At 47.8% G+C, this 288123-nt stretch overlaps 1 protein-coding gene and 1 pseudogene across 1 annotated transcript; both read left to right on the forward strand.

Moving 5' to 3' along the window:
* Window positions 1-62394: 62394 nt before the first annotated feature.
* Window positions 62395-243388, forward strand: RBM42 (RNA binding motif protein 42). Its single transcript, XM_078655417.1, has 10 exons — window positions 62395-62592; window positions 84888-85251; window positions 85636-85717; window positions 126801-126926; window positions 127455-127918; window positions 128528-128671; window positions 128782-128889; window positions 198887-199007; window positions 241938-242132; window positions 242304-243388. Exons 1-10 carry the CDS (start codon window positions 62537-62539, stop codon window positions 242414-242416), a joined length of 1773 nt encoding a protein of 590 aa, XP_078511543.1. The 5' UTR covers window positions 62395-62536; the 3' UTR covers window positions 242417-243388.
* LOC144767425 (nucleolar complex protein 2 homolog pseudogene) lies at window positions 115026-116233 on the forward strand (annotated as a pseudogene).
* Window positions 243389-288123: the final 44735 nt, after the last annotated feature.

Here is a 288123-nt window from a genome sequence, read left to right on the forward strand (position 1 = left end):
CAAGTAACACCAATTCAAGTAAGTTCTGATTAAGGGGTAACGGCACCCATTACATTTTAGTGGTTCTGTTGTCCATCTAGAATTATTAGGCAACTGCATATATCACTCGCCGTTCCAAGATGGCGGGCGTTTCTATATGCATTGAGATTATGCCGTATAGTCCTTCGTTGCTGTCGGCACGCTAGTAAACAGTGACGTTCGCGTGCGGTTCGTCTCAGACGAACCTGCTCGCGTTGTGGCTTGGGACACGTTACCGCGTTTTGGATCAAGTTTACGGAGGTAAGCTTCCTCCCGGGGTTTCTTCATTATTCCTCAGGAATGGACGTAGACGGTAACTAATGCGACCTTTACGTTCCCCCCCTTTTCACACAGTGACTTTGTGGATACAGAAGTGCACGGAAAGGCAATTAATCACACTCGTTTCTACATATGTTTTCCCTTGAGGAAACTAGGTAAGCGATACAACTGAATCACAATACTGAATCTTGGATTTGGTCATGGGTTGAGTCTAGCTGTTTAACTAATTACAGGCACCCCCTCCTCCCCCCTTTTTTCAGCTACATTTATTTCGGCTTCAGCTCAAGGGGACTTTAGCCCTATTTTTTTATTGGAACTTCGCCCATCATTGAAGAAAGACAGGTAATGTCTATTCAGTATTAGATGTAATTGAGGTGAATAGGTTACCTTATATGAAACTTACGGGGTTCTATCTTAATACCACAGAACCCGGACGGATCCTCCAATTGGTCACAGAATTGAAAAAGAGGTCGTTTTATTGACTGATTATATAAGGATAATACATCAGTATTTCCTGCGCCACAAGGGTAAGCGATTGATCTTGTCGGTCTTTCATTTAATTATTTTTCACAACAGCGTTTTTCAAGATGGAAATTTCTTTTGTCTTTTAGGGTCATCCATTGATGTAGGGTTTCTTACAGTCCTGATGAAGACTAGCAAGGCCCAGGTTTAAATTGCCGGGAGGCCATAAGACGAGTCGAAACGTCGACGCCTATTTTATATTGACCTGGACCTATACACTTCTTTGTGCATTCAAATCTACCAATATTGGTTTTTGATTACTTCAAAATGATGCTTTATTTTTGGAAGGCCAGGCTTTAGTTTAGGGATGACGATTGTACCCTTGCACTCAATTATAATAATTGTTTTTATGTCACTAATCTTTGCAATTCCTTTTCTTCTTGCATCACTGAACTTCATCACCCTTTCTATTTTTGCACGCTCCACTTGGGGCAACCTACATGACCTAGATGTAAATATTTGGTAATTATGTACATCGTTGAAGAGTGGTTAAAATAAATATATCACCACTCAATGTTTGTTTTCTTGCTGTTGTGTTTTCTCAGAGATTATCCAATAATATTGGACTAGAGTATAGTATTATACTCAAACAAAAAAGTGAATATTGCTGACTGATTGCAGCATTGCGAATAACAGTCTTTGGACCATTGTTTGTTAATATCGTCATTCACCCAGGTCCTAGACCCATTGGGTTACCCCATTTCCTTAATGGACAACGCGTCAAGCAGAACACAAGCAGAAGGGCCCCACGCAGGACTCGTGGAGTGTGGAGGGCTGATCTTCGGTGCAGGTGGAGCTCGGATTCGGGGCTTCTCAATCCCCAGTGCACAGCTTCGAGGATACCTCAGGAGCTGCGCAGTTAGCAAGTTGCAGGCTTTCCAAGATGTCCGGTCCCACGTGTCTCGTCGCCTCCACGGATCTCAGCTATGCTGCAGTCGTGAAGAGAGGGTCAGAGAGGTCTGGAAGACTGGGTCTTGTCAGGCTCTGTGCTCGGGTTCCGGCGGGAACGTCGACAAAGCAAGCCGTTGATTTGCTGGCTGGTGCCGGGTTGCCCAGGGTGGTCACTCCTTGGCCACAAGGGAGATTCTTCAGTCTTCAGCTTCAGCAGAACGTCGAAGGTCCAGAGTTTCATTTCAAGTTTCAGTTCAGGATCAAATCTAAAGTTTCAGGACTCAGCTCCTACCTTTATACAACTAAAAGGGGCTGAATTACTTTCTAGGTCCCTCCTATGGGTGGGACCAGGAATGGGGGTGGTTACACCCCCTTTCCTTTGTCCAGTTTCGCGCCAGAGCTGGGGCTGGAGTGCCCCAGCAACCGGTTTGAACTGGGGTATGCATGAAGCACCTAGTGTGCCTCAGGCAGTGTCTCAATCTATACAGCCCTCCCTGTCCCAATACACAAAGTCCTGTCTGGGGTGGTGCTCGCACCTCTCCAGGCAGGAAACCCATTGTCCAAACCTCCGTGACTGGAAGGACTCCCAGCAGCAGGAGGTCAGACTTGTGTCTGTGGCAGCAGCGTCCATTTTGTGACGCTGGGGCTCTGGTTAACTTTAACAGGGATAGTCAGCAACAACACGTCTTCTCCCTCTAGAAGGGTGGAATGCTACTCCCGTCGCCAGAATTGGCGAGGGGGTAGTATTCCAAAGCGTATGACACCTTAAACGACATGTTTTGATAAAGCCAAACCAGAGTTAGCATTTAACCGCGAGGAATATAATGCATTTAAGAGTATATGGTATGGTGATATCATAGAACAGCTATAAGGACATGGTTCAGAAAGCTGCAGACAGGCTCAGCTCATGCTAGAGCACCATCTCACATAAAACCAAGCACTCTGCCTTCAGGATTGTTAAGGCCTGCCATAGGAGTGACTTATAGGTGCATAAGGTTAGATATAGGAATACTATACCTAAACAAGGGGTGATTACACGACCTTGCACCAGCTGAGTGATCAGCCAGTTGTATCAGTTTGGTGATTGTTGAAGGTATTCTTCCTGTATATTTAATTTTCAATTGAGTAAATAATTGAAGACCTCTGTCCGGCTGGACATGTCGCTCCAAATATAGAATCGATTTAGTCTATATTTATTTTTTCTCATATATTCTGTATGCATGGGACCGTTGTTGTTTTGTAAAGTATGCTCCCCGAGGTCCTATGCTGACTCACTTGGGGCCCCTTGTTGACCTTAACTCAGCCAGGGGTGGCATAATACATGCTGCAGCCCCTGGTAGGCCTTGGGTGCACCTATGCCCTGGGTACCTATGGTACACTTATACAGGGACTCACAAGGGTTACCCAATATCCAATTTACAGAGAGAGCAGATAGCCTGGGGTCCTGAATAGCAGGATCCCAGGCCAACTAAGTCGAAAACCAGCTAAACACTAGGCAAAAAGTTGGGGGTAACCATAGTCAGGTATCCACCTTCCTACACAACCCCCCCCCCCAAACGAAAGGAGATAAGGCTATCCTTGACCTGGTTAGCCTATATTGCCTAAGTGGCCATATAAGGAAGTACCTGCACTGGCATGGTTACCCCCTGTCTCATGGTCCACTAAGCAATCCCTCACCCTAAGGGTATCAGAGGGTCTCCACCATAAGGAATCTCTACCAGTGGTGTGTTTTGGCAAAGTAAAAGGCTGGTGTGGGAATGGAGTACTGAAGTGAGGCCCCACTAATGTTGGGCTCAGCTTCCTCCAATCACTATCCACCATGTATGCCTTTCTTTCCATGACTGAGTTGCACTGTGCTCTCAGGGTCAACCTCTGGCTACCTACAGCTGGAGGCGGGGTCCCTTCTGTTGGCTTACTGGAGGGACAGGTCAGGTTTGTGGCGCTTAGGTCCCAGGTTTGGATGTGCCCAACAGAGTCCATCTGGGGGAGGTTCCTAACTAGGTGTAAGGGAGATCCCTCAGGAGTTCTTGGAATTTTCACCTGGGTAGGGTTTCTAGCTTTGGTGCCCCAAATCTGCTGATGGGGGAGTTCCTGTGGACAGGGAGCCCTTTGAGGTCCACTGGCCTCCCTGACCTCTACAGCCCTGGGCTGACTGAGGCAGGGTAGAGAGGGGCAGGTTACCTGCTCCAGACTGGGTCCCACCTTGGAAGGGTCCACTGACATCAGGGGCTCTGCCAGGCTAGGCCTGACTACCTCTGGGGCAGTTCCTTCACAAGGGGTAGGGTCAGTTCCCTGAGGAGGCTGACTCTTACCTAATGTCTGGTGGGAGGGAGACTTTTCTTCCTCCCCAATACTCTCTGTCTGAGTGGAGTGATCCATTGTTTCAGGCTTCACAACACTAAAATCTGTTTGAGTTTGGGCTGTGACCATCACTGCCCTACCAACCTTTTCAGGAAGGAACTCTGTTTGGGTGTGGGCTGTGACCATCACAGCCCTGCCAACCTGTTCAGGGAAGTCTGCTTGAGCAGGGGCTGCGACTATCACAGCCCCACTAACCTTTTGGGGAAGGCCTACCATTTTGCAATGGGTTTCCTGTTCTACCTCAGCCCAGGCTGAGATCTCTAGATCATTTCCCAGAGACAATCTACAGGCAAGTTTGTAGACACTGCCACTCTCCTGGGGCCAGTGCCACCTCCCCAGCTGAGATTTACTACTGCCATGGGATGATCTGTCTGCACTCCATCAATGTTGGTCACCTGATAGGTGAACCCAGGTAAAAGTTGTCCTGAGGGGACTAGACTGTTAGTCACCATAGTGATGCTAGCCCCTGTGTCTCTATAGGTTTTAACTTTCTGGCCATTGATGAGGGTCTCTTGTCTGTACTTTCCCAAAGTGTTGGGACAAGCAGTGAAGTTGGCAAACCCCATGCCATTCTCACAGAAAAGAGAATGACAGTAGCTGTGGTAGGGGACCTGGTTAGGCCAGAGTCCACCTGAGTTCCCACAGTAAACCCAGCCAGATTCTTGGGTGCACTCCCACCAAGAGTAACAGGAGGTCTGGGAGTATTACTTGGGGGAATGTTTTCCTTATTCTTGGCCCTTGGCGAACTGCTGTCAGTCTTCCAGTGGCCAGGCTGTTTACAGACATGGCAATAAGGTTTCTTTTGGTTAGAGGTAGTGTTTTGGGACCCACCCCCACCATTGGAGTTTTGGGGCCCTGTGGAGGACTTGTCTTTTGATTTATCCCCACCTTTCTCTTGAGGCTTGGTAGAATCTTTCTTCAGGTCACCACCCTGATTTTCTAGGCCTAATCCTGGTTCTGACCCATTTGTCTGCCCTCTTACCCAATTCTTGTAGAGAGGTCAGATCTGAGTCCACCAGGTGCTGGTGTAGAAGCTGGTTTTGACAATTACTGAGGATCTGCTCCCTCGTAATCAAATTATACAATCCTGTAAAGTCCTGTACTTTGCTGCCCAATAACCAGCCCTCCAGAGCCTTAGGAGCACAATCTACAAAATCAGTCCAGTCCTGAGTCTGTGTCTTCTGGGTATCCCTGAAGATCAACCTGTACTGTTCAGTGGTTAAGCCAAACCCATCAATCAGAGCACTCTTCAGGACAGAGTAGTTGTTAGCATCCCCATCACTAACTGTGAGGAGCTTATCTCTAACTTTTTCTGAAAAGGAGAGCCGTAAGATTGCTGCCCACTGATTTTGGGGTACCTGCTGTACTTTGCAGGCCCTCTCCAAAGCAGTTATCCATTTGTGGATGTCACCCCCCCCCCCCCTTCTTAGTAGGGGGGCACAATCTTGCTTAGGTGTCTATTCTCATAGGACCTATCTTTATCCTTAGGGATATTGCTGCCACCAGTGGGTTCTAACCCACTCTCTCTATGCTCTCTAGCACGAGCAAGCTTCTCTTTGGCCAAGGCAACTTCAAGTTCTTGCCTCTTAATCCTTAGAGCAGCCTCTCTCATTTTTGCCTCATGTTCCCTTCTCTGAGGGGAGGTCATCCCTCTCTGAGCAGGGCCATGAGAGCTATTTGAAGCATGAGATTGGAGAGATTCCCTAGAGTGGGATCTTCCTCTCCTCTGCCTCTGGATAAGCCCACTTGGGGGTCTGTATGGGGGCTGCCCATACTGACACCCATGCATGCTTAGGTTAGCCTGGCTAAGTCTTCTGACTGGGACCTGGCTGTTTACCTCAAGATCAGAATCATCCTCTTCCACCCACTCTTCTTCCTCATCTGGTACTGCAGTATCAGCATTATCATCTGAGGAGGGAAGGACTTCATCTGCACTATCTGTATCACCTGTCTTAGGGGCTGTTGAGCATCATACTCTTCTAAGAGCTCAACCAGGAATTTGAGGGTAGGGTTTGAACCCTGTTTTAGCCTTCTAGAAGTACACAATTGTCTCAATTCTTGGAAGGCTAAGGCTTCATATCTCGAAGCAGTCCTCAAGGGATCTACCTCTGCAGGCAGAGAACCACTGGGGTTCACTGTCTGAGACATGGTTTCTAGTGAGGTGTGGTGTTGCACCTACCTACACTATTTGTTTTCCTACAGAACCTTTCTAGGAGTTGTAGTCAGGGTGTGCTAGGCCCAGGCTCTACAACAGCTAAGTTCAGTAGAACTTAAGTATACTAAGACTTGTTTTTATATGTACCTATAGGTACCTATGTGATCTTTCAAATGATATCTCAAGATTACAAGTGGTAAAACAACAGCAAGCTCTAATCCCAACCGCTGCACACCAATGTGAGAAGTTGGCCTGGTATATGATGTTCACTATTCTAGTGAACACCTTGCACCAGTCCAAACAACCCTTATGGTGATGGCTGTAAGTCAACCTTATAGACCAGCTATCCTAGTGGTAGCGTGGACAGAACAGTCTTAGGCTAAAAGACTCTTGAGGGCGTGTAAAGCCTGCTGTTTTACCATATGTAACCCCTTGAATATCAAATGAAAGGACACCACACCGGATATATATAAAATATATATGTATTTATTTACTAACACACTCCTCTGAACTCTTTATGAGATCAGAGGCAACAGCAAATAACAAGTTACTTAGTCAGAATACGTTAAGTTGCACAATTTACAGTTAGGCCCTAGGGGCGAAGCAAACCATATATTACTGTTGAAATTGGCAATGTATATACACATAAGCGGCGTTCATTTGTGTTCACTGTACCTCTTGTCGTAAGCAGAATGGACATTGCAAAACACTGACTGTGTTATCCCGCCAGCATAGACCCATGCACACATATATACAACAGCCATTTTAGGTACTATGGTCTCTCTGTTTGCGATCGATCACCAGCGCCCTTCCCTGACCCTGCAAGCTTCCCCCATGCACCCTGACCGCCCCCGCTCTCACATGCACAAGTCATGAGCCCTCCCCTCCCGCATGACTCTGTCTCTGAGAATCGCACCCCGCGCCTGACCAACACCTCCTTTCCCTCCATGAATACCCCTCCTTTGATGACCTCTTCCTCTGAACCTAATTGTCTACATGGACCGCTGGTCATCCCTTAGCCTGAGCATACAGTTTATTGCCCACTACTGTATGCACTCGCCTCTCTTGAAAGGAGCCACTATTGATCATGACCTCCCCACCCCCTGAGATTCGATCAGGCGCACACATTCTAAAGGAATCAGCAGAACACTCAGCTGCGTGACAGCCCCCTCCTATTGTATGGAGGATAAGGGCCCCTACTGTAGCCACGTGTTGGAATATCTTCATACTTCACAATGTCTTGATTGTAATGAAGGATGTATGTGTGCCATAAACCTGTGTATAAAAGACGAAGCCTCAGAGAAACTTGTTAGAGCACCTCCTGAAGACACTATGCGAGTGTCCGAAATGACAGGCTCTCCTCATGAGAAATAAAACTCTATTCTTGTCTTCCTGCTTCCAGTGCCCGTCTCTTTATTTGGTAATTATTTACGATGGGAACTAAGAGGCGCCTTGCGCCAGCAGCCTGAGCATCCGGTGCGTTATGGGCTGACTTTTCCACAATTGGCGTCCCAACGCGGGGTCCATCAGCGACATGAGGTCCGGTAAGAGAGGTCCAGACGATGGGGTGAATATCTAAATGATTGGAGTATACCTGCCTTGAGAGGGCCCTCGTCCGGCTGCCGATTGAATGAACTTCACCGATTCCGAACGGACCTCTCTCAAGTGACCTAATGTCCTGACTGGAATCCCACAGGAATGCTGCGGTAAAAACATGGAGAAAGAGAACGATCGGGCGCTGGAAAAAAGGAAGGCGAAGAACTATCCACACGGTCCGGTCCGGGTAAGGTTAAGTAGGACGTCTTTACGTCTAATTGGTAGGATGGCTTTATCCATCTGATTGATTGATTGATTATTGATATTGGAAACGGTATTTAGATACTGGTATTGTTCATTGATTGGTTCATTTAGCCTTGGGTGCTACTTGAAGTATTGGTTCTCTTGGAGACATTCTCTATTTGCAAACAGCGACAGATGGGAACGTCTCTCTCTCTTTGCAAATAGTGAAGGATAGGTAATGCGGACTTTTGTCCCCCATTGTAATCCGTCATACCTATTTTTCTCCCCACTGATTGATTGGTTGCTCTGTTGCTCTTTGAGACATTCGCTGTCTACAAACGGGGAAGAATAGGAATATTCTGTCTCCCTTTGCAGATAGTGAAGGATAGGTAATGCAGACTTTTGTCCCCCATTGTAATCCGTCATACCTATTTTTCTCCCCATTGATTGATTGTTTGATCGAGCATTGAATTGTTCGAAGTTGGTTCTCTTAAGGATCTTCTCTGCCTACAAACGGGGAAGAATAGGAATATTCTCTCTCCCTTTGCAGATAGTGAAGGGTAGTTAACGCAGGCTTTTGCCCCCATTGTAACCCGTCGTGCCTATTTCGTTCCTCATTGATTGATTGATTGTCCGAACATTGACTGTTTGGAATTGTTCTTTTTGGAGGTATTCTCTGTTTGCAAATAACATAGAAAAGAAATACTCTGTCTAGTCTTTGCAAGTAGTGAAGGGTAGGTAATGCGGACCTTTGTCCCCCGTTGTAATCTGTCATGCCTATCTACTCCCCACTGATTGATAAACCAGTTCCACCCGGACCATTTACTAGAGGTAGGTCATCTGGCCCGACCAGAGAGCACCCCTAGTGAAAAGGACATATGCAATAATAACGAAGTGATCACTGTATCCTGTTAACAGAAACTTTAGCATGAAACAAACTAGAAAGAAAGAAATAGGAAAACGAAATCAGTAGGCCACTGATGAAATTTTTATTAAATAACGAATAAGGAAACGATAACAATACTTAACGATAAAACATATGATTGTCCTAGAAACAAGAAACGTTAGAAATAAGCCCGTAATAAGAAACATGGAAATGATAAGAGAAGCCAAGCTTGACATTGCGACGGCCACGAGGCAACGAGGCTTCATCGCCCCTCACTGCTCCAAACATGTCTGTCCCACCGCCTGCCACTCCCCAATAACGGCAACCTGGGAAAGATACAAGTCAGCAGACATCCGCCCCCATTCTGGAAACTCCCAAAGTGCACCAGGTTTGCGGCTTCGCCCAGCCGGAAGACGAGATCTTCAACACATGTAGGGCGGGTCCTGCTGCCAGCCGTCGGCCGGAGGTCATCGCATGAGGTGAGCCTGAGGAGAGGCTGGGGCCGACGGGATCCGGCCGCGGTGGCGGCTACGACAACCCTGGAGAGTTGTAGGGGGGGAATGTCCACGCCCCGACCCCCCCCCTCTCTCAGACAGTCTGGACCAGCGTCCATAAGAGGCCTGGGGGTGGAGAGGCCACTGCACAAATAGCCCGAAGGCGGCACCACGCGCCAAGGTCTGCCCCACCGGATGAACCAAGGGACCCGTTCCTGGGGCCAGGGCGAAGAGCGTCCGGCCGCCATCAACCGGAGGCCCGGCCCGAAACGTGCCAGGCGTCGCCACTTCTTCTATAATGGCTGCGACAACACTGGGGGGGGGATGTCTTGCACATGCCTCCGACCCCCCCCCTCGTCCTCATCGCCTGGTCCGGCCATAACAAATGTCAAGCGAGACGCCGTGGGGTGCACCGGGAGGGAGAGGCGGCGCGAACGAGCCTCTCCCACCTCCCCAGGTGGAGGTTCCCCAGCTGCACCCCCAACGCTCCTCGCACCCAGCAAAGGGCTCGTCCACTGTGGCGATGCTGCGACGCCTCGCCCGGCAGGTTGGAGTCCGTCTGCTCATTTGACCCCGCGATCGCCGGTAGCTGCCGAACTCTCAAAATGGCGGTCGACCTTGCAAGAGCGGGCCCAGCATGAAGAATGGCCCGGTTGCTTGCTGATTCCACCATCATAAAAGTTCTCCTCGACCTTGAAGATTCTAGAGGAGCCGCGGGAGTCCCCGACTCCCGCAGATACCCCCGATGGGGAATGACTGCCATGATTGCCCACGGAACGATGGAAATGTAGCCGCAGGACGTCGGCGCTCCCATGCTGTCGCCAGCCTCAGTTTGAATGACTAGAATCCTGCAGACTACAGTTCGGATCAGTTCCGGTGAAAACCCAGTATGACCCGGTAGGAAAATTGTTGCCTCCCTCCCCCCTTTGACTGATGGTTCAGACCACCGATCCTTTCTTTTGCCCTTTAACAGAACTTTTTGGACTGCCAAAAGAAGCTCTGGGCCAACCACGAGTTAGTGGAGATTTAGACTATGCCTGGATCTGCCTGGTTGCACCCAAAATGGCGCCGATGCAAATGAAACTTTCAACTCCTTATTGTACCCCGATTGCTCAGCCTTGGTGTCATGGGATATGTATGTAATTTTTAAACATATGGATTGATATAGGATGTGTACTTATTATATGTTCGGACAATGGATTGATATAGGATGTATACTGTCAGCTCGGACAATGAATTGATATGAGATGGGTACTGATTATGTGTTCGGACAATGAAGGACAATGAATTGACATGAGATGGGTACCGATTGAACATTCGGTCAATGAATTGTTGTTAAGTTTTGGCGCATCATGATTATTGAAAGTTCGAATTTCAATGCTTATGATACTCGCTCACACTAAAAGATTCGATATGATTTTTATTGCACTTGGCGCACTTTTTATGAAATTAACGACCACCGACTCCATTAAGTTTTCCACTAATAAAGTATCCCCACATCTACAGTTCCAGCCTGCTCCGTGGCCGGCCCACGGGGTTGTAGGCCCGTATTTGTGCACCGACATTCTTATTAAAGATTTTTTGGAAAAAGCAAACGTAGTTGTCACGCGTAAGTTGATAAGTTTCAAATAAATGATCACTATTTCCTATATAACTAAAATGCAGGTGAAATGACTCAGCTCGATTAGTTAAGGGTTAAAAGGTATAATATATAGCAATATTGTAGATATGAAGGGTCCAAGTTTTAGTTGTGTATTTTCCCCCTTTTTATACAGCCAAAAGCAACTGCTAAAGATCCTGGTATTTAGCCTATGCTTTATATACTACCTGTATAAGAAAAGTCACACTAACGGTCCACCTGGGCTTGAATGCCCAGTTGGCAGGGACTGCATCCCGTGGAGATAGGCCGAGTATGCAGTAAGTAAAAGCCTTTCTGGGTTTATGCGCGCTAATGTGTCTATCAATGTAGCCCCTGCCCCCTTCTTTTTCCCTCTCTCTGCAGGTCACATCGGAATGTCGATTAATGTACGAAAATGGTGATCTAGCGGACGAAGAGACGGGAAAGAGGGTTTGATTATGGTACCTAACCGCGACAAACCCCGAATAATGCAACCAAAAATTACGTACAATAATGAATACATTCCTACGTTTAACTAAATAGGGAAAGTTTAAGGGATATTCCGAGGTAAGGTTTACACAAGTATCCTCCGCCGGGAGGACTAGGAATATTGCCAATATTTAAAAACCTACTACCTCCTTTTTCGCATCCTCATAGACATGTAACTCCAAGCTGCCCCATTGTTCTCCAACTGACACCAACTGTTGTCTCAGCCTGGAAACACATTTGCTAAAATGACTCGAAAATACCACCGTGAGCATTAGCCCGACCAGGTTAGTTCATGACCAATTGGCAGAGGCGTAAGTGTGTGCAACCACAACCTCCAGTGAAGGCAGCCGACAATAAAAAAAAAAAAAAAGTAAAGAGAGCTTAGGATGCTGAGAATGCGCAGCGTACAGGAAGAGATCATTTTGGCCAATAACTGTTCTATGTTTTGTCTTGGATTTTTGTATATAATACATGTACTGTTTCCCCCGTCTGAGTTTGTGTACGTGATGTATAGATCTACGTCATCCCTCTGCCTGTGTTTCCGTATTGCTTAACCCCCGCTGTTCTGTGTTATGTGCGCACTGAATGGACCATTATTGTACACGTCTCACTCTCCCTCTCTCTCTCTCTCTCTCTCCACGTCATACGTGTACCAAATGGTTCGTTTAGAGTGCGGGCGACTCTCTCTCTCTCTCTCTCTGAGGGTCCCCCTGTCCCCCCCTTTGTGCAAGAACGTTGTGCCCCACCGGCACGAACCTAATTGGGTCTCTTCGAACACAAAGGTGTTTGGCAAAATTGACAGGAACTAAAACGATTGTAACTTGCCATATTACTACCTCTCCTTTCTGCAAAACGATAGAACCCGAGTTGGTAATGAAAGAAAGGACAGGTCAGACGACTGACGTCCCCTAATCTGGCCTTTTTATAGGGGGACTATAACGTCAATGGTCTTCTGTTTCTCAGTTCGTTAGAAATGCGATCCCCAATGCCCCGATTGCCCCACCCCTCTGCACCTAAGTGTGGATGTCCGGAGTACCCCACTTCTCCCGATCGACCCCAGCTCCCTGTCCAAAGCGCCCACGCTTCCCCCGATTAACCCCAGCCTCATGTCAGCTACCCTCGAAACGTAATTGATGACCTTGATTAACGGTCATTCCCCAGGAAAACCATGTTTAACATCTGCCCCCTTCCCCCTTCTTCATGACGATAACGCCCCTGCTTGCAAGAGTTAGCCGACCCCGAAGGGAAGTGTAAGACTGTCAGTACTTGGGTTAAAATGAAAAAGGGCGAGTCTCTACATAAGGGCTCGATTTTGAGTGATGATATAATACACCATGTATAAAAGTCCAATTTCTCTCACCATACGTCGCGCATGAACGCCACATAGGTTTACGAATTCAGTAGAAATGCCCTCCTACATACTCCATAAGTGATGACTTCTGACTGTGATCGATGAACATATCCCCCACCTACGCAGGATTGGGGACGGAATTGAGATGTATAAATGTCTTCTCCTGCCAGTTTTTCTAAAACTTGTTTTCTGCCCATTCAAAGATACAATCACCGGAGGAGAGGAGCTGGACGTGACGCACAGCCTGGCCACAGATCATGAAGCACGTGTGACCGCAACCAAAGGTGGAGCCGCAGAGCAACGAGACGCGGGACGAGGCACAACTCTCAAACTCGGCAGATAAAGGAATGAAGGGCTGCCTTGAAGCCCTCGACTTGCTGACCCACTCGTGCCTGAAGTCCCCGTCCCCTTTTGATTCCGACTGATGGGCCTGCCTGCTCGTTGTCCTTTGCTCCCTTGGTCCCTTGGTGTGTTCAAAGATCTGGCCCCACTCCGCCCTCTCTTCCCTCGATTATTCAACAAACTCACCCTTTTTCGCATAAACTTTTGACTATAGAATGAGGTTTTGCCACGGAAGAAGAAAGACACGCAGGTGCCCAGCATAAGGCACCCCTAAGAAGATCAGTTAGGAAACAGGACTGTGATCTAACAGCAGAGGACTGATCGCACCCTGCAACGCGTAAGGATGATTCCGAGCTGGACTTATAGCTCCACCGCCGGTGCTCAAAAGCGCCAACGAAAAGAAAACGGACTACCAGAGTCTACCAGTGGTGGCTCGTCGTTGAAAAGACATTTTCACTAAGACCCCCCCCTTCCTGAACTTTCTACCCACCCCTTGACTAGTTGCTTACATCGAACTGAATTCCTCCCTCAACTATTTTTATTGCTTTAAAAAATGTTTCATCGGTCACTCAAGTCCAAAAGTCTCATATAGCACTTTTTACTGTATGTTGATGTCATCGGAGAAAAAGTCAGAACCTGATTCCTTGGTTGACCCCGACTAAGTGTTATGCCGATCTCTAGATTTGTATGAATAACGCAACGAATGTAAATTCATATGTACCGCATTCCGCCAATTGTATCGACTGCATATGGTTACGCGCAATTTACTAGCATTTGACGAACGTTATTTCATTGGCCACACATGACTATACGTACACCCCATCAGTTGGGGTAAACACAAATGTACTAGCATATGTTAAAAAGCGGCGACTGTTGAAATTGGCAATGTATATACACATAAGCGGCGTTCATTTGTGTTCACTGTACCTCTTGTCGTAAGCAGAATGGACATTGCAAAACACTGACTGTGTTATCCCGCCAGCATAGGCCCATGCACACATATATACAACAGCCATTTTAGGTACTATGGTCTCTCTGTTTGCGATCGATCACCAGCGCCCTTCCCTGACCCTGCAAGCTTCCCCCATGCACCCTGACCGCCCCCGCTCTCACATGCACAAGTCATGAGCCCTCCCCTCCCGCATGACTCTGTCTCTGAGAATCGCACCCCGCGCCTGACCAACACCTCCTTTCCCTCCATGAATACCCCTCCTTTGATGACCTCTTCCTCTGAACCTAATTGTCTACATGGACCGCTGGTCATCCCTTAGCCTGAGCATACAATTTATTGCCCACTACTGTATGCACTCGCCTCTCTTGAAAGGAGCAACTATTGATCATGACCTCCCCACCCCCTGAGATTCGATCAGGCGCACACATTCTAAAGGAATCAGCAGAACACTCAGCTGCGTGACAGCCCCCTCCTATTGTATGGAGGATAAGGGCCCCTACTGTAGCCACGTGTTGGAATATCTTCATACTTCACAATGTCTTGATTGTAATGAAGGATGTCTGTGTGCCATAAACCTGTGTATAAAAGACGAAGCCTCAGAGAAACTTGTTAGAGCACCTCCTGAAGACACTATGCGAGTGTCCGAAATGACAGGCTCTCCTCATGAGAAATAAAACTCTATTCTTGTCTTCCTGCTTCCAGTGCCCGTCTCTTTATTTGGTAATTATTTACGATGGGAACTAAGAGGCGCCTTGCGCCCAATATAGGAGGCATAGGAACTACCAGTTCCTAAAACGTATGGGTGCCGCGTCCCTGGCCAATAACATCCTGATAAAGAAAAGGAGAAGAAAGAAAAAATAAAAGTAGAGCGAAAAAGAAGGGGATGGAGTAGAATAGGAGAAAAAATAAAACTTAGCAGACCTGCTTACGTAAAAGAAAGATACGTTAAAGCGTCAACAAAATTGCTAAGCAAATAGTCCTTATAATCCTGTAAAAAAAGACTTATATTCTTACAGTCTTAACACCTTATTGTATTATCAGATAGAGTCAGATAGAATCAGATAGAATCCAGATATTCCTTCGCTTTAGATTCGGAAATGAAGTATTTTACTGCGCCCTTGAATACAGTCTTTAGCTTTGCTGGGCCCTGGAGAAAGACTGCCACCCCTTTTTTTTGAAAGTCAGGGATCAGTTGTCTCAATCGCCACCGTTGGGCCACGGTGGCTTGACAATAGTCCGGTCGTACAAAGAACTGACAGCCCAGCCCATCTGCTTTCTTATCTGGTCTCGCAGTTACATAAATAGCTTCACGGGCAAGAAAGTTATTAAATGAGACCAGAATAGCCCTTGGATAGTTTTCTTGGCCTTGTCGTGGATTCCTCACGGTGAAGGGAAACCTGTGAGCGCGTTGTATTTCCCGAGCCCAATCCCAGTCAGTCATCTCAGGAAAGGCGTCCTTTAATAAATTGATAATAAACCGCCGTGGATCGGACCCTTCTTTATTTTCGGGGATTCCCAAAAAGCGAAGGTTACTTCTGCGGGCCTGATTCTCCAAGTTGGCTATCTTGTCAGACAAATCCTCTTTCAGGGCTTTGAAGTCGCCAACCTCCTGTCTCTGTGTCATGCTTTCTTCTTCTAAAACAGAGATTCTAGCCTCCGCCTCAGCAACTCTATCAGTAGTTTCAGAGCACATCTTAATTGCACGACGGACTGCGTTTTTAACTTTAGCACAAGTCATCTGTGTGCGTTGATTTTCGGCCTTGCTTTCAGCCCTGTGGCTCATCATTGTATCAAAGATCGTTTTCAAAGTGATCTCTTCGCTGTTTTCGTTATTCTCCTGAGATAGAATCGGATCTGATGTGGGATTATGATTAGATCCCACGGTGTCGGTGGTGTCAGCAGTGACAGCGGGCGCTAATTTAGGAGATAGAATGTTTACTCCTCTAGATAAAATAGGAGCGTCCTCTTTACTCAGAACCCGTAATGACCTCTTTTTCAGTAACTTTTTTTTAATGATGGTCGACATATTAGTGTTATCAGGGCTCATGCTCACTTCACCATCTGAAGATAGACTCTCACAGCTAAACTCTGCCCAGTCTTTATTCAAACCAGTTGCTTTGTCGGATGAAAGTTCAGACAGAGAGAAAAAATTTTCAGAGGCCTCCAGATTAATTTGCTGTAAAGGAGTTTCATTTTCGTACTGTAAATCGATTTCAGAAGATGCAGATGCAGATAGCGTGGGCATAGAACAAGCTCGACTAATGACAGCATTACCAGGGACTACATCTCCCATAATGCCCTTCTTTGAAGGTTTAGTCAGCAGAAATTTTGAAGGATTAACGTGAGTTTCAGCAGTGATAAAACATTGTTTAGGCGGTTGGGCTAAAGTCAGATCAACACTTTGTAAATTCCCATCAGTCATCATCTTTTTTTTAGCGACTTGTTTCTCGAACAGGTCGGGCAAGGTATGTGATACAGGGTTCTTGGTGCACGGGACTTCATTAGATTTCGCAACAGGTTTATTACTGTTCTTACCCTGTTTAGTAGCAATTTTCGCGGGGGTTAAGGGTGCAGCCTCTGCCATCACAGGATCCTCGCTGCCCGGTTCCTCTCTGCTCAGGTCTCGAGCTGCGCCGTCTCTCCTGTTGCTGCGGGTGCTGACAGACGACGGTAGAGGCGCCTTCTTTTTTCCCTTCCGTGAACCACCGCCGCCGCCTCCTCTGCCAGGAAAAACGCTGCTCTGTGTCAAACACAAACAGAGTGTAGCGCGCCACAGCGGGGACCGCCGACTGAACTCAAGAAAGTTCAGCAACATTCGTGAGGGATAGATTGTATCAGTATTCAGCACGGCGGGATGTCGTTACACTGATACTATTCCCCGCTGAAGGTGCTTGACCTACGCCGTGTGCACACTGGAGTCCGGGTCCGGAAACGGTCAACGCCTCAAGCTGCTCCGTCCAGCAGCACGGTAGGTACAAACAGGTAAGTGCCCAAGAATGACCGTACGGCGTTATTCAGCCATAATAAGATGAAAGAAAATGTCCAAGCAGCGTGAATCACACACACGGTGAAGCTATCGTAGCAGCTTTCGAAAAGGAACGAGTTGCTTCTCTCCCTCTCTCCCGGATGCCTCGGACCAGGGAGCTAGCTGCTCACACAGCCTTCCTCGCGGCAGCCATCTTGCCTCTATTGGGGAGGGTGGGGGGAGGGGTTCTGGGGTTTCGGGTGGGGGTGGGTAGGGGCAAGGGTCGGTGGTGGGGGTGTAATGCAGAGGTAATTAATGCAAGGATGTGTATAAGGCATTTAAGTTGTAGTTGCTATGAATATGTGATATTTGTTAATATTTTCTTTTCTCCAATTATTTCCTCAATTATTATCTCAATATGGATAAAAAAGTGAAAATATGTTCAATTAATATTAATGGTCTTAATGATCTCAAAAAGATTGGGATGTTCCGTTTAATGCTCCAGAATCTATCTATTGATTTATTATGTGTCCAGGAAACTCATATTGCATGGGATAAGCGCTCTCTTTTGGATAAGTTGGGATTGGATGTTTTGCTCACATCTAAGCAAATGGGTATAAAAAGAGGTATTGCAATATGTATGCGAAAAGGAGTTGGGAAGTGTTTGAAAACCTTAGCTGATAAATGGGGCAGATGGGGGCTTGCTGAACTAATAATTGGGGGTTGTAAATTTACTATATGTTGTATGTATGGTCCAAATCTAGATGACGCGGAAGTTTTTAATATTATAAATACAGAATTAGCTACCTGGACACAACCAATTATAGTATGTGGAGACCTAAATATTCACTTGCCGGCTGATTGGAATATAAAAACAGGAAGGAGATACATGGGGCGTAAATCTAGAACCTATTGTGCCCTCAGAGAGCTGGTCTTGAATAACGGGCTGACGGACGTATGGCACAAATTGAACTATAAAGATCCTGGATATACTTTCTATTCTATTCCCCATCGGAAATTTGCCCGATTAGACTACTTCTTTGTATCTTCTCTGTTTTTGGAGACAATTAGTATCGAATTATTACCTCAAGTTCTATCTGACCACAACCCTATAATTGCTGAGATTCAGGTCCCTTTAGAACGCCTAAACTCAACCAGAACCTGGTCATTCCAGCGAAATTTGCTTTTAGACGAAGATTATCTCCAATTTATGGCGACCATCATTAAAGACTATTTCCTAACAAATAATGATTCAGCCTCCCCACAAGTGGTTTGGGATGCGTTCAAATCAATCGTACGTGGAGAGACATTTAGCTTCGCAAATTATAAGAGGAAAAAAATCCAAACAGATTTTAGGGAAAGGCTAAATAAGATTAGGCTAACTGAGATGGATTTATCAACTGCATGTAAAAATAATATAGGTATAGAAGACGTTCAACTACGTCTATTAATCGAACGCTCTGGTCTACGGACTCATATTTCCGACGAAGTAGCATTAAAATTTAAGTTATATAAAACTGAGCGTTATGAATATAGTGAGCGCACCGGTAAAATCCTAGCACAACGCCTCCGTCAAAAATCCTCTATCAATGAAATTCAAGGTGTCAAAGATATGAACGGTGTTTACCATGAACGTAAGGAAGGAATCTTAGCATCATTTTTTGATTTCTATAAGGCATTGTATAATGATTTTAATAATGATGTCGACAAGACTCTTGATCCTGTAAATTATCTCCGTAGTACAAATCAATCATCATTGGGGTCTGAAGAGACCGATTCATTTACCTGTCCAATAAGTTGGGATGAGATCGAAAATGCCATTTTGAGTCTTGCGGCAGGTAAAGCCATGGGAGCGGATCAGATACCCCTTGAATTCTATCGGTCATTTAGACACATGCTGAAACCAGAATTGTTAAAGATCTTTAACTCGGCATTTCATGGGAAACCACCTGACTCCTGGTCCACCGCTATCATTGCTGTTTTTTTAAAGAAGAATAAGGATTCAAAAGAATTAGGCTCATATCGACCCATTTCTCTTATCACCGCTGACAGTAAGATTTACTCCAAAATTCTTGCAAATAGACTAAATCATGTAATGTCCAGCCTAGTCTCACATATCCAACATGGCTTTATTAGACATAGAGATACTACCGACCATGTTAAACGCGTCATTACACTATTAGACTGGGCCCAAGCAAAGGAATCCCCAGTCGGGGTGATCTTACTCGACGCGGAAAAGGCGTTTGATAGAGTAGACTGGGGATTCCTTTGGACTGTATTAGCATGGAAAGGGTTTCCACCACAATTTATCCAAGCTGTACGCTCACTCTACATCAATTCTAGAGGTGTAATTAGATTAGGTACTGATAATTCGAGACCTTTTTCAATTACTAGGGGGACTAGACAAGGTTGCCCTTGTTCCCCGCTCCTATTTGCCCTATACTTAGAACCTTACCTGAACAGACTCATTTCGGAATCTAATATCCCATCAATCCGACTTTTCGAAGTTGACCATAAAGTTCTAGCATACGCAGACGATGTGGCTATCGTAACCTCTGATGTTTCTTCTGCGCTACCAATAATTATTGATCTGGCTAGAGAATTTGGGAATGTGTCTGGGTATAAGCTCAATATCACAAAAACCCAGATCATACATTCTGAAACTGGCAAACCTACTGATATCCCAATAAATACTACTGGTACATATCTTGGTGTAACTTTATCTTCCAAAGTTGATGATATTGTCGCTTTAAATATGGACCCTCTACTTACAGCCACTAATAGAACGCTAGAAAGATTTAATAATTTACATTTGTCTTTATACGGACGAACTAATGTCATCAAGATGATGATTTTTCCAAAATTTCTGTACTTTTTTCGCACTATTCCTTTATTTTTCTCAATGTCTCTTTTTAATAGAATAGATAGGATGCTGTCCAGGTTTCTGTGGGGGTATCGCCGCTCCAGAAGATCTTTAAAGTGGTGTACTCTTCCGATAGACTGTGCTGGGCTGGGACTCCCGAACCTTAGGATGTATTACTGGGCTATTACTCTGAAGTCAATCCGGGTTCTACTATTTTATGACCATATAACACAACCGGCTATGGCACCCTCTATTTTTGAAATGCTCCTAGGTGCTCAAGCGCGGCAGTGTTTATTGAAAGTTATAGAACCCAGCTATTATAAAAAAACAAAATTTAAGGTGGTTCACGCTGCTTTTCTAGTCTGGAGGCAAATGAATAAAACCCTACGGGTAATGTCAAAACTGAACTTCTATACTCCTTTGTTTGATAATAATTCTCTATCTGAAATCTTCCAAGATACTGCAATCTACCGGTGGCACACGCGACAGATCTATGTATTGGGGCAACTGTATCAAAGTGGGATTCTCATGTCCTTTTCTGAACTTCAAAACACATTTGGTCTATCTAGGAACGAATTTTTTAAATACCTACAGATTCGTAGCTTCCTAGAAAAAAAAAACCTATTATCTACTGATACTATGGAGACCATTGATATTTTAGAGAGCTGCAGGAAGAATAATCGTATTGGTACAATCTATCGATTAATGACCAATAGGCTGCAGAATGATCTCGCTCACCAAACTTTGAAATGGCAGAGAAAGCTTTCTATTGTAGACATTGATTTGGTAAAAGCTCTTGAGATGAGTAAGAAAATACTTATTAATAGCTCTCTTAAAAGCCAACACTACATGTCTATTTTAGATCTTTACTATACACCTGCCAAGCTGGCAAAATGGAAAGCTTTAAGAGGTATTAACTGTAGCCGTTGTGGTTTTTTTTCAGCCGATTCAATACATATGTTTTATAGCTGTCCCAAATTGGGGGTATATATAGATAAGATTGAAAAGTTTCTGACTAATGTGCTGCATGTTCAAATAACGCTTCTTCCTGCTGTTATCATTTTCGGTGTTTACTTTCCCTCTCGAAATCTATCCATAGACCAAGAACACTTTATGTTTATCGGAATGTCTATTTACCGACTCTGTATTACTTCCAGATGGTTAGATATAGATCCACCAACTTTCGAGTTATGGTTGGGAAAGTTGTTAAATGTTTATACAATGGAAATTGCAGTCTACAAACTGAAGGGGTTCAAAAAGAAGACTCTTGGCCGGAAGTTATGGTCCCCTATTGAAAGTTGGATTTAATTGTATAACTGCTGTTCTCTGTAATGATTCTTGTTGGATTTTTTTTTGGATTTGTCTTGTCCTTGCATGTTGTTACCTCTGCAACAAAAAAACCCAATAAAAATATTTTTAAAAAAAAAGAGGCGCCTTGCGCCAGCAGCCTGGGCATCCAGTGCGTTATGGGCTGACTTTTCCACACTAAGAAAGTGGTATAAGTACCACGTCACGAGAAAAGGAAAGGCCTAGGGCCTAGAGAATCGCTGGGGCTACACTATCTGAACCTTAGGTTAGGAGTACGAGGCCCACAGGCGGCGCGTGCAGTGTCTTTACACACACGCGTGAGTCAATACAAAGTCAATGGGAACTTAGAAGTTAGAAAAAGAAGGATTTTGGACACTTCCGGTTTAGCTAGGAGGAGAGCACCGAAGTACTCGCGTTACCTCACCCACGGACGGCGGGTGCATAGGTGTGAAGATGTGTCGGGTTTTGCCGTTGAAGCCTATGGAGACCTGGAGAAAGATGCTGTAGGTGACCAGGAGGAAGGTGTCCGGGTGGATCCAAGGGTGGATCGAAGATGAAGAGGACCTGAAAGCAGAGGGGACAGAGTCTGGGTCACTAGCCAGTGACCGGGTGGAACCAGGAAGGAACCAGACGACGTCGAGGAGCAATCAGGTGCTGTCGTGAAGCTTGTCTCTTCAGCCACGCAGACCAGGAGGCGTCGAGGACGACCAGGTGCTGGAGGCGAACTGTCCCACGAAGGTCCTCGCAGATGGAGGGCTCGACTGCCGGATTGGAGTCAACAAGCCTTGGCAAAGGCAACCCACGCAGGATTCAAAGAAGGCTTCTGGTGCAGACCTGCAAGGTGTGAGGTGCCTCACCTTTGCAGGGAGGCAAGGGCCATTCTGGAGCAACCAGACCAGCGAGTTGGTTCAAAAGGATTGTCGTCACAGAGGCTACTAGCCAACGGGCCAGCAACCGGACAACGCGTCGAGCAGAACACAAGCAGAAGGGCCCCACGCAGGACTCGTGGAGTGTGGAGGGCTGATCTTCGGTGCAGGTGGAGCTCGGATTCGGGGCTTCTCAATCCCCAGTGCACAGCTTCGAGGATACCTCAGGAGCTGCACAGTTAGCAAGTTGCAGGCTTTCCAAGATGTCCGCTCCCACGTGTCTCGTCGCCTCCGCGGATCTCGGCTATGCTGCAGTCGTGAATAGAGGGTCAGAGAGGTCTGGAAGTCTGGATCTTGTCCGGCTCTGTGCTCGGGTTCCGGCGGGAACGTCGACAAAGCAAGCCGTTGATTTGCTGGATGGTACCTGGTTGCCCAGGGTGGTCACTCCTTGGCCACAAGGGAGATTCTTCAGTCTTCAGCTTCAGCTTCAGCAGAACGTCGAAAGTCCAGAGTTTCGTTTCAAGTTTCAGTTCAGGATCAAACCTAAAGTTTCAGGACTCAGCTCCTACCTTTATACAACTAAAAGGGGCTGGATTACTTTCTAGGTCCCTCCTATGGGTGGGACCAGGAAGGGGGGTGGTTACACCCCCTTCGCTTTGTCCAGTTTCGCGCCAGAGCTGGGGCTGGAGTGCCCCAGCAACCGGTTTGAACTGGGGTATGCATGAAGCACCTAGTGTGCCTCAGGCAGTGTCTCAATCTATTCAGCCCTCCCTCTCCCAATACACAAAGTCCTGTCTGGGGTGGTGCTCGCACCTCTGCAGGCAGGAAACCTATTGTCCAAACCTTCGTGACTGGAAGGACTCCCAGCAGCAGGAGGTCAGACTTGTGTCTGTGGCAGCAGCGTCCATTTTGTGACGCTGGGGCTCTGGTTAACTTTAACCGGGATAGTCAGCAACAACATGTCTTCTCCCTCTAGAAGGGTGGAATGCTACTCCCGTTGCCAGAATTGGCGAGGGGGTAGTATTCCAAAGCGTATGACACCTTAAACGACATGTTTTGATAAAGCGAAACCAGAGTTAGCATTTAACCGCGAGGATTATAATGCACTTAAGAGTATATGGTATGGCGATATCATAGAACAGCTATAAGGACATGGTTCCGAAAGCTGCAGACAGGCTCAGCTCATGCTAGAGCACCATCTCACATAAAACCAAGCACTCTGCCTTCAGGATTGTTAAGGCCTGCCATAGGAGTGACTTATAGGTGCATATGTGTCTATATATAAGGTTAAATATAGGAATACTATACCTAAGCAAGGGGTGATTACACGACCTTGCCCCAGCTGAGTGATCAGCCAATTGTGTCAGTTTGGATGGCCAGCCCGGGGTGGCATAATACATGCTGCAGCCCCTGGTAGGCCTTGGGTGCACCTATGTCCTGGGTACCTATGGTACACTTATACAGGGACTCACAAGGGTGACCCAATATCCAATTTGGTATGTACCTACAGTACATGGAGTCCATTTTACAGAGAGAGCAGATAGCCTGGGGTCCTGAATAGCAGGATCCCAGGCCAACTAAGTTGAAAACCAGCTAAACACTAGGCAAAAAGTTGGGGGTAACCATAGTCAGGTATCCACCTTCCTACACAGACGACCAATCAGCGGCCTTCATAATGTCAAGCAAACTCACTCCCATAGAAAAAGCTTTGGAAGCCATAGCCCCACGTGCAGAATGCGCACCAAATTTGGAAACATCAATACCTGCTTCATGCATAAGCCATAGTACCCAACTCGCTAACGTAGCTGGGGTCACAGGACAAAAAGGCTTCTGCAGAGCAATTAATAATTGACCATGTTGATTCTGTCGAAAAGGAGCAGTACTCACCTCATAATCCTTAATACATTGAACCACACAAAGCTTTGGATTATTTGGAAAAGAAGGATACGTAACAGAAGACATATTACATTTAGTGCGTCTGGAGAAAGTAAAAGTAACACCTTCAGGCGAGAAACTACGACCTGCAAGATCCAGAGCACGAACATCGGAAACGCGTTTGCACGAAACTAAACACGGTAACATAGTCAGTTTAGCTGAGAGTTGCTTGCGGGATAATGAAGAATTGGAAGGCCAAGCCTCCAAAAAACGCAAAACAATGGAAACATCCCATAAAGCCACATATTTTGGACAGGGCGGTTTTACCAGCCGTATACCCTTGAGTAATTTAGAAATCAAAGGATGCTCACCAACTGGTTTGCCATCAATAGTAATATGTCCCGCAGAAATGGCAAAACAAAAATTATTTACTGTCCTACCTGACGCAGCAATAGAGGCCAGAAAATTCACAATTAAAGAGATATCCGCTGAAGCAGGATCCACCTCCCGTTGAGTACACCAACCACACCATCGTTTCCAAGTTGACACATAACGTTTGTGTGTGTTGGGAGACCAAGCCTTGCTGATAAATCTGGTAGCATCTCTATAAAGGCGTGGGATTTGCCAGTGTTCCCCGAAACCCGCCATGCCACTAGGAAGAGCTGACCCGATTTTATGAAGGGATGCGGGTTGTGAAGAGGGTCCAGCAACAGGTTCCATCTCTGGGGAAGAAGGAGCAGCACCGCACAACTCAATTCCAGAAGAACCGGGAACCAAGCCTGAGCCCTGCACAGAGGAGTGATTAGAATCAGCTCCGACTGACAATGCTTCGTGCGAGCCAAGACCCTGGGAATCATCACAAACGGGGGAAAGGCATAACACAGAGAGGAGGCCAGACCTGGAGAAAGGCATCCGTGGCTAAGGCTTCCGGATCTGGACGCCAACTGAAAAACAGGGGAATCTGAGTGTTGAGGCGAGAGGCAAACAGATCTATCTGACATTGACCCCAAACCCGGGACAGAGACCGGAATATGCGAGGATGAAGCCTCCAATCGCTGAAATCCCTTAGATGACGAGAGTTCCAATCGGCAATCAGATTGTCGTGACCCGGGAGATATTCTGCAATAACTGTGATCTGCCTCTGAAGACAAAAGTACCAAAAATCCTTGGCGATCTCTGCCAGAATTCTGGACCTCGTCCCCCCTAACTTGTTGACATGCCGAACCGCTGAAACATTGTCCATGCAGAGGAGTATGCAACAGTACGTCATGCGCGGAGCCAGACAACGAATCGCAAAAGACCCTGCCAGAAGCTCCAGGCAATTTATATGGAGAGACAATTCCTTCTGAGACCACCGGCCCCCTGTCGACATCTGTCCGCAACGGGCTCCCCATCCCCACAGACTGGCATCGGATTCCATCACCACATCTGGGGATGTTCCGAACAGGGCTCGCCCGTTCCAAGACTCCAGGTGCTCCAACCACCTTAACATCTCCCACCTCAGGTCCTCCGACAGAGGAACCTGATCCGAATAGCGGAGGGCTTTCTGGAGATGCCGGATTTTGAGACGCTGAAGAGCCCGGTAATGCAAAGGACGCGGGAAGAACGCCCGAATCGAAGAAGCCAGCAGACCGACAATCCGAGCTACCGATCTCAATGATACACGCTGTTTGGACAAAACCAACCTCAACTCCTCTTGATGGATCTGATCTTCTGATTGGGCAAGAGGAGTTGGTAAGAGATCGAATTGACCAGAAAACCTAGGAATTCTATTGACCGAGAGGGACTGAAAACAGACTTCTGAGGATTCACTAGAAACCCTAGTGACTGTAAAAGATGAGTCATCAACAGGAGAGGGCAATGTGCCAAAATGAGAATGTCATCTAGATATATGATCAGACGAACACCCCGGGCTGGCAGAGATTCCGCAACGGACCTCAGAAGCTTTGTGAAGCACCAAGGTGTGGGCGAAAGGGCGAAAGGGCGAAAGGGAGAACTTTGTACTCAAACCAAGTCCCTAGCCACTGGAATTGGAGGAATCGTCGATGAGGACCGTAAATTGGAATCGACAAGTAAGCATCCTTCAGGTCGAGGTGGACCATCCAGTCCCCTTCCCGAAGAAGATCCCTCAGAAGATGGATGCCCTCCATCTTGAAGTGGCGGTAAACTACCCCTCCGTTGAACTCCTTGAGATTGAGAACCAACCTGGAACCGCCCCCTTTTTTCTGGACCAGAAAGACACTGCTGCCGAAACCCTGAGGATGACGGAAAGTCTGAACAATGGCCCCTTTGGCTAGAAGAGACTCGATTTCCGCGGAAATGACCTCTTGATCATGAAGGGAAAAAACTAGGGGTGAAGGAGGACGGGACTGATGAGGACAACTGTAGAACTCTATTTTGCAGTCTTCAACACCCAAGCATCGCTCGAGATCAGACGCCAATTTGGAAGAAAAAATTGAATCCTGCCCCCCAATACGACCTCTGAGGATGGGATCAAACTCACCTGAATTCGAGGAATCGTGATGTCCTCCTTGATTACCACCGTAGCGTCCTTTTTTGAATTGCCCTCTCCCTTTGCGGGAGGGATAGAAGGAGGACTTACTACTGGTGTAAGAGGAATCTTGACCACCTCCTCTCTGCGACTGATAGCCACGCTGGTTATGTTGGTTAGACCCACGGCCGAACGATTGTCCCGTGTATCGTCCGGCCCGTCCAAAAACCGGGCGGTACGCCCGCTGAAGAGAAGCTTGAGCCTTGTCGAGCCCACTAAAGGTAGCGACAAATTTGGTTAATTCCTTAAGCAATGGCTGGCCAAACAATAAGCCCTGAGCTAGAGGGCCAGACTCAGACGCTGACAATTCAGCCAATTTGGGATCCAGTTTCAACAAAATAGAGCAACGGCGCTCACAGGATATTGCACAATTGACATTCCCTAACTGGCAGATGGCCCTCTGTGACCAACCAAATAACTTGTCAGGGTCAATGACAGTTGCAGACTCCTTGGCCCGAAAACCTAAGTCCAGAATCTTCGTAAGAGGACCCAGAAGATCCAACAATTTATCTTGACATGAGCGCCATGCTCTGTCAATATCTGCAGGGTCGAATGTAAGCAGTTGAGGATCCACAGAATGCTCTTTCCGAGCTTTCTTAGACGGAGGAGGAACATCCTGATCAGAGGACGAAGAAGAAGATGTATCACCATCATCGGTCTGGAGATTTGAATATGCCCGAGCATCCTTGGACGATGTACCAGAAGCATGCTCAGAAGAAAGGGCCTTGGCCAGTTTATCAAAATCCGACTGGTGTGGATTTTTGGGAGATTTTGAAGAACGCCCTGAAGAAGAAGGCAACCAGCCTTGTTGCAATGCATCATTTGGAAAATAACGCTTCAAGGGCTCAATTGCACGGACCAGCGCCCTATTAACAGAATGCTGGACACCTTGGTCCAGGGCCTCCACCAAATCCTGTTCCATGGAACCAGAGGCCTCCTCATCGTAAGAATAGCCATCTTCCTCATAATAATCTCCCATAATTACACAAAGTGTAACAATTCACGCCCACTAGAGGAAGGAAAATAGAAATGAAAATGCCGAAGGCAAATATAAGGGGGAGTGGTAACCCCAAAGCAAGCCAATGGAAGGCAGGCAGCCACCTGACTGAAACAATTAATAAAGAGTGGAGGGAGGGCTTGCTGAAAAACAGGCCACTCTAGGCAATGCCTATGAATATTATACAGCCCAAAATCGATAAATATGCAATTTAGGCATAAATGGGGACCAGACACGCAGGCTGATGAAAACGTTGCTCCTGCGTTCAATCCTCAGTGTTAGGACGGTTATAAACAAAGAAAGCGGCCGCCGCACATGCGCGTAACGGCCGCCTGCAGAACGACACAGAGAGGACCGCGCGAGCAGCGCGCACAGCCTCTCAGTTCCCGAGTCTTCCACTCCACTGAAAACTGGCGTGGGCGCAAAGCGCCCGAACCGGGGAGGCGAACACACGCTCCCCGCAACGTCGGCAAATGCAAATGAAGGAGCAAAGAAGCGCGGAGTATACAGACACTGCCACAAAGCCGGGAAACAACGCAGCGGCAATGCGCGAACACAGCCCAATCACAGGCAGCATGCAAGTAAGCAGAAAGTAATACTTCAATCAAATTCAACCGTAAAAACACAATATATGAAACTAGTAAGGAGACGATGCACTTAACTGGCTGTGGAGCAGCAAAGAAAGAGGATGTGATATTCTCTATGGGACTTTATATAGTGGTTACTCTATGGTTTACCAGGTGATACCCAGAGTGTTCATGGGTATTGTAGTTGTGTTTTTCTTTATTATTTCGGATTGGCTGCTGAGCATTTCTAGTAAAGAAATGAGAAAAGCATTATCGGATCCTCCGGTCCTGACATAGAATCTAGGTATCCAGCACTGAGTTAGAAAAGTACCGTAAAAAGTAACTTACCTGTAATTTACTGAAAAGGCCTATTCATTTCAATGTACTGAATTTGCTTAGTGTTGCAACCTACTGCATCCCCTGTAAAACAAACAAAGTACAATTTCTATTGCATTTTCAAACTGTTCTATATCTAGTAACTCATTACTGAAAAGTATTTAATGCTTACCTGTGCCAGGCTTGCTTGGTTCTAAAAATAAAACAACAGTATATATTTTTATACAAACACAATTGGCCTGTAGTTCAGTTATTGAGTATGTGAATGTAAATTGTTGACTGAGTGTGTACATCAAATGCTTAACACTGTCCTCTGATACTGCCTTACTGCTCGACCACAATTTTGTGTTCACAAGCCAGTGGGGCCAGCCCCCCTGCCTCCCCCCCCCCCAGCAACAGGGATTTTCTACATCAGAGGGTGCTTCTGTGAGCGGTTTAAACTGTATTTACTGGGGCCTGTGCACTTCGTTTTTTGGCCAGCAGGGGGAGTAAAGCTTTATTCAAACAGTATTGTTAGATTTCGAGTTAGTGAAGCCTTTCAATCAATCAATCATAACAATTGTATAGCGCGCTACTCACCCGGGAGGGTCTCAAGGCGCTTGGGGGAAAGGATCCGCTACTGCTCGAACAGCCAGGTCTTGAGTTGTCTCCTGAAGGCGAGATGGTCCTGGGTCAGTCGCAGGTGGATGGGGAGGGAGTTCCATGTTTTGGCCGCCAGGTAGGAGAAGGATCTTCCTCCGGCGGTGGCTCTTCGTATGCGTGGAACGGCAGCGAGGGCGTGGCTGGTCGATCGTAGCTGGCGGGTGGGAGTGTAGAAGGTCAGGCGGTCGTTGAGGTACTTGGGGCCCAGGTCGTGGAGAGACTTGTGTGCGTGGGTGAGGAGCCTGAACGTGATCCTCTTGTTGACGGGGAGCCAGTGCCGGTCCCTCAGGTGGCCGGAGATGTGGCAGCATCGGGAGATGTCCAGGATGAGTCGGGCGGAGGCGTTCTGGATGCGTTGGAGTCTTCTCTGTAGCTTGGCTGTGGTTCCGGCGTAGAGGGTGTTTCCGTAGTCCAGTCGGCTGGTGACGAGTGCCTGGGTGACCGTCTTCCTGGTTTCGGTCGGGATCCATCGGAAGATCTTGCGGAGCATGCGTAGGGTGTGAAAGCAAGATGAGGAGACGGCGTTGACTTGTCTGGTCATCGAGAGGGAGGAGTCCAGGATGAAGCCCAGGTTGCGTGCGTGGTCTGTTGGCTTGGGAGCGGTGCCCAGGGCGGGGGGCCACCAGGAGTCGTCCCAGGCGGAGGGCGATGGTCCCAGGATGAGGACTTCCGTCTTGTCTGAGTTCAGTTTCAGGCGGCTGGTCTTCATCCACTCGGCGACGTCTTTCATCCCTTCGTGTAGGCTGGTTCTGGCGGTGTCGGGGTCCCTGGTGAGGGAGAGGATCAGCTGGGTGTCGTTGGCGTAGGAGATGATGTTGAGGTTGTGTTGGCTATAAGAGGTCTCATGTAGACGTTGAAGAGGGTGGGGCTGAGTGATGATCCTTGTGGTACGCCGCAGATGACTTCGTTGGCCTCAGATCGAAACGGGGGGAGGCGAACTCTCTGTGTTCTTCCGGCGAGGAACGAGATGATCCACTCCAGTGCCTTCTCTTGGATGCCGATGTTGCTGAGGCGTTGGACTAGGGTGCGGTGGCAGACAGTGTCGAACGCTGCAGAGAGGTCCAGGAGGATGAGTGCCGCTGTTTCCCCGTTGTCGAGCAGGGCTCGGATGTCGTCGGTGGCTGCGATCAGGGCGCTCTCGGTGCTGTGGTTGGCTCTGAAACCGGACTGCGAGGGGTCGAGGGATCCGTTCGTCTCGACGAAGGCGGCCAGCTGTCTGTTGACGATCTTCTCTATGACTTTAGCAGGAAAAGGGAGGAGCGAGATGGGGCGGAAGTTCTTGAGGTCGGTGGGGTCCGCTGTTGGTTTCTTCAGTATGGCGCTGAGCTCGGCATGCTTCCAGCTCTTCGGGATGGTGGCGGTGTTGAAGGAGGAGTTGATGACGTCCCGGAGTTGGGGTGCGATGATGGAGTCGGCCTTGCTGAAGACGTGGTGGGGGCAGGGGTTGGTCGGAGATCCGGAGTGGATGGTGTTCATCGTGCGGGCTGTGTCTTCGGTGGTCACCGTGGTCCAGGTGCGGAGGGTGGCGGTGGGGGGCGTTGGTTCGACGGTTGGGTGCGTGGGTGGTGCGCCGAAGCTGTTGTGGATGTCGGCGATCTTGCGGTGGAAGAACGAGGCGAGAGAGTCGCAGAGGTCTTGTGAAGGAGTGATGTCGCTGTTGCCGGTGCTGGGGTTGGAGAACTCATTGACGATGCCGAAGAGTTCCTTGCTGTCGTGGGCGTTGTTGTCCAGTCGATCCTTTAGTGATTTCTTCTTGGTGGTGCGGATAAGCTGGTGGTGTTTGCGGGTGGCTTGTTTGAGGGCGGTCATGTTGTCTGTGGTCTGGTCGAGGAGCCAGGCTTTCTCGAGGGTGCGGCAGTTCTTTTTGGAGTCCTTGAGTTCGTCTGTGAACCAGGAGGCCTTCTTGCTTCTGGGTCTGCTGGGAGGGTTCTTCAGTGGTGCGAGGTCGTCGGCGCAGGCGGTCAGCCACTGTGTGAAGTTGCGGGCTGCTTAGTTGGGGTCCGTTGTGCTGGCGGGTGGGCTCTGGCTGAGGGAGGTGGTGAGCTGGTCGGCGGTGATCTTGCTCCAACTCCTGTGAGGTACCTGTAGCGGGTGGTGGTGGGTCGTGGTTCTTTTGAAGCTGAAGTGGACGCAGCTGTGGTCGGTCCAGTGGAGTCCGGTGGCGTGGCTGAAGGTGATGTACTTGCTGGAAGAGAAGACGGGATCAAGCGTGTGGCCGGCGTAGTGAGTGGGGGTGTTGACCAGTTGCTTGAGTCCGAGGTTGGCGAGGTTTTCCATCAGGGCGACGGTGTTGCGGTCCTTGTTGTTCTCCAGGTGGAAGTTGAGGTCCCCTAGGAGGATGTAGTCGGCGGAGGGGAGGGCGTGCGGGCTGATGAAGTCGGCGGTGTCTTCGCTGAATTGTGTGCGTGGTCCCGGGGGTCTGTAGACGAGGGTGCCTCTGAGGGTCGTCTTAGGGTCGGTGTGTATCTGGAAGTGGAGGTGTTCCGCAGTGGCGAAGGTATCGTTGGAGTCGGTCGTGATGCGGATGGTGTTCTTGTGGACGATGGCAATGCCTCCTCCGGTCTGGTTGATGCGGTCCCTCCTGATGATCTTGTACCGGCGATGGCGATGTCGGGGGCTGAGGAGACGTTCATCCAGGTTTCCGTGAGGAAGGCGATGTCGGGTGACGTTGTGTCGAGGAGGTTCCAGAGTTCCACGGCGTGTCTGTGGACAAAGCGGGTGTTGAGCAGGATGCACTTCAGGTGGTTGCTGCTGGTGTTTGGCTTCGCGGGTGCGGTGCAGGTTCGGAGGCAGGTGAACTTGCAGCTTCTGCAGGTGAAGGGTCCGTGGGTGCGTTTCGGGGTGGCTCGGCAGCAGGCGGGGTTCAGGCCGGCATTGAGTGCGTTGAGGGCGGCGGTATCGTAGGTCAGTCGGGTCGTCTTGCATCGGCGGGGGACAGGGGTCCTGGTGCTGGGCGCGGGCCAGGCGCAGACGGGCTTGCCTTCGGCGCGCCCGCTGCGCGTCAACGCTGCGCGTCCGTGGGGGCGACATAAGAAGGAGCCGGGAGGGAGGAGCAGATGGGTGGCGGGAGCGGGGCGGCGAATGGGCAGGAGGGGGGCGGGGCGCAGGGAGGCAGCGGCGGGAAATGAGGGCAGGGGGCGGCTCAGCGGCGGCTGGGTCGTCCTGTGAAAAAAAAGGTTAGGAGAGGGAGAAAAAACTAAATAAAAAACCAAGGCAGCAGCAAGGCAGCAAAGGGCACAGCTGATGGGGGAAAAAACGAAGAAAAAAACGAGGGCAGCAGCGAGGCAGCAAAGGGCACAGCAAAGGGCACAGCTGATGGTGCAAAAACTAAAAAAAAAAACGAAGGCAGCAGCGAGGCAGCAAAGGGCACAGCAAAGGGCACAGCTGATGGGGGCAAAAACGAAGAAAAAAACGAAGGCAGCAGCGAGGCAGCAAAGGACACAGCAAAGGGCACAGCTGATGGAGGCAGTAGCAGGGGTGTGTGGGGGCGACCTCGCCTGGTTACCTGCAGAAGTCCAAAGTTGTGGATTGAGCCTGTCTGTCTCCTAGGAGATTCTGAACAGGAGCAAGCAGCTGCCCAGACCCCACCCCCAGGCCAGCAGACCATTGGCTATTCAGCTACCAGGCAAGTCTGAGCCCTCCTCTCACACCTGCCCAGGCCCCTTTAGGCCTTGCTGGGTGCACACCAAATATTTTTCCTCCATCTTGTGAGTTGCAACCTACATGTGCCCCAGATTGCAGTGAGCAGAGTCCAAGAAGTGGTAAGGAGACAGACTAGTGCTGTCTCTTCCCAAGACAAAAAGTTGTTTAAAAAACGATTTTCACTTTCTGTGTTTACTGTCTATGCCTGTGGTTGTTACAGTTAAAAATTGTAGTTTTAGCCTGCCTGTAATTGCATATTTTATCACCTGTGTTGTGTTTTAAATTTGTGGTTTTCCCTGCCCATGAGTGCCTTCATTTAATGTGTTGAATTGTGGGATTTGCAGTCCAACCTCTGTAGTTTGTCCCTCTCATTCCTTGGTCACAAATCTGTTTTCCCTCCAAATTTTTCCTTTGCTCTCTGCTTAGGCCTGTGTGCTCAAACAGTGCACCCCCAGCCACCATTTTGTGTTCACAAGCCAGTGGGGCCAGCCCCCCTGCCGCCCCCCCCCCCACAGCAACAGGGATTTTCGACATCCGAGGGTGCTTCTGTGAGCTGTTTAAACTGTATTTACTGGGGCCTGTGCACTTCGTTTTTTTGGCCAGCAGGGGGAGTAAAGCTTTATTCAAACAGTATTGTTAGATTTCGAGTTAGTGAAGCCTTTACCTGCAGAATTCCAAAGTTGTGGATTGAGCCTGTCTGTCTCCTAGGAGATTCTGAACAGGAGCAAGCAGCTTCCAACTCCCTGGCCAGCAAACCTTGTCTGAGGTTGCTGGGACCTTAGATGGTGTGCTAGTGGTTGGCACATGTGTACACTGATTGGTGGTTGTATCTGGTGTTTCTATTGGGTTAGGGTTAATGTCCTCATTGGTTGGGTATTTGAGGGTTCTGATTGGTTTCTCGGTCTGTGATTCAATCATTGCAGGGTTGGGACTATGGCTAGGGTTAGGATTTCTATTGGTAGTAGGGACTAGGGCTTCCTATGTTATTGGTTGTTGGGAGTAGGGTAGGACTAGGGTTAGGGTTAGACCTTTAATTGGAAGTAGCTATTTAGGGATTCTGGTGTGATTGGTTGTTAGACCAGTTGTGGGACTAAGAGTAGGGTTAGGCTTTCTATTGGAAGTAGGGACTAGGGCTACCTGTACCATTGGCTTCTTGGACTTGGGTTGGGACTAGTGGTAGGGCTAAGGCCTTTATTGGACGTAGAGATCAGGGTTTTTTAACTGATTGGGTGCTTGGACTAGGGTTAAGATTGGCTGCAAGGTCCTGGTCCCCTATTGGTTCTAGATGTTAGGGCTAGTGTTGTGATTGGATAGTGTTAGGGCTAGGGTTCCCATTGGCTGAAGGGGTCACCTGATTACTAGGGCTACAAAAAAGGCCAGGCTTAGGGCGTCTCAGCCCAGGCTTTGAGGCGAAGGGCGGAGAGGACAAGGGTAGTTGCCTGTTTGAGCCTGTTAAGGGCGGAGAGGACAAAGGTAGTTGCCTGTTTAAGCCTGTTAAGGGCGGAGAGGACAAGGGTAGTTGCCTGTTTGAGCCTGTTAAGGGTGGAGAGGACAAGGGTAGTTGCCTGTTTAAGCCTGTTAAGGGCGGAGAGGACAAGGGTAGTTGCCTGTTGGAGCCTGTTCGAGACTGGTCAGTACTAGGGCCAGAAATGCTGCAGATTAATGTACCAGCATGCCCCACCAACCCAACCAAACCACATCTACACACCCTACTATCCCAACTACCACACATATTCACCATCACCCACAAACAGTACACAACTCTATACTATACCACTAACAATACACTCATTACTAACACAACGCCAATCAACCCCATACATAACTACATCCTACTCAGACACACTCTCCCTGCTGTAATTACACCTAACAGTCCACCTTTTATCACTAACAAATATATAATGATCCTTCCATCAGTTGTCCAACAAACACCCTTCTCTCCCTTCTACCATAATAACACTAACACACAACACACACACTGCACACCACCACACTTTGTAACTCTTGAAACAAACCAGTCTAAGATAAACACTCTCACCTCTACTTCATTCCCTCCTACACACAACATACACTTTACACATAAACACATCACCACCCCCTCTACGTCACAACCTCCTCTCACAAACAATACTACACAACCAAATCAGGTGCATGAAACATATACATCAGCACCCCTTTTCACCACACCTCAAAAGCAAAACATATCACACACACCAGCACAACAAGATTTTCAGAGCGCAACACCTCATAATACTTACCATCACAAAATACATACATATACCCAACTTTCAATGCACACAAAGGAACAAACTCCAATGCCAAGCTTTCACTCTTCCCCACACCTAACACAGATACAGCAATACAGCACCTCTCTTCTAACCGCTTCTCATCCATTGGACAAGTTAGAACATTACGACATGACCCACATGCTGCACCACCTCCTCTGACTCATACACCTTCCGCCTTTAACACACGCAAATAATATAAGCAACATGTCACACCTCACAACTTTGCTTGCCCAAGTCTACCGCTCAACAATGTTACACCACAAAAGCAACACAGCACTCCAACTCATTCTCAAACACCATCTCCAACACATACACATGCAGACCCATCAAAATGTCTTCTTAGCATGTATCTATATACTTTCAATGTACTTTTGGATCTATATATTTATCACTTTCTTCAAATTTAGCATTTCCAATGCACTAGCCTATTTCTCAGCCTATACTTCGCTCAATATATCTTCTAGCCCAACCTTCTGACTCATCTCAAACTTCTTTCTACTACTCCTACTAATGCACTACCCTATCTCTCATCCTATAGATCTATCAATATATCCTCTACATCCACTCTCTCATTTATCCCAAACCCCATACCACTACTATGATCGCCAAAATAACCTGTTCTAGACTCTCTCCTGCTCTACCCCTCCTTGCTTCAACTGACACCTCTTTTTACTACACCGATCCCCTAAAACAAACATTTCTGAACTCTCCCCTCTGACTCCTTCCCTCCAAAACTCCTTTTTACTCATCCAAAAGCCTCTTCCTACTGTTCAGACTTAAAAAAAATCCTTCACTCTTGTATCCCTCCACTATCCTTTTTCAATCAAAATTAACAGACTAACATGTTCACTTCTCAAATTCCATATTGAATGATTGGTGACCGTCCTGAGTTCCTCAGAAGCGGTCGCTCCCCACGCTGCTCCCTGCTCACTCATCTGGTATCGTAGCGCTTACTGCCAGACTGCTCATTGCCATCTATTGCGCATTGCTCGCACTGCTTGAATATTCTGTTTATTGCCGATTATTCTGTCATCGTAGCGCTATACTGCTAGACCGTTCTTTGATATTTACTGTTCCATTGTGTATTGCTCGTTTTGCCTGCTCAGATTATTGTCGCCTGATTGTGCTGCCCAGTTCATAGCGTTTAATAAGGTCGTGCCCCAATCTCGTCCTGTTTCGCTTTTGGCTTGCTGCCATTTTGTTGTTTGTTGTTGTGCCTACCAGCCCGGCTCTCCACCCCGCTCCCGCCTCCCAGCTGCTCCTCCCTCCCACAGAAAGTTTAGGCTCTACCCTCCAGAGCAAGCGCTGTGACCGTCCTGAGTTGCTCAGAAGCGGTCGCTCCCCACGCTGCTCCCTGCTCACTCATCTGGTATCGTAGCGCTTACTGCCAGACTGCTCATTGCCATCTATTGCGCATTGCTCGCACCGCTTGAATATTCTGTTTATTGCCGATTATTCTGTCATCGTAGCGCTATACTGCTAGACCGTTCTTTGATATTTACTGTTCCATTGTGTATTGCTCGTTTTGCCTGCTCAGATTATTGTCGCCTGATTGTGCTGCCCAGTTCATAGCGTTTAATAAGGTCGTGCCCCAATCTCGTCCTGTTTCGCTTTTGGCTTGCTGCCATTTTGTTGTTTGTTGTTGTGCCTCCCAGCCCGGCTCTCCACCCCGCTCCCGCCTCCCAGCTGCTCCTCCCTCCCACAGAAAGTTTAGGCTCTACCCTCCAGAGCAAGCGCTGTGACCGTCCTGAGTTCCTCAGAAGCGGTCGCTCCCCACGCTGCTCCCTGCTCACTCATCTGGTATCGTAGAGGTTACTGCCAGACTGCTCATTGCCATCTATTGCGCATTGCTCGCACTGCTTGAATATTCTGTTTATTGCCGATTATTCTGTCATCGTAGCGCTATACTGCTAGACCGTTCTTTGATATTTACTGTTCCATTGTGTATTGCTCGTTTTGCCTGCTCAGATTATTGTCGCCTGTTAGACCTGACATCGCAGATTGCGCCACCCACATGAGTAGCTCAAAAAGGGGGTCTCAGGCCTGCCAGCGCAGGGCCTGTGTGCAGTCAGTGGACTGCCATGTCTGCCTGGCCAGTGTCCCCACTGGCTGGGCTTAACCCTCCCCTGTCTGTGCACATCAGCCACCCCTATGGAAGGCTCCAGGTACCCCCCTGGGTAGGGTGCAGTGAATGGATAGGGTAGAGCGTGTACTAGTGCAGGTAACATGCTCTGGTAGAGAGCAGCAGCCACTTTGTGTGCTCACTGCTGTAGGGCTGTAGGGCTCCCTAGGGTAGCCTGGGGAGGCTGGTCCCATTGGATCCCAGCCTATCTCCCTATAGGAACAAGATGGAACATCCATGAAAGATATCCCTGAACTCAGAATTAAATGACACATCTTGTGGTGAAGGTTGTTTTTGGATCCTGGGGTTGAGAATAGCATTTTTAGAAAGTGGCTGTTCTTTTGTATAAACCTTTCTGTGTGCCTGGGCCTGTGTGTGGAATGCCTGCGTGACAGGAGCTGCAGGGCCCCGGAGGGGGTTGGAGTCAGCCCAGGGGTGAAAGGCGACATCTGTTGCCCGGGGAAGGGGAGAGAGAAGGGCCTGATAGTGCTGGGCTGTGCCTGCCTGACCACCGTGCTGGCTAACTCCCCTGCCGACCCACTGTCACCTCTGGCCCTGAAGCTGTCAGGAAGAAGAACACCAGAAACATTCCAGAGCCAAGGATCCCCGTGCACAAAGGACTTCAAAGGCGTTCAGGGGTATAAGGAAAGGACCCCTTACTACAGAAGATTAGATTCTGAAATTCTACAATCAAGACGGACCCTCTGCTGGAAGGAGGACGGCGAGAGAACTAAAGGAAGATTGCCTTGCTGTGTGCTCTAAGGGCTGACCTGTTCTGCTGTATCACTGGAAGCTGAGGAGGAGAAAGGGACTTTGCTGTGGGCTGTGTCCCTGCCTGCTTGAAACTGCTGAGACTTTGCTGTGTGCTGTGCCTACAGCTTGAATCTCCAAGGGCCTGAGAAGAGCTGGCTCCCTGTCTGCAACCCAGGAACATAAAGGTTGCCCAAGGCTACAAGAATCTGCTGTGCCCCCCCCCTGAAGCTGCTGTGTGGCGAGGCGATCGTGCAACCGTGTGGTTTGCCTGTTTAGCGCATTGGCTGCTCTCTACTGCTTGAGAGCGCCGCGCTGACCCAGCCTACCGCAGGGCCAAAGTCGACGTGTTCATCGACACGTGTGTGTGGGGCAGACCGGAGACCTGTGAGCCTCTGCAGCGCAAGGGGCGCTGAAAAACAATTGCTGGCCGTATCACCGCCGCTGCCCGGGGCCAGAGAACCTCCGAGGGAAGCACCATCCTGATCGGCGCTAAACCGGCGAAGAACGAAGCCGCCGCGCTCCCATTGGTGGAGGGAGCCGAGCCCCCTCACTAACGCCGCGACGGGATTGGCCCGTGCGGCGCAGCGTCATCAGCAGTGCTGGGCCGTGATTGGCCTAGGGAGCGGAGCGTCATCGTTGCCTGTCCCGGGAGCCGCACTGCCCTTGGCTGACTCCCGGGTGCTGTGGAGGCTCGCCTGAGGAGCCGCGAGGGGATTGGCTGCCTTCGCTGAGGCAGCCGAAGAAGCCGAGGAATCAGCGCGATCACCGCCGGGCCCGGGAAGAAGTGACCTGACCTCGCCGAGGGATCTCCGCATGTGCTCCAGCCCCTGGCCTGCCGTCTCTGCTCCCCGCTGCTCTTTGAAGGATCCAGAGCGGGCGGAGAGCGTCCGGAGACCGGCCGGGCGGGAGCCACACTGAGCCTTCCCCCGCGAGGTGCCCCTGGGGGACCCGCGTCACCGCGAGCACGGGGAAAGAAGTCCCCCCTCCCTCAGGATACCGGGTGAGACGCGCTAGGAGCGCTTGTGGTCCCTGAAGCCAGGGGACCATTGGGGCATAGTTTAATAACGCTGGCATTGTTTGGACTGCTCGTTTTTAGAGCATAGCCATTATAAATCGGTGGCATTAGGTTTAATACTGATTTGAAGAGACTTGAGACATTTGTTTTTATATGACAACTTCCTGAAACTACGTACCCCCATTAAGATTAAGTGCCTCATTTTAATAATGAAGTGATTGTCGTGCAACTACTTGATTTACCTTGCTGAAACTAGATAAAGTTATATTTTATATATACTTACCTGTGTGGTCTCAGTTTGTGGTGGATTGGGAATTGCTGTTGTGTTAAGTGCAAATGTTATCCACATTGTCTCCGAGTTTAGCCTAGACTGCTCGCGCCATGCTACCTAGAGGGTGAGCAGGGGTTATCTCAGAGGGTTATTCCGTCGCCCTGACCGGAGCTAGGGGTCCCTACTTGGGCCAAGGTACTTACCTTTGCCAACCAGAGACTCCCGGTTCTAACATTGGTGGCAGCGGTGGGATTTTGAACTAATGATTGCACTTGACCTGCAGTGATTTCTTGTACATCACTAGTCTAGTTTAGCAGCACAGGTTGCGCAAGACTTTTTTTTTTCTTTTTGGTGAAACCTTTTGTTGAAAAGGGAAGGAAGCATCATGTCTCGGAAAGCGCCAAGCGTGACTGTAGAAGTGGTAGGGGAATTTGAAATCCAGGAGTTGTTCATCTATAACAAGGATCAACTGAAAGCATTCTGCAAACAGCTTGGATGCCCAGCGAAGGGCAGCGCAAACAAGGAAGAGCTACAGAAAGCTCTGAGGGCCTGGTGGGAGGCCAAACATGGTGATCTAGCGGAAGCTACTGAAGTGGACGGCACACAAGAGAATGTTGTTTTGCTCAGTGATCTGCCAGTGCGGTCAGCATCTAAGGCTGGCAGCAACCACTCCAGTAGGAATATTTCTCCAGAGGAAGTGGAGGAGAATCAGAGAGCTAGGGCCCATGAGATTGAGCTTTTGAAACTCAGAGCGGACGCCGATGAGAAGAAACTGCGCCTGGAAATTGAGAGAGAGGCGCAGGAGAGAGCGGCGCAGGAGAGAAGGGATGCTCTCGCTTTGGAGGAGAAGAAGCTCGAATTGGCTCATGAGAGGGGCATGAAGGAATTGGCCATCAAATATAAAGAGAGGGTGTCCAGTTCTAATGGTGGCAGCGCACAACCAGTACAGGCGGGTAAGGTATACATACCAAAGGATCTGGTACAGAATTATCAGAGGGGTGATGATATTTATGCGTGGTTTAGAGCGTATGAACTAGCCCTAAAGATGAATGAAGTGCCTGAGAGGAATTGGGGAGCAGGATTGTGGAAGCATTTTGAGGCCTCTGGGAGGGATGTTTTGGCACCCTTAGAAGCAAAGGATGCTTTGTCCTACTCCGCCATGAAGGAGGCTTTGTGCCTCAGGTATGGGCTCACTGCTGAACAGTACCGCCAGAAGTTTAGGAACTTCAAGAAGCTTGATTCAAGTACTTGGGTGGAGTGTGTGAGTATGTACACGCGTGCACTGGAAGGTTGGATGAAGGGCAGCAAAGTTACTGATTATGTGGGGTTGTGTCACTTGATTAGTAGGGAGCACTTAAGTAGTTTGTGTGTCCCAGAGCTGCGCCAGCATCTTTTGGATAGCAAGTTAACTGATCCCAGTGAGCTTGCTAAAGAGGCGGACCGGTGGACTAGCACCAGGGTCCACAAGGGGGTGGTAAGTACCCCAGCCAAGGGTGGACAGGGTCCCCAGCAGAAGAGTGGGGGGGACACGGGTAATCAAAAGGAGTCTTCTAAAGGGCCCCAAACTGGTTCCCAGGAGAAGGTGTCTCAACCCCCCAAGTCTAAGAAGTCCTGGCCCCGTAAGGGCAAGCAGGACAACAGGCCCCCGCCTACCTGCTTTACATGTGGGGAGGTGGGGCACATTGCCCCCAAATGTCCAAAGAAACCTCCAGCACCCTCTGGTGCTCCAGCACCGGCATTGGCCAGTGTAGCTTTGGGAGGGGATTTGATTTCTAGTGGGGAGGAAGGGTTAGCAGTGATGACCCTTGTCTCTTTAGGAGACCAAGAGATGGCCCAGGAAGCCTTGCTGCCCTTAAACACTAAGAAATATGGGCAGAAGGTGACCATCAATGGAAAGGAGATAGACGCTCTGAGAGACACCGGGGCCAGTGTGACATCTGTCAGGTGTCAATGGGTGTCTGAAGAGCAGATCATTCCCAATGTACTCCGTCCTGTGGTGGCAGCTGACAGTTCAGTGCGCCTCTGCAAGTTGGCACGGGTTCCATTCGAATGGGGAGGAGTCTCCGGTACATTGGAAGTTGTTGTAAGTGATGCCTTGCCTGTAGATTGTCTATTAGGTAATGACCTGGAGAGCTCCCCATGGAAGGAGGTGGAGCACAGGACTCACTTGGAGATGTTGGGTTTGCCTGCGTGGATCTGTGTGTCCACCCGTGCAATGACAGCAAGAGAGGGCGGTCTAACAGAGCTGGAGCCTGGAACAATGGCCCAGGGACCTGCCAAGAGAGGACGGGGTAGAGGGCGCGGGAAACCGGCCCCCACTGTTCCCACGGTCCAGGAGGAGGCAGACCCGGAAGGGGATGCCCTGGAACCTACAGGGGAGCAGGTGGCCGAACTAGGGGAATTGCCTGAGCTGTCCCAGTGGCAGCAAGAGGGTGGTCCCTCCAGGGAGGAATTCTGCCAGGCTCAGAAGGAGTGCCCTTCTCTCGTTGGTGTGCGGCAGCAGGCTGCCGACCAGGCCGCAGGCCTGGGGTCCAAGGAGCATTTGATCTACTGGGAGGATGACTTACTTTATAGTGAGCCTAAGTTCGCTGAGCCCGGCGCAGCCCGAGTGCTGGTAGTGCCCGAGCGCTTCAGGAACTTCCTACTGGGTCTGGCTCATGACGTGCCTCTCGCAGGACATCTGGGGCAAGACAAGACCTATCACAGGCTTGTCACCCATTTCTACTGGCCCCAGATGAAGAAGCACGTCGCTGCCTTTTGTAAGTCTTGTCAGACTTGTCAGGCCAGTGGCAAGAGCGGAGGGAAGTGCGTGGCACCCCTCCAACCCTTTCCCGTGGTGAGCACCCCTTTCGAGCGGGTGGGCATTGACATCGTGGGGCCCCTGGATCCCAAGACAGCCCTAGGCAACAGGTTTATCCTGGTCTTGGTGGACCATGCCACTCGGTACCCGGAAGCCATCCCGCTCAGGACAGTCACAGCCCCCGTGGTGGGCCGTGCCCTGATGGGGATCTTTTCCCGGGTGGGATTTCCGAAGGAGGTCGTTTCGGACCGCGGGACAAACTTCATTTCTAAATATATGAAGTCCCTGTGGAGTGAGTGTGGGGTGACATACAAATTCACCACTCCTTACCACCCTCAAGGAAATGGTTTGGTTGAGAGATTCAACCGCACCTTGAAGGGCATGATCATGGGCCTGGAAGAGCCCATGAGGCGGAAATGGGATGTCTTGTTGCCATGACTGTTGTTTGCCTACAGGGAGGTGCCTCAGAAATCCTTAGGGTTCAGTCCCTTTGAGTTGCTGTATGGCCACCCTGTCAGAGGGCCTCTTACTCTGGTGAAGGAGGGGTGGGAGAAATCCCGTGGGAAAACCCCTCAGGATGTGTTCAGTTATGTGCTGGCCATTCGCAACCAGACCAAGCGCTTCAGGAAGCTCGCGCAAGAGAACCTGGAGGCTAGCCAGGAGGAAATGAAGAGGTGGTATGACCAGAACACCTCTCTAGTGGAGTTCCAACCTGGACAGAAAGTGTGGGTGATGGCGCCTGTGGAGCTTTGTGCGCTCCGTGACAAGTGGTCTGGGCCATATGAGGTGGTGGAGCGCAAGAGCGAGGTTACCTATTTGGTTAACCTGAAGACTCCCAGGCAGCCCCTGAGAGTGCTACATGTGAACCGCCTCAAACCCCACTTTGAAAGAACTGAAGTGACTATGCTCATGGCTACAGATGTTGGAGGGGAGGAGGATAGTGATCCTCTCCCTGACCTCCTGGCAGTCAAGGAGCAAGATGGGTCAGTGGATGGTGTGGTCCTCTCCCCCACCCTGACCCCAAAACAGCGGGAGGACTGTCGCCAAGTCTTGGGTCAGTTCGCCCCACTGTTCTCCCTGACCCCAGGTGTCACCAAATGGTGCGTCCACGACGTGGACACTGGAGACAGCATGCCTGTGAAACAGAAGTTTTACAGGGTGGCTGACAAGGTCAGAGCTAGCATCAAGGAAGAAGTTTCCAAGATGTTGGCGCTTGGGGTTATTGAGCCCTCCAGCAGCCCCTGGGCTAGCCCAGTGGTCTTAGTGCCTAAGAAAGCTGCTACCCCCGGTGGCCCCCCAGAACTTCGGTTCTGCGTGGACTACCGTGGGCTCAATGCGGTCACGAAGACTGACGCGCACCCCATCCCCAGAGCTGATGAGCTGGTGGATCGGTTGGGAGCTGCCCGGTACCTGAGCACTTTTGATTTGACTTCAGGTTACTGGCAGATTGCCTTAACTGAGGGGGCCAAGGAAAGATCAGCATTTTCCACCCCCGAGGGGCACTTCCAGTTTCGTGTCATGCCCTTTGGGTTGAAAAATGCCCCGGCCACATTCCAGAGACTGGTCAACTGGGTATTAGCAGGGCTGGAGGAATTCAGCGCAGCATACCTGGATGACATTGCTGTGTTCAGCTCCACATGGGAGGAACACTTGCAACACCTCTGCGCAGTGTTGAAGGCCCTGCAGAAGGCAGGCCTCACTATCAAGGCCAGTAAGTGCCAGATAGGGCAGGGATCTGTGGTGTACTTGGGACACCAGGTGGGGAGCGGCCAGGTGGCGCCCCTACAGGCGAAGATTGATACCATTCTGGCTTGGGAACCCCCCAAGACCCAGACTGAGGTGAGAGCCTTTTTAGGTTTCACCGGGTATTACAGACGGTTTGTCAAAGGTTATGGCACCATTGTAGCCCCTTTGACAGAGCTGACATCTAGAAATCAGCCCAGGAAAGTGAATTGGACTGAGGCCTGTCAAACTGCTTTTGACACCCTCAAGACTGCCATGTGCACAGCACCAGTGCTTAAGGCACCTGACTTTTCAAGTGAGTTCGTTGTGCAAACTGACGCTTCAGAGCAAGGCGTGGGAGCAGTACTCTCACAGGTCAATGGGGAGGGTGGAGACCAACCAGTGGCTTTCATTAGTAGGAGGCTACTCCCCAGGGAACAGAGATGGAGTGCAATCGAAAGGGAAGCTTTCGCTGTGGTCTGGGCTCTGAAGAAGCTGAGGCCCTACCTGTTTGGGACTCACTTCCGTGTTCAGACCGACCACAGGCCCCTCAGATGGTTAATGCATATGAGGGGCGAGAATCCAAAACTGTTGAGGTGGTCCATTTCCCTACAGGGGATGGACTTCACGGTGGAGCACCGCCCTGGTACAGAACACGCCAATGCTGACGGTCTGTCCAGATTCTTCCGCCTTAGTGATGAGGGCTCCCAAGAGGTTGGGTAGTTCTCCCCACTTTCAGCTGGAGGGGACACGTGTTAGACCTGACATCCTTGGCATGGTTTTCCCCCATCTTTTTGCCTCTGACTCATGTATTTTTGATGCTGTGCTGGATTTCGTTTTTGCTGGTTTAGATGCTTTGGACCCTCTGCCACTGCTGATCAGTGTCAGAGGGTAAGTGCTCCCTCTGTAAATTGTCATATTGATTGGGTATACCTGATTGGCATATCTGTATCACCAGGAGGTCCCTAGTAAAGTGCACTGTGTGTGCCAGGGCTGGGGATGACAGATGCTACTAGTGGGCCTGCAGCGCAGATTGCGCCACCCACATGAGTAGCTCAAAAAGGGGGTCTCAGGCCTGCCAGCGCAGGGCCTGTGTGCAGTCAGTGGACTGCCATGTCTGCCTGGCCAGTGTCCCCACTGGCTGGGCTTAACCCTCCCCTGTCTGTGCACATCAGCCACCCCTATGGAAGGCTCCAGGTACCCCCCTGGGTAGGGTGCAGTGAATGGATAGGGTAGAGCGTGTACTAGTGCAGGTAACATGCTCTGGTAGAGAGCAGCAGCCACTTTGTGTGCTCACTGCTGTAGGGCTGTAGGGCTCCCTAGGGTAGCCTGGGGAGGCTGGTCCCATTGGATCCCAGCCTATCTCCCTATAGGAACAAGATGGAACATCCATGAAAGATATCCCTGAACTCAGAATTAAATGACACATCTTGTGGTGAAGGTTGTTTTTGGATCCTGGGGTTGAGAATAGCATTTTTAGAAAGTGGCTGTTCTTTTGTATAAACCTTTCTGTGTGCCTGGGCCTGTGTGTGGAATGCCTGCGTGACAGGAGCTGCAGGGCCCCGGAGGGGGTTGGAGTCAGCCCAGGGGTGAAAGGCGACATCTGTTGCCCGGGGAAGGGGAGAGAGAAGAGCCTGATAGTGCTGGGCTGTGCCTGCCTGACCACCGTGCTGGCTAACTCCCCTGCCGACCCACTGTCACCTCTGGCCCTGAAGCTGTCAGGAAGAAGAACACCAGAAACATTCCAGAGCCAAGGATCCCCGTGCACAAAGGACTTCAAAGGCGTTCAGGGGTATAAGGAAAGGACCCCTTACTACAGAAGATTAGATTCTGAAATTCTACAATCAAGACGGACCCTCTGCTGGAAGGAGGACGGCGAGAGAACTAAAGGAAGATTGCCTTGCTGTGTGCTCTAAGGGCTGACCTGTTCTGCTGTATCACTGGAAGCTGAGGAGGAGAAAGGGACTTTGCTGTGGGCTGTGTCCCTGCCTGCTTGAAACTGCTGAGACTTTGCTGTGTGCTGTGCCTACAGCTTGAATCTCCAAGGGCCTGAGAAGAGCTGGCTCCCTGTCTGCAACCCAGGAACATAAAGGTTGCCCAAGGCTACAAGAATCTGCTGTGCCCCCCCCCTGAAGCTGCTGTGTGGCGAGGCGATCGTGCAACCGTGTGGTTTGCCTGTTTAGCGCATTGGCTGCTCTCTACTGTGTTAGGAATTAACATTGGCAAGTGTGCTTCATTCCGGTTTGTGCATTTGTATTTGACCCCTTAGCACCAAAACCCGTACTTTCCTGACGCTCCCTAAGGGGGATAAGGAGGAGCTGGGCCCTCCCATCATTGCTTGGCTTACTTGCTGTGACCACGCCCCCTTCCCACTTCCTGGTTCCTGTTCGAGTTGTTTTGCTGCCGTCTAGAGCTCTGCTGGGCTCTGTCTTCTAGTCGCCTGATACCTGACTCTCCTGACCCTCTACTACTCGCTTTTCTGCCCTGTGAGTGTGCGTGTGGTGTCTGGTTGTGAAAGCGGTATTCTTTTCCGCTTCGTTTTCAGTGAACGCGACGCCCTGCTATTCCTCACGCATTTTGCGGGCGTTATCGGTTCACTCTTTGCTATATACTGGTTTTGCTACCACTGTTACCTCTTTGGTTTGCCCCTTTACTTAAGTGGTTTTTTCCTCTTGAGAGTGAGCGCTCCGCCCTATCCTCCTAGGGGCCGGGTGTCTCACCTCCTGAGTGGGTGCTGCTCCGCTGTATTCGCCCCCTGTGCAGCCGGTCGGTGCCCCTCACTCCTTTTCTGTTTTGTGTTTGTTTTGTATGGTGTTTTGGTGTTACTGCTCCGCTGGCCTGATCCTCTTTAGTCAGCCGGCCAGTTCACCTCGCCTGCCCTTACCATTTACGTTGCGTCAGAGGTGTGTTGAATCCTTCGTGAGTCCTGTTGGACCCCTCCCTGATTGCCTGGACTCATCGTTGACGCTGGCCCGATCTACATTTGGGGTAAGAACCAAGAGTGATCACACTTGTCAATGTTTTAGGGTGTTTCATGTAAGCATAGGGATTGTGTTTATTCCTAACTTGATCTTTGTTTCCTAGCCTGGACCACCCCTCCCGGAGACGCCTTATCTACTATTCTGTTACCCCACGTATGAGGAGAGTGGTGGACACTCCTTGGGTAAATTCCCTCATACTTTTAGGATACAGCAGATAGGAGTGTGGTCTACCTTGTTAGCGCATTCCTGCTGCTGTGTCTTGGAGGTGTGGGGATTTGTCTTCGCTCCCGTGGAAGTTGGCCCTTCCCCTAACAGAAAGCCAAGCCCACGAATTTTCCTTCCCCTGAGCGAGGATGAATCCCGACACATCTATGGAGGCGTCAGGCTCTGTCCCACAGACCCTTTCCATGGAAGACTTGATGGCAGCTTTTGTGGCCCTACAGACAGAAGTAGGAAGATTAGGTACAGAAAATCAGAGGCTAGTTGCGGAAGTCCATCAACTGAGAACAGGCACCATCCCTAAAGTCCGCAAAAGTTATATCCAGCCTGCCAAATTTACACTTTCCCCAACAGAACAAGACCCACGAGCTAGCACTGATCCTCAGGCCTCCCCTGTGCAAGTCACGGTAAACACCCCTAACCCTGTGCCCCTAGCCATGCCCGAAAGATTTACAGGGGATAGCTCTAAATACGAAGTTTTCATGAACCAGTGCCAACTCCAGTTCTTGTGCAAAGCCGCGTCCTTTCCGGACGATTCTGCCAAGGTAGCGTTTATCATATCCTATCTAGTCGGGAATGCGGCAGAATGGGCGGTGCCACTGGTACGGAACAACGATCCCCTGTTATATGACCTTGACCTATTCAAAGAAAAAATGAGAAGCCTTTTTGCTAAGCACGCCTACATGCAAGCCAGTGACACTGAGTTACTAAACCTTCGACAAGGGTCGAAGGATTTGCTCTCGTACATAACACAATTTAATCGCCTAGTAGCCGAAACCCACTGGCCTGAAGACAAGCGAACTTCTTTGTTTTACAGGGGGTTGGGTGAAGAACTTAAAGACCTACTCTCCCAGATAGTAGATCCACCAGAGGATTGTGCTTCCTTTATTGACCTGGTTGTTAAATTAGACCATAGATTGCATGAGCAAAAAGGAGAAAGGCCTCGCCCTGTTGGGCCCAAAATGGTTTTCCACAGAACTGAGAAACCCATAACCAGAGACACCCCTGAGCCCATGCAAATTGGGGGAATACGCGGGCCTCTATCCTCGGAGGAGAAAGAGAAAAGAAGGAAGCTCAATCTGTGTCTATACTGTGGCAAGGGAGGGCACTTTGCTCGAGAATGCCCTGTGCGTCCAAAAAACCCAAGACAATCAGTAAGCAGTCTTACTAGTTCGGAAAACTCGAAAGCTTGAGGAACAGAGAGATTGATTCCTTAAGCTCCAAACCTCCACAGATCTCCTCTAACCCCGTCCTAATGGTTAAACATTTCATTGTACCTATTACTCTCACTTATTTAGAAAACAAACCATACACCATGTCAGTTCTCTTAGATTCCGGTGCTACCGGTAATTTTTTTGACATCCACCTAGCCAAACAATTGGGGCTTGCCTTTGTGGCTAAACCTCAGCCTGAAGCCATCTGGGCCGTAGACGGTTCGGAATTATCCTCTGGAATGATTAGTTACCAAACATCTCCACTGACCATTGTGTTCAATAACGGACATTCTGAATCCCTTGTATTTGACCTGATCGATGCTCCCAATTTTGGTGTTATCTTGGGTGTCCCTTGGTTGCAGATCCACAACCCTGCGATTGATTGGGAAAAACGAACGGTTACATTGGGTTCTTCTTTCTGTAGGAAACACTGCTACCAAGAAGCCCAGGAACCAGATTTGCCACTATGTTGTGCAGTACAAGCAGGGGTGGATGCATGCTTACCTGACCAGTATGCCGAATACTCAAACGTATTCAGTGAGCAGGAAGCCACCAAATTGCCTCCACACAGGAGTTATGATTGCAGGATTGACCTGATACCCGGTGCTGACTTACCCTGCAGTCGTATTTATGCCTTGACTCCCTCAGAAAACGACTATCTAAAAAATTATCTGGAGGAAATGCTTGCTAAAGGCTTCATCCGTCCTTCCTCGTCGCCTGTTTCTTCCCCTTTGTTTTTTATTGATAAGAAGGAAGGAGGGCTCAGGGCATGCCTGGATTATAGAGCCCTGAACAAAATCACCATAAAGAACAAGTATCCCCTTCCTCTTATACCTGTCCTTCTAGACCAGATAAAAGGGGCGAAAATCTTCACTAAAATCGATCTCAGGGGTGCCTACCATTTGATCAGGATAAAAACGGGAGACGAGTGGAAAACTGCCTTTCGAACAAAATATGGTCTCTATGAATATTGTGTAATGCCGTTCGGGTTATGCAATGCCCCGGCGGCATTCCAATATTTTATTAACGACATTCTGAGGGAGTACATCGATGTTTTCGTTATAGTTTATATCGATGATATACTTATATTCTCTCAAAACGAAGCAGAACACATAGAGCATGTCCGGAAAATCTTACAGAAGTTGCAGGAGAACCAGTTATATGCCAAACTGGACAAAAGCACCTTTCATACCTCAGAAGTTGATTTCTTGGGTTTCACCATCAAACCTGGTGGCCTTCAGATGGACCCTAAAAAGGTAGAGGCATTGACACTGTGGAAAAGCCCCACTTCAGTTCGAGAAATACAATCCTTTCTAGGATTCGCCAATTTTTATCGGCGCTTTATCGATCGGTTTTCTGACACAGTTTCCCCCATCACAAGACTGTTGAAAAAAGGTGTACCGTTTGTTTGGACATTGGAGGCAGAACAAGCATTTTGTGCCTTAAAAGAGAAGTTCACTTCTGCTCCTATTCTCCGTCACGCAGACAACTCTCAACCTTTTTATGTGGAGGCTGACGCATCACAATATGCTGTAGGAGGGATTCTATCCCAGCGAGACACAAATACAGGTCAAATGCACCCCATAGCTTATTTTTCCAAGACCTTGCTGCCTGCTGAAAGAAACTACACCATAGGGGAGCGTGAACTGTTGGCCATCAAATTGTCCTTCCAAGAATGGCGACATCATTTGTTAGGGTCTCCTCATGTGGTCACCATTTATTCGGATCATAAAAATCTGCAATTTTTCAAATCCGCCAGAGCACTCACGCCCAGACAGATGAGGTGGTTATTGTTTTTTAGTGAATATGATTTTGTAATCACTTACAGGCCCGGCACACAACAAGGGAAAGCAGATGCGTTATCCCGGCTAGGACTAGCTGACCATTCCCACAGAGAACAACCGCTTCCCATCATCCCAGAAAATAAGATCCTTGGGGTGGGAGAGAAAGATCACACACTTCTAGAAGACCTCAAAAGCCTACTACCCACCATCCCATCGGATGAATGGTTACAAAATCCTCTTCACACCATCAAGGAAGGGATTTATTACCATGATAACAAGATGTTTGTTCCTGCTTCACCTTTGAGACAAAAGATCATTGTATGGTGTCATAGTAGCCCTTTGGCCGGCCATACAGGTGGGCGGAAGACTCTTGAGTTATGTCGCCGATGGTTTTGGTGGGAGTCATTGTCTCAAGACGTCTGGGAATATGTACACGCTTGCGCCATATGCGCCCGCCAAAAGGCTTCTCATTGTGCTCCTACAGGGCTGCTAAAGCATATAGCCATACCCCCTGCACCCTGGCATACTATCAGTATGGACTTTATGACTGATTTACCACCATGTCAGGGCTATACCACCATTTACGTAGTAGTAGATCTCTTGTCCAAAATGAGTCATTTCATCCCTCTAAAGAAAGTGCCTTCCTCTAAAGAACTGGTGGCTGTTTTCTTGGACTCTGTGGTGAAACTGCATGGGCTGCCCACAGTTATCATTTCCGACCGTGGTCCCCAATTTGTCTCTAAGTTCTGGAGAGGAATGTGTGAGGTGTTGGGAATTGATCACAGGCTTTCTACCGCTTATCACCCTCAAACAGATGGGCAAACCGAAAGAACCAATCAAACTTTAGAACAGTTTCTGAGGTGTTTGTTAACTACTATTCCTTCTACCTGGGTTCAAGCACTCCCTTTAGCTGAATTTGCTTATAATAATTCCAGTCATGCAGCCACCAAGGTCTCTCCCTTTTACTTTGTTCAAGCCCAACACCCTAGAATGCTCCCCATTGTGTTACCCCCTGACGACACAGTACCCGCTTTAGAGGAACAACATGCCCTCATACAGAGCACATGGGAAGCAGCCAAGACAGAGCTAGAAAAGGCAAAAGAAGCAATGAAAAGACAAGCAGATAAACATCGTAGAACGGAACCAGACTACGTGATAGGAGAAAAGGTGTGGCTGTCCACAAAAAACCTTAGAATGGAAGGGTCAAAAAAGTTCCAACCCCGCTTCATAGGACCCTACCCAATAGAGAAAATCCTTTCTCCTGTTACACTTAAACTCCAGCTTCCCCCCTGTATGAAGATCCATCCTGTGTTCCACAGTTCTTTGATCAAAAAATACATACCTTCCCTTGTCCCTGAAATTCCTCCCCCTCCAGTACAGATAGACGGAGAAACAGAATATGAAGTCAGCAAAATATTGAATTCCAGACGAATCTGAGGCAAACTCCAGTACTTCATTGATTGGGTGGGATATCCCCCGGAAGAAAGGTCTTGGGAACCTGCTGAAAACATACATGCAGTGCGGTTGATCCGACAGTTTCACAGACTGCACCCCACAAAGCCAGGTCCTGTGAATAGATCTTTAAGGAGGGGTACTGTTAGGAATTAACATTGGCAAGTGTGCTTCATTCCGGTTTGTGCATTTGTATTTGACCCCTTAGCACCAAAACCCGTACTTTCCTGACGCTCCCTAAGGGGGATAAGGAGGAGCTGGGCCCTCCCATCATTGCTTGGCTTACTTGCTGTGACCACGCCCCCTTCCCACTTCCTGGTTCCTGTTCGAGTTGTTTTGCTGCCGTCTAGAGCTCTGCTGGGCTCTGTCTTCTAGTCGCCTGATACCTGACTCTCCTGACCCTCTGCTACTCGCTTTTCTGCCCTGTGAGTGTGCGTGTGGTGTCTGGTTGTGAAAGCGGTATTCTTTTCCGCTTCGTTTTCAGTGAACGCGACGCCCTGCTATTCCTCACGCATTTTGCGGGCGTTATCGGTTCACTCTTTGCTATATACTGGTTTTGCTACCACTGTTACCTCTTTGGTTTGCCCCTTTACTTAAGTGGTTTTTTCCTCTTGAGAGTGAGCGCTCCGCCCTATCCTCCTAGGGGCCGGGTGTCTCACCTCCTGAGTGGGTGCTGCTCCGCTGTATTCGCCCCCTGTGCAGCCGGTCGGTGCCCCTCACTCCTTTTCTGTTTTGTGTTTGTTTTGTATGGTGTTTTGGTGTTACTGCTCCGCTGGCCTGATCCTCTTTAGTCAGCCGGCCAGTTCACCTCGCCTGCCCTTACCATTTACGTTGCGTCAGAGGTGTGTTGAATCCTTCGTGAGTCCTGTTGGACCCCTCCCTGATTGCCTGGACTCATCGTTGACGCTGGCCCGATCTACATTTGGGGTAAGAACCAAGAGTGATCACACTTGTCAATGTTTTAGGGTGTTTCATGTAAGCATAGGGATTGTGTTTATTCCTAACTTGATCTTTGTTTCCTAGCCTGGACCACCCCTCCCGGAGACGCCTTATCTACTATTCTGTTACCCCACGTATGAGGAGAGTGGTGGACACTCCTTGGGTAAATTCCCTCATACTTTTAGGATACAGCAGATAGGAGTGTGGTCTACCTTGTTAGCGCATTCCTGCTGCTGTGTCTTGGAGGTGTGGGGATTTGTCTTCGCTCCCGTGGAAGTTGGCCCTTCCCCTAACATACTGCTTGAGAGCGCCGCGCTGACCCAGCCTACCGCAGGGCCAAAGTCGACGTGTTCATCGACACGTGTGTGTGGGGCAGACCGGAGACCTGTGAGCCTCTGCAGCGCAAGGGGCGCTGAAAAACAATTGCTGGCCGTATCACCGCCGCTGCCCGGGGCCAGAGAACCTCCGAGGGAAGCACCATCCTGATCGGCGCTAAACCGGCGAAGAACGAAGCCGCCGCGCTCCCATTGGTGGAGGGAGCCGAGCCCCCTCACTAACGCCGCGACGGGATTGGCCCGTGCGGCGAAGCGTCATCAGCAGTGCTGGGCCGTGATTGGCCTAGGGAGCGGAGCGTCATCGTTGCCTGTCCCGGGAGCCGCACTGCCCTTGGCTGACTCCCGGGTGCTGTGGAGGCTCGCCTGAGGAGCCGCGAGGGGATTGGCTGCCTTCGCTGAGGCAGCCGAAGAAGCCGAGGAATCAGCGCGATCACCGCCGGGCCCGGGAAGAAGTGACCTGACCTCGCCGAGGGATCTCCGCATGTGCTCCAGCCCCTGGCCTGCCGTCTCTGCTCCCCGCTGCTCTTTGAAGGATCCAGAGCGGGCGGAGAGCGTCCGGAGACCGGCCGGGCGGGAGCCACACTGAGCCTTCCCCCGCGAGGTGCCCCTGGGGGACCCGCGTCACCGCGAGCACGGGGAAAGAAGTCCCCCCTCCCTCAGGATACCGGGTGAGACGCGCTAGGAGCGCTTGTGGTCCCTGAAGCCAGGGGACCATTGGGGCATAGTTTAATAACGCTGGCATTGTTTGGACTGCTCGTTTTTAGAGCATAGCCATTATAAATCGGTGGCATTAGGTTTAATACTGATTTGAAGAGACTTGAGACATTTGTTTTTATATGACAACTTCCTGAAACTCGTTACCCCCATTAAGATTAAGTGCCTCATTTTAATAATGAAGTGATTGTCGTGCAACTACTTGATTTACCTTGCTGAAACTAGATAAAGTTATATTTTATATATACTTACCTGTGTGGTCTCAGTTTGTGGTGGATTGGGAATTGCTGTTGTGTTAAGTGCAAATGTTATCCACATTGTCTCCGAGTTTAGCCTAGACTGCTCGCGCCATGCTACCTAGAGGGTGAGCAGGGGTTATCTCAGAGGGTTATTCCGTCGCCCTGACCGGAGCTAGGGGTCCCTACTTGGGCCAAGGTACTTACCTTTGCCAACCAGAGACTCCCGGTTCTAACATCGCCTGATTGTGCTGCCCAGTTCATAGCGTTTAATAAGGTCGTGCCCCAATCTCGTCCTGTTTCGATTTTGGCTTGCTGCCATTTTGTTGTTTGTTGTTGTGCCTCCCAGCCCGGCTCTCCACCCCGCTCCCGCCTCCCAGCTGCTCCTCCCTCCCACAGAAAGTTTAGGCTCTACCCTCCAGAGCAAGCGCTGTGACCGTCCTGAGTTCCTCAGAAGCGGTCGCTCCCCACGCTGCTCCCTGCTCACTCATCTGGTATCGTAGAGCTTACTGCCAGACTGCTCATTGCCATCTATGGCGCATTGCTCACACTGCTTGAATATTCTGTTTATTGCTGATTATTCTGTCATCATAGCGCTATACTGCTAGACCGTTCTTTGATATTTACTGTTCCATTGTGTATTGCTCGTTTTGCCTGCTCAGATTATTGTCGCCTGATTGTGCTGCCCAGTTCATAGCGTTTAATAAGGTCGTGACCCAATCTCGTCCTGTTTCGCTTTTGGCTTGCTGCCATTTTGTTGTTTGTGGTTGTGCCTCCCAGCCAGGCTCTCCACCCCGCTCCCGCCTCCCAGCTGCTCCGCCCTCGCTCCACCCCCCTCCACTATCCTTATATGACAGACCCATTTGCGCGCAGCGTTCACGCGCAGCGGATGCGCGCTGAAGGTGCGCCAAAGGTAAGCCCGTCTAGGCCGGCGGCGCCTGGACCGCGCCCAGTGCCAAACCCCCTGGCCCCCGCAAAATCCACACCACCCGCACAACGTACAACGCCACAACCCTCTCAGCACTTAACCCCGGCCGACTCCCAAACTGCTACCAAGCCGCCCCAGGACACACACATGGACCCTTCAGCTGCCACTCCTGCAAGTTCGACTGCATCAGGACCCACACCAAATCCACAAACTCCAAACAGAGCTCCGACACTAACCACCTAAAGTGCATCCTGCTCAACACCCGCTCGGTCCACAGACACGCCATTGAACTCTGGAACCTACTCGACACCACATCACTGGACGTCGCCTTCCTTACAGAAACCTGGATGAACGCCTCATCAACGCCCGACATCGCCATAGCCATCCCGGACGGCTACAAGATCATCCGAAAGGACCGCATCAACCTAACAGGAGGAGGCATCGCCATCGTCCATAAGAACACCATCCGCATCACGACCAGTTCCGACGATAACCTCGCAGCCGCCGAACATCTTCACTTCCAGATCCACACCGACCCCAAGACCACACTCAGAGGAACCCTCATCTACAGGCAATCAGGACCCCGCACACAATTCAGCGAAGACATCACGGACTTCATCAGCCCACACGCCCTCCCCTCCGAGGACTACATTCTACTGGGAGACCTCAACTTCCACCTGGAAAAGAACAACGACAGCAACACCACCACCCTTCTGGACAACCTCGCCAACCTCGGACTCAAACAACTTGTTGACACCCCCACCCACTATGCCGGGCACACGCTCAACCCAATCTTCACCTCCAGCAAGCACATCTCCTTCAATCACACCACAGCTCTCCATTAGACGGACCACGGCTGCGTTCACTTCATCTACAAAAAGACTACGACCCACAACCACCCACAACCAATTCCCTGCAGAAACTGGAACAAAATTACCACCGACCAGCTCATCACATCGCTTCACCAAAACCCCCCTGTCAAATCATCGGACCCAAACCAAGAAGCCACCAACCTCACACAATGGATCACCCACAGCGCTGACGAATTAGCACCCTTGAAAAACCATCAAATCAAGCAAAGTAGCAAAAAAGCCCCCTGGTTCAATGATGACATTAAGAAATCCAAGAAGATCTGTCGCACCCTCGAGAAAGCCTGGCGAAAAAACCCAACCACTGACAACCTGGCCACCTTCAAGAACGCCACCCGCAAACACCACCAACTGATCCGATCCACCAAGAAATCAGCTTTCTAGGATCGATTCGACAACAACACCCACAACAGCAAGGAACTATTCAACATCGTCAAAGAGTTTACCAACCCCACTGCCGGCACCAACGACATCACTCCCTCCCAAGACCTCTGCGACTCTCTAGCCTCGTTCTTCCACAACAAAATCGCTGACATCCATAACAGCTTTGGAGACCAGCCCACCCCACCCACCTCTGAACTAAAACCCCCCTCCTACAACCTCTGTGCCTGGAACCCAATCACCACTGAAGACACCATCCGCCTGATGAACTCCATCCACTCAGGATCGCCAACCGACCCATGTCCCCACCACATTTTCAACAAAGCAGACTCCATTTTCGCACCCCATCTCCGAGACGTCATCAACTGCTCCCTCAACTCTGCTACCTTCCCGGAAAGCTGGAAACATGCCGAACTCAGCGCCCTCCTGAAGAAACCCACAGCAGACCCCACTGGACTTAAGAAGTACCGCCCCATCTCGCTCCTCCCATTCCCTGCCAAAGTCATTGAGAAAGCAGTCAACAGTCAGCTCGCCGCCTTCCTCGAGTCCAACAAATCCCTCGACCCTTCACAGTCCGGCATCCGAGCCAAACACAGCACCGAGACCGCCCTCATCGCAGCAACAGACGACATTCGAACTCTACTGGACAACGGAGAAACAGCTGCCCTCATCCTACTGGACCTCTCCGCAGCCTTCGACACAGTCTGTCATAACACCCTTATACAACGCCTCAGCAACGTCGGAATACAAGGAAAAGCACTAGACTGGATCATCTCGTTCCTCGCCGGAAGAACCCAGAGAGTCCGCCTCCCCCCTTTTAGATCAGAGGCCACCGAAGTCATCTGCGGCGTACCACAAGGATCATCACTCAGTCCCACCCTCTTCAACGTATACATGAGTCCCCTCGAATCCATCGAGCGCCAACACAACCTCAACATCATCTCCTACGCAGACGACACCCAGCTAATCCTCTCCCTCACCAAATACCCAGACCTCGCCAAAACCAACCTACACGAAGGGATGAAAGAAGTAGCCGAGTGGATGAAGAACAGCCGTTTAAAACTGAACTCGGACAAAACGGAAGTCCTCATCTTAGGATCATCCCCCTCCGCCTGGGACGACTCATGGTGGCCACCGGCCCTGGGAAACGCACTCATACCAACGGACCACGCACGTAACCTGGGCTTCATCCTGGACTCCTCCCTCTCGATGACCAGACAAGTCAACGCCGTCTCATCATCATGCTTCAACATCCTACGAATGCTCAAAAAAATCTTCCGCTGGATCCCCACCGAAACAAGAAAGACGGTCACCCATGCACTGGTCACAAGCAGACTGGACTACGGAAACACCCTTTACGCCGGAACCACAGCCAAACTACAAAGAAAACTCCAACGCATCCAAAACGCCTCAGCCAGACTCATCCTAGACATCCCCCGCCAAGCTCACATTTCAGATCACCTAAAAGACCCCCACTGGCTCCCCGTCAACAAGAGAATAACGTTCCGTCTCCTCACCCACGCACACAAAGCCCTCTACGACCTAGGACCCGAATACCTCAACATGCGCCTGTCCTTTTACACCCCCACCCGCCAACTACGATCGTCCAATAAGGCCCTCGCCGCGATTCCACGCATCCAAAGATCCACCATGGGGGGAAGATCCTTCTCCTATTTAGCTGCCAAGACTTGGAACTTGCTCCCCACCCACCTCCGCCTCACACAGAACCACCTCTCATTCAGAAAACAACTAAAAACTTGGATATTCGATAAGTAAAGTACCCCCCCTCCCTCAAGCGCCTTGAGACCCTCTGGGTGAGTAGTGCGCTATACAAATTTTTAAACTTGAAACTTATATTCAACTATACTAATATACTGTCCAAATAACTGAATAACAAATCTACTACTCAAATTACTTCATATTTATACTATACTAATTTTCAACACTAATCCTTTATGGGTTCCGGAGTGGCGTGCTACTCGCCAGAAAAGCGCTTCAACACCCATCAGGGGTAACAAGTGCTACATGAATGCAAATCTTTCTTCCCCTTTTATCCATCCGCTATCTTTCTCACTCCAAGTAACAGACTAATATACACCACTGAAATTACCTCATATTTCACCATATTAATTCACCCCTAATCCTTTATAGGCTCCCTGAATAGAATGGGTCAACAAGCGAGCGATAAATAAATACAAACCTTTGTCCTACTCAATCCTTCTGCTATCCAAATCCAAATAACTGACTAACCTATCCACCACTTAAAATGTACTTGCACGTTTCACTATACTAATTCAACACTAATCCTCTATGGGTCCCGGAGTAGCGTGGGTCCCGGAGTAGCGTGCTACCCGCCGAAAAAGCGCTTTGACGCCTCGTCAGGGGTAGAAAGCGCTATATAAATTCAATTACAATACAATACAATACTTAATCTCCCTGTGCCTTCCCAAAAAAATAAAATAAATGAATGTGTCCTAGTGTAATGTAACCCCGTGCTTATGTAAAGAGCTCCAATATTTTCGACTTCGCCTTATATAAATCTGCAAAACATAAACTTGCCAATGTTTTCTTTCTTATATCCCAGGTTTCTAGGCTTTGTTATTGTTCTCCTTCTGTGCCCTGCTTCTATAACGTCGAGCTACTTTAAATATGTCATACGTGCTCCGGTTTTGTACAACTTATCAACCTCAACAATGCTCCAAGTTAACGTAAATATCACATATATGAGCTTCAACGCCTCGTCGGGAGTAGTAAGCGCTAAATACATGCAATTGATATACAATTGATATACAAAGGCACTAAGTTATCAGTTTTACTTGGGTGTGCAGGGGTCTAATCTGATACAAACTGTAATAAAACTGCCCCTAGTGGGTAACAAAAACTCATCATTGTCACCTCAAGATTGCCTCCACTCATGATCTCTCCCTCCTAAGCTCTACTCTGGATTCCATCCAAAACTGGATGTCAACTCATCAACTGATTCTGAATCCCTCCAAAACTGAATTCCTCCTCTTCTCCTCCTCACTCTCTCCCCCCCCCGGTTCAATCATGGATGGATCAGATGAATCTACTAAACAATAAACCCATCATTGTCGACAGGGCAAAATCCCTTGGAGTTATTCTAGACAAAAAACTCAGTCTAATTCCCCACATCAATTCTATTGCAAAATCTGCTCGTTACCAACTGCGCCTTCTTTGGGGAATCAAGACGCTTCTTCCCGGAACAGGACCTTATAACCTTGGTGCAATCACTGGTCCTCTCCAGACTAGACTACTGCAATTCTCTTCTCACTGGCCTCCCCAAATCCCACCTGTCCCCCACTTAAGTCTGTTTTCCATTCAGCAGCTCGCTTCATTTATGGGGCCAAAAGAAGCGATCACATCACACCGATGTTATCCACCCTTCGCTGGCTTCCCTTCGAGGCTAGAGCTATCTACAAGACCGCTTGTATCACCCACAAAGCCTTGCAATCCTCCTCTCCTCGCTACCTGGCGAATAAACTGAAACTCTCTGGAGGCTCTAGACCCTCACGCAATGCGGAGAATCTTCTACTTGAACCTCCCACTTTCAAGAAGGAGAGAACAATGGCCCAATCCTTTTCAGGCAACGCAGTGAGAATCTGGAACTCCCTTCCGCCTCAGCTCCGGACCACTGCCTCCTCCCAGGCTTTCAAAAGGGACCTCAAAGTTATCCTCCTCCAGAGACACCTCCAAAAGTAATTCAAGTCCTCTTGTTATTTGGAGGAAGACTTTCCACTACTGATATTTTCCACGACCATGGAAGTGCCTTCCCAGGGTATTCCTGGGGTTGGAGTGTCTGCCTCTTTGGAGTATTTTCCATGTACTTGTGTTTGGTGCCCTTGTGTAACATGCACACACCACTTTGCCCTTGTAACACACGGTTTGCTACCTCTCACATGTTTTTATCTTTGTTACTGGCTCAAGTGCCACCTTTGCCTACATAACGCTTGTTCGTGTGCCTGAGTGTCTAGCACCTTTTGCAGTATTATACCTCAAATGATACTTTGTTTTCTCTTGTAACTGCACACTTGTCACTTTTTCCTCCTGTGCACTTTTTACTACCTCATTTATTTTTGGCTGCTCACAATTTTTACTACCTCATGTATTCTGTTTGCTCACAATTGTCACTATTACCTTTACTACCTCATGTATCTTTGGTTGCTCACAATTTCTACTACCTCATGTATTCTGTTTGCTCACAATTGTCATTATTACCTTTACTACCTCATGTATTTTTGGTTGCTCACAGTTTTTACTACCTCATTTATATTGTTTGATCACAAATGTCACTATTACCTTATGTAACGTAACGTATGCTTCAGACCTGCCAAGTGTCACGCATCAGGCGTGACACCAGCGCATTTCCGTGTGGTAATCCGCATTACCGCACTGAAATGCATTGTCACGCATATGCTGGGTGTCTCAGCACTCTGATTGTGAAGTGCTACCACGGTAGTAGAAGCTGTGCTCCATTAGGAGAAGCAGCATGAGCCTAGTGCGCTGCTGGCAGCATGCAGTGGACAAAGTGTGAACTACCTGACCTCCGCCTGCTGCACACCTGGTGAAGTATTGCAAACTAATTCATATTTTGAGAGTCCGAGTTGGAAGGCACCCACCGCGCTGCGACCTCAGGGCTGGCTGCATTCATCAACCGAGTGAGTCTCACTCTCTCATCCCGGCCGTGGTGCAGCCTTACATGACTTGGCTGTCACAACAAACGGGTCGCCGAACTGACAGGGTCCAGGTACGTATACATTCCGGGCAAAGCTGGGTGCTGATAAATAAAAGCGAAGACAGGGCAGCTGTTATAGTGTGAGGCTGTTTATCGACCGCGCATGTGATTCGACAGCTCTTGTGTACAGGACACGGGCGGAATTTATTGGGTTTGGAGGCGGCAGTTCTCTGCTTGTTTCTTGTGCCCTGCACTCCACGTCCAGACCAAGCGACAACGCGTTGGGGCCTTTTATGTAACTGGTGTTCGTTGGCAGCCGTGCCCGTGGGCAGCATCGCCCCCTGCCTAATGCCTCCTTAGCCAGTGTGATGCCGGGTATCTTGGTGTTATGCATGTAGTGAGGCGAGCTGCTGGATTTATTTCAGTATGTTAATTAGTCTCCCCACTTCAGCTGGCGTGGAGAGGCACCCTGAAACTCAGGCGGCCTCTTGGCACAAGTGGAGCTTGCCCGGTGAGTGAGGCAACAAAAAAAACAGGGAGAGCAGAGCCGAGCCGAGGCCGGCCCTGACTCTGACTCTAAAAGCCTGTGCACAAGCCTAGCCTTTCAAATATTGCCACATAAATCATGCAGCAGAGAGCTATTCACAAACCGTGGGACTCGTTGCACCGGACTGCTTTTCAACAAATGCGCATAACTGTGACACTAATAAACATTTGCATATCATTGTAAAAAAACGTGTAAATATTGAAAATGAGGAAAAATGTGAAGAAGGGAAGTGACAGAAGGGCATTAGGGACCGTAAGGGAGAAGTGGAGGGATGAAAGATATACGGAAGGACATAGAAATGAATTGCTCAAATACAGAAGGAAAAAAGGTAATGTTAAAGCAGCGCTTTGTTTTTGAAAGTTTCTCAGTGTCATGTGCGAGTTTTCAGTATTGAAATGAAAGTCAACAGATGCTGTTTTGGTCGCACATGGCACTATCACGGACAGTTCAGAGTTTGGTGAAGAGACCCTGGAGGAGTTGTGCACTACCGAAGAGTTTACAGATCTCAATAACGGCACCAGCTGCAGCACAGTACATACATAAATGGGGGAAAGCTTTCAGCTCACCACTCAGTACAGTTGTGTTTGTTAGAGTAATTATGTGTGTCAAGACAAGTGTTTGGCGGAATGAGATAGTGAGTGTTGGTTGTAGTTGCCAAGTGTGGTGGTAATAAATCTCTGACCTTCTTCACTAATCCTCTCTTTAAACTCAGGAGCTAAAGATGTGATGCTACGCCTCCCCAGCACGGGTGACACGTTTATCAGTGGTACTTACTTTCCTTTCTTCTATAGGTTCATGTCAGATGACATATACTTAAGAATTGGAGTGCGAAGCAATAGAACTTAGCCATCAGTTCCAGTACACTATGTCAGCATTATATCTCCTCAGACACCCCCAGCCAACGCTTAATTTGAGCCTGTGGTTGCAGACGGGGCCCACCAACACTAATTTTTGGAGGCCAGCACTTATTTCTCTTCATCATGACTTTGACCCAGAGTCAGAGAGAGAAAAACACGCAAGGAGAAAGAAGGAGGATAGTATTTAATATGCTTCCCTCATCTTCATTGCTTGATTTTTCTTGCGAGAAAGTGTCACTCATAGTCGCTGAATGTCACTCAAAATTACACAGAAATTATGAAAATGTCACACATGAGCAATCTGAAACCTTGGCAGCTATGATGCTTTTGTAATGTGTCTCATTATGTTCCATTTCTGTTCCTTTTGTGAAGCGCTCTGACACCTTCGGGTAAAGTCCGCGCTATATAAAAATGCATAAATAAACGAAGACAAGACTCGCGACACTAAAGCGCCTCACGGGTTACGACGCTCATGTTTAGTCCCTCTTCTGTGTCGTAGTGCTCTCTATAGCTTCCGGTTTGATCGTTGTCTGAACGCACGGCTCGGTGGACGTCATCAGTGTGCGGCTGCGGGCGGTGACGTGCGGCTCTGCGCCTGTTGTCGGTACCCGTCTGTGGCTGGTGGTTTCTTGAAGGGCTCGGCTGCGGCCCCCGATCCAGTAGTAGCCATGGCGACTAAAAGCGGCGAGGAGAAGCTCAAGGAGATGGAGGCCGAGATGGCGCTGTGAGTATGGAAGTAGCGAGGGACCAAAGTAGCACTGTAATTACAACTTCCAGACTGAAACCATGGCATGCAAGGAAGAGTTCCTACACACATACTACCCAGCCACCAGGGTGGCCACCTTTCTAAAATAAAAATATCGCTGTTTGTTTCTGCTTTAAGAGTCTGCAAAGGCACGGACGTGCTACTTAAAGAGAACTTCAAATAAAGTTATCTGCTATAATTTAAAACATGACTTTTCCGTTGTTGCTCACAGTACTTATCAGTCAGGGATCATTACGACACATCTAGAAGACGTTTCTAAGTGCGTTCTTCTTTTATTTGCTGTTTGAAGTATGTACTGGTTAGGGGAACCCTACAGGCTTTCTGTGCATTTCCAAAGATTGTAGATCTGGTCTTGCCGGTACACCCAAGCCCATCTCATAGCTGTCAGTCCTACCGGACACCCTTCAATTACCGACCGCTCGATATGCACAGAAAGGAAGTTACAGTCACTGTGAGCTTCCAAGAAACATGATGCCCAATTTTTCACTATTAATACTAATCTCCTCACGAATTAACCCGTTTGTGCTTGTTATGTCCCTATGAGGAGGATGTTCCTGCCATACTCCCCTGATATGATATACTATTGGCTTCATACCTGTGCACTGGAGTTCACATTTATCATGGCCGATGCAGCTAGACAGGAGGGGCGGACCAAATTATGTGGCAAGGTTGACTGTGCAGCAAGAAAAGACAAATTATGCAGTCCATTTAGTGTTATCTGATTATTTTGGACTGTTTACATGTTAGCCCCATTTGGTAAATGTTCTACTTCATTAATACCACTTTGACACCTAATTACAGAAATAAGCGAGTGAAAGATGACCATTAATTTTTCCAAGGGCCTTCCACTGTGCAGTAATAAGTGTCTCGGACCATTTAATAACTTTTGATCCTGGTCAGCTAGAAATATTTTATTGTTGAAATCTGCAGACCTTGCAGTAGACGATGCATTATGACAGATGCAGCAAATCCAGATGTATACGGAACATGTAGCAGCTGCAAAATCGCATAATTCCAGTATCCCTGCCTTTTATTGACCTCTTGCTCATTACTACTGTCTTCAGGTCTCAGATGGCTTAGCCACTTAAAACATAGCACTCCTTCTTCTCTTTTATACATTAACATATAACTTAAGGTGGGCTGAGGATAGTTGACTGTACTTATCTGCACATTAGTATGGCTTCAGTTGATTGTGAAGGTTTTCTGGCTGCTGGAGTGTGTAGGGTTCTTCCTTAGCATGACATCATGTTACTAGATTGCCCTTGAGGCATGTGTTGTGAAGCTCCAGTTGGCCGCTTTTGAGTGGGTGGTCAGTTTCTAGTACAGGTGTTTTTGGCTATGGCGGAGATGTGCCTCTGGAAGTTTAGCTGGATATCGATGATAAAACCCAGAGATGTGTACAACTCCACAATAGCTAGTTTACAATCCAGGAGAGGAAAGGCTTTCATACAATTGTGGAGTGGTAGATTACAGTTCCGCAGTGAGATGGGCAAGAATTTTTTTTTTTTTTTTAGCTGGGTTAAGTTTTTTGATGGCGGATTGACGTCCTATTTTGAACTTTGGCGAAAGCATTGCAGAATATGAGATGTCGTTGTAGTGATTCTGGTATTATGTGCATACTCATAGCACTGAATCTCAGAGTTACTAAACATCTTTCAAACTGGTTCAAGGTAGAGGTTAAATAAAGTTGAGTATAAGACCGAACCCTGGGGCATCCGTTGGCATAGGTGGACTTTTCTGGAGTTAGAGTTCCCAGTTTTAACTATTTAAGAGCGATTTAACTGGTAGGAGTAGAACCCGTTAAGGACCACCCCCTCAATGTCTATTAATTCTTTCAAGATGTTAATCAAGGGACGGTGCTGTACTCTACTAGAGGGAGCTGGAGGTGTACAAATAGGCATGAGTTCCAAGCATCAAGGAAGCCAAGTTATTTATCAATAATTTGCAGCAGTGCCGTTTTTGTACAATGGTCCGGTCTAAATCACAAGTGTTAAGGAAGTTGTTTGGATGTGACGAGAATGTTAAGCAGCTACAAAGCTTTCTGTTACCTTCCCTAAGAAGGGCAGGATAAAGGCTGCAAAAGTTATTAAAACCACATGCATCAGCTGAAGTTTTTTGTTTCTCCAAGATTGGAGCTCCTTGGCTGATTTCTAAACTGTTGGTGAAAACACCTTGTTTAAGTGAGTAGCTCACCAGATTAGTCCATTGGAGTAGACATGGTTAGGCATGTATGCTAATGAATCTAGAGATTGTGTCAGGCAGTTGATTGGAGGATCTAACGTTGGTTATGGCATCTTGGAGCACTTAACCAGCAATTGTGTCATAGTGCATTGAGAACCCCTGCGCTTTGCGGATCAGCTTGATCGTCTTATTTTTAAGATTTGAGTGGTGTCAACTAGCTACACAGAAATTATATTAAGCCAGGAATCATTTTGGGTGGCAAAATTAAATTGCAGCTTCACAGCTAAGTAAAGTTACAAGACTGCTCATCCATTTTGACATAACTCTCAAGTTGAGTAGCTGCCATAAGCAACTCTGCAGGTAGGTAACCCCAAATCGAAGTATCCTAATTGCTAGTGGTGCTAGGTCATGTAAGCAGCATTCGTGCTAGTCTTTTATTATCGCAACAATGTTTGTGCATGAATTACACAAGAGAACTTAGCTCATGGAATAATCACACTTTGCCTGATGCACAAACTGATTCAGAGGATATTTTCCACCTGCTTGCCCATGCACCCAAATATGTTATGTGGAAGTGGCTCTGTGTTAAGTCTGTCCCTATTGGATTGTGTTGCGTGACCTAGAAGTGTTGGTGGTGGAGGAACCCAAGAATAGACAACAAAGGTCCAAGATTAGATCAATCTGTTCTACCAGTTTCAGAGACTAAAAACGTTTAGAAAGATCCAAGTGAAGACATTCTTTGAGGGAAAACATCAGCAAGAAAAAGACACAGGTTACACACCTTTACGGCATAAATCTGCATTCTGTCCACCTCCATCTATAATGCCACCAGAGGTTATTGCGTTTGAGGAAGCAGTCACTAAGGAGGTAGAATTACTACAACCCAGAAGAAACACCTACAACAACCTCAGCAGAAAGGAACAGGAGGCATTAAAGTCATTAAGTAACAGGAACAATCTTGTTATTAAACTGGCCAATAATGGCGGAGCAATCGTGATACAGGACGTAGACATGTACAGGAACGCATGTCTCAATGAGAGACATTACAAGATGTTACAGAGGTATCCTACAGCACGCCTACAGAAGACTATCTCCACAATAACAGCAGAAGCGTTGGAGAGGAATTGGATAACTAAGAATGAAAGGGATTTCCTTAATACAGAGGAACCCAGAACACCACTGTTGTATACAATACATAAGGATAGAACCCCCTCCTCCAGTTAGGCCTATCGTGTCTGGAATTGGATCAATCTTGGAACCCCTCTCCAAATATACTGACTGGTTTCTATGACCGCTCGTTACTCACATCAGGTTGTATGTAGGAGACACTAAACACCTACTTAAAATCCTAGCGGATTTTGAATATGATCCTATACAAGAAACAATATGTCTGGATGTGGAGGCCCAATACACCAGTATTCCACAAGAGGAAAGTTTGTGTGTAATAGAAAATATACTGCGCTCGCAAGACTGGCCCTGGGAAGCACCTGTTGAGTGGATCATGACGCTGATGCACATGGCTCTCACAGAGAACTTTTTCAGGTATGAAGACTAGCTCTTCCTACAGATTTGTGGGACTTCCATGGAGGGTACTTTTGCCCCTGGTATTGCTTGTCTCTATTTGAGCCAACTAGAAGAGGAACACATCTGGACGAATAATCCATACTCTGGCATGATCCGCAGCTGGTTAAGATACATAGATGACATCCTGCTCATTTGGCACGGTGATGAAACAGCAGAAAATCATTTGAAGACTGGATAAACCAACTTAATCCATTCCTCCGCTTCCCGATGTCTACTCACAATATGAAGGTCTCTTTCTTGGCTGTTAACATCATAGCAAAGAATGGGAAGTTGTAAAGCACGCTCTATACAAACCCGACAGACTGCAATAGTCTGCTCCACTTCAATAGTGCCCACCCACGATCACTGAGGGAAATCCTCCCCGTCGGACAATACCTGAGAATCTGAAGGAATTGCTCTGATCTTGAAAACTACAACAAGGAGGCAGATAAACTAACAAAGAAACTACAGGAGAAGGACTACCCTAAAAATGTTATAGAACAGGCATGGAAAAGGTCCCGCAATACACCCTGCTCTGCCCTACCTGAGACCAATACGAAAAGAGGAACGGTCATTGATATGTGTCCCCACCTACAATTCATCATTAATGCTAGCAAAAAAATAATTACCAAGTGGCACATACTTACCTCCAACCAACTATAGATTGAAAAACCCATCTTCTCGTTCAGACGCAACAAAAGCTTCAGGAACACACTAGTCCTTACTGATAGTTGGAAACCAAAGCAGAGCACACAAATGATCTTATGGAACCAACCACAGGTGAAGGCCCACTGTCCGTGTGGTTCATGTATTGCCTGTCAGTTCACTTCCCACACCACCCATGTTGACCTGGGTCTTGCATACTCTTGGGAACAGAGAGTTCACACGAATTGTAATCCTGAAAACGTCGTCTATGTGGTCACTTGCCCCTGCAAAGACTGAAACATTGGAATGACTACTAGGAAGATCAAAACACGGATAAGTGAGCATAGGAGCACGATCAGGAGGACAATCACAGCTACCAGACTCACTTCTCACTACCATGAGAAGGGACATTCAGATAACAATCTGAGGTAGACCATAATCGAGAAGATTAAGGGTGGCACGTGCATACCTTAGAGACTGCTAGAGAAAGTACATCGGTGGTTTTACAGGTTACAGACCCATATACAGGGACTTAACAACTCCATTTCATGGAATCACTTGAACCAGAAATTAAATAAATGCTTCGGTTCCATTGATTCTGAACATGTCTCTCCGTTATCCAAACCCATGACCTTATAATGGGATCCCCCAACGAATGGCAACACAGGGATAGTTGTGGAACCATGACTTATTAACGTTTCAAACAGACCGGATTGAAGTAACACTAAGGGCTAAGTTAACTCAGTGATTACATCTCAAATCACTCTGGAGATATGCACTTACAAGCATAGAGGTGCATGGACATCCAAACACGTCTTCTTCGCTCTATTTTCATAGCAAGAAAAAGATGTTAGGATACTACATTTTTCTTCTCAACTACATTTTACATGTGCACCATCACTTGTGATTATGTGGTGCCTCATTCCTTAGTATGCGGTGATAAAAAGTCTGCATATATGCATGCAAACTATCCTTTACACATCCTAATAGATAGAAAGGGAATTGCATTAAATAGATTATACATCTGGTAACTAATCGATGCGCAATGATTAAATTGCCATCATACAACTGGAATATAGATAGTTTACATACTACCAGTTGATATTCAGTGAGTTATGCCCTATGCCCTGCTACTACATATCCTCTTATTGTGTCACTGCATATCATAACTACCATCCATTATGCCAAACATGGGTGTTTGGTATGTGTCCATGATCACTTAAAGAAATGGACTTCATTTCCCAAGATGCCAGCTTTTTCCCTAGTCCTGTCTTGGGACTTACGGAATTACGTCGTCGGAAAACTCCAGGGGTGGGGCTCCACCCCTGGACAATCAAGAAATGCTCAGTTTCAAACACACTATAAGACGCAGTCCTGGCAAATAATGTCGGAAATACTGGGAGACGCGGACCCAAGTAGGTGAGACAATGGGGCAGGACTTTTTGATGAAGTAAGTAAGACGGGAGGACGTGCTTAAAAGCAACAGAGAGGTGCTTGTGTGAGACTGTCGCCGCATTTCATTAACAAGCTGGTGTCCGTTTTGTTTTCTTCCCTCACCCTACTCCCGGCGTTACCCGTACAGAGTGACTACACGGCTACCCCCTTTATCCGCAGTCCCTTGAGAGATTCTAGAACCTCCGCAAAAGGGTAAGAAATTATGATGCAGGGAGTTAAACCGTCTGCAAGGTGACAAAATACGGGTAATAACTTCACCCGGAAGTTTGAGTACGAGTGTAAAGGTACAGCATGATTATTAAGTGTGGGAAGTTTTACCTGGTTTCCACGGTATGGGTTTTGAGAAGTGAATGTCATTACCACTCGAAACTAGTAACTACCTGGGACAGCGTTATACCCAGAATGCTCGTTGGAGTCACGACTACACAAAGCATGTTGGATGAAAACACGCTATATGCACCCATTCTGAATGGGTGGCTTGTGTGATAACCCAAATTAATGTTTCTTTTACAGACTGATATGATACCCTACAGTACCGGATGAGAGCAACTATTCTACTTGCCGGTCCTAATAAGTACAGCTATCTGCACTTTATATTGAAATATAGGAAATAACCCACTCAAAAAACAGGGTTGGAGATCCATTTGCCCTGAAGAAAGCCCAGGACCCTTTTGGGCTTTTTTAAAGGGCTGAAACGTGTTGGCAAGGTTACACTTTAGATGTTACCTAACATTTTGCAGCAGGTAGTGGAGGTGTTGTGTAGGAAAGTCAAGTTATAATCTTGTTCCGCTTTCTTATTTTTGCAGCAAGGCATTTTTCCAACCAAAGCCTTAATAAGTACAATCCATCAGCACCAATGAAGCAAATCATCTCTGCCATCACTCTTCACTGTGATGCCAGTGTACCTAACACTATATTAAAATTCTTTATTCTACAGTAAAAATAATATTCATTTGATTCCTTATCCCGCAAAGAAATTAACTGTCACTACATTTTGTCGTTAGTCTTGTTCACTTAATAAACATTTCCTTGATTACTCGTGAAATTCTGAACGAATGGAACAAAAGCCATTGTCCATGACAATATAGGCAATATCTGTTTTATTCTGAAGCAGCGGACACAATAAGAGATACTAAAAAGGCTGAAAAAAGGGTTGGCTCAATGGATGTGTGACAATGTTTTAATTTGATCTTCATTGGAACAACTTGTTTACAGAAGGTCACTCTAGGTTATTGCAGGACAGTTTGTATGTGTAGCATATCTATAATAGTGGCAACAAGCGTTTGCCAGACGGTTATGTGATTTTCTGTAATGTGAGTGCTATAGAGTACAGATGAGCTTCTTTAAATGCAGTAGTTGCGCTATGTTCGTCCAAAGTCTGAGACACTTATTGAGTTCCCTGCTACCGGGTGATCATCTAGTAGATACTCTGAATAGAATTTGGAAATGGTGTCTTAACCTATCAGGTGGCACTCCGACTATTGAATTTTTATGGTGCGTCAAGTGTGTATTTTGCCTGCCACAGCTTCTGAAGTAACACTTGCATTCTAGATAGACTGTTGGAGTTTGCGGTAGTAAGCCAGACCAGTCCACTTCCTGTTGATCCATTGGGGAGTTTACGATAGTACCATAGCTCAATCTATGATCAGATATTCCCTTTGCAGAGCTTGGAGGGCTCCTATTTTCACGCCTAAAGTGCAGCTGCTCGTTGACACTTGTGGCACTGGGAGAGCAGCAGTTGGGGAAACGGTATAATGAGAGGACGCAACAGTATTGTGACATACAACTGAAATTATGGAAGTATTGTTCATCTCTCAACTCCTAGTCTTAGCTATGAGCAGAGTGTGGATATCATGTCTTCTTTCATCCTGTATTTACACTTGCAGTGACTGATGGAGAAAAAAAAACTAACCCCCTGCAAATGAGATAGGATAAAGACTTTCTCCTCATAAGTCTGAAATAAGTAGCAGTGAAATGAAAGGGTGTTGCTGTTTTCAATTAAAACTTCATTAGGTTCTTGTACAAAACATGGGCTATCTCGAAATGGCTGCGAAAAAGCAAGTGCTAGAAGTCCAACATATAGTCATAAAAGTTGAGTTCAATTGTCAGGTTTATAATTAGAGAAATGATTCCAGTGATTGGTATTGATACTCTATTGGATAACACACATTAGAATGGTCATCTTCTTGATACAAGTAACTTAACTGGGCTCAAAACTTACTTGGAAATGTTCTGACTATAGAAGAAATTCTGGCAACCAACAGGTAAATATATTCATCCTCCCAAAGTGACTAGGCGGCCCTCTTATTTATTGATCTTACTTTTTTGAGGCAGTCTTGGTGCTGGCTGTTCTGTGGGTAGCCTCGGTTTATGCGGCACTGGTATGAGTTTGGAGCACTGTAGGACTTTCAGATGTTGCCTCCTGGCAATCTTTGAATTGAATGAGTTAATTTTTATGCAGTGCTTTGACACCCAAAGGTTTCCTGACAATAAGTCAAGTTTTACAGAGACACCTGAAAGTATAACTGACAGAATAAGTTGGTTTTCAAGATCTTCAGGATTGCCAAAAGGACCTGTTTGAAGTGAAAGGCAGCTGGTTCCAAAATGTTGCCCCTGGGTACATAAGAAACGATCTTTCTACCTGCTCTTCTTTATCGTAGCCATTTCAAACCAGCATTTGCAATGCAATAGGTCTCGCATTTGCGAGATTTTGAGCTATTGGCATTGTAAATGACAATGCCTTTTATTTATGTTTAAAAAAACTACAATACGGTATTGTCATTTACAATACCAATAGGTCAAAGTTTAGAGAATGTGAGACCTATTGCATTGTAAATGCTTGTTTTTTAAAGCGCCTAGGTTTGGGCATTGTCTGCCAGGAATTCTACACTGGAGTGCTTTTCCTTTCTTTGAGGCGTCATCAGAGTCCGAAAATAAATGGCAGATGAGGTCAAGTGTGATGCCTAAAATGCATCCTGATGTGACCATCAGTGGGGCTGGCAGGGGGCCTCCTCCCTAAATTAGGTGTAAATCACACTCTATTGGCCACCAAAGGTTGCAGTTTTCGAGTGCTGGTTAATTATTCCTACAGTGTTGCTTTTCAGATCTCTGCCCCAGATACAGAGGAGGAGAGGGAGGAGGTAGTGGCCTCTGCAGACGCCTCCCTTAACAAAACACAGGGCCGGACGATCGCACAGTATTGTTTAAATTCGGTCCATTCCTGCCGTCCTGGGACGCATTTTTAAAATACTGAAGTAGGGGAACGGACTGTGTCAAATTTAAAAAGTAGGGGCACGCCGTGCCCTTCCGATCCCGCCCACTTCTACCACTGTATGCCCCTAATAAAACACCCCCTCCCCAATGCACGTATTCCAATCCAATTTACCACATTACTCAAGCATAGCATCCCCTCCAACCTCCAGGAACCCGACCATGGACAGCTACCCCCTTGAACAGAATCCCCACCCCCCTAGGCACGATCCCGCTCCCCACGTATGTATGCACGGCACGTGCAGGTGCAACTTCCCGCCATACAGCGGCATGCCCTCCCCCTACACTGAACCTCGATGGGGAGTTCCCTGATCAGCGTCCCCACACCTATTACCCCCACAAACACCCATTAGTGTTTGCACAGTAGTACGTCACACACTGCTATCTACCACGGACAGCAACCTTCTTCTCTTGTGCTCCACATACATACAAAAACCCACAAGCCCTCCCCATAGGCAGGATGTAACGCTCCATACATATTGCCCACCCTCAAAATCACTCCTGCAAAGCAGCAAACCCCTTACAAGACCCACCAATGCACCTTTCCCAGAACCCACACACAGAGAAACCCCCGTGCACCGCATTCCTCGCCCCATATACAGTGTCTGTAATGCCCAGCACTTCTCGAATACATTGTCACATATTCACAGCATCCTTCTGTGCAGAATAACGCTTCAGGCGCCCCCTCCTCCTCATGCACAGCATTATCCACTGATCGCCCCATAAAAACACACCCTCTTATATACCCAGAGCCCAATGTACATCCTGCACAGTATCTGCAGCACGACCGTAGTATTCTGGATGCACAGTACCATATTTTTTTCTTTCTATGCAGCTTCCTGTGCACGACACCCTGCCCTCCTGTCCAAGCCCACCATGCAGCACCTCCACCTTTCCCCCCCAATAAATCATCCCCCCTTACCCAAGAGGTGACCCTGAGGATGGTCTGCGGCTCCCGCAGGAACTCCATGGGCTGAAAGGCACTGCCTGCCCGGCCGGCACCGATGGAGACTGTCCATGTCTGCTGCCGCCGCTGCCTCCCGCCCGGTGCTGCGCCCGCCGCTGCTTCTGTCTGCGCTAACTTAGCCTCCCAGGATATAGCGGCATGGATTCGCAAATTTAGCGGCAAAAATATGGAAATTTAGAGGCACAAATATGGAAATTTAGCGGCATTTTAGTGGCACTTTATTTTACTCATAATCATTCATTTTCAGCCTTAAATCAATGGTAACTGTTTTAGCAGAGTATTCAACTTTGAATAGGCAACCTGGAATATGGAATAGAGGAAGCAGCCACAGGTGAAGGCTGTTATCCCTTGGAATTGCAATTCTTCATCTGCCAGTTGGGCTATGCCGGCGAGACCCAGTTACCAGCATCATATCATAGCACCGGCCATACCATTACCCCCCCCCCACACTGGTGTCTGAGTCATCTGATTGCCCCCGCACCTGAAGCTACACGGAGAGCTTCAACATGACTCGGTTCTACGCTTTTTGTAGTACAACTCTTCTGTTTAACATGTTATGCGCTGCTGATCAGAATATGAAAGACATTTCGCCCTGGTGACGTAATGTGGTAGCGAAAGCAAAGTCGGCTGCACTCTCCAGTGCTGCGCCAGAGTTCATCCTCTGTCATGTTCCTCACAATGCACTTGCGTTTTTAAACACCGAAATGCAGCCCAGTGACACCCACCTACAAAAGTAGCTATAAATGAATTTCATTCAGGCTTCTATCAAGAGGACGCTGGCTGTAGATTACAACGCACAAAACTAATGTGTGCAGCCTGTCACCAGGGAGGCGCTTCCTGGGTCGCTGACAAGTCCTCTGTGGCGGTCACCAGCCTTGAGGGCTCCATAGCTTCCACTCCGCCCCCGCGCGGTTAGCTGGCGGAGTAGGGTCCTAACGACGCCACTGTCTGAGTCCTATCTAGAACGGTGGGTAGCAACAGTCTTGACAGGCCTGCCTGACCCGTGGCAGGTAAGTCACTCACCTCAGCTGGACATCCAGCCAAGCTCCCTCAACTTCAAACTGGGAGACAACCGCCGAATGTAAAACGCCGTGGACTCAGGCGCATGCGAACTCCACAGCCAATCAGCACTTCGGAATGTTGGTAGCCGCACTCGATTGGAGGTAAAGCAGCAATCCGAGGTCACCCTACACATTATCAGTAACTCCCACTCCCGGATATAGCATACTAATGATATGCGGTGAAAGTTCTGTATCAGACGACTGCTCAGACCCCCCAGGATATAGCGGCTTTTGTAAAAATGCCGCGATTTCTACAAAAGTGCCGATTTCACGGGCACTTTTGTAAAAATCTCGGTATTTTTACAAAAGTGCGGATTTCGCGGCAAACTGCGAAATCCTGGAGGGTCTGGCTAAGAGGGTTCAGAGGCACCAGAGGAGGAGAGGGGAGCAGACTGCGGGCAGCTCGGCACGCGCACCGGTCCTGAAAGCAGCAGCGCGCGCTCCCCCGTCACAGACAGCGTGCGCAGCTGCCCAGCAACACACGCCACCGCCTGCTTGGTATGCACGCGCTCCCCTTCACACCTTCATAAACAAGTAATTGCAAAAAAAAGTCCTAAAACATGCTGCCCTAATTATCGCGTGCCGTGCAGCTTTTATGCCTAATGAACGCGTGGCGCCAGTAAGACGCCTGCTCCCGATCACAACAAAGTAAGTAATTAACAAGCAACACGTCTTCCGGACAGGAGCACTCAACTATAATTAACGCGCAGCAGGTCTTCCGGAGAGAAGCACTCCAATCGATTTAACGCGCAAAAGCTGTTCATGGGAAGTGTGTTCACAGACCAGAATCGGCTCGTGGGAAGCACGTTCACAGAGCAGATTCTGCTCGTGCACTGGTCTGTCTCACTTGGCAGGCATCACAACCACAATAGGTGTCGCTGGCGACAGCGCTTCGCGCTGCAACGCCAGGCGAGACCTAAAAATGGGGTATTCCCAAGGTTAGTCCTTGACCTGGGCACTACGTGATACAAAAGACAATGGTCCTAGAACCTTATTCACAACAGCAATTAGTCAGAACACATAGTAAAGGTAAGTCTAGGCCTATCCAAGGGCGTCCTTGGATAGCCCTAGACTTACCTTTCTGTGTCCTTTATCGTGCAAAAGTTGAATTTATTTCTGCAGTCATACATGTAATTTAAACTGTATATATACTTTTGTATAGCTAGGCTGCATATGACGGTGAATGATAACCGCTCATATTGCTTTTCAAATAATACGCAGTTGTTCTCCTCTATGCCATTGAATCTTTTCCTTTCTTTTACACTGAGCACCTCTCATCCTACTAGCACGTTCCCTCTTAGAGCAACCTCTATTTAACCTGGTACCCTTTAAATATGTAATGAGTCTCCACCTGAAAACAAGTACATTAAATTACTTGGTGGACACAATATTTTTTGGTCTGTTTATCCTTAGAAAAACTGACGTTTAAACAATCGATTTAAGTCTTCTTTAGTAGCTAGCCCCGAATTTTGGCTCTAGGCTCTTCATTGAACGTAATAATTAACTTTACTAAGTGTTCTGACTAATTGCTGTTGTGAATAAGGTTCTAGCACCATTGTCTTCTTTATCGTAGGCACTTGGAGTAGAAGGTGTTCTTCTGATCGTAGTGTCTGGACTGATCTGTATAGTTTAAATAAGGTTTCTAAGGAACAGTTTGTTAGTGGTTAAATTGCTTTGTGCAGCAAGAAAATGCATGGATTGGATTTTCTGCTCAGTACAAAGCCAGTGCAGACTTCTATGTGCCTCTGTAACTTTATCAAACTTCCTTATTAGGCAAATCTGCTGAAGAGCCATGATTTTTACTTTTTGTAATTTTAACTTTTAGGGTTACTGACAGCCCCAGTAGGAGGGTATTACCATAGACTATTGTATTTTGTTTACAGTTCTACCAGTGTTAATGTAGAATATCTTCTCGGAACGGTATGCATTGCTTTCAGATCTCATACTGGGGGAATGGACGGGAAAATGTTGCTCTTATCAAGACAACTGTCCATTGAAAGTGCAGGACTAGGGCACTCCAATTAAGAGAGCTGTTATCTGAAAGCCAAATACATTGGCCCATGATCTGGTTCGGAAGAAGTAGTAATTCTGAAAAGCTGGATATAGAAGCCAAATTAACAGCAACAACACTATATGAGATGGTAATAGCAGGCCCAACTCAGACAGTTAAGGCCCCAAAATTAGTGAAAGTAGCCAGACATTGCTGTCATTTATGTGCCACTTTTATGGGAAGCACTAGGCTCTATGCATTTGAGACCCAAATATGGTTCCTACTACACTTCAGGGAGATTTTAAAAATAAGATATAAGCCCCAATGGACTCTGGCGTGATGCGAGACAGTGGAACACATACAGTTGAAGAGTGCTATGCCCATTTGGGGATGCAGTGGACCCATCTAAAATAATTCTTAGTCAATTCTAGACATAGTGCCCTTGTGAGAGGGGCACACCTGACGTGGGGAAACGTATCCCGGGGCAAGCAATGCCTGTCTGAGATGCAAAACAGCATACTTTGACCATATGGTTTGGGGATGCATACAAATACAAATATTTTGGAAGACAAAAGTAACGATAACTAAAGAAACAACAGAAACACATCTTGTAAATAAACCAGAGATCTACCTGCTCGGGTTAACACCCAGCTTGAGGAAACACAGGACCACAAATACATTTAAAGACCTTCCTTAATTGATGGTTGATCGAAGAATTGCCATGGGGTGGAAAGCAGTAGGAGTACTACCCATCAGGAAGTGACTGTGACCTCCAAACTCCAACTTCAGAAAATGAAACACTAACCAGATTCCAAAGACCCAATGGGTTGATGAGTCGAGATAGGCCCATGCTACATAATTTTGATGGCAAAAACTTACCTCTGTAAAAACATTTCAAATGCACTTGGGTAACCAACAACAGTGAACAGTGATTAGGAACCACTATTGCTGTGCTGAACTACTAAGGAGTAAAGAGGTAATGCAGACCACATTCGACAGGCAGGATCTGGAAACGAATGCTATAAAAAAAATATATGGCCCCAGCAGAAACAGATGAAGGCCTTGCACCACAAACATCTAATAGACTACATAGAATGTAGCAAGAGAAGATGCTTAATAATATATTTTTATAGATATCACAATTTTATTTTACAGAAGCATAAATCGAGCACCTCCTTTCTCATCACATCTCATCACATTCCTGTTTATCCCACGTTACTCGACAATAATCAGTTTTGTCGTGTATGCCATTTTAACTTTCATAAACCCCCCCACACCCCCTTCCCTCTGTGTCTTGGTGTCGATTTCAGTCTAATTATATTTCATCTAGGGGTTGTCTTATTCCTTCGGCGTTCCAGCCATACTATCGACCATCACTCTGTGCTATATTAATTCTGAAGGAACACCGGTCCTCCCCCCACCACCGTGTTCCGGGCATTTCAGGAGTCCGACGAGGGACCCCTCAGGTCTGATATCATCATACTCGTCCATGCCCTGATGTCATTGTCTAGTATTTTTCCCCCTAAGTTATATATAGCGCCCACTTGACCCGAAGGTGTCTGGTATCAGGGGGCTTTACATGAGCACCAGTTGCGTTACACAAGGACTCATTCATTTTGGTTATGCACAGGGAGATTAAGTGATTTGCCCAGAATCACAGATGTTGAGCTTCGTTGCCGAGACTCGAACCCGGTTCCCGAGATTTGAGGTCGACCGCCCTAGCAGCTAGACCACAACCTATCCCCTAATTTCTCATCTTTTCAAAGCTGTTTCATGTGGACCTTTTTTGCTGTTGCCCATTCACATACGTCTTTCATCCATATCGCAATTCTGGGGGGCGTGGGGCAAAGCCAAGCTATAGCAAGTCAGCGCTTTGCCAAGACCAGTCTCAACATTACACATTTCCTACCTAATTTCTTCCTTTTGGGATCGGGCAACAAGCCTAGTAACACTGTACGGATCTCTCTGGTCACCTTCCATCTCGTGGCATCATTTATTTTTGTTATTAGGGCCTTTCACTATTCTGGTATATTGGAGCCCTTCCAAGAAATCTGCCTCTGGTTCTTTACATCGTTCACTGGAACGTTCTGCATATATTTTTCCAAGAGTTTTAGGTGTGAGGTAAATTTTGATGTACTAATTTAACTGTAGTCTCCCAGATTCCTGCCACATGCTGTATTATGTATGGGTAGGAGGATGGGAACCTTGTACCTGGCATCAATAGTTCCGACAATGATTTCCCCTCATGTGTGCCTGCCAGTAGCTGTTTTTCCCAGTTGTCCTGATCATCCAGCCAATGAATTGCATTACTGGAGCTCAGCTGCCATATAATAGTACTACAGCCATGGCACCTCTAGGCCCCCGTATTTCCACTCTCTGTGCATCGTTGCTAGACGTTTAGTGACCCAGAGGAGATCAATCGGCAAACCATTCAGGATTAGAAAGTAGTTGCTGGGATTTTTATACAGCGAGTGCTGTAGCATGTAAAGGCAATGTGAAAGGATAATTATTGTTGTAATAGCAATCCTGCGCATAAGAGACAGAGGCAGTTCTCTCCAGAATCACACTCATCCCCTCCACCACCCTCTCTATGTTGAGTTCTGCATATAAGGCAGGTTTATTTGCCAGTTTAATCCCCAAATATCGAAGGCCCGTTGTCACTCATGGGAGTCCCAGCACCGGACGCCTTTTGGATGCTTGGCTAATCTTCCCACCGGAACTAGTTTGGATTTCCCGGGATTCAATTGTCTGGATACCTCTCCAAACTGTTGTAATATCTTGAGCAAAATGGGTATGGACTGTTCTGGCTGTTTGGCATAGACTAATGCGTCGTCAGCAGAGTTCAAATGCCAGGAGCGCTATAGAAATGCAGTCATGATAATGATGGCATGCAAAAAGTATACTTAGAAAAAGCTTTTAGCACATCTTTGAATATGAATTTTCTGAAACAATGTCCCACTTTATCGTCCTCTCCTTTTATGCAGAAGCTAAAATTGGGTTAATATTTACCCAAAGTTAGTGTCATACATGTTTTATGATATGCTATTCACACATCTCATAGTTTTACTGCTAATTAATCATTCTTAAAATAACTGACGTTTTAGATTATTTCATTTAATCTTTCATAGTGTCCTTATCGTTTGCAGGAAATATATTATGTTTGTATGTGTGGATATATGTGTATGCATGTGTGTGTGTATAACAGCACGCGTGTGCTTAATTCTTTAGTGGAAAAGAAGGCAAGAATAGACCCAATTCGTTCTAGTGATTTATTTGACAATCACCATGACGCATTTCGGCCAGAAGAAAATGGCCTTGATCACATGACCACAGATAGTAACGTTTTAGCACTCACCCAATGTGTGCAAACAATGTCTCTGAATATTATTACATGAACTATTAACAGAGGCTGTGTCAAACATTATTCCTTCTGTTGCTTAACAATGAGTTGGAGAACCAGACCATTTGTTTTTCCAAAGACACCAGTGCCAGAGGTCATGTCTTAACCATGGGCTCACATGGGGCACATCTGTTTGCCCATTTTATACAACAATTTTAATTTGGAATTTCTTCAAGCCAATTTGTGATGTAGACGGCACCTCTCAGAAAATGAGATGAAACCACTGCTTAGTGTTTCAATACTGTCTGCGGCGCAAGCACTAAAAGGCAGAACAGCTAAACTTTGGATGACCAGCTGGGGGAGGGATTCGAATGATCTCTTAAGTTATGGGTTCTGAAAACAATGTTTTTCTGTTTACAAAGAGCCTTAAAAAGCTGAGACCTAATCTTTCAACGTTACAAAATTATTTTAAAAAGTGTTCTAACATAGTACAAAACAGAAAATTATTTTAATGAGACACCATTGCTCTGAATTAAACATGCAAACAAAAACTCACTGTTTCAGATTAAAGACTAACCCCTATGCCATAGCTGCTGCCCTCGATAGAAACGTCATAGCATATATATGAAGTCGGGTAACGCCTTTAGAGAGAAACAAATCTTACGCGAGCAGCCAGTAGCGGCTTTAGAAAAGCTACAGGGTTTCACACCAAAGACATACATTTTTAGCCTGCCACCTTGCAGACAATGAAGCTGTCTGGTTTGCTAAGAGTTGAAGAAGCAAGAACAGAAGACCAGCAGCTGCCTTGGCACTGAACTTGCTGGCCTGTCTGCTGACTTCCACAGTTGCACAAAAGACACCTTGTCTGGCTGCTGATGTTTCTCCAAAGCCTGGTAGATCTGCCATCAACTCACCCAAGAACCAGGAACTCCCGCGGAGCAGGTGAGCTGCATCCTGCAGGAATTTGAAAAAACACCTAAGAGTACCCCAGACACTGGAAAGCACCACTGTACCCGTGCGGCCTAGCCCGCGCTGAAGTGGGCCAATGGTGCCAGTGTCCTCTTTCCTCCCCCCCCCCCCCAGCCCTCCAGAAACAAAGCCCACCTTTGATTTACCCACTGTGGACTCACCAATGCCACCTGCAGCCTCTGTTTGCAGGCCCCCTTGACCTTAAGTGCTCCTGGTAACAAAAACCCGATGCCTATAGACACTTCTGCACCCGTCACCCGTGGAGAAGAGGACCAATGGTGTCCCCGAGTTTAGCAAGACTTGAGCCCACCTGTTGGTTCAGGCTGATTAGTCTCCAAGTCCAAAACTACAGCCCCTTTTCACGAAGACCGATCCCGATAGACCAATACTGGGCACCCACCGTTTTATTGCGCCTCTGTACTTTGTCGCCCAGTATGACCTCTTGGTGCTGCCTTGGGCCTTGCCCCTACTCACTGTAAGGCCAAGAGACTGGTCTTGTAAGTCGCTGTACTCTACCTGTTTGGCGTATTTGTTTTTCCTGTCAGGATAACATTGCAGCCTCTGAAAATTGCAGTGAGTGTCGATGTTTGAAAACATAAAGTATTTCTATCTCGAACTGTACCTGCTTGATCGTATTTATTCTGGTGGCTAAAAAATATATATATATATATATGTATATATATATATATATATATATATATATATATATTCATATGCAAAGTAGCCGAAAATTGGAAAACCTCTCGCAGTGTGTCTTTATTCAAGATCTGCCAGGCAGCACAGCGCACCAACTTGTGAATGTCGCTCGTTGACAGCCATAACGTCCCAACATGTTTCTGGCGCTCACGCGCCCTTGATCACGGGTCTGGCATTTTGAGGGAGACGCAGCGGACGTGTTGTTTTAAAGGTATAGTAACCCCGCCCATTGTTGGTTGGCGCTTTCCCCTCTTTTTCTTCTGTATCTTCATGCTTTCTTGGGACAAATAAGAATATGTCCATTCTAGCGAGAGAAGAAACAAGTGTGCCATATGGCTCAAACACCAAGCGTAGAGTATGTGATGCTTGGTATGTGGCACAGTTGTCAGATTGCTTCAGACCAATTGTTTCTTTGCCAACAAAAAAGATTGCTGCCAGTATATTATTGAGCACATTCATCAAAACACCTAAGAGAAGTGATTTTTTTTGGCAGAAAAACCTGGGTAATCACCTCTGTTAACTCCACTGTATTTTCGCGAGGTTTGTGCTGTAGAAATACATACATAAATTCCTACTCCTTAGTGTCTGGTGCTGGTATACCACTAACACCATGAAAGTTTGCTGAGATTTTACATTTCAACGTATCAAATCTGTCTGAGTCCCGTTGAGGTAGATGTGTTACCTGAAGAGTTTCGTGCTTCATAATTGCTCTTCCGCCCTCTTTCTTGTCGATCAGCTCATGACCCTGTCATCTAAAACTAGAATTGCTCGTAGGCTGGTAATATTTTTCCAAAAGAAACTATCCTAAATTCTTTTTGAATAAAAGTGAACCATTTTTTTTTTTTAAAAGGTCCAATCGATTAAGTATAGATCATAGGCAAGGACATGCTGAGTGCTTGGAACTGCTCTGCAGTACGAGCAGTAATCTGATTCCACATATTTGCCAAATGAATAAGAAGGCATCACTGAACATGGTTAGACCATGCCACTTCTTTAATAAATTTGCAAAAAATGGATGTATTCTTTTCGTGCAAATGATTTTTGCAGAACGAAGTGATGGAAGTAAAATGTAGCGAGGTGTGGAGGTGGAGTGGGGGGGGGGGATGTTCCAGGCTTTGGCGGCGAGAAGAAGGGTCCTCCGGTGTGGCATATATGTAGGAGCTCTGCGAGATCGAGGTGGTTGGAGTGGAGGTTGCTGGGAGGATGGTGCAAGTGGAGATGGTGGGGCCTAGGTCATGGAAGGCTTTGTAGGCGCGAGTCAGGAGCTTGAAAGGGCATTTCTTCTGGGGCGAGAACCAGTCGAGGTCTTTCAGGTGCTGGCTGATGTGGGTTCCCTTGTGCAGGTTGAGGATCAGTCTGGAGGCTGCGTTCTGGATTGTCTGGAGTCTTTGCATAAGTTCGATGGTGGTGCCTGCATAGAGCGCGTTGCCTTAGTCCAGTGGGCTGGTGATGGGGGCATGCGTTACTGTCGTCCTGATGGTGATGGGTCGACGTGGGTGTGGGTCTGAGTTCCAGTGGCTACCAGAAGGTGTTCCAGAAGGCAAGTGTTTTTGCCAAAGATCAAAACTTCAGTCATGTCCTTGTTTCGCATTAGGCAGTTGTCCTTTATCCATGCTGAAACGTTCTTGATGCAGTTGTGGAAGTTAGACTTCTTTGAGGTGGGGTTGGCAGACAGTGATAGGATGAGCTGTTTGTCATTGGTGTATGAAATGATTTTGTGTTGTCTGACGATGTCTGCGAGTGGTCTTATGTAGACATTGAAGAGTGTTTGGCTGAGGGATGAGATTTGGGGAATGCCGCAGATGTGCTTGCCTTGTGATGTGAACATGCGCTAGTACTTTAACATGGATCTTTTTAGTTTCCCCAGGTTCTCTTAAAGGGTTTAGAGTTTATTCTATGATTAACTTCTGTGGAAGACCTCCTTTGGAGATTTAGATAATAAAAATGCCATGCAGTGGAGAAATCTCCTAAAAAGTATTATTTCTACTACTACTAAGTACAACTACTCCCTGCTGCTAATAAGACTTTTTTCAAGCAAGCCTCCCCTCTCCCACAATGGGCCATCATTTTGTGAATCCATAATCTGTAGACCACTTAACTGTAAAGTTTGTTGCAATGTTGTGCTGCTGACACTCTATTAACTTCAAATACTAACGTACATTTTGCAGCAAGTATTGCTTTAAGCTAGGCTGTGACTTGGTACCCTGTTTGACACAATACAAAACCTCAAATAAACGAATCCCACTGTTGCCTGATTTCATCTCTGAGAAAAAGTTTAGGACTACAGGGTCCTTGGGTTTGTATCATCCCACAAGTATGGTTAGTTTGTTGTGCATGAACTAGTGAATTTTGGCACTGTGCGGTTAGTGGAGCAACCAGAAAGCATTGTTACTTTACAATCCGAAATAGTAGCTCCTAGTAGATTATGCCTGCTTTTATGTTGTAAGTGTATGTTAAAATGTGAGTATTTTGGTTTAGTCCTAAAGCGGCACTTGTAGGATGACTGTTATCACTGAGGGAAGGGGTTTAGACCGTCCTTTTATAAAATTAGACACTATTGGTGCCAAATATAGACTGTATAATGTGAAAAGGAAACAAATAGGTCTTATAATTGACAATGTGATTGTTAAAGCACCTCAGTTTGTCAGTTGAGGTGCCCTTAAGGATTCCGTACAAGATGTTTCTTTCCTTTTTACATTATACAGACTAAATTAAGCCCTTCCTACACAGAAATGTAAACCTTGGTCCCGAAGAAAGCTCACACCACCTCAGAGAAGGGCAAGCTAGGAGCTGTAAGATTTCCCTTTAAAAGGGTTGAATTATTCCCATTTGTTTTTATTCTATCACACAGGGACGAGAATAAATATTTTTGTCCTAAGTAAGGTGTTTTTACCATGTTAGTATCTCTGTATTAGAGGTGGTAGGGATAATCACTCCTCAGTCACCCATTCAGGTCACCCCCACTGCATCTAGACTTCATATGCCCTCTGCTGTAAAAACATCCATTAACAGAGTTTAAGAGAGGTAGCCACTGCTCATGACTGCAATTACCCGTGTGAGGATGAAGCCTATGATGAAGCATGCCATGCAGATGGGGGATATGGGCTACCGACATAAAAAGAAAGTATTTTCTTTTTTAAAATCTAGGACTGCAATATCAGTACTGTACTAGTTTATCCGTCCACTGGACACCTATGGTTTTAGTCTGTGACTTCTGGATGTACATTACTGTTTTTTCTGTTTCCTCATTTCCAGACCTGTCAAAAATGTTCTGTGTGAGTAGTAGTGGGGGCTTTGCAGGCGGAGGAAGTGGGACTTGGTGCCGAACCCAGTCCGAGGCACTGTAAATTCTCTGCCTCCCTCCTCCAACAGCAAAAAACCAACATGACACTGCCACTGATATCCTTGAGGGGGTTTCACACCCCGTAATGGACATCTACTGCACTGAACATCCAAACAGTTTGCTAGATACCTGCCCTCTATGATATCAGCTCCTCTGAGTGACTGAGGGATGGGAGCCGATATCCTGTGGTAGTGTGAGTTGAACGGTCTGAATTTTCCAGCTTGTATTATATATAAATAAACATAGTGAAGCTCAGTGATACTCCAAAGGACCTTGCCTCACAAATTGGGAAATGGTGTTGAAGACCATTGATCGTTTCATCTATGCAGCTAGAACCTAGTAGCAATTCCCATCTTACAGAAGAGTAACCTTCTGCACATGCTTCTTTGTTGGCTCTATTTGTTCCTCAAATGTTCCTTAACATGGGCCTTGGTAAACTAGATGCCCATTTTTTTCCCAAAATTTCTCTTTACTGAGTCAAGTGAGATTGATATAATTTTTAAAACGTGCCTCTTTTTATCTTAATAAAGTGGTTTCTATGCTTTTGTGACTTGGGTGGTCATCTCCGTGGTCTGTTGGGATGCCATGTCCATTGTTGTTTGGCCACTTTTATTAATGTGGTGATGCTAAGCATTCTATTCCCAGAGACCTTTTTGAATTATGTTTTTTTTTCTCCTGGCACATATTTCCTCCTTGCTTTCTGTGACCTCTATGACATGTTGGTCTTCATTTCTATTGCGGATTTTGATTGCTCTCATTTGCCTTTTCTCCAGATTTGAGCAGGAGGTGTTGGGTGCTCCAGTTTCTGCTCCTCCGGCAGCACCAGCAGTACCAACTCCAGCAACACCCCCAAATGTAACTCCAATTAAAGAGGCGGTTACACCTCCGGCTGCAGCTCCTGTGGCACCTCTGGTGGAAGCTCCACCAGCACCACAGGCTGCTACCCCAGTGGCACCAGTAGCAGAAGATGAGGTAGCACAACAGGAGACTGCTCCATCAGCTTCTACATCGACTGTGGGCGATGAGCCAGCAAGTGAATTGGCAGCCTCTCCACCAGAGGAGCCATTGCCATTGGACCTTCCTGTGCCAGCTGCACCAGTCAATAGGCCCATTATTTCAACTAACACCTATCAACAGGTAGGTTGGGTCCTTTTTCATCCCATTTAATTTTGTCTTTATTGGAACAGGGGTGAATGGGAGATGACGTTTTTATTAAAAGGCTTACAGGTGTAAACCTCAAGTAATTTTTATAGACCTCTCCTTGGAGTTCTTCACCAAAGATACAGAGATGAGCCCCAAGGAAATCTTTAGGGTCTCTGCACCCTTGCTCTGCACACTGTAGATATGCATTCAGAACTGATCAGGCATTCACTGTCATAGTAGAGTTTTCCCAATGAATCCGATCAGAGTGGCACAAGATAAGACATGCCTTGTGGCATCTGGGTGACCTTCATCAGCCTAGCAGTGTTTTTTTTCTCTACTAGTCTGGTTCATGTTACATACCCTGACTTTGCTTTTTAGGTTCAGCAGACTCTGGACGCGAGGGCTGCAGCAGCAGTTGTGTGCCATATCGTGGCTCCTCCAATGCCGTTTGTTGGCCCAGGTACATTTTTTAAGTTAAATCATGAATTAACTGAGTTTTCATAAAAGCTGTACTTAGTGGTGATATCAAGATTGATGGCCTGTTGCTAATTACGCTTTAGGATCAGTGAAGACCCACTGACATCGTATATTATGTTGTTAATAAACCTTGGATTTCACCTCTATTAAATTGACTGTTTCTGCTGATAACTATCATTATTTCAGATGTGTAATTTTTATAGTTCTAATTTTAGAAATTGTTTGCATTTATGTATAATAAAGACCATTTCCTAAAAAAAAAAAAAAATTCACTAGACCTATTTGATTAAGAATTGTTTGTCTTGACCTAAGAATTATTTTATATAGACCTTCTGTTCGACAGTAGATCTTCTGTTGGTTTTTCACAGAATGCCTCAGTTGGCTTTTGTTCCGTGGAGATCGAGGCTTGTATACTCCGGAAGCAGTTGTGTGTGCAGGGGCTTTAACAGCAGCACTAACTGGGGCAGAACGCTTAACTCTACCCTGTCTTACTGTAGAATTGATCCTCCTTGCACTGCTGTACTTGTGCTATATCGGTTCTGCGTGGGAAGGAAGATTGCCCTACTGTTTGTAACTGATGCTGCAAGGTCTGCTTTGCCTTAAAGGTCAAAAGATGGATGATGCACAGTGGCATGTCACCCTTCTACCTGCACCTCTCGCACTCCCATGGCCAGATCTGTGAAGTAAAAACAGAAAGTGTGTATTTTTAGGTCATTGTTTTTGCTGGTAAGAGAAAATCTGGTTTGTGGTGTTTCTGAATGCCCCAGTTAACTAACTACTCCATTAAAGTACAGTTTTATTGACTGCCTCTTTTAAAAGTTCTGTATTTTTGGAGCATACTATTTATATTTATTTCAAAGAAAATTGTGTATTGCAATATCTGCAAATGATTACAGAAACATAACTATCGAATAAGCATGTTCTACATCACAGTACTAATAACATTCCTGGTGTTGTCTTGCATTATCATGACACCAGATTAATATTAGGACCAGTACTATACTATTATTCACCTTGCTTTACCATACAGTTGTGAGAACTGGTTTTAGTTATGGATCACTACTTTAAACTGTAATAGGATTCAATTCTTTTAGGGCATCCTAGAGCTGATAAATGCGCTCACTTGATAAGGCACAACGTTGAGCTCTTGAAAAGGTGTTTTATCAATTCTGGCATCTTTGTGTGCGAGTAGTTGGAATTTGTGCCTGTGATAGGTTTGCTCCCAACTTTACATTGATTTCAGACGTTCTATGCTGTTGGGAATTTCACAATATATTATAAGCTTAATCCTTTCAGTTTTTTTTAAAAGGTTGCTCGGTAGGAAGAGTATCTGCTACCTGCCTACCAGGGGGATTGGCTTTTACAGAGAGGTGACTGCAGTCTGCAAAGAATAGGTTTGGGCTAATGCAGCTTTCCAACTTGCAGACATTGAATATAGCCTACTGAATAATGGAGGCACCATTTTCATTGTTAATTACCAATCTAACATGGCTGGCACCTCTTGGATCGGTCAATTAAAAAAAAAAGAGAGATATTAAGTGCGCAAAAACTGTTTTTGTTAAGGTCTGGCAGGAATTTGCTGCTTGGCCCTCCCAAATAAATATTAAAAAACGGACGCGGGTGGGGAGGGGGAGGGATTGGCGAGGGAAAATCAGGGGGGACGGGGTGGGGGCACGAGTGAGAGAGCAACCAGAGGTGGGGAGAAGTGCACAAGGGATACAACATGAGGGTGGGGGTGAAGCAGATAAGGATGTTAGCACAGAGCGCAGTGAGAATGTCGGCTGTAGTACAGGGAGAGAGAGAGCGTGAGAGAGACAGACAGACAGACATACATACATACATACATATAGAGGGAGAGAGACCGAGAGAGAGAGAGAGACCGAGAGAGAGAAAGAGAGACCGAGGGAGAGAAAGAGAGACCGAGGGAGAGAGAGACCGAGAGAGAGAGAGAGACCGAGAGAGAGAGAGAGACCGAGAGAGAGAGAGAGACCGAGAGAGAGACCGAGAGAGAGACCGAGAGAGAGACCGAGAGAGACCGAGAGAGAGACCGAGAGAGAGACCGAGAGAGAGACCGAGAGAGAGACCGAGAGAGAGACCGAGAGAGAGACCGAGAGAGAGACCGAGAGAGAGACCGAGAGAGAGACCGAGAGAGAGACCGAGAGAGAGACCGAGAGAGAGAGAGAGAGAGACCGTGAGAGAGAGAGAGACCGTGAGAGAGAGAGAGACCGTGAGAGAGAGAGAGACCGTGAGAGAGAGAGAGACCGAGAGAGAGAGAGAGACCGAGAGAGAGAGAGAGACAGACAGAGAGAGAGAGACAGACAGAGAGAGAGAGACCGAGAGAGAGAGACCGAGAGAGAGGGATCGAGAGAGAGACGGATCGAGAGAGAGACGGATCGAGAGAGAGACGGATCGAGAGAGAGAGAGACGGACCGAGAGAGAGAGAGACGGACCGAGAGAGAGAGAGACGGACCGAGAGAGAGAGAGACGGACCGAGAGAGAGAGAGACGGACCGAGAGAGAGAGAGACGGACCGAGAGAGAGAGAGACGGACCGAGCGAGAGAGAGACGGACCGAGAGCAGACCGAGAGAGAGAGACTGACAGAGAGAGAGAGAGACTGACAGAGAGAGAGAGAGACTGACAGAGAGAGAGAGAGACGGACAGAGAGAGAGAGAGACGGACAGAGAGAGAGAGAGACTGACAGAGGGAGAGAGAGACTGACAGAGGGAGAGAGAGACTGACAGAGGGAGAGAGAGACTGACAGAGGGAGAGAGAGACTGACAGAGGGAGAGGGAGACGGACAGAGAGAGAGAGAGAGAGAGAGAGGGAGAGAGAGAGAGAGAGGGAGACGGACAGAGAGAGGGAGACGGACAGAGAGAGGGAGACGGACAGAGAGAGGGAGACGGACAGAGAGAGGGAGACGGACAGAGAGAGGGAGACGGACAGAGAGAGGGAGAGGGAGACGGGCAGCGAGAGGAGACTGACAGAGAGAGACTGACAGAGAGAGAGACTGACAGAGAGAGAGACTGACAGAGAGAGAGACTGACAGAGAGAGAGACTGACAGAGAGAGAGACTGACAGAGAGAGAGACTGACAGAGAGAGAGACTGACAGAGAGACTGACAGAGAGACTGACAGAGAGAGAGAGGGAGAGGGAGACGGACAGAGAGAGAGAGAGAGACGGACAGCGAGAGGGAGACGGGCAGCGAGAGGAGACTGAGACAGACACGGACAGCGGGACGGAGACGGACAGCGGGACGGAGACGTGGAGACAGGCGGAGAGAGAGAAGGAGCCCCCCACACAGGTTTCTTTTTTTTTTTTTAAAACAAGCCCCGGGGGTGGTGGTCCCCAGGGCTGCGGGAGGGCCGCATGCCCTCCCCATATCAATTACATAGCCCCGGGGAGGTGGCGGACCCCGGGGCTGCTGGGGCCCCACAGGCCCCTTCAATTATAAATTGAGCAATGCCCCCGGGACCTGGCTCATTCGGGGGCCTCGTTTAAATGACGCGCAGGAGCCCACACTTCATTTTTTAAAGAATTTTGGTGGGATTCAAGACCCCAGCGGGAATTCCGCTGGAATTATTTTTTTTTATGCTTTTTTTGGCCCTGGTGGTCCTTGTGGGACCCTCTGAGCAGACCTAGGGGGTCAGGGTGTTTCTACCCTGCCCCCTTTTCTTGTTTTTTATCTTTGTGTCCCTGTTTACTTGTGACTCGGTTCTACCGAGTCACAAGATGGCTGCCAACACTGCCTGGTTTGGTGTGTTGGCAGCCAATTGGAATGAAGCTCGTGGTTGGGAGGGTTCGCGAACCCACCCCTGCCCCAGATATCGATATTTTTATTTTTTTATTTTCTCAGCAACTACCAAACGGATTTACACCATTTTAAAACAAGCATTTGCAATGCAATAGGTCTCGCATTCACGAGAGTGTGAGCTATTACAATTGCAAATAACAATGCCTTTTATTTTTGTTTTCATTTTAAAAACATAAAGGGCTTTGTCATTTACAATACCAATAGCTCAAACTCAAGTAACTGCGAGACCTATTGCATTGCAAATGCTTTTTTATCAAAAAATTACCTTGACCTGACCACTGCAATTCCCAATGGGGTTGCAAATTGCGTGCCTCATGAATATTAATGAGGCTGACACAATTTGCGACCCCATTGGGAATGGCTAGCACTTACAGGGATGGTGGCCTGCTGGGATCAGTAGACCACCATGTCTGGGACTGCTTTGTCAATAAAGCAGTTAAAAAAAAAATGCAGCCCATTTCCCTTAAAGGAAAACGGGATCCATTTAAAAAATAAAAATGAAACTTTTCAGTTTAATTTTTTAAGGGCAGGCAGTGGTCCCTGGGGACCCCTTACCATCTGAAGAGGGTGGAAAACTGTGAGTGTTTTGCGACCGCAATTGTGGTTGCAAAACATTCATAAATGGATTCTGAACTCGCTATTAAGAAGGGACGCCCTTGGCATAACCCTTCCTAATAGCAAGTCGCTAATCCTATTTGGCGAGTCGTTAATTGATTAGCGACTCGTAAAATAGGGTTGGTACATTGGCCACACATTTTTTGCGGTTGCAAATGGCCCTAAAACGCCTTTGCAACCGCAAAAAGCGGACGTACATCTGGCCCTAATAGTACCACTAAACATACTACAAAGTGCCGTTTGTGAATAAGAACCTATGAATGTAAACATGATGCTTGGAATATGTGGCGTTGTGAGGCAACCCTGGAAGAGGTGTTGCCAGAGCTGTTTGCTGGTGTACTGGAAGTGCTGGTCATAACTAAGGCAGACATCTTACAGAGATATCTGTAAGAGAAAGCAATGTAATGAGGGAAGATGCTGGAGATTGCACTGAATTGCGGTACAGAATCTCCGTAAAGGACGAAGTACTGAAATATAAGGAGTGCTTTGTTGGTCAGGAATGATGGGAATTTATAGGGTATCGCATGAGTTGCAGTACTGGGACAACATACAGCAGATAAAACTGCCACCTGGTAATGAAGTTCACTGGACTGCTATAGGGGACTTGAGTAGTTGAAAAAGGGTAAGCTGTAGCATGTAAAATATCAGAATGTAGGGTTGTTGCTAGAGTGTGAGGATGTTGAATCTCAGAAATGATACATTGCTAGAACGTGGATGCAAGTACAGGAATGTTATTGGTATGCTGAAATGGGGTCCTTTGCTTGAAAACTAGGGGTCCTACCTATTAATGGTGGATGGAGGATCATGTATATCTGTGCACTATGAGGCTGCCTTAGGAACATTAGGTTATATAGTCGAGGTTAGAAGGATGTGCTGTGCATATACCGCTGTACGCGAGCACACCCGGCTGCACTGGCCATACAGGGTTATATCTGAGCACGATGGTGCTTGTGCCTGTGTCTTAGAAGTTCTTATTGGGTTTTGGAGGAGGTTCAGATTGTATTGGGATTATGAGGTCACATTTGGGCACATGTCGACTGAATCAGTCATATAATGACTGTAGATGAATGTTTAGAGGCTCTGCCGCCAGTCAATGATTGAGTGCCCCTGGAATATTGCGATATCTGCCAGGGATGTCACGATAGCACACTGGTGACTATATGGTTGGTTCCACCGAACAGTATTTTATAAATCTTACGCACATTTTACCCTCAGTGATGTCACTTCCTGTGAGATCAGCACGGTGGAAGGCATCCGGCATTACTTTCTTTACTGACATTAGAGTCATGAGTAGTGCACTATCACAGCGAAGTCACATGGGTTAAAGGGGACTGGTGCTATCTGAGCTACCACATGCATTTGGTGTACTAAATTCACACCCTAAATGCAGAGAAAACGCAAAAACACAGTGTCCGAAGAAACAGGGAGTGGTGGAAATTTAATCTGGAACGCCCAAAAAGCCACCTAGATTCTTAGATACGTAAAACTCCAATCGGTTCTTCTCTAAAATAAAATTACCTTTCAACCCAGGATTATTAGCTTTATTGATTACGCGCGGGTGAAAGGCCGCACTGACCTTGACAGTGTTCGACCTTTCACCTAGAGTGTGCACGCAGCCCGGGCGGTCGACGGTCGTCCACACTGTGCTATTTGATCTCTGGGCGTGGATCCGCCGGTCTCGCGCGAGCAGGGGGGCACGAGGGTCAACACAACACGTGTCAGTGACCTTTACCGCCGTGCGACAATGGCAAGCATTTCTAAGGAAAGGGGGTCGAGGGCGCTGTTTTGTAGCTCGAGCCCTAAACCTCCCCAGTAAGAGAAACGAGTTAAATGCGTGTAATTTCAAGTCCCCGCCGGGCCGCCGCGCTGCCTGCGACGACCCGGAAGCGATTGGGCAGCCGGCCAATCCCATCGCGGTCCCGCCCCATCGCGGCGAGAGAGCGAGAGCTGCCCGAGGAGCCACGAAGGCTCCTGATTGAGTCCCGGTCCCGAGATGGGGGACCGGGTGAAGAGCGGCCGGGCGCATGGGGAAGGCGGGGCTCTCATGTGGTGAGAGAGCCCCGCAAAGCGCTACCGCCGCCCGAGAGGCAGAACCGCCGCCGAGCACCGCCAGAACCGGTGAGTGTGTTGAGGGAGAGGAGGGGTGAGTGGGGGTGGGGTGTACGCGCGCGTGTCTGTTTGAGTGTGTCTGTGCGTGCGTCTGTCTGTCTGTGTGCGCGTGTGTCTGTTTAAGGGGGGGTGCGTGTGTGTATGCAGTGTGTGTATGGCTGTGTATGTGCGCATGCGTGAGTGAGGCTTTCTTAGTGCATGGGAATATGAGGCACGGCGACGTGCGCGCTCACGAGGTAAAATCTCGGCAAGAAAAAGCGTGTGGCACTTTGCTGTCCACATTCCCCCAGAAGTAACAACATAAGTTGTCTCGCCCTAGACAGCAAAGCTTCGCTTTGCTTTCGTCTAGGCGAGACCTAAAAAGGTCACGTTCTGAACTAAGCCCTAACTTTTTGTCAATTTTGGTGTAATTCGGTTCAGCAGTTCGGGCTGTAGCCTTTGCTAAAGTTTCCTATGGAAATTAACATGGAGTAAACACTTTTTGGGACACCCCCCTTTTTTTCTCAGCCCCTGCTTGACGAATAACCCCCAAACTTTCAGGATAGGAACTGACCTGGATAGACCGTTTTCTTGGGAGAATTTTGCGAAGATTCATCAAAGTTATTAGCAAATCAAAAAATGCTTTCCTATGGAAACTAGGTTCTAACTATAACTACCTACTGGCGACCGCTAGTTCTAATAAATCTATATTTTATTTTCATACATGGATATTTTTGTTGTAGTGCATATTTGCTTATTAGCTGTGTTAAATTACTTTTAGCTGTAAGATCCGTGTTCAGCAGTAGAGTGCCTACTTGTGGCCTCTCAGTGATCCCATGGTCAGTGCAATATGGGGCTGTGTATCCGTTACTCTGCATTTCTTTCTGTTTGACTTATTGCGGTGATTATAGGATTTAGAGTGGACAAGCCTCCCTTTTAGCATTGTTTGGTTGTTCCCCATAAAGCCCTAGCAAATTTTGCTTTGCTTGTATGATTTTACATTTTATAAGGTCCTACTTAATTGTGATCTCGTCTGCATTTATGTGAAAGCGTTATAGCTTTTTCACTATTTTACGTTTTAATATAGCTCTAGTTTCCACTTTTATGAAAAAAAAATAGTAATGTATTTTTACCAAGAGTGAAACTGTGGCTGGACAGAGGAATCAGAAAACGTATAATTAAACCAATGGGGAACGAAAAAAGTAATGTATTGGCTTTGTACATTAATGCAGTAGGTCACTGAACTAATGACTTTAATTGCAGACATGTGTGTCATGTGACAGTTGCATGCGCCATTCAACCTTTCATGTTTCAACCTTTCGTAGTGCAGAGGTCTCCGCCATGAGTGGAAATGGTAGATAATCATGACAACTTTTATCTTAATTCGTTGAAAAATTGAGGTTAAAATACTGCATAGGGCGTTAGTATTGTGATAGTTATTTTTTATTATTTTTATTACTACTCATGGTAGTCACCTATATTCCATAGCTGTGCTTGAGCGGCTTTGTGACTGGCATTTGCGGATCAAGCATGCCTTCATCAGTGAGCATTTGCTGTTCCAGGATACTCTCTCTTAGTTCTTTATAACTGATGTTTTTGTCAATCGCTATTCATAGTTATCCCTGGTCCTGCCGTCCTCAGTTGAATGGGTTTTTGGAGGGTTAGAGGCACATAAATTCCTTGAAATGAACACAAAACAGCCTGGATCTCGTTTGTTTTGCCTTAACAGTCTGAAGTCATGATGGTGGATATTGCTGACATTTTACCTCTTCTTTCATCTGACCAGACATCCATGGGCTCATCACCTATGCCATTTCAGAAGAGTAGCAGTCTTGATCATCTACATCAATTTTACCTTATACAAACCCATTTACCAAGATTGTCTTATCATGTGGGTTAGTGTGGGTGGGGGGGGGGGGAGTTAATACAGGACCCCACAAGCTTTAATACACAAAACCTTTAATACTCTCCCTAAATTGACCAAATCTCTAAGAGAAGGGGACAAGTTGTGCCACACTGTCTCGGAAGAAGGCGTTTTTTTTTAAGTTTTTTTTAGAGTTTTATATAGCACGAACTTGAACCGAATCCGTTATCAGAGCGCTTTACATAGCACCAGTTACGTTACATGAGGACACACTTTCATTTTTTTAGGCACGGGGAGATTAAGTGATTTGCCCAGAATCACAGGGGGTTTTTGGCGTCGTTACCGAGACTCGAACCAAGTTCCCCAGGTCCGAGGTCGAGCGCCTTAGCCGTTAGGCCAACCCCTCTCCCGCGTTGGACTCAGCAGTTGTAAGTAGACTGAAATCTGACACCGGGACAAGACCGGACGCAGGGTCTGTTAACACGGGCTGGCAACAGTTAATGCTGATCTGGCAACAAGTCTGCGGAATGCATTGAGCCCACCCACTTCTGGTTAGACACTATTGATACCCATGTGTCCTCTTTATCATCACCACTAAATATATAGTGTCTCTCAGAATGTTAAGTACTGCCAGCTTCGAAAGGGCTATAATGAACTCTTAGTGAGGTTTGAGACACGAGTGAGTTGGGTGTAGCAGCTGTGTTGTTCCTTTGAGTTCTAGTTTGAGAAGTCCAATAAGTAGGGCTTTGATAAGGGGAGGAAGGTGTTGCGAGGCTGTCCTAACAGTATCATCTAGACAATCCTGCCTTTTTATGACATGAGCCCAGTGAAATCCCAGAAGATCCCCTTTGATAGGGACTTAATACAGATTGTACCTCCCTCCCTGGAGTTCTAACACACGCACTGCTGTCCATGGTTAGAGATTTTATAACAACTGTGGAGCACAAAAAATGCACGATGAGCATAGAAGTAATTCTCCTATAGACCTATGGAAAAAAACACTCATTAAATCTGCACCGGTGCTCATGAAAACTTGCCTCAGTCTGTATCGGTCAGCTCTCTGGAAACGTGGACATGAACTAAATTTACTGAGACCTGCCCAGACAGATGGTGAAAAACTGGGTCTGTCTTGGCAAAATGGGACACTTGGACATCCAACCAATAGGTATTTGGTGCCCCCACAGGCCATCCCAATGTTCATCATAGCTTCCCTACTTGAATTTTTCAATAAGGATGAGATTTGTCAGGCAGCATAATAGTTCTCCATGTTGCTGCTCCCAGGCTTCACTCTAGTAGTACATTAGCAAAGGATACGTTTTAATGCAATTAAAGGACCCTCTTCTCTGCACCAGCTCTCTCGCTCGGTGTTTTGATGTCCTGAAGTCTCCTTCCTATAACTGATCAAGCTTTTGCCATTTGCTTTCCCTTAACTCTGGCCACTGATTTTGGCTTTCACACTGTGCCTCTAGACAGATTATGGCTATTTACAGATCTAGCTTTTAATGCTTACGTCCCTTCACTGGATATATGCTGGTCTGCAATTACAGTTTCAGTTGTATTAACCTCAATGTCCTCATCTATAACTTGATTAATTCAGGGATCTCCTGTTGACCTGCTGACTGTGTTGTTGTGGTCACCTCTATAGCACAGCCCTTTGAAAAAAGGACTCATTTGGTCACCCTAGTCAACTTGAATCTACTTCAATTTATCTTCAGAATTTCGATTGAGATTCTTTTTCCCCATATGAAAGCTTTGCTTTGTATTCATTATCTCTTTGGAGTTTGTGACATTTACTTTAGTGTGTGCACATTCTACATTGTTTATGTCCTGATCAACACCTGTTGAGCTACTTCCGGATTAAAATTCTGTAGATACCGAACAGTTACAAAGATGTTTTCCGAAACCTTTTTTAGAAGCAGAGTACAACTTAAAATAATTATTTAGACTTTATTTACATTACTGTAGTCTGTTTACTACCGCTGGTGGTGCAGTCTTGGTGTTACTTGTTGGCCGCTACAATGCTGACCTCAGCCCCCAGGGTCTGTGCCCCTGAACCACAGGTACTTGCCTGCAACCGGTGCCTCTTCGAGGTGTCCTCCGCTCCCTTAGGCTAACATTGAGTCCAGTAACCTCTGCACCTGGCCACTCCAATGCCGTTGGTGGTGCAGTACCTATCTTGGTCCGATCCTTGCCCTGTGTTAGTGAAACCCTCCGAAGATTAAACTGGTAAGTCGTGGATAAATGTTTGGGTTGAAATTTCTGGGCCTCGGTGCTGCAATTGTCAGGGCCCGATCGTGTTGTGGCACATTCCTCGCGAAAAGCTTCACCCAAGAGCCATTGTAAGGGTAAGTATAGAGGAAAAGTGGAGAACTGTGCCCTCCCGTTTTGTCAGCAGTAATCGGAAAATGAAATATAGACGTTCTTTGAAAGTTTTATGTGCGTAGTTTTAATTTCATGTTGCATCTGTGGATAAAGAACAGCCGACACGTGTTTCGCCCTAGTGGCCAATAGGCCGTGGGCTTTTTCAAGGCAAGGGTCTGGTGTTGGCGTAGGTCAAGATCATGAAATAAAAACTACGCACGAAAAATTGACTTGATTCACACAAACCGCGAGACTGATTGATAAATGAAGTATAGCACATAACAATGCGCACAAGACACTTTTTATTCGGGACCAAAATTCTTATTTTGTTGCTGGTTATGCCCTGAATTGTTCCAGAGGGGATGATTACCTTTTATGGGAAATATCTGACCACTCCTCCCTGGCTAATGAGATGACTGCAATGAAAAGAAGACAGACACTCCAACGAAGAATGACTATGGGATAGCTGTGTACCCTATTGGTAGTAGAAGAGATGAAGCAGTCAGCCAACACATTTATTTATTTCAATAGTTTTATAAAGTTCGATCATGACCCGACAGGGTATCACATCGCTGGACATCGTCGCGTGTTTGTTTTGGCTAGAGCGGGAAGATCAATGTAACAACAGTAAGAGCAGATTGCAGACAAAGGTAGATCGACATCCGTGTGTTGCTCAAAAGGTAGCTTGCAACAAAGGACAGGTAGCACATAAGATGTGAGAAGCATTTTAAAATGTAAGTGATGTTACAAAGTTATTGACTCACAATTCTATTCATGATCAAGCCTAAAATTACTGACCGGTCGGTACCAAAACAATGTACAACAATGTCTGCTGGATGAACTTTAGCAGGTAGAAAACTATGCAAAAACATTAAAAGCATCAAAGGCAAATGGATAAGAACATCAGCATAATTAACAGTAAGCATTGATGTAGGGGAGGACCAGGATAAAGGGCATATCAAAAGTTTAAGAAGTTGCAGAACTATTGTCTCCAGTGGCTATTGATGAGGAGGCGTTTTACGTCTTTTTTTTAAAGGAGGAGGGCGTAGAGATTGTTCTGATTTCTGGCGGGAGAGCATTCCATATTCCCGGTGCAAGATTGGAGAAAGCGCGGTTGTAAGTTCTCTTCTCTTTGAACTTTGGGGGTTTCAGCCGTAGAGTGTTTGTACGTCTTAGAGTCCGATTCTCACCCGATAGTTCTAGTTTATTTGCTAGGTAAGAGGGAGTGTTATGGTGCAGTGTTGTGAGTCAAGCAAGCTATCTTATACTTGATTATTGCGTCAATGGACAGCCAGTTCAGATGGCATAGTTCAGGTGTGATGTGGTGACGCTTTCTTGAACCGGTGACGAGTCTGGCAGCAGAGTTCAGAGTGGCTCTTAAAGGTGCCAGGTTGGATTTGGGGAGTCCAGCCAAGGTCGCAATTCCGTATTTTAAGCAAGAGACCACCAGGGACTGGACAGCTTGTTGTCGGTCAGAGGGTGACAGGAACGTTTTGATTTTCCTTAATGTGCAGAGTTGGTAATTGGCTCCTCTCTTTGTAGCACTGATGTGATTTAGGCATTTGTTCAGAATTAGACCAAGTGATCTAGTAGAGTTAAGTACATGAGGGGTGCAGTTAAGGTCTGTAAGCTATTTGAGCCAGTCCTGAATGGGCGCCGTATGATTGTGCGGGTTGAACAGGACGAATTCTGTTGTGAGTGAATTTAGCAGAAGGTGATTGAGCTATAACCATTGTTGCGTTTTCAAGAGAGCAAGGTTGAGAGTAGCAATGTCCTCCGGACAATTTTTTTATATACAGTTGGGTATCCTCTGCATACATATGGTAATGAATGTTACATCGTTGCGGAATTTCGGAAAGGGGCTCCAGATATAGGTTGAAGAGAGTGGGAGATAGAGCGGAACCATGTGGGACTTCAATTGAGACAGGACTACTGTTGGAAAGGTCATTGTTTACTTTGAATCTTTGGGATCTCCCTTGAAGGAAAGAGATAAACCAATTTAACACTGTACCTGATAACTTCATCCTTGTTTCAAGTAGGTCAATTAGTTTGTGGTTTTTGACCGTATCAAATGCTGAGGAGAGAGCCAATAGTAGAAGTAGGCACGGTTCATTCTGGTCAAGAAGTCTAAGTACATTGTCTACAATGTGAGTCAAGGTGGTTTCTGTACTGCTACCTGATCTGAAGCCAGCGTGGATTGGTCGAGGAGTTGAAAATGATCAATGTGATTACAGAGTTGAGTATGAACATATTTCTCAAAAAGTTTGGATAGGGTCATGATAGTAGAAATAGGTATATAGTTGTTAGGCTCAGATACATTACTGCCAATATCGAATCTGCAGGTTCAGATCAGATACTGTGGGAGACATTAAAATCTATCTTAGGGGGGCATGTAATTTCCAGAATTGTGGGCAGAGGGCATCGGTAATAATAAAAAAAAAAATAGGACAAGACCCTCAACAAGGACCTAATTAAACTTGTGTGTTACAATATTGTGCCATCAGAGATACACCTGTAATGTGCCTAACCAGTCAAAGGGAAGACTATAAATCCCCGGTTAATAATGAGACCATGGTCCTGAATTCAAATGCTCAAAGAAGAAATTAATACATGGGCAATAGGATTGATCATCTGGTTGAGCATGTACTATCACAGCGTTACACTAATATTTCAATGAAAGGTGGGGTGGTACATGGGTATCAAGAGAGAGTGCTTATGCTGAAGTCTCTGTGGATTATTTTCGTGCTTTCTATTAATCCAAAAAGCAAGCAATCCAGGCTGACTTGACGTGTTTTATATCGGTGTGTAGAATGCCATTGCTTGATCTGAAGTCCAGATTGCATTTAATGGCTTGACATCACTCCAGTGAAGGCGTTAATACTGTTCTTCAATCTGTGGGGCGCGCCCTCCCCGACGCCATCTCAGGGGGGTGCGCACACTCCATCCTAAACTCTTTCCATCTTTTCCTACGTCGCAAGTCCATGGGGGAAGGGGAGTGGGGGGACATGGAGGGGGTTAAGCGGTCACGGAGGGTTGGAGGGGAAATGGGTGGGTCACGACGTGCCCATGCTTTTATAATTTCAAGGGAAAGCATCTGAAAGTCCTCACGTTTTTTAATGCTTATTTTTCAGAATCTAGCACATTGAATGAAACTGAAAATAGAAAACACGTGCTGCAGAAACCCACAAATTAGTGATGACAGCAGAAATGAGAAAAGGCAGAGTCTTGAGGGGTGAAAGCACGACAGTAAACCAATATTCTAATAGCAGGAAGCATCATTATTTTTCCAAATGGTACCGCTCAAAGAAATTGTCGATGGGGAATGCGCTATTAATGCTGCTTTGGTATACGTGTTTGCTGAGACAGACCATGCGGTAGGGTAGCTTAGTGGGCTAATGTGCTTGCTGCAGAGAGCTGTGTGTAGTCTGCTGGTTTACCAGTATGAATGATCACAACATAACTTGTAAGGTCATGGTGCCTTCAGGTAATCTGCAGGTTCAGTCGTTAATGATGCTGTTGCAGAGATCCTGGCGTAACAAGTTCCATCCTTATAAGGCAGGTCACTGGGATATGCACCTGTGGCAAACATTTCAATATAATCTTCAAGGCACAAGCGTGACTTGTTAAAGGTGTTAAACCAGTATTTCTTTTTTTTTTTTTTTTTTTTTAAAGGAGTACTAATTAGATAAATAACACTTATTTATTAATAAATGCTCTGAAGTAAATTTGTATCATGTTATTTGAAGGGTCAGTGTTAGTATAACTTCATATGCACACTTACAGTGCATTGCCCGGTTCGTGTCTTGGCCATATTCTGAAGGGGCAGGCTGAGCGTATTTTAGCTTTTCCTGACTGGCTGTGGAGTCTGGAAACTGTTCTGCTACGGTCCCTTTAACCTCTACTACTTGCAAGGACGTTCTTACTAAATAAAATGCTGACTGCTCCTGTAGTGAGGTATTTGAAGCGCTGCACAGTCGTGAGGTAAATGACCTTCCAATTTCAGCGGCGGCTTGCACAGGTAAGAGTGGTAGGGCAGGGATGGTGGAAGTTGACAGCCAACGGGATAAGTAATATCAAACAAAAAATAAATAAAACCACTTGCTTTGCGCGGCGAGCGCAAAGTAAACGGTTTTATTTATTTATATATTTGATATTACTTATCCTGTCATCTGTCAACTTCCACCCTGCCATTGCCTCACTGCTCTTACCTGTGCAGCAGCTACATTCCAATTTCCGATGGGCCTCTCTACCATGGAACAGCACACAGGACGCCACCTGCCCACATCTATTAGTGCCTGCACACTGCACCTGGGCACATGAGGGACATTCCAGTGGGCCTGGAACCTCGTTGTGGCATGCGAACAGCTGGCCTAGTCCTGCGGGCTACCACTCTGCCAACAAATCGCTAACAGAAGTTCTTAAAATGCTTGTGCTAGCATGGCGGTAGTTTTTGAGAAACAGAAGTGTGTTCTTGAAGGCAACAGTTAAATGGGGGCTGACACTGCAAAGTTCCTTGTATATCCACCATTTTTTAGGCAATAATAAAAGAGGCATTGCTTATATTCAGGTGTGGTTCACAAGGGTCTGGTGACTAATCTACTTGCTGGAAGATTGAGTTTTGAGCTGTGTAATAAGCCTTTCTCATTTAACCACACCCACTCACAAACCTGCAGTTAACTAAACACACTTATTGTGTTGGACATGATTTGGCGGATATGGCCCGGGATATGAGGGTGTCGGTCGAATACGTGGTGTACGAGATTCCAGAAATTTGTCAGGTGGTGGGGAGTGGGGAAAGGGGGGCCCGACATGTAAAAAAAAAAAATCATCTGGGGGAGCTCAACCTACAAAAGTTTGAAGACCTCTGAGTTAGAGTCTGGGTAAACGCCATGTTTCCCCTTTTAAATTTAGAAGAAAAAAAATTCTGATCCATAAATCATTAATTAACATGTTGCTGGCAGTGAAGACTGAAAATAAACTGGTGCCTGATTTAAGGTTAGCTTCGGTAGTGCTTATACGTAAGCAAGACAAGCAACAAGTGCCTCTTACCGTCCTATTTTACTGTTGGCTCAGACAAAAAGATTACTGGCAAAAGTATTAGCGAATACAGTAATTTCAAATATTATGTACCTTAACAACTCGCCCAATACAGATTTTTGCCTCATCGAGCCACTAAACCTTTGCCAACTGTATAACTGTTTTCCATGTGCAGAGAAAGTGGCTGAACCAATCATTTATTTTTTCTACTGTATTTATGTTATCATTGAATGTCAAGCAGGCTTTTGCCTCGGTGTGATTGCTTTTTCTGTTTTTGTTTTGAAAAAGATGGGATTTGGACTAGACCTTACTGTGTGGATCAGATTAGTGTATGCTAGCCCAATGCAGTCAATCATACTTGAAAGGCTAACTAGACGGGGTTGCCCACTCTGGCCTGGCAGTTCAGTCAGGGCTCGAAAAATCATAAAAATGTTACTATACCAGCAGGTCGAGTGACTTGAATAATCTACTCGACCTCACTGTAATGTACTTGACTGGTGAACTGTTCTCAAATTGTGTGACCCTTCACTATTTCTCTCTTTAGGGTACACACTTTCCCTTGCTTGCCTCTTAGTTCACTAATAGCTATGCCACCTGGACAAGTGCAGGACTATTTCCCAGTTCATGATTAAAAACTTATTTTTCATAAATATATCACTAAAGCATGATGTGTAGTGCACTGTCATTTACAGATGATGGCGCATTTTCCATTGAAATGGCCACAAAACTTTCACATTAACATGTAGTTTGGCTGATCAAACTATATAGTGCATAATAAGTGTTTTGAAATTTGGTTTTAGCAAAATATTTGAAATGTGCACATCACCAAGTGAGGTGTTCTGATTCTGTTTTGATCCTATTAGAATCTTTTTTCCGCCACATAATAAAACAAGCATTTGCAATGCAATAGGTCTCGCATTTGCTGGAGTTGGAGTAATTGGCATTCTAATTGGCAATGGTTTTTATTTATGTTTTTTTGTTTTCAGTGGAGTGATTATTTAAACAAAAAAAGTGTATGTTATACCAAAATATAACGTGTATAGCAACTGTACAGAAAATGTATGGCAATGTTAACATAAAGTAGCTGGGAAAAGTACATACAGCCATGGTAAATGCTACTTTGAGCTCACTTTTGAACCGAAAGCAAGCACTGGATGCAGGCAGTCATTGCGCATGATGTATATAGTTGACGCACCTGCAATGGAGGAGCACAACACAAGTATGCTCTGTTTAATGACAGCTAGGACTCCAATGTCGTGGGCTAGAAAAGTTATGTAAAGAGTTTGGCGAGCCACCGCGCCAAATGAATGGACATTCTACCGCTGTTTGTGCTCAAGGTGAATACCTAGACATTTTTTCAAATATGACTTTGTTTACATTAAATTGAATTTCAGACTCAAAATACGCAGTTGTGTTTTTTGTTTTCCGATGGATGGGTAAGTGAAAGGATGGATGCATACGTAGGTAATGAATGCTTGAATGGGTGGATGGATGAAATGTTGAAAGATTGAATGATGAACGAAAGATTGAATGGATGACAGAATAATAACGTGCCTGTGGATGAAAACGCTATATATTGTACTATACTGCATGTTTTTTTTGTACATTCCCAAAAGCTGGCGTCTTTTACAGCCAAGCACAACCACAACTGCAAAAATAGAAAAAGATGGCACCATTTCCCTTGAAAAGTGTGGAGTTGTGCTCTCACGCTTGCACAGACAAGTATTCCCCAAAGAACACTCCCTCAACTGCGAAATGCCTGAGAGCGGCGCTTAACTTGTGAAAGAATGAGTCCTTGTGCCAAAAGCTCTTCCCAGAAGCCTGCGACCAGTGCAATTAAGCACTGATGCAGTGAATATCAAGGCTGCGTGCTCGAGTCTGTGTGGGCTCAACATCCTGTGATTCTGGGCAAATCACTTTATCTCCCCGTGCCTACTAAAAAAATTAGAATGTATACTAACGTAGATGGTGCTCATATAAAGCGCTCCAATACCTTTGGGTCCAGTTCGCGCTATATAAAATCGCAAAAAAAAGCATTTGTGCGTCCTACAAAGTAGTAAGTGCACGAGTTTCAAGCCGGCTAGGGCAGCGCCTCCTTTCACCCGTAAGTGGTTTATAGAATGCGTGCCACTAAGCGCGGTGTGTAAGCGCCGATCAGGTACCATGTAGGCACATTCCTCTTCCGTGGGAGTCTCTGCTTATTACTTCGGCTTGGGCTTCAAGAATGTCAACACGTTAAGTACTGATGGCAGCGTTTGGAACTTTCTTTTGGAATTCAAATTCGACCTTTGAAAGTGGGAGTGCAAGGTCGCAAATCCAGACCGGCCTCTGGTTCATCGACATTCTCCAATATTGAAGCGAGGGAGGGTGTGCAGTAGCAGCATCACACACACAACCCGCTGGTTATGGTTAACATTAAATAATCAACGCCTGTCCGAAGTGGTATAATCTGGGTATAGCGCATTGAAGTGGCTTTACTCAAGAACTCGCTGTGAAGACAGCGGTGGTAGAGGATCAGGCGGAAGGCACTATATCGAATCACACAGAGTTTATTCTCATTGATCATACATTTACTCACAGCCTCAGGAGACTCTGCCACGAGCCTTCTGCATTAATTTCTCACACGTGTAGGCACCGCTTAGCATTGCAAGTCCTCTGCTGAATTAAATACGTGGCTTCATTACCACACTCTTTTTTTGTTCTCTAATAATACAAGGTTTAAAGACACCGAAAGAAGGATGAAGTTGCGCTTAATCCTGTGGTTGACACAGGGCTCAGCTCGAAGCGCCCACTTTTCTAAGCGCCTTACAGATCCAAGCGCTGCACCTGGTCCTCCACACCCACCTCATGTAGAACAAGACTCACTGATGTTCTCAGACACTCCTATCATGAAAGGCCCTGCACATTCAGCGAGCATACGGGACACATTGAAGACGCTGTGTGTTGGCACATAAGATGTCTGATGGTTGCAGAGAGAACAGCCCATCCTGACCTTCATTTGCAATTGAGATGCTGTGTCACAAATCACCTTTGCGCAGAGCTACTGGAATTGTGCCATTGTGCGTCCGCTGGGTTTTTCCCGCATAATTATAGCTTTGCCACATTTGCCTCATAATTCACCATCTGCTGCATAATTTACCGACGGTAACACAACAAAAATTAGTTTTTAGCTCAAACGGTTCAAAAGTTACTAAAGGCGCAATGAGTGACACGTGTTGCTGTGCAGTGGAAGGCCCTTTCTTTCCAGAGCTTGACTGGTTACATTTATGGTTGCTTATTGTTATATTTGAGTGTTAAACTGGAACAAATGAGGTGTAACTGAGGTAACGGGTTTTTAGGAACCCGTTGGTGCCAGGGGATAACACCCGAAGACCTCTGAGTTCTCCCTTGTTCCGGACCACAGAAACACAGAGTCTTCTAGTCGCAGTCAAAGATCAAGTTTTATTGGTAGCTACCAAGTAACACGTGTCCCAGAAGTACACCACACGGATAGTAGGTTCTCGGGAGACTGTTCGTTTTTACAGAACCAGCCTTCTCCTTATATACAAAAATAATAGCTTCGAGCAAGAATTCTTGAGTTTATGATATGGCTATACACATATTTCTACAATAATACAAAGAGCGAAGTCATGTAAGCAAGCCCATATTTTAGATGTCCAGTTCGTTGATAGATTACCCAGTTAGGCCCGGAACTCCCATCAGATATCGATGAAACCTCAATAAAGAAGGGCACCTCCTAGTCATAAAACTGGCCATAAACAAGGAACGTGGACAGGTGCATGTTTGCAGAAAGCATGGTCTGTGTGTAGTGAATGGTTTGTGGAATGTTATGCATTGATGCTATTGTATTCGGCCACTGGGCGAGGAGCTGCCCAAACAGGTCTGGCTGAAGGCAGTGGAGTCAGTTGGGACAGGTCAGGGGGAAGTCAGGGAAGGTGGACGTGTCCTTTTGGATCAAGCTCGACCTTTAATTGACTTATCATGAGGGCAAGGCACAAGATGGATGCTGCTTACAAAATGGAGTTTAAAGGGTCGGAACGGAAACTATGATTTAGGGGTGTTGGCAACCTCCGATCATGACGCAAATGCATAAGGATGATGTCCTAGTCATTATCGGTTCGTCGATACTAAATTCGTCATGGTATGTTGATGTTTTGTGACACGGGTATTGGACCTCGATATCGGGATAACAGGGTCCGGATTTTCAGAACCACATAACCAATGCCCAGGTAGTGTTAACAACTGCAAAAATATCAAAATAATGATGTAATACTATCATAAAATGTGCTGCACTAAGTCACATAATTTGCCTTTTCTGACCGCATAATATATTCGGTGCTGTCGCATAATTTGGCCCTCCCCTGCCGCATAATTCCAGAGGCACTGCCTATAAGTAAATAATCTCTTCTGGGACATTATGCACAGAGAGAATACTTAAGGTCCCAAATGCAACCTCTCTCTACCAGACAATGTTTTGTGGCACAAGTAGATGTTTTGCTAACATATGCGGCAACCTTGCTCTGAGTTCGCTGAGCGTCCCTCGATGCCTGATTTCTATATCCACTCTCATTTAATTTGACCTGCCTCCTTACTATAACATCTTATCTATCTATGGTGGAGGAACAGAAGAGGCCTTGTTACCATTGAAAAGACGTGTCTTGCAGATTAAGAATTAATGGCTTGCCCAAGATCACACAGTGTGATTCCGTGAACGAGCCAGATCGTGTATTTGCACAGTTGACAGCAAATCTTCTTCCTAACCGTGACGCGTGTATGATGGTCTCTACAGATCCTTGTCAGTCGCTGTTATCGCTGGATTGACGTGCGTGTTTCCGTGTAATTGTTTGTCCTTTGGCGGCTGCAGGTCATGTTCATAGCACTGCAGGATTCTGGAATCGCTTACTATGAGTTTAGCACTTTTTGTTGGAATTACGTCCGATTTGAATTGCGAATTCGTGGGGAAACGAACATGCGTAATTCATGTAAAATTGAATTGGTTACAATTGGATGGAGTTTGTAATTCAGCTGTAGATTGCTGCAGCTGAATTACAAACTGTACAATTTAAACTGTACAATGTGCTTTGTTTTTGCCATTGCACATTTTATAGAGCGCTGCGCGTCTCGTTTCAGTTACTTCAGAGGACTGCGTCCAACTAGTTTATATAACGCGAAGGTGACCCGGAGGTATCGTTACTTCGAACAACCGCCTAACTTAGCCCTCCTGTCATGTTTATTACTGTTAATACACCTTCGTCAATAAAATGATAATGTAGAAACAACGTTCAGCGTTTAGCTATGGATAGTCTTGTAGATGTACCAAAAATATGAACGAAAAGAAGAACAAGCATTACCCCTTCCTCCAGCGCTTCCGCCTCTTTCTCAATAACCAGCGCTGAGGGGCGCTCAGCCAAAGGCGCTCTAGCAGGGCGGAGTCCCGGAGGCGGCCGAAGGGCAGGGACTACGAATCCTGCGCAGCCGCCGTCTTGACCAGCTCGTGCACCGCAGGTCCTGCCGGAGCAGCAGAAAGTTAGCAGGCTGGAAGTTGTCAGCCTGTCCCTGCTCTGGAGCCCCTAGCCGCGTTGCACCCGCCCGCCCATCCATCGGGAGCCGAGCAGAAGGAGCCCACAAGAAAACAGGGATTCCAGTAAGAAAAGAGCCCGGTGAGGTAAGGGGGGGAGGGGTGTGTGCCTGCGTGTGTGTGCCTGCCGTGTGTGTGTGTGCCTGCCGTGTGTGTGTGCGCTTGCCGTGTGTGTGCTTGCCGGGTGTGTGTGCCTGCGTGTGTGTGCCTGCTGCGTGTGTGTGCATGCGCGTGTCTGTGTGTGTGTGTGTGTGTGTATGCACGTGTGTGTGAGCACGTTAACCGAAAGCGAAAGCGCGCCCACACAGCAAGCAGCCAGCAGCAAAAGCGCGCTCACACAGGCAAATCTGAGACACCAGAAGCACGTGGCCGAACGCTGTATCAGATTCCCAGGAGAAGGACGACTATAGTTGTCGAGCTGGACAATGCTTCGCATTGTACCTCCAGCTCGACCTAAAAAATGTATCTTATTAACTAGTGATACATATTTGAAATGTTCGAGCAATTAATTTATTAGCTATTTAATTATTGTGTTAAAAAAATAAAGCCTGAAATCTTACAGACTTCCATTTCACATGCTTTGCAGAACGTGATTATCACACCATTCACTCTACAAAATCCTCTAACTTCAGTCACAGAAAGAAAAGTAATTGTAGGAAGACAAAATGGCTTTTGACCTCTCTCTGAAAGCCAAGCAAATGTGACAAGATAACAAGATTCAAAGGCAACTTTATTGCTCATTCACTATTTATGATCAAGCAGAACCCATGTTGTCAGCTCTCCAGAATGGGCAAGTAGGCTCTAACCAGCATAAGCATAGCCAATAGGTCTCGGACGCCTTTTGGACCTTAAGTCTTTAGTCATGCAACACGTTAATTTTGAGTTCTATTGTATTGTAATTGCATTTATATAGGGCTTACTACCCCTGATAAGGCGTCAAAGCGCTTTTTCAGCGAGTAGTACGCTACTCCAGACCCCAAAAAGGATTAGTGGTGAATTAGTATAGTGAAATATGAGATTAATTTGAGCTGTGAAGTATAGTGGAGGGATAGAAGAGGAAAAGGTTTGCTATCATATAGCTCTTGCTATTGCTGACAAGGTGTTGAAGCACTTTTCTGCAAGTAGCATGCTACTTCGGAACAAGAAAAATATTAGTGGTGACTTAGTCTAGGTAAACATGAAATTTATTTGAGTGGAGGACAGGTTAGTCTGTTATTTCGATTTAAAAGAATAGTGGAGAGATGGATGAGGCAAGAGTTTGCATTTATATAGCGCTAGCTCCCCTGATAAGGTGTTGTAGCACTTTTCGGTGAGTAGCAGGCTACTCTGGAACTCAAACAGGATTAGTGGTGAATTCGTGTAGGGAAATATGAATTAATTTGAGTAGTGGACTAACTAGTTTATTTGGATTGTAAAATGAATAGTGTAGTGATAGACGAAGGAAGGGTCTAGAATTTTTAGTTTGTAGCAGTAGGAGGGGATTTGGGGTGAGTAAAGGGGAGGAGAGTATCTCAGTTTACAGCCACTTCAATCTGTGCGTTTATAGCATCAAAACAAACCACAGCATTAGAGAAATGGTGCAGGACCGAAATAAGATATCCAACGATAGATGACATTATGTAGCCAGTACTGAACATTAGCCCTTAAGCAAAAGAATCTGACTAGCCAGAACACGTCGCAGACCAAGCTCGACAGCATCCTACGCACCTGTTTCATCAGCACACAAGAATATACCACCAGGGATCCTGCTTTGTGGCAGCAACAGAACAGCCCACCAGAGAGCGACATAAAAGTACATACAAAAATAGACTACTTTCTAAAAAAAAAAAAATAATAATCATCTGCCACGAGGAGGGGCCCTGGAGAACAACCTGAAATAAAGTCCATCTGCTGGTGCAACCAAACATACCTAATAGGTTCTGCTGTACTAGAAACAATGCGATCGCGCTCTACGGGGCACAAAGAACATCCTGCCACAGGTTGACGACCAGAGGAGGCTCTATACAAGTATTACATCCTCCTCTTAGCTAAAACTCTGCACAACGACATCTGTGCTGAGAATAATATTTGAATAGCAGTAAAATGTGCCAACACACCCTACACTGAGCCCACATGCAAGAAAGCACGGTGCTTTGCCCGATTACCCTCCTACCCAAGTGGGCAAGTGGATAGCACGCGCTCACCAGAGGAAAGGGCTTCACAGCCACAGGTAAACTTAGAGGACAGAACAGGACCCAAATTGCATATTAACCAACAATGCCGTAATGCCCAGTGTCACGAGCGAGCCTCAATGTCTTGGAGACTTCTTCGTAACAAATGACTGCTGATTTATTGTTACCTTTCGCCGTTGATATTGTTATTATATTCCCACGTTTTGACATGTGCTGTCGTCGTACTGGAACTGTTTCTGTGCAGAGGGCAAAATGATATATTTGCTGTCCAGAGGGTACCCCTAAAGTATCCTCTCACCCACAGTAAAAGGTATATCCTGTCGGCCATGGGCTTCAAACAAAATGCACCCACACCCCCATGTAAATGGCAATTACATTTATGCTATAAAAAGTTGGTGACAGCCGACTGTAAACTTGATTTTTTTATAACCAACACACCCTCACTTGGAAATCCCAGTGAGTGCCCCTTACCCGGTCCACCCTGCTCTTGTACTGCATCCTCAGTATGTGTGCCCCAACACTTGCTACAGCTAGACTGTTTTCAGGCACCCGTCTGAGATGATAGGGGACTGTGGTCAGTGTGAAGGCTCCTTCCCACCTGGGGTACCCTGGGAGCGCAAGCACGCATCAGAAGCTGAGCTCGGGTTTTTTCGCAGTGCAGACCACACGCATCAGAAGCTGAGCTCGGGTTGTTTCGCAGTGCAGACCGCACGCATCAGAAGCTGAGCTCGGGTTGTTTCGCAGTGCAGACCGCACGCATCAGAAGCTGAGCTCGGGTTTTTTCGCAGTGCAGACCGCACGCATCAGAAGCTGAGCTCGGGTTGTTTCGCAGTGCAGACCGCACGCATCAGAAGCTGAGCTCGGGTTGTTTCGCAGTGCAGACCGCACGCATCAGAAGCTGAGCTCGGGTTTTTTCGCAGTGCAGACCGCACGCATCAGAAGCTGAGCTCGGGTTGTTTCGCAGTGCAGACCGCACGCATCAGAAGCTGAGCTCGGGTTGTTTCGCAGTGCAGACCGCACGCATCAGAAGCTGAGCTCGGGTTTTTTCGCAGTGCAGACCGCACGCATCAGAAGCTGAGCTCGGGTTGTTTCGCAGTGCAGACCGCACGCATCAGAAGCTGAGCTCGGGTTTTTTCGCAGTGCAGACCGCACGCATCAGAAGCTGAGCTCGGGTTGTTTCGCAGTGCAGACCGCACGCATCAGAAGCTGAGCTCGGGTTTTTTCGCAGTGCAGACCGCACGCATCAGAAGCTGAGCTCGGGTTGTTTCGCAGTGCAGACCGCACGCATCAGAAGCTGAGCTCGGGTTGTTTCGCAGTGCAGACCGCACGCATCAGAAGCTGAGCTCGGGTTTTTTCGCAGTGCAGACCGCACGCATCAGAAGCTGAGCTCGGGTTGTTTCGCAGTGCAGACCGCACGCATCAGAAGCTGAGCTCGGGTTGTTTCGCAGTGCAGACCGCACGCATCAGAAGCTGAGCTCGGGTTTTTTCGCAGTGCAGACCGCACGCATCAGAAGCTGAGCTCGGGTTTTTTCGCAGTGCAGACCGCACGCATCAGAAGCTGAGCTCGGGTTTTTTCGCAGTGCAGACCGCACGCATCAGAAGCTGAGCTCTGGTTTTTTCGCAGTGCAGACCGCACGCATCAGAAGCTGAGCTCGGGTTGTTTCGCAGTGCAGACCGCACGCATCAGAAGCTGAGCTCGGGTTGTTTCGCAGTGCAGACCGCACGCATCAGAAGCTGAGCTCGGGTTGTTTCGCAGTGCAGACCGCACGCATCAGAAGCTGAGCTCGGGTTGTTTCGCAGTGCAGACCGCACGCATCAGAAGCTGAGCTCTGGTTGTTTCGCAGTGCAGACCGCACGCATCAGAAGCTGAGCTCGGGTTTTGCACAGTGCAGACCGCACATACGCTGCTGGAGACACTGCATGGGACACTATAAATTGCTTTCAATAGTGGGGAGGGGGGGCTGCAGAAGGGCGCTATGATGAGAAAAGAAAAGCACTTGGCCACCATGCTAAAAGCAGTGCAGTGTGCCTTTCTATTATCAACATGGCACTCGTGAAAGAAAAGTGCGGCCATGAGTCTTTCTATCATCATGATTCATCAGCGTGGCATCTGCTTCACGGCCGCCACACTTTAGGAAACATGAAGTGCGGTGCCGCGAATCGGGCGGGGTGCTGATAAATTAAATGCGTGCGACCTGAAGTGGGCGCAGCATTATAACAAGTGTTGGTGCAGCAACGGAGAACAAACAGAGTGTGAAACAAACAAGGACAAACCCCTTTGTCGTCGCTTTCCCTGTTCTGACCGGCCCGAGCCTTCTCTGCAGTTACCACTCCGATCTGTAGATGGCAAGCTTCTTGAGCTGCTGAAGGGTGTGAACATCTAGAAGGGCAGCCGTTAAAATAAGCAGCGCCGTTTGCCGGCCGGCGGCGAGCAGAGGGTAGTGTGGAAAAGTAGTGCAATTTAAGAAAACATGTGACTCATATTGAAAGAATCTGTGTAGCGGGGTCAGTCGCCAGGGCATGAACAAAATAACCTCAAGCGGGACAAATGTGTACTATACACCAACAAAAACAAATAAATTAGTAAAGGCAGACCAAACAATCTATGAAAAGCGGTGGGCGTGTTCCATTTTCCCAGACTGAATACAGCATGCCTTCCAGTGCAGCACATGCGGGCTGCCTCTAGGCTCGACCTAAAAATAGCTCATCTGAATCTGGCTTGCCATAGCAAGTGTTTTTTTCCAGCCCTGCCGCCTGGATTGTCCATATTGGATGGAGCAGGACCAAAACTGATTTCCATAGGCCTAGTCTCTGTATGGAGCGATAAAGAAGTCAGAAAAATGATAGACTGGAATTTGGCATCATTTTATCTGAGCTTTGTCGACTGTGCTGTTGTGACAGTCCAATAATAGGCCCGAACAAATGGTGAACCTCTGTTTCCTGGAGTTCTTCCTCTTTCCAATGTTGTATCTTTATTTACAAGCAGTATGGCCAGCATTGCAATAGTTTGGCACAACTTGTTCTACAGCACCTGCAACAATCCAATTGGAGGTTGTTCAGTTGCACCACCCCATCCTCTGGCTACTCTAGACTCTTGACTCATGATCGTTACATTTACATTTTTAGGGACTATTTCTATTACACGTGGTCTTGGTTCATTCACTGACCAAGGTCTGGTAGGGCTCTATGGATGAATTCCCACCTTCTTTCATGGAAGCTCACATAGTTTTTAGTACTTTTGCAACTCTGTCTCTATTTCTTTCTGACCTCCAGCCCCTTCTCCTTTAGGTCTTGCATATCTTCCCAACACCCACCTCATCGCTCCATCTAGACTGTTTGCCTTGCTCTGTTTTTTCTGTTTCTCCACTTGTAAGTTCTTCTCTCTGATTTAAATGTCTGCCTCTGAGCTGTTGCATCATGGCAGACATCTGCTAATTTGCTGCAAGTAGTACTGGTAGTTGTACTGTAGTGCCTAGTATTGGTTCCCACACTAGCACGTCTGAGGTAATTTTGTGTATTTGAACGAGAGTTGTAAAGCCATAGAGTGTGTATTGCAAAGTATCTGCCAATGCCCCAGATTAAAAAAATCAAGGGACGATTCTCTGGTTGAGGGGGATTGGGTTCTTCTCTCACTTCTTCCCATCGTGTAACTTCAGTGAAACCTCCCTGTTCTGTAGGCATGCACGCTATTTCTCTAGTGAACACGCATTATCCAGGGCCGACAGGAGAGAAAACCCTCCCTCTCATTCTCCCATCACCCCTAATAAGACCTTGCTTCCTGACTCCTCATGTATAACTCCTTTTCTGTGGACCTCTCTTTCCATATCCATACCAGTGTCTGTGTTGGAAATCCCTAGTTTCATGGTTTAAATTCACATTGGGGTGTGCAGACACCTGTCAAACGTTCCCGAGGGGTCACATAAATTTAGACGTAGTCAGGATGCTGATGTTAACATATTCAGTGCAGATGGAAGCACACCTTGGCCAGTGAATGATATGGAGCTTATCATACAGCTTGATCTAACATGGTTAATTCCACTGTTGTGGACTACCAGGACCTTGACCCGCATAGAATCCTAGGGTAGTATATGGATTTTCAGAGTCTTGGCTTGAGACATGCACTTGGAGTTACATTGATACTTTGATGCTGATACAGAGCTGGCTATTTTGTCTCCTGATTTATAAATGAGTTACACTCCAGAATAAATCCAAGACCAAATTTAGACAACATGTATTTTTATATAAAGTTAATTGCAATATGTTTCTTTAGGTCCGCGTCGAAAATTGACTTGCTAGGCGGCTAAGGTCCAGAGAACCAGCAGCAGTTAGTCTTTACATGCCCTCAAGCATCCGAGTGCCCCCCCTACACCAAAGCGGTGGATGCACCTAGAAACAGGCAGCAGAGACGGGCTTGGGGTAAAGACAGAGAGCGCTCAATGGGGTTTGTGAGGAACCTGGGAGCAAGGAAGCCCTGTCTCTTCTCTGGAACCCAGGCTGGGGCGCCTGGGTGTAGAATGATTAGGTCAGCTGGGCTTGGTTGTCACGGCTGCTCACATTGTTGGTCTCGCCGGTTGAGGGGACAAAAACAGGACAGCTGGGCCACTCTTGAAGTAGGTCTCTGCGGAGCCGGTGTCCCTTCATGGCTTCTCAATTTTGGAATCGTTGGAATCCGGATTGGACTCAAACAGACTTTGATTGCTGCAAGGGGTCCTGTACCCCTGGTATTGTTGCTGCGCGTCTCCGGTTCGTCCTGGCATCTTCTCATTTGGTGGGGAGATGGGTTTAACTTCCTGAAGTATGACGACCTCTTCCTGGGTGGCTGCTACATCGTTGTGACCAGGGAGCGGCAGAATGGTGGACCGTACTGTGCTGTTTGGTGCTTGCAAGCTACAGAGGAGTAGCTCCTCTATTCCAAGGGAGATTGCTGCAATTTGCAAAGTGCTGGCAGTCCACCTGGCTTCTTTTCAGATGCGCAGCAGCAGGACAAGTCGGTTTGTTGTGATGGTCGGGACAAGTGCAGGCAGGGTTTGTCACCAAAAAGACAGCTAGTTCTCCCTTCTTCTTTGTCCTCTTGTGTCTGTCGAATAGGAGTTCTTGGTGTCTGGATTGCCAACTAAATACTCAATTTAGGGGCATTAAGGGGAGTGTAAGGTAGTAGCCAACGGGCTACTTACCTTTGGGGTACCTACATCTCCTGTGGGGAGTGGGCCTAACACTGACCCAGTGTATCTAATTTCACCAAAGACTAAGATGGTGGATTTCTACTTTACGTGTTGACAGGTCGCCTACCTTAGTGTTGTAACTAGTGTGATTGTGAACACTCCTCCTGACCTATTTTCCCGCCTGTCCTGTTGTCAGCTAGACCCTGGGCATTTACCCTGTCTGGGGAAAACTGAGGTCGCGTATCAAAGGAAACAGGGGTCTCTGAAGTCTCCTGCCTTGTTATCTAATTAGCTAGCCATCCTGCTTAGAGGAGGTAACAATACCTCCAGCCAACTCATGCATTGTTTCTGCCTTCAGAGAGCATGGTTTCTCACCTGCAGGCGGGGTCAGAAACCTGTCTGTGGTGGCAAGCTGATCTACACCTCTAAGGTGCCCTTTGGGTGCATGTCTTAAGTCCATACTGATGCCAGTAGTGGATTTATAAAGACAAGGTGTTTGATACCAAATGCCATATGTTTCTATGAAGCCATCAAGTAGCTTGGGAACTCATGTTGGCCAGTGCCCAGTACTTGTACTTAAGATAGTTTCAGCAGGAAAACAAGCATGGCGGCACCAGGCAGCAAGAGGAAACTAGTTGACCTAAGCGTGGATGAGTTTCTGACCACTGGGTTGACTGTGAAGCTGACGGGGAGTATGAGTAAGACGAGGGCCCGGCTATCACCACGAACATTGAGAATGCAGAGAAAAATGTGCTAGCACTCAAGAAAAAGAAGAAAACTGTAAAAACGGTGGAAAAAAAGCTGAAGCCCAAAGGTCGAGCATCTGAACACAAGGACCAGCTGTCCTGCCTCCGAGAGAAGGATCCAGAGTTTTACAAGTTCCTCGAGGACATCGACCGCACACTACTGAACTTCGATGATTCTGACAGTTCAGATGAGAAGAGCGGTGCACACAGGCTTCCTGACCAATTGGAGGAAGCTAACGATGATGATGATGACGACGACGAAGATGAATCTGCCGCCCCCAAAAGCAGAAAAGGCTGAACTTGTAGTAGTAACCCTTAAAATGGTGGATAGCTGGTAAGAAGCAGCAAAGCATGATATCCAACCGAAACTGTTTCATGAGATCGCCCAGGCCTTTAAAGCAGCCGTGGCAACAACCGTGGGTAGCAACGAGGGCAGGAACCTTCAAAGTTTAGGGTTGCTGACAGTGCAGTGTTCAACGCTTTTGTGTCCTACTGCATACGGAACCTGTTTGTGCTGCTGGAGAAGAAGCTGCAGCTGAAACCGGCCGAGGGGAAGACCAAGATGGTGGCACCGTCTAGCAGCCCGCTATGGGGACGGTTGCGGCTGCACGTCAAGATGTATCTGAGCTCTGTGGTTCAGCTGCTGTCCTGCATGACAGAAGCATCAGTCGGAGCAGCTGTTCTCCAGCATGTGAATGCAACAGTCCCATATTACCTGTGCTTCCCAAAGCAGACCTGAATGCTACTGAATCAATCAATCACCCCCTGGAGCACGGGGGAGGAAACAATCCGGGTGATCGCCTTCCTGATCCGGAACAAGATCTGCCGGCAGAAGCAGCAGCTGTGCTTGAACCTAGTGCTAAAGGTTGACACCTCCCGCTCGTTGCTTCCGGCCATCGCCAGCATTCGACTTGGAAACCAAATAATAGCACTGGTTAGTGCTCGCGAGACCTGGGACACTGGTCTTCCCTCAGGATCCCTGATCTTGACATCTGCTGCCCACGACGCGCTAACCGCAGTAGCGGTGAGGCGATTTTCACAATTATTTTTAACTTTAACTGCTTAACCGCGTCTGCAATTCCGCCACAGTGCAGCGGTTTGATTGAGTGGGAGAGGGCTGCGTCGGCCAACGGGCGTAGCGAAGGGGTTAATTCAACTTGGATGCCTGACCCAAAAATGACAACTCCTAGAGGCCAATTGCACCGAGCGCTGTCTGCTGACCGGCGAGCGCCCGGGAGTCCGGGGATGGGGTTCTGCCTCCAACGCGCTGACCGCAGTTGCGGCAAGGCGCCCTTCACTAAATCTTAATCCATCTTAAAATAAACTGAGTGGGAGGAGATCCTGAGGAGCCCTGCCTGATCCTAAAATGGCGGCTATCTCTTCTTCATGAGGCCACATCAGTTAAGGGTCTTCCCCTAACTACTGTGAAGAGACAACAGCAGCTTCAGATGGGTCCCAGGATCTGTCCCACTACCACCCGGGATAATCACAGAAGTGGGGACACGTTGAGACAATCATTTCATTCTCAACCTATTTATTTGAAATGGCAACAACAGCTCAGTCCTCCAGGGAAGTCCTCGTTTAGCGTCACAAGCTACTGAGTGGGATACTAGAGGCCCCCCTGTCTGATCCTATTATGGTGTCGGTCTGTCCCCTTGACAGCTATAATGGAGAATTACTCTCCTCCTCTGGAGGGAAGCAGACACTGACTCTGGCCTCAAGCTGCTCTATTACACAACAAACACCCCCCTTAGAGTGAAAGACTAAAATGGGAACCAGCTGTTTTTAACTCCAAGGTCCGAATCCCTTGCCTGACCCCAAGATGGCTGCCACAAGATCCCTACCACATCGTGCTGCTCCTCTGAGAAAAAAACGGACTTCGACCAGACCTCAAACACATCCCCATCCGGCCTACCCTTCAGAATACCGAATCTGTAACCTACCTCTGACCGCGCAGACCTAGCTTTTTGGCCGATGCCCGGTGGAGCTACTAGATAGCTATAGAGGAGATGGACTTTGGACTACCCCTTCGGCCGTCACCTACCCAGCCGGACATTGGTCAAACCTTACTTGGTCTCTCCATCGTACTCTCCCACCTACCCATTCACTCCACCCACTTTCTCCTTTATGCTCCATTTATCCCTACTCTTTGCTCTGTAACTGTTTTCTCATTAAGACCTAGCCGCTAGACTGATGCCCGATGGAGCTACCTGATAGCTATAGAGGAGATGGGCTGTGGACTCCCCTCCTACACCTTTACCCCACTCCCTTTCCCTTCTAAGTTCCATTTATTTCGTCTTCTGACGCTCTTGAAATGTTTTCTTGTAATTGATGTAATTTGTAACTGATGTAATTTTTTGGAACATTATGTAAAGCGCTCTGATACCTCGGGGTCTAGCCAGCGCTATCCAAAACTCAAATAAATAAATGGCTTCCATGTTTACTTGTGCTATCTGGTAATTGAACAAGGCCGCGCAGGAGCTTATCTGCTCATGTTATATGACCACACATGTGACATAATGCACCCTACCATAGGGCTGTAAGGACTGCTTTAGGGATGGCTTGCATATATTGCAGGCAATGTCTTGGAACATGGCACACATGGTGTGTGCCATGTTGTGTTTTAACTTTTGTCTGCACCCTTTTAGACAGCCTCTAATGGCAGTCTGTAAGAGTTTGGTAGTGGGTCCCTTTGGGTGGCACAACACATGCTGCTGCCCTTAGTGACCCCCTTTAGTACCCACGCCCTAGGTACCAGTTGTACCATTGACTAGGGGCTTGCAGGGGTGTAACGGGTCTTGCCAATTGTGGAACAATTGCATGTCTCCTTGTTTTTGGGAAAGAACACCGGTTAGCAGGATCCCATGCACTCCAGTCAAAGTTGCATAAAAGACGAGGCAAACCATGGGGATGACCATGCCAAAAAGAGGCACTTTCCTACAGACCGACCCCAATATTCATGCTATATTTCACATTAAAGAAGGTGCAATGCCACCAATGTGGAAGGTACTACTGTAAATGAACAATTAAGTAAATAGAAGCATAGTGCGACCATGATGTTTCTTACTCAACATACCATGGCCACTTCCAGTGCTTAAACCTTAATTATCAATCCCCGAGTTATTTTTGTGCACCAATGTAGTTGGATCCCTGGTCTTTGATCCTCAATATATTTAGCTTTTTGATGCACCAGATCACTGGGTGGTGTTCAACATTGCACTACCTGTTCCTGTTGAGTTTTTACTCCTCTTCATTCTTATTTTTATCACATTTTCACAATGTAGTAGATCATCTAATACATCACAAATGAAAGCCTTTTTCCATTCTTCTTTGGTTAAAAGTTATATCTGAAAGAGACACGTTAGTGATAGATTCCTTACCTTAGAATATCCCCAGGCGTCAGACTGAATCCGGAAAGTTTTTCGTCAGCAATCCGGAATGTTTTTCGTCAGCAATACCCCTGCGCGTCAGTAGATGGCGTCGTGCGGCTCCGTGTCGGTCGCTGGCATCGTAAGCGCCGAGATGACATCACGGAGACTACTTAGGCCCCACACATGCGCGCTGACATCAGCAAGCCCAAATCTAAGGTGCAAGAAAGTAACAACAAAGCTGAGCCGCCATTTCCTAGAAAAGAATCATACCACTAATGACATGAAGTGGACTGTCATTGAAACCATTGATGGTGCAAGGAATATACAAAATAGACTGTTCGAAAAAGAACAGCGTTGGGTGTACCATCTGGGGACAAATATCAATGGGCTCAACGACGATATCCCCTGGAACACAGTCCTAACATGAACTCCATAACTCCAGTAGGCTGTTAGACATCACACAGAACTGATCTGTTTTAAACATGCAACATTCAACATGTTTTTCAAAAAAACTCTGTGCACTTTAACATCTTGTCCACAGATCAATCCATGTATAGAATCCCAATCCTTTTGAAAGTATGTGTTTTAAAAGTATGTGTTTTTTTCGCTCTGTCCCTCTGCAAAATAAATTTTTTACCCATTGGTTCATAGCAGTACCAATTTCCTGAAAGTAAAGGAAAAACGAGCAAATCCCTCGTTCTATTTTCCGACAAACAACAATTACCCATGGTTCTCATAACAACCATTAGCGTGTAAACACCTCCCTCAGGCTTAGCGCAGGGATAGGCTTTTCAATCCAAGCCTCGGTCTGATTACAAACGCGCTCCGCCCAAGTGGGCGTGTGCGCCCCAAGCCTCGTTTCCAGCGTGACACGCCCAACCCGAACCCAGCGAGGCACGCCCAACCCGGAATCGAGCGCGTAAACAAAGCGCTCTTAAACGCATTCACCGGCCCCGCTCTCCATCGTCGGGGTCCGGTCTAGAGGGTTCTAACAGGTTGCCAAGCGGGCTGTGAGCGCTGAGGGCGTGAGTCTGCACCCACAGCGGAACGATTACTACGATTAACAAAAGCTAAGTGCCTGTGTGTTGTATGGGTTATGCTGACATTTTTATTCCGTTTTTCTTAGGATGTGCCAAGCGCGCTCCAACCCCCCTCCCGAGACCCATGGTGCAAGTAGCGCCCAATTTTAAAGTGAGATGTTCTCCATATTTCACCATCTTGTGGGGGTCACCGACCATTTGGTCAAATTGATCCCTTCTCATGGAGAGTTCACATCGCGTTTTTATCTCCTTCACTACAAACAGTAGTTTTTAACCACCTCTAGCACTTCACCTCCTAGCAAGTACTTATATCCCTAAGGGCTACTTGGATGGTGCATAAGTTATCTGTTATTGTGTGCACACATAGGTTTGCCACCATCTTAGGAGCACTATGATAAGTCTACGCTGGCATATACTAATTGTATGTATGTCTATATCTGTTTGTCTGTATGTCTTTTCTTACAGGTGCTGATACACCCCTAATTTGGGTTTTTTGGATTGAGCAAATTGCTCTCCCAATTTTTAAGCACTTTTTTCACTTTTCCTTTTCACTTTCACGCCCCCAGGTTAGGGTGGACTATTAGAGTGTCCATACCGCCGGGGTTATAGTCCTGAAGAATGCCATGGTGAATATATACCACACTGAAGGCAGAAACATGTTGACTGATTAATTTTAATAAATTTGTGGTATTTAGCTGAATTTAAACAAAATCCTAATAACCTTGGCTTTTAAATTCAGACACATATACCACTCACACGTGTCTTAGGGATCACTCATTAAAGTTTTTTTGATACCCTGTTAGTCACTTTTAATTTGAGAATTTTCACAACACTTCCTCCCCACACAACCAGCTCCGCAGTCTTTCTGGCGTCGTAGCACACCGAAGAGACACTCGGTCTCTTCGGTGGGGCCCGATGATGAAGCATGACACTGACTAGGTCGGTGTGTGAGGGCTCTCATACTCAAATAGAGTGACTGTGATCCCACTCAACTAGAGTGACTGTGATCAATACTATCCACTTATCCTTTTGCTCCACATTTCTGGTAGTCGTGTACTTGACCAGATTAGACCTCTCTCTTTTTTTGTTGTTAAACCATGGGGATGACCATGCCAAAAAGAGGCACTTTCCTACAGACCGACCCCAATATTCATGCTATATTTCACATTAAAGAAGGTGCAATGCCACCAATGTGGAAGGTACTACTGTAAATGAACAATTAAGTAAATAGAAGCATAGTGCGACCATGATGTTTCTTACTCAACATACCATGGCCACTTCCAGTGCTTAAACCTTAATTATCAATCCCCGAGTTATTTTTGTGCACCAATGTAGTTGGATCCCTGGTCTTTGATCCTCAATATATTTAGCTTTTTGATGCACCAGATCACTGGGTGGTGTTCAACATTGCACTACCTGTTCCTGTTGAGTTTTTACTCCTCTTCATTCTTATTTTTATCACATTTTCACAATGTAGTAGATCATCTAATACATCACAAATGAAAGCCTTTTTCCATTCTTCTTTGGTTAAAAGTTATATCTGAAAGAGAAACGTTAGTGATAGATTCCTTACCTTAGAATATCCCCAGGCGTCAGACTGAATCCGGAAAGTTTTTCGTCAGCAATCCGGAATGTTTTTCGTCAGCAATACCCCTGCGCGTCAGTAGATGGCGTCGTGCGGCTCCGTGTCGGTCGCTGGCATCGTAAGCGCCGAGATGACATCACGGAGACTACTTAGGCCCCACACATGCGCGCTGACATCAGCAAGCCCAAATCCGGTTACTTTTTGACTAACTTTTTTGAGACTTTTGTCTCTACTTCTTTGAGTATTTGACTCCTGGTGCCACGTAGGGATGCCTGGGTTTAAATTCTGCGGGGACTGTCGCTGTACCCTGTCAGTGGCCGACCCCCATGGCGTCTGTCTGTCTGTACTGTGGAGCGTGACCATGACTCCTGGTCATGTTCTGAATGTCTGGCCATGGCTTCAAAGGCTTTGCGGGAGCGCTCCCGAAAGCTGCTGGAGGCCAGGCAGTCGTCTCCGTGCCATTCGAGGTCCAGGGGTCACTCGAGGGACTGACCGAGGAGCCATCATCATCGTTCCTCGGGGTCAAAGTCTGCACCCTCGGAAACGGGTAAGAGACGTCACAAGAAAAAGTTGAAGAAGCGTGTTCGCTCTCCGACGTCCCCCGACGGTCTCCGGACGCGAAGAAGGGGGCCAGGGATCCTTCCCCTGCGGCTCCGTTGGAGCCTGGGAGTCCCGCGGCCTACCCACCTTATCCGGGTCCGTCGGCAACTCTGGCCCAGGTGCCAGAGTTTCTTGCCGCCATGGACCGCCTGTTCAGGCATAGACCTCCCGCTGGCGCGCCTTCGGGCACCGCCGTCCCTTTTGAGGGCCCTTGCCTGCCTCTGACGCTGCAAGCTCCTCCGCCACTGTCTCTGCCCCAGCGCTCCCTGCAGCTCCTTTCCCGGTGCAGCTGTGTGTTCTTATTGTTCCACCGATGCACTTATCCGAATTCCTGGGTAATTTTGCTCCTGTTTGGGACCCTAATTGGGACATTGATCCGGACCGGCGCCTTTCCCGGGGCCGTTGGAGCACTTGTTTTCCCCTGTGCCTCCCTCGCCGCTCCTGCCTGTACCACGGACTGTGGAGCAGGGGGATGACTGGGAGGGGTCGGAAGACCCTCTTGCACGGCAGTGTGAGTCTGACAATGAGTGGGTGGAAGACTCAGAGGACGTAGGCTGCCTTGACCTCTCCTCCGAGCCTGGTTTTATGTCTCCTCCCGCTAGATGGAGGAGGGCGCCACGTATACTATGGTGCTCCGTAGAGCAGCGGAGGCCCTTGACCTTGATCTGCCTACTGTCACTCACAAGACCAACCTCCTTACTTGGGTGCTTCAGCCAGCGGCAGGTTCTATTGAACCTCTGCTCCCGTTTAATGAGGCCTTGACGGATGTTTTGATAGGCACTGGGTCTAGGCCAGCCACGGGTTCCTGTGGATAAGAACGTGGCCGGCCTTTCTGACAAAATCCTCCCACTCAGGAGATCCTGGTCATTCAGGCCTCCACTTCTCAGAGTGCGTTCCCTACCGCCCCGACAGATAAGGAATCAAAAAGCTGGAGCAGTGTGGCAAGAGGCTATTCTCCTCTGCCAGCTTGGGGCTGCGGTCAGTCAACACCGCATGCCTTTTGGGCCGCTACTCTCGCGCTGTGTGGGAGACAGTGGCGCAGACACTTCCCCAGTGTTCGGAGGAGGTTCTGGCTGTACTTTCCACCACATGCCCGGCCACGTCTACCTTTCGTTCCTTTCGTGGCCACGGAAGAACGCCCCTGCCCACTAGTTCAGTTAGAAGCCTGCGCAGAACCAAACTCAGCGCTGCCGTGGGCGAGGAGGCTGCCGTGGCGGCACAGGTGGGCAGTGTGCGGGTCAGTCTTCTTCCGCTCCCACAGCATCCGCCTTAAAGCCTTCATAGTCTGAGCTTTGGGGTGCACCCCACGCCAGTGGGGGGCAGGATTTGTCACCACCTCCCCCACTGGCGTTCTGTCACTTCTGACAGATGGGTGCTGCAACTCGTCCGGAGGGGTTACTCCCTCCCCTTCGAGTCTACCCCCCCAGCCATGCCACCTCAGTTCCACCGCATGCCGGGGGATCACTTTGCGCTTCTCCACCAGGAAGTAATGGCCCTTTTGGCCCAGGGGGGCATTGAGCGCGTTCTGGGCCAGAAGTAGGACGTGGTTGTTATTCCCATTACTTTCTGGTCCCCAAGAAGGACAAAGGGGGCTTGCGCCCCATCTTGGACCTCAGGAACATCAATCGCTTCCTCCAGAAGGAGAAGTTCAAGCTGTTGACTCTGGCTCAGGTCTTGGCTGCCCTCGACCCTGGAGACTGGATGGTAGCTTTGGACTTGCAGGATGCATATTTTCACATCCCTGTCCTGCCGGCCCACCAACGTTACCTGCGGTCCACGGTAGGCCACGAGCATTTTCAGGTTGCCGTGCTCCCCTTAGGCCTTACAAGCGCCCCTCGGGTGTTCACGAAAGTGATGGCGGTGGTCGCAGCTCACCTGCGCAGGTCAGGGGTGTCGGTCTCCCCCTACCTCGATGACTGGTTGTTGAAGGCGGGCTCGCCCCAAGCAGTTGTCACCCAGCTTCAGACTACGGCCGACCTCCTGCATTTGCAGGGGTTCTCCATCAACGTACCAAAGTCGCACCTGAGTCCCTCTCAGAAGCTCCCCTTCAACAGAGCGGTTCTGGATTCGACACAGTTTCGGGTTTATCCTCCCGAGCAGCGAGTCCAGGATATTCAGGCTGTGATTCCGATCTTTCAACCTCTATCCCGGTTTTCAGTCCGGATGATCCTCTGGCTACTGGGCCTGATGGCCTCCTGCATCCTGCTTGTGCAACATGACAGATGGCATATTCGGGCTCTACAGCGGGACCTGAAGTTCCGGTGGGCGCAGCATCAGGGCAACCTGTCCGATCATGTTCGGATCTCGGAGGGCTCTGCACGACAATTGCAGTGGTGGCTCGCGAATCGCGATTGGGTCAATGGCAGATCTCTCTCCCTCCCCCCAACCGCAGCACACAGTAGTGACGGATGTGTCCCTCCTGGGATGGGGAGGGCACTTGAGAGAGGCGGAGATCAGAGGCCTCTGGTCTCCGGCTGAGTCCCATCTCCATATCAACCTTTTGGAGCTTGGGGCGACCCGACTTGCACTGAAAGCATTCCTTCCCTCTATCCGGGAAAGTGTGGTGCAGGTGTTCACGGACAACACCACCGCCATGTGGTATTGCAACAAAGTGGGCGGGGTGGGGTCCTGGACCCTATGTCAGGAGGCTCTGCGGCTCTGGATATGGCTGGAACATCAAGGCATTACATTGGTTCTCTGAACGCCAGGGCGGACGAACTCGGGCGCCGGTGCTTGATGGATCACGAATGGCGTCTGACCTCGGACGTGGTGCAAGGTCTCTTTAAGCAGTGGGGAGAGCCTTGGTTAGATCTATTCGCCACCGGCGAGAACGCGCAATGTCATCAGTTCTGCGCGTTGGAATTTCCAAAGCGACACACACTTGGCGACGCTCTTCGTCGTGAGTGGAGTTGCGGTCTATTGTACGCATTTCCGCCTACACCACTTCTGCCCAGAGTGCTGAAGAAGATTCGGCGCGACGGCCCATGCCATTCTTGTGGCTCTGGATTGGGAACGAAGATACTGGTATCCCGAGCTACTCAGCATGGCGATCGATCCCCCAATCCGACTGCCTCTTCGGGAGGATCTTCTGTCATAGCAGCAGGGGACGGTCCTCCACCGGAACCTGTCCAGCCTCCACCTCTATGCGTGGAGACTGAGCGGCAACAGATGACCGCTTTCGATCTTCCTCCCAAAGTCTGTGATATCATTCTGGCAGCCAGGCGTCCCTCCACTAAAATGGTATACGCCTGCAGGTGGAACAAGTTTGTGGGATGGTGCACAGCAAAGTCTGTGGATCCCATTTCTGCCCCTCTTTCCGAAGTCCTTCTGTTGCTTCTTTCTTTGGCCCAGCAGGGCTCTGCTCTGGGCACTCTCAAAGGTTATCTTTCGGCCATCTCCGTCTTTCTACAGCTACTAGAGCAGCCTTCTCTTTTCAAGTCTCCGGTTGTTAACCGTTTCCTGAAAGGCATTACACACACGTTTCCTCCCGTGCCATTCATTATGCCTCAATGGGACTTAAACCTTGTTTTGACATATCTGATGTGGTCTCCCTTCGAGCCCCTTCATAACTGGCCTTTGCGTCTTCTCACTCTCAAGACGGCTTTCCTGGTAGCTATCACCTCTGCTAAAAGAGTGAGTGAGCTCCAGGCTCTTTCTTCCAAGCCTCCTTTCCTTGCTGTTCATCCGGACAAGGTGGTTTTAAGGACCTGCCCTTCGTTCTTGCCAACAGTTGTCACGCCCTTCCACATCGGGCAGACCATCACTTTGCCCACCTTCTTTCCGCCTCCGCATCCTTCAAAAGAGGAAGAGAGGCTCCACCGTCTGGACCCAAAAGGTGCACGCTCGTTCTATTTGAAACGCATACAACAGTTCTGGGTGGATGACCATCTCTTTGTTGCCTACGTGGGTGCCAAAAAAGGTTGGGCCGGGCACAAACGGACCATCTCTCGGTGGGTTATTCTGTGCATCAAAGCATATTACTCATTGGCTAAGAAGGCGCCTCCTCTGGGGCTGCGTGACCATTCTACCAGGGCGACTGCAGACGCTACTGCCTTGGGACACTGCGTTCCCTTGCAGGACATTTGTCAGGCAGCTACGTGGGCTTCGCTGCACACGTTTACCAAGCATTACTGCTTTGACAGTCCAGTCCGGAGAGACTGCTTCATTGGCCGTTCTGTTCTCCGTGACTTTCTGGTGTAATCTTGTTCGCAGACCCACCACCGGGGTTGGCATTGCTGGGGTATCTATTCTAAGGTAAGTAATATATCACTAACTTGTCTCTTTCAGATGCACAAGGTACTACTTGTGAAACGATATATCTGTAAGAGACATTAGTTAGTGATAGATTCCTTACGGCCCCCACCCATCCTCCCCGTTCTGCGAACTGATTTCTAGGATTGTCATCCCTTTTAGGCCCCTAATTTCATTGCACCAGTGGTGGCGCCTAAGTAGTCTCCATGACGTCATCTCGGCGCTTACGACGCCAGCGACTGACGCAGAGCTTCACAACGCCACCTACCGACACACAGGGGTACTGCTGACGAAAAACTTTCCGGATCCCTTATGACGCCTGGGGATATTCTAAGGCAAGGAATCTATCACTAACTAATGTCTCTTACTGATATAACGTTACACAAGTAGTAACTTGTGCTTTATGTATTGTCCATTGACAATTCTGTTGATTTGTTTGTTCTATATTAAAAGGTAGTCATTTGTGGTTTTCCCATCCCAATGCATTGTAAGCAATTCTGTAATTCTTTTCAAGGTGCCAAATTTCTTTCATTTTGATGAGGAGCTTTTTCATTGCCCAAGCAAGTTCACCCCACTGGTGCCCAGTCTGCGCTGATTGAAGATTGCCACTGTACTGTGGCTGGGACAACTGCAGGACTATACATGCATAGCTTATCTACTTGTTTGTGTTCTAAGCCAAAGTTTTATATGCAAATAGACTTTATGTAATATCTTGATAGTTCTAGAAGGATGTTCTCTTTTCTGCAACTGTGTAAGTAGTAATGGAAAATTTTGTTTTCTTTGCAGCAGGCCCACCTCCAAGGCCTCCCAGTCTCAGACCATCCTTCGTCCCACATGTTTTGCAGCGACCTGTGGAGCAGCAACCTTCAATCATGAGACCTTCGTTTGTGCCACATGTCCTCCAACGACCAGGTTGCTTTCCATTTTGACTACTTGTTCTTTTCTTTGAGTGCTTGTGATTTTGTCCTTCCCTTCTTCAGTGCTCCTTTTCCAAATCAACATTGGTTAGTTCCTTCCTCAGTTGATTTAAGACATTTTTAGGTATCTCTCTCTCGCTCTTCTGTTTCCTCCCACCTTTTCGCTTCCACTCCTCATCTCACTTTATCCAGTGTCATCATTTCTTGTTGAGCTTTATTTCCACCCTTAGTACAATTTCTTTCCAGAACCCCCTCTCCCACCTCGCGTCCCTTTCTTATCCTCCACTAGAAAGCGGTTAGTGAATGTGTTTCTAATTACACCATTTTTTCCTGACCGTCTTTGTAGTTCTCGCTAACCTTTGACACCTCTTTATTTTCTCCATTATGATGTATGTGAGTTGGAGTTATTCATCTGGTTTAATGTGCATTCTCTGTCCTCTTTTGTCCCTTGCGTCTCTGTGTCTCATGTAAGTCTTTTTTAGAGAACATTTGCATTAATGGTTCTCTTTATCTATTATTCTAGTTGGACCCCGGCATCCTGGGATGCGCCATCCTCTTCCTCATCCACACCAATTACAACATCAACACCCTCTTCCTCCACCCCCACATCAGCTTCCTCAGCATCCTCATCCACACCAGCATATGCATCCTCATCAAAACCATTACCCTCCACAGCATGCAATGGGACATCCAATGCAGCATCCAATGCAGCTTCAAATGCAGCATCCAATGCAGCATCCCCACCAGCTTCCCCAACAGCATCCACACCAGCTCCCTCCCCAGCATCTCCACCCGCTTCCTCACCAGCTCCCTCACCAGCAACATCCACATCAGCTTTCTCATCCACAGCCTCTGATGTCCCATGCAATACCAGGCCCACCACCACCCCCACCACCCCCACCTCCTCCGTTGATGATGACCCATACAATGCCCAGGCCTCCTGGCCCACAAATGGGTCCCATGGGCCCCATGCGACCAGTCCCACCGGTACGTCGAAATACATTTCTCTTTCATTTTGTTCTATAAATTGTATCAGTAGTTTTGGGGGTGTTTCAGTGTTATCTCTTGAAAAGGTGTTTAACATGTGTTGCCCCCTCAATCTGGGCAATGGAAAAATCTGCTTGGCACATCCGGTCACATGAGGTCAGTGTAATTGGCAGAGTGTGTCTGGATTTTACTAGCAATAAGACACGATCGTAATTGGGGAGGAAGGTAGACTAGCCATGCACAGGTATGGAGCAAAGGTAGAAATGGAGAGGTGTATAATTCCCCATTATGTTTGAGACAGTCAAAGATGTTATGCATGTTACCACATTGTCTATTGCACATATATAAAAGAGCCCTGGCAGTATGCTTGTGAACACCTTCGCACAGATGAGAGCTGTTATAGGATAAGGATTCTCAAATCTCAGATCAACAACAAGAGTATTGGAAAAGGAGAGATTGTTAGTCTCTTAGCTCTAATTCGAGATTGTCATATGACGCGATGTGTGCCTGGCAAATCTTCCTGGTCCCACCAAGGAAAGAGTGATATGCCTTCCTGTGTAAAAATGACTTTGTTTGACTACTTGCTGTTTGTTTTATTTACTTCCATAGGTTGGCCCTGGCAATGCTGTTGGTCCAGTGGCTCCAATGGTTCCACCTACGAGGGCTGTAATTCAAGCAGCACCAAAAATGAACCAGACAGTGATCCAGGCAGCTCCCACTGTGTATTCTGCTCCTGTGCCGAAAAAGCTGGAGGTAAGGATTGTGTTTATTCTAGTCATGAAGATTATTGTAAGATGTAAAGCATTGGCCTTAAAAAAAGTGTAAAACCTTCATGCTAATAAATCTTTGTCTCTCTTTTTAAGGAAGAGATTCCTGAGCCCCAGCCTATTCCAGAAGAAAAGGAAATCCCTGTTACAGAAGACATGGTGATTGGGCCCATTCTTGTAGAAGTGGACCCTGTACAGCCCGAGGTAAGAATCCATGTAATCATGTGGGTGTGATCGTCTCTGTTATGATGGATGGAAATGAGATCGAGAAGTGTCTCCTTGCTTGTTTTAGCATGTATCCTTTGTCTTTAGTTGTGCCTAAGTTTCTTAGCATGTTTGTAAATTTGACCTTTATTTTTAGGGGTGGGCGGCAAACTCTGCTCCACTGACCGAGTTCGCAGAGTTTTACCCGCTCCACCTCGAGTGCGGAGTTCTGGAAAATCTGTGTGAACCACTGCGTGGTAGAGTTTTTGTCACGCGTGGCTCAACCGTGTTGGAGAGTGAGATATTGAACTCTAGGATGAGTCCCGGGGCAATTTCTCAATGCAGGCGGTCTCGTCAGGTCTCTGCCGTTTGCGTTGAGAAAAAATACTCTAGTGGTAGAAAAAAGCAGTGCTCTCTGGTGCAGCATGTGGTGCTGTTCGCTCTGTAAAGCTCCCAGCGCTAACAATCTGTGTAAGCATGCCGTTGTGCAGAAATTCCGCCTCTCGTGGAACCCCACAGAATATCCAGAGTTTTTACCTAACTCTGTAGAATTCCACTGCGTAAAACTCAGAGTTCTGCCCACCCCTACTTCTTTTTGCTTTCTATTCCCTGTAAATATCCTTCAGATTTAAGATCTACTGTCTGCTCATCTGATATTTGTAGTGCGTGTACTAAATGGATCAAAGTAGCATCACATAAAATAAAATTATAAATATGATGACCTATCATGGCCTGCATTCCTCTGCAGCAGTACCCTCAAAAGCCCAGCTTTCGGCAGCACTGACTATGTTTGCTTTCACCAGAGTTTGAGTGGCCGGAAGAGGAGAGAGTGTAGGGGAGATTACTGTGGAAAGGGATATGTAAAATGTATGTGTCCCTATTGCATAAGGCAAATACAGATAGCCTCAAATTTGTATTGGGTAAGTGAACTAAACATAGCTGTGAAGAAGAAAGGTGATTAGAAATTACACAGACATTCAAGAGTATTGAAGAAACCTGTTTTCTCAGAAGATTGAGAGCTCTCATCCCTTCAGAATCGCATGGATAGCCTTCTCCATACGATTGTATAATACAAAAAAAGTGAAGTTCAAGATGGAAGGCAAGTGGGCAGGAGGAAGATGTCTATCCCCACAGAGGGATACATCGAACCCCAAGAAGAGACCCACACCGCTTGATACTGATACCTGAAAAGAGACCACTCAACGTCGTGTAGAAATAACTAAACCTCAAAGCTGAAATGGGGTTACTTCAAGAGGAAGTTCGAGATTGACAACTCTTTGAAAGAATACAAAATTAATTTCAGACTCTTGTTGCAACCCACAGCAAAACCCGAACCGGCGGAAGAAGAGGCCCTCTGTTTCTATGACAAAGTCCACAATGGACAGTGCCAATACGGTGTCTTCGAGGCCAAACCTTCAGATGATTGGCAGGATATCGATGTGGACTCAAAGGAGGGGGGTGTCGACTCGTACCCCTCAAAGGCCTCGCTGCCGGATAACATACCAGAGTATAAGGCAATGGTAAAGCATGCAGCGAACTCCTACGGCTTGGAGCTGGGTGAACAAGTGGAATCATATTTTCTATTAGAATCACTGCTACCTTCTCAAAAAAGGAACCAGTTCCTCCTGATGCTGCCTAGCTTTCTGGACCAAGGTAAAAAGAGCTTTGAAAACCAGCAACCGGAAAATTGGCTATTTCTCGCTTCTGAAAAAATATGGCCACTCCACAATGGACCCGGTCTACATCAGGGGGCAATGGCAGCGGATGCCATTATCACCACAGCTCGCAAGAGAGTCCACTCCCCACCGGATGGGTTGCAAGCAGGTGGAAATGGTGGACAGAAAATGCACTGACCAGCAGTAGGCAGTGCAATGGAAAATAGCAAATCCCAATGATCTCCTCAACACGTGTGCCCACTAACAGTGGGAGGAAATGAAGAGGCTCCTTGAGCAGGACCAGAAAAGAAGCAGGGCACTAGTCCATGAGGGTAAGACCATAAGAAATGCATTTCAGCCCCGGATGCTGCGTACACCACCAGCAGGCAGCTGTATACAGGAGCCATGCTAAGGAGTCATGCCTGGCTGAGTTTCTGGTTTTAAGTAGGAGGTACAAAAGGCACTGGCCAATGTTATTTTTACATAGTACCCTTGTTGTGGGTGGTAGTGGATGACTCCTTCAAAGGATGAAAAAATACATAAACACTGCAGAATCCATGAGCTCCCTACTGTTAAGGGGCCAGCTCAGAGGAGGTGGCACCCCTTGCAGGGGAATATTATTGCAAGGGGTGCACATCCAACAAAATCCCATGCTTTATCTGCTGTGTAGCAGCCAAACCACACCACTTCCAACACAGTGGCAGTACACATGACAAAAAAGGCTGCCCTTTTACGGCTGCACATGCAGAAGAGTAGTACCAATAAGAGCTGCTCATGCCACCAAGTGGCTCTGTGGCACACCACCCCTCCAAACAGCACTAGTAGGGGCAGGAATGGGAACACATCACCTCAGATAAAAAGGTACTCAAAATTGTACAACACTGATATTGCATAGATCTCATAAAAATGCCACCCAACCTAAAACCACAGTTGAGGCACCAAAACTGCAAGGGTTTTCTGCACCTAGAGAAGGAAGTAGTAGACTTACTCAAAAAGGCGGCGATAGAAATGGTACCACCATTAAAAAGGGGCAAGGGACCAAGGTAGACTTGTCACTAAGACCCATCTTGCACTGCAGGCCTTGTACATAAAATCATACAAGTTTCAAATGGCAACGCTGCAGGAGGTCCTACAACTCCTCAGAAAGGGAGACTACATGACAAAAATACACTTCAAGGATGCATACCAGCACATACCAATAAACAAGAGAGACAAAATGTATAAGATCCGTAGAAGACAATTGTAGCAATTTATGGTGCTGCCTTTCGGGATAAAGTAAATGCCAGGGTGTAAGAAAGGGCCTATTTGACGTGGTTTTGATTGTAGTGCCCAAGGTACCTGCCAACCAGGTCCCCGGTGCCAGTGCTTTCCCCCCAAAACTATTACACAATTAACCCTTCAGGCCTAGTAATTGGCACCTGGGTATCTAGGGCATGGGGACTGGAGAGGGATCTCTCACCTAGGCTATGCAGACTGCCACTGCAGCATGCCTGGCCTGGTGCAGACAAAATGACACGGTCGACATGGCACCCTGCCTGTGTACCATGCCAACCTGCATTGCCGAAGATATAGGTATGTCACTCCTCTAGCAGGCTTCACAGTCCTAAGGCAGGGTGCACTATACCCTAGATATGGGCATCTCTGCATGAGCACATATGTCCCTACAATGTTTAAGTCCATTCTTAGAAATTGTAAGTGCCACGGAAGCCATAGAGAGCATATGGGCTGGAAACTTGACATTTCGAGTTCCCCAGCACCCTGATGGCTCCTCTGAACCCAGGAGTGTTTGGGACCAAACTACTCCTTTTAATAAACCCACACTGATGCCAGTGTTGGATGTATTGTACCATGTACTCAGAGGTGCCCCCAGAAAACCTATGAACCCTGCTGTGGTCACAGACTCCATCACCAGACATGTTTCTGGGTCCTTGGGTCGAATGCCTTTGCTCTCTGTGACCAGAAACAAGGCACATCCTGGGCATAGGTGTCACACCTCCTCCCCGAGGTTGGGCACAGTGCTCGAGAGGGAAGCGTCAAAGGCTTGCCGCCTTTCTAATGCGACCCAAGCCTCTGCTGCTAGTAGCAGATGGCAGCCCCCAGTTTACACCCCACTTTAAGTGGGGAAAACCGGAGGGAAAACCTAAGAAGAATAGGAGGTGTGCCCACCTCTGCTAACTAACACTAAGGTGTAGAAGGTGCGATGAAACGCATCTTTCAGTCCCCCCGCCATCTTGAAGATGGGGAGACTCCTCCAATCAGGGCTAGGACTATACTCCCTCCCACAGGAGGGTGGCATAATTGAGGGTGATCTCAGGAAAGGCGCTCATTGGTCCTACCTGCTACTCCCCTAAATACCCATAAATGTTGTATTTAGGTGGCTCTCCAAGACCTGGAAACTAGTTCCTGCGGACTAAAGAAGAAAAAGGACAAGAAGATGCCATGCAGAAGAAGACTGAAGACGCCTACTGACTTGGCCCCAGCCCTACCGGCCTGTTTGCAGCCCTCGGAAATATTGTGAAGAAACTGTGCCTGTCCAGCAGTCGGCAACCTCCACAAAACTTGGAAGGACTGCCTGCCTCTGAAGAACGCAAGCACTCCACAGAACAGCTGCTCTGCCCACAAAATAAACCACACCAAGGACTCTGGAGCCCTCCTGATCTGCAATCCTTGCCCACTCTGCACCCAGGATACATTGAGCGTTGTACACTTCTGAGGAGTCTCCGGACTTAGTGTACAGTTTAAACACCTAGTGGCATACAATATACAGAGCCAGCTTCCTACACCGGGTATTCAGGAAATGCCTGGCCGGGGTCGCAGCTGTCCTGAGAAGAAAGGGGATCCACGACTACCCCTACTTGGACGACTCGCTAATAAAAGCAAGATAATATCGCCAGTGCAAGGTAAACACCAACACAGTAATAAAACACTGCTAAAAATCAAATTCTCTTTCAATCGAGAAAAGTCATCTACAAATCTGGAGGGGCGGAAAACCTGCCTTGCGGGCAACTCTGGGCTCACCCACAGGGAAGAGCCTTCCCAGTACAATAGAGTGTGCAGGCACTAATGTAGCAAGATATTCTCTATCAGATGGGACAAGCTCTGACAGTGAGGCTGATGGCAAAATTTATGGGTATGATGGCATCACTTAGCCCACTAATACTAAGTGCCTGGCTCCACATGAGACCGATTCATGAGGGGCTACAAAGGTAATGGTCACAGGTCACCGGGACTTGGGAAGAACTCATGGTTGTAACAAAGAGTGCACAAAGAAATAAAACGGTAGAACAACAAGGACATCACAATAGGCAGACCTTTCAGACAATGAACTCCCTATATTACTATAGATTCATCCCAAGTAGGATGTGGGCGCACACATGAACAAACTCCGTATCTGAAAGAGATCCTTAGTTATAGATTCCTTACCCTAGAATTACCCCCAGACGTCAGACTGGATCCAGAGAAATATTTTCTTAGCAGTACCCCTGCGCGTCGGTTTTTTGCGTCGGTCGACACAGTGTCCGTCGTTGTCGCCGGGATGATGTCGCAGGGTATACTTAGACGCCGCCCCTACTAGCTGACATCAGTTCTTTCTTTTTCTGCGCCAGCCAGCTCAGATCCAGAAAGTCACTTTTTGACTAAATCTTTTTCGACTTTTGTCAACCTCTTCTTTTAAAAATTTTTTTTTAACAACTCTTTTTATTGACAAATCGCATAAAAGATACAGCTCTCCGTACCCCGGAAGAACTGCGGCAAATACAGTACAGCATAATCAGCGATTCAGTTTACAGTAATAGAGAAAGGAAACCCCCAACCCCCAGCCCCTTACCCCAACTTCCCTGACCCACCCCCTCCCCTACTTATCTGTCAACCTCTTTTTTAAGTCTTCGAACTCCTGGTAGCAAGAGTGATGTCCCATCATCGGAACGGCTTCAAGCCTTGTGACTCCTGTCACAAGTTGATGTCGGTCACCGATCGGCACCATGTGTGCCTTTGGTGCCTGGAGCGCGATCACGATCCAAAGTCGTGCTCGGACTGCCGGGCCAAGATCCCGAAGTCTTTGTGGAGGCCTGGCAGTCTGCTCCGCTTGAGGTCCCCATCCAGAGGAAGGTCGCGGAGTCATCCCCATTCTTCTTTGAAGTCTTCACACATATGGCGAAGAAGCATCGTCGGTCTTCGCCATCTCCTTGGCTGACGCGACGCAGGACCTGGAGCGTCGTCCCTCTCTGACTGCTTCCTCAGAGCCCGCTGGGACGGCTCCGTGCTTCCCTCCCTTTCCCGGAGCATCCCCTGCCCAACTTCGTAAATTTTACGAAGCGCTGCGCAGCATCTTTGGGCAGCCCGACTCCGCAGGCACGCCTTTGGGCCCCACGTACTAGGGTCCCCAAGGATCCAGGCTTCGATCCGAATCATGCCGGTCGACCTCACGGTACCTTCCCTGGTGCAGATTCCATTGGCGACGCCTCTGACACCGGTGGTGCCCCCAAACGTCGTCAACCCCAGCCTCACCCCTGACGTGGACATGGAGCTGGCCGGACGTCACTCGATGCCGGTATTGGCGCCGGGGGGGTACTTTTGTACCACTGTTAATCCCTGCCGTTCCCTACTGCCCTGAATGGCAGCCAGACGAGCGTGAGGAAGACTGGGAGGGTCTATTGACCCTCTAGTAGACCAACTTGATGAGCCGTACTGGCGAGAGGAGTTGGGTGATGCCAGTGGTCCGGATACTTCCCCGCATCTTGGTATGCTTTCCCCCCTACCTTGGCTACACTGTGGTGTTGCGTAGGGCGGCTGCGGCCTTAGGCTCCCTACGGTGGCTGTCAAGACCAACCTCTAGACTGAGGTGCTTCAGCAGGGAGCAACCTCTTCGGAGCCCTTGCTGCCTTTTAATGAGGCCCTTACTGACCTCCTTCTGGGCACTTAACCCACGCCCAGCACATGGGCTCCTGTGGACAGGATGTTTGCCCGACGCCACTGCCCGGCTGGGGCAACCCACTTTTCCTCTCCCCTGAGAGCTTGGTGGTCCAAGCCTCATCCTCTAGGTGCGCATTCCCTACTGCTCCTCGCAGATAGGGAATCGAAGAAGCTGGACCATCTTGTGAAGATGTTTTCTTCCAGCTTAGGACTGCGGTCTGTGAACACTGCATGTCTAATGTGCCGTTAAACGCATACGGTGTGGGATATGGTTGCACAAGTGCTGCCACAGTGCCAGGAGGAGGCCTAGGCCATGCTCACCCGTGCCGTTGTTGAGGGTTGAGACGCAGCAAAGTTCACCATCCGATGAGGGCTGGATACCGCTGACTCGCTGTGTAGAACGGTTTCTACGTTGGAAGACCTGAGGCGCTGCACCTACTTAAGAACGTCTGGCTTCTCTGGGGATGTCCAATCTACCATTTAAAAAAATATATATCTTTTTTATTATAATAGAGCAGAAACGCATCTTATATTGTCATTATTACGTACACAACCAATCGCCACCGCCTACCAATAACCTGTGGCGGGGTCGTCCCCAATGAGTCTTGTCGGGATATTGTCCTCTTTACCCATAGTTGTCACGATAGTTCCTTCAAATGGTCTCCAAGTGGGCTATATATAAAGGTGTTTCACCCAGAGGGGTCGTACATGGGTTCCCCCTAAATTCGTTCCATTTATTCCATATATTTGCCCACTTCTTGGGGCATCCTCTTTTTACATGGACTGTTTTCTCTGCCACCATGCACCAATCCATGTCTCTTTTCCAATTGGAACGCGTAGGTGGGAGGGCAGCTCTCCAGTGGCGCGCTATGTTTCTTTATGCTAGCATTAATCCCAGGGTTGGACAGTTTGACCCAGGTTTGTATCTTCCAACACATTTAGCAGGCACCACTTGGGCGATAGTGTAAGCTCATCTCCCACCCCCCCTGATATACATAACCCAATCTTACGCCAGTAATCCTGAATCACCTGACATGTCCATAATACGTGGTAAAACGACCCCGCCTCTCCACATCCTCTGTTACAGGTTACTTCTGCCCTGCATCCCATTTTCACAAGTGTGGTACAGGAGATATATACCCTATGCAGTATTTTGAGCTGGTCTAATCTGAACTGGTCCCTGATTGCTACTTCCCTCGGGGAGGCTAATGCTTCCGGACAGTCCTCCTCTTGCAAGTCTGGTATGTCCTCCCCCCAGCACTCTTTCAGGACTGTAAGCGTGTCTGTTAGGTTACTAATCAGTTTTTGATAAGTGAGCGAGATTGCCTTTCGGGGCAGGTGTTCTTCTGGTAATCTACATTCCTGAGGTGATGGCTCTGGGAGCTCAGCACCCTAAGGCACTGCTGCCGGTATTACATGATGGATTTGCAAGTAACGGAAGTACTCCGTCCCAGCCAGTTCATATGTTTTTTGTAGATGTTCAAATGACAGCATTTTTACCCCTGTATGAAGGTCTCCCAACCTTGAAATGCCTATTAAGTCCCAGTTGACCAAACCTTTTCTCATTTGTGAGGTGCCCAGTTGTTGAGAGTCCCAAAGTGGCGTGACTTCGGTAAGCCTGTTCTTCCACCCCAGCTTGGATAGAGTCGAGTGCCACTGGCGCACCTTCACCGCCGTGGGGCCTTCCAGAGTTAATCACTGTGGTTCTGTACACAGCGTGTGGAGATACCCTCTCGGCTGCAGCAGCAGCCGGTCAATCTGGTACGCCAGCTCTATTAACGGTTGGTGGGCCCATTGGTTCATAGTTACTAGTTGAGCAGCCCAATAATACGTTTGGATTTGAGTCTAATCTACCCTTTTGGGCATGCCCTATGATGGCCGTTGCCTGTTTGGTGACAAGGCGACACTGCTTTCGATCGCTTCAAGGACTCTAGGATTACAGCCAGATCCTTGTGCCTCGCAGCAACTTCTCGCCCCAAGCATTCTGCCTTTTGTGGCTACGGAAGGGGTGCCCGACCACATTCCGCAAAGAGCCACGGAGCTGTACAAGCTTCCCAACCTCTGTGTGGTTGTGGACGTGGGGCCCACTGTCGTGGGTCAGGTGGCCAGCGGGCAGGCCAGTCCACCAAAGCCCCCCCTGCAGCAGCCTCCAAGCAGGCCACCAGTTGCCAGTGACCGGCAAGATCCACCATCACCTCCCCCACTGACACGACATCACGTCAGACAGGTGGGTTTTGCAGATAGTCTGCAGGGGCTCCCCCTCCCCTTCTAGCCTTCTAGTCTACCCGTCTCTCCATGCATCCAACACTCCATTGCATGTCAGAGAATCATTTGGCCCTTCTCCTCCAGGAAGTTACCGCTCTTGGCCAAGAGAGCTATCAAACGCGTCCCTGTGCCAGAAGTAGGTTGTGGTTGCTACTCCCCCTCCCACTACTTCTTGGTACCCAAGAAGGACAAAGGCCTGCGTCCTATCGTAGACCTCTGGGACGTCAGCGGCTTCCTCCGGAATGAGAAGTTCAAGATGTTAACCTTGGCTCAGGTCTTATCTGCCCTTAACCCTGGAGACCGGATGGTAGCGTTGGACTTGCAGGACGCTTACTTTCACATCCTCGTCTTGCCTGCCCACCGGAGTTACCTGCGGTTCACGGTAGGCCACGAGCATTTCAGTTTACCGGGCTCCCCCTTGGCCTTACCAGCGCCCCTCGAGTGTTCACGAAAGTGATGGCTGCAGTCGCAGCTCATCTGCACAGATCAGGTGTTCCAGTCTTCCCCTATCTCGACGACTGGCTGTTGAAGGTGGGCTTGCCCCATGCTGTCGTCTCCCACCTCCAGACTACGGCGGACCTCATGCAGTCATTGGAGTTCACAGTCAATGTGAACTCCCGAAGTCTGTAATGTCATCTTGGCAGCAAGGCCTCCCTTCACTAAAACAGTATATGCCTGTAGATGGAACACATTTGTGGCATGGTGCACAGCAAAGACCCTGGATCCCCTTTCTGCCCCTTTTTCAGAGGTTCTCCTCTTCATTCTTTCTTTGGTCCAGCATGGCTCTGCCCTGGGCACTCTTAAGGGCTATCTTTTGGCCATTTCGACCTTTCTTCATCTTCTCTTTTCAGGTCCCCGATTGTTAACAAATTTCTGAGGGGCATTACTCATAGCTTTCCTCCTTCTCCTTTCGTAATGCCCCAGTGGGACTTGAATCTTGTCCTCACTTATCTTATGTGTGCTCCCTTTGAGCCACAACATAATTGTCCTCTTCGTCTCCTTACTTTTGAATACCGCTTTTTTTCTTGCCATCACCTCTGCTCGCATGGCGAGTGAGCTTCAGGCTTTACCTTCCAACCCTCCCTTTCTGGCTGTTCATCCGGACAAAGTGGTTCTTCGCACTAGGCCCTCTTTTCTGCCCAAAGTGGTTACTTCTTTCCACATAGGTCAGACCATCACATTGCCCGCCTTCTACCCGCCTCCGCTCCCTTCCAAAGAGGAGGAGAGACTCCACCATCTGGACCTACAACGTGCACTGTCCTTCTACCTTGACCGCACTAAAGATTTCCTTGTGGACGATCAACTCTTCGTGGGTTATGTGGGTGCCAAGAAGGGTCTGGCAGTACACAAGCGTACCATCTCTTGATGGGTTGTCCTATGCATCAAGATCTGTTATTCTTTGGCTAAAGAGGAACCTCAAGTAGGACTGCACGCTCACTCTACCAGGGCGACGGCAGCCACTACTGCTTTGGGATGCAGAGTTCCATTGAATGACATCTGCCAGGCACCCACATGGGCATCCCTGCACACGTTTACCAAACATTACTGTCTGGACAACCAAGTCCGGAGAGACTGCTTTTTCGGCCGTTCTGTTCTCCGGGACTTCCTGGTGTGAACTTGGGGTTGGTGTTGCTGGGGTATCTATTTTAAGGTAAGGAATCTATAACTAATGGTCTCTTTCAGATGAACAAGTTACTTATCTTTGGTAACGATATATCTGTAAGAGACATAGATTAGTTGTAGATTCCTTACCGCACCACCCATCATCCCCTTTCTGCGAACTGACTTCTAGGGATAGGGACTCCCTTATAGGGATCTAGTTTTGTGCACCAGTAGTCATTGACTTGCATGGCTCTGTGCTTCTGGCATGGAAAGTCGTGGCAGAACTGATGTCAGCGTGCAGGGGCGGCGTCTAAGTAGACACAGCGACGTCCACCCGGAGACCACGACGCCAACGGGGGACTCAGAGTCGACCGACATGCAGGGGTACTGCTAAGAAAACATTTCTCCGGATCCAGCCTGACGCCAGGGGGTAATTCTAAGGTAAGGAATATAAAACTACTCTGTCTCTTACAGATACATCGTTACTGAAGGTAAGTAACTTGTTCATCAGGGACCTGTGGAGCCAAAAAGTACAGTGGAACACATAAACATCCTGAAACTCAAGACAGTGCACCTAGCCCAGAAAGCCTTCCAATCAAACGTCAAGTGGAATGTTCTACTTCACCACGCAAGGGAGAGCAAGATCACACAAACCTTCTACTCTAGCACTTGAAATATGGATGTAGGCATTACAAAGGAACAACACGCTACTGGCAATCAACCTATCAGGAGTGGACCATACAGAAGATGGTAGATTAAAGAGGCAGAACAGCCCATCCCAGGAGTTGGACTTAAACCAACAGGTACTGCAATGAATCTTCCAAAGGTGGGGAACACCCAACTTGACCTGTTCGTGACACAGGAAAAAGCAAAATACCAAGACTGCGCGTCCAGGTACCCAAACTAGCAGTTGCTGGACAATTCCCTATTGATGGAATGGTCCTAGAAATTTGCGTGCTCTTTTCCACCAATCCATTTCATTCTGATAATAGAGAGGTTCAAGCAAGCAAACATGACCCTCATACTCCTAGCACCACAGTGGGCCAAACAACCATGTTTCTCCAACTAGGTGAGTTAACACACAGAAATGTGATGCCACTACCAACATGAGGGGACATTCTAATCATTTGTGGAGCAAGTGTGAGAAAGTGCCTTCTTTCATGCATGGTATGCCCCCACTTTTTGCTGAATTGCTGATGTACTTTGACTGAGTGTGCCCGGTGTTCCTGCCAATCAGGCACCCAGGGCTTGTGTTCCTTCCCTAAACTGCATTGAAGCCTAACCCCAATTGCCATCTCTGGCCATAAGTCAGCCCCTGGTAAATGATACCCTAGGTACCCAGGGCACTGTGACCAGAGAAGACCCCTAAGGGCTGCAGCACTTATTGTGCCACCCATAGGGGCCCTGTATCCTGACACACACCCACTGCCATTGTAGGCTGAGTGTCTTGGTGCAGAACTAAACAGAGTCGACATGGCACACATCCCTGTGTGTCATTGCCACAAACACACTGCCCTGGCATTCTTCAGTCACCCCTCTAGCTGGGTGCACTATGCCAGTGGTGTGGGCACAGGTGCATGAGCCCTGTGCCCCTACAGTACCCAGGCCATTCCTGGGAACTGTAAGTGCAGTGATGCCATTAAGAGTATATGGTGCTGGGAGGTTGTCATTACGAACTCCACAGCACCATAATGGCTACACTGAAGACTGAGAAGTTTGGTATCAAACTTCTCAGCACATTAAACCCGCACTGATGCCAGTGTGGGAATTAATGTAAAATGCACAACAGAGGGCATCTTAGAGATGCCCCTTGAAACCTAACCAACTCCCAGTGTCCTGACTGCGTGGCTACCGAGGCTGCCACCACCAGACATGTTGCTGGACCCCTGGGTCAAGAGACCTCGGGGGGCCTGAAACAATGCACATCCTTGGACGAGGTGCCAAGCCTCCGCCCCCCCCTCCCCCCCCCCAGGTTGGGCAGGGGAAGCTTCAAAGGCATGCCGCCTTTGTGAGCTTCTCCAGGCAACTTGCTGTACTCAGCAACTGGTCCTCCACAGTTCTGACCCCCACTCTGGCGGGAAGAATGGTGGGAAACCCTGAGAGAAGAAAGGGTGTGTGCCAGCCTCTGCCAACCCCACCCCTCTGGTGGGAGAGGCGAGGTGAAGCACAACTCCGGCTCCGGGCTCCCGCCATCTTGATGATGGGGAGCCCTACCCAATTAGAGCTAGGCTCCTGCCCCCCTCCCACTGGAGAGTTGCAGGATAGGAGGTGTACTCCCACCAGGACAGGGACCCATTTGTCCCTGCCCTTGCCCTACCTGTAACACCCCTACGTTTAGTATTTAGGGGCACCCTGAACCTTCTTCCTCAGATCCCGATTTTGAAACAAAAAGAAGAAGAAAGAAGACCTGCTGTGCAGCTGCTAACAAGAGGACAACACCAACTAACTTGGCCCCAGCCCTACCGGCCTGTTGATCTGTGAACCTGCTCCTGCTAAACCCCGGCGTCTCCTGTGGTCAGCAACCTCAAAACCCCCGGAGGACCTGACTGAATTGCTCATCTAAAGACTGGACTCACAGTCAAAAACAACAGCCCCTGGTGCCAGCCAGGAGCCGCGAATCCAGCACACTCTGCACCTGCCGAGCCCGGCCCATGCCGAAGTGGACAAAAACCCTGAGGACGTCCCCCCCGGCGACTGTGACCAAGAATCCAGCACCCAAGGACCCTCCTCGATGATCCTGACGACGACTGCAGCCTCACAACAAGGGACCCCTCCAACCGCGACCAGCTTGAGGGTAAGATTTCCCGACGCCAAAAGACGCCCCTGCTCCCGGCGCCCCACGGCCCTCTGTGCCCAACTCCTGGGTGTCTACCTATCCTCCAAGATCCCAACTTACCTCTCAAAGTGGTGGTCTCACCTGAAGAATCTCCGTCCCCAAGCCTGCAGCCTTTGTTCAACTTCCAGCTTTCCTATTGAATAACATTGGACGCCCAAAGGCCCAAAAGCACCCTGCACCCAGCTGCCCGAGTGCCGCTGGAAGTGTAACTATCCTACTCTACTTCCCCACTTGCCTGTGTAAGTGACCAGGAGCTTAGCTCCCACAGCCGCGTGACCTGCCTGCTAGCAGCCAACAACCAAAGGCCTCCTCCATAGGATAACATTGGGACTACTCACTCTGCACCCGGCTGCCCCTGTGCCGCTGAGGGTGTAACAACTGTACTTACCTGACCCTGGGAGACCCCTGAGTCTACCCCCAGAACCTTAACTCTGCCAGCCGAGTACTTACCCAAAGACCGATAACTTTATTTTTTGTCCATAGGGTAACATTGGCTGGGTTTCACTCTGAATTTCTTCTGTGTCGAGTTTTACAACTTTAAAATATTCACTTAAAATCATACAATCAACGAAAACCAAATTACTCGCCTGTTATCAGGAGAGATCCCAGTGCTGTATCTTTGAGCCCCGCACTGAACCTGAAAAGTAACTATAACCATGATTTACTCTTAACCCAATTTTCCTCCATAGGAATACATTGTCTGGTTTTGTCCAGAAATTCTTCGAAGTGTCGATTTTCCAAACTTAAAAATATTCCTTAAAAATCGCCTGTGTAACAAAAACAATTTCTTTCAACTGTTTACAGGAAATGCACCAGGTCTTAATCCAGGATCCAGCTCTGAGTAAGAAAAACTATCGTAAAGTGATTTTATTACATTTATTTAAAAACTCCCATTGAGCTCAATGTTATTTTGTGTTTAACTTGTGTTGCATATTGCAACAACTGTATCAATTGCATTTAAAAGTCAACTGCTATTTGAAAGTATTCAATTACAACCTCTCATTCTGAGAAAGTATTAATGACACCTATTGTGGTTCTAAAATAAACTATATATTTTTATATAAAAAACAATTGGCCTAGAGTTCAGTTCTTGAGCGTGTGAGACCATTTGCTGACTGAGTGTGTACAACAAATGCTTTACACTGTCCTCTGATACTGCTTTACTGCTCGACGAAGCTACCACTTTAGAGAGTAGGGTCATATCTGACTTTAGCCTCTGTTATACCTCTGGGGACTGTGGACCTTACTTTGGTCCAGTATATACAGAGCCACTTTCTTACAGCAAGGTTTTCAACCCAGAACCAGGGAGACACTGCTTGGAAGCATCGCTCCTGGGGAAATAGAATTTGGTCACTTAATACTGCTCAAAGGAACAATGGAAGTGCTCAGACGTGACAACACAAAAGTGTTACTCCAAGAAATGGAGGAGGTTTTTAAAGTTGTGTGACAGCAACAAGTTTGGGAAAACAACAGCAGAAGATGCTACACTTGAATGTCCTCCCTTTTCTGCTGGAAGATGGACTCTCCTATGCCATACTGAAGATCTACCTAGCAGCAATAGTAGTATATACATTGTGCGTTATAGGGGAGGGATTCTTCCCAACACCAGTGGACAAAAGATTTCTGAAAGTGGCAAAAAAGGATAACTCTGCCTGGCCCCTAACTCCCACATGGAACCTTAATTTAGTACGTACACAGCTTATGAAACCACCCTTTAAACCGATAGATAACTCTGTATCGCAATACCCTACTTGAAAGACCACCTTTCTAATGTTATAAAATCACTATGCAGGGTGAGCGAGATGCAGGCTTTAACTCTACAGAAACCATACATCCAAATTCACAGGGACAGAATAGGGATTAGAACTAACATAAAATTCCTACCCGAGGTTATATCGCACTTCCATGTTAACCAAACAGTACAGCCAGCATGTTTCTTCCAGCAAACAAAATCAGGACAAAACACGCCCTAAACACGCTGGATGTCCTAAAAGCGTTGATGTATTACGTACAGTAAACCAAAACAGAAGGACCAACTAGTTCTCCATTTCTTCTACCACAGCAATCAAGGGGCTACCAGTGACAAAGGGGGCAATGCCAAAATGGCTAGCCCAGACAATACAAAGGTGCTACACAGCAGCGGGCAGAAGTAACGATTGGGGAAAAGGCAAGGGCGCATTCCACAAGAAAGAAGGTCACAGCACTTGCCTACTTACCCAATGTGTCAGTCAACGACCACTACATGGCACCTTCATGAATCATTACTATGTGGGCATTCAAGCAAACCAGTGAGCAAAGGTGGTAAATAAACTACTAAAACACCTGTTTGCAAACACAAACTTGACCTCTACCCATTCTTCCACAGGACTAAACACACCACTATGTAATCAGTGCACATTGCTTGAATCCAGAAAGACTCATGCTGCAAACCAAAATAGTAATGTTCGAGGCATGTGAGCTGCTGAATTCATATCTATAGCATAGATCGCCGCCTAGTGTTGGGTCCGGATGATTGCACATTGTTGTCCTGGAAGAGTCTTCGAAGTATCACGAGATAGGTGGCTCCTCCCCTGGACTACAGTGCGCATGGGCATCAACTCCATCCCCAGATTGTTTTTTTCTGCCATTGGGTTCGGATGCATATTTGATCACTCAAGATCGGAAACTTTCCTTTAGGCCCGAAGGCCTTTTCCTATAGCGTCGGTATTGTCTTGCGTTCGGTGCCCAGCTCTGTTCCGGCTCAGTTCCCGAGTCGGACATCCAGAGGAGTCGCGTGGCTCTTCGGTGCTTGAGGCCCAGTCGACGCAACCAGACTTATTCAACTACACACCATGGAACGGAGCCCGTTCAAGAGGTGCCCCGTGTGCAACTCGAAGTATCCCCAGCAGCCCTACATACCAAGAACAGATGCATACTGGTAAGTAGCATATTCATTACCTATAGGAGTAGTTTTGCAGCTTGAAGACTTTATAGATTCACATGCGACCCTCCCATCTCTGCTAGCAAACAAGTGGGGATATTTACAGTTGGGCGGAAAGGACCATTTATAACCACGCAGAGGAAGCCATGCACACAAGGGCACCAGAGAAAATAATCTAAAAAGACAAGCATGTGAGGCAGCTTCCAGGGTGTCTGTCTGACGTCATAGGAGGAGGGACGGATCACCAAGTGGTTAACGACGATACCCACTGAAAACAAATAGTGAAAACCGAGACCATTCAGGACCCAACCACTAGATGCCGGAATAATGCACCAGTAGGAGCAAATTTACTCCACCAGGTAAGTAACTGTTTTATTTTTATATTTCTGTTGGAAGGTAATGAAAGCAGAGGTTTGTTAGGATATGTATAATTGTTGAATAGGTCCTTTTCCCAGATTGGGTGTCTGTCTTCTGAAACATTAAGTTGATTGAGAGCTATCCAGTGCAGGCATTGTGGAAATGGTCTGAGAATAGAAGTTCCTGGTGTTCAACCTCAAGGAGGGTAGCACACTTGAGTCTTCTTGTAGGGTGTTTTTTTTTTTTTTGCCTCAAATCTCAATATGGTTATCTTATATTAAATAGGTTGTTGGAAAATTGATTGTCATGTTACACATGCTTCTAAACAAAGCATACATGAGCTGGAGGGTGTTGGCCCACAATCAGTCACTGGAGGCTTCTAGGATCAGTGGTGGCTAGTAAATCTAAATCTAAACGCTCACTTCCACTTATCCACAAGCTCACACACTCGTCTGTTCACAAGAACATACATGCCACATTTACACATATTCACAACCATTTGCAAATAAATCTTCTAAAACATTAAGTGAAGCACTTACATTGTGGGCGACAGCAATCGAAGGCAGGTTGCTGTGGTTGCCGGAGGGAGAACCACAATGGCCTGGGAAGGAGCTGGAGGCTTGTCCGGGAAAGCAAGAACTGGAGCACCCTGCTACCTCTTCTCAATGGTAACTTTGTAAAATAGAGGGGAACCTTTCCTAACTCGTCACATAGGGTGGGGCCAGTTGAGGGTTGCCAATCATACCCTACCCTACTCTGATGAGTTACGAAAGGATGATGTGTGGCATTACTGATTGATACTTGGTCATGGGCACTTCAAGGCTTTCAATGTCAATTGACAGACCTAATGTTGGTAGACGGCCGGAATCCTCGTTCTCTGCAATGGTGGAACACCAAAAACCTTTCCAAAGGGCGACCGTTTCTAGAGCCAGTTCCTCAAAAAGTCATGACAGCGGACGCATTGCTCGCCGGCTGGGGAGCTTACCTACTGCATCACACCATGCAAGGCAGGTGGACACCGCAACAGAAGTTACTCCACATCAATCAGTTGGAGTTGCTAGCTGTGTTTCTAGCCCTAAAAGCATTTCAAATGCAAGTGTCAGGCAAAGCTGTCTTAGTCCGCACAGACAATATGACAGCGATGTACTACATAAACAAACAAGGGGGAACACACTCTCTGCAGCTCTCTGTTAGCACAGAAGATATGGAGATGGGCTATACCGCTAAAGATCTTTCTCTTAGCCCAACACGTCCCAGGAGTATAAAACACTATGGCAGATCTGCTAAGTCGACAAACACAGCAGATCCATGAGTGGGAACTTCATCCGCAAGTTCTTCATCCGTTCTTTCAAATGTGGGGACAACCTCAGATAGACCTCTACCTATCTCCACGCCTATTAACACAGAACCATGGAGAGATCAGACACCCGGACCCAGCTCAGCTCAACCTAGCGATCTGGCTCCTGAGGTCATAGAGTTTGGTTACCTTAACGTTCCTCCAGAATGCATGAACATTATTAAAGAAGCTAGACGTCCCACTATTAGAGCATGTTATGCTGCTAAGTGGAAACACTTTGTCAAATACTGCCAAAACAACCAAATCCCTTAAACGTGTCTATTCAACACATCATAGGATATCTATTACACCTTCAAAAGTGTAATTTAGCCTATACGTCTATCAGACTACACCTTGCTGCCATTGCAGCATACTTACAAAATAGACAACATCTATCTCTTTTTAGAGTACCAGCTATAAAAGCTTTCATGGAAGGACTCAAAAGAATAATTCCTCCCAGAACACCACCGGCACCAGTGTGGAACCTGAACACTGTTCTTACAAGATTAATGGGTCCTCCATTTGAACCATTACATAAATGTGAATTGCAATTCCTAACCTGGAAAGTAGCTTTCCTAGTAGCAATTACTTCTCTCAGAAGGGTTAGTGAACTACAAGAATTTAGCATTCAACAACCTTTTTTGCAAATGCATCATAATTAAGTGGTTCTTCGTACTAATCCTAAATTCCTTCCTAAAGTCATTTCACCATTCCATCTAAATCAATCAGTTGAGCTGCCCGCATTTTTCTCGCAGCCTCAAACAGTCACAGAAAGAGCTCTACACACCTAAGATGTCAAAAGAGCATTACTGTACTATATCGAAAGGACACAAACTTTTCGTAAAATAAAACAACTTTTTGTGTCTTTTTCACCGCCACATAAAGGCAACCCCATATCAAAATCCAGGATCGCCAGATGGATTGTTAAATGCATACAAATATGTTACCAGAAAGCCAAACGTACGTTAACAATTCCTCCAAAAGCCCATTCAACAAGAAAGATAGGGGCTTCAATGGCATTCTTGGGGAACATTCCCCTAGATGACATATGCAGAGCAGCTACATGGCTTACACCGCACACATTCACAAAGCATTACTGTGTAGATGTGCAAACTAAACAACAAGCCACTGTGGGCCAGGCTGTACTAAAACACTGTTTCAAACAACTGCAACATATACTGGTGGTCGCCGCTAGGTGTGGGTACTTGAATACAATCTATGCATAGTGTGTAATCTGCAGCTCATATGCCTCGAACGGAAAATGCTACTTACCAGTATGCATCTGTTCTTGGCATGTAGAGCTGCAGAGTTACACACGCCCACCCACCGCCCCGGCTACCTTTTATCTGTTCCAGTATTATCTTAATTAGATACAAATCACATGGACTTCACTACCTCTTGTATTGCTCCATCACTTCCCTAATGGCAAAAAACAATCTGGGGATGGAGCCGATGCCCATGCGCAGTATCATCCAAAGGAGGAGTCGCCTATCCCATGACTTCCAAAGACTTTACTACATCAAAACAAACTGCAAACATCCTGGCCCAACACTAGGTGGCCATCTATGCATAGTGTGTAACTCTGCAGCTCTACATGCCAAGAACAGATGCATACTGGTAAGTAGCATATTCCTTTTTATCAAAAACTACAAATTATGCAGTAGATGATGGATTATGTGGCAAATGCGACACATCTATAATAATGTAGTAAACGCTGAAGTTGCACAATTTCGGTGGACCTGCTAAAAAATTAGACTGGCAGGCAGCTCAAGATAGACTGTACTACAGTAGTCTTAATTGCAAAGATAATTATTGTAGCACATTCAGAACAAGAAACGTCTGAACATGTGAAGAGGCACAGGATACATTTCTGCCGATGCAGCTGGAACATGCAGATTTGACTACAGCCAATACCTAGGGGGTTAATTAATATAGAGGCATCAATCAACACTGATATTTTCTTTTTACAATTGAGGTTCAACTGTCGGGCAAAGATCCAGGCTGTTGGGCTGGAATTTTTCAGGAGGAGGCTCAATTCAATTGTAGGAGCATTTCGGTGTTTGAACCATTCAATTTTAGAAAATTGCCATTCATCCAAGATTAGACTTCCTTTAGGCAATTCCTTCTGGTTCCTGCTCCATAATTAGTAAAACAAATAGCAAGTGAGCTAAAGGCATCATCGAAAGATTAAATCAGGGTGAGAGAATGGAACCCTGAGATGTCCCATGGGCAGGTCCTGGCCAAAGAAGTAAAGGATGTTTTTTAAACCATGAAAATACTTATTTGCAAGAAAATCTTTGAGCCAGCATTACGCTAGACCAGAAATTCCACTTTCAACAAGCCTTCCTAGAAGGGCACCGGGGTACATAGTGTCAAACGCCGCTGTGAGATCAAGGAGAGCCGCCCCAGTGGGCACATCTGCATCAGCTGCCAATCTAAGATTATCCAGTGGAGAAAGAATAGCAAGATTTGTGCTGAACAGAAACCCATCTGGGTGCGGTAGAGGAGGACATTGCTAGAGCCAAAATTGGAAAGTTGTTAAAAAACTGCCTTATCTGATATGCTTCTAGCCGCTTATTCCTTAACTTAGAATTATCCCTATGCATCAGACTGGATCTGGAAATGTTTTTGTACCCCTGTGTGCAAGTAGGTGGCATTGTTCCGCTCTGCATTGCGTCGCTTGCCCTGAAAGTGACGTGCCCGGGTCCTATGTAGGTGCCACAGCAGCGCGTTGATGTCAGTTCTCTTATTTCTGCGCCAGTCAGCACAGATCTGGAGAGAGCTACCCACAGTAATTTTTTGACTGCTCATTTTTGAGGTTTTGTCAAAGGTTTTTGAGACTTAGTCTACTGGTGTGGCAGGGATGTCTATGAAGATGGCCAGATTTAAGTGTTAGCGGTGAAGGTCACTGTCTGATGTCGGTGATGGACCTTTACCTCGTCTGCCTCTGGTGTCTTAAGTGTGACCACAAAGCCAAGACCTGCATCATTTGTCATGCCATGTATCCCAAGGCCTTGAGGAAGCGATCCCTCAAACTCCTTGCCGCTTGACATACGACACCTCAATGGTCTCAATCCGGTTGAGAGAGAAGTCATGAGATTGGTCACGGAGCCATTGATCTTCCTTGCAGTTTGTCATCCCACTCCTGTAAGTCCCACAAGCAAAAGAAGGGTATGAAGTTGAAGAGGACTTAGACTTCATCAACTCCAGCAAAGTCATCCGACGAGATGAAGGAGTGTCGTCACTCAAGGCCTGGGTCCACAGTTGAGCCTGCTCCTGGGCTGTCTCTAGGCCACCCTGAATTTCTGGGAGCAGGCGCGACCGTCGCCTCGCTCCAATATTTTTGGAGGCCATGCTTCTCATATTTGGGTGTCCCTTCCCCACTGGAGCGCCTTTAGGCGCTGAGTTTGGGAGGGGACCCTACTGGTACCCGCCAGCAGGTCTGCCCCAGTGCCAGGCAGGCCCTTTGGATCCACAGATGGATCTGGACCAGCCTCGACCTTCCTCGACGCCGGTCCCGATGCTCCCGGCGCTGCAGTCCAAGGTCTCAGCTCTGATTCCAACATGGAGCTGGAGGGTCGTTGCCCAACTCCAGGCCGACTTGAGCTATACCCTCCAGACTGGAGCTTGAGCCCTATTCCTATGAGCTAGGACTTGAGAAAGATTGGGAGGGGCCATTGGATCCTGAGGAATACTTGCCCATAGACCCCAGCATGGACTGGTGTGAGAAAGTGGCAGATGCTATTGGACTGGACACCTCCCCAGATACTGGTTTGGTCTCGCATACTACTGTTACTACAGAGGAGAGAACCTCTTTTGCTATGGTGGTGGAAAATGCAGCTCAGATCCTGAACCTTACAGCCTGCCCTCTGTGGCAATGAAGACTACCTTGACAGAGGTTCTTCAGCCGGTAGTTATACCCTCCAACTGCTTCTCTCATTTATTGAAGCCCCTACGTACATCCTGCTTGGGGCCTGGTCCAAGCGTTGAACAGGGGCTCTTGTGAACAGGAATATTGCCCACTGATGACTCCCCTCTCAAGGGGTACCCAGTTTCCTCATGCAACACTCTATCCCGGAGAGCTTGGTGGTCCAGCCCAGTGGTTCTAGTCCCCAAACCTCATCCACAGGGTGGTAAGAGAGAAATGAGGTTCTGTGTGGTTTATAGAGGGCTCAACCCTTACCACCAAAACAGATGCTTGCCCTATCCCAAGAGCAGATGAGTTGATAGACAAATTGGGTGCAGCCAAATTTCTAAGTACCTTTGACTTAACTGCAGGGTGCTGGTAGATTGGCATGGCACCAGGGGCAAAAGAAACGACTGCATTCTTCACTCCTGATGGTCGTTTCCTGTCATGCCCTTTGGTTTAAAGAATGCCCCTGCCACCTTCCAAAAGTTGGTGAATCAAGTCCAAGCTGGATTGGAATCCTTTAGTGCAGCTTATCTAGATGATATTGCTGTCTTTAGTTCCACCTGGCAGGATCACTTGATCCACCTTGGGAAGGTTTTAAAAGCCCTGCAAACTGCAGGCCTCACTGTCAAGTCATCCAAATGCCAGATAGGGCAGGGAACTGTGGTATACTTGGGCCACCTTGATGGTGGAGGCCAAGTTTAACCCTTGGAGAACAAGATCCAGGCCATCCGGGACTGGGAAGCTCCAACAACCGAGACCCAAATCAGGGCATTCCTTGGCTTGACTGGATACTACAGAAGGTTTGTGAAGGGATATGGGTCTATTGTGGGTCCCCTCACAGAACTTCCCTCAAAGAAAATGCCCAAAAAGGTCAACTGGACAGTTAGTTGTCAAAAGGCTTTTGACCCCTGAAAGAGACAATGCGCTCCGCACCAATTCTCAAAGCTCCAGACTATACCAAGCAGTTCATAGTGTATAATGATTCCTCTGAGCTAGGGATGGGAGCAGTCCTATTCCAGACCAGTGATGAAGGACAAGATCAACCTGTTGCTTTTATAAGCAGGAGGCTTCTCCCCAGGGAGCAGCTTTGGAGAGGCATTGAGAGGGAAGCCTTTGCTGTGGTTTGGTCCCTGAAGAAGCTGAGACCATACTTGCTGGTTCAAACTGATCACACACCTCTCAAATGGCTAATGCAGATGAGAGGTGAAAATCCTAAACTGTTGAGGTGGTCCATCTCCCTACAGGGAATTTGACTTTGTAGTGGAGCACAGACCTGGGACTGCCATGCCAATGCAGATGGACTTTCCAGGTTCTTCCACTTGGAAAATTAAGACTTTCTAGGGAAAGGTTAGAAAAATCCTATTTCATATGGAGAAGGGGGGTTGTTGTTGCGTGAGAAAGTGTTATCTTTCTGCATGGTTTGCTGAACTGCTTATGTACTATGGCTGAGTGTGCCCTGGGTTCCTGCCAGGCCTGTTGCTGCTTTCAGGAACTGGCCTCCACCCGTTATGACCCCAATTTGGGCGGGAGAATCGGCGGGAAACACAAGTGAGGAAGAGAGGTGGGCCCACCTCTGCTAACCCCACCACTCAGGTGGGAGAGGCGAGGTGAAGCACAACTCGGTCACTGCCATCTTGCAGATGGGGGACCCAGCCCATCAGGGTGAGGGTTATGCCCCCCTCCCACTGGAGGGTGACATAATAGGGGGTGTACCCACCCAGGGAAGTGAACAATTGGTCCCTACCTGTAACGCCCCTAAATATAGTGTTCGAGGCATGTGGGCTGCTAAATTCATATCTTTTGCATAGATCGCCGCCTAGTGTTGGGTCCGGATGATCGCACCTTGTTGTCCTGGAAGAGTCTTCGAAGTATCCTGAGATAGGTGGCTCCTCCCCTGGACTACAGTGCGCATGGGCATCGGCTCCATCCCCAGATTGTTTTTTTCCGCCATTGGGTTCGGATGCGGTCTCGACGTCTCTCTGTCGGAACCGAGAAAACTTACTTCTTTAAGGTCAAAAGACCTTCGTTACCTACGTCGGTATTGTTTGCGTGCGGTCTCGAGTTTATCCCGTCTCTTTGAGGCGGAATCTGCGGAGTCGAGTTACTCTTCGGACATCGAGGCCTTCTCATCGCAGCAAGACCGCGACTTTTTCAACATGGACCGGAGCCCGTTTAAATACTGTCCCGTCTGTGGGTCCAAATACCCACATATCGACGTGCACCCGGTCTGCAATAAATGCCTCTCGCCGGACCATAACGAGCAGAACTGCATGGCCTGCTCCAAGTTCCGGTCGAAGAAAACGCTCAAGCTTCGGCGCGCGGTGCGCCTCGAGGCCCAGCGGGCGGCACCGGCACCCGATAACATCTTCGACGACCCAGAAGACGAGAGCCTAAGCCATCACCTTCAAATCTCACCACCTGCGACGGAGGTCGAAGCTGCTCCCGACGACGACGACGGGGCCATAGAACAAGACCTTGAATACGTCGACGAGGTAGGGGACGTCGAAGAAGTTTATGGGGCCGCGGAAGATAGCTCAGGGGATGAGCTATGCCCCGACAGTTATACGGATCAGGCTCAGGTCACGGGATCGCCTCTCGGCCTTACCCAAGACCCTGCACCGCAAGCCACGGCCCCGCCTTCACGCCCGGCCACGGACACACCTGCGGGGGCTACGCAGCCCATATCGAAACCGAAACTGAAACCAACGGTATCGACTGCACCTAAAATGGCCGACGCCAAATCGAAACCACCGGATTCGAGTGCACCTAAGATGGCGGACGTTCCATCTAAGACGCCAAAGCCTGTTACCTCATCGGCTCCGTCGACCTCCGGGCCACTGAAGCCAAAGAAGACTGTTGACTCAACAGTGCCGAAGTTATCGGAGGGGGATGCGTCCTCAAAGAAGGTCGTCCGTCAAGGGTCGACCGGAGCGGCACAGACGAAGTCCGCAAAAGTCGTCGATAAACACTCGGTGCCGACAGGGGCACCGTTAGCCGGACGCATCGTCGAGGCGGAGTCTACGAAATCCCTCGGATCCAAGAGTGGAGGCTCGGCTCATAGGCCCAAGGACTCCGTGCCTAAAGCTGCGGCATCGACGTCTAAGCCTCCAAAAGAGCCCCAGAAAGTCGGGGGCGGCGGCCCGCTGGCGGACTCCTCGTCGGCGCCAGGTGCCTCGGCTGGTGGGGCATCACAAATCGTCAGTTCATTGCAACGGATTCGTGAGAAGGCTACTGCGACATCGGCTTCCGCGCCGTCGCACCAGAAGACACTGGACGTGCCTGTAAAGCCTACTGCCAAGCTCTTATATATTCTGCCGCCCAAGGAAGCCCCGAAAGCCTTTGCCCCAAAGACGGCGCCGAAGACATCAGAATCTTCAACGTCTAGCGGCCTATCGGGTAGACAACACGACTCAGGAGACGAATCTGAGCGTTTTATCGACACAGACACTGGCAGGCTGACCCTTTATAAGAGGAAGATCACTTCCCCGCCAGTGGACTCCTTTATTATTCCACTGAAGAAGAAAAGGCCTACACAGGACATTCCTGCCCTAGTCAAACCTATCCAGCCTCCGCCTAGGAGAAGTCCAACACCTTCCCCCGACCACTCTGGGGGAGAGGAGGAGGGACTAGATGACCAGTATAATTTCCCCATCAATGACCCTGATGCACAACAGGATTCCTATGATGACGCTGGTGACCAGGGACACCAACCTGTGGGGCAAGACCCACAGCTTTTCAGTGCACGGGCATCCCCAAAAGAGGATTCTGCAGGATTTCATGCACTAATCGAACGGGCAGCTGCTAATCATGACGTGGACATGCACGCTGACCCAGTGGAGGAAGACTTTCTATTTGACACTTTCTCTGTCTCTGAAAGAACAGTCAAGACACTTCCTATGCTGAAAGGGGTCCTTAAACATGCTGCAGAGATCTTTAAGGAGCCTACCAGAGCGAGAGTGGTCAACCCACGCATCGAGAAGAAATACAGACCGGCACCTGCTGACCCCGCATATATTCGGGGACAGTTGCCTCTTGACTCTCTAGTGGTCGCAAATGCCCGCAAACGGGCCAACTCCCAAACGACTGGTGAAGCTCCTCCCCCAGACAAGGAGTCCAAAGTGCTTGAGGCAGGGGGCAAAAGAATAGCTGCGCAGGCTGCCAATTTCTGGCGTATTGCAAATACACAGGCGCTATTGGCACGTTACGATAGGGCGCATTACGACACCCTAGAGCAACTTTTACAACACCTGCCTACACAGTTTCAAGAGGGTACCAAACTGCTCATAGAGGAGGGAAAACTCATCTCCAACGCAGCAATAAAGTGTGCACTTGATGCCGCAGACACAGCAGCTAGGGCTATTAACACTAGCGGCATGCTAAGACGACAAGCGTGGCTACGCATATCAGGGTTTAAACCAGACATTCAAACAACCATACTCAATCAGCCCGTCAATCCTGATAGACTGTTTGGTCCTGATGTTGACACCACCCTCGAAAAGATTAAGAAAGACAACGAAACGGCTAAGTCTATGGGGGCCCTTCAGTCACAACAATTCCGGGGCAACACTTTTCGTCGCTCAGGTGCACGTGGGGTCACCCGAGGGCAGATGGGTCAACAATCACAGTTCACTAAAGGTGGAGCACAGTCCTCGTACCCCAAGCAGAATAAAGGAGGTTATCGAGGAAACAGCACCAGGGGACGTGGCAGAGGAAACAACAACTCCCGTTCCTCTGCCCCAAACAAACAGTGACTCTCTGTCACTGCCCCCCGACCATTTAACACCTGTCGGGGGGGAGACTCCAGCAGTTCCTGCCAGTCTGGACAAACATCACCACAGACAGGTGGGTAAGACAACTTGTCCAGTACGGTTATTGTCTAGAGTTAACGTCCACTCCACCCAACATTCCACCAAAGCAACGGCCTATGTCCGCAGAGCACTTGCACTTATTGCAGCAAGAAGTAGTGGTGATGCTGCAAAAAGGCGCAATAGAGCTCGTGCCAGTGGAGGAGGAAGGCACGGGGGTCTATTCCCTGTACTTCCTTATTCCAAAGAAGGACGGATCTCTCAGACCCATTCTAGATCTGCGCCCCCTCAACCTGTATATACTGTCAGAACATTTCCATATGCTCACATTGCAACAGATTCTTCCCTTGCTGAACCAAGGGGACTTCCTAGCAACCTTAGACCTCAAGGATGCTTATTTCCACATACCACTACACCCGTCCCACAGAAAATATCTCAGGTTCACTATCCAAGGCAGGCATTATCAGTTCAAAGTCCTACCCTTCGGAGTGACCACCGCCCCCAGAGTGTTTACCAAGTGTCTGGCAACGGTAGCGGCGCACCTCAGGAGGCAGAACATCCATGTCTACCCCTACCTAGACGACTGGCTCGTTCAAGCCAAGTCGGAACAACAGTGCGCCGCGGACATGTCGACTACCATTCACCTCCTTCACAATCTGGGCTTCTCGCTGAACTACCCAAAGTCGCACCTTCAACCAGCACATGTACGGCAGTTTCTGGGTGCGACAATAAATACCCTGACAGCTATGGCTCAGCCAAACAAGGTCAGGATAGACAGCATACAGTCTCTAATCCAAAGGTTCAGACCACAACACTCGCTTCCAGCGAGAGTGTTCATGCAGTTGATAGGCATGATGGCCTCCTGCATCTTCATAGTCCCTCACGCAAGGTTACATATGCGTCCGCTCCAGGAGTGCTTAGCAAATCAGTGGACACAGGCTCAAGGACGAATGACAGACCTAGTGTTGGTTACCAGTCGGGCGTACAACTCTCTGCATTGGTGGAATCCACACAACCTTTGCAAGGGCCGACTGTTCCAGGAGCCAGTGCCACAGATTATCCTGACAACGGACGCATCTCTCCAGGGATGGGGAGCTCATCTGCTCACTTACACAGTGCAGGGACTATGGACGACGCAGCAACAGAAGATGCACATCAACTATCTGGAACTGATGGCAATCTTCATGGCGCTCAAGTCCTTCAATGTACATCTGTGCAACAAGGTAGTGTTAGTCCGGACGGACAACATGACAGCGATGTACTACATTCAAAAGCAGGGAGGCACCCACTCGCCGCAGCTGTCTCATCTGGCTCAGAGCATGTGGAAGTGGGCCATTCAGCGGAACATTTTCCTCATGGCAGAACACCTCCCGGGCAAGGACAATCAGATGGCGGATCTGCTCAGCAGATACAGCCATCAAATGCACGAGTGGGAGTTACATCCATCAGTACTCCGCCCGTACTTCCAGCAGTGGGGTCATCCACAGATAGACCTGTTTGCCACAAGCGAAAACGCAAAATGCCAACACTTTGCCGCCAGGTTCCCTCACCCACAGTCGCAGGGGAATGCGATATGGATGAACTGGTCAGGCAAATTTGCGTACGCTTTTCCACCAGCACCTCTAATACCGCTGGTGGCAAGAAAGCTAAGGCAGCACTCGATGACGCTCATCCTAGTTGCTCCAACGTGGGCACGCCAACCATGGTACACCACGTTTCTGGAACTCTCAGTGGTGCCGCATCAAAGGCTGCGCCTAACACCCAAGCTCTTAACGCAGAACCATGGAGACATTCAGCATCCAGATCTGCAACAGCTCAACCTGGCGATCTGGCTCCTGAAGTCCTAGAGTTTGGCTACCTTCACCTACCTCCAGAATGCATGGACATCATCAAGGAGGCAAGGAAGCCGACTACCAGAGCATGCTATGCTGCAAAATGGAAGCGTTTCGTCATTCACTGTACAGCCAATAACATAAACCCGCTAGATGCATCTATCCCTAACATCATTTGCTATCTGTTACATCTTTACAAGTGCAATCTAGCTGACGCTTCCATTCGGATACATCTATCCGCCATAACAGCTTATCTTCAGAACAGGCAACATCTCTCTGTCTTCAGAGTGCCTGCCATTAAAGCCTTCCTTGAAGGTCTGAAACGAGTCATTCCCCCGAGAACACCGCCAGCTCCGGTGTTGAACCTCAATGTGGTCCTCACCAGGCTGATGGGACCACCTTTTGAGCCACTGCACTCGGGTGAACTCCAGTTCCTAACATGGAAAGTGGCTTTCCTTATTGCTATTACGTCACTAAGACGTGTCAGTGAGCTGCAAGCGCTCACAATCCAAGAGCCATTCATACAAATTCATCCAAATAGGGTGGTACTACGCACTAACCCCAAATTCCTTCCGAAGGTGGTGTCACAGTTTCATCTCAACCAAACTATTGACCTGCCCGCATTCTCCCAAAACCCACAAATGGTGGCGGAAAGAATGCTCCATACTTTGGACGTTAGGAGGGCGTTGATGTACTATATTGACAGGACACAACACTTTAGGAAAACAAAACAACTTTTCGTTGCCTTCTCGCCACAGCACAAGGGCAACCCTATTTCCAAAGCAGGAATAGCCAGGTGGATTGTTAAGTGCATACAGATCTGCTATCAAAAGGCTAAACGTACCTTAACAATACCCCCAAGGGCGCACTCCACACGCAAATTGGGGGCATCCATGGCTTTCCTAGGGAACATTCCTTTGGAAGACATTTGCAGAGCAGCCACATGGGTTACACCGCATACCTTTACAAAACACTACTGTGTTGATGTGCATTCCAAACAGCAAGCAGCTGTTGGACAGGCTGTTCTCAAGACACTCTTTCAGGTTTCTGCAGCTGGCACGGGCAACCGCCGCTAATGGAGGGACTGCTATATATTCTATGCAAAAGATATGAATTTAGCAGCCCACATGCCTCGAACTGAATATGCTACTTACCAGTATGCATCTGTTCTTGGCATGTAGGGCTGCTAACATTCATATCGCCCACCCTCCTCCCCTGTGCCTGTCGCAGCTGCAGACATACTCTTGCATTCAATCATTAGCATGGACATCCTTTACACTTTTCACTCCATCTCTGCCACAATGGCTAAAAACAATCTGGGGGTGGAGCCGATGCCCATGCGCACTGTAGTCCAGGGGAGGAGCCACCTATCTCAGGATACTTCGAAGACTCTTCCAGGACAACAAGGTGCGATCATCCGGACCCAACACTAGGCGGCGATCTATGCAAAAGATATGAATGTTAGCAGCCCTACATGCCAAGAACAGATGCATACTGGTAAGTAGCATATTCAATTTAGGGGAACTCCTGAACCTTGCATCCTCAGACAAGAAACTACAAGAAGAAAAGAAGGACCGAACCGCTGTGCCGAAGCTAAGAAGAGATGGACCCCCACTGACTTGGCCCCAGCCCTACCGGCCTGTCCCCACCTCGAACCTACAGAAGTGAAAACTCCGGTGTGTCCCGGAGCCAGCAACCTCATGAACCCCGAGGACCTGCCTTGCCTTCCAAACCTTTGTCTCACGTGAACCCCGGATTTATTCACCCATTGACCCCAGCTCCGGCGAAATCCGCAATTCTGCACCATTCTGCACCCGACGCCCACAGCCAGAGTTCAAGTGGCTCAATACCACTAGTAGGTCTCCCCGGCAATCCTGACCCGAGATCCGGTGATCCCTGACCTGCCTCAAGTCTTCAGCCGACGCCTGCAGCCTCAATCTGGAAGGTCCCCCCATACGCACCAAGGAGCTGGTAAGAAGATCGGACCCTAAAAGACACCTCTGCAACCGATGCCTCACGGCCTTGGGTGGCCCAACCGACGGAGTCTAACCAACAACCAGCATCCCAACTTACCTCTCCAAGTCGTGGTCGCACCCAGAGGACCTTCGCCCCCGAGCCTGCAGTGCGTTTGCAAACCGGAGACTCCCCATTGAAAGTAAAGGGGCACCTGACGACAAACCTGCACCCGCTGAGGGTGCTCCTATTGTGCTATCGTGTACCCCCATTTTCCGTGAGCTTAAGGCCAGTAGTTTTGTTCCCACAACCACGTGGCTTACCTGTAAGCAGCCACCAACCGGAGGCCCCATATCCCCCATTGGATAACATTTGGCCTCCGCACCCCGCCGCCCTAGTGCTGCTGAGGGAGTAACAGGAGTGCATTCTTGACCCTTGGGACCCCTGAGGCTTACCCCAGAAACCCAACTCCCAACAACAAAGTACTTACCTCTGAACCAATAACACTATTTTCTCCCATAGGATTACATTGACTGTTTTCCTATGAAACGTTTCTAAGTGTGGAGTTGGAAAATCTATAACAGTCTCTAAAACTGTAACCAAATAATAAAAAAGCTTTTACTTACCTGTTTACAGGAAATGTGCCAAGTGCAATATATAGGTATGCCACACTGTATAAGAAAAGTAATCTCCAAAGTAATCTACTTGACATTCTATTGTAAAGCCAATACAAAGTATATTCTCAATATTTCAAAGCATTGCATTACTAGTAGTTCTACTGTAATCAAACCAAAGTATATATAGAACTGCAATTCCAACTGTACATTATTACAATCCAAACTGTATTTTTAGTGCAAAGTGTAAATTACTTACCTGTTTCAGGCTTGCTTGGTTCTAGGATATAAAATAATATTTTTATACAAACAAAATTGGCCTGAGTTCAGTCTTTGAGTGTGTGACAATCATTTGCTGATCGAGTGTGTACAACAAATGCTTAACACTACCCTCTGATAACGCCTTACTGCTCGCCCACACTACCCCAAATAGAGACTAAGGTGCTATCTACTTTTACCTGTGCCTACCTTTGGGGTTCCACTGGACGCTGTGCACACTATACCTCACTTTGGTATAGTATATACAGAGCCAGCTTCCTACAGTGCCACAATAAGAAATGTAGAGTTGCACTTTCTTTTACCTCTCTGTTGAATTTAAATTTAAATAGAATTCAGGGCAAGATTTGTGAGTGCAGAATTAGAGGCTGTCAGATGTGTGAGATGAGATGCATTCATGTTTGTCGATCAAAAATTATTTATTGTTTTTGATGTACTTTCATTTCAAATTTTCTATAGTTATTGGACTGTTACTTAAGGAGTATTATATGGGCATACCAGTGGGGCAGGTCCTATCAGGCTAAGCTCATTGACTACATATTGCAGCTGAACGTTCATTAGTGAGACCCAGAGAGCCGCTCATGTCATTATATTTTACCATAGGCATAGGTTTAATTTTTTGTATCGGTTTAGGGAGCAGCTAACTATATTGTTGTCTTATTTTTAATCCCTAATAAAGCCTTGCGTTTTCATAATATCTTCATGTTCAATACATGCCTTATGCAAAATTGACATTGGTTTGGTTCACTCCTTCTCTAGATTTGGCACTGAATTATCAATTATACATTTTTAAAAGATGTCCCTATTTGGCTGATTTCATTTAAGATTTGTTTACATGTTTGTGAAGATATAAGCTGTGGTTATCCTCCTCGTTGCTTGTTTTTCTGCTAGAATTATCTCCCCCCTTATGAATTATCCTTCCAAGCTTTATCCCTGCAATATTGCTCTATTGCCCCAGGTAGCACAATGCAACTCCAGCTACTGTTGTGATGACAACAGAGTATGCTAGGTTCCTGGTGTTCTGTGCACTGGTCTGGGGCGCACTCTGTGTTTCACTGCACAACCCCTCTGATAGATACGTCTACCTGCAGATTCTTCACCTTCTGAATATACCAGGCACCATTCTGGATCTGGAAACCCTCTAATACCTGTCCTGCATCTGCTGGCTTCACTTTGACCCCATATGTGGCGTCGTTTTGATGCCACTGGGGCATTAAGTACCCCCATCTGCATGCAGAGGTCTGTTCCCTTTTTTCTGCACTATAGACTCATTCCAGAGCTCTCTCTTTCTCCTCAGTAGTTTTTAACTTTGTTGATGATTTGCACATTTTTTCTTCAGGTGCAGTAAAATGTCTCCAGCCAAAACAGCCATGTTTTAAGACACCTAGGTACTGTGATAGGCCTATGTCCATAACTGACCCTCATGAGATCTGCCTTCAGTGTTTGGGTTCTGCTCACAATGTGAAGACCAGCGAGTCGCTTCGGAGAATGCGTCCCAAGACCAGATGGGTAAGGGGAGGGAGTCCAAGGTGTTCCTAGCCAAGGCGCTGGACGAACATAGAGGGAGCCGAAAGGTCAGTCAAAAGTCATTGTTCAAGAAGAATCATAAAAGGTGGAGATCATCCCTCTTTGAAATGCAAGTTAAGTCTGGCCTTACCACAGCTATTGACACCGGACCTGGAACAGATGGAAGAAGCCATGGAGTATTTGGCACCTGCAGCCACATTTAACCCGATGCTAATACCGTAAACCCTGCCGCCTGCAGAGCCAATGCCAAAGCCCCTACCCAGTCAGCCTTATTTGGAGTGCCCCACTCCTGGAACAGATCCATTGATGTTCCTAAATGCCATATATGACCATTTCCACAGAGTTGTGGTCTCCTCTGAAGCCCGACTGGCCCCATGGGTCCGATGGCTTTTATTTTTGTAAATTTGCTGGCGACAATCATGCCATTCCTGTTCTTGCCTCCTGTAACATGGGTTGGGATTCCGACACTGGTGTCTTTGCCATGACTGGTGCCCTCTCCATTAACCATCCAGTCAGCTTTACCTTTATCAATTTAATAGATGCTACTGGTGCCTCGTGCCACTGATGGCGCTGGTGCCACTACTGACGCTGACACAGGACTTCCCTTGTCTCTTACTGCTGAACTAACTCCACCCTTCTCGCCAGGACTCACTGCCTCTGATAGAGCTTCCGAGTCACCATTTAAGGCAAAAAAAAACAACGGCTGTTGGAAAGCAGGTTTTTCTTTACTTACTCTGATCCTGAGGGAGACCGTTTTCTAGATGATGATAGGGGAGGTCATTCAACCTTGGACCTTGATTTTGCTGGCCTCAAAGATGACCAGGGCAAAGTGTGCAAACTCTGTCTGGTGATGGGGGTAATGGTAGTTGACATCTGCTAGGCGAAAACCTGGGCTCCCCTCCACACTTTTAGAAAGCATTTCTGTTTGGACTCTGAATTGAGGAGGGAGGGACATTTCACACAAATCATCCTTCATATTTTTGGGGAATAACTACTCATGTACCCACCTCTTGGTTGTGGACTACGTGGAGAATTTATTTGAAGGTGAATAATCTGCAGGTCAAAGTACTCATCACAAGAAACTTCTCTTTCTAATGGATATTCCATGTACCTGCAGATTCCTCACCAACCCACACACTACCCTGCTGCTTGAACGTTTATCACACGTCCTCTTGATGTGGTGCAAGTATATGAAAAATTACTGCTCCAGTCTTCCTGAGTTTAGTCTCTTCTGTGTCCCTCTAAGAGGTGTAAAGAAAATATATGACAATGGATGTCCGCACACCAATGGGGGTGCTTTGTGGCTCCAGTGATGTCACGGGGATGCCAGGTACTGCATCCAAGTGGAGCCAGCATCCCTTACCAGCATGGGAGAGCTATTAAAGAGAATCTGTATCCAGACTGGTGCATGGAATATTCAGAAGGTGAGGATTCTGCAAGGTAAATAGTGTGTTCACTTTTTCTTTTCATTGATACACCGGAAAGCTGTCTGTGAAGTGGAAGATGGGGCATTGTTGTTTTTGGACACAACCTGCAGGGCTATGCAATAGTAATTCTCCTACTACACTTGCAGGTTGCTCAAACAAGTTATTCCATTTGTGAGTCAGAAGGCTGAGAACCTTTCAAGTTTCATCTTTCTGAAGTCCTGAGAGCCATTCTGTCTCTTGCACAGCATGCTCTGGCAGTGGCTGCTGTTAACGGCTCTCTGGCTGTCCTCTCTGCCTTCTTACACCTTGAACAACTATTCATGGTTTCATTATAATTAGTAGTTCATTTTCAGAAAGATTTACTTTACTTGTTAACTCCATCTCCTATTCATTATTCCTCAGTGGTATTTGAGTCTTGTGTTCGCTTTCTTAAAGGCATTTCAGAGTTTCTTCCCCTTTGCAGTTTTCTAGCTGCCTGTCTGTAAGAGGCTGGCTTAGTATATGATACTCACTTATGTAAATGTAGCACCTTGCACTAAACCAGACGGCCCTTATGGTGATTTTAGTGGTTTAAACAACCATAGAAAGGCTCTCTAAGTGGTAGCCGTGGAGAGCAGCCTTCGGGCTTAGTCTAGGAGGATTGTAAGCAGTTCAGTTCACCAGTATCCCATCTGTTCGAGGCATGTGGGCTGCTAAATTCATATCTTAGCATTAGATCGCCGCCTAGTGTTGGGTCCGGATGATCGCACATTGTTGTCGTGGAAGAGTCTTCGAAGTATCCTGAGATAGGTGGCTCCTCCCCTGGACTACAGTGCGCATGGGCATCGGCTCCATCCCCAGATTGTTTTTTTCCGCCATTGGGTTCGGATGCGGTCTCGACCTCTCTCTGTCGGAACCGAGAAAAACTAACTTTTTAAGGCCAAAAGGCCTTGTTTTCATAGCGTCGGTATTGTTTGCGCACGGTCTCGAGTTCTTCCGTCTCTTTGAGTCGGATTCAGCGGAGTTTTGTCACTCTTCGGACATCGAGGCCTTCTCAGCGCGACACGACTGCAACTTTCCAGCATGGAGCGGAGTCCGTTTAAGTACTGTCCGCTCTGTGGGTCCAAATACCCACATATAGATTTGCACCCCGTCTGTAACAAATGCCTTTCACCAGACCATGACGACGGAAAGTGCAAGGCCTGTGCACAATTCAGGTCTAAGAAGACTCTCAAGCTTCGGCGCGCGCTGCGCCTGGAGGCCAAACAAGCGGCCCCGGATCCGGAAAATATCTTCGGCGACCAAGAAGAGGAGGACCAGAGTCATCATCTCCAAATCTCCCCGCCCGAGACGGAGGTCGAGGCGGATCCGGTAGACGACGACGGAGTCGTGGGTCAAGGCCTTGAATACGTCGACGAGGTAGGGGACGTCGAAGAGATTTATGGGGCCGCGGAAGATAGCTCAGGGGACGAGCTATGCCCCGAAGGTTACGAAGATCACGATCGGGTCACGGGATCGCCTCTTGGCCTTACCCAAGACCCCGTACCGCAAGCCACGGCCCCGCCTTCAGGCCCGGCCACGGACAAACTTGCTGCGCAGCCCGTTTCGAAACCGAAACCAAAACCTACGGTGTCCACAACACCTAAAATGGCTGACCCGAAAACGAAACCGAAACTTATGGACTCGAGCGTTCCTAAAATGGCTGCCGTACCAATAAAAGCTACCGCACCGGCTACTTCATCGACTCCGTCGGCCTCCGGTCCACAGAAGTCGAAGAAATCGGTCGATTCCACAGGGTCGAAATCGGCGCCAGAGGAGGGATCCTCTAAAAAGGTTGGTCGGCACGGGTCAACCGCTGCTGCGACACCGTCCAACCACGCCAAAGCCAGCGGCACGGCTCCGGTTCAGACTGGGACTTCGTTAGTCGGACGCGTGGTGGACACGGAGGCGACACAGGCACACGGACCGAAGGCTGGCACGTCTGCGCATCGGTCCAAGGACTCTGGGTCCGCGGCGGCAGCATCTTCGTCCAAAACTCAGAAGGGCCAACAAGACGTCGGATCCGAGGGGAAAGTCAAGCCATCCTCGTCGGCGCCAAAGGCCACTGCAAGTGAAGCGTCCCTCATCGCCTCTTCACTACAGAGAACCAGGGAGAAGGCCTCTGCTACGTCGGCTCCGATGCCATCGCCACAGAAGCCGATGGACGTTCCGGCAAAGCCTGCGGGTAAACTTCTTTTCCTTCTGCCGCCAAAAGAGGCGCCGAAGGCCTTTTCAACCAAATCGACGCCAAAGAAGTCGGATTCTTCAACGGCAGGGGCACTTTCAAGTCGGGTACTCGACTCAGAAGAGGATTCTGAGCGTTTTATCGACGCCGACACAGGCAAATTAACCCTTTACAAAAGGAGGATCACTTCAGAGCCAGTGGACTCCTATGTCATCCCCCTGAAGAAGAAAAGGCTTCCTCAAGACGCTTCAAGCCTCATAGAACCTATTCAGCCTCCTCCAAGAAGGAGCCCTACACCCTCACCAGATCACTCTGAGGGTGAGGGTTATAATGAGGATGACCAATACACCTTCCCCATCAATGAACCAGATGCACAGCCAGATTCATATGATGACATTGGTGACCAGGGCACCCAATGTGTGGGGCAAGACCCACAGCCTTTCAGTGCACGTGCATCCCCAACAGAGGACTCTGCTGGTTTTCATGCACTCATTGAGAGGGCAGCTGCTAATCATGATGTGGACATGCATGCTGACCCAGTTGAAGAAGACTTTCTATTTGACACTTTTTCAGTCTCTGAAAGATCAGTGAAAACGCTGCCTATGCTCAAAGGAGTCCTCAAGCATGCTGCGGACATCTTTAAAGAGCCTACCAGAGCGAGAGTGGTCAATCCACGTATCGAAAAAAAGTACAGACCAGCACCTGCAGACCCTGCATACATTCGGGGACAGTTGCCACTGGACTCTCTTGTGGTCGCAAATGCCAGGAAACGGGCCAACTCCCAGACGACGGGTGAAGCTCCTCCCCCGGACAAAGAGTCCAAGGTGTTAGAGGCAGGAGGCAAAAGAGTAGCTGCACAAGCTGCCAATTTTTGGCGTATTGCAAATACACAAGCACTCTTAGCACGTTACGATAGGGCGCATTACGACACCCTAGAACAGATTATACAACACCTGCCTCTGCAGTTCCAAGAGGGCACCAAACTGCTTATAGAGGAGGGAAAACTGATCTCCAATGCAGCCATCAAGTTTGCACTTGACGCCGCAGACACAGCAGCTAGGGCTATCAACACTAGCGTCATGCTACGACGACAAGCTTGGCTCCGCATATCGGGGTTTAAACCAGATATCCAGACGACCATACTTAATCAGCCAGTCAATCCTGATAGACTGTTTGGTCCAGATTTGACACCACCCTAGAAAAAATTAAAAAAGACACCGAAACTGCTAAGTCAATGGGGGCCCTACAGTCACAACAGTTTCGTGGCAATAATTTTCGTCGCTCAGGTGTGCGTGGAGTCACCAGAGGACAGATGGGTCAACAATCGCAATTCTCTAGAGGTGGAGCACAATCCTCGTACACCAAACAGAACAAGGGAGGTTACCGAGGAAACAGCACCAGAGGACGCGGCAGAGGGAACAACAACTCCCGCTCCTCTACCCCAAGCAAACAGTGACTCTCTGTCACTACCCCCCGACCACTTGACACCTGTCGGGGGGAGACTGCAGCAGTTCCTGCCCGTCTGGAAAAACATCACCACAGACAGGTGGGTGCGACAACTAGTCCAGTACGGTTATTGTCTAGAGTTGAAATCCACTCCACCCAACATTCCACCAAGGCAAAGGCCTATGTCTGCAGAGCACTTGCACTTATTGCAGCAGGAAGTAGTGGCGATGCTGCAAAAAGGCGCAATCGAGCTCGTGCCAGTGGGACAGGAAGGCACAGGAGTATATTCCCTGTACTTCCTTATTCCAAAGAAGGACGGATCTCTCAGACCCATTCTAGATCTACGTCCCCTCAACCTGTATATACTGTCAGAACATTTCCATATGCTTACACTCCAACAGATTCTTCCCTTGTTAAACCAAGGGGACTTCTTAGCAACCTTAGATCTCAAGGATGCTTATTTCCACATTCCACTACACCCGTCCCACAGGAAATACCTCAGGTTCACTATCCAAGGCAAGCATTACCAGTTCAAGGTCCTACCCTTCGGAGTCACCACAGCCCCAAGGGTGTTTACCAAGTGTCTGGCGACAGTAGCAGCGCACCTCAGGAGGCAGAACATCCATGTCTACCTGGACGACTGGCTCGTTCAAGCCAAGTCGGAACAACAGTGCGCCGCGGACATGTCGACTACCATTCACCTCCTTCACAGTCTAGGTTTCTCGTTGAACTACCCAAAGTCGCATCTTCAGCCGGCACATGTCCGGCAGTTTCTAGGTGCGACAATCAATACCCTGACGGCCATGGCGCAACCAAACCAAGTGGCGGTGGGCCATTCAGAGGAACATCTTCCTCATGGCAGAACACCTCCCGGGCAAGGACAATCAGATGGCGGATCTGCTAAGCAGATACAGCCATCAAATGCACGAGTGGGAGTTACACCCATCTGTACTCCACCCGTACTTCCTGCAGTGGGGTCATCCGGAGATAGACCTGTTTGCCACAAAAGAAAACGCAAAATGCCAACACTTTGCCGCCAGGTTTCCTCACCCACAGTCGCAGGGGAATGCGATATGGATGAACTGGTCAGGCAAATTTGCGTACGCTTTTCCGCCAGCCCCTCTGATACCGCTGGTGGCAAGAAAGCTAAGGCAGCACGCGATGACTCTCATCCTGGTTGCTCCAACGTGGGCGCGCCAAGCATGGTACACCACGTTCCTCGAACTCTCAGTGGTGCCGCATCAAAGACTGCGCCTCACGCCCAGACTTTTAACGCAGAACCATGGAGAAATTCAGCATCCAGATCCGCAACAGCTCAACCTGGCGATCTGGCTCCTGAAGTCCTAGAGTTTGGATACCTTAACCTGCCTCCGGAATGCATGAACATCATCAAGGAGGCAAGGAGGCCAACTACCAGAGCATGCTATGCTGCAAAATGGAAGCGCTTTGTCATTTATTGTACAGCCAATGACATCAACCCGCTAGATGCATCTATCCCTAACATCATTTGCTATCTGTTGCATCTTTACAAGTGCAATCTAGCGTACACTTCCATTCGGATACATCTATCCGCCATAGCAGCTTATCTTCAGAACAGGCAGCATCTCTCCGTCTTCAGAGTGCCTGCCATTAAAGCTTTCCTTGAAGGTCTAAAACGAGTCATTCCCCCAAGAACACCACCAGCTCCGGTGTGGAACCTCAATGTGGTCCTCACCAGACTGATGGGACCACCATTTGAGCCACTGCATTCGTGTGAACTCCAGTTCCTAACGTGGAAAGTAGCTTTCCTAATAGCTATTACGTCACTAAGGCGTGTTAGTGAGCTACAAGCGCTCACAATCCAAGAGCCTTTCATTCAGATTCATCCAAATAGGGTAGTGCTACGCACTAACCCAAAATTCCTTCCGAAGGTGGTGTCACAGTTTCACCTCAACCAAACTATTGACTTGCCGGCATTCTTCCAAAACCCACAAACGGTGGCGGAAAGAATGCTCCATACCTTAGATGTACGGAGGGCGTTGATGTACTACATAGACAGGACACAACCCTTTAGGAAAACAAAACAACTTTTTGTTGCCTTCGCACCACAACACAAAGGCAACCCTATATCCAAAGCAGGAATAGCCAGGTGGATTGTTAAGTGCATCCAAATATGTTATCAAAAGGCCAAGCGCACTTTAACGATACCCCCAAGGGCGCATTCTACACGCAAATTGGGGGCATCCATGGCTTTCCTAGGGAACATTCCTTTAGAGGACATTTGCAGAGCAGCCACGTGGGTTACACCACATACCTTTACAAAACACTACTGTGTTGATGTGCATTCCAAGCAGCAAGCTGCTGTGGGACAGGCTGTTCTCAAGACACTTTTTCAGGTTTCTGCAGCTGGCACGGGCAACCGCCGATAATGGAGGGACTGCTATATATTCTATGCTAAGATATGAATTTAGCAGCCCACATGCCTCGAACTGAATATGCTACTTACCAGTATGCATCTGTTCTTGGCATGTAGGGCTGCTAACATTCATATGGCCCACCCTCCTCCCCGGTGCCTGTCGCAGCTGCAGATGTACTATTGTATTCAGTCATTAGCATGGACATCTTTTACGCTTTTCACTCCATCTTCTGCCACAATGGCGAAAAACAATCTGGGGATGGAGCCGATGCCCATGCGCACTGTAGTCCAGGGGAGGAGCCACCTATCTCAGGATACTTCGAAGACTCTTCCAGGACAACAATGTGCGATCATCCGGACCCAACACTAGGCGGCGATCTAATGCTAAGATATGAATGTTAGCAGCCCTACATGCCAAGAACAGATGCATACTGGTAAGTAGCATATTCATTAGTATGGGCTAAGTGAAAAAGGACCACACAGTGTAGTTATAAAAAAATAGATATTTATTACAGTCACTTACTAACACTATACAGTATCTCCTGCCCGGAGATATACTGACAATACACACAATGCTTCAAAATAGAGCAGTAGGAAGCACTAACACACAGTGGTCCCCAGGGGAGACCAAACCAAAAGCAAAAATAGTGGAAGGGGAACCACTACAGTAGGTGGGACTGGACCCAGAAGGTGTAGAGAGTCGGAGACCCAATATACCATCCCAGGTACCTAGGTACCCCACAATAATCGTATCCCAAGAGGATACACCACAGCATACTCCATACTACTCAAGGTACGTTGCAGTTGCAGTCTTGAAGAGGAAAGTCCCTTCCCAGTGGACCCCGAATATACCCTGTGGAAGACCGAAGATTGAGGAGGCACCCCAGCCGTGGATACCCTCGGAATCAGGATACCTACAACCACTGTCGAGCACACTCAAGGACTTCAGGACAAGACCGCTGTTGCAGAAGTATGAAAAAGTCTGTTGGAACCCAGGCACCGGTTTGTGTCAAAGTACCTGAAAGCAGAGGGGACAGCATCTATACCACTCCCGGTCGTCCAGGAAGCACGGAAGACGAAAGCCACTTGAGTTCAATGAAAACAGGTCAGTTGATGAATATGCTTCAAGTACTGGTACACCGAATTTGTGGCTCTACCCGAGCCACTGTGATGCTGAAGACAACAAAATCTGTCCGTTTGACCAACTGCACCAGTCCGGGTCAGTTATAGCGAGGACAGACACGTCGACAGAACCTTTCAATGTGTCCGACTCGGTTGACATGAGGAGTCGTGGTAACCAATGCGATTACCGTTTGATGAAGCGGGATGCTGGCCTCAACTCGATGAGTGGACAACGAGGGCCTCGAAGGAATTCAGAACCACCACCTGTGTTGCTGAACCTTTTGGAGCCTAGGTTCGGCAGACCGGTCGATTGTGTTGCGGTGCCTGCGGATGCAGGAGAGTGACTCCTTCACTCCAACGGAGATTCCTTTGGATGTCTTTAGGTGTCCAAAGGTACAGCACTGAACTTGTATGGAGCACGGACACAGATGGTGCAGCGGGTTTGCAGGACGAGGTCCGGGGCAGCCAGTCTTTTCAGTTGCAGTCTCAGTTCCAAAGCAAAGGACGATGCGATGAGTCCGACACGGTCAGCACGACTCGGCCAGGATGTCCAGAAGGTCAAAGATAAAGTGGAGTTGGCGCTGAATCGTATCCCATGACGAATCTAGGGTCCCTGTCCACTGGTAAGCTCTTAAGTACCCTCAGGAGAGGGTTGGGATGATTCGGGGGTCCCTCCCAGAGGAAATGCTTGACAAAGGGGAGGACACTCCTATGTCCTTTATCCAGTTTCATGCCAGAATGGGAGCAAACGGCTCCCTGACCTGGTTTGTACTGGAGTATCCAGGAGGGCACCAAATGTACCCTTCTAGCAGACTATGTGGTGCTGGCCAGCTCCCCACACCTGCCTAATACACTTAATTCTGTCTGGGAGGTGGTCACACGTTCTTGTGACAGGAAACCTATTGTCCTATCTTCCTCTGCTTGGGCTTGGCCCTGCAGCAAGAGGGCAGACTCGTGTCTGTAGTCAGCAGCAGCCCTAGGTTGCTCTCAGGCTCTGTATGATCGGTACCGGTAGCATAGAGGGCTTCCCAGAGGGTCCGTACCGTGGATGTAATCATACCTCCATCATCGGATATGGTGCTGGGGTATGATTCCAACATGTTTGATACCAAACATGCCCAGGTTCATTCAAGCCAGTTTAGATATAGTCATCGTGTAATTATTCACTTAAAAAGTCTTTAGAATGGACTCCAGGGCTTGTAGGGGTGGTCTGCTCATGCAGGGCCTGCCTCCCACTCGGAACCACACATTCTGCCTTTGGGACTGAAAGGCTTGTTAAAGGGGTGACTTATAAGTTTCATGTGCAGTGATGTAGGATGTATAGGATATGCACCAACTCACACAGGCAGCAATGGCAGGCATGTAGTCGAAGTTTGGAGGGCCCCTCATGGGTGACATAATACATGCTGCAGCCCATAGGGGATCCCTGTGGTACCCGTGCCCTAGGTACCTTAGTACCATATACCAGGGACTTACAAGGGTGCCCCAGTACCTAAATAGGAATGTACCAAGGTACTCACCATAACCAATTTAGGGAGGAAGCACAGTGACTGGGGTCCTGGTTAGCAGGATCCTAGTCAGATAAACAGTATAAAACCAGTACAAAAGTGGGGGTAACCATGAAAGCAGATCCTACTTTCCTACATTATCATTTTTACCTAAGGCAGTGTCAGCATTTCAGAAAATTTAGCCTGTTGCCCTTTCATCTTTCTTCCTTCCTCGCCATTCAACAAAGGAAGCAGCCGCAAAAACTGAACCCAAACAGGCGGTATTATATCAACCTCGTGCCAAGACTAGTTGCAGATGAACTTTTTGTGGGCTTTGTTGAGATAAGAATGCAAGGTGTTGACCATATGCACCATTTCGTAATGGGTCATTCTTGAATCGAGATCTGCTAACCCCTTGCAAAAAAAAGATCCTCCAGCGGTCATTTGTGCACTATCGGCCTCTATGACCCTCTCTAGTGATGTCCCAGTTACCAACAACTGCCAGGTGGTTGCATGATCATACTTATACACTCCTGCCAAGCACTACTGCCTGTCTTAGGAATGCAGTGTCCGATACTTTGACCAAGTTATATTACATGACTTACTTTGTTGCATGCACTACTCAATTCCTTCTCCCAGAAAGTATTGCTTTGGGACTGATTCATAAGGTGAAGAATCTGAAGGAAGATGTATCCATCAGAAGAAAGTTTGGTAATTATATGTTACAGGCATATGAGCTGCAGATCTCCTACTGTGCATTAGATCGCCATCTGGTGTTGGGCTCGGATGTCGGATTGCATGTCGTTGTTGTCTTGAAAGAAGTCTTTGTTGTCACAAGATAGGTGACTCCTCCCTTGGACGATAGTGCGCATGGGCATGAACTCCATCCTTAGATTGTTTTTTTTCCACCACTGGGTTTGGATAAAACTTTTCAGTTCCGGTTCAAAATCTACTTTTCAAGTACTTCGATGTATAAAAATCTTGTTCAAACTTCACCAAACAACTTTCAATATCGATAAACATCGACTCGACTTCATAAGCTTGATTCCGGTCGTCAACGCGGCCCGTTGGGCCTACCCACGCCGTAAGGCCTACACCTCATGGAAAGGACGCCATTCAAAAGATGCCAGAGTGTGGAGCAAAATTTCCACAAATTGACCATCACGAGGTCTGTAACCTGTGCTTATCGCCAGAACACGAGGAATCCAGCTGCACAGCCTGTGCATCCTTTTGATCGAAAAAGACCATTCGAGATCGGAGGACCTGTCAACGCGATATGCAGAGATCAGCTCCGGAACCGGTGGATATATTCGACGAAGGTCCATGCGTCCCAGAAGAAGATTCCGATCTCCAGATCGTATCCGAGGCAGATGACTCCATACCTTCGGGTCAACGCGTGATTACCACTGTCCCTACCCCAGCCCAAACGCCAAAATCGAAGGCAAAGGTCAACACTCCGCCTGCGGGTCCCAGTCGAGACCGAAAAAACAATTTGAAAGCCCCGCCATCAAGCCCGGCTCCGAAGAAAATAATGAAGCCTTCCGCTAGCTCTATACCGAGCACACCGCATGTGCCGATACCACCTGCTCTCTCGGCACCGTAACAAAAAGAAGTCACGGTTCCGAAAGACACTCCGAAACTGTCGACTCCGAGAGACAAAGCGGCTCCGAAAACAACGAAGCCTGTTTCCGAAGCCCCGAAAACAGCTTCCACCCTGAAGCCGATACCCTCGATGCCAAAACAGACAAAGCCTGCTTCCGATGCTTCCAAGTCCACGAAACAGGCTTCGGCTCCAAAGACAATATCTTCAGTGCCGAAATCTACGCCAAAGGTCTCAACATCCGCTCCTAAAGCTAAAGACCAGCAACAAATGGGTTCGAAACCGAAAAAAACGGTGCCGAAGGCTGTGCCTCAAGAAGAGGAGCTTTTACAACCAGATCCTTTACAAAAAAGGATCTACATTGATCCAGAAACAGGGCCTGTTTCCACTACACCACACAGGAAGAGGAAGTCAGATACAGCACCTACACCTCCAGTGCCTGTCAAGAAGGATTCTGCCAAATCTCCTATGCACCCTTCTTCTCCTGTATCTCCTTCTCCTCCTCTTCCTTTAAACATTTCACCTCAAAATTCTCCTCCTCATTCTCCCCCGCATACACCTCCTCAGGATGTTGATGAGTATAGCATGGGGAGAGGGAGAGACCCAGATGACCCTTTTCTCTACCCAACAGATTCACCAGACTGGGAGTATCCAAACCCACAGGATGTACCAGATATTCCTGACCCACATACATATCCATCTAAACCTTCTCCAGAACACAATATTGGCACTGGACACTTAATTAATAGTCTGTCACAATGTCACCATGCATTCAGATGAGGCAGAGGAAGATTTTTAATTAGACACTTTTGAACACTCCCAAAAATCTGTGCAAATACTGCCAATGATTAAAGGAGTCATTAAGCATGCACCAGAAGTGTTTAAAGATCCTGTACGAGCTAGAATCATAAACCCAAGGATAGAGAAAAAGTACAGACCAGCTCCTGGGGACCCTGCCTACATTGAAGGACAGCTACCCTTAGACTCCCTAGTAGTTTCAAACGCTAGGAAAAGAGCAAATTCCCAAACATCAGGCGAAGCACCACCTCCTGATAAAGAATCAAAGATCATTGACGCTTCAGGGAGAAAACTAGCTGCCCAAGCTAGAAATACATGGCGCATCGCTAACACACAGGCCCTCCTCGCAAGATACGACAGGGCTCACTATGATCAGTTAGAGAAGCTCTTACAACATCTACCTGACCAATATAAGGCATAAGCAAATGACCTCATACAAGAGGGTAAGCTTATATCAAATACCTCCATTAAATGTGCACTTGATGTAGAAGACACTGCATCCAGAGCAAGAAACACCAGTGTCCTACTTAGACGTCACGCGTGGCTACGCATTTCAGGATTTAAGCAAGAAGTGCAAACTACTATCTTAAATCAACCAACAACAATTGTTTGGTCCAGAGGTAGGCACAGCTCTTGAAGAAAGACACTGACAGAGAAGTCTATGGGAGCTCTGCAGTCCACCCAAGCACGAGGCTCCTTCCGTCGCTCCTTCTACAGAGGAGGCTCCTAACAAGCTGGAGCAGACAATTCAGCTTCCTTTAAGACAAATACACAAACATCCTCCAATGGAGGATACTTTAGAGGAGGCTAAAGAGGGAACAACAACAAGGGAAGAGGTTGAGGTAATAACATTCGAACCTCCTCCCCCACTAAACAGTGACTTCCTTCAGCTCCCCCAACAGCATTCTACTCCTGTAGGGGGGAGATTAACACAGTTCCTACCTGTCTGGAATTCCATTACAACAGACAAGTGGGTACGACAAATTATCCAGTATGGTCACTGCCTAGAGCTTACAGCTACCCCTCCACATATACCACCCAGACAGCGTCAAATGTCCACAGAACATCTAACACTGCTCCAACAAGAGGTACTCTCATTGCTGCAAAAAGACGCAATAGAGTTAGTTCCATTGCAACATCAAGGAACAGGGGTTTACTCACTCTATTTCCTAATACCCAAGAAGGACGGGACACTAAGACCAATTCTATACCTGAGGCCTCTCAATCTATATATACACTCGGATAATTTTCACATGGTCACTTTACAATAAGTGCTCCCACTGCTGCAACAAGGCGATTTCCTCACCACACTAGACCTCAAAGACGCCTACTTCCACATTCCCATACATCCTTCTCACAGGAAGTATCTCAGATTTGTACTACAAGGACAACACTATCAGTTCAAAGTCCTTCCATTCGGGGTCTCGACTGTACCACAAGTGTTTACAAAGTGCCTAGCAGTAGTAGCAGCACATCTCAGAAGACCACATATCCACGTCTGCCCATACTTAGACGATTGGCTCATAAAAGCCAAGTCAGTCAAGCAGTGTGTCCAACACACATCTCAAACAATTTAAACACTGCACAACTTGGGGTTTACAATCAACTACACCAAGTCACATCTCCAGCCCTCTCATGTACATCAATACCTAGGGGCTACCATAAACACAGATACAGCTCTAGCTTATCCCAGTCCAGCCAGGATACAGAGCTTTCAAGCCTTAGTCACAAAGTTTCTAAACCAACACACTCTCCCAGCCAGAGTGTTCATGCAACTAATAGGCATGATGGCATCTTGCATTTTTATTGTACCATATGCAAGACTACAAATGCGCCCATTGCAGGAATGCCTAGCACATCGGTGGAATCAGGCTCAAGCACAACTTACAGACCTGGTGTTGGTGGACAGCCGCACACCGCTCTCTACAGTGGTAGAACACCAAAAACTTGTCCAGAGGGCGGCCGTATCTTGAACCTGTTCCACAAATAGTATTGACAACAGACCCATCCCTCACAGGATGGGGAGCCCATCTGCTCCACCATACAGCTCAAGGAAAATGGACCGTTTAACAAAAAGTGCTTCACATCAATCACCTAGAGCTGGTAGCAATATTCCTAGCACTGAAATCCTTCCAAGTACACGTACAGAACAAAGCGGTCTTGATCCGCACAGACAACATGACAGCCATGTACTACATTCAAATACAAGGAGGCACACATTCCCTGCAACTGTCCCAGCTAGCTCAAAACATTTGGAGATGGGCCATTCCTCAAAACATATATCTGCTTGCAGAACACCTTCAGGAGTTCACAATCAGATAGCAGATCTTTTAAGTCGACAGACACAACAGATTCACGAATGGGAACTACGTCTGCAAGTTCTTCTACCATTCTTTCACAAGTGGGGTCATCCAGACCTAGATCTGTTTGCCACACACGAAAACGCAAAATGCCCAACCTTCGCCTCCAGGCAATGCGATATGGATGAACTGGTGAGGCAGATTTGCGTACGCTTTTCCGCCAATTCCACTAGTAGTACGGAAGCTGAGACAACAGTCTCTCAAACTCATCCTAGTAGCTCCCACATGGGCACGCCAATCGTGGTTCACCACACTGCTGGAACTCTCTCTCTAGTTCCACACCAAAGACTGTGTCTGACACTATCCATGCTAACGCAGAACCATGGAGACATCAGACATCCAGATCCAAGTCAACTGAATCTGGCGATCTGGCTCCTGAAGTCTTACAGTTTGTATATCTTAACCTGCTACCAGACTGAATGAATATCATTAAAGAAGCCAGAAGGCCTACTACTAGAGCTTGCTACGATGCAAAATAGAAGAGATTTGCCATTTACTGCACTAATAATCAAATTGATCCTCTAGATGCTTCCATCCAGAATATCATCTACTACCTTCTCCATCTACAAGGATGTAATGTAGCATATTCATCTATACGTTTACATCTTGCAGCAATTGCAGCATATTTACAAAATAGACAACATATATAGTTATTCAGAGTACCTGCAATCAAAGCTTTATGGAGGGATTAAAACGAATCATTCCTCCTAGGTTACCACCCTCTCCAGTGTGGAACCTAAACATTGTTCTTACCAGGCTCATGGGGCCCCTTTTTGAACCTTTACATAAGTGTGAACTGCAATTCCTTACATGGAAATCCGCTTTCCTTATCGCTATTACCTCTCTTAGGAGAGTTCGTGAGATTCAAGGTTTCACCATACAAGAACCATTTTTACAATTGCACCGTAACAAGGTGGTTCTACAGACTATCCCAAATTCCTTCCTAAAGTAATTACTCCTTTTCATCTAAATCAATCAGTAGAGTTGCCAATATTTTTTCAAAACCCAGACTCTGTGGCAGAAAGAGCTCTACACACACTAGATGTCAAAAGAGCTCTTGTCTATTACATTGATAGGACAAAATCCTTTCGTAAAACAAAGCAACTGTTTGTAGCTTTCTCTCCACCACATAAAGGCAACCCCATCTCTAGAGCTGAAATTGCAAGGTGGATTGTAAAATGTATACAAATATGCTATCACAAAGCAAAACGTACATTAACAGTTCCTCCTAGAGCGCACTCCACACGCAAAATAGGAGCCTCCATGGCTTTCTTAGGGAACATTCCCCTCGAAGACATCTGTAAGGCAGGAACATGGTCTACAACACACACCTTCATTAAACATTATTGTGTTGATGTACAAGCCAAGCAGCAAGCTGCGGCAGGCCAAGCTGTTCTTAAAAACTCTTTCAAACTACTACAACAGATACAGGTGACCACCGCTAGGGGAGACACTGCTGTACAATCAATGCACAGTGTGAGATCTGCAGCTCATATGCCTCGAACGGAAAATGCTACATACCAGTATGCATCTGTTCTTGGCATGTAGAGCTACAGAGTTTCACAAGCCCACCCGCCTCCCCGGGGCCTGTATCTGTTCCAGTTCTATCTTAATTAGATGCACACACATGGACATCCCTTTTTCTATTTCTACTAACTCCATCATTTCCCATAATGGATGGAGTTGATGCCCATGCGTCCAAGGGAGGTATCACCTATCTCGTGACTACAAAGACTTCTCCCAAGACGACAACAACATGCAATCATCCGAGCCCAATACCAGCTGGCGATCTAATGCACAGTGTGAGACTCTGCAGCTCTACATGCCAAGAACAGATGCATACTGGTAAGTAGCATTTTCCTTATGGTGGATACATACCCTTCTGGCATATTCCTCGCTGCCACCCACCCTCCCCAGGGAATTCGTGTTGTGGTTAATAATTTCCCTAGGTCATTAGCTCTCCTTCTCTCTCTATGTCAATTCCACCCCAAGTGATGGGGGCACGGAAAAGGTTTCAGTAACGAATACTGGCTCGGTGGTTGGAACCTAATACATTCTGATGTTGTCTCATCCAGTGGCAGTCACAGCTGAACCTGCGTGGTACCTGGCGGTGCTGGAGACACATAGCTGGGAAATCCCTATCTGGAGCAGTCTGAAGCCTAGTAATTTTTAAGGTGAGGAATCTGTGAGGGGGTATATGGGCCCGATTCACAATTGCAAGTTTCAATGTGTAGATCTACTCCTACAACTGGGTGTACATCTTCATGTTTTTTCCATTCTCCATGGGGATTTACACTTATTTTCCACCTAAATGTAAACTTAAGAGTCTCCATCCCCCTTAAATGAGGGCTTGTAGAATCCTATGAGTGAATTTGCAAGGCTTAAGTTGGTATTAGTGTCTTGGGTTTGTATATATACGTTGCTTGAGCTTAATCAGTGCTGGCTTGCACACAGTCAAGGGATATGTTCACACTCAGATATACATTTTATTGGAGCATATGAAGTACAAATCCTCAGTAATGAGAACTGTGCAATTGTGGTCAGTAGGAGTATAAATGTTGCCATCTTTTCCTGTGGGTGTGTTGTGTATATGTGATTACATTTTCTGATCCTTTCAATTTTTTGCTGGAGGTTCAGGAATGTGAAGTATTATTTCAACAGTAGATTATAGCTAGAATTGTTTTCTTCTCTTGTTTATCTGTTAGTGAAAGTTTGGACTTTTTTTTAAAATCTACATAATTAGCAAAACTGAAATCTCAAAGTTTTGGAGAAAATTCATAGTTCCCAGTTTGATAACCTTTCCATGCTGAGTGGAATTAACGTGTTTGCCCTTACATTTTGATTTTGTGAGGAAAGACCGGGCCAGAACCTGGGCCTAACGCCTCTGTCAATGGATCTGCTAGCGCTCTGAGACCTTTGGGTGATTTATGCGCAATATAAACTTTAAATAACATGATATTTGAGACCACAGTGTTGATGTGTAGCCTGCTAGTCATTTGCCTGAATGTCACTGAGGCTAGCTCTACACTTAATGCTTTCAAGGCTGACACCACATTTGGCAACTTTTTTACTGGAACACATCCTTCCTTTTGTGAGAGGTTAATGGTCAGAGAACTAAAAAAACTAACCAAATGTTTAAATATGTCTTTTTAGGGTCAAGCCTGCGATAGCATGTGCTATCGCATTCGTCTTGCTTGCAAGACACTCTTGCATCCAAAAGGGGATTGGAGCCCGCATGTTGCTTACCATTTGTTGGCTCGAGTGGCACTCTCCTTCACAGCCTCGTAATTCGTCAAGGCAGGTATAACATCATTTCTGTTCCTCTCTGTGGAGCAGGGACCAATCACTGATTGATTCAACTTAATATGAGCCCCCCCGCTGCTCCTGACATAATTGAGGTACTATTTTGCTACATTTAACTGTTGGTGCCCTGCAAACTGAAGCCTTGTGACTGGCAAAAAACCACCTAGTAGGACAAACAAAATTTCAAAGATTTATTTTCTATAGTTAACTTTCTTTCACTCCTCTCCAATCCACCCCACCTCACCCCCCCCCCCCCGCTCAATCTGCTCCACCCCACCCCACATCAATTCAATCCAATCCACTCCACTTCAATCCAAACCACTCACCCAATCTAATCCAATCTGTCCCACTCATCTGTTCAAAACAACCTGACCCACTCCAGTCCAAAACAACCCATCCCACTCCAGTCCAAAACTACCTACCCCACTAAAGTCACAACCTGCCCCACTCCAAAACAACCTGCCCCACTCCACAACAACCTGCCCCACTCCAATACCAAGCTGTGTTTCCAATTGGTAATTGGTTACATCCCAAAGGGCACTCTTTTATGATTCCCACATACAAGGATTTCACATAAAGCTTGAATAGATTTTCAAAAAGTTCTTTTTAATTTGTATACTTTGCTTTAAAGAAATTAACCTAATTTCTTTCGTATCAATATATACATTTCATCAAGAGCTCCATCTGCTCCAATGCATTTCGGGCGTTTGCCCTTCGTCTGGGAGCATATCTATAGAATGACAACATGATGGGCATAGCTGTGATTTCCAACCACAGCGTATTTACATGAGAATCATATAAGTGACCATTCCCCAAGTGAAAAACAGGTGTGTGATATCGTAGTATCGGCGATGTGTAATTAAGCAATAGGTGCAAATATAAGTGCCGGTGAAAAGAACTAGGCGAACGAACAAGGTGAGAAGCCCCGGTAAATATAATGTAATGGGAGCTTACCTGGACTCTTTTTACGAGGTGGGAGCGGTTCCTGTAGAACGAACAGGAAATAAACAAGCATAACGATAAGTGAAGGGGAGGCCGTCGGGTTAGATGAGCAATTACAGCGCCTGGCGCATAATGGTAACTTACAGCAATTCGGCCGTTCGGTCCGTGGTTGTGCAATAATATCAGAGTGATAACGCTTCCTGGTATGCGAAGTGCTGATAGGCTGCGCATAAATCACGTGGGACGGGTGTTAAGAAGAACGTCAGCAATAAACTAAATGAGAGACGTTCAAGTTGCCGAATGTGGAAGACAGACTATCGGTAACTTGGGTTACCGAGGGTAAACAAGATGAGGAGCAAGGTTAAAGAATGCGGCAACGATTAATAATGAAAGGAGCCGGCTGGAATGTCGTGAAGTGCAAAATGCACGAAAAATAAGAAATTAAGGAAAAGATATATAAATGAGAAAGTGTGTGCAAATGAGTGACTCAACTGTGAGTTGGCCTAAAGCAAGTAAGATCGGATACGTAATGTGTGGTGTAGATGGTAATGTTACCAATCGAGCAAAGGATAACCGACATGTGTGCCAAATGAATGCCCAAGAACATAAATACATTAATTCAGTGTTATTTTTAAAGGTAACAAGCAAATTCAATACGATCATTCAACCCATGGGGTTTCGCAGAATTTAATTCGCTGATCCAAACATTCTCTTTGCGTAACAAGAATTTGTTATTGTCTCAGCCTTCCTTCCTTTCTATGACCTCTAGGATCATGAATTTTAATTGGGAAATGTTATGATTTTGTTCCACGAAATGTAGCAATTGAAGATTTCACCTTCCGTGTCCTTACGTCCAACTCCATATTCAGTCACACTCCCATTTTTGCATATACGAGAGGAAAAAACTTAGGAGAGATTCTCAAACCACCCAAGAAAATCAATGTGGAAGCTAAAGGTACAAGACCGTGCATGAACTGCAATAGTTGCAATAACATTATACCCGGAAAAAATGTGACGCACACCATGAAGGGTTATAACATCAAGCTTTCAGTATCAGCTACCTGTGTTACCGCTAACGTCATTTATCTCCTGAAATGCCCATGTGGTAAAGTTTACGTCGGTAAGACTGAACGTAAGATGAAAATACGTCTGAATTAACATAAATCCAACATAAGGACACGGAATGTGAAATCTTCAATTTCTACACGTTTCGTGGAACAAAATCATAACATTTCCCAATTAAAATTCATGATCCTAGAGGTCATAGAAAGGAAGGAAGGCCGAGACAATAACAAATTCCTGTTACGCAGAGAGAATGTTTGGATCAGCAAATTAAATTCTACGAAACCCCATGGGTTGAATGATCGTATTGAATTTGCTTGTTAAAAATAACACTGTATTAATGTATTTATGCTCTTGGCCATTCATTTGGCACACATGTCCTGTTATCCTTTGCTCGATTGGTAACATTACCATCTACACCACACATCACATATCCGATCTTACTTGTTTTAGGCCAACTCACAGTTGGGTCACTCATTTGCACACACTTTCTCATTTATATATCTTTTCCTTAATTTCTTGTTTTTCGTGCATTTTGCACTTCACGACATTCCAGCCGGTTCCTTTCATTATTAATCATTGCCGCATTCTTTAACCTTGCTCGTCATCTTGTTTACCCTCGGTAACCCAAGTTACCGATAGTCTGTCTTCCACATTCGCCAACTTGAACGTCTCTCATTTATCTTATTGCTGACGTTCTTCTTAACACCCGTCCCACGTGATTTACGCGCAGCCTATCAGCACTTCGCATACCAGGAAGCGTTATCACTCTGATATTATCACACAACCACGGACCAAACTGCCGAATTGCTGTAAGTTACCATTATGCGCCAGGCGCTGTAATTGCTCATCTAACCAGACGGCCTCCCCTTCACTTATCGCTATGCTTGTTTATTTTCTGTTCCATATACAGGAACTGCTCCCACCTCGTAAAAAGAGTCCACGTAAGCTCCCATTACAATTTATTTACCGCGGCTTCTCATCACGTTCGTTCGCCTAGTTCTTTTCACCAGCACTTATATTTGTACCTATTGCTTAATTACACATCGCCGATACTACGATATCACACACCTATGTTTCACTTGGGGAATGGTCACTTATATTGTTCTCATGTAAATACGATGTTGTTGGAAATCACAGCTATGTACATCATGTTTTCATACTATAGATATGCTCCCAGACGAAGAGCAAATGCCCAAAATGCATTGGAGCAGATGGAGCTCTTGATTAAATGTATATATTGATACGAAAGAAATGAGGTTAATTTCTTTAAAAAAAAGTATACAAATTAAGAAGAACTTTTTGAAAATCTATTCAGGCTTTATGTGAAATCCTTGTATGTGGGAATCCTAAAAGAGTGCCCTTTGGGATGCAACCAATTACCAATTGGAAACACAGCTTAGTATTTATAATAGACGTCACAGGACGGAAGACGTTCACCACAGGAGCACCTAAAATTGAATTGATCTCATCTAAAGACTCGCACCTTAGGCTGTGCACCAACCACTATAAATATAGTTTTCCACTCCACTCCAAAACAACCTGCCCCATTCCAGTCCAAAACAATCTGCCCGACTCTAAACCGCCCCATACTCATCTAAAACAATCCGACCCACTCTAATCTGCCCCACTCTAATACAAAACAATCTGCCCCACTCTAATCCAAAACAATCTGCCCCACTCTAATTCGCCCCACTCTAATCCAAAACAATCTGCCCCACTCTCATCCGCCCCATTCTAACCCAAAACAATCTGCCCCTGTGAGAAAGTGCCCTCTTTGTGCATGGTTGCCCCCACTTTTTGCTGAATTGCTGATGTACTTTGACTGAGTGTGCCCTGGGCTCCTGCTAATCGGGTACCCAGGAGCTAATTTCTTTCCCTAAAATTGCATTGAAGCCTAAACCCGATTGCCATCTCTGGCCACAGGTCAGACCCTGGTAAATGGTACCACGGGTACCCAGGGCACTGTGACCAGAGAAGGCCGCTAAGGGCAGCAGCACTAATTGTGCCACCCTTAGAGGTCCTGTACTATTACACTCACACACTGCCTTTGCAGGCTGCATGTTTTGGTGCGGAACAAAGTGAAGAGTTGTGTGCCATGCCTCCAACCCACTGCCCTTGCACTGGTCAGTCACCCCTCTAGCTGGGTGCACAATACTGGTGGTGAGGGTACAGGTGCATGAACCCTGTACCCCTACAGTGTCTAAGTCCATTCTTAGACATTGTATGTGCATTGCTGCCATTAAGAGTATATGGTGCTGTGAGTTTGTCATTACGAGCTCCACAGCACCATAATGGCTACACTGAAAACTGAGAAATGTGGAATCAAACGTCTCAGCACATTGAACCCACACTGATGCCAGTGGGGGACTTAATGAAAAATGCACACAGAAGGCATCTTAGAGATACCCCTGAAAACGAACCTACCACTAGAGTCCAGGCTGAGTGGCTGCTTTCAGCTGCTGCCACCAGACGTGTTTCTGGACTTCTGGGTCGAGAGCCTGCTGCTCTGGGGCCTGAAACAATGCACATCCTGGGACGAGGTGCCAAGCCTCCTCTCCCAGGATGGGCAGGGTTCAGGAAGGGGAAGATTCAAAGGCATGCCACCTTTGTGAGCTTCCCCAGGCCACTTGCTGCTCTCAGCAACTGGCCCTCACTGGTTCTGATCCCCACTTTGTGCAGGAGAACCGGCGGGGAAAACAAGTGAGGAAGAGTGGTGTGCCCACCTCTGCCAACTCCACCCCTCAGATGATGGAGACGAGGTGAAGCATAACTCTCAGTCCACGCCATCTTGAAGATGGGGGGACTCAGTCAACCAGGGACAGGCTCATGCCCCCCTCCCACTGGAGGGTGGCATAATAGGGGGTGTACCCACCCCAGGGAAGAGACTCATTGATCCATGCCTTTCACCTACCTGTAACACCCCTAAATCTAGTATTTAGGGGCACCCCTGAACCTTGCTTCCAGAGAAAAGAAGAAACTACAAGAAGAAGGACCGAACAGCCGTGCAGAAGCTAACAAGAGGAAGACGCCCACTGACTTGGCCCCAGCCCTGCCGGCCTGCCTCCAACTCAAACCTGCTCCTGCGAAATCCCGGTGTGTGCTGCGGCCAGCAACCTCGAAAACCCCAGAGCACCTGCCTTTCCTTCATCCACAAAGACTTTGCCTCCCGTGAACACTGCATTTGTTCACTTGCAACCTCTGGCCTTGGCCGGAAACCGCAAATTCGCATCACTCTGCACCCGCCGTCCACGGCCCGAGCTCGATTGGGCAAACACCACGAGTAGGTCACCCCTGCGATCATGACCCGAGATCGGGCGACCCCTGACCTGCCTCCAGCCGTCGCCTGCCGTCTAAATCCAGAAGACCTAATCGCGACTAGGAGCTGGTAACAAGATCCGACCCCAAAAGGCACGCACCATGGCCTTGTGTGCCCAAACTGACAGTGCCTAACCAACCCCTAACTTCCCAACTTACCTCTCGAAGTGGTGGTCACACCCAGAAGACCTTCGTCCCCAAGCCTGCAGTGCCTTAGCGAACAGGAGGTTCCCTATTGAAATAAACAGGGTGCCTGACGTCGAAACAAAATCCCTGCACCCGGTCGCCCTAGTGCCGCTGATTGTGCACCTTTGATGCCAACTTGTTTCCCCATTTTCCCTGAGCTAAAGTCCAGGAACTTTCTCCCACAACCCAGTGGCCTGCTTGCCATAAACCACCAACCGGAGGCCCCCTATACCCTATTGGATAACATTGGGCCTCAGCACTCTGCACCTGGCTGCCCTAGTGCCGCAGATGGTGTAACAAGAGTTCATGCTTGACCCTGGGGGACCCTGAGTCTACCCCAGAACCTCACCTCCCACTACCAAATACCTCTAAACCGATAACACTATACTCCTCCATAACAATGACTGTTTTTCTGTGAAAAGTTTCTGAGTGTGGAGTTTGAGAAACTAAAGAAATTCTTTAAAATGACATAATCTAACAAAAACGATTTTACTTACCTGTTTTCAGGAAATGTCCCAGAGTAGCAGCTAGGTATACTACTCTGTGTAAGCCTAGTAATCTCAAAAGTTACTTACCTGCTATTTTACTGAAAAGCCTATTCAAGTCTATGTACTGCATTTACTAAATATTGCATTTCTCTGCATCCATACTGTACATCAAACCAAAGTGCATGTGCAATTATCATTCACACTGTATTTCAATTGCATTACTACTGTAAAGTATCTATTGCTTACCTTTGCCAAACTTGCTTGGTTCTAGAGAATAAAATAACTAAAAGAATATTTTTATACACAAACAATTGTTCTGAAGTTTAATCTTTGAGTGTGTGAATTCATTTGCTGACTGAGTGTCAACAACAAATGCCCAAAACTGTCCTCTGATTCTGCCTTAATGCTCGACCACACTACCACAAATAGAGACTGAGGTGCTATCTAACTTTACCTCTGCCTACCTTTGGGGTTCCACTGGACTCTGTGCACAATATACCTCACTTTGGAATAGTATATACAGAGCCAGCTTCCGACATTGGTGGATCAGCGGTGGGATATACAACTTTGCATTTGTTGGACTACTTGGTTACCACCTGATCACACGACAAGCACTCTTAAATTGTCTTTAGAATTCTGATTCTTTCATATTTGCATTTTTGCAAAATTACTAAAAGTCTTGTAGGGGCCTTGGTTAAGTCCCTTTTAGAATTTAAGAAAATAAAATGTCACTGTAGGTAGTGTGAGAAGTGTTTTTTAGCAATGCCTCAAACCAAGACCCAGCTGTTAGTGAAGATAACCCTAATGACATAGAGGACATGGTTGAGGAGCATGACCTCACCCCTTACCTTCACTTGTCGTTCAAGGAGGTAAGGTCCCTATGTAAACTTAAAAAACATAGCCATGAGTCCTAATCCTTCCAAACAAAAGCTCCAGGAGCTGTTGGCTGGGTATGCTAAGGACCACCCTTCTGAAAATGGTGAAGACCAGTCAGATGGAGAAGGAGGGGAAGGGGATGATCTGGTAGATCAACCCCCTCCACTTCCTAGGGATGAAAGGGTCCAAGTACCCTTGACTCCAAGAATCAACCTCTCCGTACCTAGATCCCACACAGGTGGGTGAGGCACTATTGAGGACAGCCTTATAGTAAAGCTGGCCAAAAGACTGGATCTCGAGACCAGGTTGCTGGCTCTAGAAAGAGAGCAGAGATGTGCCCAGCACCAATCAATGGTGGAAGCAATTTACTTAATAAGGATAAAGAGCAATCTTATGATCCTAAAATCCCCAAAGGGATTGTCCCTAAATATGAAGAGAGTGGTGATATTACAAAATGGTTCACAGCCTTTGAGGGGGCTTGTGAAATGAGAAAAGTAAAGAAGTCACACTGGGAGGCACTCCTTTGGGAACTGTTCTCTGGTAACTTTAGAGACAGACTCCTGACCCTTTCTGGGCAGATGCTGGGTCTTATGACCTCATGAAGAGGTCTCTGATTGATGGATTTGGACTCACAAATGAGGAATACAGAATTAGATTCAGGGGGTGTCACAAAACCCCAAACCAATCCTGGATTGACTTTGTAGACTACTCAGTTAAAACACTAGATGGTTGGTTAAATGGACACAATGTGCATGATTTCAATGGATTTTACAATCTGTTTATGAAAGAACATATTCTAAGTAATTGCACTAATGAAGAGTTACATCAGCATTTGGTAGACCTAGGTCTAATTTCTCCCCAAGAATTGGGAAAGAAGGCAGACCACTGGGTCAAGACATGGGTGACGAAAACAACCACTGGGGGTGACCAAAAGAAAGGGGTTACAAAACCTCCTCAGGGGAAAGGTGGTGCGAATCCCCAAGATAAAAAGCCTGAGTCTTCTAAAGGGCCACAAAAACCTACACAGAGGGGCGGGTCCCAAAACTCTTCCCATTCCATTATTAGGTACATGGGAAAGAACTTTGATTAAAGAACTTTGTTTCATTAAAATCCTGGTGTAACCATGGTAAGAAGCTGGGACACTTAACTGGAGATTCTACTTTCCCAAACAAGAAGGCCCCTAGTCCTACTACAGCTACTCCTGGGGTAGCAAGTCTCCAGATGGGATCAACAGTGTGCCTAGAGCAAATCAGGTTGCACACTGAAGCAGTTCTAATTTCAGAAGGTGAAGTTTAGTTTGCCACTGAAGCTGTTTGGCCACCCAACTTAAACAAGCATTGGCATAGCCAATAGGTCTTGCCTTTGGGACCTTATACGTTTTTAGCCATGCAACAGTTGATTTTGTTGCTCCAAGGATATTGTGCTGCATAACTAAATACTTACAAGGTCCCAAAAGCGAGACCTGTTGGCTATGCCAATGCTTGTTAAGCAATGTGGTTAGTGAAGGCATGGCCACTATTTTATATCATGATTACCTTGTTGAATGGGTTTGGCCAACTTCTAGTAAAGTAAAATCGTGTTACTGACCCCCTGTTTTTTAACCCTTTCCCCGCTCAGTTGCGACGTTCGCACGCTCATGACTAGCTGAGCTCGTCATGTAACGCGGCTTTTTTTTAAACGCCGCGCACAGCGGGAAAACCGCTAGCGGCGATGCGGTTAAGCATACTTGCCCCGTCAGATTTTTTCAGAAGCCTTATTCACACCAGACTACAGTTTGGATGCCTTAATTCATTTGCTGTTTGACCATTTGTCTTTCATGTAGTATCTGGTTTTTTGACGATTTATCTTGGCAAACTGCTTAACATATTGCCTTCCATGAAAGGCTCGGGTGGGCTAATTGAGTGGTAGAAAGCCAATCCCTAAAGCACTTAGAGGCGAACATATTTACAGAACTGTGATACACAAACATCAAAGCAATAAATAGAATATACATTAGCGCGTGACACAAGGATCCTTGAAACGTGTGCTTTTGTGACTCGCTTTTCACTGCAGACCGTGCCAGATGTTGACATCCACCTGTTTACTGCATGAGGTAAAAGCAAGTGGCTGGAAATGTAGGTCAGAAATTCTGTCTCTCACAGAGCATTGAAGGTCAATGGCAGGGAAACTGTGGCCTGCATAATTATGGTCTGAAGAGGATTTCTAAAGATGCGATTCAGCCTGGGCGAGCTACAGTTCTTGCGCGTGGTGGGTGGTCCTATCCATGACAAAATATAGGACACCAACATCAAAGATGGATTTGCATGCATGCTAAAGACTCGTCTGCATGGCTGCCATAAGAAGTACAGTCCTAGTGATGGAAGGCAGCTGATCTGGAAAACCAGAAAGAAGAGGCACATACATAAACCCGCATTTGATACACTATAACCGGATTTATATGCTGGTAACGGGTTACTGATGGCATGTTCTAACTTCTGCCCGAAAATTATTGTTCTGACAACACCTGGCAGGGCTCTATAAATAGTGCTGCAAACATGTTGAGCTCGACTGCCTTTAATGAATCATCCGTCACCCTCTTCAATTTATTGCCCGTGTAATAGAAGATGACTGGGAAAGCGCAGCAGAAGCTTTCAATCACACGTTTATGTACCAATTTCCATTTGCTAAATGTTCGAGTGTCTGAAGGCACAAAAATATCGGGCAAAGTAATGTTGGTATGCAGCCATTAGCCACACCTGCTTCAGATATGAGTGGCCCCATTGCGTCTGTTATGAACGAACTTATTGAAATAAAACGATTTGTTTATAAGGCTGTGTGTGTTTTCGACCTTGTCCTACAGTTTGAGATTGAAGCAATCACAGGTAATTTCTAAAAGGCATAGAATGGAAATTCACCATATTTTCCACCATGCTCAAAAGATGGGATAGGCAGTGACTAGGCCACAACCACAGGAAGGGAGTAATTACCCAGGGCCATGGGTTGGAAGCAGGCAGAAGTGTGCAGGGGGAGTGACTGTTCACAGCAGGGGTCATGGGCAGGAAGCAGGCAGATGTCTGTATGGGAGGAGTGACACTTCACAGCGGCGGTAATGGGCAGGAAGTGGGCAGATTTCTGCAGGGGCGGAGTGACTCTTCACAGCAGGGGTCATGGGCAGGAAGCAGGCAGATGTGTGCAGGGTCGGAGTGACTGTTCACAACAGGGGTCATGGGCAGGAAGCAGGCAGATGTCTGTAAGAGATGAGTGACTGTTCACAGCGGGGGTCATGGATAGGAAGCAGGCAGATGTCTGTAAGAGAGGATGACTGTTCATACATGGGGTCATAGGCCGGAAGCAGGCAGATGTCTGCAGGGTCAGAGTGACAGTTCACAGCGGGGTCATGGGCAGGAAGCAGGCAGATCTCTGTACTGGGGGACAGACTGTGGGTCATAGGCCGGAAACAGGCAGATGTCTGTACTGGAGGAGTGAATGTTCACAGCGGGGGTCATGGGTAGGAAGCAGGCAGATGTCTGTACGGGAGGAGTGACTGTTCACAGCGGTGGTCATGGGTAGGAAGCAGGCAGATGTCTGTACGGGAGGAGTGACTGTTTATGGCGGGGGTCATGGGTTAGATGCAGGCCGATGTTTGCACAGGAGGAGTGACTCTTCACAGCGGGGTCATGGGTAGGAAGCAGGAAAAAATAAAGTATGTACTAGGTCAGCTTTGCAAGACTTTGGAACCACAAACACTCCTGACATATATGTGAGGGTGAGTTTCGGGCGCTCATTGCCACATGTGTTTTTGAGAACGGTCCCCCGTGTTTGCAAATGACGCCCGCTTTCTTTCGGTGGTCACTGTAGTTTTCAGTCATGGTCAAACCGCATCATTCACTGGTGCAAGGCACTAGCGTTCAATCAAGACTTCCAATCGGTGCTACACATTTTAACTTACTGCCTCACCGGTTTTTGCTCCTTCTTTTCTCCTTGCGCTACAAACTTTGAACGGACACGAGGAGCTTCTGAGAATCAGCCGAGTCAGTGGTAAGACTGTATTCTGTGTGGTCATGTGTGTGACGCAAACTCACTCACGCATTGCATCCTCAGGGGATCATGTAACAGCTTCTGACATGGGAGGTGCAGGGCGACTTTCACGCCCTGACACGCTCCTCGTTACCTCTGTGCCATGAATCGCACACGCGTTTCATGCAATATCTGCTGAGGTTGCACCAATTGACAAGTCTGAAAGGCAGGTTAACAGCAGTGACTCACTCCGCCCCTCCAGACATCTGCCTGATTCCTGCCCATGACCACTACTATGAACATTCACATTGGAAATGATCACAGATGACTTTTAAAGTTTTAGCTCCGATTAATTCATGTGAACCACTTGCACAGTACAGAACAAACTCTGTTTCTCACAGGAAGGAAGACTCAAATAATCAATCAAAATGCATTCATTTATACTTTGCAATGAAACTGCATGAAAGGGAGAGGATAGAGAGAAAAGCACACAAGCACATGCACAGATATATTTATAATTACCGAAAATGGTGTGAGAACCAACTCCCAGGCCTAGGAATTAGTAAGGGTCCCCCAGAAAAGATATGGAATTTTTTTAAACAATTCGGTTAATTGTTTTCAGCAAACGGTCAAATATCATACAATAAACATTGACAATTAACTTTGAGCAGCGAAGTCAATGTTTTTCACAGCAGCTGTTTTGAAGCACTCGTGCTTGTGCTGACATCCGCCTTGCGGGAGCGAGCAGTGGTGGCGCGAGAGCCATATGTTTTCAATTAGCAGGCGCGCAGCTGCTCGCTCCCGCAAGGTGGATGCTGGCACAAGCACGAGTGTGCTTGAAAAGGAACAGACCGATTTCAAGAGGTCGTCTCCTAGAGCAGCGCATGCGCGCTGCCAAGGGCGAGACCTAAAAATTACCTACAATACCCTTGGATTAATGGAACTAGGATAGAAGCTCTGAGGGATACAGGTTCTAGGGTCACTATGGTGAGAGAGACACTGGGTTCCCCTGAGCATTACTTGATTGTTAGAACTTACCCAGTCACCAATACTGACAGTGTTACCACTAACCATGCTATGGGGACATTAGACGTGGGGGGGAGGGACTGGCCTGAAGCAGGTAGTAGTCTCTCCAAAGCTCTGCATGTCTACCTGGCAATGACCTGGAAACCTCATCATGGGCTGAGGTTGAACTGAAAACCCATGCAGCAATGCTGGATAACACTGAATTGGTGTGTGTAAAAACAAGAGCACAGAGCAAGAGACAGGGTGAAAAAGAAGTGTTGGAATCTGAAAGTATGGCCCAACCTTCCAAGAGAAAAGGTAAGAAGACTGGGGAACCAGCCTCTGTACAGCTAAAGGATCAGGACCCCTCTCCTCAGGGAGAAGACTTTGACACCCCAGAGGGAACTGAGCCCATGGAGCTTGACACTTACCAGGTTGAACTCTTAGGCCCAGGGGGCCCTCTAGGGAAGAGCTGTGCCTTGGACAGCAGGGCTGTCCAACTCTTGAAAGCCTGAGGTAGCAGGCTGCTGCACTGGAAGAGGGAGATGTCCGCGCTACCAACAGGGTTTATTGGAAAGAGGCACTACTGGGCACTGAGGCCAAAGACCCCAAACCTGGAGCCACTAGGAGAGTGGTAGTGCCTCAGAAGTACAGGGAGTTTCTCCTAACTTTAGCTCATGACATCCCCCTAGCTGGACATCTGGGCCAAACCAAGACTTGGAAAAGGCTAGTTAGCCACTTTTACTGGCCACAGAAGTACCAAAAAGTAAAGGAGTTTGTCAGCTGCTGTGTCACCTGTCAGGCCAGTGGCAAGACAGGTGGCTACCTGTGGTGGGGGTTCCCTTTGAAAGGGTAGTTGTGGACATAGTGGGTCCACTTGAACCCCCCACAGCATCAGGGGACAAATTCATTCTAGTGGTTGTGGGTCATGCCACTAGGTACCCTGAGGCAATTCCTCTTAGGATTACTACAGCTCCTGCAGTAGACCAGGCCCCCATTGGTGTCTTCACTAGGGTAGGGGTTTCTAAGGAGGTGGTTTCAGACAGAGGTTCTAACGTCATGTCTGCTTACCTAAAACACATGTGGAAAGAGCGTGGAGTGCAGTACAAGTTTACTACACCCTATCATCCACAAACCAATGGCCTTGTTGAGAGATTCATTGAAAGGCATGATTATGGGGCTCCCTGAAGAACTCAAAAGGAGATGGGATGTCCTCTTACCATGCCTGGTTTTCGCTTACAGGGAGGTGCCACATAAGGAAGTAGGGGTTTCCCCCTTTAAAATTCTGTTTTGCCATCCTGTGAGGGGACCACTCTGTCTTGTAAAGGAGTGTTGGGAGAAGCCTCTCCAAGAACTCAACTAAGATATTGTGGACTATGTGCTTGGCCTCTGGTCCAGAATGGCTGAGTACATGGAAAAGGCATCCAAAAATCTTTAGGGCACCAGGAGCTTCAGAAGCACTGGTATGACCAAAAAGCAGCACTGGTTGAATTTCAACCTGGACAAAAGGTATGTGTTTTGGAGCCAGTGACACCAACGGCTCTCCAGGACAGATGAAGTGGCCCTTACCTTGTCCTAGAAAAAAAGAGTGAGGTCAACTACTTATTTGACCTGGGCACTAGCAGGACACCCAAAAGGGTTATCCATGTGAACCGTCTAAAGCTCTACCATGACAGGTCTGACTGATGAGAGCGGTACCTCAAGTCACTTTTTGACTCTATTTTTGCAACTTTTTGTCGATGTCTTTTTGACGACTACTGCAGGGATTTCATCTCGCAGACCGGCTTAAAGCCTTGTGACTCTCGTCACAAGCTGATGTCAGTGATGGACCCCCATCTTCTGTCCATCTGGTACCGATATAGGTCCTGTTCGAGAGGCAGGTCGCGGGACCGGTTGCGGAGCAATCAACACCACTCCTCGTCTAAGTCTTCGGGTAAGTCTAAGCACAAAAAGAAAATGAAGAAGCACTGTTTGGTCGACCCTGAGACTCCCTTTTTTTTCTGGGAACCGGGGTGGCCCCTGCCCAACTTCGTAGCTTTTACAAAGCCCTCCATTCTATTTTTGGGCAGCCCGACTCTGCTGGCGTGCCTTTGGTCCCTGTGGAATCGGCTGAAGGCCTAGGACTTCGATGCCGGAGGCTTCGACTCTGGCGCCGCAGGGCCCCCACGGATCCAGAACTGGTGACACCTCCTCCGGCGCCTAATCCATTGGCGACACCTCCGACGACGGTTGTGTCCCCAGCTGACGTCGACTTCCCCCTCAATGTGGACATGGAGCTGGACCAACATCGCCCAACGTCTGGACCGGCACCGGCCAGTACTTTTGTACCCCTGTTCTACCCTGGTGTTCCCTATCGCCCTGATTGGCTATCAGAGGAGGGTGAGGACCCTAAAAGGTGCTTCAGCCAGCAGCAGCCTCTTCGGAGCCCATGCTGCCGTTCAATGAGGCCCTTTTACCTACATCCTTTTGGGCACGTGGTCCAACACAGGGGCTCCTGTGGACAGGATGATTTCACGACGTCACTTCCCGGCCCCGGGTGACCCCATTTTCCTCCCCCATCACCCCACCCATGAGAGCTTGGTGAGCCAACCCTCGACTTCAAAGGGCGCATTCCCTACCGCACCACCTGATAGGGAACCCAAGAAGCTAGACCATCTTGGGAAAATGTTTTCTTCCTCCAACTTTGACTGCGGTCGGTGAACACTGCATGTCTCTTGGGTTGTTACTCCCACTCTGTGGGATACGGTCATGCAAGTGCTGCCACAGTGTCCGGAAGAGGCCCAGACTGTACTCTCCCGTGCAGTGGCCGAAGGGAGAGACTCATTAAAGTTCACTATCTGATGTGGACTGGACACTGCTGACTCGCTAAGCAGGACGATTTCCATGTCGGTAGCCCTTAGACACCTGGCTGAGGTCCACTGGCTTTTCGGGTGATGTCCAAGCTACTCTTTTGGACATGCCCTTTGATGGCAGTCGCCTGTTCGGCGGCAAAGCAGACCACGCGCTCCAGTGCTTTACGGAGTCTAGGGCAACGGCCCTATCCGTGGGCCTCGCTTGCACCTATTGCCCCGCGCATTCTGCTTTCGCCCCCTTTCGTTGATATGGATGGGGTGCCCCGCCACGTTCCACCCAGAGCCACAGGCCTGTCCAAGCTGTCCAGCCTCTGCGTGGCCTGGGACGTGGAACCCACTGTTGTGGGTCTGGGAGCCAGCTGGCGGGCCAGTACATCAGCGCCCCCTCTGCAGCACCCTCCACTTCCTCCTAGTCCGACCTTTTAGGGTCCTCAATCGCCATGCGCGGCAGGATTCGGCATCACCTCCCCCTCTGACTCAACAACACATCGGAGAGGTGGGTTTTGCAGATAGTCCGAAGGAGCTACTCCCTCCCAGTTTCGGGCTTATCCTCCCGAGCAGCGAGTCTGGGATCTTCAGGCTATGATTCCAATCTTTCAACCTCTATCCCGGGTTTCGGCCAAAATGACCCTGAGGCTCCTGGGCCTCATGTCTTCCTGCATCCTGCCTGTGGTCTATGCATTGTAGCATATGCGGGCTCTGCAGTGGGACCTGAAGTTCCGGTGGGTACATTTCCTTCCTAGCCTCCTTGGGTTCCCTCTGCTGAGTTCTGATCAGGTCCCCAGCGCCAGGAATCCGTTCGGCCACCGTGCGCTTTATTAAATACTTTATTCATTCATTCATTCATACAGCATCAGGGGAATCTTTCCAGTTGCGTCCAGATCTCGGAGGGCACTTCATATCAATTGCAGTAGTGGCTAACAAACCAGGAGAGTACAGTGGTGATAGATGCATCACTTCTGGGGTGGGGTGGCCACATGGGAGAGGAGGCGATCAGAGGCCTCTGGTCTCTGGCGGAGTCCAGGCTCCACATCAACCTTTTGGAGCTTCGAGCAATCCATCTTGCACTGAAGGTCTTCCTTCTGTCAAAGGGGGAGTAGTGCAGGTGTTCACGGACACCACCACCACCATGTGGTACTGTAATAAACCGGGCGGGGAGGGGTCGTGGACCCGGAGTCAGGAGGCACTTTGTCTCTGGAAGTGGCTGGAACATCAGGGCATGTCCCTGGTGGTTCAACACCTGGCATGTTCTTTGAACACTAGGGCAGACTAACTCAGCCGCTGGTGCATGATGGATCATAAATGGCATCTTCGCTCAGAGGTGGTGCAAGGTCTCTTTCAGCGGTGGGAAGGGCCTTGGTTAGATCTATTCGCCACCGAAGAGAACGCTTAATGTCGGCAGTTCTGCCCGTTGGAATTTCCAAGACGGCACTTGCTCGGCTATGCTTTTCGTCTCGAGTGGAGTTGCGATCTTCTGTATGCCTCGCCGCCTACACCACTTCTACCTAGAGTGCTGAAGGTGATCAAGCGCGACCAGGCCCAAGTCATTCTTGTGGCTCCGGACTGGGCACGAAGAGTCTGATATCCCAAGCTCTTGCACATGGCTATCGATCCTCCTATCAGACTGCCCCTTCGGGAGGATCTTCTGTCGCAGCAGCAGGGGACGGTCCTCCACCCGTAGATGCCCTGCCTCCACCTCCTTGCGTGGAGATTGAGTGGCGACAGTTGACCGCTTTTGACCTTCCTCCCGAAGTCTGTAACGTTATCTTGGCAGCCAGGCGTCCCTCCACCAAACTAGTATACACCTGTAGCTGGCACAAGTTTGTGGCATGGTGCGCAGCAAAGGTTGTGGATCCCCTTTCTGCCCGCCCTTTAAGAGGTTCTCCTCTTCCTTCTTTCTTTGGTCCAGCAGGGCTCTGCTTGGGGCACTCTACAGAGGCTATCTTTCGGCCATTTCGATCTTTCTTCGGCTTCCTGACCAGCCTTCTCTTTTCAAGTCCCCCATTGTAAATCACTTCCTTAAAGGCATTACTCACTTGTATCCTCCAATTTCTTTCGGAATGCCTCCTTGAGACTTGAACCTGGTTCTGACATATCTTATGTGCGCTCCTTTCGAGCCGCTACATAACAGTCCCCTCAGATTTCTGACACTTAAGACCGCCTTTCTGACCTCCTCCACCTCTGCTCGCAGGGTGAGTGAGCTTCAGGCTCTTTCTTCAAAACCTCCTTTTCTGGCTGTTCATCCGGACAAAGTTGTCCTTCGCACTAGGCCTTCTTTCCTTCCGAAAGTGGTTACCTCTTTCCACAAGAGACAGACCATTACTTTGCCCACCTTCTTCCTGCCCGCAGAGGAGGAGAGGCTTCAGCGTCTGAATCCAAAATGTTTGCTTTCATTCTCTCTTGACTGCACAATTCCGGTGGATGACTAGCTCTTTGTTGGCTATGTGGGCTCCAAGAAAGTTCACGCTGTGCGGAAACGAACCATCTCTCGATGGGTCGTTCTTTGCATTAAAATCTGCAATTCCTTAGCGAAAAAGGAACCTCCAGTGGGGTTGCGTGCCCAATCCACCAGGGCGACTGCAGCCACTAGTGCTTTGGGACGTGGGGTCCTCCTTCATGACATCTGCCAGGCAAATATGTGGGCTTCGTTGCACATGTTTACCAAACACTGCTGCCTGGACAGCCAAGTCTGGAGAGGCGGCTTCTTTGGCCGTTATGTTCTCCAGGACTTTCCGGTGTGAACTTAGTTCGCAGACCCACCTCCCGGGTTGGTTTTTCTGGGGTATCTATTCTAAGGTGAGGAATCCATAACTAATTGTCTCTTTCAGGTGAACAAGTTACTTACCTTTGGGAACAATATATCTGTAAGAGACATAGATTAGCCATGGATTCCTCACCGCCTCACCCATCTTCCCCGTTCTGCGAACTAACTTCTAGGGTAAGGGACTCCCTTTCAGGGCACTAGTTTTGTGCACCAGTGGTCTTGCATGGCTCTGAGCTTCTGGCGTGGAATGTCGTGTAAAGAACTGACGTCGGTGTGCCGGGACGGCGTCTATGTAGATACCGCAACGTCATTCCGGCGCCACCTACCGACGCGCAGGGGTACTGCTGAAGAAAATTCTCCAGATCCAGTCTGACACCTGGGGGTAATTCTAAGGTGATGAATCCATAACTAATCTATGTCTCTTACAGATATATAGTTACTGAAGGTAAGTAACTTGTTCTTCTTGTCCCTGGATGACTTTCTGGCTGGGCGAGCATATAAGTCAATGCTTGGATTTATACACACTAGGCTGTGAGAACACTTTATGCCGAGTTCCTTCAAGAGCCTCAGATGCTGAAAGCCGGGGAGAGCAAGGGTCTGATTACTATACTATACTACGCGTGGAATAATGAGCTGGTTGTCCCGATGTCCCTATGGCCTGGGAGGTATGTTGTGCACTGACCAGGCGCATGACTTCCAACTGCAACCTCTGAATAATACATTTTAAATACCTGATCCAGCTGTATTACACTCCCGCACAACTGATGAGAATTGGATTACGGGAGGATGCTAGATGTGTCAGATGTGGGGATGATGGGGCAAATTTTATGCACCTGGCCCGGGTGCATATATGCTGCTATACACAACTTCTGGCTGCACGTTGTACAGGTATTAACTGGCATGACCCTGTAAATGGTTGAGTGCACGCCGGAGCTCTGTTTGCTGTTGCTGATAAAGAAGATAAAGCCATGTAACTGACGCATATTTGCTATTTCTACTTTGTTTGCAAAACATGCTGTCTCAATGCATTGGGGTGCGAGAACTGTCCCTTCTTTGGTAAAATGGATCAGGGACTTAGTGTATTGTAAAGAACAAATGGATGTATATGCGGAGGAGCTGTCGGTGTCATCCAGAGCTAAGGACTTTTGGTAACCACTGACTGCGTATCTATGGAGCACCTGGATATGTCATAACTGCTTATGAGTAACTAGCATAAATGTGTTAATATTGTTCTGTAACACCTGGAAGTGTAAATCAACTACAATTGTGAAGGAAACACGTTACACTGCTCTGCATGTTCTGATGACTGTTTATGGTTAAAATAAGGGTGGGAGGGAGAATAAATGTATTCTATGTTTTATCATGTGCTTTTGCAGTGTGGGCGCTTGTGCACGCTGTAGTATGTAATTTGGCAAACAATAAATAAAATATATATTTTTTAAAGTATGCACCTTCTATATAGCACAGCATAAATTAATGCAAAGCAGCATGCTCCTAGCAGAATTGTGCTCGACAGTTGTAAGGAATATTTCAGTCATGGTGTTTTGTTTCTCATGTTCTTTCAGCTGGTAGTTGAGCCAGTATCTGAGGACAAAAAGAAGAACAAACAGGAGAAGTTGAAACGGTGTATCCGAACAGCTGCTGGCACAAACTGGGAGGACCAAAGCTTGCTTGAGTGGGATACAGGTTAGTGTCAGGTGCACTGTTAATCAGCTGTATCACCTTTATCAGGTCCTAATGTGGTTTACTTGGGGTATTGTCTGTTTTAAAAAAAAAAATTTTTTATTGAATACACCTTATGTTAACTGCAATCTACAAACTGAATTCAGAGGTTGCACTAGAACACTAGAAGTTGTTCAAAGTTATTTTAGTACATCTAAGTAAGATTTTATTCTAACTTGTACCAAGGTTTAGTCAGGAAGGGCACAACCATCTAAAGTGCCCATTAAGAGTGCATATGATTTTGAAAAGGATAAACTTTTAAACCTGCAGAAAGTTCTGGTCAACTCTCTTGCTATGCAGCCCTCCAGTAAGTTCACTCTGTCTCAACAACCCTTATCAATAAGATAATCTTTGTATCACACGATATGTAAAAAGAGCAAATCATAAAATAAATGCATCTAATTACCAGAGCAGGGACTACATTTAAAAGCTATGCTGTTCCTCTTTATCGAAGTTTTTATTAGTAGGTATGATTGTATAGTAAAAAAGAGATCTCAAGAATACTTTATTCCTTAACGTCCTCGAGTCAACCCCAAATGCAAAGTAAGAAGGTTATCAAGGATGTCACCACGTATAAAAAAAACATTCCTCCAATCAGTGCACAATGTGTGCAAGAAACGCTGTGAAGTAAATAAATGTAGGACTGCGGACTATACGATGCTTTCAGCATGCATGAAACGTGACTACTGAATTCATCGGCATGCATGGGTTAACTAATAAGGCTGATAAAAAAAAATTACGATCACAATTATCTATTGCAATATTTTCTGTCTCACAGAAAGCTTCTTGAGCACATAAAAAACAAGGAAGCTATCGGCTTCAGGAATGTGAAAGAAAGCTCCCGTATCTTGAAGGCTGCTGACCCATGACGAGAGAGGAAAGCCATATGGCGCCTCTGCCCGTAAGCACGCGCCCGCGTACCCACAAGCTCTAGGCCACAGTGGTAGCATTTTCTGAAGCCCTTACTAAAAGTCTCACCAGACTATCGCATGCGCTGGCTCAGGCGAGACCTAAAAATGACATTGTGTTTTAAGACCTTTCAATTAACAATTGTTACTGAAATATTAATTATAATGCAACTCAATTTAAAAAAAAGTATTCGAAAATCAGCTTTAATATGGTACTGCATGGTGTCTACTAATGTGTAATCTGACAGTCTGAGAGGGCAATTGTGAAGAAATCATTATAGTAGTCCCAGTGGCCCGGTCAGGCCAGTCCAAACCTTTGCTGATTCTCATGTATATACATTCAAACGGATATTAATCTTCTATTGCGTCTGTGACAAGAACAATGTGTTTGTCAATGTCCAGCTCAACTCAAATTCGGCTTTGTGTTATGCAGTGCTGCATCTGCCGTCTTCTCTACATTGTATAAAAAGGTTGTGTTTTGACTTCATAGTTTTTTTGGCCCCAATCATGTTGGCAGTTATATTCTCCTTGCTCCCTTTACTTTTGTCTTGGTGTCCGTAGCATTACTTAGTTCTTGTTCAACTAATACAAACCGACATTTGAAAGATTCTGAAGATTCTTCTCTCCAGCTACTGTTTTTTTTTTGGTGTCAGTAAAGTAAATACTGCTTTGTTCTTGTTCAACCAATAAAACTTTGAAAAATGCATAAAACAACCATCTCCACCATATCAGTGAGAAACTTGACACTGCCTGGTGTCCACCAATCGGCTGTAATCTAGGCTGTAGACTGAGAGGGCAATTTTGAGAGTCTGACGCTGGAATCTGGGGACCACGGTTCGATCCCCGGCTCCGGCGGCAGGTTAGCCCAGCACCATGTGACTCTGGGCAATAGCTCGCTTAATCTTCCCGACGGCCCCCAGCGCCTAGAGACCCTTACGGGTGATTGTGCGCTTTACAAATGTGGACTTTACTTTGCAGATGTTAGCCAGTTAGAAGTGTTCTAAATTTGGATTTTACAAAGTTCATAGCAGAGAAGGCTCGTTCACAAAGATAAGTGGAGACAAACTGACAAAAACTGTCATCGCAGCTGTGCGGATTTCCTTGTACTTTCTAGCATCCACAGGACTCCGTAAATTAATGTCAGATAACCTTGCCTTCAATTCGGTGTTATTTTGAAGAGTGACCATCTTCATGTGTAGGGTAACCAGCACATTAATTTTTCAGGAAAGTCACTAACATCCACTTCCATGAAAGAGTTTGAAGTTACCGTTATATAGGGCTCCAGTTGCTAAATTTCACCAAAATCTTATTTGAGCTTACTTAAGGCTGATCAGGTGGATACTGTATTTCTCAATCGTAGGAGCTCAGCCTTGCTTTGTTTTCTGAGATGATTTGAAGCACAGAGGCTACGCACTGCATCTTCCTTTTCTTGACATGTTGTATGAAAAGCTTACATTGTGATTTGAATGTTTTACAGAACTAATCATGTTGGTTATTGTCTTGCTTTTTTTTCTTGTAATTTGCAGCTGATGACATTTCATTTTTCTGTTACATTAAAAATGCCTAATCAAGCAACCACTCTGTGCTTGATAAGTGGGTGGTATCTTGGTTTCTAGACTCCATGATGGCTTTGATTTCTAGTAATAGTGAAAAGAATCTAATTACTGTCTTTCCCCTCCTAAGCCATCATATCAGAGTGTGCGATAAAAGGTCACCATGCTCGGTTGAAATTTCTTCAAGAAATAACGTGAAGCTTCGGTACTTTTTGCCCTCTACACTAATTGAATTCATAATATTAACAACAAGAGTCATCACATACTTAATCCCCGTCATTCCCATCATTAACTTCCACATACCAATTCACCCAGGGCCACATTAATACCTCAGATACGTATTAAAACGGCAAACACTTACAATTCAAAGTGCCCAAATGTTTTGCAGTAGTAGCTGCTCACCTACACAGGCAAAATATACATGTTTTCCCTTTCTTAGACGATTGACTTAGCAATGGCTCAACTCGTCAAAAGTGTGCAACACACACAGGCCCCATAAACCTACTTCTCCAACTGGGTTTCACCATCAATGCAGTCAAATCCCACTTCCAACCCTTCAAATACAGCCTTACCTAGGATCTATCCTCAGTTTACAACAAGGGATAGCTTACCCCAGTGCCTCCCGAATTTAATCCTTCCAAGGTGCTCATTCAAAATTCAGCCTCGTCAGCAGATAACAGTGAGGACAGTTATGTGTCTCCTATGGCTTCATTCATAGCCATAGTTCCTCATAGGCTCAGTATGCATCTGTTGCAAGACTGCTTAGCGCATCAGTAGTTTCGAGCGGATGGTTAATTGAAAGAACTAGTGTTGGTTAGCTGTCAAGCTTGCCACTTTCTGCTCTGCAGTTGTGGAATAGCAACAATCTCCTAAAAGGACGGCCGTTCTTGGATTCATTTATGAAGAGGACAATAACAATGGATGCCTCCCTCATGGGTTGGAGGGCGCATTCACAAGATCCAACTATTCAGGGATACTGGACATTCGGCCATACCCAGCCTTGTATCAATCACCTGGAGTTGCTAGCTGTTCATCTAGCGTTTAAAGCCATCCTTCCCCACCTCATGGCAAGGCAGTTCTGATCAAAACAGACTACAAAGCTGCCATGTATTGGCTGCAAAAAACAGGGGGGGGGGGGGGCAGTTGAATTGGGGAGGGGGGGAGGGGGAGTAGGCGTACCCGGTCCTCACAACTCTAGCATCAAGCCCAGAATATATGGAGGTGGGCTCTCCGATACAACAATCACCTGTTAGCGAAGTACCTGCTGGGAGTAGACAACAACTTTGCAAATCTCCTCAGCAGGAGAGCCAACAAGTCTGCAAATGGGAGCTCAACCCACAAGCCCCCTCCTCCCATTCTTCCAGCGTTTGGGTCATCCAGACATAGATCTTTTCGCCACAGCTGAAAATGCCAAATGCCCAAACTTCACCTCCAGGTCCCCACAGTCCAAGGGCAACACACTATGAATGAGTTGGTCTGGGATATTTATTTATGCGTTTCCACCTCTTCCGCTGCTTGCTGGTGGCACCCACATGGGTACGACAACCATGGTTCACCACACTCCTAGAACTATAAGGAGTCCCTCCCCACCAACTGCTGACCAATTTTCAGGACCTTCTCACAGAACCATGAAGGTGTCAGATCTCAGGCCCCTCAGTCTTGCGATCTGGCTCCTGAAGCCCTAGAGTTTGGTTACTTACATCTACCACAACCTTGTATGGACATTCTTAAAGAAGCAAGAAGACCCACTATTTGGGCCTGTTATACTGCAAAGTGGAAAAATGTGTTCACTATTGTCATTCCAAATACATTGATCCTCCAGGTGCTAAAGATCAAGACATTGTTTATTTATTTCATTTACATACCTCTTGTCTAGCTTTTACGTTTATAAGGCTACACCTAGCGGGAGTAGCCACATATCTCCAAAACAGACAACACCCTTCTCTATTCAGGATTCCTGTTATTAAAGTCTTGCTAGAGTGTCTCAGAACAGTAATCCTCCTAGGATACCACTACCTCCCACTTGGAATCTTAATATTGTGTTAACAAGGCTAATGGGTCCTCCATTCGATCCCCTCCAGTTTTTATCCTGGAAGGTAACATTTTTAATTTCTATCACTTCACTCAGAGGTGTCAGTGTGCATCAGACACTAACTTTAGAAGTACCCTTCTTGCAACTAAATGAAGATAGGGTGGTACTGCGGACCAATCCTACATTTCTTCCAAAGGTGGTATCTCAATTCCACCTAAATCAATCTATAGAATTGCCAGTATTTTTTCCCCCAATGTGACTCGTTACGGAAAGGGCTCTTCACACTTTAGATGTAAAAAGTGCCCTTATGTACTATATTGATCAAACCAAATCATTTAGGAAAACACTAAAACTCTTTTTGTTACCTTTTCAAAAGCACACACGGGAAGGACGATTTCTAAATCCGACATTTCATGTTGGATTGTCAAATGCATCCAAACCTGTTATGCTAAAGCCAAAATACTTCTTCCTATCCCATCAAGACCTACACTACTCTTAAAAATGGAGTTTCAGTGGCCTTCATAGGAAACATACCTATGGCTGACATATGTAAAGAGCTACAAGGTCTACACTGCATACATTTTCTAAACATTACTGTGTAAGTGTCATGGCTCGTCAACAAGCTAATGTGTGCAGAGTGATTCTATGTACATTATTTGAAGCAACTGCAGCCCCCACAGGTTAGTAACCATTTATGGAGGACAGCTGCTTAACAGTCTATGCTAAACAGTGTATCTACAGCCACACATGCTTGAACTTAAAATGTTACCCAGTAAGCATCTGTTCGTGGTATGGTGTTCATGCAGTTCTATAGATTCACATGTGCCCACTCTCATTCCCGGAAACCTATTTTGGTTGCAGCTTCTTATACATGACATTATTTACCCCCCTTGGGGAAAACAATCTAACAATGGAGTTGACAAGTAAAAAGAGAAGTCACTATACCTCGTGACTTGAAAGACTTTCACACATCCAAGCCTAACACAGGATGGCGGGATTATGCTAAGCATGTAAATCTTCAGCACTACTTCTCGAACAGATGCTTACTAGGTAAGTAACATTTTCTTTATCTGTGAAATATACAAAATCCATTCTAACAAGCATTGCCAACTGGGCAATATCACTTTACATCAACGGATTCATCATACTGAATAGAAATGTATTTGCATGCCTTTAAAGCCCCCTTTAGCTGTTCTATCATGTTGGCCTATAGTAACTCTATTCTGCAGATGAGAAATGGCAGTCATAATTCTGTGGCTGTGTTTGAAATCTTTGAATCATTGCTTCCTTCATAATAGCTCCACCTGAAAATAGTGCTTTGTTATTGATCAAGCGATGAGTAACTTTGAAAGACGCTGCATTAGTTTTCTTGGTTGGCTTTGTAAAAAAAGAAAAAGATTGTTGTGTCTAAAATTCAGCTTTTGGCAAGTTACATTTTCTGACTTTAGGTTTCTTCTTCTCGGGAACATCCTCTCACAGTGCATGTGCATTGTAAAATGCCACTCAACATCACCTCTCTTCCCCACTGCAACTTTGGCACAACATAACAAATGTACACAGTTGTCTTTCAATATGTGGAATTAAAAATGTGTTCCCACACTCTGGATGGAAGTAGTATGCCTTATTCCTTTGCATTTAGGATGTGCCTGGCTCCTCATCCATAATTACAGTTGCCACCCATGCTTATGCAAGAATGTCATGTGGGCAACTTCCGTGATCTAGTCTTTCAGGCAATTTGTGCATAGCAGCCGATCTGGTAATTGAACAGCATAGTTGTAAATGAGTTTATTAAGTCACACTTGGCATTTATGAACACTTCTGTGTAGAAAAGGACAATGTGTGGGCTGGTCGTTGTATTCAGAAGAACTTTATTCACAACTAGGAAATATCACCTCATCCAGCACCCATTACGGCTCCAACTGACTTTCCTAGTATCTCCTCTAACATTCTCATAATACCAGGAGCTGGTTAGAATACCCTGTGCACATCATTCCACGCACTAGGATACCACAGAATAACTTATGCTATATATACACACACAAATGTATCTAGACTAACCATAAAATATACACAGTCAAGGCTAAACATGAAATATAAAAAAAATGCATGGTCTTCCCAGACTTGGTTTTACTTACCAATTCCTAAAATGTCCTTTTTCGTTAAGACAACCCATCAATACATTTTACCAAGTAAAAAACAATACACTTGTGTATTCTTCAAGGTATGACGGTACCACCCTTGACCATGAACTCCTCCTCAAACCCTCATCAACTTCCCCACTCTTCCAATTGGTGACACAATTCCCCTGTTTCAAGGCCTCACTTTCCATGTTATTCTTCTTTGGGAATGGTGCACCTCTATTCAAATTTCACTCCCTGTTGTCCACCATCTTGAATGCATTCTCCTCCTTTTCTTTTGTTTTTTACTCTTTAGTTATTAAATTTAGGTAGTCATACAGCAGATTTTAAGGATAGCCACAACCTTAGACAACCAAACAATTTCAAATAGCTTTTCCCAGTCATTCCAAATCATCAGTGACCTATTACGTTCCTTTGTCATTTTCGTCCGTAATATTCCCTTCCCAGCTGGATTTCTTCCCTTGGATAGAGGGCAAGATACAAATATCCAACCTATGGGTATTTCATTTGCTCCATATCTGGTCCCACTTCTGGGGGCACCCCCTGCTTTCGTAGACCACTCTTTCTGCTATCATGCACTAGTTCATGTCTCGTTCCCATTCCTCTAATGTTAGTGTCTCCGCCACTCCCAGGCTATATTTAGTTATACAGTGATCAATCCCAGGGTGATCCAGAGTTGTTCCATGCCAGTTGCCTCCTCTACATTAAGAATACACAGTTTAGGCAACCGATTGAGGTCCCTGCCACCTACATCTTGCATTTGTGAGATTATCACTTCCCAATATACTTTGACAGCAGGACATTCCCAAAGCTTATGGTAAAACGTACCCTCCCGCCCTTATAGCCTTCTACACATTACATCTTCTCTCCTTCCCATATTGACCAAAATGTCACAGGAACAATATGATCTATGTAGTGTTTTAAGTTGTACCAATCTCAGTCGTGATTACATGGCTACTTCACGTGAGGAGAGTGCATCCCACCATTCTTCATCTTCCAGGTTCCCTATACCTGCCTGCCAAAGTTCACGAAGATGTAGAAGGGGGTCAGGTAGGTTATTTATCATTTTTCAATATGTCATGTAGATGGCTCTACGGTCCATGTATTCTGTCAGGAGTCTATCTTCCAGAGGAGAGGCCTCCAGTAGGTCTTCTTCAGCTGGAATAATTGCTATTAAAGTGTGTCAGGTTTATAGATCTCTAAATGTCTCGGCAGCCGACATTTCATATTCTTTCTGCAAATCGGAGAATGGGACTATTTTTCCCTTTACCCTTTCAGATCACCCACTCTTGATATACCAATGATGTCCAATTTGTCAAAACCTGGGCATAGCCCTAGTCTCCCCAATCTTTCTGCCTCCCATAGGGGCAATGGCTTGCGTCACCTTATTACTTCATTCCTGTTTCTTTGTGACTCAATGCCACAGGATGACTATTTGGGACGTTGGGACAGTGAGATATTGGTATTTTAGGTTTTTATATTGGGCTTTTCTTGATCTCCCTCGGGCCCATCCCCCATCTGTCCATGCAACAGAATGGCTCATTGTGCGCGCGATGTACCCATTGATTTATAGCTGACAGCTGTGCTTCCCAGTAATATGCTCGAATGCTAGGCAGATCTATCCCTCCGTCATACCATTCTCTGTCAAGTTTATGAGCTGCAATGCGCAGGGCCGTCCGTCCCAAAGTAGGGTCCTAACTTCCTCTCTATTGTTTTGAAGTAGGTCTCGGGACAATGAATGATGTATTTTGCAGGGCGTAGAGAAAGTATGGCAAAGCCATTCCATAATTTTGAACAGGGCAGCACTGCCCAGTAGAGACAGCAGCAACGATCTCCAATGTTGCAAATCCCTTTGAAGACGAGTTATCGGGCCCAGGAGATTGTGCACGTAGAAGAGTTCGGGATCGGCCGTGGTAAATACCCCTAAATATCGGAATCCCTCCGTCACTATCATCTCTGCGCAGTTTGGTGGCTATGTTGGGGCCAGACCATACAGGAGATAAAACTACTGATTTAAACCAATTTATGGTATATCCAGAGTATTTTCCAAAGTTGGTGCAGATCTGGAAGGCTGAGGCAACGCTACATATAGAAGTATGTTGTCTGCATATAAGGAGATTTTGTCTTCCCATCCGTCTGTCCATCGTATTCCATGGACAAATGAGCCCCCCCCTCCCCCCTCCCCCCCCTCCCCTACCACCACCCCATCCAGATCGCAAAAGGCTCAAGCATCAATGTGAATATTATTGGTGACAGAGGACAACCCTGCCTTTTTCCTCGACTAGAAGAAAATGTTTGTGATGTGTCCATTTGCCACCACCTGCGCTGGTGGCTCCGCATACAGCAAGCAGATCCATACGATTTAAGTTTTTACCGAGTCCCAAGTGTTCAAGGACTGCAAATATGTATGGCCTCTCGACGGTGTCGAAGGCCATACGACCATCAAAGGATAGTAATGCTGATTCCTTTTATTGTACCCTTCCGTCCTAACACCCTATTGAGGCGGCATAGATTAAAAGCTGTGTTACGCCTTGGCATACATCCTGACTGACCTAAGTGTACTAATTTGTTCACAACTGGAAGCAGTTGTGCCACCAATAGTTTAAACAACAGAATGGAGGAGTGCCCCCTTGGGTTTTTCTGCAAAACAAATCTTCTGCAGTAGGAAATGATGAGCCCAACCATTTAAAGGATGCGAGTAGCCCTTTAAGAAGACCCCTCACTCACCAACCTAGTTGGTGACATGCTTCATCATCGGGGTCCCACCCCAAAAGCCGAGTGCCAACGGGGTGTGCTTCGACACCTGACTACAGTGGAACGGGATATTAATTTTGTATGTGCAGTGCTAAAAATACAGTGAGTGGTTATTAAAAAGGGGGGGGGGGTCAACACTACTCACTCATGGATTTATTCCTGAGTGGTTGACCTCCTCATAAAAGCAAGTGCAACACCTATGCCTAATTAGGAAGGCTTTGGTGTTTCGAGAAGTGTAGTGTATTAAAATTGAGACGTGTGTTAGGTGTTTAAAATACAGGTCTACATGTTTCAACCATCTTGCAATTATCGGTTTTCGTCAGGACTAAAAAAGACCTGGGTGGTGCATACACGCTGAGGCGTGCCCTGCCTTTGATCAGTGAGTTATCTGGAACCACAAACTTGTGGACCAATTTTAAAATCGTGGAGTAATCTTCTCCCGTGTTTGGGAAGAAAAAAACCTGTAAAGGAAAAAAGGGGGTTGGGATCACAAGGACATTAAGACAAACAATTGTACATATAACATATAGAGCTTTCAAAGTCATGCTCATAGTGGTAGCACCCGGATTGCACTGTCTAAATCTCAGGAGCCTGCTGAGAGGGAAAACGAACGGTGGATGTGTGACATCCAGGCGTGTAGTGCCAATGTAAAATGTCATCCAACCACAGGTTTAAAGTTGACCTGTCTCCTCTCAAACAAGAGCCATGGCTCACGTCTTTGGTGACAAAGGAAGTAAATCATCGACAAAATGCGCGATCAAAAACATCCTGAACACCAAGTCCTCTCCTAAATGACACTATATCACCACAAACATGCTACTCTGGAGGACGTATCGGGAATGGTAATAGAGTGGTCGGTCATGGAAAATGCAACCAAAGCGAACGCTTACTCAGAGCTCGATGATTGCCAGCTCCATGGGCGTCCGGGTTCCAAGAGCGAAATGCTCACGTAACCTGGTGGGTGAAATAATAGAAATGCGGGAATGAAAGCCGCCGCGTATGCGTGTTTACGCGGATCTGTTCGGGAGGCCCCTGTTGCCCCAAAACTTACTTGTGGCTTCTTCCTTGCGGTATAGTAACCTACTTGGATCTCATTGCGGAGCCCCGGTGGTGACCGGCAACAATGGCGATTGCTGGAAAATATACTCCGTCTTTCGACTTCCTGGTGTGGGTGTGGCCAGAGTCACATGTCTGTTACTCAGCCAATGGGGAAAGAGACCGTCGTCATGGTGCTTTGGCCATGGTGTTGCCTTGGTTACAGAGTTCAAGTAGCGCTGTCAGCCTTCAGTCAAGCAATAAAGCATTGTTGAGCTGACTTTATGATCCGAACGAGCGGATTAATAGTTTAGGCTAGCTCCTTCTAAATTAGGGACGCGCAATAGGTCAACAAAGGTGGGGAAGAGGGGAGGGGGGGGGAGAAACACAACGGGAAATGATCAGAAAAGGATCAGAAAAACGGGGGGGGGGCTAGTCAAGTGCATAAACAATCAATGCCTCCAGATTGTGAGACAAGTTGATTAGGCAGCAGTCATGGTGGTTTCTTAGGGCGAATAAAGATGCTGTTAACTTAATTTCTCTCCATAGGAACCTAATAAGTGTTTTGTCTGAAAAATATTCTAAGTGTGGAGTGGATTTGTATAGAAACCTGAAAAATTACAATTGTGCAAAACTGATTTTACATACCTTTTCTCTAGGAAATGTCCCAGTGTGATATCTAGGCATACCACACAGAGTAGAAAAAGTAACCTAAAAAGTAATAGAAGAAGTAACAAAAATGTTCTCTGTACAGTAATTTCAATACCTTGACTTACCTGTATTTCAAACAACTGCATTTGAACTTGCATTCACTTGTAAACACTGCATAGTATTTTGCAAAGCATTTATTTCATTTACCTGTGCCAGGCTTGGTTCCAGAAATAAAAGAAACTTATATGTTCGAGGCATATGAGCTGCAGATCGTATACTGTGCATTCGATCGCCACCTGGTGTTCGGCTCGGATGATTGCAGGTTGTTGTCTTCTTGAAAGAAGTCTTTGTAGTCACGAGATAGGTGACTCCTCCCTTGGACAATACTGTGCATGGTCATCGACTCCATCCTCAGATTGTTTTTTTCCACCACAGGGTTCGGATGAAAGTTTTCTGCTCCGGCTAGAAAAAGACTTTTCTGCAACTTCGAATCGCAAACAACTTTATAACTTCATCGACATCGAATAAACAACTTTCGACATCAACTACATTCCAGTGCGTCAACTTGGGCCGTTGGGCCTATCGACGCCGTACGGCCTACGCTTCATGGACAGAACTCTATTCAAGAGATGCCCGGTATGTCGAGCAAAGTTCCCTCATAGTGACCATCACGAGGTCTGCAACCTCTGTCTATCGCTGGAACACGACGAGTCGACCTGCACAGCTTGTGCGTCCTTCCGATCAAAGAAGACCATTCGGGCTCGGAGGGCGCGTCAACACGAGATGAGGAGATCAGCACCAGCAATGGAGGCCATCTTTGAGGAGGAGATCGTCGAAGAAGACTTCTCCGAGGACGAGGGTCCACTCGACGATATCTCCGAGGATGAGGCTCCACTCGTCGCCGAAGAAGACTCGCCTGATCTCCAGATCATATCGGGGGCAGAGGACTCAGACGATTCGATTCCATCTCGACAACCCGTGAGTAACTCTGCCCCTGCACAACAGACACTACACAAACCAAAGGCAACGGTCAGCACTCCGCCCATGGGGCCCAGTCGGGACCGAAATACCCCCTCCGACGCCCCGCCTTCGGGCTCGGCTCCCAGGAAAACAACTATGCCTTCCGGTGCCTCGGCACCGACAAGACCACACGTGCCAATTCCACCTCTTCCATTGGCATCGAGGCACACACATCCTTCGGTACCGAAAGATTCCTCGACATCGAAGCCAAAACGCCCTTCGGTGCCCAAAGAGAAGGATCCTTCGGCACCCAAACCAAAAGACGCATCGGTGCCGAAGCCTAAGACTGTACCGGATCCGAAGAAAGCTCCGACTCCGAAGCTTTCCGGTTCCAAAAATAAAGATGGGCCAACGAGACCTGTCTCCACTCCCAAATCTCCAGCGTCGGTACCAAAAACTCCTACCAAGCCGAAACCACCTTCGACACCGAAGACTTTGCCACAGGACTCAATAACGCCTCCTAAAGCAAAGCACACGAAACAACCCCTATCGGCACCGAAAAAATCGGCGCCAAAGAAGGTTGCAGAGGAGGAAGAACTGTTTAGGCCAGATCCTAAACAGAAGAAAGTCCATATCAACCCAAAGACTGGACATGTAGAGGCTATTCCTTATAAGAAGAAACCAGCAGAAACACCACTTCTACCTGTGGTTCCTGCCAAAAAGAAGGACTGTGCAACTTCTCCAATGCACCCTTCCTCTCCTTTACCTTCTTCCTCTCCTATCCCTCCTTACATTGAACCTACAGTTTCTCCTGCTCAATCTCCTGCATCATCACACCACACTGATGAGGAGTATGATATAGGTGGGGGAGATGACCTACCACAAGAAGACCCCTTAGATGAGGATGTCAATCCTGAATATCCTAAGGACGATGACATGTATGGCTTCCCATTACACAATGTGCCCGACATTACTGAGCCTCAGTCCTACCCAACAAAACCTTCCCCTCCAGAGGATAGTATTGGGTTTAATCATTTATTAAATAGGGCAGCCCTTTACCACGGGGTTTCAATGCACTCTGATGCTATTTATGAGGACTTTTTACTGGATACATTTGAGCAGTCACAAAGGTCTACACAAATATTACCTTTGATGAAAGGAGTCATTAAACATGCTCCAGAAATATTTAAAGACTTGGTACGCTGTAGGGTACTAAATCCAAGAATTGAAAATAAATACAGACCAGCACCATCTGATCCAGTCTATATTAAGGGACATCTGCCACGAGACTCTTTAGTAGTGTCTAATGCACGAAAAAGAGCCAATTCCCAGACTTCTAGTGACACGCCCCCGCCTGACAAAGAATCTAAAGGTTCGAGGCATGTGGGCTGCTGAATTCATATCCGTGCATAGATCGCTGCCTAGTGTCGGGTCCGGATGATTGCACATTGTTGTCCTCGAAGAGTCTTCGAAGTATCACGAGATATGTGGCTCCTCCCTTGGACTACAGTGCGCATGGGCATCCTCTCCATCCTCAGATTGTTTTTTTCCGCTATTGGGTTCGGATGCACTTTCCAGCACTCCAAGTTCGGAATCGAAATAAACTTTTCAAAAAGGCCAAAAGGCCTTCGGATTCGTCGGTATTGTTTTCGATCGGTACCGATAAACTTTCTTCACAATTTACTTGCACTCCGGTCGTCGAATCGGGCCGTTAGGCCTTCTCGACGCCACGTGGACCGACGGTCGATGGAACGGAGTCCATTCAAATATTGCCCGCAGTGCAACTCAAAGTTCCCGCATACAGATAGGCATCCTGTGTGCAACAAATGTTTATCACCAGATCATAATGAAGATAATTGCCTAGCTTGTGCCCAGTTCCGGTCCAAAAAGACGATCCGGATTCGGCGGGCGGCAAGGCAAGAAATGCAGAGGTCGGCACCGGAGCCCGAGAATATCTTTGACGATGAGGAAGAACTAGTTGACGCTGAAGACTCTCAAGAGGGAGATCAATACTCCGAGCACGACTCCGAATATTATATCGATGAAGAAGAACAAATCGTCGATGTCGAAGAATACGACCAAGTAATCGGAGCTGTCGAAGTCGACTCTGATGACAACAGGGGGCGAACCGTGAGTGCACCGCCCCACACAGACACTACACCAATATGAGAGACTCAGGTCGTGGCATCGCCAACAGGCCTTAGCCAAGATCTAAATACAGGTTCTATAGCCCCGCAAGAATATACAAAAAGAGCCTTCTGAGACACGTAATCCATGGCCGGTTCAATCGAAACCGGAAATCATCGACACGACAGTCTTCGGACCGAACGTCGTTGAACCGAAGGTGATAAACACAAAGGGCGCCGAGCCGAAGGCCAGCGTTCCATATAAACCTTCGAAGCCAAGGGCCGTCTAATCGAACAAATCAAGTTTGACTGCCGAAAAGGCACAAAAGGCTGTCGACGAAGGCAAAAGGGCTACGCCCAAGGCGGTTGTCGAAGCGAAACCGAAAGGAGACCAACCGAGAGCGGTCGAGCCGAAGCCCATCGATCCGAAGAAGGGCATCGAGCCAAAGCCGCAGGCTCCGAAGACACCTCTACAGCCGAATAAGTCACAATACCCAAAAAAAGGTTATCGGATCGACAAAACCAATCTGTCCGAAAAAAGTGGTGCAACCTGTTAGAAACGTCGAACCGACAAAACCTGTCGGACAGACACTAAAGCCTCAAAAGCAGATCCAGGCACCGAAACCGGTCGACCCGATTAAAGGCATCGAACCAAAAAAGGTTAAACCTAAAACAAAGGCGCCAAGGCAAAAGACTGTGGAAGAGGAGATCATCCATCCAGACCCCTCGACAGAAGATCAGTCCAAACTGTATATTGACCCAAATACTGGGAAAGTGACTGTTTACACAAGGAAGAAAAGACCAGTGCCTACTGAAGACTTTTCTAAAATTCCACTCAAAAAGAAAAGAGACTGTGCAACCTATCCTATTCTTTTCATACTTATCTCTCCAGCTATGTCTACTACTCCATATGCACCATACTCACCTACACGCTCTGACTACAACCCAGATGTAGATCATGACGCAGATGTGCAGTTTGGATATCCACAAAACCCATATGTAGACCCCAACTTACAGCCATGGGGGGATGACCCAGACACTGATAGGGCTCAACCCATTACAGACACAAATGTATACCCAGCTAAGCCATCACCTACAGAAGACACAGTGGCTTTCAACTCATTAATAGGTAGAGCAGCTCTCTACCACAATGTAGAAATGCATTCAGATGCTATAGAGGAAGATTTTCTGTTTGATACGCTTGCAACATCAGAAAAAAGTATCAAAACACTTCCAATGCTAAAAGGGGTCCTAAAACACGCAAATGACATATTCAAAGACACTGCTAGGGCACGTGTCATCAACCCTAGAATTGAGAAGTATAGGGCTGCACCAGTTGACCCTACTTACATCAGGGGACAACTACCTTTAGACTCATTGGTAGTCTCCAACGCACGAAAGCGTGCTAATTCCCAAACTACTGGAGAGGCTCCTCCTCCTCCTGATAAGGAGTCCAAGATTTTAGTAGCATCAGGCAAGAGAGTAGCTGCTCAAGCAGCGAACTCATGGAGAATAGCCAATACTCAAGCCTTGCTGGCTAGATATGACAGAGCGCACTATGACCGTTTAGAAGGACTTCTCCAACACTTACCTGAGCCTTTCAAAGAGCAAGCAGATGAACTTCTACAGGAGGGAAAGCTCATCATCAATGCCTCCATTAAGTGTGCTCTAGATGCGGCAGATACAGCTGCCAGATCTATCAACACAAGCGTACTGCTTAGGAGACACGCATGGCTTCGCATATCTGGATTTAAAAGTGAAGTCCAGGCCACAATTCTTCAACAGCCAATAAATCCAGATTTTTTGTTTGGTCCAGCAGTTGACTCAATTCTGGACAAAATGAAAAAGGACACAGAGACTGCAAAGTCAATGGGAGCTCTTCAGTCCCAACAACACAGAGGCTCCTTTCGTCGCTCCAACTATAGAGGCGGAGCACGAGGTAACACATCGCAGCAGTCCTCCACATACAAAAGTAATACGCAATCCACATACAATAAAAACACAAACAGGGGTGGATACAGAGGAAATAATAACAAGGGCAGAGGTCGTGGAGGCAATGCCAATAGATCCTCCACTAACACCAAACAGTGACTTCTTGGCACTACCCCCAGACCATATAACAACGGTCGGGGGAAGACTACACCAGTTCCTGCCAGTCTGGCTAAACCTCACTACAGACAAATGGATCAGGCAAATTATCGAACATGGCTATTGCCTAGAACTCACATCTACAACACCCAACATATCACCCGTACACCGTCCAATGTCAAAGGAACATATAACATTATTGCAGCAAGAGGTCATCAGTATGCTGCAAAAGGGGGCCATAGAACCAGTCCCATTAAAACATCAAGGAACAGGAGTATACTCGCTATACTTCCTCATTCCCAAAAAGGACGGTTCTCTCAGACCAATATTGGACCTCAACCAATACATTTTATCTGAGCATTTCCACATGCTCACTCTGCAACAAGTCTTACCACTGCTGCACCAGGGAGACTTCCTAGCAACTCTAGACCTCAAAGACGCATACTTTCATATACCAATACACTCTGCTCACAGAAAGTATCTCAGGTTTACTATTCAAGGACAACACTACCAGTTCAAAGTCCTACCATTCGGTGTAACAACAGCACCACGAGTGTTCACCAAATGCCTAGCGACAGTGGCAGCGCATCTCCGGAGACAACCCATTCATGTGTACCCATATCTGGACGATTGGCTAATACAAGCGCCATCGGCCCAGCAACGCGCCAGCCACACGTCAAAGACCATTCATCTCCTGCACAGTCTAGGTTTCTCGCTGAACTACCCAAAGTCACACCTGCAACCCTCCCACGTCCAACAGTACCTGAGAGCGACAGTAGATACACTAGCAGCAAAGGCATATCCAAACGCAGCACGGATCAACGGAATGCAAATGTTAATCCAAAGGTTCAAACCACAGCACTCATTGCCAGCTCGAGTGTTTATGCAACTAATAGGCATGATGGCCTCATGCATATTCATAGTCCCTCATGCCAGACTACACATGCGTCCGCTACAGGAGTGCCTAGCACAGCAGTGGAACCAGGCTCAGGGACAATTAAAAGACCTAGTGTTGGTGACCAGTCGGGCATACAACTCTCTGCATTGGTGGAATCCACAAAACCTTTGCAAAGGTCGACTGTTCAGGAGCCCGTCCCACAAATAGTGATGACGGCGTACGCATCCTTGCTAGGCTGGGGAGCCCATGTCCTGCATTACACAGTCCAGGGTCTATGGACAATACAACAAAAGAAGATGCACATCAATCTACTAGAGTTGATGGCGGTCTTTCTAGCACTAAAAGCGTTAAAAAAAACACTTATGCAGCAAGACTGTGTTTATCCGCACGGACAACATGACAGCCATGTATTATATTCAAAAACAGGGAGGAACACATTCCCCACAACTATCACATCTAGCTCAAAGTGTGTGGAAATGGGCCATTCAAAGGAACATGTTCCTCATGGCGGAACACCTCCCAGGCAAGGAAAATCAAATAGCCGACCTGCTCAGCAGGTACAGTCAACAGATGCACGAATGGAAATTCACCCCAAAGTGCTCCAACCATTCTTCCAGAAGTGGGGACACCCGGAAATAGATCTGTTTGCCACAAGCGAAAACGAAAAATGCCAGTACTTTGCCGCCAGGTTCCCACATCCGCCGTCGCAGGGCAATGCGATATGGATGAACTGGTCAGGCAGATTTGCGTACGCTTTTCCCCCAGCTCCATTAATACCGCTAGTGGCACGCATAATGCGCCAACATTCGCCGACGCTAATCCTAGTTGCTCCCACATGGGCAAGGCAACCATGGTACACAACGTTCCTAGAACTGTCGGTGCCTCATCAAAGACTGCGACTCACACCCAGTCTTTTAACTCCGAGCCATGGCGAAATCCAACACCCAGATCCGCAACAGATGAACCTGGCGATCTGGCTCCTGAAATCCTAGAGTTTGGATACCTGAACTTGCCTCCAGACTGCATGAATATTATCAAAGAGGCAAGAAAACCCACGACCAGGGCATGCTATGCAGCAAAGTGGAAACGTTTCATCATTTACTGCAATAACAACAATATAAACCCATTAGATGCTTCTACACAGAACATCATTTGCTATCTTTTGCACCTACAACGCTGCAATACTAACCGTCTTGGCGACTCGTTGCAGAGCCACTCTATCATTTACACTATAGCATTCCCCTGAAGAAGGGCTTGACCCGAAATGCATTGGGATGCATAATGCGATGTGTAATTATATGACGATTGGAACTCATCTGCTTTTGGGATGAACTTAATTTTGTGGATAAACATTTGGACCCTCATCTGCTATACATGAATAAAATGTAACAGCTGATTAACACTCTACATGGAATCACATTTTTATACTGAGTTTATAGGGAATCAGACCTTCGGTCTTTTGGTTGTGCACAGAGGTGCTCTCTCTATGGAGGGAGCTCTGTATTAGTACCTTGGTTTCCACACTGCCGGAGCAGACAGTGTTTCCTCTTGCTGCACACACACTGTGTAAAAGACACTACCTGATCTACCTACAGCTGTGCGAGTTCCCGTTCTTTTTTTTTTTTTTTTTTTTTTTTTTTTTGTTAACGCTGCAATTTAGCCTACTCCTCCATCAGGATACATTTAGCTGCGCTAGCAGCTTATCTCCAAAACAGGCAACACCTTTCACTGTTTAGAGTGCCAGCAATTAATGCATTTATGGAAGGACTTAAACGAGTAATTCCTCCAACACACCCACCTTCACCAGTCTGGAATCTAAACATCGTTTTAACCAGACTTATGGGACCACCTTTTGAGCCACTACACTCATGCGAAATACAGTTTCTTACTTGGAAGGTGGCTTTCCTTATTGCCATTACTTCACTCAGGAGAGTTAGTGAGGTGCAAGCCCTAACTATTCAAGAGCCATTCATTCAAGTACATGCAAATAGAGTAGTTCTCATAACAAACCCTAAATTCATGCCAAAAGTGGTATCCCATTTTCATATAAATCAAACAATAGAGCTGCCAGTGTTCTTTCAAAATCCACAGACAGTAGCTGAAAGGGCCTTGCATACTCTAGATGTCAAGAGAGCTCTGCTATACTATATAGATAGAACTAAGGCATTTCGAAAGACAAAACAGTTGTTTGTTGCTTTCTCACCGCAACACAAAGGTAACCCTATTTCAAAATCAGGTATAGCCAGATGGATCGTTAAGTGCATTCAGATATGTTATTTAAAAGCAAAACGCACCTTAACAGTTCTCCCTAGGGCGCATTCTACACGCAAACTAGGGGCATCCATGGCTTTCCTAGGAAATATTCCTTTACACTAAATTTGTAGAGCAACCACATGGTCAACCATACATACATTTACCAAACACTATTGTGTAGATGTACATTCCAAACAGCAAGCTGCTGTAAGTCAGGCTGTTCTCAAAACTCTTTTTCAGACTGCTGCAGCTGGCACGGGCAACCACCGCTAGGGGAGATACTGCTATACATTCTATGCACAGATATGAATTCAGCAGCCCACATGCCTCGAACGGAATATGCTACTTACCAGTAGGCATCTGTTCTTGGCATGTAGGGCTGCTGATATTCATATCGCCCACCCGCCTCCCCGGTGCCTGTCGCAGCTGTAGCATTCACTCTTTGCATGGACATCTCTTACTGTACTATACTCCATCTCTGCCACAATGGCAAAAAACAATCTGAGGATGGAGAGGATGCCCATGCGCACTGTAGTCCAAGGGAGGAGCCACCTATCTCGTGATACTTCGAAGACTCTTCCAGGACAACAATGTGCAATCATCCGGACCCAACACTAGGTGGCGATCTATGCACAGATATGAATGTCACCAGTCCTACATGCCAAGAACAGATGCATACTGGTAAGTAGCATATTCCTTATTGATGCATCAGGGAAACGAATTGCTGCGCAAGCAACAAACATGTGGCGAATAGCAAATACACAAGCACTGCTCTCACGCTATGATAGGGCGCACTACGACTAACTAGAAAAGCTAATGGAGCACCTTCCAGATCAGTGCAAAGATCAGGCAACAGAGCTCATACAGGAAGGCAAGTTAATATCCAATACCTCAATTAAGTGTGCACTAGATGTAGCTGACACAGCATCCAGAGCAGTCAATACCAGTTTTATCCTCCGGCGACATGCGTGGCTACGCATTTCCGGTTTTAAAACTGAGGTACAGACTACCATCTTGAACCAGCCCTTCAATCAAAACCAATTGTTCGGTCCGGAAGTAGACAACACACTAGAAAAGATGAAAAAAGACACAGACACAGGTAAGTCTATGGGTGCATTACAATCCACACAGACTAGAAGTTCTTTTCGCCGCTCCTTCTATAGAGGAGACTCTAATCAAACCGGCGCAGATACAACGTCGTCTTTTAAATCAAATACACAGACCTCTTCTAACAAAAGCTACTTCAGAGGAGGATACAGGGAAATATTAATAAGGGAAGAGTTAGAGGTAATAACAACCGCTCCTCTTCCACTCCCAAACAGTGACTTCCCTCTGCCTCCCCCACAGCATTCCACGCCTGTGGGGGGCAGATCATCGCAGTTCCTAACTGTCTGGAATTCCATCACAACAGACAGGTTGGTATGAAAAATTATCCAACATGGCTACTGCCCAGAACTCACAGCAACCCCCCCAAACATACCACCCAGGCAGCATCCAATGTCCACAGACCATATTACTCTGCTTCAACAAGATGTTCTAGCACTTCTACAAAAGGATGCTATACAAGTAGTTCCTTTAGAGGAACAAGGAACAGGAGTTTACTCCTTGTACTTCCTAATTCCCAAAAAGGACGGGACACTAAGGCCAATTCTCGACCTCAGGCCCCTCAACCATTACATACAGTCAGATCATTTCCACATGATCCCTCTGCAGCAAGTACTCTCACTACTACAACAGGGTGATTTTCTTTCAACACTAGACCTAAAGGACGCCTACTTTCACATTCCTATACATCCTGCTCACAGGAAGTACCTAAGGTTTGTCATACAAGGACAGCACTATCAATTCAAAGTCCTTCCATTCGGGGTCACAACAGCACCACGAGTGTTCACAAAGTGCTTAGCAGTAGTAGCGGCACATCTCAGAAGACAACAGATACATGTCTTCCCTTATTTAGACGATTGGCTCATAAAAGCAAAATCATACAGTCAATGTGTCCATCACACAAAGCAAACAATTGAAACACTGCACAAGTTTACAATAAACTACACCAAGTCGCACCTAGAGCCTTCGCACGTTCATCAGTTTCTAGGAGCTACCATAAACACATCTAGAGCTCTAGCGTATCCCAGTCCAGCCAGGATACAGAGTATTCAGACCTTAGTCTCCATTTTTCAACACCAGCAGTCTCTCCAAGCCAAAGTGTTCATGAGACTAATAGGAATGATGGCGTCTTGCATTTTTATAGTGCCACATGCAAGACTGCAAATGAGACCGTTAGAAGAATGTCTAGCACAACAATGGAATCAGGCTTAAGGTCAGCTCACAGACGTGGTGTTGGTGGACAGCCGTTCATATCGCTCTCTGCAATGATGGAACGCCAAAAATTTAACAAAAGGACGGCCGTTCCTAGACCCTGTTACACAGATAGTGCTCACAACAGACGCATCCCTCAAAGGATGGGGAGCCCATCTCCTACAGTATACCACACAAGGCCAATGGAACAACCAACAAAAACTGTTCCCTATCAACCATCTAGAGCTGCTAGCAATTTTCCTAGCACTCAAAACATTTCAAGTCTTACTTAATCTTTATTTCGATCACAAGATCATAAAAGATGTACATTCAATTCTATACAAAATTTAAAAAGCGTATTAAACAACATTAGTGATCGAGCTAAAAACTGGAGTTTAAAGATATGACATCATTTTGGGACTGTCTCGAGACTTCAGGTTTCCTAGCACATCATTTTTAGACAGCGACATCGGGCATACCACATAGAGGTTAAAAATTTAGATAAAGCAAATACTAGAGTGGGGGATAAGTCTGTCTTTAGGACTCTATAGGCGGGTAGGAAAGTTCTGAATCCCAGGTTCCTGAGTAAGGGGACTAGCCAAAATGTCCTACTCCTTGCGTACCCCCTGCAAAAGAAGACAACATGAACGTCATTCTCCTTTGAATGTCCACAGGCCGGGCAGGTTTCTGAAGAGGAATGAGAAGACCAGGATGCTGTGAATGATGCTAAGGGAAGGGTTCCATATCTCCATTGAAGAAATAGTTTCCTGGTTAGTTGTGGAGATATGGCATCTAGGACGCTTTCAAGATGGTAGGAGTATTTTGCTTGTGTGAACTTGTTGGACAGTGACCCCTCCCGTGCATGTGCACCGTCCAAGGCTCTGAGGAGCATGTGATCGTAATAAGCTCTCACCAGTGCCTTTTTTGAGATCTTTGGGGAAATGTTTAGTGGGTCTGTCCATAGTTCATAAAGTCCAATTGCCTCCAGCGTTCTCCTGATGTAGATCAACCATGGCATTGTTTTGGCATTGGGTAGCTCTAGAAATTCTTGGAACTCAGCTCTATAGATTGAGAGGTCTGGACTGCTCCATAGACGCCGCCAAAATGTCAAGGGCTTTAGTCCCAACTCCTCCGTTATAGGTCGAATGTCCAAGTCCAATCTGAGCGGGAGTAATGGCGTACTCTGTGGGAGAGCAACAATCCTTCTCAGGATTTTGTTTTCAGTTGTTAATAATTTAGATGAAGGAACATTTCAAGTACAAGTACAAACAAAGCTGTCTTAATCCGGACTGACAATATGACAGCCATGTACTATATACAAAAACAGGGGGGGGGGGCACCCTCTGCAACTGTCCCAGCTTGCACAAAACATTTGGAGATGGGCCATTCCTCAAAACATACATCTGACAGTAGAGCACCTTCCAGGAATTCACAATCAGATATCAGATCTGTTGAGTCGACAGTCACAACAGATTCACGAATGGGAGATACATCCACAAGTTCTTCAGCCATTCTTTCAAATGTGGGGGCATCCACAGATAGATCTGTTTGCCACCCACGAGAACACAAAATGCCCAACCTTCGCCGCCAGGTTTCCGCACCCAAGGTCGGAGGGGAATGCAATATGGATGAACTGGTCAGGCAGATTTGCGTACGCTTTTCCGCCTCTCCCACTCATTCCACTAGTAGTGCACAAACTCAGACAATAGTCTCTCAAACTGATACTAGTAGCGCCTACATGTGCACGCCAGCCGTGGTTTACCACACTGCTGGATCTCTCACTAGTTCCACATCAAAAATTAAAGCTTACTCCCTCCCTGTTAACACAGAAACATGGAGAAATAAGACACCCAGAACCAAGCCAACTGAATTTGGCAATCTGGCTCCTGAAGTCTTAGAGTTTGGTTACTTAAACTTACCACCAGACTGCATGAATATAATTAAAGAGGCTAGAAGACCCACTACCAGAGCGTGTTATGCCGCTAAGTGGAAAAGATTTGCAATATATTGCAACAATAATCACATTGATCCACTGGATGTTTTCATCCAAAATATCATTTGCTATCTTCTACACCTACAAAGGTCCAATTTAGCTTATTCTTCCATACGACTGCATCTGGCAGCAATAGCAGCCTATTTACAGAATAGACAACATCTATCTCTATTCAGAGTACCTGCTATCAAAGCTTTTATGGAAGGATTAAAACGTATAATCCCACCTAGGTTACCACCTGCTCCAGTATGGAACCTAAATGTGGTCCTCACTAGACTTATGGGACCCCCTTTCGAGCCTTTACATAAGTGTGAATTACAGTTCCTAACATGGAAAACTACTTTCCTTGTGGCCATCACCTCTCTCAGAAGAGTTAGCGAAATACAAGCATTCACAATACAAGAACCATTTTTAACAGATACACACTAACAAAGTGGTTCTTTGGCCTAATCCAAAATTCCTTCCAAAGGTTATTACTCCTTTTCACCTAAACCAATCAGTAGAGCTACCAGTGTTATTTCAAAACCCGGACTCTGTTGCAGAAAGGGCTTTACACACCTTAGATGTTGGAAGAGCCCTATTATACTACACAGATAGAACCAAAACCTTCAGAAAGACAAAACAATTATTTGTATCTTTCTCTCCTCCACACAAAGGCAACCCTATCTCTAAGGGGGAATCCCCAGGTGGATTGTAAAGTGTATACAAATATGCTATCAAAAGGCTAAACGTACACGAACAGTTCCTCCTAGAGCACACTCTACTCGCAAACTAGGAGCCTCTATGGCTTTCTTAGGAAATATACCACTAGAGGACATATGCAAGGCAGCCACCTGGTCTACAATACACACCTTCACCAAACACTATTGTGTTGATATGCAAGCCAAGCAGCAAGCTGCAGTAGGCCAGGCTGTCCTTAGAACACTGTTTCAGAATACTGCAACGGATACAGGCGACCACCGCTAGGGGAGACACTGCTGCACAATTGATGCACAGTATACGATCTGCAGCTCAAATGCCTCGAACGAAATATGCTACTTACCAGTATGCATCTGTTCTTGGCATGTAGAGCTGCAGAGTCGTATACACCCTCCCGCCTCCCCCGGGCTTGTATCCGTTCCAGTTATCATCTTAATTAGATGCACACGCATGGACATCCTTTCTTTATCTTTACTTCTACTAACTCCATCATTTCCCATCATGGCGAAAAACAATCTGAGGATGGAGTCGATGACCATGCGCAGTATTGTCCAAGGGAGGAGTCACCTATCTCGTGACTACAAAGACTTCTTCCAAGAAGACAACCTCCTGCAATCATCCGAGCCCAACACCAGGTGGCGATCTAATGCACAGTATACGACTCTGCAGCTCTACATGCCAAGAACAGATGCATCCTGGTAAGTAGCATATTCCTTTTATACCAACAAAATTGGTCTGAGTTAGTCTTTGAGTGTGAGACATAATTTGCTGATGGAGTTTGTACAATAAATGCTTAACACTACCCTCTGATATCGCCTTACTGCTCACCCACACTATCACAAATAGAGAGTTGGGTGGAATCTACTTTTACCTCTGCCTACCTTTGGGGTTCGAATGGACTCTGTGCACACTATACCTCAACTTGGTGTAGTATATACAGAGCCAGCTTCCTACACTACCTTTTCAAAGGGTACCCCAACCACTGGAAGTGGAATTAAGGAGGCCTCATGCCTTACAATTGGCTTGGCAGGAGACACATGACTGACAAAAGTCCTTCACCTGAGGGACATCCCTGGCCAGTAGAAGTGATAGATTCTATGTTTTTATCCTGACCAAGGTGCCCAGCTAGGGGGATCTCAAGGGCCAAATTGATGAGACGCTCTCTAAACCTTTTAGGTACTACCACTCTCCTGGCTGCACCAGGTTTAGGGGTCTCTGGCCTCTGTGTAGGAGACCCTATCCTCCCAGTGTAACCTGTGGTTGCCACTGATATCACCCTTTTCTGTGCAGTAGCTTGCTCCCTAGGGCACTCAGGATTGGGACAGGTTTCTTGTCCCTTGCGCAGATCCTTCCTAGAGGGTCCCCCTGGGTCCAGGAGCCCTGCTGTGTAAGGCCCAAGCTTCGCAGGCTCAGTTCCCTCTGAGGATAACACGTCCTATTTTTTAAACGAGGCGTTCTGACTTGGAATCTGTTAAGAAGCTGGTACCCCAGTCTTCTTGCCTTTTCTCTTGAAGGGCTGGTCTACTCTTTCAGGATCCAGTCCCTATTTTTCACTCTGCTCTGTTTTAACATAACCCTATTCTGGGAGCGCTAGCATCCTTGCATGGGTTCTCAGTTCGACGGCCAAAGGGGAAGTCTCCAGATTACTTCCAAGCAGACCGGTTTACAGGGATGATTGGGGGCACTACCACATCCTTTTCTCCAGCTCCCCCGTCAAATGCTACCATAACCATTGGATGGATCCTTGTGACATTGTCAGCAATGGTGACTGGATAGATTTTTCCAATCCAAAAAGTATTATGTTCGGGAGCGAAGTCCGGCTTGGAATGAAGGTGCCTACCATGGCTGAGAGGCAGTGTGCACTGGAGGCCTCAAGGGTGGTACAAGAACTGGAAGATAGTGCCTCCTTTTGGTGAGTAAAGGGAACTGAGTTACTCCATGCAACCTTCGGAGGGTTTTGAGCCAGCGGAGCTTCTTCCTTGGTGTCCAATTCAGCATCAACACTTTGTGGTCGATATCTGGGGTGTCCGGGTGCTCAATAGCACATTCCTCTCTCTCTCCGAACAGATCCTTGGTGCCCCGTTCTCTTCTGTGCTGCATTCATGCTGAGACGATGCAACATGTTCTTCGATTCTGAAGGGTCCTTTTGTTTCCAAAAACAAATCACGCCAAACTGGCGTTTCAACGGTGTTCGTGGGACAAATGCGAATTGCACACTTTGTGGAAGTCTAACCTCGAATACTTGGCATGGCAGTTTGGACAAAATCGAAATGGAGTTCTTTCATCATGTGGACAGTCTCCCCTACTGTGATGTTCTTCAAAAAGTTTGTTGACTGGTCTGAAATGCAAGGAAAAGCATGATTGTTTATCTTCTGCACCTGCTGGGTAACGGATCCGAGGGCCCGGCGAGAACAGCCTGTGGTGTCGAACCGGAGTTCACACAAACATCTCTGAACCCGACGGCGGAGAAAAACAATCTAATAATGGGGCCAATAACCATGCGCGTTATCACTAATAGGTGGACTCACCAGATCTCATAACTCAAAAAGACTCCTTTCAAAGAAAAACAGGTTGAGCACGTCCGAGCCCAACACTAGATGGTGAAAGTATACACAACATGTGAATCTACAGCACTACATGCCATGAACAGATGCCTACAGGGTATGTAACATTTTCCATCTTTCTGATGATGATAATCAGGATCTCACATAAACCATACCTTTTGGCTTTGCTACTGCTTGGTACACCGGTTAATACCACTTTAACAGCCAAATACAGCAATAATAAGCAAACAGGGAACCAGTAATCCTTTGCAAAAGGGCTTTCTATTCTACAGCAACACATGTTGGTATCTTTTTAGTAACTTTTAATCCATAGGAGTGAGTTGAAGATGAAGTGGATTTTGTGTATCTTGCATACTAAATCGCATTATTATTCCAGTGGCCCTGTTACATGGCAGGTCCTTATCTCACCTGCAGATATGCTTAATTCTGTGTTATGATGAGGACCATGTCTGTCAGTGGGATTGCTGTCTGGGGAGATGTTTGCATGAACATTTGTGTATAATTGGGAAATATGTGTATGGGTGTCTGTCTCAGGACATACCTCTTACCATATCTGGCATAGTTGCATGGATTGTGCATAAAGAGGAGACATTTAAAGAACGTTCCATATGAACATAAAGTTAACTAGTCATTGTAATTTTCTCCCACTTAAACGTGTTGCAATTAGAAACACTGAATTTTTTAATATAATAAATGTCAGTATTTTTCAGTTATTAATATGACAGTTTCTACTGGCCACTTAAAGCAAGATGCCTATTGTTTGTAAATGCAGCACTTTTAAATGGGAGAATATTAAATTGAAAGGTTAACTTAATGATTACGTTAACTCTTCATTTAAATTTTCTCCTATTTAAAAGCATTCACAAACCGCATCTTGCTCTCACTCTCCCATATTTAAATTAACCACATTTTTAAGTACCTCAAGTACCTTAAGGCCCCTTCTGGACAGCCGTCAGAAAAAAGCGAGATATGGGCAAACATTTAACTCTGACTAGCTGTAATATAAACAGCAGCGTATGGGAGGCCCATTTTTCTAAAATATACGCTACACCAATAGAGGAGACAATAAGTTCTGTCCCTGGTCGTCTGTGTTGTTGTTTACAGATTGGTCTCCATGAGTTAGAAGTAGCCATCAGACAGAGCCTTGGCAACAAGGCTCCTGGTCCCGACGGACTCCCTATAGATGTTATTAAGTTTAGTCCGAATTTATGGGCACCAATCCTTCTTAATGTTTTTAACAGCCTGACCTCCGTGCCTATGCCCATTACTTAGTCCACTAGGACGATAGTCCCAATCTTTAAAAAGGGTGACAGGTCAGAGCCGGCCAACTATCGACCGATTTCACTCTTGGATAACACCTTAAAGATTTTGGGGCGAGTCCTCTATAACAGGGTTTTAGAGTGGGCAGAAGATAGTGAATTATTGGACCCCTGTCAGATGGGATTTAGGAGCAAGGTGGGTACGGTGGAGCAATGTTTGAATCTGAAGTTGGTAATTGACAAGTATAACATTGCTCGATCATCCCCTATCTACCTTGCATTTATGGATCTCTCATCTGCCTTGGATCTGGTCAACAGATCCAAACTTTGGTCCACTCTTTTGGACTATGGATTGGATGAGGCTCTTGTTAACTTTTTAGCCTACCCCCATACTGACCTTAAGGCACAGGTTAGGATCGGGATGGGTGGGGAAGTTTCTGGATCTATTAAAGTAGGCAGGGGGGTCAGACAGGGGTGAGTTCCTGCACCCCTGCTTTTTATCATTTACATCAACGGTTTAGCTAAATCTTTAAAACAGGTGACTCCAGATGTGCCAATAATTCTGGGGCAACCTTTACCGGTTCTTTTATACGCAGAGGATGCGGTCCTTATGGGCCACACACCCAATGCCCTCCGCCAACTTGTTAAAACTTTTGTTCAATATATGGAGGCTCTAGACTTGCGTGTGAATTTTTAAAAATCTTTTATTATGACATGTGGCCCTGGGAAACAGAAGCTCAATACTATTTATGTAGGGACAAATAAATTAGAATCTGTGAATACATTCCCATACTTAGGGTTGGCTTTCGCTGCGAATGGCTCGTGGAGTGGGCATTTGGCCCACGCCACGGGCAAGTTCTCGAAAGCCACCAATTCCGTCTTGAGCTTGCCATGCCCAAAGAAAATAGGAGCCACTAGAGCTATTTTAAAAAAATTTAGGTTACAGTGCATACCGGTAGCTACATATGGGGCAGAGGTCTGGGGTCAAGTCCCAGTATTCAACGAGAAGAAAACAGATTCTGCAGAAAAATACTGGGTGCCCCAATCTCATCCTCTGAGTTTATCTGTCACAAAGAATTAAACCTCCCGTATGCATGTGATTTTATTAGGACAAGGCCAGCTCTATTCTGGCTAAGGATTTGGAGGAATAACTCAGCTGCCCTAACACAGGATATTATAAAAGACTGTCTTAAATGTGAAAAGGGCTTAGCCATCCCCTGGCTTGCGGTAGTTTTAAAGACACTGTGTGCCGTGGGTAGGGGAGATCTTTTTTCCGATCCATCTAAGATTGAGCCCAAAGACAATTATGAGGTCAAACTAGCACTTTATACACTTTATAATTCAGAAAGAATGGGAAGGGAATCACTTAAATCTACTGTTGTGACATACATAGGGAATGAATTGGGTAGGCAACCGCTTCCACCCTATCTTATTCTCCCCATGTCCAACTGGGAAAGATCACTGTTATTCTGCCTAAGGGCAGGCTCTGTGAAATTTTATTGGGCTTTCCTTTGAGCTACCATCGCACAGCACATTACAATCCTTGCCCGTGTGATGGGATAAGCACACAGAACGATTTGCACTTCCTATTTTTCTGCAAATTTTATCTAAAGTATATTAATTGGTTTTTAACTCCATATTTTAGAAAACGAAGACCCCCTCTCTTTAGCAGAGTCTTATTCAATGTTGCTTTCTTTGGACACGGATGAATTAACTTTTCGAACCAGTACTTTTTTGAGACTGATAACTCGTGTACGTAAAATGATAGAAAACCCCTGAAAAAATTAGATTAATGTAAGCTGTATAAATTTGAAGGATTATGATTATTGTAAATAGATTTGTATAGAGAATTGGACTGTTTTTACTGTATGTACTTTTATGAATTTTATGAAATTCGAATAAAATTGAATTCAAGTACCTCACTGTAGAGGTGAAGAACTTTACCTCTGCACCCCACCCTGGTCGCAAAGTGGAATCAGACCGAGTTAGTTGGCTGCTTTCTGCAGCCCGATGGAAGGATTCTGTTCAGTGATATACTGGTACCTTGTTACCGAATGGTTGGAGAAACTTGATTGTCCAGTATTGAATCTTTCATAGATTCACATCATTGTATCTTCCCTGTCGTCATGGTGGGAGTCTCACGTTAAATGAATAACAATAGCAGTAAAAGAAAAAACTGCATAGAAAACCCATAGGGAAGTAAGAGTTTGGTAACCTATCATTATTATGTGGTCCAAAACTCATCCAATCAGCTGCCAGCCCTGACATCACACTCCCCAGCAGAGCCGCCGTCGTGTGAGAAGGAGTCTCCCTGACCCTTGCTCAGTTTGTTCCTTGGTGAACTTTTGAACTTTCTAGCTACAGTCTTTTTATCTGGATTGGAGGTACTTTTTTCCAACTATTGCCACAAAACGGCTCAAGGCTCTAAAAAGAGGCTTGTGGGAAGGCCAGAATATATTCTGAAGACCCCCACAAAGATTGTTAATATTGTCTTCATCCAAAGCATGTGCCTAAGGAGTGCAAGCATTGTAGAACCTTCTCTGTCAAGACTTTGAAGGACAGAGAAGCTTGTTTGCTGTTGAGGCTTCAGAAAAAGAAGGCCACCTCAGAGACTGACTCAGAGGATGATTCCAAGGCACACGCCTCTAAAAAGCGGAAGACAGAAACTTCTGAGGAGAAAGGGGATGCAAAAAAGCAGAAGATAAGACAGTCATCGTCTCTGCCACATACACTCCTAAAAAGTCTTCAGAGACGAGAGCGGTGTCTTCAGCCCCGTCGACGAAGACTGGAGCATCTCTGGCGCTTGATTCTGTGAAGACGTCAACAAATTTTTCGATGACTAAATCGTCGACTACGACGATCACGAAGACGACAGCGTCGTCGACTGCCTCTACAAACACAACGCCGTCAAAAAAAGGTTTGTCGACGGGGAGATCGTCGAAGACACCGCCGCAGATGAGTGTGCAGATGACCCCGTAGACGACCATACTGATTTCTCTGTCGACGGAAGCACCGTCGACGATGACTTTCAAATCGCTGATGGCAAGATCGATGATGATGATGATGATTTCAATCAAGAGGTGTCCGCCGTCGAAAGGCTCGTCGAGGGACCAGAAAAACACAGCATTCATCTCATGGACAAAAATGTCACCGCATCCTCCCTCAAATCTGCTGGATATGCAGGAGTCGGAAGATGAAGGGTCATATGGAGTGACCTATAGTCCCTCACAACTTCAGATTAAAAGCCAGGATACAGACTAAGACGCATGCCAAGAAGTGCAGGAGGATTTTTCTTTTAAAGACCGTCCAGTGTCCGGCTCCAAAAGATAGTAGTCTGTCCAACAGTCTTATGAGTATGAGGAGGAAGAATATGCACATCTTAGTGTGAGGGAAGAGTCAATGTCTATGCCTATTTCTCTAGTGTTTGATTTGCGACACATGATCAATGAACACCACCGCTGTTTTCAGGATTGAAACGCCCCTGACATCCTGACCATTAAACCCCCCTCTGTCCAAACCTGGTCAGACCACAAATGTATTCCTTTTGACCTTGTACTAAAACATAATGTCCCAGTGAAAGTCATAAAAAGAACAGTGGGCAGTCATAAACCTGACTGGAAAAAATTACTTACCCGGCCAGATCTTTTGGAGAAAGTAAGAGAGAGTAAACCCACACTAACTGGGCACACCTCGACAGACAATCAGCGGTTTTGCGAGTGGATCACGACACTAAGTAAGCAGTCAGACCCTATGAACTTAAAAAACTCAGGTGGTATTAAAAATAAAAAGATTCATAAAGGGGGTGGTGATGGACAGAGTATCTGAATTAAGCAGAACAGTCCTACCCAGTCAAAAGATCAGGGCTTGATCCATCACCGTTTTTTAGCTCACTGCACCATCCCAGCTCAGAACCTGGCTACATGCAAATTAGTCTGACCCTGGCCCAGTGCATCATGGGAACAGGGCAGACCAAACTACCAAGCCAATTCTTTACTGGAAAGGAAACAAGCTTCCGGGGACCGGTTTCTGGCATTACAGCCGTCTTCGGCCCGGCTTGCTTGAATCCTGATGGTGCAGTGAGCAAGGGACTCACATCTGAGTATACCCTTCCACACTTGTGGTGGCCAAAGCGATTCATAAAGGGGGTGGTGATGGACAGAGTATCTGAATTAAGCAGAACACTCCTACCCAGTCAAAAGATCAGGGCTTGATCCATCACCGTTTTTTAGCTCACTGCACCATCCCAGCTCAGAACCTGGCTACATGCAAATTAGTCTGACCCTTGCCCAGTGCATCATGGGAACAGGGCAGACCAAACTACCAAGCCAATTCTTTACTGGAAAGGAAACAAGCTTCTGGGGATCGGTTTCTGGAATTACAGCCGTCTTCGGCCCGGCTTGCTTGAATCCTGATGGTGCAGTGAGCAAGGGACTCACATCTGAGTATACCCTTCCACACTTGTGGTGGCCAAAACGATTCATAAAGGGGGTGGTGATGGACAGAGTATCTGAATTAAGCAGAACACACCTACCCAGTCAAAAGATCAGGGCTTGATCCATCACCGTTTTTTTAGCTCACTGCACCATCCCAGCTCAGAACCTGGCTACATGCAAATTAGTCTGACCCTGGCCCAGTGCATCATGGGAACAGGGCAGACCAAACTACCAAGCCAATTCTTTACTGGAAAGGAAACAAGCTTCCGGGGACCGGTTTCTGGAATTACAGCCGTCTTCGGCCCGGCTTGCTTGAATCCTGATGGTGCAGTGAGCAAGGGACTCACATCTGAGTATACCCTTCCACACTTGTGGTGGCAAAAACGATTCATAAAGGGGGTGGTGATGGTCAGAGTATCTGAATTAAGCAGAACACTCCTACCCAATCAAAAGATCAGGGCTTGATCCATCACCGTTTTTTAGCTCACTGCACCATCCCAGCTCAGAACCTGGCTACATGCAAATTAGTCTGACCCTGGCCCAGTGCATCATGGGAACAGGGCAGACCAAACTACCAAGCCAATTCTTTACTGGAAAGGAAACAAGCTTCCGGGGACCGGTTTCCTTTCCAGTAAAGAATTGGCTTGGTAGTTTGAGGTCTGCCCTGTTCCCATGATGCACTGGGCCAGGGTCAGACTAATTTGCATGTAGCTGGGTTCTGAGCTGGGATGGTGCAGTGAGCTAAAAAACGGTGATGGATCAAGCCCTGATCTTTTGACATGGGTAGGAGTGTTCTGCTTAATTCAGATACTCTGTCCATCACCACCCCCTTGTATGAATCGTTTTGGCCACTACAGGTGTGGCAGGGTATGCTCAGACTAAGGTCCCTTGCTCACTGCACCATTAGGATTCAAGCAAGCCGGGCCGACGACGGCTGCAATGCCAGAAACCGGCCCCCCCCCCATTAGAACCCAATCACCACTGAAGACACCATCCGCCTAATGAACTCAATCCACTCTGGCTCGCCAACAGACCCTTGCCCCCACCACATCTTCAACAAAGCCGACGCCATCATCGCACCCCATCTCCGTGATGTCATCAACTGCTCGTTCAACTCTGCCACCTTCCCAGATAGCTGGAAACATGCCGTACTCAGCGCTCTACTAAAGAAACCCACAGCAGACCCCTCTGAACTTAAAAACTACAGACCCATATCCTTCCTCCCTTTCCCGGCCAAAGTCATTGAGAAAGCCGTCAACAGCCAGCTCGCTGCCTTCCTTGAATCCAACAACTCCCTCGACCCCTCTCAGTCCGGATTTCGGGCCAAACACAGCACCGAAACCGCCCTCATTGCAGCAACAGACGACATCCGAAATCTACTGGACAACGGAGAAACAGTGGCCCTCATTCTACTCGACCTCTCAGCTGCCTTCGACACAGTCTGCCACAGCACCCTCATACAACGCCTCAGCAACATCGGCATTCAAGGCAAAGCCTTGGACTGGATCACCTCGTTCCTAGCAGGGAGAACTCAGAGAGTCCGACTTCCCCCTTTCAACTCAGAGGCCACTGAAGTCATCTGTGGAGTCCCACAAGGATCCTCACTCAGTCCCACCCTCTAAAACGTCTACATGAGCCCACTCGCATCCATTGCGCGTCAACATAACCTTAACATCATCTCCTACGCTGACGACACCCAGCTGATCCTTTCCCTCACCAATGACTCCAACACCGCCAAAACTAATCTGCACGAAGGCATGAAAGAAGTAGCCGAATGGATGAAACACAGCCGCCTAAAACTCAACTCAGAAAAAACGGAGGTGCTCATCCTAGGATCTTCCCCATCTGCCTGGGACGACTCCTGGTGGCCTTCCGCCCTGGGCACAGCACCCACACCCACAGACCAGGCACGCAACCTTGGCTTCATCCTAGACTCCTCTCTCTCGATGTCCAGACAAGTCAACGCAGTCTCATCCTCGTGCTTCAACGTACTTCGCATTCTCAAAAAGATCTTCCGCTGGATCCCCCTCGAGACAAGAAAGACCGTCACCCACGCACTGGTCACAAGTCGACTGGATTATGGTAATACATTATACGCAGGAATCACAGAAAAATCACTGAAAAAACTCCAACGCATCCAAAACGCATCAGCGAGACTCATATTAGACGTCCCTCGCCAAGATCACATCACCGGACACCTAAAAGACCTCCACTGGCTTCCCGTCAACAAAAGAATTACGTTCCGTCTTCTCACCCACGCACACAAGGCCCTCCACAATCTAGGACTCGAATGTCTCAGCTCTCGACTGTCCTTTTACAAGCCCACCCGCCAACTAAGATCGTCCAATCAAGCCCTCGCCGCAGTCCCGCGCATCAGAAGATCCACCATGGGTGGAAGATCCTTCTCCTTCCTGGCTGCCAGGACCTGGAACTCACTCCCCACTCACCTCCGCCTTACTCAAGACCACATCTCCTTCAGGAAGGGACTTAAAACCTGGCTATTCGACAAATAATGAACCCCTTCCCCAAGCGCCTTGAGACCCTCTGGGTGAGTAGCGCGCTATACAAATGCCCGAACTTGAACTTGAACTCCCCGGAAGCTTGTTTCCTTTCCAGTAAAGAATTGGCTTGGTAGTTTGGTCTGCCCTGTTCCCATGATGCACTGGGCCAGGGTCAGACTAATTTGCATGTAGCCGGGTTCTGAGTTGGGATGGTGCAGTGAGCTAAAAAACGGTGATGGATCAAGCCCTGATCTTTTGACATGGGTAGGAGTGTTCTGCTTAATTCAGATACTCAGTCCATCACCACCCCCTTGTATGAATCATTAAAAATAAAAAGAGCGCCCCATGGTTCTCACTAGCCCTGAAAGTAGAGTTAGGTGAAGTTAGATCATTGGAACGTAGGTGGCGTAGGAATTACGGAACTGATGCCCGTAGTATTTATAAAGTAGCTCGTAAGCAGTACCACGCCTCAATTAAATCGGCGAAAAAAGCTTACTTCTTAGAGGCAATTGCCTCCTCTGAAAACGGACAGAAAGACATATTCAAGATTGTCAACAGTTTCACAAATCCTAGAGCACTTTTACAGGAAATTCCCCCTTCCCTGCCTCTCTGCAACTCCATTGCTAATTAAATTCGAAAAGAAAATAGAAAATTCTAGACATTGTTAAGGATTTTCCCCAACCGATATTGACCTCCTCCGATAAGGAAAGGGTGGAGCTAAGCAGGGAGAATAATTTTAACATGGCCGGCTTTAACGTATTTGCCCCCATTTCCTTAGAGGAGTTACATCAGGCCATTTTATCTAGCAAATCTGGATCTCCCTTTGACCCCTGTCCTCCTCTGTTCCTAAAAGCTTTGGTCAAAGAGGTAAATCCTATCATTAATGGCATCATCAACTCGTCACTTGTCACAGCTGAGATTCCCTGTGATTGGAAATTAGCAGCCGTTAAGCCCCTTCAGAAAAAATCTTTACCTGATCCGACCATTCTCTCTAACCTGCGCCCCATTTCATTGCTTCCATTGGTGTTTAAATTGACCGAATCTTTTGTTAACATACAACTCACGAAATTCCTAGAAGATAATAACATCTTGCACGCCAATCAAACTGGCTTTAGGTCTAAACACTCCACAGAATCCGCCCTCCTGTTTTCGGCAGAGACCCTGCGAACCGCTATGGATCAAGGTAAGAAGGCCGTCCTGATATTACTCGACCTGTCGGCGGCCTTCGATACGGTCTCACATACAATCTTGGTTGACCGCCTACTTAATTCAGGGATAGGAGGAGTAGTGCTGACTTCGTAAAAAAATTTCCTCAGCCAAAGACGTCAAGTCACGGTACTGGGAGAATTTAACTCTGAAGAAAAATCCATCAGCACAGGGGTCCCTCAGGGCTCTAGTCTGAGCCCTGTACTCTTCAATCTATATGTGGTCCCCCTGATTGAGCTTATCTCCTCTTACCAGATCAGCACAATATCATACGCTGATGATACGCAGCTTATCCTGGTACTGGACAGGGAGCTGCCTGAAGCTGAAGAAAATCTTAAAAACTGCCTCACTGCCACATTTGAGTGGATGAAGATCAGCCATCTCAAATGTAATTCGGGGAAAATGAAATCTTGCCTTTCGGTCCCCAAAATTAGTTTTCCCCCATAACAGTGGTGGCCTGAAGATGCTGAAGCCCCTCCCAATACCATCTCCTTTGCCCGTAATTTGGGCGTTAAGTTTGACGCATTGTCATTCAAGCAACAAGCAACTGGCGTGGCTAGCACCTGCTTCCATATCATCAGAACGCTTAGGAAATGTTTTGACCTTCTCCCATTGTCAGCAAGGAAAACGGTAGCGTTGGCGCTTATAACATCAAGACTGGACTACTGCAATAGCCTATATGCGGGAGCGAATAAATCTGTGCTCCACAGGCTGCAGATGGTCCAGCTTGCCACCGCTCGCCTGGTCCTTGGTTGGCCCAGAAAGTCTTCTGCCTCGGCTGCACTTAATGCCCTCCATTGGCTTCCAATACATAAGCGTATTCTATTTAAAATTCTAGTCATCACTTTTAGAGCTTTCCATCTACAAGGGCCCAGTATCTGTCAAAAGGCTTTAAACGCTACCTACCCGTTCGGAGTTTGAGGTCCTCTAACCAGAATCTATTAGTAATCCAAAAATTCAGGCTTGTTATCAAAGGTGGGAAATCTCTTGCTGTCTTGGGCTCCAGAGCATGGAACAAATTGCCACCCCAGCTTCGGCAAATCTCTACAGAATCCCACTTCAGGAAAGCCCTGAAGACCTGGGTTTTCTCTCTTACTGATGCTGCTTGTAAAGCTCTAGTGTAAAGGGTGTAGTCTTTTTCGAACTGCTCCAGCTAACCGACCTGTTCCATCTGGGTTGGTATTAAGCGCCAAGATGCTCCTTGGAGTGGTAGTAGCGCTATAGAAATTTATTTTACATTACATTACTGATAAGGATACCTCAGGCAGATCACAACTTGGAGCCCAAGCGTCGGTAGTTCAACCTCTGCCTGCGGTACAGAAAGTGAGCAGCCTCCAATAATTACAATTAGAGATGATTTCGCAGAGTGATGGAGAAGAACAGCCAGAAGAAGGGGAAATTCTTCAGGAAGATCCAGTTGGCGAGAATGGGATCAATATATCTTACCTACTACGCCTTCTCCGTCGCCATCCCCGGCAAACTCTCCACCGGAGGACATTGTAGGATTCTACATCACCATGGAAAGGGCCTCCAAGAGTTTCGATCTTCCTCTGCTTGGGAACGGATTGTTTTCTCCATGACTTCAAAGAATCGTCCAGGAAGTCTATTAGGACAATTCCAATGATCAGTCCTATCTGGGCCGAGGGTTTATAGATCATGAAAAATCCAGCCTCGGTTGGACCTCGGTGCCCAGAATAGAGAAGAAATATCGAGCCCCAGAGTCTTCTCCAGTGTGCCTAGTAGGGCATCCACGCCCGGAATCAGTAGTAATGCTGGCGGCGCAGAGACAGTCCAAAAACCCGGTTTCTGCTACTTCAGCTCATCCCGTCAAGGAAGGAAGAAGGATGGATGGCGCAAGGAAGCGCTTTGCAGTGATAGCAGCGGCTTCGATTAGAGCCTCAAATGCTCTGGTTCTTATCAGCCGATAAAATAGGCCAATGTGGTCGGACATTGCACCAATAATGTCTCATCTGCCAGATGACAAAAAGGAAGAAGCGACCACTAGTTTGCTGGTTCGGTCTAGGGCAGCCTCCAAATCCATTGATCTAGCCATGGACATATCGTTGGTGGCGTTTAGACAGATGGCCGGAGCAGTGGCGCTCCGAAGACCAGGCTGGCTAAAGGCAACAGCATTCAGACCGGAAGTCCGGGCAAAAATCGTGGATATGCCTTCTGACGGGGAGATTCTCTTCGGCAAGCATGTAGACGATGCTCTTCAAGGAATCAAATCAGACATGGACACAGCGAGAGCGCTAGGTTCTCTGCAACAAAATTGGTTCTAGTCCTTTCGGAGAAGAGGATTGAGAGGCCAGTACAATCAGAGATCTTCTTACCAGTCCAATAGGTACCAACCTTACAATTAGCAGGGGTACCGGCAGTTTTCAAACCAACAGTTTTGTTCTTCAAACACGTCCTTCCAGCAGCAGCCCAGAGGAAACTCCGCAGCGCGGAGATAATCACAGCACTCCAATCGGAGACAGTGAAACTGCCAAGGCGCCAACCACCTCGTCATACCTCAAACAAGACCATTACCTCTCTCTTTCTTTTTTATCGTCAATGGCTGTCAATAACAACGGACAGTTGGGTACTGGACGTGATACATCAAGGCCATACCTGAATTAATTCAGAAGCCCCTGAATCAACCACCTGTTCACAGGAAACAACATCTTTCAGCACTTAAGGCAGAAATGTGGTCTCTTATTGTGAGAGGGGCGATAGAGGAAGTTCCACCTCAACAGCGAGGGAAAGCATTTTACTCGCGTTTCTTCCTCAAAAGGAAAAAGCAGTCTTCCAAATGGATCCAAGTAATGAACCTGAGAGGCCTGAACAAATTCATAAAAAAATTATTGTTTCATATGCTGTCTCTTCAGGAAATCCTCCTGCTGCTACGCCAGGGAGATTACATGGCATCCCTAGATCTCTTAGATACCTATTTTCATATCCCAATTCACATCAAACACAGGCAGTATCTACTATTCGCGGTGCCCACTACCAGTTCAAAGTGTTACCCATCGGTCACAAATCCGTGCCAAAGGTTTTCACAAAATGCATGACGCCAGTAGCAGCACACTTGAGACAACAAGGCCATCAGATTTATCTGTATCTGGACGATTGGCTCATAAAAGGCGTTTCATACCAGGACTCTCTACACTCCCTATGCTGCATGGATCTCTTCCATTGCCTAGGCCTACGGATCAACATGGAGAAATCTTCTCTCATTCCATCGCAATACCTTCAATTCCTAGGAGCCAAGCTGCACACGAGGGAAGCAAAAGGGTATCCTTCAGAGGAACGCACTCAAAAGATCTTCAGTCTGGCGTCACAATTACAAACAAATAGATAAAAACACAAAGAACTGGACAGTGGATCAATCTTTTGCTAGGCACCAATCAACAGAAATATTTTACCAATATCTTGTCCCTTAACTCAATCCTGTGTGCGAAGTCTTTCGCAGCTCTCCCTGCCCAAGAGCGCCACCCTTACCACAGGGTCAAATGAATTCTTCAAAACGTTTAAAGTTGCACCACCTCAAAAAAGTATATATTCACTAAGCACAATTATACAAAAAATCAAAAATATTCTCCAATAGCCACAAAAGATTCCTCCAAGAATATTGATTCTGATATAATAATCCAGAGGTATCCACTATTCTATTCCGGATACATCGTATATTCCGCCTCAATTAGGGGTCCGTCTATCCAACATCCATAACTCTCAATTCAAGAGTGCCCGCCAGATCAGCAGCCTCAGAATCAATATTCTTGGAGGAATAATTTGTGGCTATTGGAGAAGATTTTTGAATATATGGATTAAATACATTTGAATATACAAACACAAAACAGAGGAGAGCTTATGAAATATCAGAATCGTTGCTTTTTTTGAGAAAATGTAATCAGTCAGCACGACCGTGCCTGCAACTTCGAACATTGTATGCCCTGAAGAAGTTCAGTTTCCTGAACGAAACGCGTTGGCTGTGATGCATCAAATAATAAAAAGAAGAATACAAAAAATCCAGAAAGAAAGAATTGTATTAATTGGATGAACTATATATAATTGTGCCTAGTGAATATATACTTTTTTGAGGTGGTGCAACTTTAAACTTTTGAAGATTACAAACAAATAGGTCCACTTCAGTGAGAATCTTCAAATCATTGTTGGGATGATCTCTTCCTGCATCCCCTTGGTTCCCAATTTCAGTTACACATGCGGCCTCTCCAAGAGCTTCTCGACATGCAATGGGTACAATCCCAAGGGTCCTTCGAAGGTCAAATCACCATCACTCCTCAAATACAGGCAGTACTGTCATGGTGGAGGATCAGGAAGCATTCATCAATAGGGCTACTCTCTGAACCTCAATGCCCATGTTATGTCATGACGACAGACGCATCTCTTCAAGGTTAGAGGGCACACCTACCAGACCTAGACATACAAGAACATTGGACCACTCAAGAAGCTCAGCTTCTTATCAACCTGCTGGAGCTTAAAGCAGTATTCTTGGGATTACAGGCATTCCTCCCCAGAATTCACGATTCGCCGGTACTAGTCAGGACGGACAGTACGACGACTGTGTTTTATCTGTTAAAACAATGGGGTACAAGGTCAAAGCCCTTATCGGCACAAGCTCAAGAGATTTGGAACTGGCTCCTGCTGCACAACATCTCTCTCCAGGTGCAGCACGTTCCAGGAGTTCACAACACACAGGCAGACATCCTAAGCAGATCAGCCAGTGTTTCCCAGGAGTGGAAATTAGCTCAACATGAACTACTAAAAGTGTTTCGCCTATGGCACACCCCGTCTCTGGATCTGTTTGCAAACCAGTACAAAAAGAAATTCAAACACTTCGCAAGCAGGTTTCCTCTAGCGGGCCCTTGGGGAAATGCTCTACATCTACGCTGGACAGGAATGTTTGCGTACGCATTCCCACCGTTCCCTCTGATACCGAGGGTGTTACGGAAAATGAGATCGGAACCGTGCCATTTAATTTTGATCGTCCCGGCGTGGCCGAGACAGTTCTGGTTCTCGGAGCTCCTCTAGTTGTCGGTGGCCCCCAGAGTACAGTTTCCTCTGATTCAAGACCTAATCTCTATGAACGATGGACAAGTTCTCCATCCACAATTGACATCGCTGAACTGGTCAGCCTGAAACCTCATGAGCACGAATTTCATTCTTTAAATATTTCTCAGGAATGCCGGGATATCCTCTCTCAATCTCTGGCAGTTTCAACAAATAAAACTTACACAGCAAAATGGAAGAGATTTTGTCAGTGGTGTTCCACTCAAGCTCTGCAACCTTTTCATGCTTATCCAGAGCAAATTCTTCCTTACCTTTTACATTTAACTAAAGCAGGACTCTCACATGAATTAGTCAAAGTCCATCTTGCAGCTTTTTCAAGATATCGCAGAACACCAAATTGTCCATCTCTTTGGTCTCCGAGAATAATAAAGGAATTTCTGAAAAGGCTCTTGAGTGTTTCCTCCACTTAAGCACCCGTCAGCCCCAAGGCTGCTTAACACGGTCCTGACGCAACTCATGAAGCCTCCGTTTGACCCAGTGCACACAGCTGAATTACAGTTCATCTCTTGGAAGGTGGCCTTGCTACTAGCTCTCACTTCAGCCAGGAGAGTGAGTGAGATCCAGGCTTTTTCTATCGCAGGACCATTTCTTCAGGTGAGTTCTAAATGAAAAAGCAAAAAATGAACTGAAATGGATTTCTAGGTGTTGCGTGTTATGTAAGGTATCTGAGACTATTGTGGAACTTAAAGAAGCAAAATGAATAATGTTTCCTTCCGACTGCTTGTGGGTTTTACCTTTTATTTAAATGATGTTGGTTGCAAAAGAATACACCAAGAGATGTAAAATGTTGTGTTACGCAAGTTTGGCTGGTAGAGAAACATAATTATTTCCATATGAAAGTACAATATCTTCTCTGCAGTAGTAACATTGTTGGTAAGGAGGCCGTCCACTGGTCAGCGACTGCTTAGCAGACAGGAGCGTTGGCTTAAAACTTGAGTAAGTGCTCTGAAGAAAACACTGAATTGTGAATTGACTGAGAAAACAATCTAGCGTAGCCTAAATGAGTTACCGTCCCAAGGCTGCTACTGTAAAGTGACCGAAGGAAAGAGCACAGGTTCAAGAAGCTAATCCTGGATTCCTTAAACCACCTTCTAGGTCAAGTCTAGATTTCGGCTTTTCTGAGACAGAATAAAGTCTGTACTTTGTACTCTCTTTTTGATGGAAAGACTGCTGGATATCAACGTGCCTCTTATCCTGCTTTTCTGAGACCTAAATTGCTAATTGGAGACTCTTTATTATTGCATATAGCCTCTAAAATGTATGTGAGAGTGTTCGTTTGCTAGCTCAATTGGGGTTTTGGGTTGCTTTGTGAACTTTGGGACTGTTCAGGTGCTGAAAGTTTACCATTTTGTTTGACATACTGGATTTGCATTTGAATTATGCTCTGAAAACACTCAAGTGGGCCATGTTGCCCTGAGCACATTCATATTTTCCTTGTTGCATCTGTTTGTCACAACAAACCTTTTTTTCTTCAGATGATTTTCGGATCTTCTGCGGTGACCTTGGTAACGAGGTGAACGACGATATTTTGGCTCGAGCTTTCAGCCGATATCCATCCTTCCTAAAGGCAAAAGTGATCCGAGACAAACGGACAGGAAAGACAAAGGGCTATGGTTTTGTCAGCTTCAAAGACCCCAATGACTACGTGCGAGCAATGAGGGAGATGAACGGTGAGTTTGGTGGCCAAAGAAATGCGTGTGCTAATGGGAGATGGGCAGGGCTGTTGCAGGCGCACTTAAGGGAAGAATGCAGGCTGAAGAAATGAGAGCATGGCAAAGGGTTGCTACGAAGGGCATTGTATATTCAGCAGCAATCCTAACAACCTTCCTGTCTCTTTGCAGGTAAATACGTTGGTTCCCGGCCCATCAAGCTGAGGAAAAGTATGTGGAAAGATCGCAATATTGATGTGGTGCGCAAGAAACAGAAGGAAAAGAAGAAACTAGGATTGAGATAGTGCTTGCAAGCCTATAGTTCCAAGATCCTGACCTGGTTTGGGCACGAGGGGGCAGGTCTCTGCCCATAAGGCCTCTAAGAACATCCCCATGACTCTATACATACATAGGTGTGCAAAGGAGGGAACCCCTGTGACAGTGCAGAACATTTATAAGAATCGTGCTTGCATTGGGAGATCATGTTTAGACGAGGATTTGAACAATAGGATGAACTATACATATGCAAAATTCCTTCAGTGCGTGTTTTCCTGAGTATTTTGTTTGCGCACAGTTTTTGTGTGGACAGGTGTGCAGTCTACTATAGATAAATGAATGTGTATGAATGCGTCTAAATGTGCTCTGGGGGTATCAGCACGTTAAAAGTGTGTGCGTGCGTGTCTGTGTGTGGGTGTGTGCCCTCTCCCCCCCCCCCTCCCCCCCCCCCCGAATATGTGCTCTTGCAGGTGCGTTTGCACAGGTTTACATTACATTAATTGTAATGTGTGAACTGTCCCATATTCAGGTTTGCTTTAATAAATTATACTTATTCAAATAGTGTGGCTGTATGGAGTTTGAATTCCCAGGATTCCGACATGGAGAATAGTTTTTGCACGTGCTCTTATTTGTTTCTGTGTCAGTCACCTTACAAGCGCTTGTTTGTGAGCGTTCATCCAATGTCTGTTCCTTCTACACTGAAGTACTGCGTCCCTTCCACCTCCCTTGAAAACATAGCCGAGTCTGAGCTGACACATCTGTGGACTGTTATCTGATGAGGCCGTTTTTGATTCATGGACTTGTAGGAAAATATTATCGTACACATTTCATAGGTGGACAGTCTCCGAATGATGAACCTATGGCTTAATTTTGGCTAACTAAGTTCACTGCATAGCTGCACAATTCATTCCGTCAAATAGCCATGCAACATCTGTCTCCAAGTGATGGATTGTGGGAACGGTTTTTTGCATTTTGTAAATAAATAGCAATGTGTTTTAAAATTATAGTGCTGTGTTTTGTTAACCGGTATTTGCAATTGCACCCCATACCCATGATGACTACTTCCGGCTGATGATGATCTCCTATAACTATTGTGCTTTGCAGAGATGTTGGTATAGTTGACTACTTTGTTGTCTTTTTGCCAAACATTCCTTTGTATTGCAGTAGAGCAAGGCGTTTTAGTTACTTGAAATTCTATCATGTATTTTTGGTGGACTACGAGACTTGGGAGCAAAGACTCTACTTTACTGGAAATTCCAAAATTCAGAACCCTCCAGTGGACCAGATTGTGGGATTCCATCATCCCAGCCTGTAGAGCAAATCTTTTTGCAGCATGAATCTTTTTCTGGATTTACATGCTGTACACTACTATGCCATCTAGTGCTTAGGTCCGGAATAGTCTTTATATTTTTTTTGTGTATGGGCGTCGTCGTCCACCACCATTTGGTAGTATGCCTGTCCCATCTGTGACATCAGACATTCGCCCCAGAAGTTCTCCTACATGGTCACCATCTTCAGATTTCTTTCCACTATTGGGTCTGAAAGCAATATGGAGGAGCTCCAAAGCAGTTGAGGAATCATGCAAAACTCTGGAGAAAGGGGTTAAAGGCACCAACAACCCCCAGAAGCCTCGCGTGCTGAGAAAGAGACCTTTCTCTGCTCGGAAGGAGGACTTTTCTGACCGGGAACACATGCAGAGAGGTGAAGCAGCAAGGTGAGATGGAGACAAATTCCATTTTCCTTCTTATAATCTCTTCAAAATGAACTTTAAACCATTGTATTCCAACAACATTTCAAAATGAGGTCATCTACCTGCTGGATTGAACTGGAATAAGAGTTGCTTAATGTAAGATTTATATGAATAGTCCATTAATTGAGTACATGTGGTCCTAATTCTGCATCCCTAATCTGGGTTCCCCACACTCTCAGAACTCATTCTCCAAACCTAATATAGGACATGCGGTGTTAGGCAAGATATTCAATGACTCCTTGAATATGATTACGGATACTCTCCTTCAGGTTGCTGACCATTCTTTCCATGTTTGTTAATGCATATATTTTTGACCCCCATGTGAAGATGTCTGCTACCCCTTTGGGGTCCGATTTGCACTATACAGAACTGCAAGTAAATTAAAAAATAAAGTAATCTGGTTATCCTGGAAGGAGAGGTGTAATGGGGATGGATAATGGTGGGGGAAAGGGGCCAGGGGAAGGAAGAAAAGGAAGGGGTGTAGGAAAGTGCACTTTTTTTTTTACATAATCATTCCTCCCTCCCCACTCCCCCCCCCCCCCCCCCCACACACACACACACTTTTTGCCTGGTATTCGATGCTGCTTTGATTGGAAGTGCACACTGGGTTTCTGCTAACCAGGTCACCAGTACCAGATCTTTTCCCTTAAACTGTACAATTGTTTCCCCAAATGGTAATACCTTTACTACTCACTGTAAGTCCCTAGTAAGTGATAACCCTGATACCTAGGGTGAGGAGGCTAAAGAAGATCTCAAAGGACTGCAGCATGTATAGTGCCACCATAAGGGACCCCTTACCAAGCTCTTGCAAACTAACATTGCAGGCTGCGTGTCTTGGTGCTGGCAGAAGTGAAAACACGACATGGCCCACAGCCTGTGTGCCATGCCAGCAAATACTGCATGCAGTATTGGTGAGTCACCTATACAGCAGGCCTTACAGCCCTATACACTATATTAAGTGTGTTGACATATCAGTATGTGCATAGCCATTTAAAGTACATGTACAGGGCACTGGTCAAAAGCGAGTTCAACAGCTACAGGATGGATCCACTAAAACCAAAGATGTTCAGTATTAAACAACTTGTCCTAATATATCCACACTTATTTCAGCGATAGATTTATTAATGAAAGTACCCAGAAGGCACCTTAGAGGTGCCCCCTGAAAACCTCCTAACTAATAGTGGGCTGGCTGAATGGATATTACCAGCCTTCCACCCCAGATGAGTTTCTGACCCCTAGAAGTGAGGGCTAACGCTTTATGGAGGTCGGGAACAAAGCCTGTCTGGCAGTGGGTGTTTACAGCCTCTCAGAGGTGAGGGGATGTCTAATCGCCCTCGCCACCAGCCCAGGTCCCATTTGGCACCTGTACTGGCGGGGAAATTAGTAGTCTGGGATGCGTGTTAACCCTCAGGCTAGTTCCATCCCTAAAGTGGGCTAACCTGGTGTGGACACGAAAATTAAAAGTCTGACATCTTCATGATGGCAGAATCTGATAGGAACATTTTAGTTATAGATGCCTTACCTTAGAATTACCCCTTCAGCCGTCCGATTGGATCCAAATGTTTTTGCGTCAGCAGTACCTCTGCGCGTCGGAAGGTGGTGTCGGTTGGCTCTGTGTTCGTTGTTGGCGTCGTGTAGCCGGGATGACGTCGTGGCAGCTACTTAGACGCCGCCTTTGCGCGCTGACGTCCGGTTTTTGACTGACTTTTTCTCAACTTTTGTTGAAATTTTATTTTAGTCCTTCGACTCCTGATGCACGAGGGATGCCCGGCTTCAAGGCATGCAGTTCCTGTAACCGACTGATGTTGGTGACTGATCCGCACCGCATGTGTCTCTTTTGCCTGGAGTGTGACCACGACCCCAAGTTGTGCTCAGACTGCCGGTCGATGGCGCCGAAGGCTTTGTGGGAGCGGTCCCGAAAGCTGCTTGAGCACCGGCAGTCTGCTCCGTACCGTTCCGAGGTCGCGAGGGAGGTCGAGGGACCCATCGCGGAGCTAGTCGCGGAGCCACCACCATTTGTCCAAATCATCGAAGTCTTCGCACTCTGGGTCGGGTAAGTCTAAGCATAAGAAGTCGAAGCAGCAACATCGCTCTTTGACTTCTCCTCGTCGTTCGGCCGACCCAAAGAGGGATGCGGGTGGTGCCCCTCCCACGGCTCCGCGTGCGGAGCCCGAAGAGTCGACTCAGAGTTTCCCTCCCTTCCCGGGACCAGAGCGACTCCTGCCCAGCTTTGTACATTCTACGAGGCAATGCATGCCATTTATGGGCGGCCCGGACCCGCGGCGCACCTTCGGGCCTTCTCTGGCCCCCCGCAGGCCCCCCTTGGATCGGTTGCCCTGATTGCGCCTACACCGGCGCCACTTCCTCTGCCATCATTACTGCTTTCGATGTTTGTCGATCTCCCCTGCCCCCAAAGGCCACAGCAAGTTTTGCAGCGTGAATCTTTCTGGATTCACTATGCTGTGCATATTCCGCGCAATCTGGTGGTTGGGTCCGGAATCGTAGTCTCTTTTCTCTTTTTTTTTTTTTTTTTTTTTTTTGTCGTAGCCCAGGTGGGCGTCGACGTCTCACCATTTGGTGTCCTTTCGGTGACGTCGGCGTGCTTCCGGCGGAAGCTACCACCCTTGGGCGCCATCTTCAGATTCTTTTTTCCGCCGTTGGGTCTGGATCGTCGCGTGAAGCTCCAGAAGTTTTGGAGGAGGAAAGAAGAAAATACAGCAAAAACTCACAGGGGAAGACCTGAGAACATCGACAGAAGAGGACCTTTAGCGAGGAGACGACGAAGAAAGGAGAGAACTTCAAAATCTTCGACGCCCTTGAAGGAATGCGCACACAGGGGGCCCCCTGAGCGCAGGGATGTACAAGACGCCGTTTAAATTCTACAAGAACTGCCACCACAAGTTCGCACAGAAGGACCAGCACCCAGTCTGCAACCTCTGCCTGCCAATTGACCACGAGAGCAGAGACTGCAACGCCTGCTCCGTCTTCAAGCCGAAGACGCTCCGAATTCGAGAAGGACAGAGGACGGCTCACCACACGAATCAGGGCAAAGGCCAAGCCCCGACGCTTTATGAACTTGGCCTCTCCACCGACGATGAGGACAACATCGCCGAGGGACCAGATGACTTCACGGTCGTTGAGACCGATAAGAATACGCCTGATAAGGTAGGAGAGTCTACGACCCCGAAAACTCCCACAGGGCCTCGAAAGCCTGAGGCAGACTCTCGAAAGTCAGAGCACAGAGCCTCGAAAGGAGCACCGGCGCCGAGCAAATCGACGACCGAAGCTGCATCCTCCGAAAAAGAGCCCAGCGGATCCTCCGAGAAGGACTCCCGGAGGCAGAAGACCAGCGAAAAGCAAAGGTCATCGAAGCAAGCCCCCGAAAAAGGGACTTCGACTTCGACTCCGACGTCGAAAGAAAAAGCGCCAAAGAAAGCTTCGACGACGACGCCGAAAAGGGCGGCCGAAACGCTCGACGACCAACAGGCCGCAGAAATGCAGAGGAAAAAGAGAAGGCTCGAGGCCGAAATGGAGAACATCCTTCAGAGAAGGAAGGACTTCGACGAAAAAATGAAAAGTTACAAGATTCCCCCGAAGCCGGCACCGACCGTCGCTGAGGTACAGGCGATCGAAGAGTTCGACATCGAAGGGCCGCCGAAAACTCCGGAACCTTCGGAGCACGAAGAGGAGGAGGACCTCTACTACACAGAGGGGGATTACGGGGAACAGCAGTCGAGCTACGGTTCAGGTTCCTCGACGGCCCAAGACCAGGAATGGCAGGACATCGAGGCCGAAAACCCAGAGGAGGCGGTAGAAACATACCCCTCGAGGCCTTCGCCACCGGATGCCATTGGGGCATACAATGAGGTGGTAAGAAAGGCGGCAACAGCTTATGGAATTAAGCTGGAAGAGGAGAAGCCAGAAGCAGACTTCCTACTCGAGACACTGCTCCCCATACAGACAAGGAGCCAGTTCCTGCCCATGCTCAAGAGTATCACGGCCCAGGGAAAGGAGGCCTTCAAGGACCCGGCTACATGCAGATCTGTAACGCCGAGGACCGAGAAGAAGTACAAATTCTCCTCCGAAGACCCAGCTTACATCAAGGGTTCCGTCACAGCGGATTCTATCATCGCTGCAACGGCCAGGAAAAGGGCAAACGTCCCAACAACGTCCGGACCTCCACCTGACAAAGAAAGCAGGAGGATGGACCTAACGGGCAGGAAGATTGAGAGGAACGCTGCGACGCACTGGCGGATGGCGAATTCCAACACCCTCCTGAATAGGCATCAATACCAGCACTGGGAGGAGATGGGACAGTTGCTCAAACACCTCCCGGAACAATACCGTGAGAGAGGTGCACACCTGGTAGAGGAAGGGAAGAGCATCGCCAACTCATGCCTGAAGACAGCCTTAAACGGGGCAGAAACATCCAGCAGACTGATGGCTATAGGCATCACTGAAAGAAGGCAAGCATGGCTCAGGATCTCAGGATTCAAGGCTGAAGTCCAGAACAACATCCTGAACACACCCTTCAGCGGTGAAACATTGTTCGGAGCCCCAGTTGATGATAAGCTCACCCAACTGAAGAAGGACAACGAGACTGCAAGGTCCATGGGAGCCCTGCAGTTCAGAGGGATGAGAAGGGGCACTCCGTCGCGGAGGCCGAACGGCAGAGGTGGAAGCCAGCGAGGAGATTCTCACCAGAGTTTCCACCAGGGGCAACAGAGTGACAGCCAAGGCCACCAGGGGCAGCAGAGGCAAAACTGGAACTACCAAGGCAGGGGCCAGTCCTTTCGATCGAGAGGAAATGGACGGGGCCAGAGAAGAAGAGGCGGCGAACAGCCCCCCTCTAAGTGACTTCACACGAGAGAAGGTGCTCTACCACCCACACCCTCCGGGGGAGGAGCACGGGAAAACAAAGAGGAGAGGGCTACACGGACAATACACAAAGGAACATGCAACTCCGGTAGGAGGAAGATTGAGATTTTTTCTCCAGGAGTGGAGAAAAATAACAACAGACAAGTGGATACTCAATATTATGCAGTTCGGGTACTGCATAGAGTTGGAAAAAAGGCCACCAAACAGAAAACCAAGGAAAAGACAGCACTCAGGAAGAGAGCTGCAACTACTGCAAGAGGAAGCCCAAGAACGCCTCCTCAAAGCGGCCATAGAACGGGTCCCCTTCAAAGAACGGAACATGGGAGTGTACTCAAACTACTTCCTAGTGCCAAAGGTGGACGAACGCCTAAGACCCATACTGGACCTACGGTTCCTGAACAAATACGTCAAAACTCAAAAATTCAAAATGACGTCCCTACAAGAAGTCATTCCTCAGATAAAAGCAGGGGACTTCTTGTCTACCATAGACCTCAAAGATGCATACCTGCACATCCCCATGAACAAGCAGCACAAGCACATGCGAAGGTTCACTGTAAACAAGGATCACTACCAATTCACGACCCTAGCTTTCGGCCTAAAGTCCGCACCAAGGGTGTTCACCAAATGCCTTGCGGCAGTGGCCGCACACCTAAGGAGAAAGGGGATACACGTGTACCCCTACCTCGACGACTGGTTGGTGAAGGCAAACTGCTACAGGACATGCAAAGAGCATGCAGAACAGGTGACAGGAACGCTAGCAAACCTGGGTTTCTCCATACACTGGGGCAAAAGCTCAATGGAACCAGAGCAGGTGAAGATCTTCCTGGGAGCCCAGATCGACACCATACAATGCAGAGTCTTACCGAGCGAAAAGAGAACGCTCAGCCTACTGAGGGAGAAACGTCACTACCAGAAGGGGCGATCTCTGACAGTGAGGACTGTGAGCAAGATCTTGGGGATGATGGCATCATGCATCCACCTGGTCCCCAATGTACGCCTACAAATGAGACCACTCCAAGAGTGGCTGCAACAACAATGGTCACAAGCTACAGGAAGTTGGGAGGATCTAGTGGTTGTAACGCACAGGGTGCAGGAAGAGATAAGGTGGTGGACCAAGGAGAGAATAACAGAAGGGAAACCTCTAACACCACCGGACCCAACAGTGACCATCACCACAGACGCATCCCAGAAGGGGTGGGGCGCACACATGAACAGGCTCAGAGTGAGGGGTCTGTGGAGCCCTACAGATGCAGTCAGGCACATCAACTACCTGGAACTGAAAACTGTGTTGCTAGCCCTCAAGGCTTTTCAGAAACACCTACACAACCGGAAGGTGCTGATACAAACAGACAACACCACAACGATGTTTTACATAAACAAACAGGGGGGAACTCAATCGTTCCCGCTGTCAAACTTGGCACAAGAGATCTGGAAATGGGCCATACCACTAAAAATAGACCTGCTAGCCATACACCTGCCAGGGAAGGACAATGTGGAAGCGGATTGGCTCAGCAGGCAGACTTCAGCATCCCACGAGTGGGAACTCAACAGTCAGGAAACAGAGAGTCTATTCAGGAAGTGGGGCACCCCAACAATAGACCTATTTGCAACACACCGGAATGCAAAATGCCAACACTTTGCATCCAGGCAACCAGAGGCACGGTCCCAGGGGAATGCCCTATGGATAAGCTGGTCAAAAACATTTGCCTTCGCTTTTCCCCCCGATACCACTGATCCCCAGGGTGCTCAACAAATGCATGAAGAGCAACATGACGCTCATCCTGGTGGCACCACAATGGGCCAGACAGACGTGGTATTCTCAGATAATGGAGATGGCGCAGGGGCCTCCCCATAAGTTCCCAAAAAGAAGAGACCTACTCTCCATGGAAAACGGAGGGATCCTACACCCAGAGCCAGAGAGCCTCAACCTCTCAGCCTGGCTCCTGAGGACTTAGAATTTGCACATCTGAAACTACCAGAGAGCACCCTGCGGGTGCTGCGAGAGGCAAGAAGGCCCAGCACACGCAAGTGCTATGGGGAAAAATGGAAAAGATTCACTCAATGGTGTTGCAAGAAACAGCTCCAAAGGAGACTGACCAAGGAGTCCACGGTGCTAAGGTACCTCACACACCTAATTAAGGCAAAGCTAAGCTCATCCTCACTGAGAGTGCACCTGGCAGCGATTGTGGCATACACAAGAGGAGAAACAGGGAGAAGCTTCTTCACATCCCAAGTCGTGAAAAGATTCCTGGAAGGGGCTAAAAGAATAGCGCCGCCAAAGAGAATGCCGCCACCGGCCTGGAACTTAAATGTGGTACTGACGGAGCTCATGAAAGCACCCTTCGAACCCATCCACAAAGCATCACTGCAAATGTTGACAATGAAGAAGGCCTTCCTGGTGGCAATCACCTCACTAAGAAGGGTGAGCGAACTGCAGGTACTCACACTGCAGGAACCCTACATCCAGATACACAGTGACAGGGTCGTGATGAGAACTGACCCACACTTCATGCCAAAGGTGGTGTCAAGGTTTCACATGAATCAGAGTATTCAGATCCCTAGCTTCTTCCAAAACCCCACTACAAGCGCTGAGAGGTCGCTCCACACCCTAGACGCAAGAAGGGCTGTGATGCACTACATTGAAAGAACGAAGGAACACAGGAAAACGAAACAGTTCTTCGTGTCCTTCGCTAACAGTTACATGGGCAAACCAGTTACTAAAAACACCATAGCCCGATGGATCGCACAGACAATTCAGTTCTGCCACAAGCAAGCTGGCCAGGAGCTAACAGGAGGGGCACAAGCCCACTCCACCAGGAAGAAAGGAGCAACAATTGCCTTTCTGGCCAACACACCGATTCAGGACATATGCCTGGCGGCAACATGGGCTTCCGTGCACACTTTCACAAAGCACTACTGCGTGGATGTACAGATGAACAAAGAAGCACAAGTAGGACAAAAAGTGCTTCAACATATTTTTAACAACCAACGCTCATCTTCCACCCAACCGCCACAAAAGTAACGAAAACCGCTACAAAATCTATGCACAGCATAGTAAATCCAGAAAGATTCACGCTGCAAAACGAATAGTTTCTTACCTGTCGGTGTAGTTTTGCAGCTTGAAGATCTTTCTGGATTCACTAGCGAACCCACCCGTCTCCGCCAGAAAGATGAGGCTGGAGAAGAGGGTGGAAACACATAGAAAAGAAAGCAAGTTGGAACGATTACAAGATACGTGGAAAAAAAAAAATAACGTTGAAAAAACGATTAACAAACATAGCCATGGATTCACTACAAAGACAAAAAAGAAAAAGAGACAGAAAAAAGAATCCGAAGATGGCGCCCAAGGGTGGTAGCTTCCGCCGGAAGCACGGCGACGTCACCGAAAGGACACCAAATGGTGGGACGTCGACGCCCACCTGGGCTACGACAAAAATAAAAAAAGACTACGATTCCGGACCCAACCACCAGATTGCGCGGAATATGCACAGCATAGTGAATCCAGAAAGATCTTCAAGCTGCAAAACTACACCGACAGGTAAGAAACTATTCGTTACCCAACCTTCGTACGGACGTGAGAACAACCGCCGGGGTTCTGGGGGCCGGCCAGTCCACCAACCCCCCTCTGCAGCATTCTCCAAACATTCCTAATCTGACATTTCAGGCCTGTCAAATGCCAGTGGGCGGCAGGATTCGACATCACCTCCCCCACTGGTGCACCGTCACGTCGGACAGGTGGGTTTTGCAGATAGTCTGAAGGGGCTACTCCCTCCCCTTCGAGGCTACCCCTCCAGCCATAATAACACCGCATGTCGGACAATCACTTGGCCTTTCTCCAGCTGGAAGTTACAGCTCTTTTGGCCAAGATAGCCATCGAGCGCGTTCCTGTCCCAGAAGTAGGTTGTGGTTTTTATTCCCACTACTTTCTGGTCTCCAGGAAGGACAAAGGCCTGCGTCCTATCTTGGATCTCAGGAACGTCAACCACTTCCTCCGGAAGGAAAAGTTCCAAATGTTGACGCTTGCTCAGGTCTTGTCTGCCCTCAAACCCGGAAGACTGGATGGTAGCGTTGGCCTTGCAGGACTTTTATTTTCACATCCCCGTCCTGCCAACCCACTGGTGTTACCTGCGGTTCACAGTAGGCCACGAGCATTTTCAGTTTACCGTGCTCGCCTTTGGCCTTACCAGCGCCCCTCAGTTGTTCACGAAAGTGGTGGCGGTGGTCGCAGCTCATCTGCGCAGATTAGGGGTTTGTCTTCCCCTATCTCGACGACTGGCTGTTGAAGGCGGGCTCGCCCTAGGAGTAGTCTCCCACCTCCAGGCTACGGCCGACCTCCTGCATTCGCTGGGGTTCTCCATCAGTGTGCTGAAAGTCACACCTGATTCCTCTCAGAAGCTCCCCTTCATCGGAGCGGTTCTGGACATGAAGCGGTTTCAGGTCTATCCTCCTGAACAGCGAGTCTGGGATATTCGGGCTATGATTCAGATCTTTCAGCCTCTATCCGGTGTTTTGGTGAGAATGACCATGAGGCTACTGGGCCTCATGGCCTCCTGCTAGTAGATCATGCCAGATGGCATATGCGGGCTCTGCAGTGGGACCTGAAGTTCCAGTGGGCGCAGCATCAGGGGAATCTGTCAGACTGTTCAGATCTCTGAGGGCATTGCTCGACAACTGCTGTGGTGGCTCACGAACCAGGATTGGGTCAACGGAAGAACACTCTCCCTTCCCCTACCAGAACACACAGTGGTGACGGACGCATCCCTTCTGGGATGGGGTGGCCACATGGGAGAGGCGGAGATCAGAGGCCTCTGGTCTCCGGTGGAGTCCGAGCTCCACATCAGCCTTCTGGAGCTCCAGGCGATCCGTCTTGCTCTCAAGGCATTCCTTCCCACTGTCCGGGGAAGTGTAGTGCAGGTGTTCACGGACAACACCACCACCATGTGGTACTGCAACAAACAGGCTGGGGTGGGGTCGTGGACCCTATGTCAAGAGGCCCTTCGCCTCTGGACATGGCTGGAACATCAGGGTATATCTCTGGTTGTTCAACACCTAGCAGGTTCACTGAACGCCACTGAACGCCAGGGCAGGCAAACTCAGCCACAGGTGCATGATGGATCATGAAGGGCGTCTTCTCTCGGTGGTGGTGCCTCTTCGGGAGGATCTTCTGTTGCAGTAACAGGGGATGGTCCTCCATCCAAACCTGTCCTGTCTATACCTCCTTGTGTGGAGTTTGAGCGGCGGCAGTTGACGTCATTTGACTTGCCTCCCAAAGTCTGCGATGTAATTCTGACAGCCAGGCGCCCCTTCAATATGACAGTATACGCCTGCTGGTGGAACAAATTTGTGGCACGGTGCACAGCAAAGATCCCCTTGCTGCCCCTCTTTCTGAAGTTCTCTTGTTCCTTCTTTCTGTGGCCCGCAGGGCTCTGCTCTGGGCACTATCAAGGGCTATCTCTCGGCCATCTCTGCCTTCCTTCAGCTTCCAGATCAGCCTTCCCTTTTTAAGTCTTCGGTTGTAAATAGTTTCTTGAAAGGCATAACTCATCTCTTTCCTCCTATTCCCTTCGTTATGCCTCAGTGGGACTTCAACCTGGTTTTAAATTATTTGATGTGTGCTCCCTTTGAGCCGCTTCTCAACTGTCCTTTGAGGCTTGTAACTCTCAAACCTACATTCCTGGTGGCCATCATCTCTGCCAGACGAATGAGTGAGCTCCAGGTGCTTTCTTCTAAGCCTTCTTTTCTGTCTGTGCATCCCCTCAAAGTTTTGTCCAAGGTTGTCACTGCCTTTCACATCGGGCATACCATCACTTTGCCCACCTTCTTTCCGCCTCTGCATCCTTCGAAAGAGGAAGAGCGGCTCCACCGTCTGGACCCAAAACGGGCGTTTCCTTTTATCTGGGTCGCACCAAACAGTTCCGGTGGATGACTTGCTCTTTGTTGGGTATGTGGGCGCCAAGAAAGGTGGGGCTGTACACAAGCGGACTGTCTTCCCATGGGTCGTCTTGTGTATCAAAACATGCTATTCTCTTGCAAAGTATGAGCCTCCAGTGGGACGAGGGTTTCGTCTGAATGACATCTGTCAGGCGGCTACGTGGGCATCGCTGCACACGTTCACCAAGCATCACTGCCTGGACAGTCAAGTCCGGAGAAACCGCTTCTTTAGCCATCTGATCTCCAGGACTTTTTGATGTGAACTTGGTTCGCAGGCCCACCTCCGGGGTTGGTATTGCCTGGGGTATCTATTCTAAGGTAAGGACTCTTTAACTAATGTGTTTATTTCACATGGACAAGTTACTTACCTTTGGTAACGATATATCTGTAAGAAACATTAGTTGTAGATTCCTTACTGCCCGACCCATCCTTCCCGTTCTGCAAACTGATTTCTAGGGTTACGGTAATCCTTTCAGGGCCCTAGTTTTGTGCACAAGTGGTCTGTGTCTTGCATGGCCCTGCGTTTCTGGCGGGGAAAGTCGTGTATAGAACTGACGTCCGCGCACGAGGGCGGCGGCTAAGTAGCTGTTGCAACGTCATTCCGGTGACCCGACGCCCATGGCGAACGCAGAGCCAACCGACGCAACCTTCCAACACACACAGGTACTGCTGATGAAAAAACTTTCTGGATCTAGTCTGACGCCTGGGAGGTAATTCTAAGGTAAGGAATCTATAACTAATGTTTCTTATAGATAGATCGTTACTGAAGGTAAGTAACTTGTTCATTAGGAACTTTGGGACAGGGTTATGCCCACTTCCACAGCCCTACATTGCCCTAACGCCCCTAAATCTAGTGTTTAGGGAAGCCCCTGGCACAAGGAAATCCGATCCTGCTGACCTGCTCTTGACTCTTCAGCGACTTCTTTCAGAACACCAGCAACTGACCTGGCACCGACCCTGCAGGCCTGCCCGCTGCCCTCGACAATAATAATAACAATGATACAGAAGTTTATATAGCGCGAACAACTACCTCACAAGGAGGTGTCCCGGCGGCTCAGTAAACATCATGCTAGACTGAGTAGTAACCAGACAGATAGAAACAGATTACTGAGTAAACAGCCATGTCTTTAGCTGTTTCTTAAAGACGGGCTCAGAGATAGCATTACAAATAGAAAGCGGAAAGGTGTTCCACAATTTAGCAGTTCGTGCTGAAAAAGCTCTTCCACCAAGGCGAGCCTTAGCGTAGCGGGGGACAGAGATCCAGTTCAGAGCATTCGACCGCAAAGGCCGTACCTGCCTGTAGCTGAGGAATCTAGCTTTAAGATATTTTGGGCACTTGCCCTGCAGAGCCCGATAAGTCAATGTCAAGGCTTTAAAATCAATCCTGGATGCCACAGGCAGCCAGTGAAGACTGCGCAGATGCGGGGAGATATGATGTCTAAAAGGAATATGTTTAATCAACCTTGCCGCCGCGTTCTGCACTATCTGTAATCGCTGAATCACATACTTAGGCAGACCAAGATGAAGTCCATTGGCGTAGTCCAGCCTCGATGTAACAGTGGCATGGATTACTAGTTTACGACAATCTTCCGGCAGAAGATCCAAGAACTTTCGACGGTTTCTAAGTTTAGTGAAGCAGCTCGCCCCTCTGTTGGATTTGGGCAGAGAAGGAAAGGTCATCGTCCCATCTCACCCCCAGATTTTTGGCACTAGTACAGGGGGAGGGCGGGGTCCCATTTCGATAAGCCACCAGAGAACCGGCAAAGGGAACAGGCCCCTTTCCAAAGAAGATCACTTCAGTTTTCCCTGCATTCAATTTCAATTTATTAGAGTTCATCCAGATGGCAATGTCTCGAAGACAGCCCTTAAAATTACTAAAGGCCTCCACTGTCGGCTTTTGATAAGAGAAGACCAGCTGTGTGTCATCCGCGTATGATATCGCTTTGACACCCCAGTTGGCTATTAAAGTAAAAAGAGGGGCTAGATACACATTAAAGAGCAGGAGGCTTAGAGCAGAGCCCTGGGGTACCCCACACCACAGAGGTTTAGGTGTGGATGAAAACGGGCGTAGGGCGACCTTCTGCGATTGGGCGCTCAGATAAGACTGCACCCAGGCACACACCTTCTAGCCCAGACCGATATTTTCCAGTCTCTGAAGCAGTCTAGCATGATCGACCGCGTCGAAAGCCGCAGATAAACCCAGGAGCTCCAGCATTGCTGATGCCCCTGAATCTAATGCGCATCTAATTGAATCCGCCACCTCTATAAGGGCGGTCTCGGTGCTGAAACCCGTCCGAAAGCCAGACTGTGTTTCATGCAGGATCGCACCAAAGATGACTCATCCTGCAATTGCTTGTGCCTCGAAAGCCAAGAAGGACTGCCATCTTTCGCCAAATACCCAGAAACTCCTGTGGAGTAGATGTCACCACTAGAGACCTGTGAGGACTCCAGACCGCTAAAACCCGACACCCGAAAGCATTGCTGCACCGAGCAACCTAGCCCAAGTCAGAGTGGGCCTATGGTGTCAGTGTAGTTCCCAGACCCTCCCGAAACAAAGGCCACCTGGGTTTGCTAACTGTGCACTTCCCAAGGACTCCTGCAGTCCGTTTGTGCAGGCCCCCCTCTACCACAAGTATTTATGGTGAGGCAAACCTGATGCTTCAGAACACCTCAGCACCGTGTTTCCCCGGCCCAAAGAGAAGAGGACCAATAGTCACTCCAAGTCACCAAGCATCGTGAAAACTGAGCCCTCTTGTTGGTTCATCCCGAGTGGCCTTCCAGTCTCTGCCTGTAGTGACTTTGTGACCGGATCAAACCCCCCTGACTTACGATCGGCACCCAACACCATATATACCACCTTTGCACCCAACGCCATATACCGCCTCTGGCCTCCCCAGTGCTGCCCGAGGTGACCTGTTGGCTGCCTTACACTCTACCCGATACTCACCTTAACTCCTGAAGATTGGTCCGATATGTTCCTGTATGCAGTACATGCTTTTCCTCCATAGAATAACATTCTCTTCCGAAATTTCACGGTTGCTTTTCGAAAACTAAAAACATTCCTATCTCGAATTGTACTAAACCTAATTTTGATGATCTTGATGCCAAATATTATATTAAGATATATGTTATTTTTATCATTTGTTGAGGATCTCCTTATTGAGCTTTGTGTACCATTTATAGACTGTAGTTGTATTGCAGATGTCTAACACTCCACTCTGATAAGCCTAAGGCTGCTCGACCACAAAAACCCCTATAAGAGCACCTTGGGCTTGCTAGAGCAAGCCCGTCTACTTTATTTTTTTGTAAATCTTTTTGGGGGATTTTCCAAATTCAAACAGAATATACAATACTAACATCAATTGCGAGTCATAGACTTTAAGTTACATTACATCACTGGGAAATGGTGCTTTTGGGCTTTCTGGGTGTTTGGGTGTGTTATGTCTTATGTGAGCAGAGTGTAGGTATGAAGGTATGCTGGGTCTGTGGTCACTATTTCTAGGTCTAGGGTTCTGTCAGTGGGTGTCTCTTCTGTGGATATTGATTGCAAACATTATTTTCAACTGGGGATATAACTTGGGTAATGTGGTTGGGATGAGCGTATGCCTGGTGCTAGCGTGTCATTCTTAAAAGGTCTTGTTACACTCGGGCGCAGACTTACTTTTGTAGTTTTTGAAGATGTGTACAATATCCCCGGGGGCACGCAGGGGTGATTGTTTAATATCCATGTGTGGGGGGTTAGGAGGGGGAGAGTACAGCTGGGGGATTCCTGCATGTACTTGTTTGTGGGGCGGCAGGGGTTGAGAAGTCAGACGTTGCCTGGGTGGTTCTCAGGGACGCAGTGGGTGTCTTATTTGTTTGTTTAAAAGTTTGGAGGAGCGTTGCCCATTCCATGGAAATGTGGCGGCGCGTCCCCGTGCCTCTTCGAGTCTGATTGTGTCTTCCTCTGCCGTGCGCCATTTTATGACTGCCCCTCTCCAGGCTTCTATTGGGGGACCCATAGGTGAGCACCAGTGCAATGTGTTGCTTTGTTTTTGCGAGGGGCAAGGCTAACAATGCGAATCGTGTTTCTATTTTTCAATTTTTCTGACGTCGAATATTCCTAGAGCGCAGGCCTCCCATGTGTTAAGGTCTATGAGGCCTGTGGTCTCTTGTAATGTCTTGTGTATTTTCGACCAGTAGGGTTGTAAATTGGGGCAGGTCCAGAGCATGTGAATAAATGTGGTGCCTGGTAGGTGGTAGCACGGGCATTCGATTGCGTCATAGAGTAGATTCGTTGGTCTCACTGGTGTCAGACACTCTGGGTGTAATATATTGAATTGGATGTTTTTAAAACGCTGGTTTCGCGACGCCTTCTTGTGGTGCTCTAGGGCCGTCGGTCATTCTTTGTTGTGTAGTGCACGCCTGAATGCCTCCGCCACCTAATTTAGCCAAAGTCAAGTGAGCGGCATGGCTGTTAGCTCTATGATGGATCTATAGAGCCAAGTAATGAGATGGCACCCAGTGCCCATGTTTACTATCGTGTGCAGTGTGGGGTGTGTCTTGGGTTCTCCCTCTGCTAGTTTCCAGATCTTTTTACAATCATAACCGATTTGTCTATGTAGGAGAAATTGTCCGGCTGGGAGCCCGCTCCCTTCTGTCAGGCTTTCAAACGAGGCAAGGTGTCCGTCCGCTAACAGGGACTGTACCTCTGTAAGTGAGTATTCTGTCCAGACATGTACATCTCTGGACGTATAGTAGGTGCGTCCTCTGTAGAGGCCTGCTAATGGTAGTATTGGGGATGTCGCGTATATGGAAGAATAGGTCGTTGTGTAGAGGGACACTCTGTGAGTGCGGTCCTCTAATGGGATGCCCCAGTGTTCTTCTCCTTCACGGAGCCTGATTACTAGTGTCTCCATTGCAAGGGCGAATAGTAGGGGAGAAAATGGGCATCCTTGCCGTGCCCCGCGAGTCACCAGAAAAGGTGAGATGTGTTGGTCGATGCGGACCCGAGATGTAAGTCCCATGTACAGCAGTCTGGTGTATGCCGTGTGTTTGGGACCACCCCTCACCTGCCGCGACACTGCAAACAGATACTGCCATGCCAGGGTGTCAAAGGCTTTTTCCGGATCCAAAATGAGGCACCCTGTGTTAGGGTATAGGTCCCTCACCCCGTCCTGGACATGGAAGAGTCTGCAGATGTTTTGGAAGGTGTTTCTCCGAATCTGCATTGATCAGCGTGTATTAGATTGGGGAGCGTCCTTGTGTACCTGTCTGCTAGGATCTTGCCTAAGATTTTGCAGTCTGATGATAGCAGTGTCATTGGTCGGTATAAAGATTATAATGGGGGTTAAGGGAAGTTCACTAGCGTGGATTCATGCATGGACTTAGTGTTTCTTGGTTTCTTATGCCATGTTAAAGACAGTTTCGAGTCTCGGGCTAACTGGGATGAGAATGTGCTGTAGTATTCTAATGGCAGGCCATCGAGGCCTGGGGCTTTTTCTGGCTAGGTTGCGGATCATGTTTTTGATATCTGTTGATGTGATCTGTGTTCGTCTAAGGAGGTCTTATCTGAGGTGGCTAGTCGTGTCATGGTGATGGGATTCAGGATCTTGTCTAGGTGTTCCGATCTATCTAGTGTCGGCTCTTTATATAGTTCCGCGTAGTTTTCATGGAAGGCCTGCAGGATCTCTGTTTGTGTGTGGGTGATAATACCCACTGAGTTTGGTATGCTGGTGATTGGTTTTGAATCTGGGTTTTGCCGGATTAGCCAGGCTAGTAGGGTCCTGGCTTGGTCCCCCTCTCTGAGTGTTATGGCGGCGTATGCTCTAAAGTTATATCTAAATAAATCTGCGCATGCTTCCGCGTATTTGGTCTTAGCCTCTGTTAGCTGTGTGATGGGTATTGCACCGGTGTCCGCAATTTTTGATAATTTTGTCAAGTGTGTCTCGGTCGACTGTATAGTTTGCTCTAGTGTCTTTCGCACCCCTGTAATTTGGCAGATGCAAGCTCCTCTCATGACCACCTTGAAGGCATCCCATTCTAGTGTTCTGGATGATGTAGTGTGTGCTTTTTCTGTGAAATAGTTTTGGATGCTTTCCCTCTGTTCATGTCTGAACACCGGGTCTTCCAGGCAGTTCCGTGGTAGCCGCCACGTGGGGATCCATGGTAGGAGTGGGCGCCATCGAAGAGTTACGACATGTTCATTGTGACCTGAGAGTATTCTGCCCCAGTAGTCCGAGTTTTGGATTATGGGGAGAATTGTGGTTGCACATAGGAACCGATCCTGTCATACCCATAGATTGTGGGGAATGGAGTGGAAGGAATAGAGTTTAGTTGTCGAGTGCTTATGTTCCCATGTGTCCGTTAGTGACCAGTGATTCGACCATGCGCAAAAGCGGGCTATTTGCGTGTGAGGTCGGGATGAGGGGGTGGGATCCGTCTAGAGCGAGTTCTAGCGTGCAGTTGTAATCTCCTCTCAGGATACATGGTGAGGCTGTAAATTGGGCCAAGAGGCTAGATGGAGTCTCAGAACTTTGCTTGTTCTGAGTTGGGTGCATAGGTCCTGCAGCACTGGATGACTGTCTAGTAGGCCTTCCAGCAGTGTGTACCATCCTTCCGTGTCTACTCTTCTGCAAGTGTCTAGGAAGGGACTCCCTGACCTGAGCCATATCAGTGCCCCTTGTTCGAACGTTGAATATGTGGTAGCGCAGAAAGTGCCCGCCAGTGTTTTTTTACGTTTTTCGCGTTCCCCCTTAGTGAGATATGTTTCCTGTAGTAGGAAGGGGTTAGAGCACACTGCTTCACCTCCCAGCACAGTTCGCCCTCAGCATTATGGTAAATGCAGTTCATGGTACATGCTTACTTGAATATTTACTGAGTATTCTACCAAAGTTGGTGGACATGTGTTTCTGGATATACTCCTTCATCAGTAGAGAGAAAAACAAATTTAATCTGGGGTTGCTGAGCAGGCTGCCAAAATCCTTTCAGGTCTCAGTACCTCTCACAGGCGCATTTCCACAAGCTTGTCAGCTCAATGGCGCAAGGGAGCCGTTTCAAGCAGAAAGTGGTGGGAGCACACCTCTTCACCTCCCAGCACAGTTTGCCCCTTAGCCTTATGGTAAATGCAGTTCTTGGTACATGCTTACTTGAATATTTACTGGAGTATTCCACCAAAGTTGGTGCAGGGTAGTGCTGTAAATCTCTAGACATGTGTTTCTGGATGTCATCAGTAGAGATAAAAACAAATTTAATCTGGTGTTGCTGAGCAGGCTGCCACAATCCTTTCAAGTCTCAGTACTTCACAGGAGCACAGGTGCATCTCCACAAGCTAGTCAGCTCAATGGCTCAAGGGAGCCTTTTCAAACAGGAGGGGTGGGAGCACACTGCTTCACCTCCCAGCACAGTTCGCCCCTTAGCATTTTGGTAAATGTAGTTCATGCTTACTTGAATATTTACTGGAGTATTCCACCAAAGTTGGTGGACATGTGTTTCTGGATATTATCCGTCATCAGTAGAGATAAAAACGAATGTGAAATGGGGTTGGTGAGCAGGCTACCACACTCCTTTCAGGTCTCTGTACCTCTCACAGGTGCAGCTCCACAAGCATGTCAGCTCAATGGCTCAAGGGAGCCTTTTCAAACAGGAAAGGGTGGGAGCACTCTGCTTCACCTCCGAGCACAGTTCGCCCCTTAGCATTATGGTAAATGCAGTTCATGGTACAGGCTTACTTGACTATTCCACCAAAGTTGGTGCAGGTTAGTGCTGTAAATCTCTAGACATGTGTTTCTGGGTATCATCCGTCATCAGTAGAGCTAAAAACGAATTTAATCTGGGGTTGCTGAGCAAGCTGCCACAATCCTTTCAACTTTGGTTATCCAGAAACACGTGTCCACCAACTTTGGTGGAATACTCCAGTAAATATTCAAGTAAGCATGTACCATGAACTGCATTTACCAAAATGCTAAGGGGCGTGCTGGGAGGTGAAGCAGTGTGCTCCCACCCCTTTGTTTCCTGTAGTAGTATGATCTGCGCTTGCTGACGCTTAATGTATGTGTGAAGAACATAGAAAACTTCTCAGGGGTCTCACTGATACTTGGTCCTTTTAAACCAACAAAGAAGAAATTGGCAAGGAAGCTGTAACATAAAAGTAACATCTTTAATAACCTCAAATGAGGGAGACTGTGTCACCCAGAAGCCTTAGCAAATGAATGAGGCAGTCTAAGGAGTACAGAAAACTGGAGCTTGTATATGCTCAGGGTTACATAGTCAGCATAGGACCAAGGGGCAGTCCTGGCTCATGTAAGCATGCAAAATGCCTAATATGGGCATACAAGATCTGCTTGCTCAACAAAGTGGGAGGAGAGTAACTTCTCCATACAGCAGCAAAAAAAGCCTGACAGTTGTATGAGAGAAGCAGGTGCATTCTACTAGCTAGGCCCTTCTGAGCATGTGCAAGGCTCTTAAGAGGGAAACAGCTCATGGCGAGCACATGGCTAACTAAAATGGCTGGCAAAATACAAAATGGCTTTCAGCTCATGCTAACAAATCCCTCCAATCTTTAACATGTGTGGATAGCGTAGCGCTTCCGTGCAATGTGTATACCGCAGGCGTTTAAAGTGAGAAATGTAATATCGTTGTTGGCGTCATGGGTACATACAGATCTCGTGGGGGAGGGGCGCAGGCTGGAAATTTATGGCTGAGGACCCCCGGCTGGGAGTGGCTGCGCCTGGTGCATGGCCCAAGTATGTTGCTGGGTGTAGTAGCCCTGTGTTCAAGGATAGGTGTGGGGTTATGACTTAGTGCGGGGTAATAGACCCAATGCAAGGGCTCTGCTGCAACCGACAGCACATCCAAACTGGTACCAACAAGTACCCTCTATGTATGCTTGAAGGCACGGGGGTGTTGGCCCGACTGTGACTCCAGGGCTCCTGCATGGGGAGAGTGGGCCCTGTGGGTCTACTTGTGTGGTCAGTAGGGTCCCTTGGTGTGAATAAGCAAGTGCCATGACCGTTAGTTGCTTATTTAAGGGCACATTAGTGATGGTGCCGAAGGAGCGTTAAAGTGATAGTCCATGTGTGGGTAGTTGCTTGTTCTGGCTTTACGAGTGTATCCGCTGTTTGCGGAGTGACTGTTGGTGGAGTTTCAGAGTTCCCATCGGAGCTGCTTGAGTCGTTGGCTTCTTTGGGTGGGAAGATGTAGGGGCCATCCTAGTTTCCTGAAGCTGACAAGTTCGCTCCCAGCTCCGCCGCTGCATGTAGGGTATTTCGTCTTTCCGCTATTATTTGCTCTAAGTTCAGAGACTTCAGTGTTACATTTTGCAATTGTGGTCCTGATTGGCTTTGGGTGCCCTTTGCCCTCCGGTGCAGGAAACTGGATGTGCTTATTTGATGCTTTCGGGTATTTCTCAGGTTTAGGCTGATTTGCAGATTCAGTTCCTGCCAGTCCACGGCATCCTTCGGATCTTTGAAGAAAACTGTAGCCTCGTCGTCAATTATTTTGAGTCTTGCCGGGAACTGCAGACAGTATTTGACATTTTTCTTGCGAAGGAGTCTTTTTACTTTTAGTTTCAGTAACGCGATCTTTGTCACTGTACCGTTCTAGAGTAATCGGGTAAGAGTATAGCATGTTTGTCCACCTCTGTGACGGGCCATTTTGCCTGGCAGCTCGCAGTATGGTGTCTGTCGCGAAAGTGGAGGAGTTTGACTATAAGAGGCCGCGGGAGAGAACCCGGAGGTGGACGTCTTTCTGGTACGCTGTGCGCTCTCTCTACCTAGAAGAAGGTGGTCAGCTCCTCTTGTGGTGTGAATGATCTGAGCCAGGTTTTTGTGTATCTGATGGGATCTTTTCCCTCCACCCCTTCTGGTAGATTCAGTATTCTGAGGTTTCTGCGTCTGGAGCGCCCCTTTATCATCTGCTTTCTCCTCAAGCAGCGTTACTCTGGCCTGTTGGTCTTTCATGGAGTCTTTTTGTGCTTTTGCCATGAGTTGCAGTGTGGAGAGAGCCTTTTCTCTGTCTGCTACTTTGTCCGCTAATTTCCTATGGTGGTCTCGCAGTAAATTTAGGTTGGTGGTGAGAGCGTCAAAGCCCTCCTCCATGGTAACTCGCGAGTGCTCTATGGCTGCCAGGACTCTATCAAGTTTGTCCGACATGGTGGAGTTGAGTTCGAGGTCCATGGTCTGATGGTGATTTTCGGGGGTTGGAGACTTACTTCGGTGGCAGATTTTCTGTTTTTGTCTTTTGCTTGGGACCTCGGTGCCTCTGTGTTGTTCTGGTTGTGGCTGGGGGTCTAGTTTGAGTGATTTCCGGTCCCCCAGTAACTGTTGGTGGACCTTTTTAACTGGCTTGTGTCAGGCGGTTTGTGTGCTCCAGTGGTGCTTGGTGGGGGGAGTTCCTTCGCTCTGTGGTTTGGTGGCTGGGCCTTCTCCGATTCACTGTCGGTCCTGTATTTACTAGTCTCCTCCTTGGCGCGTGTGGGAGGTGCCTTTTGTCGTGTGTTGGGGGAGGGGGTTGGCGCTTGCTCTCTGGCTCCTTCCTTACCCTTGATGATTATTGTTGGGTATGCCCCGTCGGGGTACAACTCCTCCGGATCAGTCGGGCTGGGATCTGATGTTTCTTAGCCCACTTTTCGCTATTGTTCCTCCCCTAGTAACAGCTGCTTATGATCCTCTTCGGGCCTTGGTTTGGGTCTGTTAGTATCTTGTTTTTCGGTGCTAGTCTTGTCTTTTTCTGAGAATGTTGGGGGGGGGGGAACCTGCCTCCCCCACGTGACACCAGAGTACTCGATGACTCATGCCCACCCCGGGCCCACGGTGTCCGTCCTATACTCATACTCGGGTCCCACTGGTGATTGAGGTGGGGGGAGTGGGGATAGAGGGAGAGCTAGGACTCATCGGCCGGCTGGCAGTCGTATGTTTTCTAGCGTCCCGGTTTCGGCCCGCTACTCGCTCATCAGCGGCTGTCTTCTCTGTTTTCTGGCTTCCAGTTAGAGGCTGCCGGGTCTCGTGGTGTTGTTGGGTTTTCTCCAGCTTCGTCCCCCTCTTCTTCCCCACAGGGACTCACTGACGGACCAGCGTGTTCTGCTCCTGCTGTGGTGAGGACTCCGACTCGGTCGCTCTCTTGTCCTACAGGGTTTGGTCTTCTCCCTTCTGGGGCAACGCTGCTGTGGTTTCCTCCTCAGCGGCTGTATCGCTACTCAACCCAATGTGGTGTTCGCGGGAGGGGTGCATTTCCCTTCTACCACTCGTGAGGCACTCCCACTGTGGTTCGGCATCTCAGTGGATCGACGGCCAGCTCCTCTAGACTGCTCGCAGTGGGTCTCGGGCCGCCGCCATTTTGAGGTCAGGCGTACCAATCTTGTGGCAGTCTGGATGCGGCCATTTGCTCCCTCCTCTTGCTCTCTCGGGTGGCGTTTCTTGTTATTGGTATGGCTATTAGCTCTCGCAGGAGCCCCTTGGTCGGTTCTGGAGCCTCTACGTGGTAGATGGATGGCGTTTGTCGGACCCATCTGCGGAGCCTCAGGAAAGCACGTCCACCTTCGTGGCTGGTTTAGCCACGCCCCTCAAACCCCTGTCTACTTATAAGGGATACCTGGACCTTTGCACAGGATACCTCTTTTTGGTATATTGTATAAAGAGCCAGTTTCCTATATTGGTGGTGCAGCTGTGGGATACAAGACTTTAAATTTCCTGTACTACTTGGTTGATATATGTGATACCACTAAGGAGTCCAAAATTGTCCTTACCTTCACAACATCTCCATACAGCAAAATCCGGTTCTCCAGCTGATACTTGCCCACCAAGGATAATACATCTAGCCTCATACATCATAGCACAACATCTCACTGAAGTATTTAGATTATCTTTGAAACTGGAGTATTCTCTAAACAACGGGGAAAAAGGTTCCATTCTTCCTCTCCTGAAAAAACCCAGCTTGAACACACTGAATTCCCAGTAAGTATCGTCCTATTTCCTGCCTTCCCTTGCCAGCAAAATCATTGAAAAATATATGTCAAGAACTGACCAAATTTATGAATAATAACCATCTGTTGAATTCTATGCAGTATGGCTTCAGGATCGAGCACAGTACCGAGCTTGCCCTGATCACCACTACTTAGGAAGTTAGACGCACAGTGGATAGAGGAGGAAATGCTGCATTTATTCTTTTAGACCACTATGCAGCGATTGACACTGTGGACCACAGTGTATTGATAAATCGTCTCCAAAGTATAGGCGTAGTTAGCTCAGCTCTTTTCCTGTGAAATCTTACCTAGCTGAGCAGGAGCAGTTGGTGGAACTGGGCATTTTTGTTCCCTTCCAACTACTGTTTGGTGTTCCGCAGGGCTCTTCGCTCAGCCTCTCTTTATTTAATCTTTGTCTCTCCCCCCTGTTCCCCTTCCTCCCCCCCACCCCGGCAGATCTTATCAAATCCTTTGGCTTTGCCATGGTGTCCTACGCTAATGACACTCAGACCAACATTCAGGACACAGCTGCCAAGTTTCAAAACTGCATGCATCAGGTTAGTAAGTGGATGATGGAGAACTGCCTGAAGTTAAGCTCAGGCAAGAGTAATGTATAGCTTTTTTCGGATCCAACATCATCTTTTGGTCACCAAATTGGTGGCCTCAGATACTTGGTTCCCTCTTCACTCCAGTAACAAAAGCAAAAAACTTGGAAGTAATCATCAACACAGCCTTATCCTTTAAACACCAAGTAAATACTATTGCCTCGTCCACTTACTATTTATTAGAAAATATTTCCATCCATACCACACGATCTTCAAACAACAATTGTTTCTGCTCTTATCTTTCCAAACTAGATTGGTGCAATGCCCTCTTGATAAGTTTACAGAAAGGCCTTCTTGGCCAGCTGCCGGTACTTCAGTATGCGGCAGCCCGACTCCTGCTGGGGATTGCAGGGAAACAAGCTCTTGTTTCCCTTCATTGGCTCTCCATGAAGAAAAGGCTTGACTTTAAAGCCTTATGCATTGCCTTTAGGTCTTTACACAATTCCAGGCCGGAATACCTAATTCATTGGTTCCACTGGTTTGTTCCACCAAGAAGTCTCCGATCCTCCTCTCACAATCTAGTTGAGGTCCCCGGATTCAGGTTAGCTATCTGGGGTGGCAAAAGTTTTGTTTCACCATGTCTGAAATGTGGAACATCCGTCCCACCCATTTAAATAAAGTTGCTCAGAACTACTTTCTTTCAGTAAGGCCCTTAAGACCTAGCTTTTTACTTCGTAGCGTTGTTCCCAAATAGGTCAAAGACGTATCTGTCTGTCTCCTTTTCAATGTTCCCCTTACAAGGTTTTAGCGGCTGGATGTCTCCCAGCATTAGTCTGCTCTTTATAAATATTACATCAAATCTTCGCTACAAAGAGTTTTGTCGATTTTCTTCAAAATTGTTTAAAACAGGAGGAGCATAGCTCGCGGACGAAATGGCCGCCTTTTAGCTCGGCTCCGTCGGCCCTCCGGCTAACCTCGACTATCCTGCAATATATCCTGCACTGCGACGATACTTCCATACAGAATCTGAAATTTAAAGACCAACTCTTACTCACCGTCTGGTCCGGAGGTTCCTGTGTGCTGTGGGTCCGCATCTGTGCCCTCGGTGAGATTGGGGCCTCCGGGCACTCAAGACCGGGACCTCGCCTGCGGGACCCGACCGGCGGAGAAGAGATTGCCGGCCCCGGCCGCGAGAGTGAGCCACTGGTGGGAACCGTTATGCGTGTGCCCCGGAGATCCTGAACCGACCCCGATGACTGGGCCGTGCGGCTGGAGGGGGACGAGATGTGTTGGGGGCTGACCGTGTGAAGGGGTCCCTCTGCCTTTGTCCTGTCCGGCTGCCCGGAACCCCGCGCCTGGCTCTCGCCTGTGGGGCCTGCCACTGTTCGGAGGGGACCCCCCCATCGGGCGCCCGCCCATCCTGTGCCGGTGAGGCCGTTGTTGGGAGCCTCCGGAGACCTGTAAAGTCCTACATTTGGGAACAGTTTGGGGGCCCACGGTGGAGTGTGGGGCGGCGAAACTCACAAGATGGCTACCGACAACGCGGGGGGTGCTCCGCTCTACACCGACGCTCCTTATCGGCCGGATTGTGCGGAGGCCTGGGTGTGTACTCGAGCGCCCACGCCCGGAGATGTCCTGGACGCCTTGATGTCATTGTACGCTGTCTTGGCCCCCGGTGCCTCTACCGACCCCATGCGGCTCGCCGCCATTTTGGGCCGCCGCTCTTCCATGCACCCCTATCGTCCCGATGCCGCCATTGCTTCGCCCCCTTCGGCTGCGCCAGGAGTTGCTGTTGTTGTTCTTCGGCCGATTGATGGGCCGGTGACTTTTGACCCTCTGCTTCCTCACCGCCTGGATTTCGAGGACTTCCACACGACGCGGAGATCTGCTCCTTCTTGGGTACCTGTGACTTATGGTGGGCCGCTGTTTGCTCCCACTTCGTTGGATTCGAACTTTTGTCCTGGAGGGGTACCTTTGTATTGTCGAATTGCGCACTTGGACTCCGGCTTGCTTTTGCTTGCCCTGTCGTTGCTGCTACAATTGACTTGCTTTATTGACTTTTTGTATTCCCTCCGTACGAAGGCTCTCCCTGATTTATATCACTGCCGTGACTCTGGACAACATTACGATTATTTTGTGCTGGGTGGTCCGCTCCACATTATCCTTTATTGGGTTGGTTTCGTGGTTAGGAAGGGTTGGGGGTGAGTTGCACGACATGATAGTTTGCTGGTTTACCTGCCCGTTGCACTGATGTTTGTACTCCCGACACGGTGAAACGTTGCAATATCTTCCTCCTCCCCCTTTCGGGTTTCGGATTAGGGCGACAGGCATGCTGTTTGGAGGGTAGGCCGTAGCCTTCTGCAGGGGTGCGGGGTGGGACGGGTGGGCGGGGTCTTTCAGATGTTTTCTTTTGGTTCTATGGCCCTTTTCTATCCCTTTATAGCGGTGCCGCTTCTGTCCTCGCTTCTCAGGCATGAGTGGGTTGGGGTCTGTTGCTATGCCACTTTTATCGGTTTCGTTGCTTCGTCGCGACTGCCATACCCTTCTTTTCGCCAGCTCTCCACTTTCTTCTGTACTATTAGCCGCGGGTTGCCTGGCCCGGGGTGGCGCCCATCTTACACGATTGTGTTTCTCCTTTATAATTCTTTTATTTTGTTTTTTCTCCTTCCTTTCCTCCCCTTTCTGTCCCTTTTTGGTTTCCTCCCCTTTGTTTCCCCCCTATTTTTCCCCCTTTCCCTTCCCCTTTCCCCTTTCCCTCCCCCCCTTTCCCCCCCCTCCCCCCCTTTTCCCAGGCTCGTATTGAGAGAAGTGGGTTCGGTTCGTACAGTTTATCCGCTCCCCTTGCCTCTGTTAGCGTGTTATTGGGTGGGGGACATGAGATCTTGATAGCACTTGTATGCTTCTCCACTATATTTTGCGTTTGTTTTGTGCTACGGTCGACTCGTGCCCTTACATCCTTCTCCCCCCCACCCCCCCCACCCCCTTCCCCCTCCTCTCGTTTTGGCATGGGTGTATTCCTGTTTCTGGGTTATCCCGTATTTGTGAGTCAGCCATGAGCCTTGTCCCCTTATTATAAAATAGACCTCATTGCTCCTGATATTGGGCCGTTATTGCCGCTTATCCCATTTCTAGCATTGTTTCATTATGTTTGCTTGCCTGACAACTGGCCTTGTGTCGCTTATTTTGATTCTTGATCGTCATTGACTTGTGGCCGGCCGGATTGGTTGTAGGCCCACACATGTTTATCCTACTGATGCAAATAAAGGTCTTCAAAAAAAAAAAAAAAAATTGTTTAAAACAACTGATGGGCCCTAAAGTTCCCCAGTCCAAACAGTTTTTTAGAAGGTAAACATATTTTAGTCAGTTAGGCCCTTTAGAAGTCTACGTCTACTTGGGACCTTATTAGGAATTAACCCCTTCGCTGCGGGGGTTAATCCCCCGCTGTGCTGGGGGGTAGGGGAGCGCGCACAGCGCTCCCATGCTCATGATGAGCTGAGCTCGTCATGAGTTACGGCGCTCCTGTGCTCATGACGAGCTCAGCTCGTCACAGGTGTATTGCCTCCCGTGGAACGCTCAGCACAGCGGGGGAATTGTCCCCGCACCTGAGCGTTCCACGGGCCATGACGTCATGAGCACCGGAGCGCCGTGGCTCATGACGATACAAAAGAGGATGATGGACGGAGCGCTTGAACAAATCAAACACTCACCCCCAGTCAACTGATCTGGGTTTAATCCATCATCATTCTTTAGTTCACTCAGCCACCCCAGTTCAGACATGGCTATATGCAAATCAGTCAGACCCTGTGCCTTATAGGAACAGTCCAGCCCGAACTGCTAAGCCATGTCTTCCCTGGACTGGAAACAAGCATCCTGGGACCGGTTTCGGATTCATAATCCTCATCAGCCAGGCTATCTTGAATCCAGTGGCCAAGTGAACAAGGGACTCACGTCTGAGCATACCCTGCCACACTTAGGGCGAACAAAGCGATACAAAAGAGGATGATGGACGGAGCGCTTGAACAAATCAAACACTCACCCCCAGTCAACTGATCTGGGTCATGAGCATGGGAGGGTTTAAAAAACAATCCCAACTACTTTAAAACCATGACTGAGGTAGGAGGACCCTCCCAGGAGCTCAACCTGGGCCCCTACATGAACCTTAGGTTGACCCAATTTAAGGCCCCTACCAAGCATGGAACCTGACAATGAAGTCTAGATCCACTAGAACACATACAAAAGTTGTTTATAGCAAATGATAGACCTGGGCAGGAAAAAAAGCCCTTAATTACCCAGGGGAAGTGGATGCTGATGAGGGTAATGATTCCCTCAGCAATCCTACTGATAGCTATACCACTGGAAGTACTGATAGTACCCCAGAAGAAACAGTGAAGATGCAGATATTCAAAAACTAGCCATGAGGATGGCCTTAGAGGCCGAACTCTTAAAAATAGAAAAATAAAGAGCTGTGATGGGCCTTGGACCCATCTCTGGTGGCAGCAATCATTTGAATAGGGAGAAAGATGAAGCTTTTGACCAAAAGATCCCCAAGGGGATTGTCCCGAAATACGTAGATGGTGATGATATCACTTCAGGTTACAGCCTTTGAGAGGGCTTGTAAAGTGAGGAAACTCAGCCAGAAGTATCAATCAATCATACCATTTGTATAGCACACTACTCACCCGGGAGGGTCTCAAGGTGCTTGGGGGGAGGTGTAAGCTACTGCTCGAACAGCCAGGTCTTGAGTTGTTTCCCGAAGGCGAGATGGTTCTGGGTCAGCCGAAGGTGGATGGGGAGGGAGTTCCAAGTCTTGGCAGCCAGGTAAGAGAAGGATCTTCCTCCGGCGGTGGCTCTTCAGATGCGTGGTATGGCTGCGAGGGCGAGGCTGGTGGACCGTAGCTGGCGGGTGGGCATGTAGAAGCTCAGGCGGTCGTTGAGGTACTTGGGGCCCAGGTCGTGGAGAGACTTGTGTGCGTGGGTGAGGAGCCGGAACGTGATCCTCTTGTCGACGGGGAGCCAGTGCAGGTTCCTCAGGTGGCAGGAGATGTGGCTGCGTCGGGGGACATCCAGGATGAGTCGGGCGGAGGCGTTCTGGATGCGCTGGAGTCTTTTCTGTAGCTTGGCTGTGGTTCCGGCGTAGAGGGCGTTTCCGTAGTCCAGTCGGCTGGTGACGAGTGCCTGGTTGACAGTCTTCCTGGTCTCTGTCGGGATCCAGCGGAAGATCTTGCGGAGCATACGCAGGGTGTTGAAGCACGATGAGGAGACGGCGTTGACTTGTCTGGTCATCGAGAGGGAGGGGTCCAGGATGAAGCCCAGGTTGCGTGCGTGGTCGGTTGGCTTGGGTGCGGTGCCCAGGGCTGGGGGCCACCAGGAGTCGTCCCAGGCGGAGGGTGAAGATCCCAGGATGAGGACTTCCGTCTTGTCCGAGTTCAGTTTCAGGCGGCTGTCCTTCATCCACTCGGCGACGTCTTTCATTCCTTCGTGTAGGCAGGTTCTGGCGGTGTCGGGGTCTCTGGTGAGGGAGAGGATCAGCTGGGTGTCGTCGGCGTAAGAGATGAGGTTGTGCTGGCGTGCGATGGCTGCGAGAGGTTTCATGTAGACGTTGAAGAGGGTGGGCTGAGTGAAGATCCTTGCGGGACGCCGCAGATGACTTCGGTGGCCTCGGAGCGAAACGGGGGGAGGCGGACTCTTTGTGTTCTTCCGGCGAGGAACGAGATGATCCACTCCAGTGCCTTCTCTTGGATACTGATGTTGCTGAGGCGCTGGACTAGGGTGCGGTGGCAGACCGTGTCGAACGCAGCGGATATGTCCAGGAGGATGAGGGCCACTGTTTTCCCCTTGTCGAGCAGGGTCCGGATGTAGTCGGTGGCTGCGATGAGGGCGGTCTTGGTGCTGTGGTTGGCTCTGAAGCCGGACTGCGAGGGGTCGAGGGATCCGTTCGTCTCGAGGAAGGCGGTCAGCTGTCTGTTGACAATCTTCTCGATGACTTTAGCAGGAAAAGGGAGGAGCGAGATGGGGCGGAAGTTTTTGAGGTCGGTGGGGTCCGCTGTAGGTTTCTTCAGGAGGGCGCTGAGCTCGGCGTGCTTCCAGCTTTCCGGGAAGGTGGCGGTGTTGAAGGAGGCGTTGATGATGTTCCGGAGTTGGGGTGCGATGGTGGAGTCGGCCTTGTTGAAGACGTGGTGTGGGCAGGGGTCGGTCGGTGATCCGGAGTGGATGGTGTACATCGTGCGGGCTGTGTCTTCGGTGGTCACCGTGGTCCAGGTGCGAAGGGTGGCGGTGGGGGGCGTTGGTTCGACGGTTGGGTGCATGGGTGGTGCGCCGAAGCTGTTGTGGATGTCGGCGATCTTGCGGTGGAAGAACGAGGCGAGGGAGTCGCAGAGGTCTTGTGACTGAGTGATGTCGTTGGTGCTGGGGTTGGAGAACTCCTTGACGATGGTGAAGAGCTCTTTTCTGTCGTGGGCGTTGTTGTCCAGTCGTTCCTTCAGGGATTTCTTCTTGGTGGTGCGGATGAGCTGGTGGTGCTTGCGGGTAGCGTGTTTGAGGGCGGTCATGTTGTCGGTGGTCCGGTCGAGGAGCCAGGCTTTCTCGAGGGTGCGGCAGGTCTTCTTGGAGTCCTTGAGGTCGTCGGTGAACCAGGATGCCTTCTTGCTTCTGGGTCTGCTGGGAGGGTTCTTTAGTGGCGCGAGGTCGTCGGCGCAGGCGGTCAGCCACTGTGTGAAGTTGCGGGCTGCTACGTTGGGGTCCGTTGTGTTGGCGGGTGGGCTCTGGCTGAGGGAGGTGGTGAGCTGGTCCGCGGTGATCTTGCTCCAATTCCTGTGAGGTACCTGTTGCGGGTGGTGGTGGGTCGTGGATCTTTTGAAGCTGAAGTGGACGCAGCTGTGGTCGGTCCAGTGGAGTCCGGTGGCGTGGCTGAAGGTGATGTGCTTGCTGGAAGAGAAGACGGGATCAAGCGTGTGGCCGGCGTAGTGGGTGGGGGTGTTGACCAGTTGCTTGAGTCCGAGGTTGGCGAGGTTTTCCAGCAGGGCGGTGGTGTTGCGGTCCTTGTTGTTCTCCAGGTGGAAGTTGAGGTCCCCGAGGAGGATGTAGTTAGCGGAGGGGAGGGCGTGTGAGCTGATGAAGTCTGTGATGTCTTCGCTGAATTGTGTGCGTGGTCCCGGGGGTCTGTAGACGAGGGTGCCTCTGAGGGTCGTCTTAGGGTCGGTGTGAATCTGGAAGTGGAGATGCTCGGCTGTGGCGAGGGAGTCGTTGGCGTCGGTCGTGATGCGGATGGTGTTCCTGTGGACGATGGCGATGCCACCTCCGGTCTGGTTGATGCGGTCCCTCCTGATGATCTTGTACCCGTCCGGGATGGCGATGGCGATGTCGGGTGCAGAGGAGGCGTTCATCCAGGTTTCCGTGAGGAAGGCGACGTCCGGTGATGTAGCGTCCAGGAGGTTCCAGAGTTCCACGGCGTGTCTGTGGACAGAGCAGGTGTTGATCAGGATGCACTTGAGGTGGTTGCTGCTAGTGTTTGTCTTGGCGGGTGCGGGGCAGGTTCGGAGGCAGGTGAACTTGCAGGTGCAGCAGGTGAATGGTCCGTGGGTGCGTCTCGGGGTGGCTCGGCAGCAGGCGTGGGTCCGGCCGGCATTGAGTGCGTTGAGAGTGGCGGCGTTTAGGTCAGTCGGGTCGTCTTGCCTCGGCGGGGAGGGCCAGGGGTCCTGGCGCTGTGCGCGGTCGGGCGCAGACAGGCTTACCTTTGGCGCACCTTCGGCGCTCATTCGGTGCTCCCGCTGCGCGCGTCCGCTGCGCGGTCGCTCTGAGGGCGTCATAAGAAGGAGGGCGGGTCAGCTGGGCGACGGGAGCGGGGCGGCCAATGGGCCGGTGGTGGGCGGGGCCGCAGGGGGTCAGCGGCGGGAAAACCTGTCGGGCGGGCGGCTCAGCCTTGGCTGGGCCGCTCGGGGGCCAGGGGGGGCGGCGGCGGCGGCGGTCAGGAGCTTGGCAGGCGGGAACACTGGCGTAGGCAGGAGCAAGGGGGTGACCCGGCCTGGTGAGAGGCGCAGTGGTCACTGGGGCTCTGCGAGTGATTTTCAGGAAAGTGCAGGGCTAGGCTTCTGACACTGATGCAGGGCTACAAACTATCTGACCATAATTGCATAAACTCTTTCTTACACAATAACCTTTGGTGAAAAACATACACAAGTGCTTGTTTGGTTGTGGTCTCTCTTCTCATTTGAAATAATAGTCGATTATAGCCCAGTGGAACACTGTTTACAGGACCACCTAGAGGTACGTCTTCTGGGTGACAAGTCAGTCAGGGCCAGAATTGGACAACATATATGGAAACAATATACGAGTGGCATGATCATGGATTGATTGAACACGTGTATATAGATTTACTCTAACACACACACAGTCCTCTCTCTCACATCTATAAATGGTTGATTGCTATATTTCATTTACAGTTGTTACCGCAGTGTGTATTGCAGCACCAATACCAGAAAGGGTCTATATTCAACCTATTAAAGGAAGGTAGGAGATCAGGGGAATGAAGGGGATCGTAGGCTCTGATGAAAACTGAAAGGCCCATGTAGGGCTTGAGAAAATTGGCTGAAACATGTTGACAAACATGCAGAAAGGAGGGGTGCGGGGCCACTAATACTCCCAGACACCACCATCCTTCATCTATTTTAATCTTGACCAGGAAGTCCAGGAATAAAACTGTAAGCGAATATTCCTGAGCCAGTTTTAAGTTCCTATTTCTGCACCATGATTCTTTTCAGATCCCTATTACTTTGTTTGTTTTGTCTTCCCCCTCGCTCCACCCCTTGCATTGGTCTGCTCAGGGGTATGGTTTGCAAGCATTATGAAGAAGCATGCCACAATTTGTGGGTGAGGGCAGTTTTAAAAAGCAAAGCATGTGCCACTAACTGTACTTGCCGATTGTTTCTCTGTACTCCTAATCCTCTTGTGTGCTTCTTGAAAAACACATACTGACAAGATAGAGCTACAATAACAATAAAAAGCACAACACTAAGACGACATTGTGGGTATGACGCAACCCTGCGAGGAGTGAGATGGGCTGAGACTAGTTAAATGACCATCTTTGTGCTGGATATTGTATAAGTCAGCCTAAAAGCAAAAATTGACATCTTATTGCAGAAGCAAGCTGATGAACTGGGATCTTCACGTCTGAAAGGCAGGTGGACTTATTCCTGAAATAGAGCTCTGTGTCTCTGGCTTTAAACTAGAGGTACAGCAGCATCTGCTAAACCTGCAGTTTGACGATTAACATCTGTTCGGACTGCAGGTGGACCAGATGCTAGAAATTCTTAGACACAGACACCGCCAAGGCTATGGATGCCCTTTAGTGTTCTACTCTAAGTGGGTCCTTTCGGAGATCACAGTACAGAGGAGGCGGTAAAACTACATTCCCTGACCCTTCCTCCTTCCAGATGTGGTGACAACCATACCACCACAACCATCACCACTCTTCCAGGTCCCGCCTTATCCTGCCACCCAGCTGTCCTGCACCCCCACCCCTCAGCAGCACAACTTAGTGACAGCCTATGCGCAGTGAAAGTGCAGTCCACTAACCCAGGGCACGAGTCGGGGGTACTCGTGGGTGGACGGCATCCACCCACTTTTTTTCACAGGGTGGACACCGTCCACCCTGCCAAGAAGTTGGGCCCACTGACAAAGATGCTGAATTTGTCCCAGTGTAATTTCAAACTCCGGGACACTTTCAGCAGCGCCTGCACGTTGTTATCTGCTTTCTATCCACAACAAGGTGCAGGCGGGGACGGGGCTCTTATTTCTGACTCCTGCTGGGCCCATAATGAAGGATGAATCTGAAGGGTCATCAGGCCTCCTTTTGTTCGAGTTTCCTGGCTGGCAGCAGTCAGCAGCCTCACCTAGAAGCAAATGCAGCAGAGACGAAACAAAGGCTCACACCTTGTTAGCACACCACACATACTTGAGACGCAGCTTTACACTTTGTTTAGGCTCTGTTTAGGAGATATGCATGCACTGTAAGAACGTCAGATACGTAAGCAGCTATTAGTACGCAGACATTAGTCTGCGTACCATTACTTTGCATGCGTTACAACGCATGCGATGTAACAACGCATAGCCTTTACTACGCAAGTTGTTACATCGCATGAGTTGTCCCAAAGCATGCGTTGTAATTACTTCACTTCTTTGTGAGGAAAGGGGTGCTTTTCCGTTTCTTCACAACGACGTGCTTGACGGAGGAAGGCATAGCACAACACATGAAGTGGGAGAAGAGAGGAACCACGCTTGGAGGAACCACGAGGAGAGAGGTAAGAGGGGCTGTGTAGGATCATGCAGAGTAGTGTACTAGTGTTGTGTAATGTAGAGTAGTGTATTTGGGTTTAGGTAGTCTCGGGGTCGTGAAGGGTAGTGTTTAGGAGTAGGGACAGGACTGGGGTTAGGGGCAGGGTCGTGCTGGGGGTAGTGTTTTAGGGTTTAGAGTAGTGTTGTGGTGTTAGTGTAGGGTAGTGGTTTAGGGTTTAGGGTAGTGTCGGAGGGTCGTGCAGGGTAGTATCGTGGGGTTGTGAAGGGACTGTGGCTAGGGGCAGGGCCGTGCTGGGGGTAGTGTTTTAGGGTTTAGGGTAGTGTTGTGGGGTTTGTGTAGTGTAGGGTACTGGTTTAGGGTAGTGTTGTGGGTCTTGCAGGGGAGTTTTTGGGAGTAGGGACAGGATCGTGCGGGGGGAAGTGTTTTAGGGTTTAGGGTAGTGTTGTGGTTTTAGTGTAGTTTACTATTTTAGTGTAGTGTCGGGGTTGTGATGGGCAGTGAATGAGTGTGGGGACCGGAGTAGGGGAATGTGTATGTTCATGCAGGGGGTAGTGATTTGGGGTAGTGATTTAGGGTAGTGTGATGACGTTTCAGTAGGGTAGGGTAGTGTAGTGTTTTAGATGTGTAGGGTAGTGTATTTCTATTTATTATTTATTGTAGTGTTGTGTTTTAAACATTTGAAAAATGGGGTTAAATGTCTTCTTTTTTATATGATACGTTATTCCGCATACCATTTTTATTATTAGGCAAGTTTTTACTAGGGGTGGGCGGAAGAGGCACTGAGATTGAACCAATCTCCGTGCCTCTCCGCATAATTCCGTTACGCGATGCCCGCCCGCTTTCCCACCCGCCTTATTAAATTATGTGCAGTTTCCAGATTAAACCGCGGTGGGCAAGGATGCTGCCGCAATAAGGTAAGTTTTATTTAAGTTTAATTTTAGGCTTTTAAATAAAATTTAATAAGGTGAGCGGGCGTCCAACTTCCGTTCCGCCCCCGAATGTGCAGAGATTTGCCTCAAATCTCTGCCTTCTTTGCATAAGGGCAAATCTCCGCACATTCCGTGGGCGGAACGGAGATGTCCGCCCACCCCTAGTTTTTACTTCGCATACATTAACACTTTCAATGTAATGGTATGCGAAATAAAACCTTGCATAGTAACGGTTATTGCTAAGTAAGAACCGCGTAGTAATGGCATGCGAAATAACGGCATGCAAAATAACGTGTCCTATTCCGTCAAATGTGTTGATCTTTCCCAGTATTTGCACAAAATAAATAGCTTTTATATATCGCTTACCACACCTTAGGAGGCGTAATAATTTAAATATCGCTATTTTTTCTTTTAAAGCACTATGGCTTGAGGAAGCTTTACTCTGACAAAAGTCATCATGGTTTTATTGGTAGCGTACAAAAGTGTGAATTTTCTGCCTAAATCAGGAGAGTTTGCAAGTATACTCTAAATGTACTCATGATACACCTGCTAAACATATATGTGAGGGCTTAAGAACTAATGTCACGTCTTGTGATGCCAGTTCCTGCAATGTCACGCTCCGCGATGTCACGTGCTGTCATGCCACATGCATACTGATTAACTAGGTTAGTCCCCTCCCACTTCTGTTTTTTAGGACTTGTGCCCTGCACTAACCTTTTAGTGGACTTGCTCCTTTCACGGCTCAGGTCTGTCTGGTAGCTACTGCTTCTGCCCCCGTTGCTGACCCGGAGGTCCGGAGTTTGATATCCTCCTCCTCCAGTAGGCTCCTGCTGGCGCCTCATCCCTGGTGGTCCAGTGGTACAGCATAACCCCTCTGCTGCTCTTTTGGCTCTCTTTCTGCTTTTTTCTCTTTTATTTTATTCCTGTCTCTGCCTTTTTCCTGTTTTCTCCTTCATTTCCATTGCGATTCTTCCGCCCACTTTGTAAATTGATACTTGTATAGCGCACTACTCACCCGCAAGGGTCTCAAGGCGCTTGTACGAATACCGCTGTGGAACCCATCCTGGCTTTCCCTGTGAGTTGTCCACTCCTGGGCACCCCCAAGGTGGAGGCCAGGCATCCTTAGCGTTGTGGGGGCCGTTGTGGAGATTAAGCAAGCTATTGCAGAGGGGGACTCCATGATTGGAATAGGCACCGAGGCAAGAATTATCAGGTCCGTGGAATTTTTGAGCCCAAGATCCGCCGAGGCGGGGAATTGAACCCTGGTCCCGGGCTAGACCTCTGCATCAGGGTCTGCCGCTCTAACCATTGAGCCACACTTCTCCACCTTTCAGTCCTTTCAGATCCTCTCAGTAATCCTTCCCGCTCTCTTGTTTTCCCTCCTCCCAGCTGTCCAGCCCCCACTTCCCTGCAGCGCTACTAAATGGCGGCCTCTGGCTCGCCAAAGGCAAGCCACTCTGGACCTGGACTGTGCTGACCACCAGGGACGCTGGTTCTCGGACCTTCCACCGCTATGATGCTAGCACCTTCAACTCTGGACGACATGCTGCCTACCACCAAGCGTCACCGAAGGCGACCCTTGGACTCTTCGCCTGCCAGAACTGCAACCACGCCTTCACCAAGACGCAAGCTCCTCTCGCCACCCAGCTGACCAACAACGCACCAGCCAGCTCAAATGCATCCTCCTCAATGTGCGATCCCTCCATAAACACGCCACAGAAATCTGGGACCTCCTCAACGCCACCTCCCCCAACATCGCCTTCTTCATGGAAACCTGGACCAACCCAAGTTCTGGATTGGACATTGCAATCGACATCCCCAACGGCTACAAAACCACACGCAAGGACCGCACTGACCGACCAGGAGGTGGCATCTCATCATCATCAAGAAACCCTCTGACTGACCAAGCGTTCAAACGACCCAGACACCATGGAACATCTCCATTTCCAGACCAACCCAAAACGTCCTGTACTATTTTGATTAAATAGTGAGAACATAAACATTCTAAGCGCCTTTTCCTAATTCGCAATCATCGCCCTCAAGTTAGCTTAAAAACAGTGCAGTTGCGTTATATGGCAATAAAATGTTTGAAAGTACCCTGTGTGTTCACGATAAAATTAGGACCAATGTATGTTTCTCTTGTCTCCCATCAACTCATTTGCTAAACAACGCCACCAGTAATGCCTTTCACGTTGACTGCAGCGCTTCGAAGCAGCTAACTATTGCGGCAAACTACTGAGGGACAAAGAAACTGGGGCGCAAGAAGTGAAAATCAGAGACCGGAAACAGGAGAAAAGTGAGGAATGTCAGAGAAAGCGAGTGACTAGCGTGGAAGAGTATGGAGATAGAGATGAAACCGCAGGGAGGAGTGAACCAGGACAAAAATAGGAAGCATCTAAAGCAGAAACTAGATGCAAGGATATAAGGGAGAAAGTGAAAGTCAGCAAGGGTTAAAAGTGTGTGGGCAGAGAGAGGAGTGATGACAAAAGCAGAGGAAGAGAAGACGTCAGCGGTTTAGAAAAGTAAAAAACATGTGGAAAAGCCACTCGAGATACATTTAAAAATACTTTCAGTGACCTTGTACAGATTGCATATTTTATAAACATATAAAAAGATTATAATCGTCATAATTACACGAAAGCAAACAGCCCTAATTGCACAGAATAACCGCACACGTCACCTGGTGTGCAAAAAAAACCAAGCATTTGCAATGCAATAGGTCGCGCATTTACGCGAGTTTAAGCTGTTACCATTGTAAATGAAAATGACTTATTTACATTTTAAAAGCCAAAACATAAATAAAGTTATTGTCATTTACAATGCCAATAGCTAAAACTCACGTAAATGCGAGACCTATTGAATTGCAAATGCTTGTTCTCGGTGGGAGCAGGGAGCGCCCCGCAGCCAGGAGATGAAGGCCAAACAAGTGCATGGGTGGAGAGAGGAGGCAGGGGAGGACGCGTGTGCATGTGTTGGTTTTGTTAATGCTAGAAAAATGCAACAGCTAGCCCCTTTATATTGCTTGGAGGCGGAGGGTGGGTTAAAAGGCCAATAAAGATGATAACGGACGAGAGGGGAAATGGGGTGGAAGAGACGGAGGAGAAAGGAGGACACGAGGGGGTCTAACGTGAGAGGGGGAAAGCGGACAAGGAGGAGGTGTAAGAGGACTGAATAAGCACATGGACTGGAAATCACGAGCACACAGACGTAGCCTGCGCTCTGACCTTGCTGCTGTGCCCCTGTTTGGCGGAGTCGGAGCAGGAGCTGAGGGCGCCCAACAGCAGGATGTTGGTGGCTGCATGGCCGTGGCGGGAGCTGCCCTGCTGCAGCCCGCCCGCCATGCTGCATCTTCCCCCTCCGCCTTCCTCCAACAGTCCTCCGCGCCGCCGCATTTTTAGCTTCCTCAGCTGGCTTCCTCGCACCCTGCGGGCAGCTGCTCGTATGCTGGCTGACTAAATTACATAAGCCATTAACTTGGCACAAATAAACTAGCACAGAGACCCTGAAGCAGGCGCCGCACTGAGTCTTAAGGTTGCAAAAAATAAATAAATGCAAGCGGTGTCCCTGAAACAGGCGACGCGCTCATTAATAAAGTTAAAAAAATTTAATAAACCGAGGGCGGCGACCACTGCGCCCACGGCCTGGTCGCCCCCACACCCCCCTGCCGCTCCTCCTTACCTGCTGCCAGACGCCGAAGCCGAGCCTACGCCCCAGCCGCCGCAGGGCCGCCAGCCGAGCCCCCAGCTTTTCCCGCCACAGTTTTTCCCGCCATAGCATCCCCGAACACGCCCCCCGCCTTCCGATTGGTCCCCGCGCTACCCGCCCCCCAGCGGACCCTCCCCCACCGCTCCCTTCTTATGACGCCCCCAGAGCGACCGCGCAGCGGACGCGCGCAGCGGGAGCACCGAATGAGCGCCGAAGGTGCGCCGAAGGTGCACCAAAGGTAAGCCCGTCTACGCCCGTCCGCGCCTGGACCGCGCCCAGCGCCAGGACCCCTGGCCCCCGCAGACCCCAGCCCACCCGCCGGACGTACGACGCCGCCACCCTCAACGCACTCAACGCCGGCCGAACCCCTGGATGCTACCGAGCCACCCCGAGACGCACCCACGGACCCTTCATCTGCCAGTCCTGCAAGTTCTCCTGCATCCGGACCTGCACTGCACCAGCGTCCACCGAGCAGAACTCCAGCAGCAACAACCTGAAGTGCATCCTGCTCAACACCCGCTCCGTCCACAGACACGCCGTCGAGCTCTGGAACCTGCTCGACACCACAGACCCAGACGTCGCCTTCCTCACGGAAACCTGGATGAACGCCTCCTCAGCGCCCGACATCGCCATCGCCATCCCGGACGGCTACAAGATCATCCGGAGAGACCGCGTCAACCAGACAGGAGGAGGCATCGCCATCATTCACAGGAACACCATCCGCATCACGACCAACACCGACGACACCATCGCACCCGCCGAACACCTGCACTTCCAGATCCACGTCAACCCCAAGACCACCCTCAGAGGCACCCTCATCTACAGACCCCCGGGACCACGCACACAATTCAGCGAAGACATCGCCGACTTCATCAGCCCACACGCCCTCCCCTCCGCCGACTACATCCTCCTCGGGGACCTCAACTTCCACCTGGAGAACAACGACGACCGCAACACCACCACCCTGCTGGAAAACCTCGCAAACCTGGGACTCAAGCAGCTGGTGACCACCCCCACCCACCTCGCCGGACACACACTCAACCCCGTCTTCTCATCCAGCAAAGACATCGCCTTCAGCCACGCCACAGGACTCCACTGGACGGACCACAGCTGCGTCCACTTCACCTTCAGAAGAACGACGATCCACCACCACCAGCAACAGGTTGCCCGAAGAAGCTGGAACAAGATCACAGCCGACCAGCTCGCCGCTTCCCTGAGTCAGCACCCTCCCGCCAGCTCAGCGAACCCCAGCCAGGCCGCCGACAACCTCACGAAGTGGATCAGCAACTGCGCGGACGAACTCGCCCCACTGAGGACCCCGCCTAGCAGACCCGGCAGCAAGAAGGCCCCATGGTTCACCGACGAACTCAAGAGCTCCAAGAAGAACTGCCGAGCCCTCGAGAAAGTCTGGAGAAGGGAACCAACACCGGACAACAGGACCACCCTCAAGCTTGCCACCCGGAAGCACCACCAACTGATCCGCGCCACCAAGAAAACTGCATTCAAGGACCGGCTGGACAACAACGCACACAACTGCAAGGAACTCTTCAACATCGTGAAAGAGCTCTCCAACCCCAACGCCGGAAACAACGACATCACCCCATCGCAAGACCTTTGCAACTCCCTCGCCTCCTACTTCCACAACAAGATCGCGGACATACACAACAGCTTCAGCATTCAACCATCGCACACAACGACCGCAGCAACGCCGCCCACCACCACCCTCCGCGCCTGGACTCCGATCAGCACCGATGACACCATCCGCATGATGAACTCCATCCACTCCGGATCTCCAACCGACCCCTGCCCTCACCACGTCTTCAACAAGGCCGACACCGTCATCGCACCCCACCTGCGGGACATCATCAACACCTCCTTCGACACCGCCAACTTCCCGGAGAGCTGGAAGCACGCCGAACTCAGCGCTCTACTAAAGAAACCAACAGCGGACCCCACCGAACTCAAAAATTACTGCCCCATCTCGCTCCTCCCGTTTCCAGCCAAAGTCATCGTGAAGACCGTCAACAAACAGCTGGCCGCCTTCCTCGAGACGAATGGATCCCTCGACCCCTCACAGTCTGGCTTCCGAGCCAACCACAGCACCGAGACCACCCTCATCGCTGCCACCGATGACATCCGAGCCCTGATGGACAACGGAGAAACAGCGGCCCTCATCCTCCTAGACCTCTCCGCGGCATTCGACACTGTCTGCCACCGCACCCTAGTGCAGCGCCTCAGCAACGTCGGAATTCAGGAGAAGGCACTGGAATGGATCGTCTCCTTCCTCGACGGAAGAACACAGAGAGTCCGTCTACCACCGTACAAGTCAGAGGCCACCGAAGTCATCTGCGGCGTCCCTCAAGGATCCTCGCTGAGCCCCACCCTCTTCAACGTCTACATGAGCCCCCTCGCGCCCATCGCACGCCAACACAACCTGAACATCATCTCGTACGCCGATGACACCCAGCTGATCCTCTCCCTGAGCAACGACCCCGCCGCTGCCAGAGCCAACCTTCACGAAGGGATGAAAGATGTAGCCGAGTGGATGACGACCAGCCGCCTGAAACTGAACTCAGACAAGACGGAAGTCCTCATCCTGGGCTCCTCGCCCTCCGCCTGGGACGACTCCTGGTGGCCCCCCGCCCTGGGCACCGCACCCACACCGACAGACCACGCACGCAACCTGGGCTTCATCCTGGACTCCTCCCTCTCCATGACCAGACAAGTCAACGCCGTCTCCTCGTCATGCTTCAACATCCTGCGCATGCTACGGAAGATCTTCCGGTGGATCCCCATCGAGACCAGGAAGACGGTCACCCAGGCCCTCGTCACCAGCCGACTGGACTACGGCAACGCCCTCTACGCCGGAACCACCGCCAAGCTCCAGAAGAGACTCCAGCGGATCCAGAACGCCTCAGCCAGACTCATCCTCGACATCCCCCGACGCAGCCACATCTCCGGACATCTGAGAGACCTGCACTGGCTCCCCGTCAACAAAAGGATCACCTTCCGTCTCCTCACCCACGCACACAAAGCCCTACACGATCAAGGCCCGAGCTACCTCAACAACCGCATCAACTTCTACGCTCCCAAACGCCACCTCCGATCAGCCAGCCACGCCCTCGCCGCCGTCCCCCGCATCCGAAGAACGACAACAGGAGGAAGGTCCTTCTCCCACCTGGCCGCCAAGACCTGGAACTCCCTCCCGACCGACCTGCGCCTGACCCAAGACCACCTCTCCTTCAGGAAGAAGCTCAAGACCTGGCTGTTCGAGCAGTAGCAGCACCCCCCCCCCCAAGCGCCTTGAGACCCTCCGGGTAGGTAGTGCGCTCTATAAATGTCCTTGATTGATTGATTGATTGAAGTGGGAGCCGCGCTCAGCACGAACATACAACTAATAACAAGCTGTCACCATTGCTAGAATGAGAAACCAGAAACTAAGTTCGGACGGCAAAGTTAGGGGAGTAGAAGTAAAGGCTGTGCTTGCGGGGAGAGAGAGGGGAGGTGCTGGTGTGGGAGGAGTGCTGCTACGGCCTCGGGGAAGCTGGCTGGGGAGGGGGGGGGGAAATGAAAGTAAAGGCTGTGTTTGCAGGGAGAGGGGAGGTGCTGGTGTGGGAGGAGTGCTGCTACGGCCTGGGGGAAGCTGGCTGGGGAGGGGGAGGAGAAATGCAAGTTTATGGCCCAAAAGCCGCGTGCATGTGGCCACGTGAACTTAATGAAAACCGAAGCAAAAAGCCCGTGGTTTCACGAGAATTTTGAGGACTTGAATTCTCGCTCCCTCAATGCGCTTGCGCGCATTGTAGGTCACGAGACCTAAAAAATGATTATGAATCCGGCTCTTTTCCTATGAAATAAGATATGCGTTGGAGTTGGAGTTGGTGTTGGAGGTGGAGGTGGTGGTAAGTTATGGAGAGGCGGCGAGGAGAGGTGGTATCCATAACATAGGCCACTTGACCTGTGGGCCTGTGGTTCTAGACTGTGTATGCTGGCACGTTTCTGCACCGGTGTATGCTAACTGACTCGGACTTCTTCTTTATACAGTTCCTGGTGCTGTCCCATAGTATGTTAGGTATCTGGCTGACAGGAGGGGTGAGTGGGGAGTACAAACAGCACAATGTTTTTAATCAACCAGATTATTGTGACTTCATTGAGTGAGCCCTTGTCTACGTGTTGTGGCTTAGAGTGCAGTGGGTAGAATCTCTATGTAATTGTTATACTACAAGAAAATGGCTCTGAGTTTTAAACTAAGACTTAAGTTGTCACCCAGGGCTGGATGTGGTATTCCACTACAGCATTTTCTCTGTGGACCGCCAGTCGGGTCTGGTGGCTTAGTGGACTAATGTGTCCACTGCGTAGGCCTGTAATTGACCTCATGGTCACAGGTGCAAATCCCAGTGGGTCCACTCAGTCTTTCATTCTTCTGAGGTCGATAAAACGAGTACCATTGAGTTGGGTAACAATAAACCTCTGTTATTCAGTCCAAGGTGACTACGGGTGAACGTGCACTTCACAAATACACGTAATGGGCTGCAGGATGGCCTGTCGTGAACTTGCCATGTGTCATTCTACTCATGGCTACCCACTGTGACCATTTTAGCCCAGGCTAATTTGGTTTACATGCTGCCAACCAGCAAGCTGCACTGCATTCTGGTACAATAGGCATCAGCAAGCGTAATCTCTCCCCATCCTTTCTCCAATCCTCCCCAATCCGCAAACTACTACATCCCTTAAAATTATTCGCTTCTCTGCATTCCTGACCCCATTTTACAATGGTGGCAACTTATCCTCTGGGACTACTCCACACATTTCAACATTTAGGAAAACTTACGAGGACGATGTCAGAACAAAAAACACGTCACCCATGTACATGAAGTGTATTATCACATGTGGTGCTGCAGTCTCCTGCCTGAGCCAGTAGAGAAAACAGGAGGCATGAAAATGATGAGTGTTTGCAGTGAGAGAACCCAATGAGAATGTCCGAAAGCTAGTATTTAAAATTAGTAGGCCAGCTGGCATTCAAAGAATTTTGACAGTCTGACCGCCATAGTAGCTAAAGGTAAGGGAAATGGAAGATTTTCAGACAGCACATTTTCCTTTGACATGGCCACTAAATCTGCACAGATATATAGTTTTACTGATAAAACTATATAGCACACAAATGGTAATGTGTGGAAATCGTGTTTCACTGACTATTTATCATTTGTGCATCACCAAGTAAAGTGTCTTTATTTGTTTGGATCCTATTCAAATCTTTGTTTCCATCACACTTTATAATTATTAAAAAAAATTGCTTGACTTCTGCCTCCTAACAGCTGAATGTGTGCAGTTTATTTACAGGTATTTGCATTTAGTTGTCTTGCAAAAAAATGACCTACATCCTTTCATTTCACGCTCTCTGAACTCAGGCACGATAGTCTCATAATTCACTTTACTTTCTCTGACTCCAAAGTGAGAGGAGTTTGTCAACACAAATCCCTATGTTAAACAAAAAAAAAGCAGTGATTTGTCAAAAGGCATAGCCTGACATTTGACATCTGTCTTTGCAGTGCAGCAAATGGGTCCTGAATGTCCAAGCAATAAATAACGATATCTTTAAATTCTCTTATCAGTCTGCGTCTCCTTAAACCATGGGTACTCCCAAACTTTCTGTCGAGGCCAAAATGACAGTGTAGTTTGTGGCTGAGGGCCGCACTGGTAGGGGTGGGGTCAGTGGGTGGCGGGGTCAGTGGGGGGGGGGGGACTAGAGTAAAAAAAAAAACCCTGTTTAAA

Source organism: Lissotriton helveticus, chromosome 7, assembly GCF_964261635.1.
Source record: "Lissotriton helveticus chromosome 7, aLisHel1.1, whole genome shotgun sequence".
Lineage (NCBI taxonomy): Eukaryota > Metazoa > Chordata > Amphibia > Caudata > Salamandridae > Lissotriton > Lissotriton helveticus.

Excerpts from the sequence above, each read along its gene's own strand:
- RBM42 (XM_078655417.1), top strand. The coding sequence starts at position 62,537 with ATGGCGACTAAAAGCGGCGAGGAGAAGCTCAAGGAGATGGAGGCCGAG. Across the intron at positions 62,593-84,887 it reads ATGGAGGCCGAGATGGCGCT|ATTTGAGCAGGAGGTGTTGG; the intron begins GTGAGTATGGAA and ends CCTTTTCTCCAG. Across the intron at positions 128,890-198,886 it reads TGGACCCTGTACAGCCCGAG|CTGGTAGTTGAGCCAGTATC; the intron begins GTAAGAATCCAT and ends ATGTTCTTTCAG.